The sequence below is a fragment of the Gymnoscopelus microlampas genome (genome assembly GCF_963454915.1).
Source record: "Gymnoscopelus microlampas genome assembly, chromosome: 18".
Classification (NCBI taxonomy): Eukaryota; Metazoa; Chordata; class Actinopteri; order Myctophiformes; family Myctophidae; genus Gymnoscopelus; species Gymnoscopelus microlampas.
Genome location: NC_139955.1, coordinates 27454597 through 27734596, shown reverse-complemented (window position 1 = coordinate 27734596; position 280000 = coordinate 27454597). Strand labels below are relative to the sequence as shown.

Below are 280000 nucleotides of genomic sequence, written 5' to 3'. Positions count from 1 at the left end.
TTTTATACAGTCATTATACTGTACATGCACACACACACACACACACACACACACACACACACACACACACACACACACACACACACACACACACACACACACACACACACACACACACACACACACACACACACACACACACAGTATGTGCGTGTCATGTCAGGACATGAATATTTTAGGATGCCAATTTTATGAATGCCATTTTTACTTTTTAAAAATCCCTAACCCTAAAGCCCGAAGTTGCTTAGTTGTGCACTCGTGTCACGCACATACAGTAGCAGAAAATAGCAGACCAAAAGTTCACAACACACACGACACGCCACAGGAATGATTCTCCTCATTAACCATGCAGACATGTCAGTTAGATGTGAACTGACACACACACACACACACACACACACACACACACACACACACACACACACACACACACACACACACACACACACACACACACACACACACACACACACACACACACACACACACACACACACACACACACACACACACACTGTGTTATCTGCATGAGTTTCCGTACGGCAAAGCAACACACACACATGTGGAGGGTTGTTCTGCGATGGCTTTTACTGCTGTGCAGGGCTTGGCTTGGTGATGCTGTATGAAGGCCTGCTCTGCTTACTATCATTCAACAGAAAATGCGCATCTCTCTCTCTCTCTCTCTCTCTTTCTCTGTCTCACTCTCTGTCTCACTCTCTGTTTCTCTAACCATCTCTCTCTCTCTCTCTCTCTCTCTGTCTCTCTTTTAGCCTGGCTCTACCTTATTCTCCCCTCTCTTGCTGTCTCTGCTCTCTCTTTCTGTTTCTCTCGCTCTGTCTCACTCTCTCTCCATCTTTCTCTTTCTCTCTCTCGTTTAGTCTTGTTCTCTCTTTTAGCCTGGCTGTACCTTATATTCCCTTGTCTTACTGCCTACGTTCTCTCTCTCTCTCTCTCTCTCTCTCTCTCTCTCTCCCTCTCCTGTCTTTTTTCCCTCTCTAGCTTTCTCTCTCTTGTGCTCCCTCCCTGGTTTCCATGGTGACAGCTGTGCGCTGCAGAAATCACACTGATCTGAGAATGAGATAGAAGGGGAGCTTCTCCCTTTCATACATGAACACTGACATGCACGTGCACACATACGTGCACACACACACACACACACACACACACACACACACACACACACACACACAAATGCACATGTGTACACTCACACATGTGCAGGACTTCCACAGCAACCCTTACAGCCCCCACCCCCCACACACAGACATACACACGCATCGATCACATATTCACGTGTCACTGTGAGTCACGCGACATGTAGATTTTATGAATGTACTGTGACTCCCTCCTCCTGCACCATTGCATCAGGGTGTAAGCTATCAGTTAACTGGCACAGAGCACAGACGCCGACACACACACACACACACACACACACACACACACACACACACACACACACACACCTTCATCGCATGTGCACAGGCATGTTTCTCACCACGCGTTCTCAGGGCGAGATACCTGTCTGTGAATAGACATAATTGGTTTGGCTTCCGTATCACTCTCTCTTATTGGATCATACTTTGCAAGGAATTAGATCAATTTAGTTGATGCCTGCTTCTTCGCAGATAGAGTGAGTGTGTGTGTGAGAGAGAGAGAGAGAGAGAGAGAGAGAGAGAGAGAGAGAGAGAGAAAAGACAAGACAAGAGGGGAGGAGGGAGGGAATGTCAGCTGACCTTGAAAGAAGGACCCCTTGATGGAAGGCTGATGGGAGCGCTGGTCACATGTGATTGGCTAGTAGAGAAGGCCGGTCACGGGCTATTGGCCAGACGAGGCTGTCCATTTGTGGTTATGCTCGGCCCCTCTGTGCTCTCACTGAGGAATTCTCCCATAACTCAGTGATACAGAAGGCTTGGATCAGCAACTTACAGTCTCACACACGCACACACACACGCACACACACACACACACACACACACACACACACACACGCACGCACGCACACACACGCTCACTCGCGTGCACACACACACTCTACCCCCTTGCGCCCTCCCTCTTTCTCAAGCAGTTACGCACAAATCCATTAATGCACTAACTCACACACGTGAACGTCCATGACGTGCGCACGCACACACATTAATGCTGCCAAGGAAAGTGAGGATGTGTGCAAATTGGTGCTGCAGAATTGTTGTGACTTCGTTGGTGCCTGTGGTGTGTGGGATGTGTGATGCTACTATAATTGTGTTCATGTAGTCTACGTGTTTTTATCTTTACGTTTCTGATATTCTTCAAGCTCTCTTCTCTATCTACATAGCTGTGTCATATTCTGAAAAAAATGTGTTTTAGTCTCTCTGCATTCCATGCCACAATTTTTTGCCACGATGTCTCGCTACATACATACATGCATGCTATTATTAAATCAGAAAAATAGATGCAGAACACCCCGCTGACATCCACTTCCCTCCTAGGGTTGGGATCCGGAACCGGAGGAACCCGGAGAAACTGGATCCAACCTTCAGGAACCGGAATCGGTTCCATCACATTTTAACCGGTTTATCATACTGTGGACTTCACGTCTGCTATACAATTACAATGCTGGTGTTTCTCAAAAGTTCTAATTTCAAGGACCACCATAACTCTGAGAGTGTACAAATGGAACCAAATGGACCCGCAAGGGTCCATTTGGTTCCATTTGTACACTCTCAGAGTTACAGTCCTGTAAGGGACCATTTGGAACCCCCTATAGGAATCGCTAAAAGGAACTGTTAAGGAATCGGACAGTTAAAAGGGAATGGGAATCGTTAAAATCCTGAAGGATCCCAACCCTCTGCTCTCCGCTTGAATCTGTCGGGGGGGTTCGTCATAACGTGTACGCACTGGCCTACAAGTGGGCGTGCCTTCAGATCAGGAAGCAGGCCGCGCTTTACCCAATCAAATGTAGTGGGCGGGATTTACTGTCTGCTCTCGCTTCCCACTGAAAACAAACCGAAACTCATTCAACAATAGCGTCCTCGGAGCAGACAAAACCACAGAAAGATATTCACATTTTAACTTGCTCTTCCATCATAGAAACAAGTGGGCTTATAACCATTCCGTGTAGAAATATTGTTAGTGGGAATGAAAACATAAGCGCACCACCGGAAGTGGAGCGCTGAGGGCAGACCAAAAACCCCGGGGTCCTTGCGCACGGGTGCTCCATTTAGCTCTCCCCAGAGCAAAGTGAAAGAGTAAAAAACAGCAGAGGGCGCTCTTCCTTTTTATTTGGCGATGGGTTCCCAGATTGCCATCAATATGATGTCAAGACTAGAGCCACATGGGAGCCACACCGTCTATTCGACCCTGTCTTGTTATTCATCAGTTTTCATTGTTTTTACCATACCAATATTCACACAAAACACTGATATGTTAAACATACGCTGGATAGCTTATTATCATTCAATGTGTGCCATTTGTCATAGATTTTCAAAGCGTAAAAAATGGAAACAAAGTTTTCAGAATACTAAAGGTTACATAAAAAAATTAGGCCTACATCAAATCAATATCTTCACCGTATGTACAGTACCTTGTTACATGTCCAGCCTTGATTATGCCTTGATGTGCTTTACACTGTAAGTACTGTATCAGTATTGACTAATGTGAAGTGTTGAAGCTGCCAAAAGCCTTTCTTGTGGTCTTCGCAGGACACCTTGGTCAGCAGAAAAAAAATCCGTGGAATTTAGTGAAGTAATTTGGTAATCAGTTTTATCAGTATAATGCAATGGTGTTTCAAGCCCCATTTATGCTTCAGTGAGAAAGTGTAATGTGAGTGACCGTAAAAGGTTCAGTTTTCCAAAGCAAATGTGTTTTGACAATTGATTCAGACACCTCTTTAGTGTGGCTTTGCATCATGTATGTTATTTTGTCAATGATTTGCAAATGGTGATTTTATTTTCAAAGAATAATAATTTTGCACTGTTGTCGAATTGCTCTTATACTACAATGGTGATCCCACTGTTAATTGTGTTACATGGCAATCATTTTGCTATTTCATATTGACTGCCACTCATTTGTAGTTATCTTCTTTTCCCATTGTTGATGTGATTGGTTCTCTATGACTTCACTGTGAAGTAGTTTTTCCAACTTTGCCTTTGTGAAACACAAATAGATTATCCTCTTGGCTACTTTACTGTCATTTTGAGTACAAATGCCACATCCATAATGTTGGAATTCACCATAAATGATACCCTTCTTCATCTTAAGCTAATAACCTTTCCTACACACTGCACCATGCTATTAGATTGTGCATGTTTTCCTCATTGTTTCCTGCCCTGAATGCATTCCAAAGTTAATCAATGCAGAACTTAAAATAATCAAGAATCAAGAAGTGTGAGATGACAGTTCACTGTCCTATAAAAAAACAATTTCTCAGTTTATTCTGGAAGCAATGTTAACTACATGGTGAATCCTAGACCTAGTTCAAAATGTATGCAAACTCAGAGAGAAAATAAGCTTTCCTTTGTATACCATACCTTTGTATCTTGATTTACCCACAGAAGATTGCTTGAGCACATGCGAGTGGCAACTGGTGAGAGAGAGTCACTAATTCACTTACTCCACGCAGATTTTCACAGTTGATCTGAGAATTTGAATCAAATAACTTTTCACTTACAAGCTCAGATTCATAGAAATGTCTAGTTTCCTCATTCAATAACTTTTAAAAAAACGATTTAAAACTGTATAGTCAGTTCAGATCATTTTTATTTTCGCATATTGGACAAAACGGTTTATGGCTGATATATGTCCAGGCTACACATTCTCACTGACATAGGCAGCACTTGACTAAGTGGCAAAACATGATGAGTATGGGACGATGACGTAATGTGTAGATAAACATTACTGTCAATGAGGAACTGTCCGGGTAAACAAAATGGTCCCACTGAGACAGTGTGGGGAGAGTTGGCTCAGAACACGGAAGGTGTGTTGCTGGTGTGCCTTGCATTACAGTAGTTGGTATGCAGTAATTCTGTGAACCATTGAAGGTTGTTGTTTCCCACTCTGTTTCTTTATGCCCAAATAACAGTCTCTCCTCTGCCGAGAATTCTAAAACACTATCGGACGCAACTGTGTATGACAGCAGAGTTTACTCTGTTTGACATTGTGAGTTCCTTAAGCAGCAAGGTCGCTGACAGTTCAACACAGGGTGGCAATTTAGCTCTGCTGATTGGCCAGGTGCCATATAAACAGCTTTAGCTTACAATGATTGGTTAGCTGCCATATAAACCCATAGGGAAGATACGGCTGCTGACCAATCTGCCCAAGCCTATCACCCTCACCCCCTGCACCAGGACAAACATGTATACGTATGTGCATGTGTGTATACATGTTCATGTATATCCAATCCCATGTGCATGCACGCACATACACACCAGCATTTGCGCAGAATGCCATATTGTGTAGTTTATTGCAGTGTGTGTGTGTGTGTGTGTGTGTGTGTGTGTGTGTGTGTGTGTGTGTGTGTGTGTGTGTGTGTCAAAGAGGTATTAGATAGTGCCGAGTTGTCTCTTTGCTTTATAGCTTCTCTCTGTGCCTGTGTTGGTGTCAGTGATGCAGTCTGTTGTAGTTTTTAAGGAGAGGAGAAAGAGACAGAGAGAGAGATAAGAGAGAGAGAGAGAGAGAGAGAGAGAGAGAGAGAGAGAGAAAGACAGGAGCTCTCCTGAGACTGTTGAAGCACACACGCATACACACCATGCTCTCCATCCGCGTTTTTGAGAAAATATGTTTTTTTTTGTCACACTAAAAGCCTTCAGTTTCTCCCTGCTTTTCAGGATTCAAAAACCTCCCTCAAGTGCTTTTACCTTCATGTGTGTGTGTGTGTGTGTGTGTGTGTGTGTGTGTGTGTGTGTGTGTGTGTGTGTGTGTGTGTGTGTGTGTGTGTGTGTGTGTGTGTGTGTGTGTGTGTGCATGCGTGCGTGCATGCGTGCGTGCGTACGTACGTGCATGCCACACACGAGTGCGTGTGTTTTTGTGCGTGTACGTGCGTGTGTGACTGTGCCTTTCCGAACCAGCACTTGCGGTTATGATCCTGGCAATTCTGAACCCTCCATAACAGATCTTCTACTTACACAAACATACATGCACACGCACATGCACAGACACACACACACACACACACACACACACACACACACACACACACACACACACACACACACACACACACACACACACACACACACACACACACACACAGTTAAACAGATTAATTGAATGCCAGTAGTTAATTTCAATAATGCAGACTTTGATTTTCTTACTCCCTTCCCCTCCTCCATCCCCATTCTACTTCTCTCTCTCTCTTCTGCCTCCTTCTCGCTCTTTTGTTCATTTATCTCTCCCACCCACGCCTCCCCACTCTCTTTTTTGGCCTCGCCTTCTCTGTCCTCTCTTCCCCTATCCAGCCTCTGCTCCTAAGCTGCGGCCCATGCGAGGTCAGTCTCTGATGGAGGGGGACAAGCTATACGTTAAGTGCGAGGCGTCCGGGAACCCCAGCCCTTCCTTCCGCTGGTACAAAGACGGACACGAGCTTCAGAAGGGCCGAGACCTCAAGATCAAGACCAACAAGTGAGTCAGACCTTCCAAGGTGAAGCTCAGAACATTACACTTTTGTTTGCTTGTTGAAAACATGACGCATTGCGTTAGCCATTATTAGGAGCTTCACTGCCAGATCGCCAAGGCTAGGAAGGGTACATTCAATGTGTCCTGGGCTGACTGGGAGTCCTCAAATATGCCACGTGTGTTATAGATGTTATTTTCTGCTAAATATAGAAACATCCAGTGTGCTATGTTGTCAAAGGGCACCGAGTTCCAAGCAACTCTCCTGCTTACCACAGAGGCACAGGACTAATGTACCTGCGTCATCATGGGTTTGAATCCTAACCATCTGTGTTGTGTCATCCACTCACTCAGTTACTGTCCCTTGCCAATGAAGGATAAAAAATATGAATACATAATACACATAATAAAATAAAATAAAATACTGCTTATTACCTATGGTAGCAAAGCAGTATGGGCGCTTCTGTTACTGTCAAATCACTTCTTGCTGATTTGGGACTGGACAGTGTGGGCTCAATCGCTTCTGCCATTCCATTTCATCCATTTAGCCAAATAATCCAATAAGCAATGTTTTTTTTAATACTATTTTGAAGAGCAGCGCCGAAATGCGTGTATGGCATGCTAGCTGCAAACACTCTCTCTCTCTCCTTTCTCCCATGAAGGAAAAACTCAAAGGTGCAGATCAGTCGTGTGCGTGTGGAAGACTCCGGAAACTACACATGTGTGGCTGAGAACTCGCTAGGACAAGAGAATGGAACAAGCATAATCAGCGTCCAGATCTGTGAGCAGATCTATCCATCTATCTATCTATCTATCTATGTACAGGGCTGTCACGATTATGACATTTTAGATGACAATTTATTGTCACACTAATTATTGCGATTAACGATTTAATTGTATTTTTGTCGTTGAACACTGGAACATAAGAATAAAAAATATCTGTTTGGATTTTAGACTTTGAAGTTGCACAGGGCAGATATGACAAATAACCTAAATATACAAAGAAATGACTGACATATTTAATAACTTTATACTTTCAGCTGTGTTTGCAAATATATGAAAAAAAATCGTATTATGGAAAATAATTCCGATTATCTCATATCTCTACCACTCAAACAGAGAGCGTCTCCTTCCCAAACCCCAATGGTTCTAATCAGCCCCCCGCCCACAGGAGTGGCCCAATTCACTCAAAACTTGCTACAAAAATCGCTCATGAAAAAATATATAATCTCCTACATTTCATTTTCCACCTTCACATGTGTCTCCTTCTCTAATAATCAAAAAGTGCTATATATTTCATCTCGCAATGTACTTCCGGATGGTTCGTTTTGCACCTTTTTTTGCCACATCGGTCACGGGAAAGAAATAAGCGCTGCCGTGGTCTATGGAAACGAGCCCAAAAGTGCACCCAAATAAGCCCAAAATCGCTTAGACAAACAGTCAGACCTGGCAACGCAGCCTACTTCAATCATGCGTGAGAGATCTACAAGCTATGGGGCAGAGACGCCACCGTATCTTAGCAACAACTACAGCGCTCACTCTCATTGGTCGTGTCACGCTAAGAGCAGTTTCCAGACAATGGCATCGCAGAGAGCTTGCTGTAGCCATCACAGTCAGTCGCACACGACGGACAGGGCGCTGTGATAGCTGCCATGTCGCTAACGCTAACGTGGTTGTCATGCCTGCAGCGGCTGTGCAATCACTTTGTCAACAATGCACGTTCGTGTGGTGATTGTCAATATTGCTGATCAGTTAGTCCATTGTAGATGCTGTATGTTTGTGTGTGTCTTCTGGAGAACTATGTAGCTCCACACCAACTGCAGTAACTAACGTAATGGCAGGACCGCCCCGTGCAACGCATGTTTAGGCTGCATTATGGTCATGTAGTAATTTCAAATAATTTCGCTCCGATTAGAGCAGTGCTTATCAACCTTTTCTGGCCGCCCCCCCCCCCCCCCCCCCAAAAATAATCGTACTTGATCTGGGGACCCCCCCATTTTGCTTTGCTTTGCTTTGCTTGACTCCGTTCCACAAGTAAATATTGTGAAAATAGCAGATCTACAAGCTCACAACGCCTCACGTTGAGACACTTTGTAAGCTTCTAGATCGGCTATTTTCTACATGATTGCCTCTTTCTTAGATTATTTCACAATGTGGCCAATGTTTTTATAGTATAGTTTGTTGACTACTTTTGATGCAGAAATGGTCATTTCCTTTACTTTCGTTTTTTTATTGTCTCCGCCAGGCCGAAAGGTATGGCGCAAGACTGTTTCACCCCCTGTCCGTCCGCTTTCTGCTAAACACATTTCTCACAGTACTCCTACATATTTTGCCCAAACATCACGCAAATCGGTACACAGTATCTCCACAGTCATTAAAAAAAAAGGCTCTTTCAGATTTTTCATATTCCATCCTGATTGGCTAAAATGGCTTCCAAAGTCTGCAGGACTGCTCCGTTTGGACCAAAATGCCTCACATTATGAACACAGCATGCACTTTCCGTGCAACTTTGCACCCACATTCCCACTATGCCGAGGAAGACATTCCACTTGAGATTTCTCTAATCAGCCTCATGGTGGCGCTATAACAGCCCGATGTGGAGAGTCAGTGAGAGCTGGATAAACAAGGTAAAATGTGTCAAAAGGAGTCTGTACGGCTGTCGATAAATGAACACATGACGTCGGTGGGAGAGGAGATATTGTGTCTTTTGGACAAACAGCAGCGTGGTGCTGATGTTTGTTGTGTGAAGCAGCTTAATGTCAGAGTGTTTGTGTTGGAGCGCCTCAGTGCGGCTGCAGAGTTCATGTGCAGCCTCTTCCAGAGAGAGACAGAGACAGAGAAACTCTGCTGGAGATATAAAAAAACACTGCTGGCCATTGACTTTCATATGGACATTGATCTACACACTGCAGGTATATCTGCTTCACACACAACATCAAACTACACACTACAGGTATGATGCAGCGTTTGCATTCCAGCCAGCATGCCAGCGTAGTTCCCATATGGTTTCAAGGTGGGCTAAACCATATGGACCCCATGTCAGCAATGTCAGCGGCATCCACTTCAGTCCCAACTGCGATGCCTATGCAGGCTATAAGTAGCTTCTACCTGGCCCTTAGGTGGGCCCCAACTAGCCATGTTTATGTGGGACCAAGGCGGGTCCTAACTGGGTTTGCCCATGCAGGCTTTAACTGGGTTCTACCTGGGCCCTAGGTGTACCCAGCGGCGGACTGGCCATTTGGCGTACCGGGCAAATGCCCGGTGGGCCGCTGGGCCAGTGGGCCACTGGGCCAAAAAAAAAAAAAAAAAAAAAGATTTTTTTTTTAAATATATTTTTAAAAATGTTTTAGGGTTATTACGGTCATATCCGAGTCGCGCGGCCCAATTAGTAGTTACGTTAATGTTTGGGCTGGGATGCTTTCCAGCAGGCGCCTCAGTGCGGCCGCAGAGTTCATGTGCAGGCCTGGGCTGAAACAGTGAAACGCCCCCCCCCCCCCCCCCCCCGTTGACAAAAGGGGGGGGGGGGCGGTCCGGATCAAAATGCCAGGGCTGAATTTTGGTCCCAGTCCGGCCCTGGGTGTACCCTAACCAACCAGACTGCAGTGCCCATCGCTCCAATTGTTGTGACGTCAGGCCTCTCAATACTGCACATTGGTGGAGGAGGAGGGGCCGCAGGGCGCCCGCACACATCGCTGAACCAATGGTAGCCCACGGATGTTTCCTCTGGGGATTTACAATCTGCCCCTCTATGCCACATATCATCCGCACTACAGGGTCTTCACTGACCGAGCCACGGCCCCACTGGCCCTCATGACGCTACGCCACTTATATGAGCTGCCAAGTGGCCGCGGGCGCTACGTGGGCGTGGCCGCGGGCTAGACGCGAGCCCCCGCGTAGCGGGGGCGAGCTTCTAGTAATTGCAATTAGGCGATTATATGTAATAATTGTGACAGGCCTATCTATCTATCTATCTATCTATCTATCTATCATACCTATTTATAGATGTATCTTTACAACTATACACGACTGACTCACTTTTCCTGTTTGCCAACCTCGTTTTCCATCCATCCATCTGTCTCTCTCTTCCAGTGACCACCACCACGCCGTCGCCAGTTGTGAGTCATACGCGGCGCTGCAATGACTCGGAGAAGGCCTACTGCGTCAACGGAGGAGACTGTTACTTCATACATGGCATCAAAGAGCCGTCCTGCAAGTAAGCCAGCGCTGTCTCTGTGCCGTCTTCTGCCTTTTCCCTGCTTCCCACCTTCTCTGTCTCTCCTTGTGTCTGTCTTCCTCTCAGTTTCTTTTTTTATCTCCTTGTCACACTGTCTGTCTCTGTGCCTTCTTTCTTTCTCTCTGTCTCTGACTTCAGCCACACACACGCACATAGACCACACATATGTATACCACCACACACACAAACACACACACGCACGCACACAACCACCTCCTCCAAGATCCTCACTTATTACAGTTGCCGTCTATTCTGTTACATTCTTTTTGGTCACTCTGTGAGAGTGTAACAGTGAAATGCATTGCCGAGTGATGACACTTCCCAGAGGAAAATACAGGGAGTTGGGAGCATGACATTGCATCGGCGGTAGAATAATTAAGTAATAAATATGCATATTTTTATGACATGCACAGTGTGTGAGGGTTGATATTTCCCCAACCGGTCCAGGTATATGAAATGGCTGCCAAGATGTTGATATGCTGTAATAGTTACAGCATGCTGGCTTGACATTAACACGTTATATGGAACAGTGCGGTTCTCAGCTTTTCTCCCACACTAGGTCCTGGATTTTGCTTTGATCCTTAGGTCAGGACACAATTATCAAAGAACGCGATCATTCTCTATTAAATTTGTTCTTTACCTGTGACCCTGTCAGGACATCCTGAAAACCACTTTGTGTGATCTAGAGGTTTGGCCAGCGCTTTGCCAGAAAGCTTCAGTAGCTCTTCAGCTTTGTCATCCTTTGTTGGCCTGTCTGTTGGAGTCAGTGGATAACAGGACATAAATAAGACCGCTGTCTGTCGACTGTCCGTGCTGCTTGTTCAGCTCCAAGAAATGTAGACTCACTCAGTTCAACACAACGTCCACGGTGCAGCCAGGCTGCTAGAACCACTAACATCCATGAAATTGGGGGATGGCTTTGCCCCTCATTTGCATATCTTCGGTTTCATCATAAAAAGGAAAGGAAAGTGTGTCTACAGGCTAGACAGACATGTACAAAGTAAAATCCAGAGGGTTCATTTTAAGTCTGAAAGGGTTAAATTAACCCTTTTGGTAACAATTTCTATGTCTATGATGCAATATAAACATGATTGTAATGCATTATAGAGTGCTTATAACACTGTATAGTTTTAGATATGAGCACTCATACATTTGCATAATGCTTAACGAACAACAACAATAATTATAACACATTATGAAGCATTTTACAATCATTATAAGGTTAAGTATCATAACACTTCATAATTGCTGGGCAGTGCATGGGCACTCACAGAAGTATTATACTGTAATTCTCATAGATTCTCAGATTATAAAAAATATAAAAGTCACTCTCCTACAAAGATATCATTAAATCTATGCAAGAACACCGCAAAATGTTTAAGCATAAAGCATTATGAACTGTCACTGTAATTATACAGTGTAAGCAGATTAATAGTGCATTTATATCTGACCTTATAAGTAATTATACAGTGTTGTATGATTATTGTTATAAAGTATTATGAGTATGTAGTATGAGTGCGTATAGCTATAATTATACAGTGTTATAAGCAGATCGTAATGCATTATAAGTATGTTTATAATGCATTTTACCCATGGGCTTCATAGAAAGTGTTACCACACTTTCTTCACGTATCATTTGTAGACAACAATGTAATACAGTACACAAAGGTTTGGTTAAGACCTTCAGTAGTGAGACTAGGGTCAGGTAGATTAGGGCTTGCTGCACGAGGTGAATACAGTAAGTATTGCATCTCAACCCGTTTGCCAGTCTCTTCTTCGCAACTGCAGCTAACATTAGCCTAATTGGGTTAAAGCTCACCAATAGCCATGCCTTGGCACACTTTGGTACGCACAACGTTAGCGTCTGCCAGCCACAGGCAATTCAACATTACATGAAATTATCACCTGTTATCACACTAATGTTGATGACTCAACACAATATCCATATAGCGGTCGGTTTTCTTTTTTCCTTCTCTTCAGTTTGTCGCGAAGAGTGCAATGAAATGAGCAGAATGAGACACAGGCTTTTGTTTCGTTCAGATGGTTGTAATAAAAGGTGTACTTGTCTTTTTTCTCTCAGGACGGAGAGTTGGGGGGGGGGGGGGGGGGGCTGAGAAAGAAAGGAGGAAGATCTACAGTAAAGACTCTGCTGACATAGCCCTGCTTCTGCTCCAACTATATCTCCCTTTTTCTCTCTCTCCATCACTCCCCCCTCTTTCTCTCTCTATCCTGCTCTATTTATAGCTCTATGGGAAATTGCTGAGTGGGCTCTTCTGAGGGTTTTTGCTGTAATTGATTCAAAATGCAAGTTGTCTCTTTGGTCGTGAAAGGATACCCACCCGGTTTTGTGAACAGTGAAGGCTGGATGAAGGCTCTTTTTGCACGTTATTCATTATTAAGTTGGACAACATATGTGAATTAAATCATTGTAGTTTCAACATAGAGACTTATTGAAGTTATTGGGTGGATCATCATTAGAGATCTGATAATGGTAACAATGTGATTAATGAGGTTTTGAAACTATTGAAAGTTGATTCTGTTTTGTGATTACCCTGTTTTCAACTATTACTGTTTTATATATATATTTTACTTGAATGCTGTAAATCCCAGATAAAGTACTAGTTATGGCAATAGCTTATCAGTGATGATGAGTAAGATGCAATTTCAGACATGGGCAGTTGGAAATTCAGTACTATTGAATTATATTCTAACGATTTTGCTACTATATAGCTGTATCTTACTGTGTACTTCCTTAACCCCGTATCTGTACTCTAACTGCTGTGCTGCCTCTGGAGACTGAATGTACCCTACTGCATCAATAAAGGTCTAGATGTGGCACTTTTCCACTTGCCCTTTTTGGTTTTCCATCGGGCAAAAGTTGTGAATAGCACAGTACCTACAGTATAGCTGGTAGCCTACTTTTCTGGTATCACCTAGGGATGTCAACGTTGTTAGTTAGCCGGTTAGCCGTTTTTAATCTGAATATGCTTATTGGCTTATTGGTTAATTTTCATAATAGGTACATGTTCCACATAAGATGCATTTCTGGGGTGCTCCAGTGGCGCACTGCATCTACTGTATATTACGAACACAATTGCCCGTGTTCAGGTGAGGGTGATATTTGTCACTGCACTAAAGCCACTTCTGTGGGCTGGGGCGAGCAGGGAGTGTTGGGCGGGAGGAGTGGGACAGAGGCACTGCAACACACAGGAACGACAAAAACTGGGGAGAAAAATTGTCTACTCTAAAAAACAAAACAAAAAGATGCATTACCGCACTGGGAGGTGAGAGAGCGAGAGAGAGTGAATGAAAATGAAACGCACAAAGCATTGCTCAGACTGGGACCATTTCACAAAGAAGAACGAATCAACGATGTAAAGTTTTCATGTAAACTATGGGAAACACTATTCAAATACAACAGCATCATGACTCATGAGCAACATGCTAAATCACTTAAAATACATGCAAGCATGCGTCCAAGTGAGCCATTACGCATGGATAGGGACACAAAGAAGAATACGTGCAGCTATGTGTCTGCTCCACGGACATAACTGCGTTACTGGGCGAAAATGGGCTAGTGAACAAAGTGGAGAGCTACAGTACTTCAGACTCAGAGATGTTTCCCCACCCCTTGAAATAAATCCATTAGAATGGTGGAAAGTGAACAGCCTCCATTTCCGCAGACTGGCTACCTGTAACCTACTGTACCAGACGCATTATCAGAGTGTACCGGTATGTCTGCAGGGACGTCCGTGCTGTTCTCGGCAGTGAACCCTCTTAACAGACTGCGGACTAGATTGACACCAGAACACATTGACATGTTGTCCTCCTTAATAACAATATGTAGACTAATCTACAAGCACCCAGTAGCCTGTGTCGGGTGAAGCTGTGTAGGCTGCCCACCACAGTTCAACTGTGCAGATTACAACGCAATTATTATTGTTAAAGGAGCCTAAATAAATTCCATTCTGATAAACATTCATTCTGTTGAGGTGCTTTTTCAGTGGATTATTCGATTAACATGTTGTTAATTGCTCAGCTTTTATGGAAGGTAATGGAGAGTGGGATTTTTGTCATTGTTACAATTATTCATATCTAAGAAATACCCGAGAACTATTCCAGTCTAGTTTCAAGCTCATGCTCTGTTGAAGTGGTTTGTGAGGGTGTGTCAGACACACCAGCCATTCAACCTGTGGGCCGGGGCCGTGAGGATATTGCACATGGGCCCCCAAAGAATTTGGGGACCCCGATAAAGTTCGACAAACTTGGACAAATTTACTTGGCTCTTTTGAACACAGACCTTTTACTTGTAACAGAGTATTGTTATACTGTATGCTGTTATTGCTATTTTTACTTAAGCAAAAAAAAAGAGTTACTTCTTAATAATAATAATAAAACTTGGAATAGTGGGCTGAGGTCATTTTCCACCACTGGTTAAGTGACATGATCATTTCTAATACATGATTGTTTCCAATACCTCATTCTCTCTGCTCTCTTACTGTATGTCTCCCCTTCTTCCCGACTAAATTCCATTTAAAATGTAATTTAGATGTTATTGTTATTTAGACAGATGCTAGGTTCATTGTTTACCTGGTATCCTATAGTTTCAATGTACAGATTATTATTTTGATAGTATAATGCTTAGACTGATGCTATAGTTTTTTGGCTCAACCCGTGATCCTATAGTTTACTGAGACACTGTCTCTCTGCGGTTGATATGATTACCGTGCTTATTTTATGTCGCTCTGGATAAGAGCGTCCGCAAAATGCCTAAATTGTAAATTGTGTGCATTCCTCTCTCCATCCTACAGTTTTTTTTGTCTTCCCCTGTTCTCTCTCTCCCCCCCCCCTCCCCTCCCCTCCCCCCTTTGTCCTCCCTCTACCAGGTGTCCCAATGACTATACGGGGGAGCGCTGTCAGAATTCCGTCATGGCCGGCTTTTACAGTACGTCCACTCCACTCCCGTCTGTGTCCTTCCCACTGGGATACTGCATGCCGCGCCAGAGGGGTTGGATGGAGGGGGAGCACTGTGGCTGTGTGTGTGTGCAGTGGTGGACAGTAGCAGAGTACATTTACTTGAGTACTGGATTTAACCCGTTATTAAGACCCGAGGCCGATTCTACGAATGCCTTCTAAATCAGTAGTTCTCACTCTCTCACGATTTAAAAAAAAAAATCTAAAATAGCAGATGTACAAGATCGCAGCGTGGCACGAAGTGGCGCGCTGCGAGCTTGTAGATCTGCTATTTTTGAATAGCCAACGCAAAAATCTAAAATGACACAGATGCTTTCCCGGTTTTAATATTAAGGAATTTCTTTTTGGAGTATCTGTGATTTGCTTGGGTGTTACATTTCAAAGACAAGTGTTGTACTTTTGACAAGGTACATTATGAATTAACCACTTAAGCCCTATTTCAAATATAGTGAAATTAGCAGATATACAAGCTCGACGCATTGTGAGCTTGAAGGTCTGCTGTTTTCACTATTATTGAGATATTTTTTTAAACTACTGGAAAATCTTTTAATATTTTTGGAAAATGTCTAAATTTCAATACAGCAATGCACTGATATGCAAAGTAAAATATACTTTGCAATTCGTTCTTTTGAATACTTATTATTTTTAAAAGCATGTACATTTGAACACTTTTAAAGCAAGTACTCCAGTACTTTAACTCGAGTACAAATTTGACTCGCAACTTTCACTTGTATATCGGAGTAATACTTGACCAGGAGTAGCTATAATTAGACTCAAGTACTAGGGTTGAGAACGTTGTCCACCACTGTTTATGTGTGTGTGTGTGTGTGTGTGTGTGTGTGTGTGTGTGTGTGTGTGTGTGTGTGTGTGTGTGCGTGTGCGTGTGCGTGTGAGTGCCTAGTGTAGGTGTATGCATTTTTTGTGCAAGTGTGAGTCTCTGCATGCCTCCATGTCACCCCCTCTCCTTGACCCCATGTTCTTTGTGGCGCTACACGTTAATACGTTGGAATTGTCATGATTCCAATGTATTAACCTGAGTATAAACTTATAACAAAATAACACAATATAATTGCCTACTTGTTAAGACTTCATCTAGACCCACACATAACCCAGCTCTCCTAGGATTAAATCCTTCCTTTAATGTCTTCTCCTTACTGTCCCCATCAGCTTTTTATATTGTCTAAATATACATATATTATTAAAGAGACACATTTATATAACAATAATAATTATTACTATTATTAATATTATTATTATGGGAGACACTACCTGTTCCTCCTTAAGACTATCTAATGTAACTCTCCCTAATACTGACTGATCATGTATCATTCTCATTGAGCACGATGGCAGTAATATTATGTGCTTAAAATAAAAAAGATTCCACTAGGCAATCTGCAGGATAATACACTGGAATAAGGCCAGTGCATATGGCATGTGGCTGAGTGCAGCTTGAATGGTTTTATAATATAGTTGTCCTCCAATACTCCTGATGATTGTACTGTGTTTTACTCATTGCTTTGCAATGCTGTAGATAGGGCATGTGTGTCCTTTCCCTGTGACTGCATGGTGGTCAGTTGGTGACATATTGGATTCGTTGTTGTAGTCATGTCTTTAAATGGACAATTGGCCACTATATCTACACAGTGTCCCACACCATATCCAATGACAATATAGTGCAACACAGTGGGTACTATTGCTAGTGCCATAGGCCTAATGATGCTTCTTGTAAAATGTAATTACTTTGGAAGGTAGATCATATACATATGAGGGGTTTCATACCATGTACAATAGAGGCTTGTCCACAATCATCAAGGTCAAGTAATTCTCAAGCTTTTTAATTTCAAGGAGCCCCAATTTGATATGTATTAGGCTACTTTGCAACCCCCAAACTACATCGTAACATCCTCGGTGTTCATTTAACTCTGAGACCCCTAAGTGTTCATTTGGTTCCAAACTATCAATCGTATATTGTAGCTGGGGACCCCCTGGCTGAAACCACCTCAAAGACCCCTGGGGGTCCCGGATCCCACCTTGAAAACCAGTATTCTACATGCTGAACAATGTCAACCACGGACAGTGTGCGCTATTATTTTGCATTGTGATGCTACTGTATCTTTCAGTGAGCTACTGTAAAAGGTTTCTGCTGTTTGAAATCCATGTTGATTCGTCACTGCCTGTTTCTCTTCTGCTGCCAACCAATTAAGCACAATCAAAGCATATTTTCTTGACTGGGAGATTTACAGCATTAACTTTTACAATGATTGGATTTGGTCTTGCTGGCAACTCTATCCATGGGTAGCATTGCACACAAGCCATAAGAAAATGCCCTACTGAGAATGCAGTGATGATTTCTTTGAAAATCTTGTGAAAGATTATGACATCAGTATGCAGCAGTAGTGGAGCAAACTGATTTAAAGGAGGTACACTGTAATCAATGCGATTTGATTGAACCCAACTAGAAATCACCATCAGAATTGTACATTTACAGCACATGCCCACCACACATATACACTCACTCACTCACATTTGCTGTGCCAGTTTCATTGACTGTACTGTGTTTTTATGTTGAAGAGTAACTCACTGCTTTTTTATTCTTTGTTCTTGTGTTGAAATTGTTTTCTTTTTTTGTTTTCTGTCATTTTGTATTTGTTTTTCTGTTATATGATATTGTTTACTCCAGAAATGAGGTCTAGTAAATATAGCAGTAAGTGATGTGGCTTTTTGTCTGTCTCTGCCTTTGCATGTCTTTCCTGCCTGCCTCCTTCTCTTTCCAACTCTTTATCTCTTTAGTTCCTTCTCTCCCCCCTATTTTTATTTATTTTGTTTTTTTCTTTTTCTTCTTTTTACTTTATTGTCAACTCTGGGGGTCGCAGAGCTAAGGCTGCCTGCATAGTCTGTCTGTTACTGGAAGGTACACCTGTCAATCACAGTGATGTCACCGACAGCACTAATTTCCTGGTTCAGCATAAGTACAGTGGACTATATATCTGACCCTGATATATCTGTCTTTTTCCCTTTTAACATGACATCGTTCTGCATTGGCAGAGCTTCTTGGAATTGAATTTATGGGTATGGAACATTATTATTCATTTTGCTGTACAATGATTTAAGATTTTGCTGAGAATCTCTCACAGTCACGCATTATTGTGCCATCTCCCCTTTAAAACCAATAACTGGGTCTCTCTCAACCTCTCTCTCTTTTGTCCCTGCCCACTAACCTGGTTTTAAGATACATAACCCCCTCTGCCCCCCACCCGCGCCCCCTTCGCTGCATGCACTCCTTTCACAATCTGAAAATAATCTGTAAAACACACTGAAAAGGAGACAAAACAATTACTGTTGCCTTGATTTACAGCGCAGTCTGTTGACTAAAACACTACTGTATGTAATACACATTGTGAATACAAATGTGCTGATTAACTGCACCCATTTCTGAAATCCTAAGGATGTATGGCCGTCGTCAGGAAATAGTAGCCATGAACTATATAATTGGCATTGGTATTGCACACAGTACATGCAGCAATAAATCAAATGACTGTGTGCATGCTGCAAGCTCTTCACCAAACCAAATCGCCAAAAGATAGCGGAGGCCTGCCCACACAGGCTGTCCTTATTCTGCCCTTGATTGACTCAGGAGCTGGCCTGTCCTAAATCAAAAGCGTCTGGTGCTCCGTTACGCTGGCAACCAAGCCTCCCTATTTCCCCCTCCTATCTGCATCAGTACCCTGTGACACTCACACAATGCCAGGCTGAGGCTCTGGAAGGCTTGTCAATCCCTACAGACGCCCTTTATTTAGCAACCCCCCCCCCTCACCCCCAATCTATTTTAGCACCTATCCCCCCACCCGCACCCCCCCCCCCCCCCCCCACCCCCAAACACACAAGCGCACACACACACACACACACACACACACACACACACACACACACACACACACACACACACACACACACACACACACACTCCAGTGGCGTGTCGAGGAGAATTTGAAATATAGGGGTTGAGGTGCACAGAAGGAAATGTTGCTCTAAATGTAAATATAAGCCCTCGGTCCTGGAATATACAGTGGCACACCTTTTGCAACTGTTGTGGGACCCAATTAGAAATCAAGGAATAGTTATACCTCTAACCGACCACAAACTTAAATGCTGTTAATCACTGTTACTCCTTTTTGACCGCCTATTTCCATTTGATCCCACCATCTCTCTACAGTGAGCACTAATGAAAATGATTCCTTTATTAAAATACAAAGATTTTTTTTCATAACTTAAATCAAACTAAATGTGCAGCTATCACATGTTGATTACGGGCAACTCTAAGCCACAGGTGTGTTCACTGAACAGAAATCCATAACTGAGAATAAACATTCAAACACAATTATTACAACAGAGTGTTTAAAGAAAGAGAGCTGGCAATAACTATGCCAACCTACACTGTCCAATCAGGCACATAGAAAAAAGACAATCTAACGGCCAATGATATTGCAGATTTAGTATGAGGGGCAATCCGATTTCCCTGGGGACCCTCCTTCTAGACACGCCCCTGGATGTGCTCCTTCCCTCCCAAACCAATGTCTTACTGTCTGTTCTCCATCTCCCTTTTTTCCCCTTTTATTTATTCCTTCTTTCCCTGTGACCTGTTTGTTGCTCCCTCTGTCATTGTGCTGTTGCACCATTTACCATTCTGGCACAGAGTGTTGCACCACAGTGTGCCCAGAAACCCCACTGGGAAACAAAAACCCCACCTAAGGTCGGGTAATATTCAGACAGTGTCTGCACAGAGACCGCCAGAGCTTATAGATCACTATAATGTAATGGCTTGTAAATGTTGTCCACAGCAGGGTCCAGATGAACTCAACATCAAGATATCACTGACACACTGCATGTGAGTGAAAAGGAAACCCATATGAAACAGACACGTGGCTGTCTGCACTGTAAACACACACAAGTGTATGAACAAATCAATTACATTTTTGGCACAGTTTTCTAGTTTTGACCTATTTTCTAAGTACTATTGTGACCTATTTTGTATTTTTTTGGAGGGGGGGGGGGGGTTGAGCTTTGTGAATACCAAACCATTCTCTTACCCCCTTAAGCCACTGTGGTGTTAACAAACTCCCCAAGCCCTATGTTTGGTTTTTATTTCATTTCATATGTACAGGCATGAGTTCATACCCCTCTACTGTGCCCTCTTAGGCATTACATTCCCATGGCCATCATAAATAAACTGATGCATGTAGGGAAAGTATGATTTAGAGACCTTATTCTACATCGTCACACTCGGGGAGTTGTTACCCCCCTAGTATGGCGTGAGAACAAATGGCTACCAGTCAATAGCGCGGCATAGAATTGCGTCTCTTTTATGCATAATAATATCAAGAGATGTTAGCAGTAATGTACTGTATTGTAATAGCACTATATTATAGCACTGTTAACATATAAGGCAAGTGAGTGGGAGTTGTTTTAGGAACAGTGTGATGGCAGGAGATAGAATATAGTGGTGAGAGATAACTTTTTTGTCATTTGCATCAATAGAATAGCACTCATGCATATGTGTGTGCGTGTCTGCCTGCCTCTGTCTCTATACCTGTGTGAATGCATACATGTGTGTGGGCATGCATGACTGTGTATCTGTGTGAATTGTGTGGGTGTGAATGTGTTCACATATGTGCGTATCCATATGTGTGTGTGTACGTGTGCGTGTGTGTGTGTGTGTGTGTGTGTGTGTGTGTGTGTGTGTGTGTGTGTGTGTGTGTGTGTGTGTGTGTGTGCGTGTGTGTGTGTGTGTGTGTGTGTGTTTGTGTGTGTGCGTGTATGTATGTGTGCGTGCATGTGCATTTCTGTCCACAGAGGCTGAGGAGCTCTACCAGAGAAGGGTTCTGACCATCACAGGCATCTGTGTGGCCCTGCTGGTGGTTGGCATTGTGTGTGTTGTGGCCTACTGCAAAACTAAGTAAGTATGTTTGGACTAAGACAAAACTAATCACATTCACCATCTCCAAAGGCTTTAATACTTCCCAGTTCCCACAAACAAACACCACAGTTGTCAGCTATAATTTTTGCATTACAATTTTGTCTTTACATTCTATTCTTGTTTTTATTATGTACCAACGTATTGTTTTTACTTGTATTATTTGTTATGTTCCTTTATTTAACTTTTGTAGACAATTTGAGCAATTTTCCATTTTTAAATTACTTTTACAAGGAACAGAAAATTGCGCTTAAAAAAAGAAGAGACGCAAAGTTCACCATTTGGGGAACAAACAAAAAACAAACAAAAAACTGTTTCTTGATTACTAACCAATCATTCTCTCATTATCACCCTACCAGGAAACAGAGGAAGAAAATGAAAGGCCATCTGCATCAGAACCAGAATCAATGTGTGGAGCAGCCAAACCGCATGCTGGCCAATGGGCCCAACCACCCTGGGCCTGGCCCAGAGGAGATCCCAATGGTGGATGTAAGTCAACAGTAGAAACAAAAAATACACTGTAGATCACTGTTTCCCAAACAGTGGGTCGGGACCCATGTTTGGGTCACGGACCAATTTCTATGGGTCGCGAGTAAGTATCTCCTTTTTTTCGTTTCCTACGTTTAAAAAACATATATATATATATCGTTCAAAAGATTAAAAAAAGGTTTAAACAAAATAATCACTATTTTTCATCAATGAAATACTATTTTTCAAAAGTATTTCATAAATAAAATAAAAAAAACGAATAACTTCCATAAATATATATATATTTATTTTTAAGAAGTAGTGAAAATATCAGATCCACAAGCTAGCAACACGGCACACGTTGTGAGCTTGTAGATCTGCTATTTTCACTAGTTTTGGTACAAACTTCTAATTTCTCTTTTGGGTCTTGAGCTAAAAAGTTTGGGGAACCACTGCTGTAGATAATATGATACAATACAATACGACACGGTACAGCACAAATAGCTATGTTGTGCTACACTATGCTGTGGTATGAAACAGTATAATGTGATACAATACATTGCGATACGTTATGATACGCTACAACATAATACGCTATGATACACTAAGATACGCTAGCATATGCTTCGATGCAATATGATGTGGTATGCTACGTATGCTACGCTATATGATACGCTACACTATACATACAGTGATATGATACGCTATTATATGATACAGTATGATGCTATACAATACGATACGCTACCATACCATATACCAAGTATCACAACATGTTATTGCAAGCTTTAGGTCATGTGACCTTCTTCAGACATACAAGGGCAAGTGAATGCAGCATTACATAAGGGTTCAAGCAGTGTCATCACTTGTTAGCCAAAGCAAGACACCTGTGTACAACATCCAAGTGTGACTAGACAGACATCAAGGGAATTGTAGGCCCTAATATAGTGTACTACAGAAGCCATACTCAATATCAAGGGAATTGTAGTTCTAGACCAAAGATGAATGGTACTGAGAGGACAGACCAGCATCATGTTGGCACATCTAGCTGCCTCTTAGAACATCTTGTGCCCAACAGGATTTATCTTATGCTGTTCATGTTGATTAATCTCATATGCCAGAGGGTGCTAGGTGTATGGGGCTGCTGTGTCCCCATGTTGTGGATAATGCATATTAACAGCAACAATGAGGGACTAGAACGGGACGATCAGTACACTCAAAACACTATGCAAGATAACAAAAGTGACGTTTGTGTGTGTGTGTGTGTGTGTGTGTGTGTGTGTGTGTGTGTGTGTGTGTGTGTGTGTGTGTGTGTGTGTAATTACATTATTCTAGTACATCTCTAAGAGCGTCCCAACCACAGAGTGTGTGATCAGTCATGGGGCGGAGGGTGCAGGCAACTACGCAGGCAGCCGAATGTCCACGCGCTCCCACCACTCTTCCACTGCCTCACATGCTTCCAGGTATATTGATCTCTCTCTTTCCATCCACTTTTAGGTCAGCACACAGACATGCACACTGACACACTGAGTATAAGTTTAAGTTCACATACAGTATGTGAATCTTGACTCATGAAAAAGTTCCCCGCGAGGTTGGTTTTTATTATCCTTGTGACAAACACACATACTCATGCTACATTGTTGTCTACGTTCCCAAACCCTTGTACCATCCGCATAGACACGAGGAGCAGACATGGAGCATGGAGCGAACAGAAAGTATGAACTCAGACTGCCAGTCGGGAGGCCTTTCCAGCTCTGTGGGGACCAGTAAATGCAGCAGTCCAGCATGCATGGCACGGAGAGCCACCCACTGGGGCTGTGCAGAAGTGACTGGGGCGGGCATGCAGTATGGAGACTCCTACGACTCACTGAGGGACTCACCTCACAGCGACAGGTAGGAATGAAGGGCCTCAACTAGGGTTATTGGGGGTATGGGTGTGTAGACTGTGGAGGGGGGAGAGTTAACACTACCATTGGTCCTGTTGCATCGTAACTAAATATGCAGTACTTGGTGGAGACTGGTACGGCCTACTTGGGTACGATTCGAGTTGGGAATGCATGCTAATTGTACTTGTTGTCAGAGTACCCGACCCGTTGTACCCGTTCTCAGAGTACCCGTACGACAGATCGAATAAATATGGACATACAGGGATCCCTGATGTCGTCAGCAACTGCTGACGTTGTGTTAATGACGTACATGGACATTCGCGAATTCACTTACAGTAAATTGGTTTTGCGGCACAAACGTGAAGCAAAGCTCTGCCAATCCGTGAAGCCGAAGGGGTCGGGTTGGCCAACCAGGGAATCCGATGCCTACACCCCTAAACCAAACACAGAGATTCGGTGCGTCCTGCGCAAAATGCATCATGGAAATTATAGGAGCACAAACAGACAAAAAGAGTAATGTTTTCTGTCAACATGGATTGCATTATAAATATTGTTGTTTCTATAGCATATATATGACAACTTTCAACAATGAACTGAAATGCAAAAGTGTGATACTGTCCTTTTAATAGTCAATTGTATCGAATTATTTGGCATCTCAATGGGCAACTTAGATTCTTAAAAAAAAGAGTATGGTTATAGTATGGTTAATTGTACACTTGTATTAAAGTTCAAATAGCCTGATTAAATTGTGCCCTTCTGTCAGATTGATTGAAGTCCAGTCATAAAAGGCAACTTGACCACTATTCTTTACAGCGTGGTAATTGCTTGTACAGTACTATGCACATGAGACGGTCTTGTCTGTCCAGGTATGTGTCAGCGCTGACCACTCCAGCACGGTTGTCTCCCGTGGAGTTCCACTACCCTGCGCTGCCACCCCAGGTGCCCACCTTCCAGATCACCTCACCCAACACAGGCCACGCCCTCTCCCTGCCCCCAGCCGCTGGGGCCTATCACAGAGAGGATGACCAACCACTGCTACGATGCCCCGACGTAAGGAAGCAGCATGCACAAACAGACACCTGTTACACACATCAGTTACTTATTCATGTTATGAATCAGAATCAGAATCAGAATCAGAAGACTTTATTGCCATGACATGTGAACATGTTAGGAATTAGATTTGGTACAGAAACAACACTCCCCAACACCACAGCAGCCATTTGCGGCGCTATGGTTGTGGTTGTGAGGCATATGTTGTCAATGTGTTAGCACAAAGTGTAACTTACAGCTGAGTGAAATAATTCCTGCCTAGCTGCGGCAGGCGGCTAACTAACACCCTCCATCGGTGTATCCGTCCCTGTAGGACGGACATTTATACAGGCAGCCCCGCCGTCCGAGACGGCCCTACCTGACGGAGAGCACGGGCAGCCTGCCGTCCAGCCCCTATCGTCTCCCCGACGACGAGGCCTACGAGACCACACAGGAGTATGCCTCCTCGCGCGAGCCCATCCGGAGCCGCCGGCACCGCCCGCGACGCAACCGCCTCAACGGACACGTTTCCCAGCGGGCCCCGTGCCTGCGGGACTACAGCTCCCAGAGCTTCAGCCAGTCAGAGGACGAAGAGGAGGAGGACGAAGACGAGGAGGGCCACGGGGAGAGCACGCCCTTCCTCAGTATGCAGAACATGAGCGTGGACCCGCCCCTGACCGTTTCAGGGTACCGCTCGTCATCCGGCGCAGACACGCGGACTCATCGAGGGCTGGGTCGGCATGGTGCGCGCAGCAATGGCCAGGGCCGGGGGTCCCATTCGCACCGCTCCAAAACTGACAACATGCCCCTTTAAGACAGAGCCCCGCCCCCCCCCCCCCCTAAATCCAGCCCCTACCCCAACACCACCCTCCCTCACACACACCCTACCCCGCCCCCGCCCCCCATACACAACCAGTGGACTAGAGACCTGCACCTAGGAAAAATATTTTTATTTTGTATAACAGACAGATATTCTAAACAAATGAAATATTTATTTTCATTTCAGCAAAAATTGTCTACTAGCTAACAGCAAAGACTTTTTTTATAAACGGGGGGAAAAATATTTATATGTAAAGTTTTTTGATTTACAGCATTATGAGAGATGAAAAGAAAATTACGTGCCAATTTTTTCACAAGTTAGATAAATAGAATAATATTGTGGTGCCTTTTGCTGTATGCTGAAGTTGGAGGTCCCATTGAGTTTTTGTAGCCTTTCTTATAAAGACTCCTCGTTTTTTATAGAGACCAACCTCCTTCCTTCCTTTTCCTTTTGGTTTTTTCTCTGATTTGGGATCTTCCTGTTTTTGAACTGTGATCTGATTATGTCATCATGCAATATGAATTCCTCCTGTGTAAAAGGTGTATGTTTACATGAGTATGATCCACGCAATGCGCTCGTTTCACAGGGACATTTTATCACTGACGCAACCGGATGTGTAGGGTAGCTTTCTGGGTCCCCGCACACCCAAGTGCAGGGCAGATTTTTGGTTGAAAATCTCTAGTTGAACACACATTCACAGCAAAGTCCAGAGTGTTAATTAAACTCTGAGAGTAAAATTAACACTCAGGATAGTACTGTGTTGGCCATTCATATCCTCGTATGCTACCTGTCAGCCATTTGTTGTTGTTTCTGTAAGAGGAAGTGCATTAGGGCGTTGTAGGGTAAGTGATTCAACATCCTTGCATAGATGTTCAGGGTTTCCTTTCATGGTCTTGGTGGTGGTTGCAGCATATATGTGTGTGCTTATGTGTGTGTGTGTGTGTGTGTGTGTGTGTGTGTGTGTGTGTGTGTGTGTGTGTGTGTGTGTGTGTGTGTGTGTGTGTGGGTGTGTGTGGATGTGTGTGTATGTCTGCGTGTGCGTCCAGACAGTCTGTGCACCTTGTGAAGTCACATTGGTCGTTCAGTTCTCCAAGTGTCTCCATCCAGCTTCGAGGGCAGTGGTCTCTTGCTTGACTTGCCTGCTCCTCCCACCAATGTTCACTCTGCCAGAAGCTCCATTGCACTGTAAGTACCTCCCTCCTCCCCGTGAGCAGTCACAGGGCCAGGGAGCCTGCCGATCCAAACCGACCTAACCAATCCAGTTGTTAATCCAGCCTGACTCTGGCCTCCCGTGGACTGCCCAGCCCGACCCGTTCTCCTATGCCAGCAGCTTAGAGCCGCATTGTGTCTCAGGACTTCCCCATCCCATCGCAGCCAAAAGACTCACACCTAGAGAGCGCACACCATCTCAGTCACAGTTCAGTCCGCAGGCCAGATCCATATGTCACTCCCCTTCCTGTCTTTCTCATCCATCCGTCCGTCCGTCCATGCATCCATCCGTTTGTCTGATTATTCTTATGCTTACTTGGTACCACGATGAAGGGAGCGTGGGTAAAACTCTTGAAACTTGAAGAGAATTAGTTGTTCCTTTTTATTCTTCCAAAAGGCTGTCTGTGTGTGTGTATGGGCGGTTGTGTGGGCCTTATGACTGACGACGCTGACAATGAAAACAAAAAAAGGTGAATTATGAAGAGGATGATGATGACGAAGATGTAAAAAACAAAAAAAAAAGATTCTGTATCTGAATCTATATCAGTTGGCTGTTCCCGCGGAGACGCATCTTTGTTGGTTTCCGGTGGCGACAGACATCAAGCGGGTCACACTGTGCACAGGTTCACATTGCAAGTGCGTGAGTCGGAGTACGACAAATCCTTTTATTATTATTATTATTATTATTATTATTTATTTAACTCATAACCAACTGATGGTATATGATAATATCGATTACTGCATCCTTTTTTGCATTCCTATACCTTTATTGATTGAACATACTTTGCTTGGTCATATTGACTGAATGATCTGTTATATGTCTGTCTCTGTCTACCCCCCCACACCTCCCCAGCGCCCTCCATCCCTTGCCCTCCAGTCCTCCTCACCTCCAACTGATTTTCTGAAGCTACTAGCGTGGGACAAGCGGAGGCCCCCCGTCTCCAGAGTAGTTACCGCTGCTGTAGAGTATACAGTAGACGAAATGGCAACATTACAAACCCTGTCAATCCGCAATTTGGACGAGATGAGCTCTTCCTCCTCCCCTCCAGAGCTATTACATTGGGTATTGTATTTTTAGGGCAGAAAGAAGAGCTATCAAAATCCTTTTTGGTGACAAAAAAAAACTACAAAAAAAACAACTAAAACAGATACTCTGTCAGATCAATTTTCAATAAGTAGTGTTTTGTTTTTTCTTGAAAAATCACAGGAAATGCATGGATCACAGATATTTTAGAAAGTACCTTAAAAATGGCAACAACGCCCTCTGACAAATTCAGGGGAATCTTGTGATCATACTAGAGATATCTATAAATATATTGGTTTTGTTCTTTTTTTGACGGCCCAAAGTTCTGGCTAGTTTCGTCTTATCACTGTAAAACAAATCGGGAATTTGCGACGTGGATTTACTGCAAGTGAGAGTAGTGTGCTTCTAGAGGTAGTTGACTTGTAACCAACCCTTCTCTTTTGATCTCTCCCATCCCTGCACTTCCCTCGTCCCTAATGCCTAATTTATGCTCCATCCAGGACACGTTGTGAGCTTGTAGATCTGCTATTTTCGGTGCACGACGCCGTCGTTTGACGAAGCATAAATCAGGCTTAACACATACACTCACACAGGTGTCACACATACGTAGATACCAACACGCACATCATCAAGCATAACCCACTCCTAGAGAGTGAAGCGCACACACACACACACACACACACACAGATACACAAAAATGTTCCCCGTGCACGCGCGCGCGCGCACACACACACACACACACACACACACACACACACACACACACACACACACACACACACACACACACACACACACACACACACACACACACACACAAGCTCCTTCCATGTTTGTGTTTGTCCTGCAGTTTGCCTTTGTCTTTTCTACCTACCAACTTCCTCCCTCCTCCCCAGTCTCTCTCCCCCATCCTCCCCCCTCCTCTCCTCTCACCCCCGCCCCTGCATGTCCTAGTGGTACTGGTAGTTGGGTGCATGGAAAAAGCAGCAAGCAAATCGTTTTTCCACTCGGTGAAAAAAAATAAAGTGTCTTCATTTTAACATTCAGCAATAAATCCCCTTATCTCATGTCCATTATTCTTGGAATATGCTAGAAGATTTTTTGCAAGTTTTATCAACAACAAAAAAATAAATACTACTTGTAAAAGAAGAAACATCCCAAATCACCTCTTCATATGAAAAATAAATCTTTATTCCTACCATTTTGAAACACTCCTGTCGTCTTTCTAACAGAAACGGTTGCTTCTTTTGGACTCTGCTCACACATGACATTGTTATACAGTAGAAGGGCTCATTCCTATTCCTTGTGCCTATTGTAAAAGACAAATCACAGTGTGCAGAGCAGGTAACAGGATCTACCAGACCAGAACACACCAGAGTGGAAGAGAATAGAATAGAATAGTCAGATGGCAAAGAAAACAGACACTAGGTGGCAGTACTTACCTTGTACTGCCTCTGTTATACCATGTACTGTATAGGCCTATTGTCACAGTTCTATAATGGTCCACTTTGGTTAGAGGTTACAGGTTGAGTACACAAATACAGGAGTGCAATACTGATGTAATGGTGAAAAACTAGATAAGGTTTATAGATCCAAATCTTTAGATTTCTTTGGATTTTCAGTCCAATACATTACGTATAAATTCACATGTGGCACACATACGCAGACACACACTTACTTCCAAAAACAAAATCAAGGAAATATTCCAATCTTGATTTTATACCAAACGATTTAGACAATTTTCACAATTTGTCTGATGATTAAAAATCGAATTACTCAAAATGTACTTGAGTAAAAATACAAACGTATTGGTATCAAAATGTAGTTAAAGTATCAACTGTGTTAAGTACTCAGTATGCAGAATGTCCCATTCCACAAGTTTTAAAATGTATAAAAAATATTTTGAAAATAGATCTACAAGCTCACAAGTCTATTTTCAAATGGCCAAAATGTATATAGGGTTGAAGTGGTTAATGTATTTTTTGTAATAATAATCAAAACCTACAAAGTAACCAGTAACTAAAGTTCAAGTTCAAATAATTGTAGCGGAGTAAAAGTACAATATTTGCCTCTGAGAAGTAGTGGAGTAGAAGTAAAATTACTGAAAATTGGCAATACTCCAGTAAAGTTTAAAAAACACCTCAAAAGTAAACCTCAAGTAAAGTACTTGAGTAAATGTACTTAGTTACTTTACACCACTGCAAATGAACCAGTGTCATCCGGTCTAGAACCCACCCACTGCATCCAGTCATTTGCACACACATACTGTACATGCACAGTACAACGGTTTCCGCATCTGTTCTGGGCCCTGACCGGATCTGCAAACTGCAAAGCGAATTGATCCCAGTCGATCATAGGCCGTGGAAAAGATGACACAGTTGTGGCAGATACTCACATCGTCAGGGCAATTTGTCCCAGAGCATAGAACCATGTGACGGCAATAAATGCACTTTTATCACTTTCAGATTTTATTCTGGGTAGAGTCAGGAGACAGTCTGATGATCTGAGAAGTCTGAATGGTTTATAGGCAGTGAGCAGATCAGAGATGTATTTTGGAGCTAAACCATTCTGAGCCTTATAAACCGTAAGTAGTGCTTTGAAATCGATTCTGTGTTGGATCAGGAGCCAGTGCGGCAGCATATATGGAGTGATTTATATATAGGAGTAATGCGTTCAGCTTGTCTTGTCCCAGTAAATACTCTGCCTGCAGCTTTTTGAATGAGCCGGAGTCTTCCCAACAGTCTTTTTCAGAATTGTAGCAAAGACAGTCAGGCTAGGAAACGATGTATCAAAGGTCATATAAATATGGAAATGTTTCTCCCTGTCAACCGTCAGGCAACAAGTGCTGAGCCCTATCGCCATGTCAGTCTCGGCAAGTTCGGCAACATAGGCTGTCAGACTTTCACTATATACTATTTATACTATCACTACATAACTATGTTTCTACTCCATTGCTGCTGCACTGGCACTATCACTTTGCATGTTTCATATCTGCTGCAAGCTAGGTGATGCTCGTTACTTGCACAAGAGTCTGTGATATTCTATATCTGCTGCTATGCATCTGCTGCTAAATGATGTCTCTTGCTCACTCTGCGATATTGTGCCTCACATTTTTCTTTTAGCACACACCATTAATTATATATATTTTGTAACTGCAAAACATGTCTGCTTATACAATATAATATTTTCCCCCACCCTTATGCCTGTAAACTTGGGATGTGACAATAAACTTAACCTACTGTAAAGTTGGAGTGGGAATAATTAAAAAATAAGTATTTTAACCTGTTGGAGACAAATGCATGGATCAGTTTTCCATTTAAATAATTCCCATAGATTTCTTACTCATTTAGTGATTATGCGTGGGACACTATTACCATGTGCTCTCGGACAACATAGATTGTATTTCAAATGTTTATAACAAAATAGATAGAAACAGTGGTGTGGAAACTGAAGGCTGTGGAAGGCCAAACCAATGTTTTGTAAAAATATAAAAGTAGCCGCACACTCGTAGAGATGTTTAAGAAAACTAACGTTTGACTTAAGTTTAATACACTGGTACAATGGTGCAGACAATCAGTTTAAGGTGTCACAGGAAAGGTAAAAATATCAGTAGTAAAGGTAAAAAGCCTAATCACCGGAATGGTAAAAAGTCCAATCGCCAGATAGGTAAAACGATCATTCACAGGAAAAGTAAACGGTCCAATCACAGGAAAGTTCAAAATAGTAAACAGAAATGGTGAATGCCAGTCCACACCAATGCAGCTCCTTGCAACAAAACTGTTTTAGAGACCATTACAGCGGTCTGGACTCTGGTTTGACCAGTTGCAGACCGGTGCCGTTTGGGGATAATGTTTGCATGGAGTTGCAGTTACAAGCAGTGGTGGAAAAAGGACTCAAGTATTTTACTTAAGTAAAAGTATCAATACTGCAATGTAGAAGTACTCTGTTACAAGATAAAGTCCGGAATTCAAACTTTACTTGACTAAAAGTACAAAGGTATTGGTATCAAAATGTATTTAAAGTACCAAAAGTAAAAGTACTAAAATGTTTGAAAATAGCAGATCTACAAGCTCACAACACGTCACGATGCGACACGTTGTGAGCTTGTAGATCGTCTATTTTCAAATAGCCTATGTTTAAATCAGGGCTAAAGTGGTTAATGTATGTTTTATAATGTAATAATTTATATCTGCAAAGTAACTAGTAACTCAACTTTTCAAATAATTGTAAAAGTATAATATTTGCCTCTGAGATGTAGTGGAATAGAAGTAAAAGTATAAACAATTGGAAATACTCCAGTAAAGTAAAAGTACCTCAGAACTGTACTTAAGTACAGTACTTGAGTAAATTTACTTAGTTGCTTTACACCACTGGATGCAAGGAGTTGCATTGGAGTGGACTGGCCTTTAGAGGTGGGCTGTGGCAAACCTGCTTACCAATGACATCATCGATGGGGATTCCAAGCTGCAGTAATAGAAACTACAGCCTTTCTCATCCTGGCAAAATTGCACACTGAAAAAGAAGCTGTTGTACTTTCATCTTATCTTTGAAATCTTGTGCTTAAAATGACCAAACCTGCCTATTAAGGATGTCATTAGGTTTCTGAACTGTCCACAGCCCACATCTGAGACGGAGCGAGTAGACAGAAATGATACCATCTTATAATGAGAATTAGTTAGGATCCATTATATGAAAATAAGGTTTAAAATTGGTGCTCCATTGAATACAATAACAATTTAATATAATACAATAGACAAAATCGTAGAAAATAATAAGCCCCTAGACATATTGTTCATGTTTATTGTGCTATATTTAGAGTATATTGTATTTAAAAGGAGCACGTCACCCATTTTCAACCAGGGATCATGGAAATACCACTGATGATCATTGATGATCTGCCAGCATGGGCAAATCCTGGAAAAACCACCACCTTCATATTCAAGATGGTTATCATGGCTAACACACACACACACACACACACACACACACACACACACACACACACACACACACACACACACACGTATGAAACAAGTCTGACAGGTTACGCTGGTTGGGAGTGATTCTGGAAGCGACTGCCATCTGAGTAATGTCTATGCATATTTGTGTAAACGCACACAAACTTGACAGTAGCAGGGTTCATGCAACAGTTCCAATGTGAAAACAAGGATCTCTCAAACAAACACCATTTAACTATATATATATATATATTCAATTCAATTCAATTAAAACTTAATTCCAGACACACAGGGCTTCCATAGAGTACATACAAATATCACACAACAAATAAATAACTAGACATTTAAAAAAACAAAGAATCATACATAGAGGCTGACTCTCCAGTGTTTACGCAGCCTGGACGAGTACCGGAGACAGCTCTTCCCAGGATTGACTATATCCTCAATAATACTGTTCCGGGACTCATCCAGGCGAGACATGAATCCATACATAGAGTGCCTTAAGAGAGCCTCACAAGTGTGGATACCGCATGTTACAAACAACTGTCTGGCACTATGCCATCTAGGGATCTTAAGTAGTATCCTCAGGGCATCATTGTAGGCCACTTTAAGCCTCCTTATGCTACCTTTCTTGTATGTGCACCCACACCACAAGAAAGCATACTGGCCTGGGCATAAAGTATGCGGCACTGCCTAGAGATATCTCTATCACCATGGAGATTGTCAGTAAAGATTTGCCCATTTTCGTAACTACTTAAACTAGACTTAGTAAACTGGGCCTGAATTGTCTCTGTACTTGGACAGTTTTTTTCTGTCTACACCAAATCTCTTTGCCAAAAATAGCTGATCTACAAACTCACGCATTGTGAGCTTGTAGATCTGCTATTTTTGGCTAATAATCCCCCAAGGGTATGGATGCTGGGATTCAAGGGGTTAAGGTGTTTTAGTGATCTTTCACAACAGAGTATATAGGGTTTAAGTGGTTAGATTACAGTCCTCATATGTATTTTAATATATAAAACTAATAAAGTAATGAGAATACATCGATCCACTGATCAGTCGGTATATCAAATAAATACATACTAACGCACCCAAGCATGATAGTCTATGGGGGACAAGACACCTACAGTATGTTCTGCAAACCACAGACTATTGTACCACACAGGCTTATGAAACTATCTCATATTTTGAAACTACTTGCAGTTTTTCACTCTATGACAGGAAACTGACGACAAAAGGATAAAGTAGTAAATAGTATAGATAAAAATAGTAGAGACATTATTTTGCTGGGGACCCCCTGAAACCTCCTCAAGGACCCCTGGGGGTCCCTGGCCTGGACCCCACTTTGAGAACCACTACAGAAGATCATATCAAATGGAAAGTAGCAAAAAGAATCGTCAAAAGTAATAACACAAAGGCATGAATTAAATGTGACTAAAGTGCACAATGCGAGGTACCAACTTTAAGGCTGACATTTTGCAATAATTATCTGAGTGCTGATTGTGGAAAACCATTGGAAACCTTAAAAAGTCATTACATTTAGCAGGACAAAATAATGCACGATTTAGAATGTCTCATATGAAAAGAATAAAACAAAACACTAATGTGGAATCTTTGGGCTTTTATTTTATTCCTGTGACAGTTACTATCACCAACATTGGTGATGTATTGAAATGAATGGTGATGTATTGAAATGAATCGTCTTCATTTTCAAAATTAATCTGATCCTGTGGCAGCTGAGATTACAAAGCACTGACCACTGGTGTCAGACTTCAGTAGGTAACGAATCAAATAAGCACAGAACTTCGAGACAATCAGAGGTCGTTGGGCACACATTTCTTATACAACTTCTGTCATGCCTTAGTGTTTGGCTTGTGAAAGGTCATGTTGACTTTATGTAAAATGGTTTCAACATTAATTTTACTTTTATAATGTCCACTACCTGCAATTCTTGAGGAAAACAAATATGGTAGCTTTCAGTAAAGAATTGAAGGATTGTACGTGCGTGTAATTCCAGAAATTAATCTCCAGGTTACCTGTTGAATGATGAATAACTAGTCGGTGCACTCACTCTCTCTGTTGTCTTAAAGAGGGTGTTTCCCGAATGCACCTGAATGTAACCAGTCTGTCTTCTCCTATGGGAACGACCCTAAACCAAGCTTACTGTAGTCACTCACTTCAGACAGAAACTTCAACTCACTTGCTGTCATCTGTTAACACAACTAATTGTATATAATCCCCGGGATTGTCTTTGTTATCTAGTTGACTTCAGAAGAGGATCATTCCAAGTAGAGGAGACAGAGCATTGGAGATGACAGACTGTTAGCACTACCGGTTGCATTATTCTTCATCAAAAGAGGGACAATTTCAGCAAATGAGGTGGCCACCATCTCAAGAAAAGGTAAACAAAGATTTTTTCAAAGACTTCTATTTTAATGCTGTTGAATGCACAACCATGTCCATCTGTTATTTGTGACTGAAATGTAAGGTCAGAATACCAGATAAATCACATTGTATTTGATGTTTTATCCATGTTTCCTTTACCCACTACTACAGTATGTTTCTTTATAATCATGGACTATCCTGTCTCTCAGACTCTCTCCTATTCCTTTTCCATTCAACATTGTCCTCAAATCTTATAATTACTCCTCTTGAGATACTGTGCTTCCCAATGTCCAGTAGTTTCTTTCATTCATCTGTTAACCTGTGCTACCACGAACAGTACAAACACTGTGCTACTCCTTTAACTCTCTAAGACTATAGCATGTGGTTTGCTTGAGCACTTTGGATCTCTTTTTTGCTTTTTAATAAATGCATAGTTGCCATTCTTAACCACTTAAACCCTATGTATATATTCGCTGATCGTTGTAACCAGGGGTCTAGGCTCCCTCCCCTTTTCCATCTACACAAAATCTCTTTGCCGTAGAGACAAATAGATTCTGTGGTTAATGGGCTCAATGAGGTTAATGTGCATAATGGTGATTGCACCATTGTGGCTTAGTAAGAAGTACGTAGACAAGTCACTGACTTTATGTAAACGTAACATACTGAACATCACTGGTTTTCAAAGTGGGGTCCGGGGACCCCAGTGGTCCTTGTGAGGGTTCCATAGGGTCCCCTAACTAGTTAATGTAGCATCAATTCAGTTTAACCACTTTAAAGTTTAAACCTATATACACTAGCTGTTTGAAAATAGCCGATCCACAAGCTCACAATAAACCGCGATGTGACACGATTTGAGCTTGTAGATCGGCTATTTTCAAAGAATCTTGACAAAATGTGGAATATTTTTTAAACATAATATCAAAATAAATCTTGGATGGGGGTCCCTGGCACAAAATATTTTCAGACTGGGGTCTGTGGTCAAATACATTCATTTTATATAAATGTAATACATATTTAATTTGCTGGAGTTAGTTTGGTTAAAAATAACCAAACTAACCAACTACTTATTCTGTCCCCTCCAGCAGAATGGCAATGGTCCAATGTCGCTGGTGGAACCTCCTGATCTGTCTGTGCACTCCATGCATTCTTCTGGCCCTGCTATTCGTCTATGTTGGCCTGATGTTGTGTTACGATATGGCAAGCATTACAAGCTCAGCAACACTTAACAGTCAACCCGGTGTGAATAAAAAGACTCACTTCATTGCCCCGGGGACTTACAGAAATGAGGGCTTTGCACCATTACCTAGCAGATTCTGGGACCTTGAACCACATGGGGGTGCTCTCTGGAATCAACTCCAACTGGTGATTGACCGCTATAACAATCCCATCCTTACTGACAGGAGAACCACAAGGGAACATAAAATAATCAACAGCAGTTATAATAATTTGATGAGGGCAAGTTTCTCTGCCATTGGAGACTTGAAAACCAGCATGAGCGACTTTGCCAAACTGCCAGAGCAGATGAAGGCGTTTGTGAGCTCAATGCACAGAAGGGAGTACCCCAACCTCATCTTGCCAAGCATGCCCTGTGGAGCAGGGCTAGAGGATGAGAAGGAGTCCCCCCTACTTCTCCTGGCCATCAAGTCTGTGGCAATGAACTTTGAGAGACGAAAGGTAATTCGTCAGACATGGGGCCAGGTCGGCTGGATGGCAGGTCAGAGGAAAAATGGAAATGTGGATGGGGAAGTAGGCAAAAGCGGAGGCTACGTCCGTAGGGTGTTCCTGCTAGCCAAACAGAGCCAGCAAGAGCCAGGTGGGGATTTGTCTGAGGAGTTACTGCAGCTGGAGAGCAGGCACTATGGAGACATCCTACAGTGGGACTTCAAAGATTCCTTCTTCAATCTCACTTTAAAAGATGTGCACTTCTGGGACTGGTTCTCACAGCACTGCAAGCAGGCCCGTTTCGTCTTTAAGGGAGATGATGATGTGTTTGTCAACACCCCGGCCATGATGGACTACCTCCTGGACCAAGAGGAGAAGCTGGGACAATCCACAGCCATGAGAGGCTTCATGGTTGGAGAGGTCTTAGGTGGAGCCACACCTATCAGAGTGAATAAGTCTAAATACTTTGTCCCAGAAAGCTTCTACAAAGGCTCATACCCTGCGTACCCAGGTGGGGGTGGGGTGGTATACTCGGGCCAGTTGACAAAACTTCTTAACCAAGTATCCAAAACGGTTCACCTGTTCCCCATTGATGATGTCTATGTGGGGATGTGTATGATTAAATTGAAGGGCTACCCCATACACCACCCTGCCTTTCTGACATTTGACTTCCGTAATCAAGAAGAAAAGCAGCCATGCGCCTACCACAAGATCTTGCTGGTTCACAAACGAAGCCCTGACCAAATCATTGAATTGTGGTCAGAGCTCAAAGAAAAACAACCCCAGTGCTGGAATGCAACTCTGAGGAACACAGAACAAAACATGACAACAAAGACCGTCAAGTTAAAGCGCCCACCAAAAAGATAATCTGATTAGATTTAAATCTTCACTGCAATCCTTTTAACAATCTTCAACAACTCAGGTTGTTCATAGGTTACCAACATCTGTATTTGTACTGTATTATTTATATCTGCATACATTTTCTAAAAGGGTGTACTAAAGAGTTAATTTTATATACTATATATATACTCTGAACAGTGTACAGTAGTTGTAGAATATTTTAACCTCTCAAAGGAGATGAATGTTTCATCAAACTTCCTCTCGTCACTCTCTCTCTCTTGGAAGTCCACGATCATAACACCAGAGGCAGCTCCACGGATCATGATTTGGCTCAACAAAGGGAATGAACTCGTTCTCATGCTATTCAACAAAAATGTGGAATGCCCTTACCAAAAGGAGTAAAAGAGTGTAAAACCCTACTCACTTTCAAAATTGCCCTAAAGATACACCTTCAGGAGGCTGCAATTCGAAAATGGCCCCCTCCTCAAACTTTTTATATATTTTATTGTACATATTTTTTACTTTTCATACAGTAACCTGTAAGCTGATTGTATGACGTTCTGGATAGTAGTGTGTATATCTGTCTGTCTCTTATATGTCATCATGATTTGTGTGCATGGGGATCTCATTTTAAACAAGCTTAGTGCTTTATGAGCCTTCCAGTTTAGACCTTGTATTGTGAATTTGTACTTCCATGTACTGTTGTTCTCATGTCTTACTAAATAAAGTACATTAATCAATCAATCTCATACAGAAACAGGAACTGTGTCCTGTGTGCTATGTAAACTTTAATTCTTCTCTCGCTGCCAGTGTTTGTCATACAGTTTGTCACACAGTAGGTATTTGTCTGATGACACATCACAGTCTTGCCTCCCCACATGTGATGTGTAGGTACTGAACAAGACATATAATATACCCATTCTTGAGATTTGGGACAAATCATGTCCTACCAAAACATTTCAAATTATTATTTATTAACACAATTTTTTTTTTGAAGTTTGTTGAAAATATATTCTTAAAGGATTTATATACATGAATTACATAAGATTTATACAATGTTTTGGTCTGGTTTCAGTTTTTTTACATCTAAACTTGCACTAACCACCCTTGTCTAAGACAAGGATTCACAACTTATTTTTTTTGTTAAAAGCATCAGATTTCTACAAAAACATCATTTAATCAGGCATTAACAGGTTTTAGCTATATTCTAAGGCCCCTGTCTCAATTCCGGGTTAAAAAAAGGCGGGAAATCTGCAAAAGGCTCTGGTAAGCTTTTACTTTTTGATAAATGCACTAAATAATATTACTATCTGGTGTGTCCCAACCATAATGTCAACTCTGTCAGTCCTTCAAAATAAACAAACAAAAAATAAAAAGATAAAATAAAAAAGTGCAATTCTATCGGCATTAATAGAACCTAAGCAACTTTGAAAAATAAATTGTCAACTCACTACGACTGTGCTGTGGAATGAAAAAAAAACGGCATTTCGTCAACTCCGTCAAACTCGGTCAGATGTCAACTCCGTCAGATATGCCACTTATGGAGATGAGACCCAAAAAAAAAGAACTGTGGGAGGTTGGCCTAGTATACATTTGTAATAGTCAACACTTTGATCTTTTAAAATATATTTCCCCAGCATAATTGAATAATATATAATAATTAATAAAAATAAAGGTTTTGTCTCGATTCTCAAGAATGGGTGATCTCTGTAACAGGATGAAGGGAAAGTATTTCTCCCACTACAATGAGACTCAAGAAAGGTTTTCAATTGACATTTTAACATGTAAGCTATCATCTATAGGGGGCCAGTTAACCAGATAACGGATAGATACTGTTGTGAAGATCCATTCAGTTTCACCCTGCAGTGCATTTGGAATAAAACTATTTTGGACCAAGACCTTAATTTCTTCCTGGATATTACTCTTAAATGAAGAGACAAATGAAGAGACTTCTTTTTACAACACCGTGCTTTTTAATTACAACCACCTGTTGATTTGGTTGAGGGGTAGTCATAGCCCTCACAACAAAACTCAACAAATGTGTCCTAATAAAATGAGGAATGTGATTAAGTGATTTGAAAGTTAAAGTCAACATAACAAAATTCAATGTAATGCAATGGGATTTAAACCAGAGGCAAAGCACTAGCTGCTATATACAGTTAGCAATCTGAAATGACTGCTTTATTCATTCTTAACCTAACCCCCCTTCCGGGTTAGGGTTAGGGTCGTTCCCTAACCCTAATCAGAGGTCGTTGGGCACACAGACATTTCTTATACAACTTCTGTCATGCCTTAGTGTTTGGCTAGTGAAAGGTATTGTCATGTTGACTTAAGGTAAAAAGGTTTCAACTTTAATTTTACTTCTATAATGTCCACTACCTACAATTCTTGAGGAAAACAAATATGGTGGCTTTCAGTAAAGAATTGAAGGATTGTACGTGCTTGTAATTCCAGAAATGAATCTCCAGGTTACCTGTTGAATGATGAATAACTAGTCGGTGCACTCACTCTCTCGGTTGGGTCAGTGGCCAGTGGGTGTTTCCTGTATGCACAGGAATGTAACCAGTCTATCTCCAATGGAAACGACCCCAAACCAAGCTTGTTGTAGTCACTCACTTCAGACAGAAACTTCAACTCACTGGCTGTCATCTGTTAACACAACTAATTGTACATACTGTAAGGATAATTCTCTGTCTCCTCTACTTGGAATGATCCTCTTCTGAAGTCAACAAGATAACAGACTGTTAGCACTACCGGTTGCATTGTTCTTCATCAAAATAGGGAAACTTTCAGAAAAGGTAAACAAAGATTTTTTCAAAGACTTCTATTTCAATGCCGTTTAATGCACACCGATCCAACCATCTTATTTGTGACTGAAAAGTAAGGTCAGCATACCAGATAAATCACATTGTATTTGATGTTTTATCCACACTACTCTAGCAGCTCTGTTTCTTTATAATCATGGACTATCCTGTCTCTCAGACTCTCCTATTCCTTTTCCATTCAACATTGTCCTCTAATCTTATAATTACTCCTCTTGAGATTCTGTGCTTCCCAATGGCACCAGTAGTTTCTTTAATTCATCTGTTAACCTGTGCTATCACGAACTGTACAAACACTGTGCTACTCCTTTAACTCTCTAAGACTATAGCATGTGGTTTGCTTGAGCACTTTGGATCTCTTTTTTGATTTTTAATAAATGCATAGTTGCCATTCTTAACCACTTGAACCCTAGTATGTACAGTATATACTTAGCTGCTCGTTATAACCAGGGGTCTAGGCTCCCTCTTCTTCTCCATCTACACAAAATCTCTTTGCCGTAGAGACAAATAGATTCTGTGGTTAATTAGGTACATTGAGGTTAATGTGCATCATGGCGATTGCACCATTGTGGCTTGGTAAGAAGTACCGTAGACAAGTCACTGACTTTATTATGTAAACGTAACATCACTGGTTTTCAAAGTGGGGTCCAGGGACCCCCATGGGTCCTTGTGAGGGTTCCATGGGGTCCCCAGCTAAACTAGTTAATGTAGCATCAATTCAGTTTAACCACTTTAAACCTATATACACTAGCTGTTTGAAAATAGCCGATCTACAAGCACACAATGCACCGCGATGTGACACGCTTTGAGCTTGTAGATCGGCTATTTTCAAAGAATCTTGACAAAATGTGGAATATTTTTTAAACATAATATCAAACCAAATCTTGAATGGGGGTCCCTGGCACAAAATATTTTCAGACTGGGGTCCGTGGTCAAATACAATTTTATATACATTTAAAACATATTTAATTTGCTGGAGTTAACACTCAAGAATAACCAAACTAACCAACTACTTATTCTGTCCCCTCCAGCAGAATGGCAAAGGTCCAATGTCGCTGGTGGAACCTCCTGATATGTCTGTGCACTCCATGCATTCTTCTGACCCTGCTATTCGTCTACGTTGGCCTGATGTTGTGTTACAATATGGCAAGCATTACAAGCGCAACAACACTTAACAGTCAACCCGGTCTGAATGAAAAGCCTCACTTCATTGCCCCGGGGACTTACAGAAATGAGGGCCTTGCCCCATTACCTAGCAGATTCTGGGACCTTGAACCACATGGGGGTGCTCTCTGGAATCAACTCCAACTGGTGATTGACCGCTATAACAATCCCATCCTTACTGACAGGAGAACCACAAGGGAACATAAAAGAATCAACAGCAGTTATACAAATCTGATGAGGGCAAGTTTTTCTGCCATTGGAGACTTGAAAACCAGCATGAGCGACTTTGCCAAACTGCCAGAGCAGATGAAGGCGTTTGTGAGCTCAATGCATAGAAGGAAGTACCCCAACCTCATCCTGCCAAGCATGCCCTGTGGAGCTGGGCAAGAGGACGAGAAGGAGTCCCCCCTGCTTCTCCTGGCCATCAAGTCTGTGGCAATGAACTTTGGGAGACGACAGGCCATTCGTCAGACATGGGGCCAGGTCGGCTGGATGGCAGGTCAGAGGAAAAATGGAAATGTGGAAGGGGAAGTAGGCAAAAGCGGAGGCTACGTCCGTAGGGTGTTCCTGCTAGCCAAACAGAGCCAGCAAGAGCCGGGTGGGGATTTGTTTGAGGAGTTACTGCAGCTGGAGAGCAGGCACTATGGAGACATCCTACAGTGGGACTTCAAAGATTCCTTCTTCAATCTCACTTTAAAAGATGTGCACTTCTGGGACTGGTTCTCACGGCACTGCAAGCAGGCCCGCTTCGTCTTTAAGGGAGATGATGACGTGTTTGTCAACACCCCGGCCATGATGGACTACCTCCTGGACCAAGAGGAGAAGCTGGGAAAATCCACAGCCATGAGAGGCTTCATGGTTGGACAGGTTATAGCTGGATCCACAGCTATCAGAGTGGAAAAGTCGAAATACTTTGTCCCAGAAAGCTTCTACAAAGGCTTATACCCTGCGTACCCAGGTGGGGGTGGGGTGGTATACTCGGGCCAGTTGACAAAACTTCTTAACAGAGTATCCAAAACGGTTCACCTGTTCCCCATTGATGATGCCTATGTGGGAATGTGTATGATTAAATTGAAGGGCTACCCCATACACCACCCTGCCTTTCTGAATTCTGACTTCCGTAATCAAGAAGAAAAGCAGCCATGCGCCTACCACAAGATCTTGCTGGTTCACAAACGAAGCCCTGACCAAATCATTGAATTGTGGTCAGAGCTCAAAGAAAAACAACCGCAGTGCTGGAATGCAACTCTGAGGAACACAGAACAAAACATGACAACAAAGACCGTCAAGTTAAAGCGCCCACCAAAAAGATAATCTGATTAGATTTAAATCTTCACTGCAATCCTTTTAACAATCTTCAACAACTCAGGTTGTTCATAGGTTACCAACATCTGTATTTGTACTGTATTATTTATATCTGCATACATTTTCTAAAAGGGTGTACTAAAGACTTCATTTTATATACTATATATATACTCTGCACAGTGTACAGTAGTTGTAGAATATTTTAACCTCTCAAAGGAGATGAATGTTTCATCAAACTTCCTCTCGTCACTCTCTCTCTCTTGGAAGTCCACGATCATAACACCAGAGGCAGCTCCACGGATCATGATTTGGCTCAACAAAGGGAATGAACTCGTTCTCATGCTATTCAACAAAAATGTGGAATGCCCTACCAAAAGGAGTAAAAGAGTGTAAAACCCTACTCACTTTCAAAACTGCCCTAAAGATACACCTTCAGGAGGCTGCAATTCGAAAATGGCCCCCGTCAAAGTCTTAACCTAACCCCCCCCCCTCCTCAAACTTTTTATATATTTTATTGTACATATTTTTTACTTTTCATACAGTAACCTGTAAGCTGATTGTATGACGTTCTGGATAGTAGTGTGTATATCTGTCTGTCTCTTATATGTCATCATGATTTGTGTGCGTGGGGATCTCATTTTAAACAAGCTTAGTGCTTTATGAGCCTTCCAGTTTAGACCTTGTATTGTGAATTTGTACTTCCATGTACTGTTGTTCACATGTCTTACTAAATAAAGTACATTAATCAATCAATCTCATACAGAAACAGGAACTGTGTCCTGGGTGCTATGTAAACTTTAATTATTCTCTCGCTGCCAGTGTTTGTCATACAGTTTGTCATACAGTAGGTATTTGTCTGATGACACATCACAGTCTTGCCTCCCCACATGTGAGGTGTAGGCACTGAACAAGACATATAATATACCCATTCTTGAGATTTGGGACAAATCATGTCCTACCAAAACATTTCAAATTATTATTTATTCACAGAATATTTTTTTTTAAGTTTGTTGAAAATATATTCTTAAAGGATTTATATACATGAATTACATAAGATTTATACAATGTTTTGGTCTGGTTTCAGTTTTTTTTTACATCTAAACTTGCACTGACCACCCTTGTCTAAGACAAGGATTCACAACTTATTTTTTTTGTTAAAAGCATCAGATTTCTACAAAAACATAATTTAATCAGGCATTAACAGGTTTTAGCTATATTCTAAGACCCCTGTCTCAATTCCGGGTTTAAAAAAAGGCGGGAAATCTGCAAAAGGCTCTGGTAAGCTTTTATTTTTTGATAAATGCACTAAATAATATTACTATCTGGTGTGTCCCAACCATAATGTCAACTCTGTCAGTCCTTCAAAATAAACAAACAAAAAATAAAAAGATAAAATAAAAAAGTGCAATTCTATTGGCATTAATAGAACCTAAGCAACTTTGAAAAATAAAGTGTCAACTCACTACGACTGTGCTGTGGAATGAAAAAAAACTGCATTTCGTCAACTCCGTTAGACTCGGTCAGATGTCAACTCCATCAGATATGCCATCTCATGGAGATGAGACCCAAAAAAAAGAACAGTGGGAGGTTGGCCTAGTAAACATTTGTAATAGTCAACACTTAGATCTTTTAAAACATATTTTCCCAGCATAATTGAATAATATATATAATAATTAATAAAAATAAAGGTTTTGTCCCGATTCTCAAGAATGGGTGATCTCTGTAACAGGATGAAGGAAAGTATTTCTCCCACTACAATGAGACTCAAGAAAGGTTTTCAATTGACATTTTAACATGTAAGCTATCATCTATAGGGGGCCAGTTAACCAGATAACGGATAGATACTGTTGTGAAGATCCATTCAGTTTCACCCTGCAGTGCATTTGGAATAAAACTATTTTGGACCAAGACCTTAATTTCTTCCTGGATATTACTCTTAAATGAAGAAACAAATGAAGAGACTTCTTTTTACAACACCGTGCTTTTCAATTACAACCACCTGTTGATTTGGTTGAGGGGCAGTCATAGCCCTCACAACACAACTCACAGATGTATTCCTTTGTAAACAAATGTGTCCTAATCAAATGAGGAATGTGATTAAGTGATTTGAAAGTTAAAGTCAACATAACAAAATTCAATGTAATGCAATGGGATTTAAACCAGAGGCAAAGCACTAGCTGCTATATACTGTTAGCAATCTGAAATTACTGCCTTATTCATTCTTAACCTACTCCCCCCCTTCCGGGTTAGGGTTAGGGTCGTTCCCTAACCCTAATCAGAGGTCGTTGGGCACACAGACATTTCTTATACAACTTCTGTCATGCCTTAGTGTTTGGCTAGTGAAAGGTATTGTCATGTTGACTTAAGGTAAAAAGGTTTCAACTTTAATTTTACTTCTATAATGTCATAATGTGTCAATGTCATAATTTCAGTAAATAATTGAAGGATTGTACGTGCTTGTAATTCCACAAATGAATCTCCAGGTTACCTGTTGAATGATGAATAACTAGTCGGTGCACTCACTCTCTCGGTTGGGTCAGTGGCCAGTGGGTGTTCACCGTTTCCTGTATGCACAGGAATGTAACCAGTCTATCTCCAATGGAAACGACCCCAAACCAAGCTTGTTGTAGTCACTAACTTCAGACAGAAACTTCAACTCACTGGCTGTCATCTGTTAACACAACTAATTGTACATACTGTAAGGATAATTCTCTGTCTCCTCTACTTGGAATGATCCTCTTCTGAAGTCAACAAGATAACAGACTGTTAGCACTACCGGTTGCATTGTTCTTCATCAAAATAGGGAACATTTCAGAAAAGGTAAACAAAGACTTTTTCAAAGACTTCTATTTTAATGCTGTTGAATGCACAACCATGTCCATCTGTTATTTGTGATTGAAATGTATGGTCAGCATACCAGATAAATCACATTGTATTTGATGTTTTATCCACACTACTCTAGCAGCTGTTTCTTTATAATCATGGACTATCCTGTCTCTCAGACTCTCCTATTCCTTTTCCATTCAACATTGTCCTCTAATCTTATAATTACTCCTCTTGATATAGTGAGCTTCCCAATGGCACAGTAGTTTATTTATTTCATCTGTTAACCTGTGCTACCACGAACAGTACAAACACGGTGCTACTCCTTTGACTCTCTAAGACTATAGCATGTGGTTTGCTTTAGCACTTTGGATCTCTTTTTTGCTTTTTAATAAATGCATAGTTGCCATTCTTAACCACTTGAACCCTAGTAGTATGTATATACTTCGCTGCTCGTTATAACCAGGGGTCTACGCTCCCTCTTCTTCTCCATCTACACAAAATCTCTTTGCCGTAGAGACAAATAGATTCTGTGGTTAATGAGGTACATTGAGGTTAATGTGCATCATGGCGAATGCACCATTGTGGCTTGGTAAGAAGTACCGTAGACAAGTCACTGACTTTCTTATATAAACGTAACATCACTGGTTTTCAAAGTGGGGTCCAGGGACCCCCATGGGTCCTTGTGAGGGTTCCATGGGGTCCCCAGCTAAACTAGTTAGCATCAATTCAGTTTAACCACTTTAAAACCTATATACACTAGCTGTTTGAAAATAGCCGACCTACAAGCACACAATTTGCTGGAGTTAACACTCAAGAATAACCAAACTAACCAACTACTTATTCTGTCCCCTCCAGCAGAATGGCAAAGGTCCAATGTCGCTGGTGGAACCTCCTGATCTGTTTGTGCACTCCATGCATTCTTCTGACCCTGCTATTCGTCTACGTTGGCCTGATGTTGTGTTACAATATGGCAAGCATTACAAGCGCAACAACACTTAACAGTCAACCCGGTCTGAATGAAAAGCCTCACTTCATTGCCCCGGGGACTTACAGAAATGAGGGCCTTGCCCCATTACCTAGCAGATTCTGGGACCTTGAACCACATGGGGGTGCTCTCTGGAATCAACTCCAACTGGTGATTGACCGCTATAACAATCCCATCCTTACTGACAGGAGAACCACAAGGGAACATAAAAGAATCAACAGCAGTTATACAAATCTGATGAGGGCAAGTTTTTCTGCCATTGGAGACGTGAAAACCAGCATGAGTGACTTTGCCAAACTGCCAGAGCAGATGAAGGCATTTGTGAGCTCAATGCATAGAAGGGAGTACCCCAACCTCATCCTGCCAAGCATGCCCTGTGGAGCAGGGCTAAAGGATGAGAAGGAGTCCCCCCTGCTTCTCCTGGCCATCAAGTCTGTGGCAATGAACTTTGGGAGACGACAGGTCATTCGTCAGACATGGGGCCAGGTCGGCTGGATGGCAGGTCAGAGGAAAAATGGAAATGTGGATGGGGAAGTAGGCAAAAGCGGAGGCTACGTCCGTAGGGTGTTCCTGCTAGCCAAACAGAGCCAGCAAGAGCTGGGTGGGGATTTGTTTGAGGAGTTACTGCAGCTGGAGAGCAGGCACTATGGAGACATCCTACAGTGGGACTTCAAAGATTCCTTCTTCAATCTCACTTTAAAAGATGTGCACTTCTGGGACTGGTTCTCACGGCACTGCAAGCAGGCCCGCTTCGTCTTTAAGGGAGATGATGACGTGTTTGTCAACACCCCGGCCATGATGGACTATCTCCTCGACCAAGAGGAGAAGCTGGGAAAATCCACAGCCATGAGAGGCTTCATGGTTGGACAGGTTTTAGGTGGATTCACAGCTATCAGAGTGGAAAAGTCAAAATACTTTGTCCCAGAAAGCTTCTACAAAGGCTTATACCCTGCGTACCCAGGTGGGGGTGGGGTGGTATACTCGGGCCAGTTGACAAAACTTCTTAACCAAGTATCCAAAACGGTTCACCTGTTCCCCATTGATGATGTCTATGTGGGAATGTGTATGATTAAATTGAAGGCCTCCCCCATACACCACCCTGCCTTTCTGACATTTGACTTCTATAATCAAGAAGAAAAGCAGCCATGCGCCTACCACAAGATCTTGCTGGTTCACAAACGAAGCCCTGACCAAATCATTAAATTGTGGTCAGAGCTCAAAGAAAAACATCCCCAGTGCTGGAATGTAGCTCTGAGGGGAACAGAACAAAACATAACAAAGACCGTCAAGTTAAAGCGCCCACCAAAAAGAGAATCTGACTACATATAAATCTTCACTGCAATCCTTTTAACAATCTTCTATCAACTCAAAAAGAAAATCTAAAAAGAAAAAATAATTTCGTCCTTACTGTAGTCCATAGATTTAGTCATCTTTACAAATTTGTTTTATTGTCTTTTTCCTCTTTTGCGCAGTTTGTTTTTATTTCTTTATTGCACCGCTGCTCCCCTTGTTAACTTGTATTATTTTGTATTGTTCTTATTGAACTTTTAATCCTTGTTATTTAATGACCTCTTCCATGAAGGAAAGGATTACAAATAAGCCGGCCGGCTTCTTCCTTTCCTTGCACAGCAACTTGTTTTCTTTGATATGTATGGTTTCTATATACGTTTTTACAACAATGTGCTAAATAAACTTAGCTAAATCACAGTCTCGCCTCCCAACGTGTGTAGGCACTGAACAAGACTTGTTATCACTACATATCACTGTAGACCAATGTAACAGGATGAAGGGAAATATTTCTCACACTACAATGAGACTCAAGAAATGTTTTCAATTGACATTTTAACATGTAAGCTATCATATATAGGGGGATTCAAGCCAGTTAACAAGATGACAGATAGATACCGGTACTGTTGTGCAGATACACCCAGTTTCACCCTGCAGTGCATTTGGAATAGAACTCTTTTGTACCAAGAACTTAATTTCTTCTTGGATATTATATATATATACTCTTAAATGAAGAGACAAAATTAAGAGACTTCTTTTTACAACACCGTGCTTTTTAATTACAACCACCTGTTGATTTGGTTGAGGGTCATAGCCCTCACAACACAAGTCACAGATGTATTCCTTTGTAAACAAATGTGTTGTAATAAAATCAGGAATGTACTTAAGTGATTTGAAAGTTGAAGTCAACGTCACAAAGTTCAATGTAATGCAATGTGAGTTAAACCCGAGGCAAAGCACTAGCTGCTATATACTGTAAGCAATCTGAAATGACGGCCTTATTCATTTTCACAGACACATTTGCAGAGGTAAAATCAACATGCAAATGTTTAAATTAAGTCTCAGTATTACAGAAATTATATTGTCTCAGAATTACTCATGTGGGATTCCTTTTGTTCCATCCCTGCAGTTCACTAGCAAGATCTTTAAGATTGCTCGTTTTTAAGGCAGTGACTGCTTGAAAACAAGGTAAAGGTGCATTATCAAGTATGGGAAAAATTCACATGCCATTTGCGGTTTCCCATTAGAATTGAAGTGGATTCCCTGTATGCAAAATGGCTGCTGTGACTGAGCTGCAATGAGGAGCTTTTACATCAAGTGGAAGCAGAGGACAGCTCAAAATCTTCTATCAGCATTGCAGCCGAGTACACTGCCAGATGATTTCAAATAGCTCCCAGTGCCCACTGTCTCAGAGTGTCCGAGAATGCTCCCAACTAGGAACTGATCTCTGTCCTTTCTTTGTCATCCTCCTCCTCTTCTTCATCATCACTCTCACTGTAGTGGTAGTTAGAGCGATTAGTGTTGACAAATAAGTCACTCTCATCATCTTCAGAGTCACTATTTTCCTCCTCATCCCGCACCGCTTCCTTTCCCTGCTGTCCGTCTGTCTTCTCCTGAGACACCGGCTCTTCTGTAAAACCCTCCGGCCTAAAGGAAGGCAATCGAAAAGAAAACATATGATGACCTACCGGTTAACATCATGCCAAAAAACATTTGATTGGGGGGAATTATTGTCTGTGTGTTTGCTTATCTGTGCTTATATGCACGTACAAACACTCACCAGAGCTGTCTTTTTTGCAGGTGCTGAATGTTGTCTCTGTAGAGAATAAAACTGATCTCTGCCTTCACCTTCTCTCCCTCCTCAATGGGGTCCACAATCACATAGTCACCTTGGGGGATAGAGAGAGCCCAGGCAATTTGTACATATACACAGGGGTGCACATAACTTTTTAGGTCTGGTACGCAGAAGAGCACCTGGACATGTGACTTGGTGCGCATGGCGCCCGTCCCGTTTTGTCAACGGGGGGGGGGGGGGGGGGGGTCAGCCCGGACAGTTTTGTCAACGGGGGGGGGGGGGGGGGGTCAGCACGGTGCCCACCGGACAGTTTTGTCAACGGGGGGGGGAGAAAAAAAGGACGATCTGCTTCTAAACTCCGCCGATTTTCGCCGTTTTTTTTCTCACGCTGTTAGATAAAGCCCACAAGGTTGGTGCCCTGTGCTGCTGCGCTGATTTTATCCGCCAGATTGGGACGTTCACGGCATATTTTGCACCATTACGGTGCGTTCATCATCGGTGACGAGTGCCTCTAACAGCCGCTGCTGGCTGCGTGCACGCCGCGAGGCAATGCGGGGCGATGCGAGGCGACGCGAGTCATATCTCTACCCCTCCGCCTAATGGCTGTACATGGGGCCGACGGGTGCTTTAGAGTGATTGTGTGAGTGTGGCTTCAGGAAGTAAATTCCTAGCCTCGATCTCCAGGCTTTTATTTTTTAGTTTTGCTAAAAAATAAAAGCTTGGAAATTCCTGTCCCAGCTGTTGGTGCGCAAAAGCGCCTCGCGTTGCCTGATGTGGTGCGCATTTTTTATTTTGGGTGCGCATGCGCACCTGCGCACCAGTTATGTGCACCCCTGCATATACAACTGTTAACAGGATATGCTGGGACAGAACAAGTAATCTTAAATACATCTAAATTACAATATTATGAACTATGGCAATTTCCATATGGCAGCAGCTGCAACTAATAGCACCAGAGAGAGAGAGAGAGAGAGAGAGATGGGGGGGGGGGGGGGCATGAATCAAGTATCAATGTATTGTATTTGATATATGTATTTATATCAAATGATGAAAAATTACGCCACACCATCCTAGGTTACAATAACATTATTGCATTGGCCTATCAATTGGTTTTGTAACTAAACCATTAAAAAAACAAAAGCTTCAACGGTCAACTTAAGTCTGGTATCCTTGTCATTTGTTCTTGTATAGCCTTGCATACTAGCCTTGTTCATTGGGCTAACATGACAATGCTAATGCAGAATCCCAACACAGTATGCAGTGAAGACAAAGCTCCGAGGCAGGAGCTTTCAAATAAAATCAACGCCAAAATAATCATTCCCCACCAATGTTTCTTTTTGAAAGGTGTCTGAGGAGGCAACGTCTCTTCCATTGACAGCGTGAGGCAGAAAAGTCCAGTCTGATTGTATTAAACTACAATACTCACCAATATTTCACTTCTACAGACACCTTTGGTTATCTTCTTAGTTTGTCTCTGTAAAAACAGTTTTTCTTCTTCTGCAGTGTTTTACACCTGCGTGTGCTGAGTGTGGGAGCGAAGTTGTTTTGGGGAGCGCTCGTTTTAAAATCACTGTGTACCACCTGTTTTGAGTGGTACACAAGTCCTAAGCGGCCAAGCATAAAATAGGGCCCTTTAAGTTACATTTTTAGACCTTTTCTAAAAGATGGAATGTTGGGAAAAGATAGGATAGAAGGTTAGAGAGAGGGGTAGAGAGCACTGCACTAATTTATACCTTTTATTGTACAGTCTATATATCCACATTACATGGATATACATATTCTGCATGCTCCCCAATGCTGCTAGAGGGTTTTTACCCCTACCTGCCTCTATTAACCTGTACCATTCTTATCTTTTTTTTAATTATATGCAGTATTATCATTAGCTTGTTATACAGCAATTGTTAGCACAGTCTGCAGAGCATGCCACACTAACATTTCGCTGCTTAATCCTGTATGAATGAGTGAGAAATAAACCCTCTTGAATCACAAGGTACAGGGAACAAGTGATGCGACTTAGATCATTACAGATCATTACAAATCTGTGGACTTTTTGGTTGAGCCACCAGGATTATCTGATAAACCAACTCTTTATGAGCACTCCCTAATGAGATTCCACCGCTAAAAAGATCCCTGTGAAAAAAAGTGTCACTATATCATTTACCTCTCTTTATCCAGAGGTTCTTCCGGAACTTGGTGGGCATGCTCACCAGAAAGGCCTCGCCCTGTGCAGTGACAGCCTCATGCAGGTTGTTGCCACGGCTACCGATAACCTGTAAGAGCACCAAGTGAAACTAATAAGACCAAAGGACAGGGGAGAAGGTACTCGTTTGGAGAGTGCATAAAATACTGTAGCACAATTAAAAATGGTATGTGTTGCAAAATGTACATTGCTTCCTTGTTTTGTGTAGCTTGACTGACTAAAGCTACAATCTGCAAAATATTTGAATGAATAAAATGTTACCCAATCTGTATGGTAATTTTGGTAAAGTAAGTTAATCTGCAGTAGTTGGAGGTGGTCTCCCTGTTCTTTCATTGAGAAATGTAGACCCTGGTGTTTAGTAGGACATCTACTTGTTGACAAGTAGTACTGACTGACGCTCCCTAGCCCTAGAATGGCTGTAATATCATGTACATTTCATGTATTCCATATACTCAGCCATGGATCACTCCCATGCAATCCTGTGTTGGGGAGTCATCAAGGCGGCATTACAAGTTGTGTGCGCGTGTGTAGTGTACTCACCTAATAATGAATTGCTGCAACTTGGGGTCAGCTATTGTCATCTAGTTTCATATCCATTTGCAAATTCTGGCAGAAAACGTATGTTTACAAAAATATCTCCACTTTTCCACAAGCTTTACACGGACCACATTCTCTCCACTTTCCCTCGTGAGCACAAACGGTATGGGGCACACAATCGACAGGTGTCATTAATTACCCCGCATCAACCACAACTCACCTGTCAGTTGTCTTGCCCCATACCGAATGCATACCTGCAAAACACTCCTGAATTTAGCAGGAGACTCCAGAATGTTTACCCTGTATCCTGCTGTGCATCTGAATTGTAATTTCTCCTGAAAATACCCTTTATTTTGGACCACTCACCACAGAGGTAAGGGGTATAAGTGAGCATGCCCATGGGTGTTACACACCCCACTGATATGCAGCTAGGGCCATAATGTTAATACTAAGTCAGTGAATACTAAGTTAAAACCAAGTCAGGCCCCCCCACCCACCAGAAAATCTCCTTATTTCTCACAGTCTATGTTGGCAGCAATGGCAGGTATGCGTATGTGCTCACTAGAGGAAGTGGAGAAAATGTGGTCCATGTGAAACTCATGGAAAAGTGTAGCCCCGTTTGGAACCTCACCCTCCACGATTGCTCCGAGTTAAGGTCCTGCTTCGTAGGGTGCCGGCAGAGTGTGACAGCGGCGAACGGTGGCCAACAGTACCGACTAGTTACCCTTTTCTGCACATCGTATCCAAAAAGTAAAGGTAGTCCTCCCTGCTCTCAGATGTTTGCAAATTTCACAGAAAAGAAAATGTAAGCAACGGGTTGAAACAAGCATTTAAATCGCTTTTTTAGTCAGCCTGTGCCAGGCAGTTGTTAGCAGTCTGCAGAGCATACCAGACTAACATTTCGCTGCTTAATCCTGTATGAGTGAGTGACAAATAAACCCTCTTGAATCACGAGGTACAGGGAGCAGGTGATGTGACTCAGATCATCACAAATCTGTGGACTATCTGGTTGAGCCACCAGGATTAACTGATAAACCAACCCTTTATGAGCACTCCCTAATTCCACTGCTAAAAGATCCCTGTGTAAAAAGTAGTGTCACTATATAATTTACCTCTTTATCCAGAGGTTCTTCAGGAACTTCCGAAACGGGAGCAGTACTGACTGACTCCTGCCGTCGGGGGGGTCCACTCGGGTTGAATGGGAAAACATGGCACAGGCTGACTAAATAAGCGATTCAAACGCTTGTTTCAACCCTTCGCTTAAATGTTCTTTTCTGCCAGAATTTCAAACATCTGAGAGCAGGGAGGACTACCTTTACTTTTCGGATACGATGGGTGGAAAAAGGTAAAAAACGGTACATTTCATCTGTGTCACGTTCTGCCGGCACCCTACAAAGCAGAACCTCATCTCAGAGCTATATAGCCGAGGGAGAGGTTCCGATCGGAGCTAGGAAAAGTGGAGATATTTTACTAAACACAAGTTTTTTCGAAGAACTTTCAAATGGATATGAAACAAGATGACGATAGCTGACCCCAAGTGGCAGCAATTAATTATTGAGCGAGTACACACTCAGTGCTCTCCCCTGGACAAGCGGTTGTTGCCTCTTGGAAGAGTATTCAAATCCGGTCAGGACATAAAATGTATGGATTGCAGCTGCTGTAACTTTCTGTAAGGTAGTACTAGTAATGTTATGTTTTCTAGAATAAAGTGCAATGACAACCAACCTTCACTATCTGTTGATTTCCTGTAGGAATGACAAAGTCCCCCAGGACCTCCTTGACAACATGTTTGCGTTTTGTGGCCTGTGACATTATTGAGGTTGAGCTTCAGTTCTCTAGACCAGCTGTGGAAGAGGTGTGTGTCTGTGATGCTTGGAGCTTCCGTTTTCTTAGCCAGCTGAAACGGAAGAGAGTGTGTTGGCGATGCTTGTTGGAGATGGCATCCAAAACGGTACCTAAGCTAAATGGCCAAGAAATTAGCTTTTAAAGAGTTGGCAGATACTGCTATTGATCAATACTGTATGTTTAAAGGCAGGGTAAAAGATTATTATTTCTATTTTAATAAAGTGTTAAATAGCTCTATATTCTGATCTCATCTCAATCATTGCACACTGAACCATAGCATTGAACGAGCATACCATTCAAAGTAATAGGGCGACCAAATGGATACAGGATAGGTGGGCACTAGGGACATCTGGGCACCTCGATGTAAAATTGGCTATTTTGCACAAAATGTTAATTGTTTTGTAATGTAATATGCATGATGTGCACAGTACATCATTATCAGACAGGTGCCCAGATGTCCCTATAGTGCCCAACTTTCCTGTTCAGTAACAGGGGTCTCTCCAGCTCTTAAGTAAAGAGAAAATGCCTTTCAATCAGCACGGTGGACAGAGAACTCATACAGGATGCAGCCAGGATAAACAAGTGAAATTGGAAGTGATGACACAAAGAAATCGGTCCCCCTGTTGAAGACCCCTGCTCTATAGCAATGATTACTATCAGAATATCTTTAACGTTTTCACAAAAAAATTCGTAATGGGTCTAGTTTTAACCAACAAATATCACGACCTTAACTGAAGACATGCTGAAGCAACAAGCTCACCAAGTCACGTGAAGGTGTTTAATTTAACAGTTAGTAACTACTAATCTAATACACGTCCATTTAAAGGCTTTAATGCATACTAATAGTTTAAAATGTCATAATACGCAGAATAGAAAAGATTAAAAGAACGTTGCTACCTATTTAGCTAACCTAGGCAGTCTGGACAGATGCTACTGCTAGCCTAGCTGACCAAACAACCAACCCAAAACGTGATGATAATAATTCACTCTAAAAAGTTACATAAATACCTTGATGGATAGAAAGGGAGTTAATATGTCACTTTAGATGACAGCAGCCTGACAATAGGTGTGTATCTGACCTCAGGATAAGAACAAATACGCTTGGATGGAGATTTGTTTTCAGTAAACACGTACTACACCTCATGTGCTCCCAAGGCAGTGTTGCCAAATTCTGCGAGAGAAATAAGCAACCAGGTCTAGGAAAACAAGCCTACAAGAAGCAACTAGGCCACATGAGCACTTTGCTATTTCAAAGAACTCTCCCAATAAAATGTGGTCTATTTGGAATATTTTTTTAAAACATTCCAACAATACAAATGCTCTCTGGCACAAAACCTTTTCATGAAAATTATTGAGAACCGTTTAAATAATAATAAAACAATTGTGAAGCAAGCTTAAATAAGCACGTACACTTTAGAAACAACCCCAAAAAAACCTGCAACCCGCAACTACCAATATTTACAAGCAACTTCACAGAAAAAGAAGCCCAAAGTCGCTTATAAAAAGCCGACATGGCAACGCTGCTTTCTTTCCACCAGTACCGTCGGAAAGGCTGTTTTTAATTCTGAATTAACCAGTGTGATCCGGTCTATAGCCCGCCTACTGTATCCGGTCACTTGCGGCCACACACACACACACACACACACACACACACACACACACACACACACACACACACACACACACACACACACACACACACACACACACACACACACACACACACACACACACACACACACACACACACACACACACACACACACACACACACACACACACATATGCGCACAGTTTCTGTATCCGCTCTATACTCAGACCGGATTAACAACTTGATGCCATTCTTGTGCGTACTGCGTAGAGGTAGAACTGCACGCACGCACGCACACACGCGCACGCGCACGCACGCACACACACACACACACACACACCCACACACACACACACGTGCGACTTTCGTTTCTTATTTTCAACATAAGATCGATGGTGATGCTGGTGATTTTCAACTGAGCTTTTTTTTTTTTTTTTGAAGGTGACCCTTTTTTGAGTTCATTGTTTCATTGACAATTTCTTCTATATAAGGTTCCCATGAACTTACAGTGGTTAATGTAAGTGTGCTTTCCATTCCCCAAATGGAAATAATATATAGGACCACAATGGAAACAAGTTCCTAGGACTTTTGTGTTATCCTTTTAGCTTTAATGTCTTACTGTACCTGTCTAATAATGTCTGACTAATAAAGTATTCAATCAAAAAAAAAAATGAAAGCACCTGCTATCCTGTCCTATCCTGTGTCTGGACTCACAGCACATAAAGGATATTTGACCGCATCAAACAAGAGGTGGACCAGGGCAAATACTGCAGCATGGTCAAGCTAGACCTCCAAAAGGCTTTTGACACCGTTAATCACTCTATTTTGATTGATAATCTAAAAGCAATTGGTTTTGATAGTACATCGGTGAGCTGGATGCAATTGTATCAGGGGGGGGGAGAGAACAGGTGGTGGAGGTGAACGGAATCCTGTCCACCCCCCTCCTAGTGAGCTGTGGCGTTCCGCAAGGAAGCAAACTAGGATCTTTACTGTTCCTGATATATGTAAACGACATGTCATCAGCTTGTGACCGCAACCTGTTCCTGTTCACGGATGACTCGGCTCTGCTGGTCTCGGAATGCAATTCGAAACTGGCCCCTGTAAAAGTCAAAACCTAGCCCCCCCCCCCCCCCCCCTAAAATATTTACTGTACATATTTCTTGTTTTTCTTTTTCCTAAACTGTTTTTATGATGTTCTGCATAGTAGTGTATATCTGTCTGTCATTTAATGTCACTATGAATTGAGTACAAGGGACCCCAATGGAAACAAGGCAATGGTTTTCTTGGGTTTTTTAATTCCTATTAGCTGACCGTGTATTGAACTGTACCTTCATGTGCTTTTTTCTGCAAACTTCTGATAAAGTATTCAATCAATCAATCAATCAATCAATCAATCAATCAGAGGTTCCAAACTTTATTCAACTTCCAGTCATGTTCATCCCTGCATTATAACGGTAATTGAAAAAATCATGAAATCAATCTTTTAGATTGAACCCGCAAACAACTTGGTTGCTCTATGCAAATGCACATTGGCATCATGTGGGGTTGAAAAGACCAATATAACAACTTAACCAAAAATGCTATCTTGAGAACATAACTTTAGCAGAGACATAACATTCAGGGAAACAACACACAAGTGCACTAGAGCATCTCATTTTTCAAAGCACAGGCTCAATAACTAGGTACACCAAAAATGTATATTGTCAAAAATTCAATCAATCAATTGTTTCACCCTATTAGGATTAACGGAATTAGTTCAGAACAAACAATCTATATTGAAATCACAATAACACTTGAGCAGTGCTAAATAACTAGCTTAATCACAGCTGGTATGGTAAAGTGACATGAGATGTGAGGTATGTAGAATACTGAGAACTTGGTTTGAAAGAAAGGTAACATCAGCAGGATGTACATGTGTCTGACCCCTATCTTCATGCACTTTAAAGGAAAAATATTGTTAAATAGTGTTAACAATGGACTCACTACTCATGTTGTTCACATGTTTGAGTGCACGAGAGAGGGAGAGAGAAAGTGAGCGTGTGTGTGTGTATTGTTGGTGTGTTTTAGTTGTATAGACTAGTTGATCACAGCAGAAGATGCCATCTTGTTGATCCCACACAGCTTGTTACCCCTGTATAAGTTATAGTAACCCTGTGAGAGAGAGAGAGAGAGAGAGAGAGAGAGAGAGAGAGAGAGAGAGAGAGAGATGAATTAACGAGTTACAGAACAATTGTTCTGCAAGAGAAAAATCCTGCAAAAATGTAACATTATTTATTTGGATACTAAATAATTGCTTGTATATGACTCAATGGAAAACACATGCAGCCAGTCACAGCTGTTCAGTTTGAATGCATTCTTACTTGTTCACCATAGTCCTCTCCCCAGCTGTTCTTGATGGCCCAGAATGGAATGCCTTTACCTGTACAAACAGGTACACACTCAGTTACAGTGGCTGCGGTTACACGGACAGGTATATTCCACTTACATTCGGAATGAATGAATGAATGAATTCATTCAGAATAAAAATGCTCATTTGGAATAGAATACCATTCCGTATATACCGTTTGAATCGGTATATACCAATCGGAATTGATCATATAAACACTTTATTCCGAACGCTCCTCTCTGTTTGGAATACATGCATTCTTTTGCACATGTCCGTGCTCAGAGCCCAGCCAATAGGCAGAGTAGGCAATTGCCTAGGGCGCCATTAGGCTGGGGGGGCACCCACCAAGCCAAGATTTAAGTTTGTTTTTAAAGAATAGAAAAATATACATATTTGGACATGATTCAAATTTGGACATGCCTAAATAAAGTGACTAAAGGGGTGCATATTTTCGGCAGACAGATCTACAAGCTGACAAAGCAGCGCGACGCACCGCATGACAAATTGTAGATCAGCGCAAGCGAGTCCCTCACACGATTAAACGTTTAGAAAGTAAATAGCCGACTCTCACGTATAATGAAGAGAATAAGAAGTTTGTTTACAGTTTAACCTCACGACCAAAGGCTAATAAAACTTGGAATGGATATTATATTGTTACGTCCCCACCTAGGGGAAAAAGAGATGCAACATAAAGTGAGACTGAAACCTGCTTTTATTTAGAACTTAATATATATTTACATGAACTTAAATAGACTTTAACGTGCGTGTGCAGGCGATGGCCTCCATAGGATGTAACTGAGGGCGGAACACACGCGTTGCATGAACTAGATTGAAAAATGTCAGAGGCTTGATATGTTTGACATTTCAAATCCGTTTCAATATGCAACTAACTCAACCTGTATTGTTAGAAGGATGCATTCCAGAGAATTTAATTCTGTGTGTTGCATACATCCCTAGGTATGTGCAGAAACCGGTTTATTAGTTTCACGGTACAGCAAAGTATAACATGACCCAAACATGCGTGCACAATGCACATGCAACAGCCACGTGAAGGTAAAATCCTGCCTAGGCCACCAGATTCCTCAGGGCCAGCACTGTCTGTGCTTAGTAATGCTTTCAGAATTGGCAGAAAAATGGTATATCAAATCTCGAATTCGGCCATGGTTGGTGCTGAGAAGCGCTCGCTCCTGCGGGATAAAATGAATGATTCTATTCTATAGCGTCATTTAATAAGCCTGTAATGGTTAAGCCCAGACTAGGAGAACGGACGCTCCGAGGATCTGAGCCTGTGATGGAGGAACAATCTTTACCTGTCCTTGACATGAAACGGGAACATATAATCAAAAGAATCTATTCAGTCAGATAAAAACGTTTTTGGTTTAAATAAAATGAAGGTAGCCTACATGAGAAATGTGACAAGTAGTATAGGCTAGCCTAAGTTTTACTGTGTCTGGTACCAATACAAAAAAAGAAACTGGTCTGAACTTGTAGATCTGCTACTTCGCATTAAAACGTCTATAACAAAGGTACGCAGGCTTGCACCGCATACAACGCTGCCTGGCCAGGAGTCGGTGCATTGCTTCCCGGCCTGCCTACGACCGACTGACCTCCAGCGCGGAGGCACAAGGGGGCTATTGCCTCCTCCCATGCCCACCAGGGGAAGCTCCGCCCTGGGTAGTGGAGCCGGGCGGCCCCTGGTCCATGCCTGGGCGTAGGCGGGAGCCACTTTGCGCATGTCAAAAGTTATATTCCGAATGAATGCTTTGGGTCATGTAAACGAGGAATACTTTTATTCAGGTCCCATGTAAACGGGTGAGTGGAACAGATTATGAATCTCTATTCGGAATGAGTTCATTCTGAATGAATACATGATGTCCATGTAACCGCAGCCACTAAGACTCACAAACAAGCGACACAAGTACTGATGACAGAAGTGAACTTCTGGCAGAAGTCCAAAGGGCAAACTATCAGCAGCAATTACAGTGCAGCAAGACAATAACATTACCTCTGGGTATCAATATTTTAGGTGATTGTGTGCCAGGCTTGTTTATGATTAAAATGTTTGAAACATTACAGCTGCTGGAACTATTTAATATTCATATCTGTTGAATTTGATTCTTGTAAATACTGTAAAAACTGAGAACCTAATAGTCAGCACTGGAAGGCAAATGAAATCAGAGGCCTGCTGACTGGAGGGTAGTGGTAGTCATAATCCATAAGTTTTTTGTCTGTCGTTTCTCTCTCTCTCCCTCTCTCGATGGCGAGAGGTACAGTACTGTAATTTTAACAATGTCCAAACTACAATAAAGACGGCAGTGCTACTAGTGTCCAATCCAGTGCATTCGTCTGCTTCAAATACCTGTCGTCGTCAACTAGTAGGTGTCCTACCCCAAAACAGGGTCTACATTTCTCAATGGAAGAGTAAGGAGACTATCTCCAACCACTGCAGATGTGCAAGTTATTTTGTGTTAACATACTTTAACATACAGATTGGTTAAACTCACAAAACTTAAAATGGCAGGGTGATCAGAGACTATCCTATAATAATGGTAAGATAGGCTGATTCCCACAAGTCAGTGTGTCCTGTCAAATTGTCGATAAGAAAGAAACTGAAATATTATGTTGTGTTCACACTATTGGTGACAAAAGCTACAAAACAACTAAGCCATTTACACCAGCCAATTACGGAACAGAGTAGGAATTTTGGGGAGAGAGAAGGGGAGCGGAAATGGTGAAACAAAAACATATGATTAACACTTCTCTGCGTCATTGGAGTGTTGATTTTTTTTTAAAGCCAGCTCAACTTGTTTTGCTTCATGTCACTGGCTTCCATTGAAAATGACTTAGTTTGTTTCTTTGTTGCCGCTGTGTGAACGCAGCATTACTGTAACACATTTTAAGATCGGCAGCTTGACTTTGCTGCAGGGCCTATCTAATTTCCAAATCCACAGTGCAGAAGTAAGAGAAAAATAGCTGCCATGTGAATATGGTCTGACTATGAAGCAGCTGAAACAGACAACGAAAAAACATGAAAGAGGATGGTGTGCGGATGTGTATTGTCTTACGTTCTCCATATCCCACCAGCAGCACAGCGTGGTCAATCATCCAGGGGTTGCAGAAAATCTTCAGGGGGTGAGACACACCCTTCCTGTAGAACTATGTCGGAAAATTATTGATTACGTTAATACATAACTTAAAGGCGGATATACACAGTAAATAATGTGTAGTATATACACACACAAAATATAGTGGAGGCTAAGTTGATTTTTGAATTACCTGCATGGCAAAGGCATTCAGGGCCACAGAGGCAGGTCCATTCTCAGCCAGCCAAGCAGCAATTTCTGAAACCATAAATAATTGCATTTCAGTCCATTGGTGAAATTGTTTTTTTTTTAGCCTTCTCTGCATTTCTTTCTTTCAAGTACCTGTTCACCAACTCTTTAGACCCCATAGAATTTGATGGAACTGTACATATGGAAAACATTTAATGAATACAAAGACAAAATAAAGCTGGGTGATATGGACAAAATCAAATATCACAATATGTTTGGCCAAATAAAGTCAAATATTGTGACAATATCAAATTCCTTTTTAAATTTTTCAAAAATAGCAAAGATCTGTAACAGATCTACATGCTCATGTCATGATGCATGTCTGAAGCGTGTCTGATGAAGAGCGCAAGCTCGAAACGTCACTAGGCATTTAGTGGGCGTAATCAAACCTGTCTGCAATAAAGCCCATCAGTGTGCGAGTGATTGAATTATTTTTACACAAAAGTATAAAATAGGGGCTCTGCAAGTCTTACTAATAGGGCACTTATGCCATATCACGACATTACTCCACAAAATATCCAGTCTCATATCACAATATAATATTGATATATTACCCAGCATTAATACAAAATGGCAACTTTTTGCCAAACCTTTTTGTTTTGTTATTGTGCCCCCTCACCCTTCTCATCTTTGGATAGTTCCACAGAACTGTTGATGTATGCGGCGACCTTCCCGCTGCTGAAGTCACAGCTCTCCTTGTGACCAGTGTAGGAGTAGTCTGTCTCAGTCTCCAGACCACCTGAAACACACACCATAGTTGAAGAAGAAACATTAATAAAGCGTGTGACTTGACTCGTTACATTGACTCTTCACAATTCAAGTATTGTTTCATTTATATTCCGTGGCAAAGACTTATGTGTTCCAGCATGGAGCACCTCAAACCTATCCACCCTCGTCTTTCTTACCCAGCTTCTCAATGGCCTCATAAGCATTTGATGGCAGCCCGCCTCCACATGCCTGGTCCAGCCCATCACAGTCAACCAGCTCTGTGAGGGACAAATCATCAATAAACAAGTCAGTTTATCTGTATAAGTAAACAATACAACTAACCATGACAAAGAAAGTTGTTTACATGTGCTATTAACCACTTTCAACCTGACATCTCTATTGTGGGCATGCCATTATAGGTGAAATCTTTCAAAAGATTGAAAAAGAGTGAAAATAGAAGATCTACAAGCTCACAACACGTTGCCGCATTGTGAGCTTATAGATCGGCTATTTCGCAACGTCAAACCATCGTATGAGGAGGAATAAAATAGTGCTTAAATGGTTAACTGTTTGTGTGACGTTGTGTCTATGCACATCTGTGTATATGTGTGTGTATTACCTTGTTCAGACAGCGACAGTAAGGTGCCATTCTTCAGGAACCACTGGCCTTCAATGTTGCCTGTAACGGAAAACGCCCAGCAAGACCCGCACATGCCCTGCAAATGCGCACAGATGCATGCACAGACAAACACAAACACATACACACACAAAGTGGGAGAGAAAGAGAGAGACGTTATACCTATAGTAATATTCATCATATTCATGTCATTTGTTGAACTTTCTGAGTTAATCTTTGAGGCCTCTACCTGGTTTTTAACAGAGCTGACGGCTCCATGGTCCCTCCAGTCCATGCTAGCAGGGGCAGGAGCAAGGGCAGGAGCGGCCGGTTTCATTGAACGATGCAGAGTCCATTGGCTCAAGAGGGGATTCAGGTACATAGAACGAAACTCCTCCTCTGTAAAGGTAAACACATGAAAGAGAGAATAAGCGAAAGAGAGAAGTTTGCAAACAAAAAAACAAAGCATGATGTGGATTAAAAAAATAAAACAATATTATGTTCCCTCCGGTCAACTCAACGTTTTTTCATAAATGAATAGCCCATTCTATACTTCATTGCATGATGGTGTCGCACAAAAGTTAGCAAAAATACAAGATCTACAAACTCCTACAAGCTACCATCTTGTAGATCGGGTATTTTTGCTATTTTGGAGAAGTTTGGAAAGAAATGATAAAAAAAATAAAAAAACACTTATGCCCCAAATAGTTAAGTGGTTAAGTCTGTTTGCAGGTTTTATAAATATTTAACCAATGGAAAGTGTTAACAAGAGCGTGTGACCAAATGATAACTACATTGGATCCATTGGAACACAGGTTATTTTTCCCCATTTGCCGAAAAATAAAAGTTTTATACTTGCAAGGTTTCCACCCGACAGCGACGATATAATTTTACATTATAATACAATGCAACACATACAGACTAACATACACACCAGTGAGATCACTGAACTTGGTGACCCCATATTCAGCAGAGCCTTGGTCCAGAGACTGGATCTTCTCAGCCGTTTTCAGATTTTGGTGGAAGACACGCAGACGACGGTCTACCTCTGCAGGGTCATAGGTTAGAAAACATTTAAATTTATGGAATGAAATTTCAAATGGAAGAATATTTGCATAGCGCGAATGAGAAGTTGATATTTGAAGCACTTTGGATACATTTTCTTTTCTTTTTTTGCCATGTTTCTCAGCGCTAATATTTTATGACAGTAGAAATTCCACCCCAATCTTATTATCTTCTTTATCTGTAATTACAAATGTACCGGGTCCCATTTACTGTAAACAGAGTTGTTTCAAAAGTAATCTTAGTTATTTTGTAAACAGTATATTTGGTTAGAAACCAAAGTAAGCAAGCATGTTACAGCATTTGATTTAGAGGTTGTCCGATCTGGATTTTTCAATATTATTTATTTTTTAGGGAAAAGGAAGGCTGATATCAACCAATATTTTTTCTCTCTCTCAGAGATTCCCATATGTAGCGATAGTTAACTCTGTATCCTAAAAACAATATGATTCCATGTGGCTTCCACTCTAAGCAGGCATGTTTATTTAGACTGATATATCGATCAATACAATATATCCAGCTATCGCCAATTTGACTACATTGCAAAAACGCTGCTGATACTTAAATCCCATATGTGTCCTTGGATGACATTTGCAGGTTAATTTAGGAATTAAATACAAAAAATACAAAAACAAAACCAGACCAATGCTTTGTTCAGATCTGGATTTGGAATGGCTTTGTGGAAATATAGGGATTATGGCACACACATAGTGGCATTGTACTGTTCTATTATGTTTTGTGGACAACACACTCACCCTCCTGGCTGCTGTAGACTTTATTGTATTTAGCCACAAACTCTTTGAACTGACCCAGCAGCTCCACAGACTGCTGTCAGATAAGGACCACACACACACACACACGCACACGCACACACACACACACACACACACACACACACACACACACACACACACACACACACACACACACACACACACATTTAGCATGGTAGTATAACAACAACTGAAATACTGAGACACATTTACCTCGTCCAAGTAAACAGTGGGTTGTTTTCAATATCAGACCAAGGCATACAGATGATCAACACGTTCATATGTTGTCAATATGTGTCACCTCCAGTGGTTGGCTCGTAGACAGTGGCAGATGATCAATACTGTTGGTCTCTTCGGGCTGTTGTTTAACTGAGAGAAGGAGCACAGAAGACAGGAGGTGAGTACCAATGTGCACAGTACATTGATGCCATTTGGATGTGATGTTTCGAGGTCGAAACGTCACGTCCAAATGGTGGAAAACAATAAATTGTAACTTTGGAGCATGATCCAGTGTGCAGACTTCATTGTTTTCGGATTCTGACCGCTGCCCGGCACATGGTACAAGCTAACACAAAACGACTACTTATGTCATTTTGATATGTGCTTATACTATTTTATTTATTTATGGATTTAAAAAACTTTTTTCAGACATTGACTGACCTGCAGGCTGACACTTCTGTTTGAGCATTGTTGAAGTGCCCTGCCAGGGGATGTCCCAAATCTCGAACAAACACACCTCCGTCTAGCAGCCACAAAGAGGACAGGGGTATTTGATATTAAAGCATATAATACAGTATATCACTTTGAGAACCAGTGTTCTAAAGACAATTGGTGTGGTTGAGTTTCTTCAGTCCTACAGGTAAAACAGGATGTCAGTGTCAGTGTATGCTACCCTACCCAGGATGACCTATTTGCAAGTAACACAAAGGAGAGAACAAAGCCAACTTGTACTGAGCATGAGTTTACTAAGGTCACTATAAGTCACCAGACTACAGACTACAGAACAAAGCAATAATTATGTGGTATGGTATGGTACATGCGCTCGCTTGCTCGCTCGCACGCACGTACACGCACACGCGCACACACACACACACAGTTATGAAATGTTAACCTCTTCTCATGCAAGGCCTTGATGTTGAGAAACCAACTGACTACACAAAACAGATCTCTCCCTCTCTCTCTCTCACACACACACACACACACACACACACACACACACACACACACACACACACACACACACACACACACACACACACACACACACACACACACACACACACACACACACCTACCTTCAGTTGGTGTGGCTCAGGATAGAAATCGCATGTTCTGAGCACAGTAGATTTCTTGCACTGTGTGTTGCTCAACTCCACTGTGATGGAATAGCGGATTCCCTTCACCAGCTGCAATTGCAAAACCCACAAAAAGAGACAGTTTTTGTTTTGTAAACCTAAAGATCAGTAGCTTAGGAGGTTATCATGTAGACCAGGAGGAGGAATCATGCCAATGCTGTTAAGAGCAACATTTTCAAGTTACTGTAGTGCACACACACACACACACACACACACACACACACACACACACACACACACACACACACACACACACACACACACACACACACACAGTATCTAAGGTCAGTGGTGGAAAACGTACTCACATTTTTACATAAGTAAAAGTATCAATGCTTATGCTACAATATAGAAATACTCTGTTGGAAGTCAAAGTCCAGAATTCAAAATGTACTTAAAAGTACAGAAGTATTGGTATCAAAATGTACTTAAAGTACTCAAAGTAGAAAGTACTCATTACACATAATATGTATATTATTGTCCCATTTCACAAGTTTTCAAATGTATACAAATATTTTGAAAATAGCAGATATACAAGCTAATTGAGCTTAGTGAGCTTAGATCGGCTATTTTCAACAACTAGTAACTTTAAAAAGTTTTCAAATAATTGTAGTGGAGTAAAAGTATAATATTTGCTTCTGACTGAGATGTAGTGGAATAGAAGTAAAAGTACTGAAAATGCTGTCTCCAGTACAATAAAAAAGAATACCTAAAAATTGTACTTGAGTAAATGTACTTAGTTACTTTACACCACTGGTTATAACGGGCTGAAGCGAGTCAGCAAGTCATGTGATGCCGCAACACAGATGGATGCGCAGATGTCACACAGTTCAATGCAACAACACTGCTGGTGCACTGACGTAGTTGTTTACAAAAACATGCACAGTATGTAGGTTAGTTATATGACCGTTATTATCGGTTCATAATTATTTTTCAGTAAATTACCAATTCGACACAGAATCATCAAACATGACGCATTAACACGGTTATTAAACGGCATTAAAACATCATAATAATTAATAATAATCATACCTGTTTGCTTGCAGAAATGAGCCTACTGACTCTGCGGACGTGCATTGTATTGGAGCCCAGGTTGTAACGCTCCTCGGCGAACTGGAGAGCCTTCTTCAGGCCCGGGTCCGTCTCCATCAGTCGGATGGGGGTCCCCGGTGCTCCGATCAGAGGCCGGTCCAGGTCCTCACCCAGGCCCCGCACCGAGCCTAGGACAACGGCCATGGCCAAGCACACGATTAAAGGACCGCGGTGGTAGAACCCGGCGTCCATGATGTGGTGAAGAAGCCGCAAGATCTAATTGAGAAGAAAAAGGACCGCTGTCCAGTGTACGTTCTGCTATAAAAGCAGAATGTTTGTTTTATCAGTTTAAACACAATCGCTCGAATTATCTATCAATGAGAGAGAGAGAGAGAGCGATTACACAGCCGTAAAGGGTCAGTGTTGCCAGGTTTTGTGAAAGAAATAAGCAGCCAGGTGGTTATGAAAACAAGGCCAAAAGAAGCAACTATTAGGTCACATGAGCACTTGTTTAACTTAAACCTACATCGGCTATTTGAAAATAGCTGATCTACAAGCTCACAACGCGCGTCGTGAACTGGTAGAAAAATTGTGAAGAAAATGTGCATATTTGTTAAACATTTAAAATTACACAAATGTTGTAGGGCGCCTGGCATAAATTATTTTCAGATGGGGGTGCGCAGACAAATACATATTAATTTGGTGGTCCTTGACATGAAAATGTTGGAGGATTATTGGTTTAAACAACCCCCTAACAAGCCCAAAATATCTACACTTTAGAAACAATTAAGCCCAAAAACCCGCAGACACCAATATTTACAAGCATGTAGAGAAAAACAAGCCCAAAGTCGCTTAAAATAAGCAGACATGGCAACACTGGTGTTGCCAAACAAAACGAGGACGATGAAACGATGGGAGGAGACTCTTGGCATTAAAGGGAGGCTGTATTCAAGAGCTGTAGCTACTGCTGTGTTGTGTTGTGTTGTGTTGCACATGTATGGTGCTCATATAGATCCTTAATAACTGGTTAAAGCCTTCTTAATTACAATACGGAGACAATAGAAAAACATATATGCATCTATCTATTATTATACACACATATAATGTATATACATACAGTACATAGGCTAGCTATACAGTATACTGTATCATTAATTTCCTCATTTCTACCTTCAAGTCACTTAAAACTAAAAATAGCATATATCTAGATCTATGCGTGTGTCAAATTGATGTATAGGCCTAGTTGGGCCATTGATTTATGTTTATGAATTGACTTGAAGGTGGAAAGGAGTATATGAAACACCGCTCCCTACCACTGCCCTGCTGTTTTCATCTCTGCATGAGCCATTCAGATGGATCATGGATGTAAACCCAATTGAACAGTTGTGCACTGCGTGGCTGACTTCCCACAATAATGGACAGTCATTTCTCTTTGCTTACCATAATTACCATTCATCCACTCCCATAAAACAAACTGTTGCTACCATATGCGCCATCTATAGCTCAGACTTAAACATTTTTTTCTTCTTGCTTTGCACACCCAACAAACCATGCTGTAATAAGTGCTGGTGGGACCCAAATACATGGGTATGGTGGAAGAACAGATAAAACAGGTCCCTGAAGTTCCATTACACAAGCTCTTTACTTCCCTCTTCTGGCAACCGTTGATAACCAGAGGACTGCGGGTGACAATTATTGCTTTAATTACAAATGCATAATTTGACCCTTACTCCTCCTGGATGTTTGACTGAATCTACTATTCAAATAATATTACAATTGAATAATGTTAACTCTAAAACATGATAAATAAAAATAAATGAGGAAATTATATTAAAACGATATACTTCCATTTGAACAGGTTTGCAGACAAATACACATTGAGAACAATATCCTTATCCAATAAATTACGTTTTCTTAAAAGCAAGGTCAAGCTGAACTTTATTGTCATTGACGAGTCTGGGCATTATAAAAATAAATAAATGATTCACAGTCACTGGATAGTAATATAAACTGTTATCAAAATTATGTCTTAGCCAGAATGAAGGTTTTTAGACATGCATAACACCATTCCACTGACTTATGTACATGTTCAGAATAACTGCTCTGTTATTTGTGATATCCGGTTTCCAACATTTGCTGACTAATAAGTCCATCATTCAATGTAAGACATTCCAGCATTGCAAATGTACTCTTACTCGTTTAATTTATAATTCATCGTATGATTTTCCAACGGCAAAAATGTGTGCTGCATTACATTTTTGTGTTGAAAATCTGTGAATGTTGGCGACTGACGCAGTCGTACGACAAAGTATAAATTAGGCTTTACTCTTCTGCGCTTCAGTGATGGATGGCTTCACTCGTATTCAATGAAGGTCTTCCTGATCCAGGCCATGCTTTTCAATATAGCGTCTGGGTAAGAAAGTGAGAAATAAAAGGAACAATTTATTATACTATAACACGCCAATATTCTACATAACTATTCATTCTAGTACCCACAAAAAAAAATGTGGAGATTGCAAATAGGAAAAAACTTGCCTTCTTGCAAAACTATACAGTGCATCTTTTCTCTCCTGCAGGGACAAATGTCTGTCGGTTGGTGATTTCCCAAAGGTTTTGGCAGCAGACTGTGGATGAATTTAGAATGCAGTTACAACCTACCTCCTGAATGTGAAAACAAAAATGAGCAGCAGAATGCATTGTATTAACACTAATCATTCAAATGACCTGGTGTGTGAAGATATTGGTTAAGCTGTAAAAACGTTAATTTTATCCCAAAAACTTCTGTTGTTGTGTTCTCTAAATTGAATTCTGCAATATCTCATAAAATAAAATGTCTTCAATTATCTTTCTGAAACAAAAGCTCAGAGATAATGACCAGTCAGTTTATGACTATTTCATTCATATAATGTAACTGGACATATACCAGGCTATAGAGGATATACTGTAGCATGTACCGTATATGGGCACATTATCGTGTTTTACATAATAAAACGATCTAACAACAATGTAACAGAAAACATCCTTGTACTATTTGCATTTGGTGTTGTGTTCGGTGTGTTATCATCAAGTCTCAATAAATCTTTTTACCTTTTTATCTATTTTACTTGAACATGATGCTATGCAGCTATCAGACCCATCTTCTGAACAGCATAACTCATAAAGCAGTGACTGATGCACACCTACTTTTTAATGTGCGTGACTATTGTAGCGATTCTGCACCGAGCTGTGGTCGAACCCCAGTCTTCCGACTGGGAGGATGGGGTTCGATCCTCGTTCGGAGCAGAAACGTACTGCTCTGAACGACATCTGTTTACTGTTTTGACATCTTGGCAAGTCAAAAGACCAAATCTCACCAAGTAATTTGAGTTTCCTTTCAATTTATTGTATTGTAATACTTTTTGCCCAAACCTTGACAGTGGAAACAGGAGCAGATGAAAAGGAGTCCCCCCAGGAGTTTCTGGGAGGTCCAAATGTAGACGTCCCACTTGCTTCCTCTGGATTCTCCTCTGGACTCTCCAGTAGATTTGTGATGGTGGTGTCGATGCAGTTGGTTTTGGCTTAATGAAGTGAAACACTTATTGTTAGAACATGCTATTTTCTTGCTTTTTCTTTCAAGATACCTTTGTATAAATAAAGCTAATACGTTTAAGATGTGTAAATAAAGACTACAAAAGTAAAAAATAAAATAAATAAAACATTTAACTTATTTTAGTCAAGCATATGTTTAGGATGAGTGTTATCCTTGTGTTTATGTGCACTATATTTCTAAGTACCATACCTAGGTCCCTTGCAATGATATTCAGTGGGACATCAGGCAGCACGTCCTTCACCTGCTGAGCCATTCTAATAATCCTATGATCCTCTGTTCCCAAGCTCGGCACCATGAAACTAAGGGAAATGGAGGCAGGTCTTGCACCTAAGTTTGGATAAAGAATACATATAAACAGCCATGGACACTCATAGAAAAGACTCAATCAAAACCTCAGCAAATCCAACACATTTTTTAACTTGTTTACTTGAAGTTTGTGGCGCAGTATGCCTTTTCCTTTTGATATGTTCTGCTTTATCAGCTTTTGTGATCCGAGTGCAGGCCACACCAAGTTCACATGCTAGAACCTGAAATGTAAAGCATTCAAGCAAAGTACATGTATTAAATGGTGTTAATTTGTACACTTAAAGACTTTTATGAAATAGCAATGTGATTTATTACAGACTGGGAGTTTTTTCACACCATCTCAAAATCCACCTAGTCAATTGTGTTGGTATAGACGTTCAGCTAAACCAGATGCAAAACAGTGGATTTGAACCCCTAGACTCCACAGTGGTGGAGAGGTACTTTAACCCTGCACCACCCGAGTGCCCTACAGTTTATTTTTAGTAGACCTTTATAATTCTGCAAGCATGATGATCAAGAGGTGTAACCTAACAGAAAATGAAAGTTTTACCTCCTGGACTTTGTCGGCCATCTCTTGCTCAGTCTCACCATCGTGTTTGGAAACTGGTGGGAGCCAACTGTGAAACACAGAAATACAGAAAACATAAGGAAGCAAAAAGAACGTTGGCAGCAACTGTAACAGGGATGGGGATTGTTTTTGCAAAAAGCCGTTTTGTTGTATTGTTTTTAGAATTATAGAGCTGTAGAAATAAAGGTTATTGATATGAGTTATTTATTGTTTTATTATTTAAGGAAGTAAGAAAATAACCAAAGGATTAGTTTTAATATAAAGCTGAGGATGAACAATAGCAGATGCAAATAAGGAGACACAAATCAGTACCTTACATGATACACTGTACATGGAGCAAAAAGTGTCCACAACAGTTCTGTCAGCCAACTGGACTCTGGCATGCTCTGTGAAAAGAGGGAGGGCGGGATTCATTGTACCGTTACATGATCACACGCCATCATTTCTAATTCACTTAAAATAGATTCAACAGAATCTATCTGTGCTGGGGTGCCTGGTGGCTCAGACAGTTAGGGCACTAGCTAATAATGCTACTAGTGTTGCAAGGACGTGAGTTTGAATCAAACTGTCAAACTCTAAAAATAAAATGCCAAGAAGAATAAATATTTCAACCATTTAGTCCATTTGAACATAGAGTTTATTCTGCGATTGTGTACAGAATATTACACTTGAACTATCAAAGAATGCAATCAACAAAATATCAATTATTTGGTAGGTGTACTATCTTGGCATTAATGTCTAAAGTTGGTTTACTGTTGAAATCAAAACTTGTGTAAACTGTGTAAATGACATTACCAAAGCAACGAAAGGTCTTTTCACCCGCAAGGCCACAGGCTGAATGCAATCAGTCAAAGAAAATGGCCAGGAGCTGAGGGGAGAAAGATCAGTTAAAAATATGAATAAAGGCATTAAGTTACTTAGGTCTACAGATCTAAAAAAAGTTTTAATATCATCTACTGAATCTATTGGATAGGATGTTGTCTTCCTGTTTAAAATAATGAGGTTGTCAGGCAACGGAAGAAGCAAATTCAACTGCATTAATCTGGTTCCTAAACCGATAATGTTTGATCTAGGCCAAACCATTGCACTATTGGTCACCTAAAATCATACATTACCCATTAGAATTGGATGAAATTACCCTCTCCCAAGTTTCAAGAAATTAAAATATTCTGTATTTGGGGTTCGGGTGGCATAGTAATCATGGTCCTGTCCAACACCGTGGAGACTGGGGGTTAGAATAATACACAGTGCCGCCGGCTTGGCTGGGTGCTTAAATTCATACAATTGGCGATAGGTGATAAGCCAATTGGAGAGGGTCATTTTTAGCGGTGCCAGCCGCTCTACATTTGACCGTGTCTGTGTGTTATGTCCGTCCGTCCGTCCGGATGAGCACGAGAAGCAACACATACAAACCACATGAACGCAGTGTGCAATTTCCGTGAAACTTTCCACGCATATTCCCACTAGGCCCAGGAAGAATTGCCCCCCTTTTCACATTGCCCTGTTATAGCGCCACCAGGAGGCCAGCCTTGCAATGAATTTACAGGGATTTAACATTGTTTCTCTAGTTCATATATAGCCCAATTAAATAAACTCATCAAAGGCACCGCTTCCTTCACACAGGGTGTGATTTTTTTTTAATATGATGATGCACTGGGAAGTGCATAGCGGAACTGGGAAGGATAGTGTGTTCTTCCGCATGCATTATGCCTTCATGGCAAAACTCCTCACTGTCTGGTGTAAAGAAGAGGCTGGTGTATGGTATATCTCAGGAGATACATGGTTATCTACACACCACCCTCCTCAAAATGAAACTGTATGAGTCAGCAGCACTAACAGGGACTAAACACATGGGGGGATTGGCATAATGACTAAATTGGGAAAGAATGTTCTCTATTATAGCATTCATCAATTCATTCTGAGGGCATCTGAGTGCACTCTGAGTGCTTTCTTGTCGTTCTGAAATTCAGAGTGTTCAGTGTGCTGCTGTGCCCCTGTTCGGAATTCAGAGCACTATGCAAGGCAGCATGAAGAGTGCACACGATAATCTAGCAAACCGTCTTTGAAGAGACGGTTGAGTGTCATGGCTGAAGACAAGGAAGTTGTGGTAAAATGTGATAGTTGTGGCTTGTTTGGTGAAAGACCAGCCCCAGTGACATTGCTTCTTGTTAGTTAGTTAAAAAGGGCATTTGGTGAAACCATCATGTTTGACACATTACACATGAATATAGTACAAAGAATATATATTAAAGCTGAAAAAAACACAATACTCATCGTCTAGAAAATCTTCTAAATTGGTAATAATAACTAACTCTTATTTTTATAAATTACAAAATAATTCACATCTTAATGTATTCACAAAGGCTCAAATGTACACAGGTATTATTTTCTCTACTTCTCTATTATTTTCCATAATCCCTAGCATCATTTAGCTAATCAAATGACACAGTGAAACATGTCAGAAGTTGAGCAGCCATTTTGCTTGATGCCAATACAACCATGTCCGGTGCATTTTTATAGTGCAGTTCTATGAAAAAGTCTGGTCCACTGATTGTGGACAAATAAAGATAAAAGGGTGGTGTAGATAACCATGTCATGGAGCTAATAGCTCCACGACAGGTCCATTGTGCATACAGGCATTGATTAATATAGGATCGTATCAACAGTAGACACGCTCCACTTCAGCTGTGTGCATTAACTGCTTGTGGATACACTCCAGGTGCAGCAACTTGAGGAAAACGAAACTCATGTAACATGTGTGCACGACCATACCTGCACTAGCACAGTCTTTGAAGTCAGTGGAAATGCACACCGTTTCCTCGCCTGTTTGTAAAAAAAACTGTAGCTACTGCAGTTTTTTCTTTATTTTTCCCCAGTTTTGAATTGAGATTTAGAATTGTTTTGAATAGGCCATTAGTAAATGTAAATATAGTTTGAAAAACAAAATAAATAAATGATATTAGTATTTAAAAAATGGGTTAGTGTACTTATCAATAATCAAATAGATTTTCAATGTTATGACACATCCATAGTGCCAATGGTATTCCCTCATCTCCATATTGGACTTACAAAGCTTTTAACCACTTGAATACTCTATACTTAGCCTAAGCATCCCCACCCAACCAGGTAAGTGGAAAAACAATAAAAGTAGTAGTATTCAATAGTGGCACCCTGTGCGCGAGGGCTGGGGTCCTCCCACTTGACTGTGTTTAAAAGTGTTCAAACCACCATATTCCCATTTAAAACGAAAGCACTGCTGTTAAATGTTTTATTAATCAGTAAGAATAAACAATTAAGTCTAATTTACAGATAAGACTAAATATTGGCAAAACTTACATAAATATGTCCAGGAAATAAGGTTCAAGGCTAGAAGAGACCGATTATCAGTGTTTACATCTTAGGTGACCACCACAGACAGCAATCCTAACTCCCTGGGTTGTTTGTGTGTCTACAGACCATATGGATCAAACATATTCATTCGGTTTGTGTGGAACTGCTCTTTGATAAAACAAAAAAAAAAGTGATACTAACCTGAACTTGAGGAGGCCAGCACGACCATTTGTGGTGTCCTCTTCAGGAAACAGAAGCAAAGGCAACGTGCCTTCAGTGGAACAATACCTCTGAAGAGACTCTCCAATCACAGCCTGGCCCGACGCAGAGTTCAACTCCATAAAGCCTCTAGCCCAACACACGAAACCAGTGGAGCCCTCCAGTTGTGGCTGTGAAGCGGAGAGAGACGGACATAGCACTTTTCAAGGTGAAACCATGACATGCGTACTAGAAGTCTACAAGTAGAATTTCAAACAGGCATTTAGGGTAACATGTAGGTCAACCATGACATGTTCCATTTGGCTTAATCATAATTTTAGAATACATTATGTTTCATGTTGTATGGGTTAATTGGAGGAAAAGGGTGGAAGGGGAAATACACAAACACTTGCTCATGCATTGCAGTTTAATCAGATACCAAGCTTCAGGATATATACTCACAGTATTGCAAGGAGTCAGGAGGTTGATTATGTTGTGGTCAAACTCTGTCACATGATTGCATATGTACAGTTTTGTGTTTTTGTCTCTTGAACGTGGGTTTTGCTGTACGACATGCATCCCAAGGACTGAGCACATGATCCGTACAATAAATCTAAAAACATAAGAAAAATAGAAAAAGGTTTTGAACATATAAGGTAGTATTTTAGTAACATTTAATGAAGTGGGTAACACGATCCGTGTTATCCCCCTCATTATAGTGTCAGCAAGGTTATCTACTGTTGTCTGTCATTATGTGAAGGTTGTTGTCATACAAAAATGTCCTTCATTTAAAAAAAAGATATCAGAGAGCCATGGGCCCTTATTTACAATTTAGTATGAGGTAAAATGTATGATATCTATATGGCATGGTAGATATTCACCATAATGCCAGTCATCTTTCAGTTGTTAAAGAAGGTATTCATATATAGATTTATGCTGTGTGCCATTTGATAGTAATTTCAGCACCCCATTTGATGTAATTACTCTGTGACATCCACTGACTGCATACCAGTTCAAAAGTCCATATACAATGTTTTTTAAAGATTATCCAGAGCTTTCCATGTGTGTAGTTCACAATTGCATCACTGCAAAACTTTGGCTTGTGCTGGCATGTATTTGAAATGGCTAAACTGTTGTGTCAGCACTTTTAAGCAAATACATTTCCTGCCATCTGAAACATTTTCCTGAACACTCAAAAACAGTGATTGTTTCACTTTAACACAATGATAAATAAAATGGGTGAAAATTAAGGTACATGGGACTGGCTTGAATGTACATAGAAAGTAATGGGTACTCTAACTGGATGAAACTGACTGCTCACAGAGTCACAGTAGAGGAAAAGGTCAAAGACAGCCATTTAAGATGGGAATGGGGGGGGAAATCAATAAAGCTTTCTTTAAAACAGTCTGTATGTTTAGTGCTGCGGGAAAGGTACAAAGAAGCAAATGCAATAAGCATGCTGCCGAAAAATACAATTCATAAAAACAGATATGGCCCATTGCTACATAGTTACAAATCAAGGTTATTGTAATTGTAGTTTAGAATTTTTCCTAACATTTTTCAAAAATAGCTGATCTACAAGCTCACATCTACAAGCTCATTATGAACTTGTAGATCTGCAATTTTTGAAATGTGTGGAAAACAAACGTCTTTAACCAAGAATGACATGCCCAAAATATATGGATAGAAAGGTTGAAAGTAGTTAAATTCAGGATCGTAAAAAAAAGTCAAATAACTGACTGATATATCGGTCATTAATTTGTCAACAATTATGACGATTATGTAAAGAAAATTGTGATTATCTCAAATAATTGCAATCAGGCAATTATGTCATAATTTTGACAGGCCTAGATGCTTGCTCTCATCTGTGACACAGCTGTATTATAGAAAGTAATCCCAAATGGGTGCATTATTTCTCCTGACTTTCGCCGCTGCCATGGTGCCAACCGTGGACGGACGGGCAACATGTCATGGACCGGACAGTGAAGTGCCAACAGCTGGTGTAAAATTGGCACAGTTAAAATAAAACTAAGATAGATTTAATATCCTCTCAAAATAGGCTTAAAGGGCAAGACCACTTTGAGGTTTGGGTTTTGTAGTTACCTTGCCATTATGTAACTCCAAAGGTGGGCAAGAAATCAAAAATAATTTCTCCATTGTTTCTCCATTTTTGATTTCTTGCCCACCTTTGTTATTACATCATGGCAAGGTGGTCTTGCCCTTTAAGTATGAAATACGTTAAAGATTAAAAAAAAAACTATGGACGTTTTCTCTATAAATGTTCTCTTTTTGTAAAGCCTCATTTTGACTTTATTTCAGTTAACTTTAGCTTTTTTTAATTTATTTTGTTTACTACAATAATGTTAATCACAGTGCATGCTCAATAACTATTATTCAATAATAAACCTGTATTACTTATATGCATTATGTACTTACCTTCTAACAAGACTTTCTGGGAGAGCACAGCTAACCAAGAACACATGAACACCAATGAAAATTCGCAGCAACATCAAACAAAGGCCAATTGGAGAGTATATCACCAAAAGTAAGAGGACAAGCCCATCTTTGGGAAACCTGCACAGGAATGATTAAAAATGTAAATGTTGTACACTGCCACCACAACAAAACATGCATTGTGTACTTTCTTTTGACATTGACATTAGCTACAGTGGGTAACGTTAGCTTACCTAGACAGTTAACCCTAAATAGTTGAAACAGATGTGTAATTTTCTAATTATAACATAATTTCATTATAGTACGAACTAAACTATGCTTTTCACAGATTACAGAGGACTCTAAGGTGACACAAAAATACAGACAATACAAAAGCAGATATCTCTTCTCCATTCCTGTAACACTGAATAATGATGTTGATGTTGGAATTAAGAGCATTTTTTTAAATTTTAGATACATCCACGTTAGCAAAGCGTAACTTTTTAACGTCACCATAATTTGGTCAAATGTATTCTAAAAACAAACAAACAAACAAACAAACAAACACATAAAGAACATTTAACAGCGACGTTGGCATTTGATTAGCCGTCAGAACAGGTTGGTTTCAGACTATTCTGTACAGGCCATACCTGACTGGCGTAGTTTGACAGCTGAGCTGACGTTACAAACTTACCGACGAAAGTCGAACATGTCTTCAGCCCCCCGGGTCTCCATGTCTGTTGTGTCTGTTTTAATGGTAGCCACACGGCTACTGCTGGAGCTAATGCTAAGTAGAGAACGACACTGTCCGTCTTGAGAATAAATAAGTCATGTCATACCGTTTACCAGAATAACGGTCGTTATCTGTAATTGACGGTTGTCGACAACTTGTCGACCTGATGAATGATAGCTTTATGTGTGTACCTAAAGAAGACGTTTGTCTGGTGCTGAGTGTGTTTGTTGTACCGTTTGTCTTTGTAACCCGAGCAAAGTGCTACAACAATTGCTAGCGATTACTTCCGTTTTGCGGTTTTCAAAATACATGTGTCACGCCAGAGGGAAATGTCGCCTTCTTGTGGGCAGCATATGACTTCAAGGATAGACTTGCCTTCCCCTTCATTGTTTTCAGTCTTCTTTTAATGCCTATTTTGATTTCCTTTAATAAAGTTATGCATTGATTGATTGATGTACTTTATTTAGTAAGACATGAGAACAACAGTACATGGAAGTACAAATTCACAATACAAGGTCTACTAAACTGGAAGACTCATTAAGCACTGAGCTTGTTTAGATATAATATTAATGTAGGAGCCAAGTGTGCACTAGAGTGGGTTATTGATATGTGATTGATGAAGGCATTTTTTGGGTATTTTGTTATTGCTCACTGTTTAAATTATTCAATTTCTTGCACATATTTATTACATTATTTCTTTATTGTGAATTGTAATAATTGGTGCACTGAATTTAAAAGTAAAGCATTTTAAACTTGAGCATTGTTTGGAATTTAATTTTTAATGCGCGTCATACAGTTTTAATTTCTCCCAGGCTTAGCCTGCCGGCTGATCATTTATTGGGAATGATATCAGCCGCAACAATTAATATATTGAACACAACATATTCCAAATAAGATCTTCGCTGCGTTATAGTAGAGTTCTCCTGGTTTATGATGTTTCTGCATAGTATTGTATATTTGTCTGTCATAATGTTTCGACCCCAATAGAAACAAGCAAGCCATAGTGCTTTCTTGGGTTTTAATCATTTTAGCATCATTTTGTATAGAACTGTACTTTCTGTGCTTTTTTTTGCAAACTTTTAATAAAGTATTCAATCAATCAATCAGAGGCTATTTATGAATTAAACACGCATCATTCAATGTGCGTCTTATTTTGAACTCCACTTCCTGGAAGTCCCACATTTTAAACCTGCTACTTCGTCGTACGACGGTGTCGCATGCAAAAGAAAAAGAAGATCCACAAGCTCACCACGGGTCGCATCGCGATGCGTGGTGAGCTTGTGGATCTGCTATTTTCGGCTACACTTTAACGCTTCCCCGCAACCAGAAGTGACGTTACAGATACTTTGTGCCCACACAGAATAGACGCAGAACTAGCAGGTTTAGCACGTTAGCACAATGTCAGGTCTTGAAGCGACGTCTAATGAGTCTTTAGAACTAAAAGAGGACCATGAAGCCGACGCGGAGCTCCATGTTCTCCATGGAGTCGATTATGACATCGATCCGTATCGATATGTCTTTTACAGGTACAGTATCATCACCAGCGAATTCTCGCTCTAGAATCGGGAATTAATCCACCCACCCGGTTTAACCAGCGCTACTACTACTGTATTTAATGCTACTTTAACTTTACTTTAGTGAACAAACCTTTACCAGAAATCAGACGTATATGGCACGAAGATCTATAATTTTATATATTAACCAGTCTACAATGGCCGCACGTTTCCTTTAATGATTACGGTAATTTAACTAAAGAAACCCAAATGACCCCACCTCTAATCTGAGGGTTACTGTACTGTTTATGGGAGCATGATCAGTGTAGCCTTGGATCAAGACGTTATCGATTCTGACTCTGACTGTTACTTTAGTATCTATGAAAGTACAAATCAGACTCGATAGAATACAATACAATACGACATGATAGTCTTGATCCAATGCTAGATCCAGTGCTGTGCGTGGACTCTTATTTAAATGTTATGTTACTGATACTAATACTGAATTGATGATCAAAGCTACAACATCACTATGTTTGGATGGTTTATTCATAACCTGGGTTATACATTGGTTGTACACAAATAAACAACACAATTTCTCTTCATAGAGATAGAAGAGAGTGGGCGGACTTGGAGCCTGTTCCTCAAGATGATGGACCAAATCCTGTTGTGAAGATTGCCTATTCTGAAAAGTGTAAGATGGTTTGATGCCATTAATTTGATTGTAGTTTGGAACAGAACAGTGACACTGACACGTCAACAATTTTCAGATTAACTCAGCCAGGCTTTCACAATCACTTTCACTTTTGAAACAAGTTAGTTAGTTAGTGAAGTTGTCCTGTTTGACATCTGGACAGTCTGCCTCAATGAACTTATTCAATCAAAACATGACAGTACATTTTGTTATTTTAATTGCCGGAAATTGTTTTCAGCAACTCACATAAACACACAAACTTGTTACCTGACTTCAAGAGTTGCCAAATTGATGTCAGTAAACATGCAGGCCACGTTTGCAATTCATCAGTTCATAAAATTACAGAGAAAATGTTAATCAATGGCGTTAAAAATGTCTTTACAAAAACAATTCATATTTCTCCCACAGTCACAGATGTATATGATTATTTCCGTGCATTGCTGAAGAATGATGAAAAAAGTGATCGGGCATTTGCATTAACTGCAGAAGCTATTGAGCTGAATGCTGCAAATTACACAGTGTGGTAAGCATACAGAAGAAAATTTGTAACAGCTACTGTAAATGAAGAAATCATTGAGGAAAAAAACATGTTTTTGTCTGAAAATGACTTTGTAAAATAGTCCGATTCAGCACAATAATATGAAGCAAGAGTAAAATGGCTGCCATGTGAGTCAATGTACTTCTGTGTCTGGGAATCTGCAGGCACTACAGGCGTGTCTTACTGCAGAGCTTAGAGAAAGACCTGAGGGAAGAGATGAGGTACATTACAGCCATCATCGAGGACCAACCGAAAAACTACCAAGTCTGGTGAGCTCTACCAAATGCTGTCTAATGTGATGCTATACAATACATAAGCCTTTCTTACATAATTAGAGACTGTAAATACTGTAAAAGCTGTGTAACCACATGAAACTTAGCGTCCCTATTCTGGGCATGTCATAATAGGTGAACATTTGGTGTAGATCGGCTATTTTCGGCAAAGGGATTTAATTAGAGGGGGAAAAGGAGGGTATCAAGGATAGACCCCTGGGGGACCCCGGTTAATGAAGTATATGGGGTTTAAGTGGTTAAACGATTAATTCATGTTTTGTATTTGTCCAGGCCTGCCATGATGAAGAATCTCTTGAGATTCAGTACATTAGATAGAATGAGGGAGATAACCAGCATAAACAGGGCTTTGACAAACAACATGAGTGTTTTTTTATACTCATTATTCCAGGCATCATAGACGAATGGTGGTAGAGTGGTTGAACGACCCAACAGAAGAATTGGAGTTCATTGCTGAAATTTTAAGCCAAGATGCGAAAAACTACCATGCCTGGCAGCATAGACAGTGGGTCATACAGGTAGGTTTCACAAGTCTTTAGTAGAACTTGAAAGGAATGTCAAGAAATTGTGCCTGGTCCTTTTGTGAAAGCAAAACATTTGAAGACAAGGATGTACTGATAAGCCCACAGTTAGCTGTCCTTCCAGTTTGCCATTAATTGTATTGTAGAACATTATTTAATTCAGCTGGCTGATTTATTTTGCGCATGTGGTATGTGGATGATGTAATGGACTATAGCCCTTTCTTGAATTAGTGTTTTCACTACTTTGCTCACCTTTGTCTCATCCAACATCCAGGAATACAAACTGTGGGACGATGAGCTGGAGTTTGTGGAAACGCTTTTGGAAGAAGATGTGAGAAATAACTCGGCATGGAATCAGAGGCATTTTGTTATATCTCACACTACAGGCTACTCTGATTCTGCCATAATGGACAGAGAGGTTCAGTAAGTGCATTCCTTGCAATCCAGATGTTGGGGTATCTCAGAGTGACGTGCTATTATTAATGTGGCTCATACACATAATCATACAAAATACACATTTTCTTGCCAGATGTTGGTGGCAAATATACAAATGATACAAAAAACACTATACAGAGTGGTTGGTGTCAAAAATTAACAGCAGCAATTCATTGATATTTATTTCTTCTCTTTGTACAAGATATTGTGTGAATCAGATCAAGAAGGCCCCCCACAATGAAAGCACATGGAGCTACTTGAAAGGGTAAGTTGTTAAGAAACTGGAGGCAAAGCATGAATCTGCATGTTGCATGTAACAAAATACTGAATTTACATTTTCCCCTGATAACTTAAATGCAAGCCGCCCATTACTGACTATCACTTTCTTCAAGAGGAGTGAAAAAAAAGTGTTTTAACACTGAGGACTTAGCGTTCCTGTTTATTGCCCAGGTCTCTTGTACATAAAATCATTCCCTGATAAAGACAATATTGTCTGGGCTGCCAATCAGTAAAGTGACCTGTATTGATATCTAAATCATCTGGCAAAGATAAGAGCTGTATAACAATATTATAATCTTTCATTTGTCTCAGGATTCTGCAGGATCGGGGATTATCGTCACACCCAGGCCTGTTGGATCAGATCCTGCAGCTGAAGGAGACACACTGTTCACCTTACCTATTGGCCTTTCTTGTTGATTGTTATGAAGATGTCTTGGAAAGCGACAACCAAAAGGAAACATTAAGCAAGGCCCTAGAGGTAAGGGCTTTGTTAAGTTTCAACATGGCATCCCTGTTTTGGGTCATATTAGGTGAAAATGTAAAAAAGAAAAAGTACATTTCACAATTTACAAAACTAGCAGATCTTCAATCCCAAAATGTGTTGCATCGTGACATTTTGTGAGCTTGTAGATCTGCTATACTATATGAAGTATTGTATCTGTAAATAGTACTTCATATTCAGTTCACTCATTTCAAATGAGAGAATTTATTACTGTTAAAATATGCGGCAGTGCACAATATTTCTGGTCCTCCAAGGGGTGATGTACTGCATGGCAATTGTTGCATGCATTGCAATTTATGTATTTATAAGTTGATGCACATGTCAGCTACTTTGCACTATTAAGGTTTGCAGAGCCTTAAAAAGTCTTAAAACGTCTTAAATTTGTTTTTTGAAATTCAAGGTCTAAATGTCTTGATGAGTTTGGGCATTACATTTGATCTGGGGCAGATTGAATGAGCGTGTCGCCAACGGATGTGTTGTGTCACTCCGTTGTTTATTTCCTGACTTCGGCAGATACAGAAGCCCATAATTACAAATGCGAAACAATACATTACAGGGTACACTTTGTTAGGTGGCGGTACGCCTTATGTCGTTGTGATCAGCATTGTAACCCTGAAGAAACTTCAGATTTAAGTGGTTGCAGTGCAGAGAAGGAACAACGATGCAAGCAAGCCATGCCGGCTCAGCAGTGGGGAAATGCAAATTTAGTGGTTGGAGGGGGGGGGGGGGGTAAAGGTCGTCGGGATCGGGACTCGAACCCGCAACACGCTGTCAGGCTGGACCACCAGCCCAGACGGCTACGCCAGCCGCCCGGGCCCCTTGCATGGAACTCTGTCTGCTGTAAATTAAGTGTGATAAGGAGCTTTACAATTGTCCCACTGATCTTACCGTTCTTATCTTCTCCCTCTGCTTTTCCTCGTCAAAAGCTTTGTCAAACCTTGGCCAAGGAGAAGGACACCATCCGAAGGGAGTACTGGCTATATCTGGGCCGTTGCTTGGAAAGTAAATACGGATGCGGTGCTACTTCTGATGGCCCAGCTCTGGCCAACAGCAGCTGAGCTCGGTGTCCACGACACGGAAAAAACATCTTCACTCCCATCTGTTTATACGGCATTGTTACTAATTGTTATCGTTGGTAACAACATTGCTCCTAATTTACTAGGACCTACAGACTTAACAGTGGCTATTTAGACTAATTGTTTTGCATTTATATTCTTTTTGTATCGTTTAACCATTAAAAAAAGAGCTACAACAATAACTTTGATTTTTCATAGCCTACCGTCACCATTCTCTGTTTAATATAGAATACTCAAGTATTCTGTTTTTGAGTTGCCATAATGTAAAGATCATATCAGTTTACAATAAGATAAGCTCTTATCCTGCTTATGAGGACCTCCAAATGCCAACTTTAGCTGGAATATTGAGAAATATATCCAGCTATATATCAGTGATTTTTGCAATGTGTGCGAGCTTAACTTTCATGGCAATACTAGTCAAATTCAGTTTTTACATAATACAGGGATGTTAAGAAACATTCATGTAAACTGTTCTCATTAATGATAGTCTAACTGTAATGTTCTTTATTTCCAGAAATAAACATTATTGCCGTAGGAACATGGAAACTAACACTTTAGTGTTAGTGGTTGAAGAATATAGTTGAACGTTTTACTGGAAGAAGTGTTATGGAAACTAAAAATAAAAACTGGATTGCTATGTTTGTACTCTGTATTACCAAGATACCAGTAAGATACAAATCCTTCTAATCACTGACACCCACAACCCTTCTTTCTTTAATTCATTGACTTTATGGGGGATTGTGGCGCTGGTGAAACGTTCCTTCCTGCCCACCACCGGGATATTAGGGTCTCGAATCCTCCACGGTGCATTCAGCTTGGCCGGGTGCTCCAAAGAACACAATTGGCTGTGTTCCCAGCTGTTGACTAACAGGTGACACTAACAGGTTGGTCAGGGTGCGTAACTATGATGGATGGCATGTTCCTCTGCATGCGTTCTAGCCTCCCGGTGCATGTAACTTCTCAGGCACCCTCCTACATGACCAACTGTAGGTTGGCAGTGACAGGAACAGTATGTGTAAGGGGAAACTTGGGAATTGGTATAATGGCTAAATTGTGTTTGGGGACTTTGTTGTCATTGTCTATCCCAGTATGCATTGGTTTACTGGCAGGAATAGGCTACACCTCAGATAAGTTGCCACTCCATCACATGTCACATGAATGTCCCAATACAACTCTTAGTTTTTGGAGATGGATAAAACGGGATATAACTAGTTTCTGATCTTTTGAAGCTGATTTTTAAGCAAGGTTTTCAGAACGGAAACCAAACCGACCATCTATCACTCAGGGCCTGGGAGCTGGACGGTCGATTTGGTTTCTGTTGCCTGAGACTCGGGCATGTTCAACATGCACTGATAATCAGTCTTTTGTCCCGGACTTAAGTCTAAAGCTACATATAAATGCCACTAGATGGAGATGTTTCTCCTCCATTTCAACTCGCTCTAACTGCTGCCATCCAAGCAGCAAGCTGGCATACCTCAGGTGAAAAAGGACCAATTACAACTATGCTTGTATCTACTTGCGAGATATTGATTGGACTTTTTTTATTTAAAGTTATGAATTTTCACCTTATGAATCACCTTAAACTAAAGAAACTATTAGTTGTCGGTTTTATTTATAATGAGGAAAAATGGCAGTTCTTGACTTAAGTCTTGTAATTGACACTAGTTTATTGAACTGTAAAATATTTGAACACAATTACAGGTTAGTTATGGATAGGCCTAATAACCTATCCATCTATAATTAACAGAATCAAACTTTATTGTCACACCACATTACAAGTAATATGGGTAAAATTCTTGATTGTGCAGGCCCAACAAGGCAGTTAAAAGATAGAGAATAGAAGTACAGTAAAGTGCATTGAGAAAAAGTGGCTAATGTGCATAATAGTTTAAGAGACATGAATGTATCTGTAAAGGAGAGTCCTATTAAAACACAGATCAGATCAGTCTGTGCATTAAAACACAGTTCAGTTCAGTGCGCAGTGGCCACAGGCTTAGCTGTTTTTCAGCAGTCTAATTGCTGCTAGATAAAAACTGTTCAAGAGTCTCTGCTCCCGATGCTTCGGTATCGTTTGCCATCGATTTGGCACCAGCTGTTTTCCAAATAAATAATACATGTTTTCTGTCATACTGTATTACATTTAGAAGGGCAGGACTGCCCTCTGATGGTAAGATGGTTGGAGAGAAGAAAACCTGAAACCTACTTGGCGATGTTGGGCAGTTTGCCATCCGAGTATTGAACAGACCTGATACTGTCTAGCTTCTAAAGAGCAAACAATAGCAGGCGGATTCAGGTAGTACTGTATATGGTCATAAATGACTGCAATACATTTCATAAATGCTTGGTGGCTGTCCACAGCTCTGATCATTTACTAAAGTGTCTACACCCACAATGCTCAAAACAGCATACACATAAGTACATCAAAATACCAATTTGCACTGCAGGCTATTAAAATCACAAGTATTTGCTGAGAGATAAGAGATGGAGCCATCACAGCAAATTAACTGGTTTGTTGCCCATTAAGCTCCTATGAAGTCCACACAGCAAGGCTCAACATTTGTGATGACACTGGCATCATGAAATTCAATTGCGCACAAGCCTGAAATTTACAAAAGACATGCCTAATAGTAGGCTGTAGCGACCACTGATCCAACTTCTCGCAATCAATGGTTAGAAAAAGCATCCTCCCAGATGATATTAGATTCGGCCACGTAGGCCTGTGTCGGTCGGTGAAAATATCACAATGCGCTGAGAATAGAAAACATCCCACCACATCCAATAAGGCTGCATTTTGGGAGGATCCCAAGGGTGTCGTAATGTTTCAGTTGTTACTTTACACTATTTCCCCCTGTTACCCATAGTATACCCATGATGCACAACACAGCTGACTGGTTTGGTAAGCCTACTGCAGGCACCTCCTTCAGTTATATGGTGCCCTTGTATTCCAAGTCCTATAACAACCAATTACTGAGTTATCGTTTAAAAGCATAATTTAGACTAATTCTGTGTCAAACAAACTTTTATATGGCAAACATCCCTCAGATTCAAGTTCTCAAATGCTTATAGTTTGAGGTGTTCCTAGCCTGAAAAAGTTTGAAGGTTAATCATTCTTAATTGTGCAAGGGTGTCGTGTGATTTTGCTATTTTGTCTCATCTGTTTTAGGAAATAGGTAGCTGATATATTGCACTTTTACCTTAGCGCTAAGTATAGGCCTACTCTTGGTTGCTTGTTTTAGCAGAAAATGTACTTTAGACTTCTGGTGATAAGTAGTTTTCGTTCCCTACCTATGTTGAATGCACTTATTGTAAGTCGCTTTGGATAAAAGCGTCTGCTAAATGACTGTAATGTAATGTAATGTAAAGGGTGTCGAGCATTCTTATTTTGAAAAACATGACACAACGCTCGAAATTTCGTTCTGTTCAGCAAGCAACACAAGGTCGGACGAGGTAGGAGGACTTCAGCACCATGGACAGCGATCCACATGTCATTTGCTCTGGTAGCCTATGGGGGTTCTCAACCTTTTCAGGCCGTGACCCCCAAAGATAATCATATTTGAACTGGGGACCCCCCTCCCCTCCCTCTCCCTCCCTCCCTGATGAGCACTTGGAATTGTAGGAGTGGAGGCATTACATTTTGTTTGAGTCAGATAAATATCGTGAAAATAGCAGATTTGCGTTGGGAGGCTTTGAGCTTGTAGATCGTCTATTTTCACTATTTTTGCCTCTTTCTTAAATTATTTGACAAAATTTGGCCAATGTCTTTTTTTTTGTAATAGCTTGTTGATTGCTTTTGATGCAGCAATGGTCTTTTTCGTTTCTTTCTTTTATAGGCATTAAAAAGGTCTTAAAAAGTCCTTAAATTGTCACTTTGTCATCTGGGGACCCCCCGGGGGTCCCGACCCACAGGTTGAGAACTACTGGTCTATACCATAGTTATTTTCTTATTTTCCCCAACAGGCAGCACAGCCCACGGGTTACTGGTAGGCTACTATAGCAACGCAAACGCCCCCACCCACTGCCAAAAAAAACATTCAGTCTGGTGACTTGGAGGACTGTCTGCACTTCACTCTCAACGAGAAAAAAAAAGGGAAAACTTTGTGAGTGAGCCTTTCCGGACAAATGCTGTGGGTGATCATATACCCTGTAGTTTAATATGGATTATCGATAGTCAGCTGCAGAGATACGCGTTCTTCTTCCCATTAAATATTTATATATTCCTGAAGCAGCAGCGGGGATGTGAAAGAGACGCAACACGAACTGAAGAAGATCACCCGTTTGAACAGTATAGGCACTAGCTGGCATATAATGTCCCAAGCTGTGAGTGTTGCTTCGAGGGGATACGAGGAGGACAAAGGAGGATGAAGGAGGGAGAAGGAGGATCGAGAGTGGCAGAGGTGGTGGAATATAATGAAGTTGAGTGGGAAAGGACTGTGCACCATCGTCTCCAGCACGCTCCTCTTCGCGTGCGCCGTGTGCGAAGTTGTCGTTGGATTAAGATGCATGTCGTTGGGGTCTATGGTGAAAGCCCATTTCCATCTCAGTGCTGCGGCCGGGGCGTTTTACTCCGGGATACTTGTGGCCATCGGGCAGGTGCTCCTGGGATTTGCGCTGCTCTGTTGCACGGACAAGCCGGGCTGTCAGAATTTCTCTCTCGTCGGCGTCCTGGTGTTCTTGTTGGGAGTTCTCACAGCCTTCTCCGGCGCGGTGGTGGACGGAGACACGGTTTCTCTGGTGGAGCGGAAATATTCACACTATTGCCTCCGCTCTCTGGTCGTAAACCCCGTCTGCGAGCAGTTGAGAGCCTATCAACGAAGTCTGGTCGTCTCCACAGTTCTTTGCACGTTGGAATGCCTCATTGGGCTCATGAACCTGGTGATCATCAAAAGGTATAAAACAGCGCAGTTTTACAGGAACAGGCAATCACAGAGGCGGAGTAGGAGTACAGGGGCTATACTCTTCAATGAGGAGCGGGACTTTTCCTCAGCTGAATTCCAACCGGTTTCCTACATTAATCTGGGTGTTTTCCATGTGTTTGACGAGACAGGTGCTGAAGTACAATGCAGGGGACACCCGTCCATTGAGCTCCCGGGTTACTCACCCACGGATCCAGAGCTTAATCGATCCTATCCCTTTTCGTATCCGCTCCCAAGCGAACAACCACCTGCATATGAAGACATTTTCCCGGTGGAGGCATGCAACATATAGCTGCTCTGGACCCAGCAGTGCTTTATTAGATTCTGCCGCGACAATCACTGACGTTATACGCTTAAAGGACTCCCCGATCAGTAAGTTAAACTGAAGAAGGGACAATAGTAGTGAATTTGATTTCAGCTGATTCCTTCTCATTATATATTTTCTTATACGCTATCTCTATCTGCCTGATTCATCGGTAGCTTATTGTAAACCACTCATCAGAATTATGTAAATTATCAGATTAAAGTAACAGGCCTATTGCAGGATTTCTTCCTACAAAGACCAGATCAAGGCCTATAAACACCACAGACAAGCTTGCTAATGTTACTACAGCAGAATTTGTGTTCTGGATGTTTGCTGTTAACATTTTTACTTGTGAATAAAAAGTGTATTTAACCCTACTGCTATGCCAGCTGATGGGAATCCTGTTGATCTTATGTTGGCTGCTTGGTCACAATGGTTTTATTTTCTGTGTTTAAATGTTATATTAGTGAGAGTTAGCTGCATTTGCGCTTGCCATATGTCATTCGTCAAGTTTTGTTCCTCCTTTAATGATCTATTCAGTAAAAAAAAAAGAGGACTGTCTACATGATGGGATCAAATTAATTCTCTCACAATAGGGCATCAATAAGCAGTGCACACAGTCATGATGAGGTAGGAGGACTTCAGCACCACGGACAGCAACCCACGTGTATAATTTGCTCTTTAGTTATTGTTTATTTCCCCAAAAAGTATTTAGCCATTCAATAAGTAATCCATTCAACGTTATCATGGCTTTTTAATAAGACCAAAGAATCCGTCTTGTGATTAAACACATTATGAAAGGGAGTGGAACAAGGGGATAGACAGTCAAGTACTTTCTTCTTTTTTTAATCTTTACTGAGACAACAAGCAGGCTGAGAAGGACAAAAACTAGGGGAGACACGGGAAAGAAGGCAATGTCAGCATTTGATTTGCAGCCAACCAGAGTATGTGTGCTTCCAAGGGTTCCTCCTAAGCACTGCATCATTACTGGACATGGTCCTTTGAACATCTAATTGTTTTGCTTCCAGCTCTAGGGCTCATTTTGTCAAAACAGTGAAACTGAGCTTAGATACCAGTGACATTTAATAATGTCCAATGGAATGAGTTAGGTTTGTTTACTTTCAATCAGTCATAGTCAAAGCACAACTGTTAATCATCTGATACCAGTGTCCCTGGGCACAAGTGTATGAGTTTTGGCTGATTGAGTTGGGGATTAGAGAGGTACAGCCTTGCATGCAGCAAAGCAAAGGGCCTTACAGAAAGAAAACACTTGATAAAAGGACATTTGAATTCAGTAAAAAGAAAGAAAAGTTAAACATATATCTCCTTAAGAGATAACACCTATTCAGGACACAGAGCAACAAATACAATATAAAATAGTAAGAGAAAAGAAGTGGGGGAAAACAGAAAAATAAGAGTAATAATTACAGTGCAGAAGGATAATACATTTAAAAAAAAATCCCAATGAAAGTCAGCAGAAAACAGAAAGGTTAACACACTGAGATTGTAGCAGACCTGCAGTTTTCTGAGAGTTTGTTCCATATACAGTATGTGGTGCATAAAAACGCATGAACTTGCGCTTCTCCACGCTTTTTGATTTTAGGGACAGAAAGCAGACCTTTCCCAGTTGACCTGGTGATATCGCACAAGATCAGATATGTATTTTGGCCCTAAACCATTCAATGCTTTATAGACCAACAGTAGTATTTTGTTTGTGTTCTTTCCTGCTCCCTCCTTCTGCTTATTACAATAAAAAAGAGTGCTGTAACACAAGAGTCCCACAACAACAACCAAACTAAACAAAAGACAGTGGGATGACAGTAAATAAGTACATTTACTTGAGTACTATTTAAGTACACGATTGGAGTGGATTATTTTTTGTCTTTTTGCAAACTCATGATTTTCACTCCACTAAATATCAAATAGAAATATTACACATTTGACTCCACTTATTTCTAGGAAGGGACTCTTGGGACCCCAACTTACAAAAATATGTTATTAATTATCAGCTTAAGCCCTATATTTCAAATAATAGTGAAGATAGGTGCGGCATGGTGTGAGCTTGTAGAATTTGAATTTTTCACTATTTTTGTGTAATTGGGTGTTTACTTCAGTACTTCATACTTTGTCCACCACTGACAAAACAACTTCTACACGTAGTCCTATGAGAGATCCCAAATGAGGCGCTCAGTGAAAGATGCAAGCAAAGCAATCAGAAAAACTTTTCAATCACTATGACCTCGCAAAATTACTGTCCACACAGAGAAATCAAACAACAAAGAAAATTGAGTTTGGTAAAAAAAAACACTTTCAAACAAAAGACGGGATTGTGAATATAAATAGAGTCTGCGCCCTTGCCAGAAGCAATTCTCAGAACTGGAGCACGGGGCAAGGAGTTCCCATGTCAATATGGCTGGCCAAGGTATTTGTACCTAATCTTGAGTTTTCATCAGCAGAGGACAGAAACCCCAACCACAAAATGAAGTTAGGATTGGACTCCAAATACCAGGTTGATCTGCTTATCAGCCAGTACACAGTAAATACCCCAAAGGTTTAGCTGAATAATACGAATAATATCATAAGGGATTATTCTTATTATTCTGGAGTTCATCTGCAATTTTAAGAAGCTCTAAGGCCCCATAACTTGTGTTAATATGCAATCTGTATCTGGATAATATACCATCTGCATTATGAACGATCAAGCACATCTTTGCATGTACACCTGATGTGGGCAGGTTATCTGCATTCTGTGTTTATGTCAAGTTATTGTCATTGTTGGGCAGCTATTGTCTAAAGTCCCTCAGCCTACATTGGAAATGTACATTCAAAGTTCCTTTCAATACTACCAATATGTCAAACTAACTTGAGGCTGTGGTGAATACTGTTAGCCTGGTAAACCCTCCCTCCGGAAATCTCATTTCCATTTGATAATGGAAATGAGATTTCCGGAGGGAGGGTTTACCAGGCTAGAATACTGTAAGGTCTATGCCTCTGATGTTAAATTACAGTTAATCCAACAAATCGATTATACAAAAATATTGAACAAAAATAACAAATAATCACATGATAACAAACAAATAAAAGTTGCAAATGTTTTTTTTCTTTCGAAATCTTTTTAAATAGCGAAAATAGTTGATCTAGATTGGCTATTTCCGTTATTATTGTGGACACTATTGTACAACAAAGCATAAAATGGGATTAAGTGGTTAATGAAACTAATCAATTTAGTCAAGAATAAAAAATCTCTTTAAAAAATCTACGATTCGGTAAAAGATATAACAAATGAACGATAAAATTATGCTTCTCGGTTATTTGATCAATCAAAAAAGTAATCGACAGAATAAATAAATCGCAAAGAAAATAGTTGATAGTTGCAGCCCTAGCATATACCTACTTTGTATCAAATATGAGCAGGCTGAAGTTACACCTGTCTGGCTTTGATTGAGATCTGATCACGTGATGTGTGTGTGTTTACACTTTGTATTCATACTTTCTCATATCTAATCTGCTTACAGATTGCTGATTGATACCAGGGGTAAATGACGAATACTTTTAAATGCTTAGACATGTAACCTCAAGAGAGGCAATTCAAGATATATTCATACAACAGTCCCTTGTCTCATTTCTGTTTACTGTGCTTACGTGTTTTTTAACAAAAATAATTACAGACACATGTCACTTTATGACTACACTTAGGTGCAGTATGAGGTTTGGTATACTTTACTCTACAGATAGTTCTTGGAGTTTGGTTCAAAAACCGTGACGTACACCAGCTGTGATAGCCAGCCCGTCACCAGCCAGCTGTTATAGTTGTTGAAAAACAGGAGTTTCAAGTATGCCATCACACAATTTCCATTGCTCAAAATAGACAGTGCTAAAGCTTGAATTGATAGCAATTAGGCTTTGAACACCAATAACACAAGTATATAGTATGCCACCTTATTAAGTATTAACTACAGCACATGTAGGATACAATCAATTGCGGATTATAGTTGTCATACAAGCATTCGTGTGCCTTTTATTCAAATTAATCAAATTCCATCACAAATTGAAACATCCAGAATATTTTGAATAGCAACCCATATGCTTATTATTACATACACCACATACGTCGGGAATACATGCCGACCCGTTTGTGAACTACTCCTTTACCTGATGTATTTGTTGTACAAGTTGTCTTACATGCTGGTGTACCAAGCTTATCTGACATTTTCTCACGCGCTGCCATATTGGCAAAGTGGTTCATGACGCAAAGCTCAGAGTCAAACAATCAGCGAAGCTGAAGGGCCGGGTTAGCAATCAGGGAAGCCGGTGCCCACATAAACACATTGGCGCTGCGGCACAAACGCTATGCGAAGCTCAGCCAATCCGCAAAGCCGAAGGGGTCGGGTTGGCCAATCAGGGTAGCTGGTACCCAGACCCCACCCAAACACAGAGAGATTCGGTCCATCCTCCACAGACCCGGTGCAGTGCACACACCCCGTCATATGAAACACACACCACAAGTTTGTGGCCGGTCGGTTGTACGGTGCCCGAGTTCTGCCCATGACAGACAGACAAACAGACACAGGTATCGTGAATTCATAGAAGGATTACGGTAAAAATAGACATAAATGGACTTAAGCATCATGTTCACTTTGACAGATAGATTTCCTCTATAATATAGGGTTTATGGATAAAATCAAATGATGAGTGATTTACCTAATTTGAAACCAGACATATGATGGGACTAAATGCAGGGCAGTCTATTATCCTAAGATCTAGGTTCTCCACGGTCCTCAAGCACTTTTCCTGATGGTCTTGGAATGGATAGAAGTACTGCATTAGTGTAATGACAGCCTTGGGCACTGGTCACACAAAGTCAAAATCGCTGACTTGCATTTCAAAGTTGTTCGCTCTGAGGAATATGAGGGAGGGGGTCTGCACAAATGATTACACTGCAGATATTTCGATGAATGATGTACAGTACATCGGTAGAAGTTTAAAGGCTTGGGTAGGCTATGATGTATCCTGAAGGTCACAATGAAAGATCAGAACTATCCTCTCTAGGAAATTAGACTGGCTGGGTTAGCCAATTAACTCACCATTGCTTGGTGTAATAATCTAAAAGCTATAGTGTATCAATGTGATCACTTCCTCAGAGAAAATATCTTACAGCAGAAAGAGATGTCCTCGCCATACTTATAGGCCTGCTTGTCCGAATATATGTCAAGGGTGAAGCAGCCAGTAACACTTAGTATGGCAAGAAGAAGAAAAAATCAATATCCTTTAAAAGCCTCTCATTAGACACACACCCATTTGTTTGTGCAGCGCTGCCAGGGAAACCTGCTTCTGGAAGAGCGCCAGTGGTTTTTAAAAGCCAGCAATGAGTCTTTAGTGTTACAAAATGTGGTTCGTTACCTGCGTGTGTGCTTCTAAACCATTAGACTTGTACTTTGGCCATTTTCTCATAGACGATGGCGTCTGAGCCACATTGAGCCTGTCATATGAAACGTGCTACAGTACATAAATAAACTTGACTTGATTCCACTCGGCATCCAATCATTCTGGTTTTATCAGTCTTTAGTTGTCTAATAATTTTTTTATTGGTCCTGCAGCAGTAGCTGTAGAGCAGTTATTACAAATGAATTCACAGAGAACATAACAGTTAGGGGAAACGTGACAAAAATAACGCTGAATTGTAATCTGAATTGTAATCTGAATTGCGTTTCAGTGAGTCCTTTGGCTGTATTGAAATGTCAATTTATCTGACAACTTTATGAACAATATTTTATGGCAAGCCAACTTATTAGTTAAGTCAAGTGAAGTCAAGTGTTATTTATACAGCACATTTCATATCCTATCCTACTATCATACTATAATTCTAGTAACCTCTGTAGTAGTGGTGAGTACGTGAGTGAAGATACCCGGTTCTCCTCACTGCCTGGACCAATTGCTCTGATTTTGCACACAGCCATTGACCATTACCATCTGAACGCAACTGTGAAGCCCGTTTTTCAATTTCATCAAATCTCAGCTTCTTATTAGCGTTTTTCTGTCAAACACTGTCGCCATGGTTACGGGGCTGCCCAGCTATGGGACGAACTGCCTCCCGGGTTGCCAGATCATGTGCGCATATCCCCCCACGGATGCGCTGCGCCGACCGGGTATGGTCTAGTCCTACTATAATTCTAGTAAGGGGTGAGTCTGTCTGTAGTGGTGAGTGAAGTGGTGAGTGAAGCTACCCGGTTCTCCGCAGTGGCTGGAGCAATTGCTCTGATTTTGCACACAGCCATTGACCATTACCATCTGAACTTAACTGTGAAGCCCGTTTTTCAATTTCATCAAATCTCAGCTTCTTCTTAGCATTTATGTGTGAAACAATGTCTCCTCCCGGGTTGCCAGATCATGTGCGCATATCCCCCCACGGATGCGTCGACCGGGTATGGTCTAGTATATATAACACACACACACACACACACACACACACACACACACACACACACACACACACACACACACACACACACACACACACACACACACACACACACACACACACACACACACACACACACACACACACACACACACACACACACACACACACACGTTTGTGCATTTAAGAATTTGTGCAGAATATAACAAACCCCACAATAACGAAACAAACACACATAGTTATATACTAAGGTTTGTAAGCTGCTTTTAAAAGTGTTCAGTGTAGTGTCCTCTCTCAGGTCCACAAGCAGGGTGATCCGTCTACTTGGGGAATAGACACAGGAGGCAGCCTTCCCTGCTTTCGATTTAGTACGAGGGATGGAAGATCACTGCCTGTGGGCCTGAGAGTTCTTGGTTCTTATGTAATGAGCCTGTATTTTATATACTGAGGCACAGTCCCGTTTGGTTTGTTATTCAGTTCCTTATTTTCACTTTATCTATTGTGCAATTTACCTATTATGCAGTTTTATGTACCGCAACACATTTTGATACAAAAAACAACAGCATTAAAGGAGCACTTCACCCATTTGGCTCGGCCATGTATTGAGGATGCCCAATGAAAGGTTACCCAAAGTTGCCTTGAGGTGGACCCCAATTGGGAAAAGAGGGGCAGACCAAAGAAGGATAGCGAAGGACAGTGATGATGGAGCTGAAGGAGATGGTTACAGTGTAGCAATACAAATAAAGCTGTTGCGGCTAATGGGACGAAGCACAGGCCAAAGCACGAGACAGGGTTCAGTCGCAGTGCATGATTGTGGCCTTATGCTCCAACCGGGACGATAGGATAAATAAGTAAGTAACTCACCCATTTTCAACCTTATCTTCATATAACTGGTCCTCACTAATGCAGAAACCTGCCTGTTATAGCGCCACCATGTGGAATTTCTTCCTTGGTCTAGTGGGTGCAAAGTTTCAGGGCAATCAAAGGCTGCGTTCATGATTTGAGGCATTTTGTACAAAATGGGCCACTCCTGCAAACTTTAGAAGCCAATCTTAGCCAAACAGGATGGAATACTGTATGAAAAATAGGACAGATCCGTCTTGATCACATGACTATAGAGGTAATGTGTACCGATTTTAGCTACTCACAGATGGACACACAGACAGTCAGAAACACACACTGACACACAGACAGACGGGGCGAAAACATAGTCTCGGCCAGCCTTCGGCCTGGCGGAGACCACTCTGGGCAAGACCTAGCCGGTTGAGTGTCTAAACGGAAGTACCGGAATTTGGTCGAAAAAGATCGTTTCCGGGGGAAATGGGTACGACGGAAGTCCCGCCCCTATAGACACTATCTGCATTAGGTCGTGACCAGGCTTTTCTCTTCCCAGATGAGTAAGGCTGGGAACGAGGCTAGGCGGACACAATAAGCCTTAATGAGGCCCAATTATATGAAGATAGGTTGAAAATGGGTGTAAAAAGTGTTTTTCTAACTGTTAATTTACATAACAGTATTTTTACAATTATTATGAAAAACAGTAAGATACTGTTGTAAATCCATCGTAACAGCAATTGGTTACAGTGTAGCAATACAAATAAAGCTGTTGCGGCTAATCAAATCTGTCCTGGACAGGGTTGACATCCTGATTCTCGATACCTGACTTAAAGTAAAGTATTTAATGATAATAGCCAGTGTTTCCCTTCACATTTCCTAAACAATCAAAAACAAGTACTGAGTAGCACTCTAATGGGCTGTATTCCTCTCACTTGATTTAAGCAGAGTTTGTGGCTGAAAGGGGACATGGGGGAGCCCAGGCAAATCCTATACAGCCATAAAATGAGCTGTCCAAGGATCAATACCTCTTGCAACTGGTTGGGATTTTTAATTAGGAGCTGGCTCCAAATTTTACTTGCAGTAACCTTGATGGCTCACTGCCATCTGCCACTTAGTGGACAACTCCTGGAGCATCAAAGAGTGAGGCAGTGCAACTGAGGTAAGGTTGGCTTCAAGGAAGGGCTGGAACTAAAAGGCAGGACTCCCAATGTGGTTTTCTGAGACAGTGTAGCTTGTGTAATTACATGTAGTGCTGTTTCTCAGGGCCTTGTTCACAAATGAGGGAGGATGGAGAATCAGCTGGAGAATCAGAGCAGGAGCGGTGCTGTGTTCGCTGTACTGCATAGTTGTGATGAAAAGAGCTTAGCCGGAAGGCAAAGTTCTCGATAGACCGGTCAATCTACGTTCCTATTCTCACCTATGGTCTTGAAGTGTGGGTCATGACCGAAAGAATAAGATCGAGGATACAAGTGGCCAAAATGAGTTTTCTCAGGCGGGTGGCTGGCATCTCCCTTTGGGATAGGGTGAGAAGTTCTATCACCCGAGACAGACTCGGAGTAGCCGCTGCTCCTTTACAAACTTATAAGTCTGTACACGCCACTACACTTCAGTACTGTAGGCTGCTTCTTAACCCATTAAGACCTGAAGCCAATTCTACTAATGTCTTCTGAATCCTAACAGTTTTCTGAAAAACGTATGTTTCTATATCAGTGATGCTCAAACTTCTTCATGTCAAGGACCCCCAAAATTATTTATTTGGCCGCCGACCCCCATCTCAAAATGTGTTGTTCCAGGGATCCCCCCGAAGCAAAGATTTGAGTTAAAAATGTTCGCTTTAAAAGAATATATTCAAAATTTGCACTCATTTTCAAGATTTGTTTTCTTAAAGACAAAATTGGAGCAATTTTGTATTTAATAGATAGTAGACTAATAGTGAGACAGGAAATCGAGACTGAATTGAATTGGTTGGATTCAAACTATGTCCTTGTGACTCACAGTGAGCGTGTAGTCTGTGCATTTACTGAGCCACCAGCCACCCAAGCATGACATAAGTCAGTACAATAATTGGTCATGTAAATATTGTTTGCCTTCACAACAGTAAATAGATACATATTTATATTAATTTGATTCTTTTAAAATGTATTTCAATGATGCACTTGCTCTATTGACATAAGGTTATAATAACTTAATTGATATAAATACTGTAACTAGCAAAGTGCACTCCTCAGAGTGCAAATCTATACCAGGCCGAGTTGCCTACCCAGGGCAGTGTCAGTTGTGTCGTGGCAGCTGTCAGGACACGAGGAAGCTGCAGGGGAAACAGAGTTTGTACAATAGATGGAGCAACTATTCGCGTTTGTAGTGCCCTCTATGGGCAGAAGGGGAAGGGTTTTTAGAGGTGTGCTCTATAGAGGCCCCTCAACAAGTGATTCCAATTTGGGGATGTTTGGATGTTGTGTTGAAGAAATACACGATTTCTGTAAGACGTTGGGCCTGGCCACAATTTGGTACATGTAATTGCAGGCAAATTATGAAATGATGACATCACATAATTTGGTGGGGGGTGGGGAAATAATGTCTCTGCAACAAACAGAGCATTTGTCGTGTCCCCATATTAAGCAGGATTTCCACTGGCATGGCACCACAGTGTGGAAGTGAAATAGCTTTTGGCTCTGTGTTGTTTAGAGGCCCCTCAATATGTGGTGTATTAATTATTTGTGCCATTTTCTTTGAGGCCACTCCCGCAAACGTTGGACGCTAATCGTAGCTAATCTTAATGGAAACTGGTAAATCTGACAAATACACCTTGATAACATTACTCCAGAGATAATAAGTGCTGATTTGCATTAGCTTTGGACAAAAACTGTAAGACTAGTTGAAAATATTGTGGCGTGAAGAAAACGCGAAATGGCATGATCAGAAAAAAAGGGAAACATTACTTTTAGCGGTGCCAGCCGCTCTACACTTGACTATGTCCGTCCGTATGTCCGTTTGTCCGTTTGAGCCCGGATGTCCGTTTGTCCGTTTGAGCCCGGATGTCCGTTTGAGCACGGGCTTTAAACAGCTATAACTCCAGTTCGCAGCATGCCAGCAAGTCCAAATTTGGTATGTGGACTTACACCACCAATTGGGACGAGCATTGATTGCTGAAGCCCCGCCCCGCCCTATTATAGCGCCACCAGGAGGCCACTGGCTTTAAACAGCTATAACTCCAGTTTGCAGCATGCCACCAAGTCCAAATTTGGTATGTGGACTTACACCACCAATAGGGACGCGCATTAATTGCTGAAGCCCCGCCCCGCCCTATTATAGCACCACCAGGAGGCCACTCATCAAAGGCACCGCTTCCTTCACACAGGGTGTGATTTTTTTTTACTGTACGCCCTACGCTTCAAGAGTTATAGGCCAAAACGTGTGGCCAATTTGAAAAGGTTTGGGTGGAGGTTCTTCCTTGGCCTACTGGGAGTATGCATGCAAAGTTTCACAGTGATCATTACAGTGGTGCTGGAGATGAGTTGTTCGCAGACACCCAAACAAACAGAGAGACCGAGGGACAGAGGTGAAAACATACTGTGATCTCCGGCCTTCGGGCGTTCGGCCTGGCGGAGATAATAAGAGAAACCTAGTTTTAATCCTGTTCCCTTGGATCACTGTGTTCTTAAATAAATAACACAAATTATGTAGGATAAACATCTCAGATGATTTCTTAAACTTAAGAGGGTATCCAGAAGACTGGGTAGAGAGTGCCAACATAAAACATTTAGAAAAAGTTCCAGTCTTTAAAAACCTAATCTCCAAATTGTCATGTTTTCCCCCCCACCTTGTCATCCCTTTTTATTGTTCCTAAAAAAGACTCAACTGAGAAATTAACTTCTGTTCCTCTGAAAGTTTTACAAGTGACATACATATGAACAACCCCAGAATAAACTAATATAAAGTAAGAGCATTCATTAATTTTTTTGGGACACATATGCACTGAATCAATAACCTCAAAATCATTCTTGATTTACAAATATATTTTGATCAGTAGTCATTCTGTCACTTCCATCTTACATTTTGGTTAAGTTTGCCATTACAGCGTTATTGTCCTCAACTTGAAGAACGACAGCCATGTCAAAATGCATCATCAAATGAAAACTATTATAGTATAATATAGTGCTAAATCAGTGGTCCACTTATTTTCCCAAACAAAACACAATAAACACCAAAAAGCTAAACCAAGAAACTAACTTAATTCAGGAAGTAAATTATACAATAAATCAAAAGGAAAACAATTATTTAAACTTCAGGTTTGCTTTCATTAAATAAAAACACTAACACAAATGAAGGAATTTACCACAGACGTAAACAACACATAGACCATCTAAATAGAGTAGCAGATACAAGTATAGCATACAGTATATGCTACAGTATATTGCACTGCATAATGGCTTATCCGCGGCCGGAAGCTCTAGTATAGAATACAAGCGGAAAATGTGGCGCTTTATCTCGCATGGCATTATTGTTCCGACATCACGTCACTTCATGGTGCATTGATCAATCAGCGTGTTCAAGATCCGGTACCCAGCATTGGCCGGGTTATTGCATAAGTAAAATAGGCTCTCTCCCTCGCACGCTCTCTCTCTCTCTCTCTCTCTTGTGCCGAGCTCTGGTCTGATGTGACACACCTCTTCCCGTCTCTCCCTTCTTCCTCCCCTCTCCGTCTCTCTCACAAATCGAGCTCTGGATGGACGTCTCACCCAACAGAAACGACATGTCAACCATTGCATAACAACGCTGAGTTATGTGCTGTGACATCAGGCATGAACATATATGGGCATAACCATTGCCTAACAATGCTGACTTACGCTGATGTGGGCATGTCCAGTCCATATATGGGCGTATTTGGCGATTTGAGCTGACATCCATATAATATATGGACTGGACTAAATACTCATATTATGAGTATATCTGTGTGCCTGCCACAGACACAGACGTACAGCTTGAACTTTATGTGTATATAGTGGATCGTCACTACAATCACTTTCATTTCCCAGAATGGCCTATGTATTAATTTTGAAGAAAGGATATTGGTGTTCAAATCTATAATTTTACAGTACAGTACAGTACTACTATATAACAAGCAATAAAGTTCTAGTATATTGGCAATAATATTGTATAAATGATTCATTCCTATAAAGCTCAGAGACAGACCACAGTCTGTGTGAAATACTATTCAATTAAAATAATGTATCTTGAAAGTTCTGAGTTGAGTATAGGTTAGAGCTTACAGCACTCAGTCAGATTACTGCACTACAAAACGCTACTTTAACATAGTCTAAACCTGTTGTACGGGGTCTGTTGTGTATGGAAACCCATTCCAGGCACTGCAGAAGATTTATGGATACGCCTATATATGGGCTTATCGGATTTGTTTATGGTTATGTCTGAGTCAGAGTGACGTGCCCGTGGTCCGCCGGCCCTTCCAGTAGCCAATTTTAATATAGGATTATTATTAATTTTAAAAGAATTCTTGCAATTCCGACGTACAGTATGTCAGAATTCAGATTTTCTCGCACAATTGTCTATCTCACATTTGTGAGAAAAAACAACTGAGATTCTGAAAATTGGGAGATAAAACCCAGCTCACAATTCATTCATTTTTAATTGTATTCAGTGGGGGAATTGAGTTGTCTCCATAGTTGTGTCTACATGCAGTAGATGCCAAAGAAATACAAATTGGTTAGGCTCTAAAATGTTACTTCTCTGCAGCGCTTAATTTTTTAGGACACAAATCCAACAGGAAACATGTAGGAATGGACACGCACAAAGTTATCAACAACCAAAAATCAACACAGGTTGTGGTAACCTATCATGAACAATCTGTCATCTGTCATCAGAGGGATGATGACACTAGCTACAAGCCTGTAACTACTTAAAGGAACGAATGCATTGACGTGGGACAGGTGTTGTTGAGCTAGCGGGAATATGTTACCTGTATTATAATATATAGGCATATCAAAACACAAGCAAACTGTGCGATGAAGGCACCATCTGGATCTCACAGGTTCCTGCATGATGTAAGAACAAAGGAGCTTGTGAGATACAGATGGTTTGATGAAACTTCAGACACTGTTCATTGGCATGAAACAGTGGACATACTTTTCCACCTACCCGGTATCTGTCTATCTACCAAAACAGCTAGAGTCAAAGTAATTGATCTGACACAATTACAATGAGCTCACTTTAGTGTTGGGACAGGCATTTTTGCTATTGTAATGACTTTGAGTGTGAAATGGCTATGAGGTTAAATGGCAAACTCCCAGCTTTAATCTTGGAGTGTTGTATTTCGAATAATCACCGGGCTCTCAATGTCGTGGGTTGGCTCCTCTTTCTTACTGCTTCACATTTCAATGCATCACTATGAGGATTAAGGGTCTGAGGTATTAAACCAGCCTGGAGCTTCAAGGTAGGTAGGCACAAATTATATTAGTAGACTTTTCTCTTCACTGCTACCTTCTGAAATCTGGGGGAAAGAAATCAGTACAGATGGGGAAAAAAGCTACGTAAGTGGTCTAATTTGGTGCCCTGTAGCTGCAGATGACTTCAAGCTGATTTTCAGTGCTTTGCGTGCAAGGACTCGTTTACCAAAAAATGAAATTTAAGGTGATTTTATAGACCATTATTTGCCCATATGAATTCACCCAACCATTTATACAAATTTGGCTCAGACTACTCTTTAGCCAAGTAGACTCCCATACTAACTTTTTGTATCTGTGAATTGTTTAAAATGTCTTCAAATCAAAGCAACTCTAAATGTCTAGCCATTGGGTACTTTCACATCCACATCAATACAAACACAGAGCCTAAATACAAAACAATACATTTATATCCAAAAAGATCTCAATGTACATCCCTGACAAAATCCTTATCCTTAAATGTTAAAAAATGTTAGGCAAAATGCATCATCAAAAATAATGTATGAATCTGTGTGCCATTTCATTTTAATTCTGATCAGTTCCTGTTCTTTAATCTGCAAATGAACAACATGAAAAATCTTCTAGCACAATAAATATGCTGAAGTTGACTTCAAAAAGAAGACTATTGGTTTCCTTCAAAAGCCATGAGTCCTGTCAATGTCTTGTTGAGGAAGACGCTGAAACATTAAGCCTAATTTATACTGTATGAGCCAAACCCTGGCTCATGGCTCATAGCTACAATACTATCTAGTACAGGGGTTCTCAAACTGTGGGTCAGGACCCCCAGGGGGGGTCCCCAGATGACAGTGAAGTGACAATTTAAGGACTTGTAAGACCTTTTTAATACCTAAAAAAGGCGAGAGGCGTGTCTAGTACCATAGCTTGGGAGTTCAGAGTATGGGAAAGTATCCCCATTGGCTTAAAGGGCAGCCAGTGATGAAAAAGTAACTAGAAAGTGTCTAGAAAGTGTTGACTAGACTCTTCCTAGACCAGCGTGCTTTGCAAGCTGGTAAAAAAGAAAGAAAAGAAAAAGACTATTACTGCATCAAAAGTAATAAAACAAACTATACTATAAAAACTGGTCAAACATCGGCCAAATTGTCAAATAATATAAGAAAGAGGCACATTTTGTGAAAAAACACGAACTACAAGCTCAGCTTGTAGATCTGCTATTTTCACAATATTTATTTGTGGAACCGAGTCAAACAAGATGTAATGGTTGAGAACCACTGATCTAGTACAGGACCATGAGCCATGGCTTGGTTCAAACAGTATTAAGCTTTACTTGTTAACATCTCTCCAGATAAATGCCTAAATAAATATCGCTAATCATGGTAGGTCCTCAGTCTTTTCCCCCAAACCCTATGACTTGCTGGAACTGTACGTGGCCTTGCTCCATCATGCTAAAGAAGAGGCAGACCCCAGCAGTTAGCAGGATATGCATAGACTCATACAGAAGTTTGGGTGAGAAAACACTCCAGATGAACAGGTGGTACCGTAGAGCAGTTATCAACACGATGTAGGCCGCCACCGGCACGGATCTCAGCAGGGCCAGACAGTAGCAACCATGGGCCATCATTACTGGGCTCCTATAGAGAAGAGGGCGGAACAATGTTACAGTGCTATACAATAACATTCATAATGTTCTGAATAATATGGCTTTTATTCAAAGACAAAAGAACCAAAAGATTGTTGCCTCAAGGGCATTCAAAGTCAAACTTTTCTTTGTTATTCATATCAGTGATGTGAAAAGCAAGAGAGTGGCATATTCAGTGATCGTCTCTAGTCAAGGCCATGCTTTGAGGCTTCTTGTGTCATAGACATAATCTCTCCACTGTCTCAAGGTTCAATGCTGACTCAACTTTTGGATGTATTCCTACAAAATAGCCTTGCCTGTCTAGCCATGACAAGAATCTGAACACATTTTCTATTTACATAAATCTGACCAGGCTGCAGGCACATTTTCGTAAAGAAGCAGTGATCTTAAAGAAAACTTATACCAAAACAAAGCAAAGCGATCACAATACAGGAATGGTGACTGCATGGACGAGATTTGGGATTTTTGAACCAGACATGTTAATATGATGAACACCTATTACGCACATACACATACTTTGAACATGCAAATGCATGCGCGCTAATGTAAAAAATAAAAAAGGAAAGAAAAAAAGAAGAAGGGAAAAACACACATACACACATGCAAAAAAGCCTACTACTGTACAGTATATCCCCTGGCTTGAATAAAGAAATATCTGACCCATTTAAACACGTAAGTAAACGAGTGCAGGATCCCTGCTCAGTCAGTGCTCAGTAGCAGGCTACTGTATGTCCTAGCTGTGGGGGAGGAACTTCAAACCTGAAGAACAGATATTTTTCCCAAGACGCTAAAAAGCACACTGATAAAGTAGGAAGAAGTGGGGGCAGTACAGTTTGGAGTCCGAGATTCAAGGACACAATAAGATATTTTAGATTAAATCCAGTGAACAACACCCGGACACTTTGACTTCTTGAAAAGTAATAATCCTCCAGTTAACAAATTATTTTGCCCGACTCAGATGTTCCTGTTTTCATAGACGTGTCAGAAGTACTTTTTTTGAGTAGTGCCAACCACTCCTACATTTGACTTTGTCCGTGTGTCCGTATGTCCGTCCGTCCGTATGTCCGTCCGTATGTTTGAGCACGGCTGATTGGTCAAGCTTCACGTGACACGTGACAATATGTTGTCACGTGTCACGTGACAACATATTGTTGTTGATTGCAACACAAGGATGCAACCAGTTACACTTTCAAAGGCACCACTCTCTTTACACTGGGTGTGATTTTTTTTAACTGCAAACTAAACTATGAGTGTTAATTTAACTCAGAGTGTAAACATTGACCCTCTCATAGTTAAACTCTAAACACTCAGGATTTACTGTGTGGCGTCAGAAGTAATCATTTTAGGGGCATATTGATCAGAGCTATCTACTTTGGTGGTTTTCCATTCTTGGCCTTCTGCAGGCTGATATAATGTACGTGGAGTCGTGGACTAAAAACAAAACAAAAAATACATTGGTGAACGACCAAAGTGAATTATCACTTTAAGGTCAGTTGCACAGTAAGGGGGGGTAGACCAGTTCAGGAGGTATTGATCAAAGTCCATTTCCAGTACCCCACTCTGTGTGGACGTGCTGCTGATGGAGCAAGAGTTCATTTTAAGAGCGCTAGATTGTGTCAGGCTATTTTAGAGCTTCATCTATCATGGCCTCTGAGTGCATTTCGCAGGTGGGGTTTCTGGGGAAAGCATTCTTGAGGATGGCACCACGCTATGAATAATGAGAACAGGAAATGCTTGGCAAAGTGTCCTGTACTGTAATGCGGCGTATAATCTGATGTCAGCTGGATATAATGTCATATTAGTCGGAAGTGCATTGCATGAAAAAGAAACAAGGCATGCTGGATGTTTCTAATTTGAGTCTTGTCTGGTTGTTCATATTGAATAATTTAAATGTGTCCAAACATTTGATCAGGAAATATTAAGAAAAAGCATGTGGATAAATTGAACAAAGTGCTCTGCAGTTTAATTTGCACATACAATTAATATACCATATATGTTAAGAAGTAAGAACTGACTATTAAACAAAGGGCATCAGAGTTTAGTTCACTTCCTCTGTACTTAGTAAACTTGAGCCGAGTTGGCTATGTACTTGGTCGGCTAATTTTCCATCTACAAGCTGATAATGTGTTGCATTGCAAGCTTGTAGATCTGCTATTTTCGGCGAATGTTCACCCTAGAATAGGCATGCTGGGTGTCAATTGGTTAAAACAAAATCAAAATATCGCTACTTTACTGTAGGTTAGGATTGAAGCAGTGGGAATAAAGCAATGAAAGGTTTAATACTTCCCACTTCTCATGCAAGACACAAGGGAGGGCGCCATCTCAACAAATTAGTACACAAATCAGTTCTTAAGAAGCTTTTTACTCTGAGCCAGCATAAAATACATTTGTTAACACCTAATCAAAATAAACACTCAAAGCTTGCAACTAACCTGTCCCTCTCTGAGCTGAGGTAGCAGACAAGATGGCATGCCCACAGCAGCGGTCCTGCGTAAGTGCTGAGTGCAGTTAAGAAGATGGCGGGTGCTTCCACATAACTTTCCAGTCCAACAAAGCCAACTGAAATGTCAACAGTGGCAATGTTGTTGGAGTTCCCCTGCAGGTACAGAAATGCATATTAGTAATAATAATAATTGAACCCTTATTAGAACAGCTATTTTAGGAGGGGAAAAAAATAATGTTCATGTTCATGCCCAAAATAGGGTTGAGAGAGGTTTTAAGAGGTTTAAAAAGGCTCTGACAAAGACCTACAGTGACGTTTTTTTCTCCTTCCTCGTTGATTTTTGTGTGTGCCTGGATTGTCTGTTTATCCCAAGATTGGCATTTGAAATTTTCAGAGTTGGAGGGACATTTTGAGCTGTTCTTTCCCTTTAAAATCATTATTCAGAGGTTGTGCCAACTTCGCAATGGCCCAGTTGTTTAGTCTTTAGATCCCCAGACAAGGGCAGTGGTAATAGGCACCGCTCTGCTAACAGCCTCCATGCTGACGTGATGAGAGCCACTGAAACTCCTGAATGTGTAAGAGTATACACAGCGGTCAAGTATGAGTTATAGGCTTGATTTTTTTATAGCACTATGCTATTGTTTTAAATACAGAATTACATTATGTGAAAGTGTGGTTTATTTTCCTGGAAACACATTTTCAGCCACAGTATATACAACTGCCAAATATCACTATAATATGCTGTAGAAATGTGATGTCTTTGTGCTTTTCATTATCAAAACAGACAAGTGTTACCTTTACCTTTCCTTCTCGTTCAGAAATCCCAACCAATATATTTTTATATGAGTTGGTGTAATTAATTTATATTTATTTGAGTGTATTTTTTATTTGTTGATGTGAAGTGCTTTCTTTATAAGGGCATTACAAGATAAAGTTTATTTCACTAAAACTATTGGTGACTGTTTTGATCAAAGATGAAAAAAAAGTGTAATTAGGTTTCGAGAGCCTGTAAGGCTTCGAACCCTATTACATTCCTTGGCTTTCATTATTATTATTATTCTTCCGCCGGTTTTGCCAGTTCTGGCCTAACCGCCTGGTCACTTCTTATGAAATTCGGCAATATGGTAGAGGGCTATGCCAAACGGCGAAAACCCGAAACTCACAACCATTGGCCAAAGGGTGGCGCTGTAGCACTCAATTGAACATGCCAACTTTGAACAGGTACAGCTCATGCCCTGTTCGACCTACAGCCATGAAACTTCGATACACACATGCGTCTCCTCATGCCTAACAACTTTCACTGTTTGACTTTTGACCTCTGACCTTTAGATCTCCCACCATTTCGAATTCTATGAAAAGCAGTAAAAAGCAGTAAAAAGCCTACTCCTCCTGGGATTTATGAGCAATCTGTACGAAACTGTATACACATGAACTTTGGACCAATGCCGACAGACGTAACTTAGCGGATTTTCCATAAGTGAAAACGTTAAGCTTTTATAAGCCAATGAAAATTGCAGCTTTTTTTAAATTATTCATCTGCCCCTAACACATACATGCAGACTCACATTTGTTTGACACTTTGCAATATTGTAGAGGGTCCTTCCAAGTATCACTGAAACCAATCTTACTCCAATTGGTCAAAGGGGGGCGCTATAGCAATTTTTTGAAAATGCAAACTTTAAACAGGCAAAAGTCATGCCTCGTTTGGCCGACAGCCGTTAAACCTGCTTACACATGTGCCTTGACTCATGAGGAACACATGTATCACTTTGACCAGTAAGCTCTGCCCTTAGATTGTCTGCAATTTTGAGCAGTTTGAAAAACATTTAAATCCAGGATTTCTGAGCAATTTGCATGAAACTGTGTCAAATACATGTTTGAGGCCCTTTTTCACAGGTTCAGGTGTGTTGGTTCAATAGCTTGATCGCTTAATCATCTGCCTTGAAACCATAGGGTAGCCGGTTCGAATCCCACCTCAGGTAGACTTAATTATAATTGCATTGCACACAACATGACTATATCAATGAATACATGTTCAATTGTTAAAGATGACGAGAAATGCATACTTGAAAGTAGTTATTTTCAATGTATGACGTACTTCATTCGCGCTTTTGTTTTGTTTTGTTGGATTCTCCCTTTTCACTGTCTAAGGCTGTGTATTGGATAGCTCCACCAGTAGAGTGTGAGTCTCATGTGCCGAAGGTCCCTGGTTCGAATCCCACTTATTACAGTTCACATTTAAATTGCATTGTACAAAACATGACCCTGTTAATTCAGACAAGTGCAATGTTTAGACAATAACACGAAATGCTTTTGAGAGTAGTTTTTTTTTATGTATGACATACTTTCTTGTGAAAATAGCCGATCTACAATCTCACACCTTTTTAGATAGCAACGCGTTGTGAGCTTGTAGATCGACTATTTTCCACTAGTTTCCATTCCGAAATATATTGAGCAGTTTGAAAAACATTTAAACCAAGGATTTCTGAGCAATTTGCGTGAAATTGTGTCATGTGTTTGAACTCCCTTTTCACTAGTACAGGTCTGTTGGCCCAATGGCTTAATCATCTGCCTTGAAACCACAGGGTTCCTGGTTCGAATCCCACGTCATGTAGAATTCATTATAATTGCATTGCACACAACATGACTGTATCAATGAATGCATGTGCAATTGTTAACCAGTAAACTCCGCCCTTAGATTGTCTGCAATTTTGAGCAGTTTGAAAAACATTTAAATCCAGTATTTCTGAGCAATTTGCGTGAAAGTGTGTCATGTGTGTGAACTCCCTTTTCATCAGTTCGGGTCTGTTGGCCCAATGGCTTAATCATCTGCCTTGATACCAGAGCGTCGCCGGTTCAAATCTCACCTCATGCAGACCTCAACTCAATTGCATTACACACAACATGACTGTATCAATGAATAAACATGCAATTGTTAAATGAAACGCTTATTGAGAGTAGTTGTTTTCAATGTATGATGTACTTCATTCCCTCTTTTGTTTTGTTTTGTTTTGTTGGATTCTCCCTTCTCACTGACCAAGGCTGTGGATTGAATAGCTTGATCAATACAGTGTTAGTCTCGTGTGCCAAAGGTCCACGGCTCAAACCCCACTTGTCACAGTTTACATTTAAATTGCATTATGCAAAACATGACCCTGTTAATTCAGACATGTGCACTTTGCTCTCTCTCTCTCTCTCTCTCTCTCTCTCTCTCTCTCTCTCTCTCTCTCTCTCTCTCTCTCTCTCTCTCTCTCTCTCTCTCTCTCTCTCTCTCTCTCTCTCTCTCTCTCTCTCTCTCTCTCTCTCTCTCTCTCTCTCTCTCTCTCTCTCACTCTGTCACAGTCTGTCTGTCTGCCTGTCTGCCACTCTGTCACTGTCTGTCTGTCTGCCAGTCTGCCACTCTGTCACTGTCTGTCTGTCTGTCTGTCTGCCAGTCTGCCACTCTGTCACTCTGTCACTCTGTCACAGTCTGTCTGTCTGCCTGTCTGCCACTCTGTCACTGTCTGTCTGTCTGCCAGTCTGCCACTCTGTCACTGTCTGTCTGTCTGTCTGCCAGTCTGCCACTCTGTCACAGTCTGTCTGTCTGTCTGCCAGTCTGCCACTCTGTCACTGTCTGTCTGTCTGCCAGTCTGCCACAGTCTGTCTGTCTGTCAGTCTGCCAGTCTGCCACTCTGTCACTGTCTGTCTGTCTGCCAGTCTGCCACTCTGCCACTCTGTCACAGTCTGTCTGTCTGTTTGTCTGTCTGCCACTCTGTCACAGTCTGCCAGTCTGCCAGTCTGTCACAGTCTGCCAGTCTGCCACTCTGTCACTGTCTGTCTGTCTGTCTGCCAGTCTGCCAGTCTGCCACAGTCTGTCTGTCTGCCAGTCTGCCAGTCTGCCACAGTCTGTCACAGTCTGCCAGTCTGCCAGTCTGCCACTCTGTCACAGTCTGCCAGTCTGCCACTCTGTCAAAGTCTGCCAGTCTGCCAGTCTGCCACTCTGTCAAAGTCTGCCAGTCTGCCAGTCTGCCACTCTTGTCACAGTCTGCCAGTCTGCCATTATTCTCGAAACCGCTAATTGCTGCTTGCAGCTATATTAAATGTCCTTATAATTGGTATGCATCAGCTTCAAATTGGTCAGGCTCTCACATAATGATAGTTATACAACTTTGTTAGTCTTCCAATGTGGCATTAATTGAGCTTGAAGTGAAATGTTTAAGTTTTGCTGGCAAACATACTTCAATTGGGGTTCAGAAGCATTCTGCCAACAACAGTATTCAGGTTTTTCCCCTCAAGGCTTTAATATCAATAGTTGGGAAAACAAACTCTAGGCTCTTGCAATGGAAAAGTATTACCCGGGTCTACTTTGCCGTATGTTTGTATATATGTCAGAAATGTAGCTTTTAGACTAGGTTTGGTGGGGACAACTGTTCCCCAGAGTGCCTATTACGGTTGGGTGACAGCTCCTATAAGGGTACTGCAAAATAACATGTCCTACCAAACTGACATATACTTGTGAGTTCTTGGACAATCTGGTCTACTGGATAATCCCTTAACCAGCCACAGGAATTCTGTTCAGGACATAAATTCCTTATGATATACGATACTGGACCAATGTGCTACTAGTCATTCACACTTTCCTCTAAAAATGCAACAACTACTAATGACAATGGTCAACCACACAAACATACACACACACTTATCATTTAGATTTTATATAGTATATAATATTCTACATGTCTTATATTGTTATTTCTTGCATTGTATGTAAGATCCATTTGTCCTTGATCCATGTGTGCCAGTATGTACAGTAAAACTGTAATAAGCTGTCAGTAAGTTTGTGTGCTGATGTCACCATGGCAAGTTCCTCTTCGACATTGACAACTGAAGCGATGCTGTGCCCGACTTCAAACATTCACTATGACTGTTCTGTGTGGCACTGATGTGGGTATTTCAGAGCAGTGACATTAAATCAAATTCATGTCACTTCAGGGATACCGTGGATTACAGCTTTGTTGAGAATGTCATCATTCAGGGGTCTATAATTTCATGCCTGGGTGCCTGGAGTGGCAATTATTCGATGGTGGCTTATTCCCAAACCTGTCATAGTATTAATGACTGAAGAGTGAAGATGGTCATTAAATTGTTAGTGATGTGGATGCCAGCTTGAGTGTTGACAACACGCATTTGCAAACCAAATGCGATTGTCCTCGCTGGAGGTGAAGTCTAAGGCCAGTTATCATTCCTGCCTGTGACAAGCGTTCTTCATCTCCTTCTCTTAACTGAGACCTGGCCCTGAATGTTTGGAGGATGGTTGCCAGGTGAGACAAGGGTCACACTGCCATGAGTGGATCAGTACAACAATGGAAGATTTAATGCCACCTCATCCTTTCTTCATGAAACTCAGGGACCATTTCTGTTCTGTCAGTACGAGGTTCACGTTAACCAAATAGTTTGTATGACAGAGGGTGCAAAAAAGACGCACCGCGAATCGATGCAGCCATTGACGATTGTGCATCGATGCAGTGACATGACATAATTGATTATAGCTTATTAACGTTTCTTGTTGATTTTACGGCCTTGGTTTGACAATAAAGTTCAGAATTGACTATTACTTCCAAGAGCAGCGTAACATTGACATGCGCATTGAACTGTGTGCAAACACTACTAAGCTAGATGGTAGGCTAACCATTATCACTACCAGAGAAGTGGCTGAGGGATGTAGAGAAACGCACCTCTGTTAATTCATCAATGATATAAAATGTCGATCTAAATGCTCACAATTGAACATAGCGGCTCTACATAACAGATGTACTGTACAAGCATGCTATGAGCTTGCAGATCAGCTATTTTTAGTGGGTGACACTGTCGTACAACAAGGCTTCACGGGTACATTGAGGTTTTTCCTGCGCAGTCATAGAGTTTGTTTGTTTAGTCCCCTGTCTTACAGCTGCTACTGTATGTAAAACACTTTTTTGTTGCACATTTGTAAAGGATTATTTTTTTTGGTTTGACCATTTTTACATTAGGTAGGCTGGGCATATAGCATTTATTTATTTTTGGTTTTCAGTTTAATTAAAAGATTGAATTAAATTTACAGTATAATTTAAGGATTTATATTCACATAACGTTAATGACTGGCCTGAAAAAAAAACAGATATAAATTAAAATGGAGTTCATAATAGGTATGTGTCGGACTGCTTGTTTTAACTGATGAACTGATGTTGCATTCATGATATATGGCTTTCACTTTTGTAAAGGCAATTACAGGCAAACAGTATGGACAGGGAACTACCAATTTGATCAGGAGAGAGAATCCCACAAATGCCATTTATCAGCATCAGTTTTATAGTGTTCCAGTTCCAATTGTGTTTGCTCTTTTTTTAATAAAATGTTTTTGTTCCATCACTTACATTTCACTTATTTATCCTGTGTATCCTGAGTTCTCTCTCTTTCTCTGATTGGATAAAATCAGAAACCTGAACTGAAAATGTTCCGTTTTTACTAAAGAGCTGGACAGATGGGGAGACCCCTGTTACTGAATAAAAACTATAGCAATGATGGCTATCACCTATCGGACTATAGAGCTATTTAACACTTAATTTAACAAATAAATGCCAGATGTTATGTATATGTATGATTGATACAGTATGTGATGTATTTTTGCTCTGTTTTTGTTTGTTGATTTGTTATAGACATTTACTACAATACCATATTGTTGTGCCAATAAATATATTGTTTTAAAAAAAAATAATCTTACAAATAAATATCACTTACACCGTTTACACTGATGATCTAGGAAATTCATTTTCTACTGGATAATAGCATCAGCAAAATACCCAAACATGTAAATACACAATACAGTGCATAGTACACTCACTGTACATCACACACATCATTGTAATCTGTAACAGAACAAACCGGATAATAAATTATAATGGATGTATTGTATATCGCCATCAGACAAAAACAGCAATACTGATTGTTTAACAAACCAAACAAGCATCGTCCCAACACACAGTTGCAGTACAAGCATCACCCACTCAGAATTACAATTTACCCCCCCAGCTCACAGGAGAATCTATAGCTGGAAGCTCTAATTGTTAATAATGAATGAGGAAAACCAGCCTTTAAATACAGTATTACCCATTTCACATCAATAGTCCACTCCTCTAATGTTCTTGTTTCTTGCCATGATTTTATCTTTTGTCCTGCTATGTTGCTGTTTTCCAATTTATTTTCTTTTTGTCCTTTTGGCTTCGTTTTAACTGCCCTTTTTTTCTTATCAGGCCACACACTGTACAAAGTGAGCCGGCACTCAGTGGGTTCACCCCACTTTACCTCAAACTGAATTAAACTGAAAGTCTGGACTGGTACACTCCACTGAATTAAGTCCTATTACAATTCCATTTTTAGACCATGAATATGTGCCTTTTATTTGATTTTGGAAGCATATAATGCTGCATTAAGACAGCAGTCATCAAGCTGATTGTTTTTACTTAGAATTCATTAGTCATTTCACAAAATAACTGTCTACATAACACAATAAAATTCTAGTGATGGTGATGCAATAGAATGACTTATTGATCCATATGGCCACTTTGCGTGGGCAGCATCCGCACAGTGCCCCTCCCCTATTCCTTGTGCCCATTTCCTTCCATTGGAAATTCTAGTGGAAAGTTACTTTAAAACTATAGTGTTTCATTGCAAAGCTAATCACACTGTACACCAACACCAAAGAAATTAAATCATGTTCAACATACATAACATATTCAATATTTTAGGCATGTCATTACGGGCGAAAATGTTCTTAATTTGTGTTTCATTCATCGGCTATTTTCACATTTGTTTTGAAAATGTCTTACCTGGAAGAAGAAGAAAGCCTGACCAAACCAGTAGTGCATGATGGTGGTCTGGGCAGCGTCATAGTGCAGTTTCTTCCAGATGAACTGAGCCATAAGTGACTGAATCAGCAGACAGCCGCACAAAACCGGCAGATTGTGAGCCCGGAACAACAGGGACACCAACAGTACCAGGCCGCTGTAAATCTCCCACAAGCCCCTGCTCTTCAGCCGAGCATCCACAGTGATGATTTGGGAACGCAACAGGTCCTTAGTGCCGGTGAAGAGGATTCCCAGCACAAAGACGTAAACAAAGCGTGCCTCCACTGTTCCCCTAAAAAAAAAAAAGATGAGGACAGGTGTCATTCTTTGGACACACAGTAAAGCTATGCACTATGTCAACCAATATGTGACTAAAAATATATCGGACAGGTAAAGCTCACCCAGACAGTCACTTTCAAAACATTTCATACAGCATGGGACTTTTGTGAAAGAAATAATTAATGTCTCCCAAGACTTGAATCAAGAGAACTGAAACTAGTGGTATATTCTCCAGATGAAAGATGGAATTATTATATTATTGACTGTAGATGAGGAAGGTGAAGTTAAAGCTGCAACACGTAAGTTTTATGTCCTTTCCTGGAGGACAGAGGTAACCGCAAATGTAACACCCAGAATTCAAAGCCGGGGCTACCGCTCAGTCAAGAGAGAATCCCTGCTTAACCAGGGGAGTGACTGTATTATGATGGGATTATTCAGGCACGGCTACTTGTCAAACAGTAGGTGTCCCACCCAACACCAGGGTCTAAATTCCTAAATGAAATTGTAGGGAGAACACCTACAACTATTGCAGATGTACTAGTTATATTAAATTAACATATTGTTTAACTCATTGAGTGCCATTCACGTGTTTCACGTGTTTTAACGCTATGGTGCAATGTGCCAATCAGGTGTTTCACGTGTTTTTGAAAAAAGTAGTAAAAAAAAAGAGGAAAAAAAAGATATCTTGTTCAGAACCCAAGATATCATTATCTGAAGATTTGCAGGTCCATCCACTCCTTGTTTAACTTATAACTGAAAAAGGCTGTATCTCGCTTCCTAAGCACTTTTTTTTTACTTTGAAAAAAATAATAATCAAAATCGTACTGGCCAGAAATAGCCAGAAATAATTTGGGCACTCAATGAGTTAAAATAACTAAGTTTATTCAGTAAAATAAACTCGGGATTGCAGCTTTAAACATTTCCCCCTCACGACAGTAGAAATATTAAAATTTGCATGTCTTCTACCACAAAAAAAACCACAAAAATCATATATCACTGCCTCAGAGTTCCCTGCTCATTTGATAGATGGCACATTGTTAATATTAATAATACATGCACCAAAGGCGGAAAAACGGAAAGTCATTATATGTCATTTCATTTTTCATTCTAATTCCTGAGAAGACAGAATGACATATCCTGTTCTTCAATCCCTGATAAGCTTACAAATCTGTTATTGTATGCCGCCATGTAGCATGGTAAATTAGCATGAATATTTTAGTGGGGTGTCACTCGAGTAGCTACAGTATGAATCTTTCCCTCCCTGTGCCTTGGAGTCTACTACCGTCTACTTCATCAATTACACAGACTGAGTTAACATGTGCTTTACATGTATTTTGAAGCGATAACTTGTTGATGCCACTAGCGCTGAAATCGAAGAAATCTATTTTAAAGTATTTGCCAGACCCAAGGGGTCGGGCTTACATGAGGCTTTGTATCTGTTTTCTCCATTCATGGGCATGGTCACTTTGTCCCCCGGCCCCAGCCAAAAAAGTCTGTCCTCCTTTCGTCATAGAAGGGACATAGAAGGGACACACGTCATGCGAAGCCCGGCCATTCAGATTTAAACCACTAGGGGTCTGGCAGTACCAGGTCTCCTGGTTCCCTTGTTTTAATATCTTATTCTGTTTAGATTGTGAATTTACAATCCATCTTCTTCTTGTATTAAAACTAGAGGGTCGGGGCGCTGCGCGCCCCTCCCCCCTATCCGCTGCGCGGTGCTTTGTGTTTGTTGGTCTCTATAATATATAAAGCCATAATAGGAGATGTTCCCAATGGAGCTATGCCCAAATATGGAGTGTGTTGTCTGACCTCACTTGGGTCTCGTTGGGCGGTGGTCGGCGATGACGCTAAGGAACAACATGGCCGACTGTAATGTTGTGAGTTTGTGTTGGCCGCAATTAATTATGCTGCGAGGGGGCAGATGTGTGCTGAGCAGTATGAAGTGGCCTACAGACTGCGCGTAGTAATTCTGCACGTTGTGGCGTGTCTTGTTAGTGACATTGATATGTTGTTTTTGTGTTTAGTCCCACACAGTGGCAGGTTTTTTTGGGGGGGTTTTGGGTTTAGAAATGTATTATAGGATTGGCTTAAGGGAGGACTGGCCGGCTGGCAGACCATGTCGTCACACTATGACTAATAATAAAATAAGGAGTTCCCAATGGTGCTATACGCCCAATTGGGAGTGTGTTGTCTAACCTCAATGGGTTACCATGGCATCAGCTCCATATATGGGCATAAAAGGGGCTATGCCCATATATATATATATGGGCTTATACTAATGACATCAGCGATCTCTATACTGTATATGGGAATGAAAGGGACAAGGACTGACAGATACTGTACTGAGATATCCATACAGTATATGGGAATATTGGTCGGATCGGTGGTGTGACGTCTTACTCACCAGGAATGCCCTTTTCATCTATCAGTATTCGATATGCACAAAATGTAGCAGATTGAATCTTAGAAGGGAAAGTGCTCTTCATTATCAAGGCAATTATATTTAGCCTGCGTTACATTTTAGGCATTTAGCAGATGCTCTTATCCGGAGAAACTTTCATTAAAGGGGTTTCTTTAATTTACTGCTCTGTGATGAGAGGTTGCAGTTGTAACTTTGTATCAAGTATTTATTACACTATGATACTTTTAAGATGTTGCTAGGAAAGCTCATGCAATTTACAACATATACAGGTTGTAAAGCATAAACCTGTAATAATACTGTAACAAAAGAAACACACAATGTACAGCCAAACTTCTTGTCACAAAATGTTAAGTTTGACAAAAACTCAAAATACTCCTGCAAACAGTAGAAGAGTATATTGGCTAAAATAGGACAGATAGGCATTAGGACAACAGAAAAAGATATATATTTTTCTTTCTTCATAATTTGTCATTTGGCAAACTACGATCATCAGGTATAGGTGGTCAATGTTGAATTGGGAAGATGAGTGTTATTCAAGAAATGCTTTTGCAAAGATTTTATACAAAAAAAAAAGAAATTACTCAAACAGTGTAGCCATGTTCAGATATTAAGCATACAGCCACTACAACTCTACAGCATTCAAAACAATGAAAACCTATCTTACAGTTGAACATGCTCTATGAACTCAACTACAGTATAAAGCCATGACTAAGGCTTGATTTATACTTGGTCGCGTGTCGTGTCGTGCATTTGTGGTGCGCGACACCCGCATGCATAAGTATAAATCAGCATAACATTATGATTGCCTTGCAGTGGAACCAGGACAACATGGACTCCAGAGACAAACTTCTTTTGTTCTGGTATACAGGTCTTGTCTAGAGTGTAGGAGTGTAGCTGGCCAAGAAGGAGCTGAGTAAGGCCAGGTGGTAGTGGCCATGTATTATTAATCACAGTGTTTTATGGAAACCCGTTACTACAGAAGGACAGAGAGCCGTAATAGACTCCATTGGGCACCATTTTTTATTATTCACAATTCCCCTAACAATAAGGCATGTATTATAGTCATAACTATTTTATGCAAAGGAAAGGCCAAAAAGCTTTGCCATGATTTGAATTTATGCTAAGCACCACAGCTACAATACAGGTCTGAGCTTGCCTCTCTGGTTAGAGGGCAATGGGCATGGGCATTACTGATTATTCGTCCGGTGTGATGTACGTGTGTGTTTAACAAAAGCACAGAACTCTGTTAAAGAGTCTGGCTCAAAATCTACTTGAACCTGTCTTTCGGGCTGAGGTGGGCAAAAGAGGTTATGAGGTTCCAATGTGAGGCAGAGTACCACCCAGACCACATCAATTAAGCATAGTTATGCAGCTTATCTCAAGGGACACATTAATGCAAGCGACACTAGCACATTTTCAGTGCAGAAAAAGCAAGATTTCCTACCACTTGGGGCAGTACTAGACTTTTTCAGTTTAAGGAATTGTTATGTGGCTGTACATGGTAGAAGTAAGTAAGTACTACAATAGTTGTAGAGCACCTTTCGCAGACATCAGAGTCACAAAGTGCTTCACTACAGTAAAAGTAAAATAAGACAAAAATAAAACAATCAGCATTTCACCAATCAGCCAGTGAATTTAAAGAAATAAATACAGAATTATGTTACAACACAAAATCTGTAATCATAAAGGGCTATGTAAAGGCCTTTTAAATGTCCACAGAGGCCACAGTTTTTAGGTTGAAGGAGATCATTCCATAGCCTGGGGGTGAAACTCGCAAAGGCTCGATCACCTTTAGTTTTTAGTGTTGTGGGAGGAACAACCAGCAGGGCTGTATTAAAATGTATTCTATAATTGACTGGGAGCCAGTGCAAGGATGCCAGAATGGGGGTTATGTGACAGGATCTCCTGGACCTGGTCAGTAACCTGGCAGCAGCATTCTGGACCAGTTGCAGGCGGTCTAACGATGCTTTAGAGAGAGACAGGTAAAAAGGGAATTACAGTAATCCAGATGTGATGTGATGAATGCATGGATGATCATTTCTAACTACGGATATGAAACAACTGATCTTTGTTTGGCAATATTACGAAGGTGATAAAAGCAGGCACGGGTCACAGAATAAACATGCTTATCTAAAAGCATAGCCTGATCTAAAATAATGCCACGGTTTCTAAGGTTAGACGATATAGAAGTGGATCATAGCAATGTAAATGATGGGAGGCAATTAAATCAGTTCATTTTTTTTATTGAGTAATTGTTGAAATTGTATCACACAAAAGCTTCAGTTCTTCTAACCTCTTTCATCTTTTTCGCAAAATTTTAAACTTTACTTCTGAATTATAAAAGTATAATTAAAGCTGCAAGCAGCGATGAACAGGCCCTCGACGTTCTGTCCACGATACAAGTCTGTTTGGCAATCAGCTGAAAAGTTAGGCTACATAGCTAAAGCAATTTCAACCTTTCCCTATTGACCGTTTAAGTTTGCCTAGCACATTTCGTAGGTATTTGACGTGGTGAACAGGAGTTATGGCTGTTTAAAGCCCAGCCAATAGGAACACAGAGGGGGCGGGGCTTAAGCAATTTCAGCTTGTCCCTATTGGCCGTCTAAGAGTACCTAGACAATTTCGTAGGTATTTGACGCTGGGAACCGGAGTTATGGCTGTTTAAAGCCCAGCCAATAGGAACACAGAGGGGGCGGGGCTTAAACAATTTCAGCCTGTCCCTATTGGCCGTCTAAGTGTACCTAGCAAATTTCTTAGGTATTTGATGCTGGGAACCGGAGTTATGGCTGTGTAAAGCCCAGCCAATAGGAATTGTAGATCGGCTATTTTCACTTCCTGTTTGGCGTTGAAGTTTGACGCTTTGCCACAGTCACGCCGTTTTACGAAAACTCAATCTTTTGATAACTTTTCATCGTTAACGTCTTTCGTGTACTCTGAGCGAATTTGAGGCGGATCCGACAATCCGCCTAGGAGGAGTTTGTTAAAGTACAACCTGTGAAAATGACGTGAAATGCACAAAAACGCCACTATCTAATTCAAAATGGCCGACTTCCTGTTTGGTTTAGGTCATGGCTCCAAGATACTTTTTCGTAAGTCGGGACATGATACAGGTGTGTACCGATTTTTATACATGTAGGTGAAACCGTATTGTCGGGCTTGAAGCAAAAACCTTTGTAGGGGGCGCTATTGAGCCATTAGGCCACTCCCCTTTTTGAGACGATTTAAATACCTATAAACTACTTTACAGGTCCCACTTTGACCATTGATATGCAAGCGTAGGCAGCTTTAGCTTTGTAAAAGGTGCGAATGGGCCAGCCAATGTATCACTGCAGTAACATGGCCGGCGGCTGTGTCTATCGTTGTCGGAGCAGAATATTTTTTTCTGGCAAATCTTCACTGACCGGGCCATGGCTCCACTGGCCCTCATGATGCTACGCCAGTGATCGGCGCTGCCAAGTGGGCGCTACGTGGGCGCTAGATGCGAGGCCCGCGCCAGCAGGCCGAACTTCTAGTAATTATAAACTAGAAAAAGTGCTTCTCGGAGCACAGGTCTCCGCCAGGTCAGGTAGGTTATTGTGGGCCAGAAATGTTCAGAATTCGCCAATCGGGATGGAATATGAAACATCTGACGGATCCGTCTTGATCACTTGACTAAATTTGGATAAAATATGAAGGACTAATATTAAAAAATGAGTTTTCCAAAAGTCGGCCTCCTGGTGGCGCTATAAGAGGGCAATGTTAAAAGGGTGGCATTTGTTCCTCAACGTAGTGCGAATGTGCGTGCAAAGTTTCACCGCAATCGGACGCTGCGTTCATGATTTGTGCCATTTTGTTCAAAACGGGCGACTCCTGCAAACTTTAGATGTCAACCTTAGCCAATCAGGATGGAATATGAAAATCAAACAGATCAGTCTTGATCACATGACTATAGAGATCATATGTACCTACCAATTTGCGAGAAATTTGGATAAATATCAAAAACATTGTTCTTCTTCCTCGGCCTAGTGGGAATGTGCGTTCAAAATTTCACGGAAATTGCATGCTGGGTTCATGATTTGAGTACTTCCTGCAAACTTTGGAAGCCAATTTTAGCCAATCAGGATGGAATATGAAAAATCTGAAAGATCTGTTTTGTTTATTGACTTAGAGATACTGTGTACAGATTTGCGTGATGTTTGGATAAAATCTGTAGGAGTACTGTCAAAAAAATTGTTTTGCACAAATCAGCCTCCTGGTGGCGCTATAACAGGCCCATGTGAAAAAATTGGGGCAGAGGTTCTGCTCTGGCATCCAGGGAGTGTGTGTGCACAGTTTCGCTGCGATCAAGCCAACGGTGCTGGAGATTAGCTGTACACAGACAGAATGACACACGCGGACAGTCGGACACACAGACACACGGACGGACGGACAGGAGGCAAAACATACTCTCACCATGCCTTTAGAGACAATAACACATGAGAATCTAGTTACAAAAACAAGTTACATTCAACTGCCAATAACTATGGAATGGATTATCGCGGTGGCACAAATTCTTTTTCTCTGATTCTATGAGACCCCCCTACGTCTTTTAAAGCGATCTGCCTACAGTACCTATGCATTGCGGGACGCGTCACGCGACAGGATAAATATTGGATAGGTAACCAAATGTAACCCGTTTTTGACAAATTATCGTCTGACATAGGCTAGTAATAGTAAGAGAGCCAGGTAGTGGGTTGACTGTTTTTTTTGTTGGAACAACGTGCCTGTCCGCGTCCACGCATGCGCTGTGTAACTGGAAAAATGTGACGCAAATCCGGTAAGAGCACTAATGGCATAACTATTGCGCAATGATGCAGTTTCATACAAATACAAAGTGTACGGAAAATATGAAAGTTGCAAACATGAAATGTAGTGTATAGCATTTCCCATGGCATGCATTATGTGTGTGCATTGTGTATGGAGGCAATTGCACTATGGTGTGCTAGAAGAAGCCACACGGATAAACGACATACGCCTTCTTCTATTAAGGTAGCGAGATAATAATATAATTGACTTTAGGGAACTTTTAGGGAACATCAGAACAACAGCCAAGGAATAAAACAGAAAACTACCTTTTGATTGCCAAACCTTTTGAAAAAGGTAATAAAATTAATGGGACAGGATATGTAATGTTATAAATTTAAGTAGTTAATCAAGCTATACATTCAAATAAGCAATCACTGTTTGCCTAAAAGAATAAAACGGGGTTCTTTTACAGATATGTGGCCAGAAACTGGCTACTTCTAATTTTTTTTGACACCATCTACTTTGATGTACAGACCCCATCACACTTCACCAGTGACAAAGCATGACTAGACAGATCAATTTGGTCTTATTTGCTGCAGGTCACAATGCTAGCGGCAGCAACTGTGGACAGAAAATGGCAGCTTGTCAAGCTGCTGTATAGATGAGCTGACTGGGTTTCACTTGCATGTTACCGTGGAAACAAGCTCTGGTGCTCCAACAAGAATGCGTAAGCAAGATACTGTAGTTAAGGCAGTGCCCCGCCCCCCTGAACGTCTTTGGTGTAACACCTACATTAATCCATTAAGACCGGGAACGCATCCGTGTCATTTTAAGATTTCTTTGGCTATTAAAAAATTAGCAGATATACAAGCTCATAGCTTGAGCTTGAAATAGTGATTATTCTTTCTTCAAATCTTTGAATATAATATATATATGTTTTAAAGCAAACATTTTTAACTTCAATCTGTGCTTCTGGGGGTCCCTGGAACAACATATTTTGAGATGGGGGTCCGTGGCCAAATACATATCATATTGGGGGTCCTTGACATGGAAAAGTAGGTGCACCACTGATATAGCAACATACTGTTAGGATTTAGAAAACATTTTTAGATATGTATTTGGCCGCAGACCCCCATCTCAAAATGTTCTGTTCCGTGAAGCAAAGATTTGATTTATGAATGTTTGATTTAAAATATACACAATATACATATATTCAAAGATTTTTCAAAAAATAGCCAAAGAAATCTTAAAATGACACAGAATCGTTTTTAATGGATTAATCACCTGCATCAACCAAAAGGAATTCATCGCCAGGGGAAAGGTTTCATGAAGAGATGTGTGAGGAGAAAGGAGGACTGCCCACTCCGTTGCCCTGTCTTATCAATGAAATTAATTCTTCATCTCGGAGACTGTGACATAATGCATAAAGAATGCATTCATCTATCAATATGGGACGACATAAGATCATTCTCCGCTTAGTGGGCAGTACGTGTTGTGAGTTTGATCAAGTAAAACCTTTGTTACAGTAAATGCTGCTCATCAGTCACAATGCCTATAACTATATGCAGACCTTTGAAGAGGAGCATGAGTTGGATGGAAAGATGAAGTAAAGCAATTGGATTTGCTGGCTTTATGAAATGGTGTACACCAAGGCTAATCAAATTAAAGAAGTAATTGTGGCTAATGTATTAGTGTTTGCATATTGTTGTACTTGTGAGGACATTGTTGAAATATGAGGAAAATGGTTGCGAAAAGACATTTTGCTGGTCATCATCTCTGATGGTGTTGGTAATTAGTGTTGGACATAGAATTAGGATATATTACCGTAGTTTTACAGATAAGAATGGGGCATTGAGGGTTAAGCTTAGGACTGCTTGTTGGCTAATTAATGCATTTAATTGAAGTGAGTTCAAGATCCTCCCAAGTGTACGAATAGGTTGTGTGTGTGTGTGTGTGTGTGTGTGTGTGTGTGTGTGTGTGTGTGTGTGTGTGCGCGCGCGCATGTGCGTGCGTGCATTTGTGCATGCGAGTGCGAGACAGAGAAAAAGTTCACAGGTGTTTTCAAGGGAGTTTGAATACATTAGCATTTTTAAGAGCGATTTGAATGCATGAATATTTCCAAATGAACTACCTACAGAACAAAAAACTGTTTTAGATATAGCAGTACAAGACTAAATGGTTTATATTTTGTGCAGGTGCATAAGTGTAAAACCGAATATAGACATGAAACAACAAACAGAAAAAAAATCATTCATTTTTTTTCTCCCAATTTAATCACTACAGGTGCAGACCCTTTATAAATGCCTTGGCAAAGGAGCGCATTGGGCAAAATAGCGTGGGGAGCCTGAATGCATAATCTGGTGATCAAATGATGAATCACTGGGAAAACTTTGATTCAAGCAGACCTTGAGTCTCGAGTCTAATATCAAACTTTCATCTGCATTTGCCAATGTCCCACCATTCTACCATATCCACCAACGTCAAAACAGAAAGGAGTGGTGAGACTCTGTGCCTTCTTGCGCTGAAAAGTTGAGAATATTGAAACTTTTATGCATGTCTAAAAATCGCTAGAATAGTGCTACACGCAGCTCAATAATGGATGCCAGGATATAGGAAAACCATGTTTTTTCCTGGGGACGCATTTCAACCGACGCATCTGTGTGTGATCGTCCCTAGTTATGCCAATTCCCAATTGTCACTGCTGACGCCTACTGATGGGTCTTAGGGAGGGTGTAGACAACCACGTGTCACCTCCTATACATGTGACCTCGCCAGCCACTTCTTTTCGGCTGACAGTGAGGAGTTTCACCGGGAGGGCATAATGTGCGCAGACTCAGAGAACGCGCTATCCTCTTGTAGGAGGACCAACATGTACTGTAGGAGTTGCTAATGCAGTGACAGAGATCACCCTGCCCAGTTCCTCCCCAGCCCCCCCACCTGGTCTCACACCCTTGGACCGCCCAAGCTGGATGCCGTTTGAAGGAAATAAGTCTCCAAGGTAGTGGGCAGGACCGTTACTTCTGCACCACCAGATCCAGGATGCCCAGAAACATTCTAAAGCACTTGTGCTTTTCAATGTTCTGCATCATAAACATACAAATTGACACACGACTGACTCTTGTATAGACTACACCATTTTTATGAGTGTCTTTATCCTGCTGTGTGATTGGTTCTCCCTTCTCGGGATGTTTATGATGATTTCATTTGGATCAGAGTTTGTGTTTTAATGGGCAAAAATGTACGTTTGAAAAACCCAAACTGTCATCTTGTGAGTGCAAGTGTGCCTGTGACAGATGTGAGGTGACTTCCAACCAAGTACTGTATCTCATTAGACTATTTAAGTGTCCGCTCTTCCCTAACCCATTAGCCATGTTGAAAAGAGCAACTGTACAGTTATGCAGCTAGCAGAAAGGGATGCGTGTGTGAGATGGGGCCTCTGTTCTGGAGGAACACTCGGCCAGAAAAAACACAGTGGACCAGAATTTGACGTAGGGTCAGCTACTGTATCCTTTGCTGCATATTAAATACTGTGCTAGAGGGGGAAAATTTGTGAAAATCAGAAACAGAACAGAACAAGAATAAAACTTTGGGTCTTTCATTTACTTCAGAAAGAAGATTATGCTGGTTAAATGAGTCTGATCCATTAATGAATTCCACTGGATGATCAGTGTTCAAAAAACACTGTTGAAAAAGGAACCTCATGGGATATTTCCCTCATTATTGTATAGATTCTCTATTTGAAATTCAAAGCATGTTCAACATACTCGTCAATTACCTTGCAAATAGAAGGCGCATCTGCTTCCATCAGAGCATAATTGAGCCAATATGGCCTCTCTTCACTCAACATTCAGATGTGACACCTCAGATGGTGGACAAAAGTCTGCAGCAAATCATTTCCCCCACCGTTTTACACCAGCAAACTTGTGATGTGACAATAAACTTGAAATTGAAGTTGAAGTTTAAATGTCTGAGGGAACTTAAAATGCCTAGTCCAAAGTGGGACTAAGTTTAAAATAAATGCTTGCGGGTGAGGGCCACAGGAGAGAGCTTCATGCAGTCTGAATAAATAACCAGTGCAATGCGAGCCTTCAACCTTGTCAATCATCTGTTAATAGAAACGAGCTTCCTGCTTGGCTTGAATCAGGTGTATGTGCATGGGCAGGGGTGAGGGGTTGAGCTTTTAATTAGGTGTGCAAGTAAGAGAGACTGCCAAGGACAGGGAAGGTTAGGGCAGGCCAGCTTCTGGTGTCGGATGAGAAGAGGTCAAAGAATTGAGACAGTCAGTCTTATTTTGGAGAGATAGTAAAAGCTTACTCTGTGCAAATCCACAGGCTGCAGAATTAAATATTCACACTTATGGGATGCAAGAACATTGATTTCATCACTTTGTAGTTGATGGATGACAAAAATAATCATGCATTTTCTGCAATGTGCTAAAATATTAAACATATGCACTGGAACAACCCTCATGGCAGTGGTACAGGGGTGATTATGTAACAGATGGTTAATCTAACAGCTTAACAGGCTACAATGCTGTTTTATTCAACGTTTCACTTTTTCTTTTATTATTCCATTGGCAGAGCACTAAACAATTGTTTTTCTGTGTCAGTGATTCTACAAGAGTTCAAGGACACTTCAAATCGGACACATGGCTATTTCAGGGATTGACCCTTGCATGTTTTGGTTATGAAACGTTCACTCCAACCACTATATCACCTGGACTATTTCTATTTGAAATTTATGATATTTATGCTGTCGGGCAAAAACATTGTAACTCCATAATTCAACTTTTTATGTTTTCTTTTTTAATTATAAATGAATGCTCTATTTTATACTTGCCTATGACAGTGTTGTGCAAATTAGTGAAAATAGCCAGTCTTAACTCTCACTGTGGATGTTATAAATATTTAACCAATTAAATATATTAACAAGAGCTTGTCACTAAATAATAACAACACTGGATCTATTGGAACACAGGTACATTTTTCCATTTCCTGAAAAGTTACTGTTTTGGACATACAAGGTTTCTGCTGGACAGAGACGATATGACATTGCTAATTGATAAGGACATAAAAAAGCAATAGCATGGTAAATTTGAAGAGGCAACACTAAAAGCATCAGCATGGCGAAAGGGATCTGAACCCATGACCCCTGTGGCACATACTGCAGAGCCCCATACACAGCATCTACACAACCGAATGAACCATATGTAAAACTGTCTAGCAGTGAACTGCACAAACTTGTGACTCTTGGCAAATCAACAAGGTCAATATAAATCACAGTTAGGAGCTTTACGCAAACTTACTTGGACATGTTTCGACCAGCATGTTGCCAAGGGAACAGGACGTTCCCGACTGCCGCCCTGTAGCTGTAGACACCCAAAAGTCCCAGGGCCAGGGCAATCTTCGACACCCAGGAGCAGCGTCGCTGAACCAATAAGTAAATAAGAACCAAAGAGAAAGCAGCTACCAGGGAGAGGACCACCTTGTGTTCAGAGCTGGGAGGGACAGAGAGACACATACCGTGTCATTGACACTTTTTATTTACTTAATTCATTATCGAGGGGTGGGAATTTAAAAACTGATATTCCAAAACTTGTAAAAGATTTGCTTACTTTGAATAAAAATAATGAATACGTGTGACACTTGAAATGTGGTCCAGCAGACAGCTTTACTATAAAAGGACTAACTGCCTTAAATGGCAATTCTATTCATTTATTTAAGTCCAAATCACACTTCTGACTCCTCTATTTATTGGGACACGATCAAGAGTAAGTCATCAGATGAAACAAAGTCAATTGTATCCTCCAGCAACACTTCTTTCAAGGAAAACATCTTCAATAGTTGATCAGATTGGGGGCTTTGCGGGTTGATGTTACACAGAGACCCCAGGGGACCATTCAAAAAAGGACAGGTGCCCTTGCACTGGCTGGCTGCTGGATCAAAGAGTCAAAGAGAGAATTTTGCACGTTGGGATAACACAAGCAACTCACTGTATCTATATTTGATTATCCCAGCAATAAGCAGAAACTTTAAGAGGAAAAGGGCAACACTAGCCAGGAAAAAGGTTAGTTATCGACTGACAGAAAAGAAGTTCCTAGCCCATAACACTCTGAAGTATAATAAGGAACATTGTCTAAAGTTTGTGGGAACATAGAGATAGAGAGAACTTTTTCATGTAAAGAGAAAAGGTCTTTTAAAAAGAAAGGGCCAACAAGCAGAGGTTAGTGAGGACTATTTTCTCTGGTTTTGAATTAACCCATTTAACCTGAGGCAGATTCTAAAAATGCCCAAGATTTGGTCGTTTCTTAGATAGGCTTGATGTTTTATGTTGCACTGCAAGTAGCTGAGGGGGAACGGCATTTCATATTCCTCATGTATGTAAGTACATGGGGAAATTGACAACAGTTTTCTGAAAAACTTGTGTTGTTATATATATATATCTACTATATATATCTACTATATATATATATATATATATATATATATATATATATATATATATATATATATATATATATATATATATATATATATATATATATATATATAGCTAAAATCTAAAATGAGACAGATGCCTTCCCGGATTGAATGGGTTAACCTTCATCCAGACAGTTGAATTAATTCTAGAATCAGGTACTGGATTGTGTAGAAAGATCCATGTAATAACAAAATGTACTCGATATAGTTTGTAATAAAACAATCCAACACACCTGTTAAGCCAGTGTCCCATGTCAGGAACATGGGCCCACTGCACCCCCGTCTGGTTGAGAGAGCGCAGCAGGCGGCAGCAGGTCAGGGTGAAAGGTGGGGTGGCTAAAGCTAGCCACCTCTCCGAGAAAATCCCTGTGTGGGAATAGCTGGAGGAAGTGCTATGGGAGGGATGACAACCTTTGGAGGGGAGGAGGTGGTCGTCAGTCTCGTCCCCCGAGCCACTGCGTTGTTCTCGGAAGTACTTCCGACAGACGTCCTGGAAGACGGCGAGGCAGAGTGTGTTGAGCAGGAAGTACCACGTCTGGTGTTCCTCCTCCACAAAGCTGCTGGCCGTCAAGCTGAGGGTGTGGCCCACCGTCCCGACAAGTAACACAACGTCCAGCTCCGAGAGTGACCACTCACTGCCCTGGGATGGAGACTACATAAGACACCATAGAGTGTTTGTTAAATTCTGCTTTGACATCATGTGAATGGTTACACAATACACATCTACTGCAAAGATACAACCTGCGTAATCCAATGTGTACAAGGAACTTGTACCCATTCCTCCTTAAGGGATCATACCAGCATCAATACATGTCATTACGGGCGCCCGCTGGCCTAGCGGTCCAGGCGCGTACCACATATAGGCTCTAATGCGTGCTGTCGTGTTGCGGGTTCGTGTCCCATTCCCGATGATCTTTGCTGCGTGTCTCTCCCCATCTCCCTGTCCATCTTCACTTCAACAATCCATAAAGGCAGAAAAGCCAAAAACAAATCTAAAAAAAAACTATAATAATACACTTTTTCGATTATTGGGAAGTTTCCTGTTTGTCCCGTAACTACCGCGCTAGTAACAAAAAGGAATTTCACGCCGTTTTTATGGCATTATAGGATTTGAAGATGGAAAAACAACAGCAAAAGAAAACACATCTCACGGTAACTAAAGCTCCACTGGCTAAGAAAAGATCCGCAGATAGTATAAAACAACAAAAAGAACGCTTTTTGAAACGCTTCCGCTGAAAACAAATGGAATTCTGGGGAATGCAGGAATCCAGTTAAGACCTGCAATGACGGTAGTGACCAGCAGCTAAACATCGTTATTTTGGGACTTACACAGTACCCCTTTAAAAAAAGAAACAAATTGACGTGAATATTTTGAATAGATTTTTTTTTATCAACTAAATTGATTAGTCTGATTTACCACACAAGGCCTATTTCATACTTTGGCGTATAATTGTGTTACACAATAATAGCAAAAAAGCAGATCTAAAAGCTCACAATGCAGCTTGTTGCATGATCAAGAATATCTACGGTATTTGCTTTGCTTTAAAATACTATTTTTCAAATCAAAAGTATTGAAAGATCTTCTAAGAGGCATCAAACAACCCAACTCACTAAATCAGAGAGAGGTACAGCAAAGCAGTGGTTGTCAAACTGTTTCATGTCAAGGACCCCCGAATTGATACAGTATGCATATAGCTGCGGACCCCCATTTGAAAATATTTTGTGCCAGGGAGCCCCATAAAATATTTATAATTCAAAATTATTCAAAATCTTTCACAGATTTTCAAGGCTTTTAAAAATCTTGTAGATCTAGTATAAAGTATAAAATAGAGTTAAAGTGATAAAATGTATTATTAACACATTTTGCTGGGGACCCCCTGGAACCCCCTCAAGGACCCCTGGGGGTCCCCACACCCCACTTTGAGAACCACTGCAGCAGATAATGCAGAGGGGGGGGGGGGGGGGAGAATAGACAATGATGGCCCAGTTCTACATGGCCGTCATTGAATCTTATCCTCACCTCTTCCATCACTGTCTGTTGTAGGTAGGGAATTACACAGGACAGGGCCAGACCGCAATGCATCATGCAGTCAGCACAGAGAATTATCAGCAGTGACCCGCCCACCTTCTACGTGTAGGACCTACATGTATGCGACTTCAGGTCTAGAACGCATGCAGGCACAATCACCTCATACCCTGACCTCCACGTCTTCCATGTTCACTCATTAGGGAAGTGATATTGTCAGACACTCAAAACCACAAGTTACATGAAAGGCTGTACACCATTACATCTAATGCACCACAATTGAGCAATAATACACGAGAGGCCTAGCCTGGCTTCAGCCCCTGTATCGCTAGCCACACCCATTAAAAAAATATTCTGGCTAAGTTTGGTGACACTGTCGAAGGCTGTCGAAGGTCGGTTGAAAGTCTAACCGGCCCAATGGGGATGGGGATGATCCAGTATGAACCAATCGCCAAAGAGTACCACTTTGGCCACGCCCCCATTTCAGAAAACGGCTGCACTGAGAAAGGGTGTTCTTTAATGCCCGTATCGTGATATGACATATCGCAGCCTTGAGTATATTATGTTCCTAGCATAACAGTGGGTTATCATCAGATCCATCATAAAACTGAGAACTTAAATGCCAAAGGGAAGTTCCAATTTGACCATGTTTACAACAGTTATAATCAATTTGATAGTCAATGCTAAATAATTCTATGCTCATTTATACTCCACTCTGTACATATACGTACTGTACCCCTTTTATGTTCTATTTACACTGTGCCAACCCACGTCCATAAATGTCTCTCTCTAGTCCCTAATGGTGTTTAATACTCTTAGAAATCTATATTGTTATGATGTATTACAAGCATCCAAGCTCCTAATGTACCTGTCCAAATAGTGAAGCTTTTACAGAGACCATACTGCTCAGAAAAGACCTTTGCAGTTATCCCTTTTGATTTATTTTGTGTTTTATTTATCTATTGTGAGCATCCACCAAGCCAACAAGTTTCTTATTGTGAGTTTTAAATGAGCATTTGTTTTCTCCAACTACAGCCCTATAGGGATGATTTAAGTTCACACAAATATTATACATACACACTGTTCACTTTACACAGCATAGCATTAAAGAGCTATCTGTTCTGGAAATGTACGAAACAAATCAATCAAAAATATTTTCCACTGAGGCAAAGATATAGAGGGATTGATTGCTTCTATCGTAGATTGCATATATTTCCAGAAATGATCACATTTAGCTTGTATTTCATACACCTCTCTTTATTTGGCAAATGGAATTATTAAAAAACTATATTTCTCCCAAAAAAGCAGTTAGCCTTTCCTAGACCTATTTCAAGGTTGATCGAGGGAGACGCATACATGTATTATTGCTCTAACAGAGATTGCTTATACTGTATATTGCATAGATTAAAAACTACTACTGAATTCTTGAGAAGAGGATTGATGTCCTGTGTGTACCCATCTCCTTTTATGTCTTCTTTTGTTTAAGCAAGAAATGCGCTGAACCAAAAGGGAGCTGTAATAATTCAATCCAGCTCCACCCATCCCTGCCCTGCTCCTGTTTCTCCCCTCCAGTGATTTGGCCAATTTTGAAATCCTATAAACAACATTATACAATTCCACATTTCTAAGGCAAAGTCCTCTTCTTTTGCATAAAACAATTTGCATATTTATTTGTGGTCTATCCTGCTATGAGTTAGTTAGTTAGATCAAGAAATGTGATGGTGGAAAACTCAGTGGCTGCTTCCCTGGCATGGCAGTGGCTCAGGAGGTAAGAGCAGCTGGTTAGAAATCAGAAGGTTCTTCGTTCAATCCCCGGCTCCTCCTGTCTAGTGATATTTAGCCGCTAACTGCTTCCAATGAGCAGGTTGTTGCCTTGCATGGTTGCCTTCCTTCAGTGTAAATGAAATTTATTTTTTTACAGCTCAAGTGTTATCAATTGCATTATCAGCATACTTCAGCCATTCTTGGGGAATTTGTTGTTTGTCTGTATATGATTTGTAATACTGCCAGACAATCTACGCAAGGCATCTTTTCGTAACACAGTTGTTAAAAAATATATTCTCTTCCCTTTCTATAATTGGAATGTTTAAGACTGCCAAGCTTGCTCTTTTAAAATATTGGGTTTTCTCATCCTATCGGAAAAGTGTGATACTTTTGCTCTCCTTAGACTGATTAAAAAAGTTATTATAGAAGTTGTGAATAGCTATTAATACTTGTAAGAATTTATTGTCATATAATATCCCTGGTATAACTTTTTCTAAATTTAATATATGGGCTACAACAGCAGCGAGTATGGCCGCTAACAAACCTACGCCCACTGCTTTGAAAACAAATCATCAATCACCGTCCCAATGTGAAGGACCGCCATAAAGACTTTGCAATGGTGCTGCAATGCAGTTATTTTTACTTTTCTGAATTATTTCCACCCAGTTTTAGCCCATACATTGAATTTATTTGTCTCCAGACGTATCAGTAGGTTAAGATCTCTGATCGTCTGGCTACGCAAGACAAGTTTAAGACATTCACCCTCTCAAATAAACAAAATAAATTCTGGAAAGTGAGAGGATGCCCAAGGAGCGGAGAAGTACACTAGTACCCACCTTCAAGGATAAGCGTGAGGAGCAGAGCTGCATAGTAACTACAGAGGCATAAAGTTGATCAGCCACAGCATGATGAACATACAGTATAAGAAAGAATAGTGGAACTAGCTTAACCCATTAAGACCGGGAACGCATCAGATTTCTTTGGATATAAAGAAAATAGCAGTTGGCAGCACATAGCGAGGCACCAAGTGTCAAGGGCCCCCAAAATGATATGTATTTCCCCATCTCAAAATGGGACCGCCCCCCCCCCCCCCCCAGAAACAAAGATTTGAGTTAAAAATGTTCGCTTTAAACAAATATATATATTAAAAGATTTGCACAAATTGTCCAGATTTTTTCAAAAATAGCCAAATAAATCTAAAATGACACGTTCCCGGATTGAATGAATTAAGAGGAGAGGAGAGGTCACATTTAGCAAGAAGCAATGTGGTTTCATGCCAGGAAAGAGCACTCCAGAATACATGCGCTGTTCACTTTGAGAGTGCTGATGGAGAAGTATGGAGAAGGTCAGAAGGAGTTGCACTGTGTCTTTGTTGACTTACAGCAGTGGTTTTCAACCCTTTTCATGTTAATTATTTATTCGGCATTTGAGCCACGGACCACCTTTTGATGAGATTTAGACTCTCAGAGAATTTTGTTGTCGTTGGATAAGATTTTGTCCATAATTCCATGCTGCATTGATGTTGGTACCATAGGAGATAACAGGCAAACATTGATCAAAATAACAATAATTCTACATTCTCTAATTATGTAGACTTTTTGTGAATTAAGTAATAAAGATGTTTAACAATAATTTAACTCTTGAGAGTTAAAGATCTAGTATAAGGGGTCCATTTGGTTACCAACTCTCCATCACTTAGCTGGGGACCACCTGGAACCCCCTCAAGGACCACTGGTGCAGAACCACTGACTTAGAGAAAGCATAATGTCAGCGTGCTGAGAGAGGTGTGGTACTGCATGAGGAAGTCGAGAGTGGCAGAGATGTACAACGTAAGAGTGGTGCAGGATATGTATCCCTTTCACCAGGGATATCGTAATGTCTTTGTTCTCTAATACAAGCATATATTCAAGCAGCATCATCCAAATCAGTTTGTCGATAACTTCAAGACTAACGAAATCAAATATCCTGTTATGTGCTTATTCATGCCTACTCTGCAAAATTGGCAAACCAGAGAGCTGGGGAAGCTGATACCATGCATGATGCATTCTGGGAATATCTGCCATCTCTGGAGCATAACGTGAAAGAAACGAAATTCCTGCTTTGGTGAAAAAGCGTTCATGTGACATGAAAATACGTAATGTTTGTTGGAGTCAGTGACATGTCACATTCATACTTTTCCACCAACGTATATATATCAGGATTAAACCAGCTATCAGGGACTCCCAAAAAATCAAAACAAGTTCTCGGCCAAATGCAAGTTTGAAATGGGACTCCACTTCTGACATAAATGATGATACAGGTTTCTCCTAAGTGTACAGCAGGTGCACTTTTTGCAAATGCCCAGTTGGCTTTTACCTTTGAAGTAAAGCTCAGAGGAGCTTTGTCTGTGGATCAAAGGCTATAAGCTGGATGCTCTCTAATGTAATATGGGACCGGACCATGCCATGTATTGCTTTTAAAAGAATCAATAAAATCTTAAAATGTATTATAACGTCGTCAACCAACTAGAAGCCACGGTAAGGTTGCTAAAATTGGAGTTATATGATCTCTCATTTATTATGAGTTAGAAGCATCTGCATTTTTAGCTAATTGCTGACAAGAATGAGCCTTACAGTTGATGCAATAACATAGGCAGGGCTCAATAGTACATTCTTCTCCCTCAATAGATATAATTAGTATTAACAATCAGACCTATATAATATGTTATTGCATCCATTTGTGAGTGTGAAGAAAAGTTGGAAAATAATTCTCACAACACGACTTGGTTTTGATTGGCACTAGAGCTGTCCTCTCATAGACAAATAATCAAAATAATAGATCAATTTGGTCAAACAAAATGTTTATGCTTTTTTTTCATGTAGAATATCTCTTGTAAACTCCAGATATAACCTTTAATTGTACCAGTTGATAACTTTCAACAGCCAGCAGCCATTGTGAAATGACCTTTAGAATGCTCAGTTCTCAACCTCACCAACCTGAAAAGGCTGGTCTCTACATGATTATACTGTATACAGCAAACGCAAGTTGACAGATTTGCCAATTACAGTAAATCAATTAATAGATTAGTCAACAAATTCCTATGACTATTAGTCGGCTAAGAATTTAGTCGAGGACAGCCCTATTGGCATTATTCCCCAAACAACTGTTCTAAAAGCCAGGTTTGCAGCATTTTAATTGAAATGCCTCCTTCAATACCTCTGCTCAGCAGGTTTGCATCTTTTGGATTGTGGATGCTGGCCTTGTCTGCCATGCAGTCAAGTTCCAGCATTGTTCTGTGTGAGAATGTGTCCTTCAAATGCATTAAAAATACCCTGCTGTTTTGTAACTTATTTTATTTGAAAAACACCACGATGCACTTCATACTTATCCAGACATAGGGTTAGAAATGAATATAATATAACATTTATATTCATTTATCTATAATAGCTATGATGTCATTTAACATAACATTATTAAATATAAATTATTTATTTGTTTACACTTTTTATTGTAATATTTGTTTGACAAACCAAGTCTAAAAATTAATAAGAGACCTGGTTCAGGGATATACGTACTTCCTATGGTAACCAGAAGGCTACCCCAAAACACGCTGGTCCCCATTTTTTTTAGCAGACCAGTGATTCTTGTATTCTTGTATTTGTTTTACTGAGGAAAAGGTTAGAAATAAGTTTAGGGTTAGGCATAGTTTGACAGAGGTTACGTTTAGGAATAAGGTTAGGTTTAGGCATAGTTTACTGAGGTTACGTTTAGGAATACCAGCTGAATACCGCCGGATTTCCCCCAGGGCGACTGTGTTTCGGGGCGAGCGTTTTGGTATTCCTTCCTATTCCTACTCAAGGGTCTAGATTTAGCAGTTTTCTCTTGCTAAGTTAACGGGCCAAGGTCTTTTTTATTTTTCTGCTGCGAGAGCACTTTCTCATAAGTAACCTTTGAGGATAAATGAAATCAGGAAGAGACACCGTGATAAAGATCACCGTGATCTTGTGGGTATTTTAAACAAATGACCGTCTGAGTGATCATTAAGTAAGACTCTCTTCCACAACAGTATGTTTGTCTTTAAGAAAAATTGCCTGCCACCTCCTGTTGTACTCTGCAATGTCTGAAATGCCAACTACAATTCAATAGGACGAGCCAATCCATGCCTTTAAAGCCCCATGGTGACAATTTCCCTTTAAACTGAAAGGTATAGGTGATGGGTCACCCAGGGCGGCCGGGAACAGTTCCTCTGCCATCTGATTGGCAGATAACTCTTGAAAGGTGGGATAAGAGACAAAGGCTGAAACGGATAATATCCTGCCCCATGGCACAAGCCATGGGGCAACTGGTGCCCCATGGATTGTATGTCCTACAACTGTGAGTAGCTATGAAAAAGGTGGCCCAAGGAGCCAGGGCATGCAATCTGTGCATTTTCTTTTAATAAAAAAAACAGGTTTGAGGAACAGAAATGAAAACTGTAAACAAGCCATATTTTACTAGGAGCCGAAACGGAAACATAATCAACTGTAATTGTACAACGGAAACGTTGAACTCATTAAAAGTTAAATAAAAAACCTTTTGCTCCTACAATATTTAGCAATGAGTCAAACATTTCTCGTTTTGCTGTGCCATCATCCTATCAGAGCATGATCCTAGAGGAAAATGCATTTACATGCCTGAAGTTTATTCTTTTCCTATTGAGATCATCATTGAATGACAAGATTGCAGAGGACATTCTTTTCATATGTTTGAATAAACAATATAGACTGTAGAGCAGCCAAACTGTCTCTGTAGACTAGATGCTTGGCTTTCTGTATCAGGTATCAACATTATAAATGCACAACGCACCTTCCAGTTGCCAGCGCGGGCCAGGTAAAATATAGCTTTTTATGCAAATATGGATTTTTATCATTATTATTTTCATGTTGTACTGGTTTTGTCAATGACTTTTGAGAAATCGTCTGGTTAATAATCAATTAATAATCAATTAATAATCGCAACATAGCGTTTCGTGAGCTTGATGTCTCATACTTGGTTCAAAGGCAAGACAGAGCCATCTCCCATCTGCTCTGAGTCCGGAGCCTCCATGCACCTGCAGTTCACATTCACAACAACTAAACTTGCAGCGGAATAGAGTAAAATTCAACCAATAAATGACCAAACACCAGGCAAAAACAAGTTTTAAAGAAAATGAAAAAAACGGAACATTTGCGAGTGACAGGAAGTATGACAGGGAAAGAGTCTAAGAGATGCTACGTTTCAGCCACAATGGTGTGATGCTGGAGTTGGCTTGAATATAATGCTACTAAGAATGAGGTCTGTTGTCAGATCTGCAGATCAATGCAGACAGCTGCGGTCAAGTGAGTGAAGTACAGAACATTTGAGGTATAATACTATAGGATAATGTCACAGCAGTGTAGGAAAATGACTTGTCATGCTTAAATTACACGTAATCGTATGACAGTGTGACTCGCTGAAACTAGCCCATTTACAAGCTGCTAACAACACGCTACAGCAATGTGATGCATTGTGAGCTTATAGATGTAGATTGGCTATATTTAAGTATAAATCCAGCTTTAATTAATTCTGATGTGCAGCCTACATTTCATGAGTTCTGCTATATTAGCTTCCAGTATAAAGGGCTGTTCACCAAGCACTATAACTATAAGTAGGGCTTGGTAATGAACCGAAAATCTATCGAAACCGACATTTGGAACATCGTGCCGACTTAATCTTGCTCATGCTGGTTAATTCGGTTAATGATTTCCCCAATGCATGTGTTAATGAAATGTCCCCAACGTGACGTTGTGTCGAGAGTTATCCATCTGTAAATGCACGGTGTGTGGGTGTGTTTCCTCCTCAAATCTCAAGAACCCTCTGAACTATCGACTTCAAACTTGCCTTGAGCCAAGTGCAGTAGGAGTGCATTGCCAAGAGGGAAGTTGGTCAGATCAGCGGCTGTCCAAAACCGACAATCGTCAATCTGTGTCCCTTTTACGCCCATATATGGATAGCCCTGCTGTCATCAAGCCCTGCTGTCAACAAATTTCAGTGTGAACTGACAATAAAGTATTATCGTATCGTATCAATATGACGTCATAGTCTTGACATCATAGACTGGCCAAGTATAGACCAAGTACTGCAATCTGACGATGGAAACAATGGTTATAGAGCTCAACGGTGAGTTTCTGGAAGTAAAAATCCCATTTCTCTTCTCCATACAGGATTTATTATCGGCTACAATGTCGTAACAATCCAATGTAGACGTACCATGAGGCTCCTGGTTGTAAAACGATGCTCTATATATGCTCCTGTAGAAGCCATTTGTATGTATGCAACCAATCTAGTTGAAAAACATGTTTTATTTGTGATGTCATGGAGAAATTCTTCACTATCCACAATCCTAATGTGTAGCAGCGACGTCCCTGATTGGTGGAGCTCGCGTTACAATTTTTATGAACATAATCAAATGTTTTATGGTCATGATTCATCAGGAGCGTGGTTGGCTTGGTTACAGGCTTAAAACTCAATATAATGATTTTCTGAAACATCTATGGAGAAATTAATAGGATTTTTACCTCTGGAACCTGCGCCAATGAAAAACATTGTGTACAGAGTAGACTGTCGCGTACATAGTCATTTACAGTACAGACCATGTCAGAGGACTATGAGGGCATTGTAAAAAAAAGAAATGTTGCGTATAAAATAATAATTCATCAATCATAATCGAGGTAAAAGTTTGACATAATCGTGATATTGATTTGAAGTCATATTGTCCAGTCCAGACAAAGGTGAACAATATACAGTTACAGTATAGTCAGCGTACTTGGTAGGGATGGTCCATAACTGATTAACCACAGCATGAATGTCTATTCTGTGTACGGTATATGCTTTAACCCATTGAGACCTGAAGCCGATTCTACATGTCTCCTAAATCTCAACAGTTTTCTGAAAAACGTATGTTTCTATATCAGTGGTGCTCAAACTTTTTCATGTCAAGGACCCCCAAAATGATATGTTATTGGCCGCGGACCCCCATCAAATATTTTGTTCCAGGGACCCCCCAGAAGCAAAGATTTGAGTTAAAAATGTTCGCTTTAAAAAAATATATATGCAAAGATTTGCACCCATTTTCACGATTTTTCAAAAATAGCAGATCTACAAGCTCGTAGCGCTATGAGCTTGTATATCTGCTTGTATATCTGCTATTTTTGAATAGCCCAAAGTGTAAAATAATGCTTTTTAGCTCAAATCTAAAAATGACACAGTTCCAGGTCTTAATGGGTTAATCGCAATGCAGGGCTAACAGAATGCCTATGCCGTATGTGCTAATAATCCAAATGCAGGGCTAACAGTACCCTATACTTAACCATTATATCTCTACCTCCTGACAATGACAGGCAAGCATAAAGTACATTATAAAAACAATACTTATAGCAGATATGTCACCCTCCTGCCAATCAGAATGACAATGAACAATTGCTTGACAGTACAGTTTATAGTGGCTAGTTATAGTAGTTATATATTTACTTATTACACATATGGAATAGGCAGAAGATGTCGAGTGTTTTGGTTGTGTAGTATAGAGGTTCTCAACTCAGGTACAGGGTTTGGCCTCCATGAAAATAGTACCACACACGTTGTATGTGAAGAAAGAGAAGAACAGAAGGACAGAAGCACTTTCTTTGCCAAACACTGTGTTATTTGGGGTACTGTATATGTCAACTGTCAGATAGTTTCAGGCTTAGAGAAATAATATGAGAATATTTTCCAACTTAAATAAACTAGGGCAAGGACTGTTGCGAATGCATGGACTTCAGTTATTCAATACCCGTTGTAGCCGTTGTCAGAGTAATTAGTACAGTACCCATTATCATAGTACTGGGAGGCCAGTCTATGCACATCATGCATTCGGAACGTGTGCCCCTTCAGTTATGCAATTCCCGTTGTCAGAGTATTTAGTGCTATCATAGTACTTGGAGGCCAGGCTATGATGTCAGGATTATAATGACATATCTCCATATATGGGCATGAAAGGGAAACAGACAGACACAGACACACAGAAAATAAAAGAACAGAGATATTTGGATTTTCAGTTCTGGACAACCGATGATCTGACCGACCTCCCACTTGGCACTCCCCTCCTTTGGGACCTTGGCAATAAACAGGCCACGTTTGAAGTCGATTGGTCACCTGGTTCTCGAGATATGATAAACACAGGCATACACAGACAGATTTTGTGCATTTATAGATAATTATTACTGCATCAGATCGGTTCATTTTGTCCATTACAAGGTCCAATGCAGATTTAATAGTGGCCTAATGGTCCTGAGCCACTGGTTACAATGGTGGGGCCAATGGTGGATCTTAAAAAGTCCCTTTAAGTCAACCCCTGTATATTTGATTTTGGATTATCAAATGTTCTGTTGTTTGCTTACAATTTTTGATTGTTGTATGCTGTTTGCAATAACTGAAAGGCGGGTCTCATGTTTGTGAGACATCTAAATGAGATGTAAATATTATCTACAGTAAGACACGTAAATGTGAAATTATTTATTCTTGTTAAAGGTGTTTGCACTCATAATACATTATGCTGAGTTTGCATGCGAGCCAAGGTCACTCTGCTGTATTCTAAGGGGGGTTATATAATGTATGGATATGTAGGCTACTGTATAAAGAGCTTAATCATCCCGAGTTAGATTGCATCTCTAGAGCATCGTGTGTGTATGCGCGAGCACACACACACACACACACACACACACAGAGTGCACAGAGTAATGTGACACCTAGCACTACTAAGCAGAAATGAAGTCATTTGTTATTGGTACTTCTCTTAATTTTATGATAGAGGGTTTTATTTTGTGGTATTATGTTTTTGAATTCAGCAAGCAGAGTTGGTTTAAATGAATGGATTGCACTTTTGTATTGGCTCCCCCCATTACCCCAGCATCTCTCTCCCCAAATACACAAATGTTGATACTTGATTCATGCTGTAAACAAACAAAAAAACTTTTTTACCTGCCCCATGGTTTTGAATTAATTATCATTAATTTAGTTAGGTATATTTGTATTTGTTATTTGGGAGTTTATACACAAATTAATGCGATTTCATTTGTAGGGTAAAGTATATGTATAAATATATACATTCCATTAATATGCATGGATATTATTTGCCTTTACTTACTTAACTTATTTGTCTTTGTTCACTCTAATTTAGGAATTTAAATGGTCCGCATACATATTTACACATTTACAGTCTCCTGACTTTCACTGAGGTGAAGTCCTCCACGATCATAATCCATGGAAGTGGTAACTCTGTTCTCAATCTCCAAACTGCAAAAGGGTTCCGTTTCTGTTCCTTAACTACTGACCACAGATTTGTTTCAACAAAGAAATGATCTTTCTCCGAGCTATTGGTAATTCCAGATACATGTGACACTATGTACATTAGGGGATACATCGGCTTGAACTTTTGCCAAACCACTCCAAACAAACCAAAGCAATGCTGAGGATAGCCACTGCTATTGATAATCTAACCTAGAAAAGATTTACTGATTTGTAAATTAATTTTCGTTAAAGTTGATATTTTTACCCATATCTGGGCCCCCCGGTGACAATTAGGCCCTAAGCAGCTGCCTAGTTTGCCTATGCCTAGATCCAGCCCTGACAGTGAGGTCAAAAGGAGAGCGATGTCAAGTAAATCTGTCATGTCTTCTACTTGCTATGCTGAAATGTATCACCTGGACAGGAGACATTTCTCGGTGACTGACTGGTATGTTCAAGTTCAAGTATGGTACATCTATAAACTACAGGCTCCAATCACAACTGGCTCATATGCAATAATAGATTATTGGGTTTGTATGGTTTTCTTTTTGTATCGTTTTTATCTGAGCTTGTAGATCGGCTAAGTTACTTTGTCAAATTTGTACTTAAGTAGCAACTTCCACTTCCACGAAGCAACTTCCACTTGTAGTGGAGTAATATCTGAACAGGAGTATCTATACTTTGACTCAAGTACTGGGGTTGAGTACTTTGTCCACCACTGATCACCAGTACTAAAGGCATATAGTATAAATATTGTATTATATAATGTTTTCTGTATCCACAGTAAAAAGTGCACGTGCACATATCAACAGTAATGTGTATCAATATGTACAACAGCTCTACGGTGAATGAAGTGACCACTATACAATCTATCAACGGTAAAGCATTAGCAGCAGTTACCCTGATTATGGTGTCATTTTGTGTCATACAGACTGTACCCTACATTGTTCCTGATTTTGTTCTGTTATTGTACTTGTCTTTACATAAAATGGTGTGAGCACGACTCCAACTCGTTTCAACAATTCTGAGCTTTCTTACCGGGTGCATGGTCTAGAACCATGGTTCTCAAAGTGGGGTCCGGGGACCCCCAGGGGTACTTGAGGGGGTTCCAGGGGGTACCCAGCTAAATGATGGACAGGAACCAAATGCACCCTTATGGGTCTGTAACTCTGAGAGTGTACAAATGGAACCAAATGGACCTGGTCCATTTGGTTCCATTTGTACACTCTCAGAGTTACATTAACATTGATTTTACAATATGAATTGGGGTCCCAGAGATAGAAATGCCATTAAATGGGGGTCCGTAGCCTAATGCATGTCAAACTGGGGGTCCTTGAAATTAAAATGGTTGAGAATCACTGCAAGAGAGCTGTAAAAAATCTTCTCTTATGGGGGGTCCCTGGCTTATCCTTTCAAATGGGGGTCCGTGGGGTAATAAGTGTCAATTTAGGGGTCCTTGACATGAAAAGGTTTGAGAACCACTGGTCTAGAAGAGTTACTTTACAATAATAATTATCTAAAAGAGAATACCAGCACTCACTCACGGAACTGTCCTTTAAGGCACTTTTATTTAAGTTGGCATGGTACACTGCAGAGTAGACAGAACAACGTTGTTGTATTTGTCTTGAATATCTGTTTGTCCTATTTCTGTTTTCCTTTTCTTAAAGTGAATAAGTGGGATTTTACAAAGCGTCACAAATTAAGATGATCATAAGTAATGTAATTAAGATAAAGGCTGTAGATTAGATGGAACATGCAGGACTATAGGAAACCCAAAATCCCAAGGCACACCTGGTCTCACGGCACACAAGTGTACCTCGGCACAGTTTGGGAACCACAGCTGTCTGTAGGTAAGCATTTTTCACAGAGTTCACAAACAACTCCTCAAAGTAAATTTAAACAATAGCTTAGCTAGTCTATTTTGCAGTAAATATTGTTTTTCAGGAGAATTCAGGTACAAGCAGCAGATAGAGGCAAGAAAGTCAGGTTGAGTGCAGGGTGTGAGGTCTTATAATGGTTTAGTGATTATAACAGTGGAGGTTTATGCTTTCGTTTTAAAATGGGAATTTTATATGTTCATGGACGTTAACTATCCTCATATATACATTATATAAAGAGCAGGAAGACAGGTGAGAGAGACAGAGGGCCCTATTTCAAACGCAGGGCGCAAATTGCGTCAGGGGTGTGTCCATGCCAATTTTGCAAGTTAGACAGCACATTATATGGTCATAAAGCCTAGTGCAAGGCACCAAGGTGTTGTATTAAGCCTTTGACTTAGTCATGGGTGTGTTTGGGGTGTTACATTAATCAAACTAATCAAAGTGTTGAATGCCATTACCCTTAAGCGCAAAGTTGCGCCTGCTCCACGCTCATTCCTATTTAGACGACAGATTGGATGAGACGCAAATAATGAGGAAACGTAACACATCCGTGATATCTTTACATATCAACTTGATCATATTCCACTCATTCTCACTTATGTTCTTTATTTAAACCATCAATTAAAGCATGCCAAAGACGATGTAGTATGTGTGTCCTTGTGTCGGAGATCTATTGATATCAACAACTGTTACCTGCTGCCATTGAGCAGAAACAGATAAAGAAGGCAGGAAGAAATGGATTCATGACATTCTTACAGGATGAGAGGTATTTTAAGATATTCTATCAGTAATTGCAGGTGTAGGGTTCTACTAATTAAAATTAATTAATTTTTTTCTCTACCTTTCTCTCTCCTCAGCGCTCATCTCTGTTCAAAGAAAAAATGCACTTACACAATGCAACATATTGCTAATGTGGCCCAGATCATTATTCTTTGTTTTACCTCAATTCCGCGTCCCTTGGAAATATCTTCTAACATATTGAACATGGCAGTTATTGTGCTGAGATTTTGATTGAAACGAGTGGAGTAAAACGTGGCCATGATGCTGTTCAAACTTCACGTCTTCCTCCTGTAGCCTAGTATCTCCTCATGTCCAAGAGACAAAGTGTCATCTTCACATATCTCTGTTGTTTTTAAAGCATAGTGGATGGCTGTGTGCTCCATGCATCGGGAGCCCCGGATTTGATGGTTACCATTTATGTATTGAGCGTTGCACAGTCTAAATAGTAAGGAAATATCTGCACCATCACTGTGCTGGCTAATGACACCACCTCAGAGCTGGTCTTACACACTGAAGCGCAAAATCTGTGCGTAAAATAGCGGTGCACCCTGATAGTGATTTTCATTTTAATACCAACACGCCCCTGGGCACTATAGGCACAAGATCATTTGGTATTTAGACAATGGGTGGCAGGTGTACAAATGACAACTGCGCCGGTCGGAAGATAGCAATGGCAATCACGCTGCCCGTTAGCGCCACTTTGCACCAGGCAGAGGATAGGGTCCAGGGTCTCAGGTGAGGTCTTACAATAACTTAGCGATGATGTGTTCTGTTCTGCTTTGAACACAGAGGTGGTAGTGTCTGGGTGCACACATTAATGCAAGTGCAAATTTAAAGCAAGGAAGCAGCTGTCCCTGCCAATGTTAAAACAAAGCCGGTATGCCCTTGGAACGAACACACACTTTATCTTGATCATTCCTGATTAGTATTCCTTTAATTGCATTTTATCATTATTACTTTACTTTTTACACTTCTTGGTCATAATATTTCCAGACAGTATTGTTGTTAATGTTGTGTTGTGTTCTGTTAGGACAGTTTTTCAGACCTTGCACCACTAGCATGTTTCTGCTTTAAACACAAAATAAAACATCTGTATGACAAATCCATAATGAACATGTACTGTATGTACTGTAATGTGGTTGAGTTCTGGGCTGATGCATTTGTTGTGGAATTACTGTGTTATTTGAAAACTGATCTGCATCTAGAAGGTTTATTGTTGTGGAACTTCATGCAGGAGCAAGGTCATGATAGCCAGATAGAGACAGACAGGCAGAGAGAGGCAGAGAGAGGCAGACCAACAGTTGAAAATGAGATGTATTACTTCAGGAGCTTGCTTGACAACACCAGATGCCGATACCAGCATCACTGTGGTGTTGCTTGCTAGTGCTCTGTCAGGCATAAGCGAGATTGTCACATGGAAGGTTAGAGAGGTACTGTAGAAGGGAAGATGTATAGTTTTTTTGGGGAGGATCAAACATTTTACATAGCTACCGTATGTATTTAAATCACACATTTATTGAGGATAGTATGTGTTCATATGTTTAATATCTACAGCTGGCTCTGATTGTCAATGCACATTTCTAAAATTATTATGGGGGGTGGGCAGGGGCTGGGTAGCAAATGTCAAACTCCTACGCCCCTGCTAAAAAAAGAGTGGTTCTGTAGACTGCCAAAGTCTACAGAACCAGAATGTCAATAGAATGCCATTATGAAATAAAATCAAATAAAGCACTTAGATTAAAAGTTTATACTTAGTGGCACAACCCTTTCGACAAATGTTTTGTTGAGAAGTCATTTGTAAAAATGAGCCTGTATAAATGAGCCATTATACATTGGAAAAGTGTTACTGTACTTCCCGCCTGTTTACATCAATCATCAAAGACACATTGCTCCTGTTTGTAATCAAACAAACCTCTTCAGATGCATCCACAAAACCTTTAATAGTGATCTCTTCATGTGTCAATATTTATGTAAATAGTGGTACAATTTCATGAGATTAACTTTTAGTTAGGAATATACATTTTAACAGTCATACAAATTTAGAGTAAAAATGGTAGTTATGAATAGATTATCAATTTCCCTACAGTAGGCTAATACTCATCACAATTCTTCCTTACTAACTCATACCACCATGGACCACTCAATTAATGATGGCCATTTAAGTATCAACTCAAATTGGATGCAATTTCCATTTTTTCTTTCATACTGCTTTTTGTTTGAGTTATTTTCTTTGGACTCACTACTGTCTTCAAAAAGCTTGTGCAACCTTGGAAAACTTTAGAGGGCTTTTTCTCAGAACTTCCCCAGCATCTCGACATTTAACAAACCACAGATGTAGCATTCTTAAAGTGGTAAATAAGTTCATTGGCATTCAGCAGACCACACTCACTAATGTCTGTTTTAGAAAAGTCCTACACAAAAGGTGAGAGCCGCATAGACTGCCCTGGTCACCCATTGTGGGTAAAGTCTGACCCACTGCTTTCAGGTTACAGATACAGGCTATATCAAACAGGCTGAAGATCGGACCTATTCCACATGCTGTAAACTCATCCGTGTACCTGTAAAAGATAAAACCCTACATCCCATATTTTTCCATACGTAATAATCTTCTGCATTTAAACGCTTTATTTAAGTTGTGTTGATATGTTTATCTAATGTGTGTGTCTAATACACTATGGGGCCTATCTTGCGCGCCGCCTTACCCCTTATCCCTAAACCTTTTTGCCATGTTTTACTATTTTGAAAAACATTTTTAAATAGTTCAAATAGTTTTCTGTAGCAATAGGTTATTTCTGTAGTAACACATTTTACATTTGGAGTAATCAAGACTGCTTGGATAGCTTACTCACATTTTCTCTTATATAAATCACCACAACATTTTTAAAACCACATCTTTTCTGATGCTCATTTTCTCATTCATACGAATATATATCTATGAGGTCCATTATCTGTTCAAAAGGGTCCCAATGTGGGGGGGGGCAACTTACCTTGCCCGGAATCTTCAGTCCCTGGGGAAGCCGTCTTGTTGCCATAGAGACCAGGATACAGAACATTGCTGATGAGAAGGCAACGGCAGCAAAGACGAGACCCCAGGAGAGGCTACAGAAGTAGCAGGAGCTTTCGGCAGATGTGCATACCAGGACGTGCACCGAGGCGAGGAGCAGGCATAAAAGGTAAAAAGGCAGGGAGAGCAGTGCCGAGAGGACTGGGAGGTCCACTTCTGCCGCTCCACTCAGGGCCTCGGGCATAGCCAGCAGTAGGACCAAGAGGAGCTGACATTCAAAGAGGAAGAGAGAGAGAAAGACAATGCAAAGAGTTAGAGAGGCAAAGTGAGATTGTGAACTTATTCGAGTCCATAACTCCCCTGATTAGCATTTTGTTCACTGCAGTGCAACTGATTAAAGTTACAATCCGGGACTTATTTTAACCCATTCAATCCGGGGACGCATCTCTGTCATTTTAGATTTCTTTGGCAGTTCAAAAATAGCAGATATACAAGTTCATAGCTATTTTTGAAAAATCGTGAAAATGTGTGCAAATCTTTGAAGCAAACATTTTTAACTCAAATCTTTGCTTCTGGGGGTCCCTGGAACAAAATACTTTACAAATGTTCACTTTAAAAATATATATATTTAAAGACTTTCACAAATTTTCACTATAAAAAAAATAGCAGATCTACAAGCTCATAGTGCGGCACTATGAGCTTGTATAGCTGCTATTTTTGAATAGCCAAAGAAATCTAAAATGACAGAGAAGCGTTCCCGGATTGAATGGGTTAATGAATAAAACACAATTGTAACCAATTTGTATGGTAAGAGTATGTTAGTACAAGATAACTAGCACATAATGCAGTGGTTGGAGGTGGTTCTCCCAACATTTCCACTCAAACATTTCAACCCTGGTGTCAGGTTAGGTAGGAGCCTACTGGTTGACAATATCAATAAAGTTATTGGCAGCTGCATCAGATTGGACACAACTTTATTGTCGACATCACTGCATTTACCTTTGCTTAAAAAGGCAATTGCAAAATGTGTTTAATAAGGCTGTCCTGTTGACTCAGATTGAAAAGGGACAAGAAGGACTCAAGCAGTTGGCTGTACCTATCTCTAAATTACTTTGAAGCCATACGGAGTCCAAGATTGGATTAAGCAAAATCTGAGAATTTCAATATGTTTCAGCTACAGAACTAATGTTCCTCTTAAATGATCATGGATAATTCTACTTTAAGTAAATATATTATCTATAGTCGATACTGTACAGCTTTGTTTTTTACCAAGGTTCCAAATGTTAAAATTAATACTGGAATATCAGGCTGATTAACACATAATGTACATCTGCAGAATAGAAGAAAATAAACAAAGGAAAAACTAAAAACAGGTATACTGTGTGTAAAACAAAAGCCAACATACACATAAAGATCCAATAAAACAGCATCAGACATCAGATGTTAACCACGCCATAGCATCCCTTTTCTGGGCATGTAATAATACAGTAGGTATACATTTGACAAAAATAACAAATCTACAAGCTCACAACATATCACATTGCGACGCGCTGTGAGCAGGTAAATCGGCCATTATCAGCAAAGACATTTGGTGTAGTGGGGAAAAAGGAGGGGGCAAAGTACACCCCTTGGGGTCTAACATAGTATACAGTAGGGTGACTTGCAGTAGGTTCAAATCTTTAAGTGTTTAAGCTGTTTCAAAATGTATTAAGCTCACCTGGAAAACGAAGACCATGCCAGCGATCATAGAGTACATGTCATATTTGCCCAGCTGCTTGCTGAGGGCAGCACTCATGGCGGCCAGGGCCTCTATGTACTGCTTCAGAACCTTTTTGCCCATGTTGGTCAGCACCTCAGAGGTGTTTCCCTCTAGGTAAAGTTTCATCCAATTCCCATGAGATTTCTCTGCCACACGGAACTGCTCAAAACCTGCCTCTGTGGATAAAGATAGAAGATGGATTGGTATTGGTGCTGGTATTTGATGGTCTTCATTTTTTATGGTATTTGAGACCCACCACAGTTTCATGAAAATCCACACATTCATTCTTGATTTTTACCCTGACCGTGACCCTTAACTTTGAGATCCAATAGTTAATCATCTCTTCGGGGCAATCTAGTGATCATTCCCACCATCAGTTCTCAAGTTATTTTGTTTACAGACAATCAGGCAGAATGGTCTGAAAATATAACCCCCTATTATCTCCACCAACTGCATTGGTGGGGATAATAAGAACTGACCAAAAGACCTTTTGATTGTTATGACAAGACATGTTATGAGCTTGTAGATCGTCTATTTTCAGTGAAGAGATTTGTTGAGTAGACAGAATAGAGGGGGGAAAAAACGGGTCCAAGAATAAATCCCTGGGGGATCTCGATCAACTGAAGCATATTCTGTAAGGTTTAAGTGGTTCAGGCTGTTCGAACAGCAGTTTTGTGACTGAAAGTGTAGATGGGAAGAGTGGTTGATTTCCACTTTCCCCGACACACACAACTGTGGTGACCTTCAGCAAGGGAGTCCAACAGAATATTATCAGAATGAGATTCTATTTGGCAGCTCAAACTTGTGAATGTGTGGAACTATATGACTGTGAAATTGCTGTGTTCTCCTTGATAAAAAAAACTAAAAACCACAACAACAAAACATACTTCAAGAGCTTGTGAGAACCAGAACATTGCATTGTATTACCCACCACAGGGTCTCATTGGCATAGGCATAATGGTCATTTCAGACGGGGAGAGGTCAACGCGCCAATGTAATTCATTTTCAATGAGAGGCGGGCGATTATTCGGGACACGCAGAGAAGTTGAGGGGCGGTGAGGCAGGCAGGCTCGGTCCCGTGAAATTCTCGCGCTTGTGCGCGTGTTTGTGCACACGCCCGCGGGCGGCAAGAGCTGGATTGCCGTCAGCTTTTTTTACCCGCTAGGCGCAGGAGGATAAAACAATAATGATCGCGGCGTGATCCCCGCTGATCCGAGCGAGAACCCCCACGTCAACCACTCCCCGTCTGTAAAGACCTTAATTGTGACAAACAGTGACAGTCAGACAAATGTAGTAGTGTAAATACATACAAATACTGGGGGACAGAAGTCCCGAGCTGAGCGTGCTCTACTGTTAATAGTTTAAGAGAAGGATAGGCGGGTGCAGACTCAGTGAACAGTCTATAGAAACAGTCCGCACTCACAAGGTGAAATGTCGTTGAATTCTTTATTTACCGCAGGAGCAGTCTGTGACAAACAGACGCGCCCCAAAAATAACTTTGAGAAACTCCAATATTTGACTTCTTATGTGAACAAATATCATGCTGGTTTTAAATTGGGAATTCCCAATCTGCCACCATTAACTATTCAGCAACATAAACTATTTCAATGTAAATATAAACACACACATACCGTATATGCCAACAGATTTAATAAGCCACAGCACCAAAAGTAGGTACAGTTGAATAATTTATCTTCCACTTTATCACCTTGAAAAATAACCACATTGCTATGGCAACAAAAGACCGAAATAGACTGGAAAATGCGTTGGCAGAATAACATGCAAGTTGCAAGCAAGTTATTTCTAGAATCAATTCACGTTTGAAAAAGTGGCAAAATACATAGGTTAACCTTTTTTTGAAGAACAAGGGTATCCAGGTGGCACATGGGTAAAGTACTCGTCCACCATTGTGTTCGATTAATCCACAGTGCTTCTGGGTTGGCCGGGCGCTCCAACAAACACAATTGTCCACGTCCGCTGGTGGGAAGCCGGCAGGGGATTGTTTTGTTTTACTGCACTAGAGACTCCTACAGGTTTTGGATCTAGGAGTGCTGGCATGTTCCTCCACAAGCTTTAAGCCTAATTTATTCTGTGTGAGCCAAGCCGTGGCTCATGGCTCACAGCTCTGGACTGGACACTATTGGAGTTACAGTATGAGCAAAATTAGGCATTATGAGCATTAGGAGTGAAACTCCTTTCACTGTCAGGTGAAAAGAAGCATCTGCAAACTGCATGAGTATCGGAGGAGACGTGGTTGTCTTGTCTACACCCTCCCCAGGCCAATTATGGGGGTTAGCAGTGACAGAGACAGCGTAATAGTTCATTGTTAAAAGTGAATTGGCATAACTAAATTGGGTTAAAAAAAAAAAAACTAAAGCACCAAGAGTAGATTTTAAATGTGACTAGGTATTCCAGTTGCAAGACGGATGACATTGGCTAGCAGCATATCGGACAACTCTGGAATATAATAAGTAAATAGTGTGCCTGTGTACAGAAAACATAATGTAAAAATAACCAGGGAGTAGTCAGATTCTAGTGTACTCCTCCCGGGCTAAGACATACATTTTGTGGGATTCAACATTTAAACCCATTATATTAAGCTCTTTTGGGGTAGTGTTTTGTGTTTCTGTGGGCCCTTTTTACTTGTCATGTTTACGAGTTTGAGTTAGCTCCACAGTATACGCTAAAGTACGGCACAGTTCCCTCTGGATTCACCAGAGAGGAAGAGTCATAAAAAAACACAGGAAACAATACAGCCACCGAGCTGATGCAACCTGACAGTTCAATTGAACACCTCCAACTTGTAATTCATCATTAGAATCATGAAGCAATCGCTTCAATGGATAGTTATTATTAAAGCCACTTTGGGAACCTTGAAAGGTGCCATACACACACGCACATGCAACAAAATTCACATCACATAGCCACGGCCTAATTTATTCAAAAAGACAATAGGAAAATAGGATATGATCAATACGTTAAGCTAATTAGACATAACTGTCAACGAGGGGGGCGCCCGATAGCCTAGTGGTCAGGACACGTATCACATAGGCTCTAATGCATGACAACGAGTACTCAGTTCAATTCACAGGCCGGATGGCCTATTTGGTGAATGTCACACCCATAGTCTCTCATAGCACCGCTTTAAAAAATAAAACAAGAAAGAAAGGTCGAAATTTATAGCAGCTTGCGGAAAGCTAAATAACAAAAACTGCTTAAAAAGAAAAAGGAATTCCTTGGCGAACAAAATGGTGTAGCCCATAGTCCCACAGCCCGCTGGGTTTTAACAACAGTGTGGGGAGACCTGGCTCAGAACACAGAAGTTTCTGCTGGCGAGCCTCACCTTTTTTGGTATGCAGCCATTCAGCAAATCATTCAAAAGGTCACAGTTATGCACTCTGTGTTTTGGTTTGTTTGTGTCTCTGAACAATCTGTGTCTTCTCAGCTGTGAATTCTACCAAACCACCTGCAGCAACTGTTTTCTGTCCACGTTTAATCCATGGAAAATTCCTTGAGCGATGAGGTCACTTACAATGTCAGTTCAGCCCATGGTGGCAATTTAGCTGCGCTGATTTGTCAGCTGCCATATAACCCCTAGGGAAGATACAACAGCTGACCAATCTGTGCATGCTCATTACCCTCACTGTCCTTTTATCATTCCCCTCACCCAGCAAATAAAGGCTGGGTATGTGATTAAACTTATCATTTTTTAATTCATAGATGATATCTAAGGTCTCTATTTCATTGGTTCTCAAAGTGGGGTCCGGGGACCCCCAGGGGAACCTGAGGGGGTTCCAGGGGGTCCCCAGCTAAATGGAGGATAGTTAGGAACCAAATGGACCCTTGTGGGTTTGTAACTCTCAGAGTTAAATTAAAATTGATTTTACAATATAAATTGGGGTCCCAGGGATAGAAATGCCATTAAATGGGTCTGTAGCCTAATGCATGTAAACTGGGGGTCCTCTTGAAATTAAAATGGTGGAGAATCACTGGTAGCTGGCAGTGAAAAATCTTCTCTTATGGGGGTCCCTGGCATATATTTTGAAATGGGGGTCCGCGGGCTAATAAGTCTCAATTTGGGGGTCCTTGAGATGAAAAAGTTTGAGAACCACTGCTCTATTTGACAGACTTCAACATGATAAGTAAATTTCGCAAAGTAAACTTTGGTCAGCCTTGGTTCACATAGGACTGAGCAACTGGACTGCTTGTCCATTGTTGAGGTCTTTTCATCACTTCTTACTGTGTTGTACTAAATGCCAATCACACACCCCTGTCAAATGAAGTTATTCTGATTCCATATAACCACATACACAGCCAAACTGCAACCAACCTTTTTCATACTCTGGTATGCTGTCTCTGAGCAGGCAGCTGAGCTGGTGGCCATTGAGGTGCAGGAATCGCAGCTGGTCCCTTAGCGATGTCTCCTCCAGGACCGCCGGGATGACACGGCCCACGCTGTTCTGAGAGATGGGCAGGCCGAGACCCAGGGCCAGGGTCGGAGTCAGATCCACCTGCTCCACTGTTCCAGGCTTCTCCATCCCCACTTTAAAATCAGGAAACGGACCAAAACAAATTAACACCACACAAAGTTTACATTGAAAAATGCAGACACAATACACACAATAATGTCAAGTGTCGCTCGACGCAGAAGTGTATTCAGCTGAAGTTGACTCCTCTTATAGTCACAGCCTTGACACATAACTAACATAATTATGTACATAAATAAACCCCACTGATACATATTCCTCCAAGCCATGCAAGCTTTACTGGATTTGGAGAAGGCTAGCCTCCTCGAAATCCCCCTTGGGAAGTGCAATCTCCGGTCACTCCAGCCTACAATACAGTAACTAGAGAGAGCATTGTAACCGAGCAACAAAAAGATCTTCATCACTTCTGAATCTGTGAACGGGATTTGTCATCATAGAACATTAGGCAAGAGGACTTGCCTAATGTGTGTGCGCCTGCGTGTGTGCGCCTGCGTGCGTGCGTCCCCGCACGTGCGTGTGTGTGTGTGTGGAGGGACGGGGGGGGGGCTCAGTGTTAGCAAAGCACTCAACTCTGTCGCAACAAATCACTGAACTGTAAATACTTAATTAACATTGCTGCTCCAAAAATAAACCCAGGCAAGGAATGATCTCAAAAATAGGCAATGACTGAGAAGGGGGCAATTATCACATTCGCAAAACCATGTTCACCACCATGCAGCAACACAAAGTTATGTTAATGAGCTTCTGTTTATGGTATAGTAAGTTTACACCAAGATGACAAGGTGTCATTAGGTGACAAGTGAGCACGTTTGTCAAGTAAGGATATTACATTTTTGGGGCCCACATAAATATACAGCATGGGGGGCTAAAAAAAACCTAGTCATGTTCTTTCATGTAATGTCATGGATCCCTCATTATGCACAGCTGCAATTTGAAAGGGAGCCAAGTTTGAATAATCAGGATCCTGATTTTCAGTTTAATTGGAAGTAGAATGTGTTGCCAGTTGCCACCCCCTTCTTCTGTCATCATATATTCTTATTTGACAGTTAAAATCCGAATCTAAGCAAACAGTACGTTAGACTGTACACAACAGATGTGGCTGAGTAAACAGTTGATTTACCTTTTCTCTTGAATGCAGGGCTGATAAGCACGAGAGGAGTGTTGATCTCCGGTTCTGACGAGCCCCCATGGCTGCCTGTCTCTGACATGCCATGGTCTCCACACAGCACCAGCAGGTAGGGCAAGGAGCCCTCTTCTTCCTGGGGCACAAAAAAACAAGTCAATAGACTGTTAACCACATGAACTCTAGCATAGTAGCGTCCCTCTTGTGGGGTGAACATTCAGCAAAAATAGCAGTCACAATTGCTAGTACAGATTAGTGGCTTAAATCTGAATAAACTGCCAACTAAAGACAATTGATATTGTAGAGTAGATGAAATTGTTGTAATGCGATGCATTTGTATGTGACTTTGTTTACCACTGATATAGAGGGAAAAAGGGAAGGGGCCTAGTATAGACTCCTGGGGGACTCCAGTAAACTACGTATAAAGTGTTTAAGTGGTTATCTGTACTTGGCAGAGCATTGCACAAAGCTCTGAGTTTATAATAACTCTCTTCATGGTCGAGAGGCTTGCAACACCGGGGACCCAAAATTTGCTAAATAAGCTCATTTCGAAAAATGTAATTGCAATGGTTACTTCCAATAATTTACTAAATAGTTTCATTAGACATTTAGATTTGTCTTGTCTTTCATTATTGTGTGTAAGGTGTGCTTCAATACCAGCAGAAAAGGAACCAATCAAACTATTGCCTGGGGAAATACAGTCATGACGGTATACTTTGACTCTTTTTCCAGCTTAAGAATTTCAGATAGCAAGAAGCAAACAGACACACAGGGCGACTCGTTTATGTAAGATGACACACTTTGATCATGTCGGGGATTCTGTGCTCCATAATTCCCTTTCAACTCGACGCATAAGAAACTGCCAGTGAAATTAATTTGACAGGGTCCTCTGAACTATTTTGGCAACATGAGTACAGATGTTTACATACAAAACCAAATCTCTGCCACTCTACAGAACTCTCAAAAGGACTCGCATTGACACAGTGTACTATAACATGTCCAGTGGGTGAAAACATGGTAGAAAGCAAAAACTTTCAATAAACAAATACTGGCCAGCAGAGGCAAATATGGATAATGTGCAGATAGTCAAATGGAGAGAGAGTGAGACATTCAGACACAAACACAGAGAGAGAGAGAGAGAGTGAGAGAGTGAGTGTGTGAGTCAATTAAGATGAAATCAAAACCCCAAATGAAAACACTTAACATTTCTGCAGATAGTGCTAGTATTAGAAAGTGTAATGAAAGCTAAATAATGCATTAGTGTAAGAGGCATGACTGTAGCGACCCAATCTCCAATATTGTGTTCAGTTTAATGTGTGGTGATTAACTCAGTGTTGAAAAAGCAACAACTATCCCCTGTCCTATATCTAGTTACTTGCCACTTAATGGCACTAAAGAACAAGCATGTGCACGCATGCACGCACACACACTTGCACGCAGACTAAACATGTAGATATGCTGATGTCTGTAAGCATGTCTTTATGACTTCATGAGTCTTTTAAATCAATGCACAACATGGTAGGAAGTTTGCTCATCTAATAAATGATATTGTAGAGTTAAGGCCCTGACACACTGAACTCAATCATCACTGAACAAGTGTTAAAATAAGTCAAGTGTGTTTGATGACGCGAGCATCTGACACTTTGTGTCTGCGCCTTTACAGTACAGTATGCCTCATTGAATATTAAGAAAAAACATTCAGTTCCTCCGCCAAATACAATGTGAAATGGTAAAACAAACAATTTCATGAAGTTCAATACCTGCAACAAAGGAATTCCATTCCATTAACTCACTTGTGAAATAAATGTTTCAGATTACATGATTGCAGAGATTTTTGTTGTTGTTAATAGCAGAGGCCAAGTCACAAAGTGGAAGTTTTATGCCATTAAAGACGTCTGGCACTTTTTTTATTAAAATGGAACGTTTTAGATTTCAAGGAAGATATTGTGGCAGCCAGCAGCTCTGCAGGTGGAGCAAATTCTGCTCTTAATAAGAGCTGAAACAGGCGAGCATGGTTCCGCTAAGTGAGGCTCGGGAGCTGTCATTTGAATGCCTTCCTGCTCTCCCTGCCTGCATCATTCCTTTCAAAAGGCAGTTCGTTTAGGTGTGCAGTATAACACGGTGTGTTGCTGAGATGTATTGTACCCCCCTCCCAAAATTCATTGGGAGCACAGGTTTATCAGAGAAAACAGTGTGTTGAAGCTTCTAAGACATCCTGCGGGACCCCACTGGGCTGTGTCTATATTTAGGTCACACCGGTGCTGCACGCAAGAACCGCAGAAGCTTGCATTGATGAGACTGGAGCAATACTTTCAAACACATTTCATTCAAAGGAGACTGGCTAGGAGATCGGCGCCAAAAGCTACGCGCCTGCCACTGGCCAGAAAACACAGTTGCAGTTAAGCACTTGGCAAGACACATTTTTAACAAGATGCTCTAACGACTAGGGCACATAGTGAAATATGGTCCTGCTGAAATTTCCAGCTATGTACTTTATCTTTTACGAGTTTTCAAGGAAATATACACTTGGTACCATTAAAAATCCCAAGATTTGGTCATTCTACACCCTTAGAAAAACCTTAGAGAGTGGGAACATAATAAGGTATTTGTCTGCCAATCCAAATTGAAACTAAACTGCGGCATTCTTTCCAACATATTTTAACAACCATTTATGAGACAAAACTACACTGTGGGGTCCATTAAGACCCAATCAACAGAGCTGAAAAAAACTAACGGCATAATCAATATACAGGCTGTCATATGCCTATTTCTTATGACAATCCTATATTACCACTATATTTGGGCCACATCGAGCGTGTCCGTTTGTTGGACTGCTGCTACGGTAAATTAAAAACTATAAAACTTCTTCTGTGAGTGCAGATTGTTTATAAAGACTGTTTGTTAAACACTAAACTTATTTCTGTCAGTAGAGTACGCTTAGTTCGGGACTTAAGTCATTAGTAATTTTTACCGGCTTAAGGATAAGGATAATTCTTCAATTTGCGAGCTCTATACAAAAGGCACACAGGGAATGAGAAAGCACCTTTAAAATGAGGGAACCATGGATTTTTTTCAGGATATCATCCATTTCCAGTAGTTTGGGCTGGATGAGGGAACTGTGAGGTCCACTAATGTGGCCAATGTGGTCCAGCCCAAGGTAGTGCAGGATCAGTATATCCCAGTCGTCTCTCTTCAGAGTGCTGTCCAGGTGACGAGTCACATTGTTGTCAACCTACATGAGGATGAAATGCACAGAGAATGGTTAATCCTACCCTGTCCTAAGATAAGACATTTATTGATCCCACAACGAAAATTCAGTCGCCAAAGACAGCACAGCAGTTGAGATACAGATCCCGAGTGTGAATTTAACTATGACAGTGTACAAATGTAACCAAAGGGACCTGGAACACTCGGGATGCATTTGCTATTTTGTGGATGCTTTTATCCAAAGCAACTTACACGACCTAGAGTGTATTGAGTATGGGTGGGTGAGTGTTCTGAACAGGAGCCTTTTACAGCTCTCACAAGTTGCTCTGGATAAGACCATCAGCTACAGTACAGTACATGGCTGAAAGGTAACAGACCAACCCCATGTCACACAAAAAACCCATACCTCAGTGAAGTCGGATACAAAGAAGGAGGTAGTGCCATCATATTCCATGAAATGTTTGGGGAAGAGGCGCACCCAGGTGTCATCTCCATAGAACACTATCCTCTTCCCAGCTGTTTTGGCCTGCCATATGAGGTTATCTTCCATCAGTGCAGGTGAATTCAGGTTCATTATCACATCAATGAAGCCTGGGATGCTGCCAGTGGTAATAGCCTGCAGAGGGATATTTTGTCGTTGTTATCACCTTTGAAAAATACAGTAATCGAGTAATGTCTTGATTTCTTAGGTGATTCTCACAATAACTAAAAACTTTCTTTGCATCATTCTGTGTCACTCAGTAGTCAGTACACTTTTAAAGTAACTATACAATTTCTGACAAGCAATTCATTAACTGTATTAGTATTAGTCTTACAGGATTTGGGATGAACATTCCAAGATTGTGTGTGAGCATTTATTTATTTTTTGCCATTGGCTTGACCTCATGACCTCAACTATTTGATTTCATAAACTTGCTTTTGTTTCTCGGTTTTATTTATTGATAGCACAGTGTAGCTTGTCAGAAAACAAGGAGAGAGAGTAGGGGAGTGACATGCAGCAACGTTTGTGAAACAAACCGGGGACTCGCTAATGTCGCTATCATGCATCATCAGAGCCTATGTGGCAAGCGCCTTAACCATTCGGTCATAAAGGTCTTCAACAGTGGGTCCAGAACCCCAGGGGGACCTAAAGGTTACTAAAGGGGGGCAACCAAATCTTTGTGTGATAGGATTTCTTTTTTTTTTTTTCATAAACCACTTGAATCCTAGTGGGGAGGGGGGAACATTTCGAAAATAGCAGATCTACAAGCTCACAACGCATAGTGCTGTGATGTGCTTGTAGATCGGCTATTTTCGGCAAAGAGATTTGGTGTAGGGGGAAAAAAAGAGCAGACCAAGCTCCAGTTTACCAAGTATTCGTGGCTTATTAAATGTCTGAAAATACACATTAACATAAATCCAATATAGAACAATATAAAACAAAAAATGATAATAGTGCTGTCAAACAAGTCTATGAAGCTATCTATGACATCTATGAACATTTTTAATCTGCAACACAACTTTATACAATGTAGGGGGGGTCCCTGCTTCATCTCTCTGTCAGCTAAGGGATCCTTGGCCTGAAAAACATTGAAGACCCCTGATACAGTGGGAGAGAGCAAAGCCTCATTCGTACACATACAGTACTGTAGCAAGGAGAAGCAACCAAAAATAATACCTATTGCGTAGGAGATCCCTAGCTGTACTTGAAAAAAAAACTCTCTCGCTGTAGTCTATTATTAGGCATGGATCTAAAGCCAGATGTTTTCAAGAAGATAGGCTGTTTTAAAGAGACTACTTCCCATAGTGCATCGTAACCAGTTCGCCTTACTGAGGTGACCGAGAGGTGATGCAAATTAAAGATCTGTAGAAAACGCGGGTTTAGAACAAAGTAAGCAACCAACTGGAGAGGAAATGCAACACATTGTAAAGAAATACGCAATCATACGATTTCCTTCAGCCTTGAATCAAGCGGGGTTCAGCAGCACATGCAGTGCCAGTGGGGACTTGTCACCAGTGGTGTAAAGCAACTAAGTACAATGTTGAGGTATTTGTACTTTACTTGAGTATTTATATTTCCAATACTTTTACTTCCACTCCACTACATCTCAGAGACAATTTGAAAACTCTTTAAAAAGTTACTAGCTACTTTGTAGATTTTGATTATTACAAAACATACATTAACCACTTCAGCCCTATATACATTTCGTCCATTTGAAAATGTCCGAAATGCTTCGGCCATTTTCCGAAGCATTGCGACGCATTGTGAGCTTGTAGATCTGCTATTTTAAAAATATTTTAATACATTTGAAAAGTTGTGAAATAGGACATTCTGCATAATGAGTACTTTTACTTTTGGTACTTTGAGTACATTTTTATGCAAATATTTGTGTACTTTTACTTGTAGCAGAGTATTTCTACATTGCAGTATTGAGTCCTTTTTCCACCAATGCTTGTCACACCAGAAGCCCAAAGGTACAGACACTCAAATATGAGCACTTTCCCCACAAACAGCTGGGGGCAGCTCAGGACAAGTGGCCTCTGGAGCCTGTTCATCTTGAGGATATTTTTTGGGGGGGGATATTTCCTGTTCAGTATTCATTAGAGCATTGGTTCTCAAGGTGGGGCCAGGGGTCCTTGGTGGGGTACCAGGGGGTCCCCAGCAAAATTGTCTATTCAAAAATAGCTATTTCTATCTGCTATTTTTGAAAGAATCTCGAAAATGTGTGCAAATCTTAAAATCTTTTTTTTTAAATGTAAACATTTAGAACTCGAATCTTTGCTTCTGGTAGGTCCTTGGCACGAAAAAGTTTGAGAACCACTCCATTAGAGACTGGGAGTAGGGCTGTCACGATTATGAAATGTTACTTGACGATTAATTGTCATACAAATAATCGCGATTAACGATTTAATTGTGTGGCTTTTTAGACCTTGTAAACAAAAGTTGCACGGGGGCAGATTTGACGAACACTTAAATACACAAAGAAATGACTGACAATGGCCGATACCAATAATCAAAATAAATAATGTATTATGGACAAAATACGGCATATTTAATATTTTATACTCAAAATATATTACAAGCTTGCATTGTGAGCTTGTAGATCTGCTATTTCCACTATTCTTTTTAATGTTTTAAAATGTATGAACCTTTCTCAACATGGAAACGATTGTGACGTTTATGCTAAATAATTGCAATTATCTCAAATAATTAGGATTAGGCAATTATGTAATAATTGTGACAGGCCTAACTGGGGGTGCACGTGTGAGAGACAGAAATACAGAAGCGCAGACATAAAGATCGAGTGAGAAAGAGAGAGGGCATCAGCAATTAGAAAGAGTGTGAACTGTGAATTATTTCTAGCGTTCCCTTCACAACAACCCAAACTCTGTCTGTCGTGGCCAAAATACCAGGCTGTCCGTCACTCTGTTGACAAATCAACTGCTCAGTACTCATAATGTTGTGCAGAAAATATGCTAATTCAGGAGGTTGACAATGTCACACACTGGTCCATTGAATTTAGGCCTAAATTCACTACGCCAGGTGAGGCAATCAGCACTGTTGTTTGTAATTGAATTCACTGGTGGGTCCAAGCTCGCCAGGAGGGTATTTCCCCTTTTTGTGCCAGTTTGAGAGCCATTTTTAATTAACTATCTGTGAATGCAGGAGGAGTGGAAATGAGAACCCTCTTTCCCTCTCCTGTCTCAAATGGACCCATCAAATTTAATGGGAGGATGATGCAGCAAAACCTCGGGGTAGCGCTTCCAGCATAGTTACCTGCTGCGGCCCGATCCTAACGAAAATGTATGCAAATACGTTGTTGAACAAATAATTATGAATATGCATACAAAGGTGTGGTCATATCACTCTAAATTGTGTATCACATTCTAGAACTGTTGGTGTAATGTCAGTATGAATTAATAGCTGTGACTGAAAAATTATAATTTGGGGTAGTTGGCTGTGTCATACTAGTCAACTGGGTGCAATGCAGTGATGGCGCCGTGTGACATGACAATTGTCCTGCACTGCCTCCTGCTGGTGTAATAAAGAATCTTTTTCAAAAATAACAGTTTTCAAAAATAGCAGATCTACAAGCTCATAGAGCGGCACTCGGTGCTGCGCTATGAGCTTGTATATCTGCTATGTTTTAATAGCCAAAGTATACAATAATGGTTAAAGTGGTTAAAATGATTGTGACGCTATATCAACTTATTTAGCGGGGGACCCCCTGGTACCCCGCCAAGGACCCCACTTTGAGAACCACTGTCCTAAGACATCCTTGTAAATAGATATTCTTGTTTGATTACAAAAACACATTAGCATAATTTAAAATCCCTTAGATAACATAATAATAATAATTTTGTATCAATATCATGAGGGAATTGTTTAAAAGCAATGTAATGTATGGCTCATTAACACCCTTTTTCCTCACTTAAGAGGACTTGATTAATTTCAATGACAAGCATCTTCCCCTTTATAGACAAAATTAAGAATACCAGCAATAGTTGAAAAAGTTACACTGAATCAAAAGTTCAAAACAGATCAATTTTTTTTGTATTAAAAAACACGTCTGAATGGAAATGGCTGAAGGCTAGAATGTTTGGGTGCAAGATACAGTCAACTGCATGGGGGAAATAATAAGTAGTTTGTCCAATAGCTGGGTCTCAACATTTCATAAATTGATATCCCTCTATAATTTCCATCATTCTGTCTTGCCCCACCACCACCAGCTTGTTTTGGAAATGTACCTCAAGTCTGCCAAGATGTAACTTAATTGGTTCATGGGGATTTTGATTGAATACTGTACAAATAGTACAAGGGGGGGGGGGGGGTCACTTGTATTACAAATACAAAAAAGGTATACAGGCTTCCGAAAGGGGCTATTGTATAGTCAGATCACTACTTATTATATATATATATATATATATATATATATATATATATATATATATATATATATATATATCATTTGAAAGGCAATTGTCTTACCTTAATTCTAGGCATGGTAACTGTGGGGGCTCTTGCTTTAGCTATGAAGCTGTGCGTTGATGCCCGTTCAACCAGATGTCTTGTGTATGGCATGTATGTCCGTCCATTGGGTCCAAATACAAAGTCCTCCCTGAGAGCATCAACTAACATTATAACCACCTTATTAAAGATGGGCTCAGGAGCCTGAGATGAGTTGTGGGAGACCCCTGAAATGAGTTTCAAAATGTCATGTAAGCTTATTTCATGGGCAGAAAAGAATGATGCATACAGTAGTCAAGAGTGGTAACAGGATAGGTGGGCACAAGGGACTTCTGGGCACCTCGATGTAAAATTGGCTATTTTGTCCAAAATGTAAAAAACTGTAATATTTGGAAAATGGTCTTAAAGGTAGGGTAAGTGATTTGCTTTGGTTAAAATAAGTGTTAAATAGCTCTATATTCTGATAGTACTCATTGCTATAGAGTGTTTGTTCAGTATTAGGAGTCTCCTTGTCTCTCCACCTCTTTATTAAACAGAAATTGCATTTTCGTTTCAGTTTCATTTCCAATTTCATCCAACCAGGATAGAGAACTCAATCAGGATATAGATTAAACAAGTGAAATTGGAAGTGATGACACTAAGAAATGAGCAGACAAAATTGGAACTGGAACACTATACAAATTAAGCTTAAAAATGGGTACTTTCTCCTGATTGGCTGAGATTTTGACACCTACCGAAAAATGTATTTTCTGTTTATTAAAGAGATGGAGAGACAGGGAGACATCTGTTACTGAAAAAACACTCTATAACAATGTTTACTATCAGAATATAGTATTTTGACCTTTTAACAAAATACTTTTTGTTTTAACCAAAAAATATCATTTACCCTACAGTAAAGTAAAGTATACTATACATGATTAGAACATGCTTAAACATACGACAATTAATATGTGTACAATTGCTACAAAACCTGTATATCCAGTCATTTTGGGCATTAACAATAAGTTGAAGGATAAGATTAAGTCTAATAATGTACCATGCATGTTCACATCATGTATACTTTACATCACTTAATTGATCACACCATTTTTCAAAAAAAAAAAAAAATTTTTTTTACATTTTGGACAAAATAGACAATTTTACATCGAGGTGCCCAGATGTCCCTTGTGCAGTGGTATGGGAAATGCAAATGATTGAGAACCATTGCCCTACTGCCCACCTAGCTCTGGTTCAGAGCGTTAGTGAGTTCCCTCTAACTAGAGGGAACTCACTAACGCTCTGAACCAGAGCTACTGCCCACCTATCCTGTATCCATCCTACACACTACAATGATTCTCCTTACCAGTCGATGGCTCTGTTGGCATATCTGACAGCTTGCTCTTAGATGGTAAAGAGGACTTGACAGGAACAGGGAAGAATCCCCTTAGAAAGAGGGCAATGCCAAACACCTCAAATATAAGGATTAAAGAGGCGAAAACAGATGAACGTACTTTCATCTTGTCGGTTGAGTGATGATTTCAGTGCCCGGGTAACTAGACGTCAAACAGATATTTATGTATGTACCATAGAGTTAAAAAATAAGGTATGTACTACTTATCTAGCTAGCTTGACTGGTCGCTGTTTAGTGCACGACACCAGATGGCTGGCCAAATTCGCCAAAATACAATTTCAGAGATAAGAGACATAGTCCAAAGCCAGAACGCGCTTAAATTGGACTAAGTGTCTTTTTAATATAGCTGTTCGACAATACAGACAAGCAGACAACAACAAAAACATCACATTTCTGCTCGTCGTCGCTTCTTTGGAACAGTAGTATTTGTTATGAGCGGCTTCCGGGTTATGGAAACTACGGGTAGTGCTCAGTGTTGCCATGTACGCTTATTATAAGCGACTTGTTTTTCTGCAAAGTTGCTTGAAAATATTGGTATTTGCGGCTTATGTTTCTAAAGTGTAGTTGCTTATTTGGGCTCTTTTCTTAATACTTGTTTAAACCAGTGGTTCTTAAAACAAATTCATGGTAAGGACCCCCAGATTATTAATATATTTGTCCGCCCCCCCCCCATCCCTCTGAAATTATGCTGTGCCAGGGACCCAGGCCCATACCAGATTTGTCTTATGTTTCAAAAATATTCAAAATGTTTAACATTTTTCAAGAATCTCTTTTCAAAATAGCAAATCTACAAGCTCACAACACGTAGATCGGCTATTTTCAAATATCCGATGCTTAAAAGTGCACATGGCCTGCCCTAGTCGCTTCTTTTGGGCTTGTTTTCATAGACCTGGTTGCTTGTTTCTTTCTTTCACAGAACCTGGCAGCACTGGTAGTGTTTCGAAGAATCAAACCCATAATATGACTCGTCCCTCATAACAGCTACACTCAACAATTATGTTTTACATCAATAATGTCCATACACACTATATGTGTGATAATAGGCCTATGCATTTTGAAGTGCCTTTGTTTGTTTTTTTGTTACCTAAAATCATTGCTGATTGATCGAATACTTTATTAACAGTTAGCCAAAAAAAATAGATTATACAAATGTACTAAAATATAACACAAAAAGGCCTGAATAAGGGCTTGTATCCATCGTGGTCCTGACTCCTGACAAAACGCGCATTTTGTATGAATTATTTCAAAGTGAAAGGTTATCCACCTTTAATAGAAAGACAGAAAAATAAATCAAAAAGCAGGCTTCTTTTGAAAGAACACTTGCCCCAACAATTTGTAGCACTTTCCCATTGTTGGAATAATTTATTCATAGAAATAATCCCAGAATGATCATTTCAATTGCCTGCTGCTGCCATCTAGTGGGCAGTTGTACTTACTTGTACAGGTTGGATTACTTACACTGCTAAACACACATTCTGTCCTGAAACTCACCGTTTGTGTAATGTAGCTGAGCTTTTGCATCATAATATTAAAGCGGTATTATGTAACTTATTTTTTTGTGAATACGTTTTTATTTTTTCCAATCTGTATGGTAGAGTATGTACAATATAACTTATGTGGAGTCGTTTGTGATTGGTCTCCCAGCTCTTCTATTGAGACATTTAGATCCTGTGTTGAGGTTAATTAAACATGCCCTTTGACACGATCCTGTTTCCTATTTCTCCCATGCACAAACAGGCAGGCTCTATTACCTCTGTGGTAAAAACTCCAGCTCTTGCGCAGGAGACCTGGGTTCAATTCCAGGGTAGAACAGGAAAGTTACATAAGTTAAGTTGTGAGTCTGTCTCCTAGTGTGTGGGACATGACGTTAATAGAAAATCTATTTAAAACCAAGACACAAGGACTGCAAGGACTGCAGTCTTTCATAATAAAGACCCATTGATCAGCGAATCACCTTAAATAACAGCAACATTATAAATGTTTTTCTATTAGTCTTTTCTCTTCAGAACATTTATGAAGGCAGCGAATCACCTTAAATAACAGCAACATTATAAATGTTTTTCTATTAGTCTTTTCTCTTCAGAACATTTATGAAGGCAGCGAATCACCTTAAATAACAGCAACATTATAAATGTTTTTCTATTAGTCTTTTCTCTTCAGAACATTTATGAAGGCAGCGAATCACCTTAAATAACAGCAACATTATAAATGTTTTTCTATTAGTCTTTTCTCTTCAGAACATTTATGAAGGCAGCGAATCACCTTAAATAACAGCAACATTATAAATGTTTTTCTATTAGTCTTTTCTCTTCAGAACATTTATGAAGGCGTCTTTGGGAACTTCCACATTGCCAATACGCCGCATCTTCTTTTTACCCTCAGCCTGTTTTTTCAGTAATTTCATCTTCCGTGTGATGTCACCTCCATACTAAAAAAACAAAGAAAAGTGTTACCATGTACAATCTTCTAATTGTTTGGAACTTGTACTGTATTATTTGAAGATTCAAAGCTTTCAAGAATAAAGTTCTACTTACACATTTTGCAAGGACATTTTTCCTGTACGCTTTAATTCTGAAAGAGACACACATCAAATACATCACATCAAAGGGAACTGAAAAAGGGAGTAGAAAGGGAGTCTACTGCCGCGCCTCAGCCATACGTAGGCAAGCGGTGCATCACAGCAGCAGGACAACACAGCATATGTAGAGAAGACACTGGAGCAGCTCGGACAATTGAAGCCTCTTTTATTAAAGTTGGCAAGTACAAAAAAGAAGTTTTGATGCAACTGCATCTTCCTCAGAGTCATGACTCTACCTGCATGCGTGCAGTTGTTTGCCCGTTGATACAGTATATTAGTGACCGGGTACAAGATATCAGTTCCACAATGCTAATTGAAATGATACATCTCATTTAATAAAATTCACTCAACACACCATTTGAAGTTCAACACATCTATAGTACAAACACATGTTGATGCATAAATGAGACTTTTACTTTGTTGTGTGCTATAATGTAGCTTCAGGTTTCAAAGAATGACAAAATTACACATTTTAGATCTAAAAAATGAAAACACACACAATGTTTTTTTTCTACCCAATTCCAAGCAATGTACTTACGTCTCTCTAGCAAGAACCTTACTCCCAATGGCTGCCTGTACAGCAATCTCAAACATTTGCCTTGGAATGGCGTCTTTCAGCCGCTCACACAAGGCTTTCCCAGAAACGTACGCCCGTTCTCTGCAATCAAAATATACACTTCTCTGAATCAAACCTCATTAAACATAATGACATTAAACATGATAACAGTCAGTGCTTTACACTTCTTTTTTTACTTTTCTTATATCGGTTCAAATGTACAGTATGTAAGGAATAGCAAGGAATTTCAAATTCAATGCTGCTTCAGAGCACATACATCTGTAACTTGTGTCTAGTTATATTATTTAAAAAAATATATATATATATATATATATATATATATATATATATATATATATATATATATATATATATATATATATATATATATATATATATATATACATATGGGTATATTTATTTAATGTTTTCAATCTTTTCAAATTTTGTAATCTAAGTGAAGAAAAAAGGTCACAATTACAAATACATTGGGTCTAATTTATTGTCAATCCACATTATAGTTCTTCCATTTTATGTGTCACTGTCTTTTTAACAGTATATTTATGTTTGTCCATTTACTGCTTAGGTCGCTACATGTATCTTGTGAAAGACGGGATGCGCACCAGTGACTGTTGCCCAGAGGGTTTTCTGTCAGGAAGGACAAAAAACCTTTTACGATTGTTCAGTAATGCGATTGTTCGTTGCACCCGCCTAGACCAATCCAATAGGCCCCATAGCCTATTGGATACCATACACATTGGTCGGGGCCTGACCAAACAGATTAGCCTTTGTAACAGAAAGCCATTGGTGCAGATAGCTACAGTAGGTGTAAAAGGTCTATATAGCACATGTTGGCATTTGGCAAGGAAGCCACCGTTGCAGAAACATTGCACCCTTCAATTACACAAGTCAATGAATGGTGTCATACTGTAGCTATGCCATTCAAAATCCATTTGTTAAGTCGTGGCCCTTGTGATAGTAATAAATCACATTAGAACTGATTGCTACAATACAGTATATGGTTCGCTGATAGATTCAAGAGGGTTTAATTTGTCACTCACTCATGTAAAAGCAGTAGTACACACAACAGTAACACAGGCTGAGAAAAACTGGCCGAAGAAAGTAACAATGATATTGTACAATACACACAAATAACACAATTTGAAACTTACTTGTGCACGATTGTAGTGAATTCCTCCACAGGCAGACCATTCAGGAGAATATCCATCTTAACCAAGTTAGCTGGCTGGTAACCAGCATTTTCATAGTCAAAGCTATGGAGAATAAATAAACCAAAATCAGACCTATTTGAAGGTAGAAACTTTAAGAGTTACTGCAAAACTTGAACAGAAATCTCTTCAATATCTTCTAAAAATAGAAATGCATGCGCAGTTGCTCTAAACAATTTGGGTAAATAAAACAGCACAATCTTTAGTTTTACCTGGCGTATCCCGATGACATTGATTTGAGAAGGTCGTAGAAGTCAACTACTATTTCATTTAGAGGGAAGAGGTACTTCATCATAACACGATGTTCATCGATGTACACCATATTCTGCTGGATGGCTCTGCGGTTCTTTGAGACAAAAACAAAATGTATGTAACTCTTATATGTTTTTGCATCCATCACTTTTGAGTAGTGCATTTGTCCAAAAATGTATATATATAGTGTGTATTATTTATTTTTTCCAGCTTCACATGAGAAGGAAGCTGACATCAATGCAAACAGAGAGTATAGAGCTTACCAAGCAGAGAGTCATAATCTTGCCAGTGTAAGTGTCTGGAGCAAGGATGGTCCCCAACACCATGGGCTCCAGATACTCTGACACCACCGATCTGTCTGGGAACTGAGCAGGGTTGACTATGGTGATCTCCTTACTGCCATGTTGCTAAAAGAACAACCACTGTTATTTAAGCACACGACTTAAAGCTACAGTATTGGACTTATTCTAACCACTTAAACTCAAGGGTCCCAATTCATAAGTCATAATAGGCGAACGAACATTCAGCGCAAATAGGTGAACATACGGTGAAAAAAGAAGATCTACAAGCTCACAATGCACCACGCTGTAAGGCGTTGTGAGCTTGTCTATTTTGTCTATTTTCATCCAAGAGATTTGGTGTAGAGGGAAAAAGGAGGGGATCAAGTATAGACCTCTGGGTCTAGACTCCAGTCAGCAAAGTATAAAGGGTGTAAGTGGTTAAAGTGAAGGCCAGTCTTTCAGCAAAGCTACCTTTTCTTTTTCCAGGAAAAAAAAGAATTTCACCTGGCTTTCACTTTTCACACATGAAGCATGCTTTGAAACTAGCTGAAGCTCCTTCTTAACCACAATCGTGTACATTAGTCCAAACAGTGTAGTGTCTAATATCACTGTTCCTGTCCAATATACACAATACGAGCTGAAGCTGGCTCTTACCTTAATGAGTTTGGCAGAGGACAGGATAGCCTTGTAGGGTACAGTGGGTGCTGTTACTATGACAGAGGCATTATACTCCTGCTCTAGTCTTTGATTAAACACCTCCATATGAAGAAGACCCAGGAAGCCAAGTCTGCAAGGGGAATGAAAAGACTGTTATAAAGAGGACCCCTTAAAATAGGAGCTGTAACTGATGTTCAGATTTGGTTTGCAAATAGCCCCTTTAACAGAAAGCTAGAACAGCCGTTTGTCTGTATGCTCCCTCAACATTGTCCTATCTGAAATAAAGCATAAGACGCCAAAAATAAATCGGAAAGACTGTATGTCCCCCGTCCCGTGTACGTATTATATTATCTCCCAAAGTTTTTAACGCATGGCAACGAAGGGGTCAGACATCCCAAATATGGAGTACAGCTCCAGACTGGCCTCCACGTACGTACTGCAATTTAGGGAAGCCATGCCAATATTAGAACCTGTCTTTTATTTCTTCCATTTTGCCCCAGTTTTAGTCATTACCATATGGGAGAGTACAGTACAGTCTCTGTCACTAACAACCCCTACCGCTTGATCTGGGAGGGTGTAGTGTGTAGACAACCACATGTCTCCTCCGAGACACATGGAGTCACCAGCCACTTCTTTTCACCTGACAGTGACAAGTTACACCGGGAGGACGTAACGCTATGCAGAGGAACGCACAGGCTCACTGATCAACCTATAAATCGCTAGTGCAATAGATATCACCTCCTCCCACATTAATTCGTTGTCCTTTATTTTAAACTGTACATTTTGCTAAATTCAATCATTCATAAGCAATCAGAACAGGCCATATACAAAAACATTATCTCATAACAGTTTTGTACTGTTGTGAACTGCATGTGTGTTCCTACTAACCTCCAGCCTGCTCCCAAAGCCATACTGCTGTCCCTCTGCACTGTGACACTAGAATCATTCAGGGTTAGCCTATCAATGGCACTGCGAAGAACAGTATATTCTGACTGGTCCATTGGGTACATCCCTGGGGAAAGAAAGAAAAAGAAAATAAGAATCGGAGAAGAGAGAGCATGTGTGTGAGAGACAGAGAGAACATAAGCAACAACCACTAGTCCATGCATTGTTTATTTGCAAACCACTGAATGTACAAAAAGCCAACCAGCTCCTGACTGGAGTCATTATTCAGCACAAGCACTGAATAAACATTGAAGAGGTACATTATGTCAACCTGTCTAGCCTTTATCCCAGCCTACAATACAAGCACAATAAGAATTGTTATGCTCTATGTATTCACAGAAAACCTAATACTGTAAATGGGAAGACAGTAAAAAGCTTTGTGCATGGCAAGATTAATTATTAAGGACTGGCAGTGTCTATGATAACTCATACTCAGCCTTTATTTACCAGTGGGGAGGAAAGTAAAAGGAACACAAGAGTGATAAACTTGTGCCGATTGGTCAGCTGCTATGGGTTATACAGCAGCTGACCAATGAGTGCAAGCCAAAGTCGTGTCTTCTTTCGAGTTATATGGCAGCTGACCATTGACCAATCAGTGCAGCTAAATTGCCCATGCTGTACTGGGAGCCTCAAAAGAAACACCATCCATAATGAACAAAAATATAAAACACTTTACACCCTCAACAGTGCATGAATAATGCAGGACAAAAAGAAATAATAGGAGTCCACACAGTAACCATGTCACAGAGTGTCCTTACTGTAATGAACTGTTGTGGGCATAAAATTGACACAGGCAGACAAACAGACAGATACAGAGATCTCCATATGGGCATAAAAGGGTACAGACAGACAGACGGGTACAACAGGTACTCTGAGGGTACTATGGTTACAACAGGTATTGCATAACCGGGTGGGGCATGCATTCCCAACATGCATTGTTCCTGACTTGCACCGTGCTCGAGTAAGTCTGTTGGGCACCTGTCTAGTCTATCCATAAATTAATGAAATCTGTGTGTGAGAGTGGCCTTCTTTGAAGCAGTAAATTGTTTTCTTTGCAAACGAGACCATTTACCCTGACACTATTGTTGACTAGGGCTCGTGCCATTTTACACTGATCTTGCACTTGAAAGTTAGCCTGACACTCAGCCTGAATTTTCATTTCGTTTCACTCCATTATTCAGTCTGAAAGCCCTCTCAATGCTGCCGGTTGCTGAGATGGGGGCGTGGCCAAAGTTTTTTTTTTCAAAGACTCTTTGGCGATTGGTTCGTACTGGATTATCCCGCCCGATTCGTCGATCAGATTTTCAACCGAGGCTGAGACCTCCTATGAGAGCGTCACCAGACCAGAATCGCCTGAACATATTTTTTTGAATGGCCGTGGCTAGCGATTCACGGGCTGGAGCCAGGCTACTTGAAAGTCTCTCTGGAGAGAGTATGCTAAATGAACAAACAGGTTCATTTAGCATACAGTGGATTGATCTCTAATTCTTAAAAGTGGAACTCAAGCAAGAATTTCTGCTCACCAGCGAACACCATGGCTTTGGCAGGCTTAAACCCCGGAAGGGACTCTACTGGATTGTTCTGATGATAAAGAGTGTCACCAATCTGGGCTTCCTTCACGTCTTTCATCCCTGCTATAATGTAGCCCACTTGGCCTGCATACCTGCACAGAAGATCAAGTGAGTTCTAAACAGTGGTTCTAAAAAGAAAAACCCTCAAAGCCCCCTGAAGGAACCCTGAGGGTCCCTGGACCCCACATTGCAAACCACTGCTCTTGAATATTACACAGTGAAAACAGGCATTTTTATAAACAGATAAATGACATGGTTCAGGAAAAAACTATTTTCTTTTGCTAAATTAATAACGTATGACACTGGCTTATGTGATCATTGTTATTATGATGCACAGAGCAGTGCCAGGAACCATATGAGTTGCTAGGGATGGGACGATAATCGTTATTAAAAAACGCTCACAATAATCATATCGCAGAGATTTTAATTGATTGTGAAATTGTCCTCCGTCATACACTAGGATGAATTAGCTTTTGTTGAGCTGCAAATTCTGTACCACTTAAAACAGACCTGTAAAGAGCCCATTTGGTACGCTCCTATTTCACTCTACACAAATATATATGCCAAAAATAGCCAATCTACAAGCTCACATTGCGACGCGTTGTGAGCTTGTAGAACGGCTATTTTTGGCGAACGTTCCCCCCAGAATAGGTTTAATTGGTTAACAAAAGTGACATTTTGAGTAGGGTTCATGTGGTTAAAACTTTTAACTACCACAATAAATGTACCCAGAAATATACCACCATCTATTACACACATTGCAAATGCATAACATAATTTCATAAATATCTAAATAGATATTACATTTCCCGTGGTGGTATTGTGCCTTGTTTATTCGGCTAGAATTCATTCAGAACCCTGATTGCTGAAGAGCACCAACTTGGCCCCACATCTGGAGATGTGGGGCCAGATGTGAATAAAACAAGTAAAAGAAATAGATTGAAAAAAACATTCTGGTATATACTGTAGCAATATCAGTGAGGTCACATTGCCATGCTATTTTACTTTCCACCAACAAACCTCAGTTCTAGGAAGAGATTTGCAATAATAAAAAAAATATACTGTATTTTTTTTTTTTTAAAGACACACAGACCCTCCGCTGTAAGGTGAATGATAATGTCAAGCGTGTCAACTCTAAAAGATAAGAATGTGCAAAATAAGAGAAGTGAAAAGAGGATAAAAGCTACTTACAACCTGTCCGTTGGATACTCATCTGGTCGGAGCAGGCCCAGCTCATTGACCTCGTAGCTTTTGCCAAGGTACGCTGATACAATCTTGTCCCCTTTTCTGACATGGCCTCCACACACAGCAATGTTAGCTACCACACCTCTGTAGTGGTCAAAATTGGAGTCAAATACCAGAGCTTTAAACGGCTCATCACGCCTAGCAGTGGGCCTGAGAATGGACAAAAAAGTAAATAAAATGTTTAAATGAAAAAAATGGAAGAGTATCTGCAACCAAAAAGGATGTTAAAAGTTGAAAGACTACAGAAAATGTAGATTGCAAAGAGCATAACAAAGTATATAAAAAATGTTTCAGCACTCAGGCCCTCTTCAGTCAGTAAAATCATTCATTACAGCATTAAATATTTAAGCAAATCAGCAATACTTACGGTGGAATTCTGCTGACAACCTTTTCCAGTACTCGTTCAACATTTGTTCCAAGTTTAGCCGAGATCTTAGAAAATTAAATTAATTGCGTTCTTTACTGTCAATTCATATTACACATCTATACAGACAACTGAAAAACATTTTGCATGTTATAGCAGTGTACAAAAACACAATAAGAACATAAAGGACCATACCAGTGGTCTGCATGTTTAACCCATTGACTATGACTCATATTATACAGTACTGGATGTCACGGCTGACCATTTTCTAGAGCATACTGTGGTTTGTTTGATATTCGATGAATCCACTGATTTCATTCATTTCAGTTCTGTTCAACTTACAAGTTGATCAAGATAGGTACTGTATGCTATACGCTAAATATAGTTGCGCAGTCATTATTTGTCAAAGTTACGCTATTGTTGCATTTTAATGCATTGTAAAGCACGGATTGATTTGAAATGTCTAGCCGAAAATAGTCCCTGGAGAAAAGACTGATTTACTGATATGAATAACTAAACAAATGAGGAAAATGAACGGGGAAATGATTTTCGGTACGATAACTGGCCAAAGCTTTGACACTATTATGGTCCTAGTATGAAAAAAGTTTGTGCATACTCAAACTCACCCTGATGCATTCTTCACATGGAATATCAAACACCTTTTCGATCTGTTTCTCAACCCTCTCTGGGTCAGCATTCTTCAAATCAATCTGAAAAAGAAAATGTCAAGAGGTTGTTAATGACTTGCTTCTATTCAAAAAAGTACCATGTGGCCTTAATATCAAATCACTGGTGGGTCTAAATGACAAAGTGGAAAGGCAGAGTGACCTTGGCGTTAAGATTGACTGTGCCATTACAGTGACGCTGGTTCATTCAGTCTGGGGGATTGCAGTCTGGGGATGTCCCCACTCTGCAATCACATACACAAGGATATTATCCTTGTGAAAGAGTGTACTGTACCTTGTTGATGACAGGGATAATTGTCAGCTGAGCTTCGAAAGCCAGGTAGAAGTTAGCCACCGTCTGTGCCTGAATGCCCTTAACATGTCAATAAATATGTATGGTTAGCAAAGTAACATTCACTGTGTATTTCCATATAAATCAACTAGGACAGCTAGTAACAAATAATATGACAGGGTACTAATGGCTGCGTAACACTATCCCAGAATTCCTAATTAATTAACAACTAAACCGAGCACCATACATATTGAGGGCAAAGCACTTACTTGGTTGGCATCGACAATAAGTAGAACACCTTGGCATGCTGAAATTGATCTGGACACCTCATAACTGAAGTCGACATGACCCTGGGCAGGGGAAAAATGTATTATGGATGAAAAAAATACATGTTTTACAGGCAATAAAACATTACAATTGAAAAAAAGAAGATAAACAATCTTGACCAAACATACTGAATAAAACATGTTTATGAGAACTGTAAATGTCAAAGAAGGCTGAGCCAAAATGGTGAACCTGCTTTTGTTCATACTGTATTGGCACATCATCAATAATTGGCCTATATAGTACACAGTATTACATGGTGTATTTTGTAAGAGAAACACAAAGTGAATTCAGCTTTTAAACAAACTACCATATAGTCAACCACAGGGTGCTCTGTCTTTTCCCAAATATAACGTTTTTCCAAAATTTTGTTTTTTTTCTTTTTTCTACTCTTTATTGTTTTCTTTGACACAGGTTTGTTTTTTGTTTTTTTAATCACAACATTTTAGTGTTTGACTTGGAGACAGGAGCAGTTGACATTTTCTTTACTGTATTTGTGTTAGAGCCATAAGCTTGAAAGCAAACATTTTCACACTTTCAACTTCCAAGTCTACCCTGGCTAACAGTAAGGGTGCTGACTCAGACACAATTTAACCATTGCATAATTTCACTAGATGCAATAAGTATACTGTGCAGCTTTAATTGAATTAGAAATGTTGCCCAGATTAAAAGCTGGCATCCATGCAGTTATCACAAAGAACACTAGAGTGCATATGTGGAGAATTTCTTTTTTTTTTTCTTGTTTGTTTGGCAATCCATTTTTTGTGCATTTTGCATTTGTGTATTGTCAACTTGTGTTCCCATGAGCAGAATCCAGACTTTTTCAAACATTACACCAAAATGCCATATTTTTCCCAGATCTGGAAAACAGTCATTATTAATTATAACATACTCGTCCAGACTTTCCAGACCTGCGCAAGCACCCATATCTACAACAGGTAGACATCCACACTTTGTTGAACAATTTAGAAAAGGAAACAAATAGGCTTCCAAAATTGAAATAAGACACAGATATATAAATAAGAATTAAGTAATTGACTCACTGGTGTGTCGATAAGGTTCAAGAGATATTGCTGACCCTGGTGGTTGTAAAACAATGAGGCCGTCTGGGCCTTAACTGTTATCCCTCTCTCTCTCTCCACCTGGAGCTTGTCGAGCACCTGCTTGTTCTTCACAGTCTTTGATATGGCACCTGTTCATCAGGGATATTGGCTGTCACGATCTTGACAATTTACTTGACGATTAATTGTCTAACAAATAATTGCGATTAACGGTTTCATTGTGTAAATGCAAAAAAGTTGCATTTCTGTTTGTCTTTTAGTCATTGTAAACAAAAATTGCACAGGGCAGACAAATAGCCTAACTAAATATACAAAGAAATTACTGACAATGGCCGATACCAATAATGAAAATAAATAATGAGCTGTAGCTAAAATGGGCCATATTTAATATGTTTTACATTCAAAATGTGTTTAAAAATCAGATCTACAATGTCACAACGTGTCACAATGCTACACGTTGTGAGCTTGTAGATCGGCTATTTCTACTATTTTGAACAACCTCTACCTGTCATTTCCAGCAGTCTGTCAGCCAAAGTGCTTTTTCCATGGTCAATATGAGCAATGATGCTAAAATTCCTGATTCTTTCGACAGGGAACTTGGACAGGTCAACAACATCCTACAAAGTGAACAGTTTGGCATAGAAAAACCTAAATCAGACACATGTTCTGTTTTGAATAGCAAAGTGCAGTCATTAGCTTAGTCTTTTCAATTCTCTATCACTCGTCTGTGCTGATATTGGATGTTACTGACTGTCAATATGCATTAATTGTATATATTCAAATCCACTACAATGCAATAAAGGTTACAATTACATTAACAACATTTAATTCATAAGGAACTTAATCCAGTTCCTTACCTTGTGTGTTTGTGTTGTATCACTGTGTATCAGTGTGAATCTGCTTGATAATATTGGTAGATGTTTTATCCATCTGTGTCTTAACGTCGTATGGGTTGTGCTATAGCTTTGGATCTTCTTTCTATACACTTTGAACTCTAAAAGACGTCTTAAAATTGGCATTTCGTACCATCGTTTCAAAATGCAAAATGACATGTTTACGATCAAATCTTAAATGTCTCATTAAGTGAGATCAGCTAAATAATAATGTATACATAGTGCATCACTGCATATTTTTGCTCTGCAATAAAATGTCACTTCGTCCCCAATAAAATTGTTTTAAATAAATGCAAAGCCCTGGAAACAACACAACCTCAAGAGCTGCATGAAGGCTGCCATTTTGAGGTGATAGGTCATAAGCAATGTATTCTGGGAAATGTGGTTGACTTGACTCAGTCGAGTTACTTTCCACCACTGCCTGCAGCATTGCACGGGTCATCACCATGCCGGCTTGTCACGTACATTTTAATATTTTTTTGCCACTGACATATGATATGTATTTATTTATTTATGTATGTATTTATCCATTCATTCATCTATTCATTCATTCATTTATTCTGATGCAAAGAAAAAACGTTGGAGTAAAATAATAAAATAATGATAGACCAAAGTTGTCATCTGACTTTTAGTGTGCTTGTGAATAAACCCCTAGGCCATCTGAACAATCCTATATGGGCTTTTATTGTCTGCTTTCCGATTAATATATTGCTTGCTACAAACTACTCTTGCGTTCAGAACTAATTATAAATAAATGAGAAGAAACATGAAACTTACCAAATAATGATAACGGTATATTTATTGACAAGATCAAATATACAAATCACTACAAAGTGCTGCTTGAACTGACACTTTTATACCACAAAAGGCTAAACAGGGGTGTGGGGGGGAGGGGGGTATAAAAATGTGTACAAAAATATAGCTACATTTAGGGGAGTATAAAAATGTGTACAAAAATATAGCTATACATTTAGGGGGGTATAAAAATGTGTACAAAATATAGCTATACATTTCGGGGGTATAAAAATGGGCACGAAAATATAGCTAGACATTTAGGGGGGTATAAAAAGGTGTACATAAATATAGCTATACATTTAGGCGGGTATAAAAATGTGTACAAAATATAGGTATACATTTCGGGGGGTATAAAAATGGGCACAAAAATATAGCTATACATTTAGGGGGTTATAAAAATGTGTACACAAATATAGCTATACATTTTCATATATCTTAAGAACAGAACATGAATTGTCTCAACTGGGTTAGAATATAGATCTACAAAACTTAGAAAATAATAGTTAAACAAGGATGTCTCAAAGTGAACAAAAACGTAAACTTCTCTCAGAACATGATAGCCTATATGGAGACTATAAGGTTAGAACACATTAGAACACATAACTTATCTTAGATAGAACTTAACGTGCTTGCCATGCAGTTTTGAACTATGTACAGTAGGCTAGCCTACAGTCTCGTGTGTCCCTTGGTGAGTGACAACTTCTCACTTGTTTCTTCTCACTCCTCAAACTGACAAGCCCGAGTGTCCCAGTCCACTGAGTCCAGACTCCACAGGGCTCCAGTCTCCACCTGTCTGCCGCCGGGCTGCGTCATTGGACAGTAGCGGCGAGTGTGTGCGTTGTCCCCGGTGGCGTTGCAGGTCGGACAGGTGTACCTCCGGAGGATGGGGCAGGTGACTCTCCCGTCGCCGTCGTCAGACTTCAGGCAGTGTGATTGGTATATCTCAGCCGACTCTCCATTCTGTTTGCAGAACCGACAGCAGACGGGACGGCGGGGTCGACGTTGGCCAACGCCAGCCGTGTCTGAAAGGCTGCTGGCCGGGCTAGAGGTCATGCTCCCCACGGAGAAACCGCGGTGTCGACGGCCAACCGCGTCTGAAAGGCTGGAGGCTGTGCTGAGGGTCATGCTCTCCTCCGAGTCCACCGACACGTAGCGGGGTCGACGACCAACCATGTCCGACAGACTGTATGTGCTGGCCGGACTGAGGGCGATACTCTCCACGGAGTTCAAATCGTCCTCCTGGTAAAGGATAGGCTTTTTGTCCTCAATGTCCAGTGTGCTCCGTCCGGCCCATCCGAGACTATAATTGTCGGGATGCCCGACCTCCAATTCATGGTCCACGGCGAGCAGTCGGTCAAAGGTTCTCCTCCCCAACTGCAGATAGTCCTGCCACACGTTGAAGTATTGGTCAGGCTCAGGGATCTTGGACGTCTGTCCGGCGACAGGTCGTCTCACGTCGTCTCTGGATGTCATTTTGGCAGATCGATGTCTTCACGCTGATGTCTTCAGTATAATAGGCTAGTGTGCAGAAAACACGTCGGTGACATTGGGCTGTATATAAGGGTTTGCGGACCCCTTTGAACCCGCACCTGTCTGATTAGAGGCGCTCCGAATTGCAACAATGTTTAAATGTCTAGCTGAGTGAACAGAGCTTAAAAGGCCATTCTGTTTGATGTTGATGGGCCAAGGTGCCAACCGCAGGTCGCCTGTCAGCAATCCATCATACCTGTCTGTCTTTCTGTCCCAAAGGACACGGGTACTGATTGCACTGATTGCACTGCACGTTTACAATTTCGCAATGATTTGCCATTTTGTTTGGAAATGGAGTATAGGCCTACTGTTTTACAAAACAAATGTTTGTTGTCACATTTAGTCTGTTTCACTAGTCACTTAACATAATATAGGCTAGCTATCTGAGTAGGCCTAAACCCCAAAGTGTTTTTAAATAGCCTACGTTAGGCTACGGAAGGAATCCAAATGTTGTTGCATGCAGTCAGTCAGTGTATTCAAACAAGGGAAGGAGACTGTTTAAACTTTAAGCGCACGTGTGTGTGTGTGTGTGTGTGTGTGTGTGTGTGTGTGTGTGTGCGCGCGCGCGCGCGCGCGTGCGTGCGTGTGTGTGTGCGCGCGTGCGTCTGCATGCGCATGTGCTCTATATTTAAAGTTCACATTAAGTTCATCTGCGCCTAACATTATTCTTTTATCTTGGTCTCTGTGCGTTTCATTTGTGTGATGTGCAATTGTTCTGATGTTTGCGACAGCACACTTAAAAGTCATGATGACCGTCTGATTGGCCAGCATGTCAGACAGACCCATAAACTGCAACAATGTTGCAGAGTCTTTAAATGCAAATGTCTTGAAAGAACGTTTGAAGTAGCGGCGGTGTGTTTAAAGCATAAGTTTAAAGGTGCACTAATTAGTGTCCTTAATTGGATACAACAGCAACGCAAAACATTCTGCATCACACTGTGTTCATCCTTATCATATCTTAGGCTACTGCATTGTTCGTAGCTATATAGCAAAAGTGTATTTGATGCATGACATCCAGACTTCATACAACTTAGACTTTGTTGTGAAACAAATAGGCTTTCCCCCCTTTTTTCATTTTAGTTTTCATTGTCATGATGGTCTTTCTGATATTTATATTATTTGTGCCACATCATGTGTCAGTGTCTGCACATCAACGTTAACTTGGACCACGATGATCAGTGAGAGCACCTAAGATTACAGCGATATTGTCTGGCTATCAGTGATGTATTTTGTTATTTTGTTTGTTATTAAGCACATTAAAAGCCCATTAATTCTGCTTTCTTATTAAGTTGTTAAAATAGCATTTTTAAACGTGTTAAAATCATTGTTTTAACCATGCCCTCTTGTCCCTTGCTACCCATTATGCTTGTTCTGTTGTTTCTACGGTAAAAGAAAAAAATTAAAAAAAAAATTAAAAAAAAATGTTCTGAGTTATTAAAGAATGGGAATATAATACCTTTTCAGGAACTTGAGATACATTTTGGTATTTATTTGGTACAGTATTTGCATCTGATTATATTCTAAGCAATTACACACTTTATTTATTTTCTTTGGTTAAAATACATTTTAGCTGCCATCATGATTAAAGTTCATATTATTATAAATAAGTGAATAAGTTAAGAATTCATAAAGTTTTTTTGTTTGGTCAATTCATGTTTGGATTGTTCTCTTTGCCTTTGCTATGTGTATTTGACTTGCTCTGATGTCTAGGGTCACACTGACCTGGCAGCTGAGTTAGATCAGTCAATCAAGCAATCAGCAAGGGTGGTTTAGATTTTGGTTAATTACAGAGCAGGGTCAGCGGCTCTCATTCTGCTCCGAGCACTAGAGCATGCAACAAGCAAGCTGAAGATGTTGAATGTTGTTGGAAGCTGTTTAAGTTACTAAGATTAAAAGAAGAGCTGTTTAAGTTAAAGAAGAGATTTAAGTTAAGATAAAACTAAGACTTCAAGATTGTTTCCCCCATGTATTTTGATGGGGCCAATGAGGTAGTCATTGTTGCCAGTGTATTTGTTTGTATGGTTTTGTATGTTTGAGAAATGTTACACCAAATTAAAGTATTCTGTATTTATGTTTATTTATGCAGTTCTCACGGCATTTAATAAATGTCTGTAAAAGAAAAGAACACCCTGTGATCGTATATGTCAACTGGAGGGAAGCTACATAAGTGTTAAATAGCTCTATATTCTAGTAGTAGTACTCATTGCTAGAGTGTTTGTTCAGTAACAGGAGTCTCCATGTCTCTCCAGATCTTTATCCAATCAGGATAGAGAACTCAGTTAGGATACAGATTGAAGCTATGAAATGAGTACTCTCTCCTGATTGGCTGAAATGTTGTCACCTATACCTGAAAATGTATTTTCTATTTATTAAATAGCTGGAGAGACAGGGTCCAGGGAGATCCCTGTGACTCAAACACTCAATGTTTACTATCAGAATATAGTGCTTTAACCTTTTAACAAAAAAAAGTTTTGTTTTAACCAAAACATATCACGTACCCTACCTTTAAGGAACTGTCCCCAAACTATAGTATGCCAGATTTTTTGTTTTTAACTATAGTGCATCCACAAAAGCACAATGGGAGAAAGATCTGGGTATACTTCTCACAACAGATCAGTGAAAGGATTGGGAAGCTAAGCTATACTGATTTGTTCAAACTATCATATTATATTATATCACCTCACATAAACTGAAGAAAATGAGCAATAATGTTTTATGTGCTGGCATGGCTGTAGTGTGGGATGACTGACACTTTAATGCATCATCAGTGGCACTGCATAGGTAAAGAAGCTTTGGGGTAAATGTGAAAGATGTTTTGTGCAAAATATTGAATATCAATTTCCCATTATGTCCAGCAGTGCCATAAACTCAAAAGAATAACAACATTTTATAAGATTATCCTTTCTCTCAGTGAAACAGATCCACATTTATTACATTAACTGGAAGTTGAAGAAACTAGCCCATAGACAGCTGGCTTAAAGATTATTTTTGATTTATTATCTATGGCACAAGCAGCATCTGTAGGGGCAGTGGTCACTATCATGTCAGGTTTGAACAAAAATGTAATAAATTATGATGCACATTAATAATGGCGGGGGGGGGGGGGGGGGTGCAGCCAAACAACAAACCAGATAATACGCTTTGGAATTATAGGCGTTTTATTAGAAACAGTTTATACATAATCGACAAAGCACACACTGTCTGAACCATCATTTTATCTTGATGTCTTGTTTTAGGATTCAGTCAGTACTTTGGAGAATATAGAATTGAAAATAAAATATATATTATGCAACATAACTTTTATTACAAATTTAAAAAAATAAGTGAGTAACTCAATTCATGTTTTGTTATGGGGAAAAATACATTGAATAATCCATAGGAACTGATATGAAGCTGTAAAAGAACAGCTATCAGATACTCTTGATGTGGTATCCTATCTCATTGGGTGGTCGCTACACCTTGCTGCTTTGTTTTTACTACTTCAAGTTTTTGAGGTCCATCTTTGTTATCTTACTTTTCCAGAGGCTGCATATACTTCAATAATGATACCCTTCTTCATAAAACTAACTTTCTTTGATAGATAAGATGAATGTTTACATTTTACTTTTACATCTTATATGCCCTATTAACATCCCTTATTGTTTTTATGGTAAATATATAACTTTGATTTGGCAAATCATGCTTGGCTGTGTAGATGTAACTTCACCACTTAAGAAAAAGAGGGGGAAAAAGTTTTCTCTAGCACATACAGAGCACTCACAAAGGTTGTCTCACAAGAATGAGACAATACCCCACTCAGTACAAAGAAGATAAATTAAGAGCTCCATAGGAAAATTAAACGATGCGCACAATAGTCTTATACCTAATTTAAGCTCTGTCTTATGATGGAGTCATGGACCGAAATAGCAGATATATCAGCTATATCACTATGCTCACAACAAATTAAGGATTGAGAGCTTATAGATCGACTATTTTCAGTCTGCGATGCGTCGTACAAGTATAAATCGGGCTTTAACCATACTTGTGCAGTTGTGGGCAACAGAATCCAAACATGATCTTGACATATCTATAACACCGTTATACCACAATTTTATGTCCATGACACCAGTGAGACCCCAAATATATGGTTTCAGTTATAACAAAACTTTCACTTACATGAACTCTGGATTTATTCAAGGTCATATTGGGTCTTTGGGCTACAAAGAGGCTGATTTCTAGTATTCCACTACCAGTTTCTTGAAGTATTTTAAAATGAACATGTCAGATCTCGACTATGGATCATGTCAGAGTTAGCATCTTTATCATAGCTGACAAGCTGACTAGCCCATTTAGACCTGAGGCCTTTCTAAAAACCTTAACCTAAGCTTTCTGAAAAACGTCACATTTTTATATTTAAAAAAAGATATATAGTATATAGCAACAACTGATGTGACACAGATTCTGTCCCGGATTGAAAGGTATAACAATATATAGGTTTACAACAGGTCTAAATGGGCTAGTCTCACAGTGTCCCAAACCATTGGTTGTACAGTGTCCTCCAGAATTATTAGCACCTTCAAAATAAGACATGCTTTCAAGTGTTGAAACTTTATGAATGCATTTTCTAAAGAAGTGCATGTTATGTTTACATTCATAATTAAATAAAGGCTATGCAATTTGATGCATATCTACACTGAATTGATTGGGTTTATGATTGATTATTTTTGGAAAAAAGACAAACATAGCCTACTGTACACATGGTACACCATCCGGATTTGAACTTTACCACAAGGGGAGCCAATAATATTATATAATATAATATTTTCTAAATAAATAACTATGATATATTGATATGCTTGTGAAGCAGCTGTTCTTCATTCTGTACTTCTGCTATCTTAACCCAAATGTCCCCAAGTTACATCTTCATACCTCAAACTTTGAGCTTCATTCAAACCTTAGATTGTGCAAATTCTTTGGTGCTGTGCATATTCACCTGTGCTAATATTATCCCAAGTCAGTATTCTTTTAAATTTGAAGACCTCTTACTTTAATTATTCATCTATTTATTGTCTCCGCCAGGAGAGGACACTTTCCACCCCCCCCCCCCCCCCCCCCCCCCCTCGGCCAAGCTAACATTGGTCAAACCTCACGTGACACGTGACAATACGTTGAAAGAGTGTGCTCTGATTGGCTAGTGAGACGCATGACGTATAGCGGCCTATAAATAGATGTGTCACTTTGAAAGAGTCTCACGAAATGGCTGAGAAATGGCGGAGCAATACATTATGCAGACACACTGGTGTCATCACAATACGTAATATAAATAGCTTAGACAGGATTAATCAAGACCAGTACATTCCAGTACAAACTGATGGGAGGTAGAGAAAAAAATCTCGCCTGCCCTAAATGTAATTTCTGGGAACGCCACTGCCTGACTGACAGACTGACAGAAACAGACATTTCCATATATGGGCACAAAAGGGACACCGACAGATGGGTACAATGGGTATTATACTCTGACAAAGTCCCCAACACTATGACTCAGACATATATTGGTAGGAATCGGTAGTGTGACGTAAGTGTGAGGCCACGTAGCAGCCTGAACTCTAGATGTGATGGCCGCATAGCGGCCCTAACCTCTATTTAGAAATCACACAAATAGAGGGGTATGCAGCTTGGCAAGAATGGAGGGGACTGATGATGTGATTACCTCTGGCAGGTGCTATGAAAGTGAATGCACTTCATATGGTTTTACGCTGCACTTTCTGTGCTTTGTTACAACCTTTCATATGACTTATTTTTAATGACTAGTCTTTTTGGTTGTTCAGCTTGATTTTATCCTTTAAACCAAATGCCCACAAAACTCCACAGTCTATGAACCTCCCAGCTTTAAAGTCTATATTACAGTATGTATCTTCATACTGTATATATCTTGTTAACTGTTACAGCCTTTCCAGCTGTAAGTGTTGTAATAATTCTGGAGGACAGACTCACAGTATGTATACAATACACACAAGTCCATAACTGCAGCCACAACAATAAACCAATTCCCACCTATTAACACAATATTGTACACATATTTTTTTTGCATTGGCTTGGTCAGAACAAAAGTCACTAGCAATGAAATATATGATATAATCAGCCCCCTCATCACAAAATGAAAATGTTAAAATCCAATATCAAGACAACCCTAGAATTCAATACATTTATAAAGGATCTTAAATAAATATGTTAATGCTTGTGTGTTCTCCAAGTCATTTGTATGTACTTATATATCTGCAACCATACGTTTAATAGGAAACAAGCACTCTAGAAATAATCACTGAAGATATCACAATTAACCCATTCATATAAATATACATACACATTTACAAATGCCGTTTTCAAAAGTGCTGCAGACATTAATGTAGAAAACAGGAGAGGATAAAGGATGCAATCCAGGCCTTGACTCTGTAAAGCTCTGTGTATGCAGTTACTGGAAGTATTTGGTCTTTTAATCCTCGAACTGGGATACAAGAAACTGGCCCCTAATTAGAGGGGACCATATCCTTTATGACGGGTTCTCTGTTTAAGTAGGTGGCCCAGTAGACTAAGTTGAAGCTTCCAAAAAGTACCGGGAACATTATCCTCGACATCCTGTCAATTTTGCTAACACTGTTGAACGTCTTCTTGCTCTCTTGGGCTTTAGCATCTGCTTTGGCCTTAATGGGATCGGCAGAACCGCCTTTGGCAATGGTTGGTAGCATCGTGGCATCCTTAGTGATATTCGGAGCATAGTTGGCAACGGCAACAGCATAGGCGTTGTTCTTCTTGACAACAGAGGCCCGCTCCTTTTTCTGTCGAGAGAACAAAATGTTACGGAACAACATAAAAGATTGAAAGGATAGTTATCAATTGACAGCTGTTGATTAAAAATCATCCAAGCCCATTGGTGCCTCAAGCTGTAACAAAACAGCAATGATGAATTTATTTCAAATTTATCATTGCAGTTTATAGCTCCAATTAGACTGGGTTAGGCTAGATGTGTGTATCCACACGGGTGCATTTCGCCTTTCCGACATGTCGCCTTTCCGACGTTAACGAACCCTATACCTAACCCTAACCCTAACCCTAACCGCACGCGGAAGCCACTAGTCGGAGTGGCGAGATGTCGGAATGGAAGGAGCACCCCTACCCACACACATACATACATACATACATGGTTATTCTTTACAGGTAAAGTGATTGGCTATTCAGTTACCACAATCTAAACAACATTTCCACCCTTTCTGTAACACACGCATGAAGCCACCCACCCACGCACGCACCAGGGCACACACACACACACACACACACACACACACACACACACACACACACACACACACACACACACACACACACACACACACACACACACACCGTACTAGGAGACCAATTAGTAGTTTTCTCACCCTCTAACCTCGCCTCTAGCCTACCAACGCACTGCAGTTCCATGGGTAATAATATGCAGCGAACAATTCCATTCCTCAATGTGCATCTCTATTGATTTTCTTTGAAAAGAGACTCTGTCAGAGGATGTTTTGCGTTACCTTTTCATTCACAATGCTCTTTCCATCCCAAGCCCAGCCACGCTTTGTGAAATAATTAACAGTGGCAAACTCAATCAAAGCAGAGAAGACAAAGGCATAGCAGACGGCAATGAACCAGTCCATGGCGGTGGCATAGGCGACCTTGGGAAGGGAGTTCCGTGCACTGATACTGAGAGTGGTCATTGTGAGAACGGTGGTTACCCCTGCAAATAAAGGAAAGAAAAATAGTGGCACGTTCAGTTAATCCCCCCACACTGAGTGCTGCCCTAATGATAAAGTGTTGTGCTATTTATAGAATAAGGATGATGTCTTGCTGGATGCACAAGACACAGCAAGAGTCTATAACATCTAAAGTGGGAGATATTTGTACACTGTCCCCGATATTGACAGAAGGTTTAAGATCTTGTTGAAAAGAAGTAGGTCACGTGTCTTGTAAGTATAATGTAATTATTCCCATGGGGTGCATCATGCCCTGTAATAATCACAAATAATATTTTTTCCACATGGGAGTAAAATCACAGAATTACACTGGTGAAAATGACATCACCTTGACCTCTGCCAGTAAAACTAATCTAGTCAAGACAAGACAGGACTTGAGTTTATTATTGCCCCATCAACCCACATGTCCACTGACCTTCGACAATGATTTAATAGCTAGCGTAGAAGGATTGGTTTGGACCTTATATGCTATATGAACCTGGAAATATAATGAACATACTGTATATTCATTTTATTTTATTGCCCAAATTATAGTTTGTAGATTGAGTAGTTAAACTGCAAAAAAAAGACCAAAAAAGCTGTTGAACTACTTGACTCACTACACTAATATGAGTGTAGTTGAACTACCAGCAAGCTACTGCAATATATAACTATGTAGTTCAACTACATGTAGTTTACGACTACCTAACACTTGAGTAAAAGTAGAGCTATCTCAGTAGAAAATGACTGGTAAAAGATGAAATTACCCTGTACTTAAGTATTAGAAGTAATTATCTGATATGAAATATAATTAAGTATTGAAAGTAAATGTAAATGCTGTTAATATAAGAAAATCAGCCAGGCTCTCTCTCTCCCTCCTGCGCTCTCTTGCTCTCTCTCCGTGTACCGTCTTAAAAATGAAAGTGTTCAAATGAACAAAAATGCAGTTTTGATGACCAGTTGCCTCAAATTTGGGGGTCAATTTCAGAATGGTGCAATTCCATTCCCTCGTGGCAGACAACGACATCAATTCAACCCATAAAATTCCTCCTCACTTCAATGACTTTTAACAGATGGCCACATGTGATGATGCCACAGTAAATGTACACTTACCAAACACTGTCCTGGCTGGCACTGACTCTCTGTTCAACCAGAAAGACACTTGAGACAGTATGACAGTCATTATGCATGGAAGGTAGGTCTGGATGACGAAGTAGCCAATCTTCCTCTTCAAATGGAAATGAGCTGTCATGACTGTATATTCACCTGCATGGAAAAATGGAAAGGTCACAGAGGTGAGAATGCCAGTGAACATAACAATGGCTTCTGATAAATTAAAAGAACAAAAAAGTATTTCTGTCTGTCTGGGGCACGTGATGACATTGTTTTGGAGTTGTGTGTGTGTATGAAAAGGTTCACGATTTTGAGGCTTTATTTTTTGTGTTGAAATCCCCATTTGGGAATCTTAGATCACGTCATATAAGAACTGTGTTCCAAACATAAACACACCACCCTGGTGTTCTTGGCAGGGGGTTGGCTCTGCATCGTTTATGATATTCATTCATATTTGATACAGCCTGTTTCTGGCAAAAATGGAATTCATTCTGCCTTAAAAGTCTTAAGAACTACTACTTCCGGGTCTGAAATCACTGTACCTACAGCAGCCGCGTTCATGGGAAATGTAGTCTTTGGGTTGTTTGACTCGTTTCTAGTGTTTATATTGTGTTACTCTTTGGGTAAATGTGTACATTTACACCTTCAGTCGATGCTCATATCCATATGAGTAAAATCGCCAGGGTGGTGTGTTTATTTTTGGAACACAGTTCTTATATGAAGCGATCTAAGATTCCCCAATGAGGATATCAACACAAAAAGTAAAGCCACAAACCTGCGGAAAAGCGCCCTCTACTGGCAGTGATGTCAGGACTTCGGTGCTCTATAGACAAGGCTATATAGAGACAAATCTTTGGATAGTGAACACATCAACATGTAGTGTGGTATCGGATGTTGACACGTTACATTACATTGTTATAGCCTGCCAATTCATAGTCCAGAACTACACAGGCCGGTTTCCATTGGGATTAGTGACTGTTAAAGTTTTTAACAGTTTCCACAAGAGAATTTCTCAGTAATTTACGCCATGGACTCCATTTATGTTTGTCATTCTATTAATATTATCCTGTTAATTTTTTATTTATTTTTATTTTCAGTTGCCTATAATTTTTTAAGCCCTTTTCTCCCCAATGTAGTAGTTATGCCAATTGATTCCTCCCCACACACATTTATGTGTTGTCACTGCTGTTGTATCCTACTGACTCACCTGCCAGTGAAGAGCCCCCACCGGAAGAACTTTTTTCGGCTCCTCCCGCCCAACACAGCCCGCAGGGGTAGGCTACATGCAATGATCAATATCACCTCCCCGCCCGGCTTCCCTCCCCCGAACATGGGCCAATTGTGTTCACATAGACGCCCGACAAAGCCGGTTGCACCACAATGGATTCAAAGTTCGAATCCACAACCTCCGTGGTGGTGGGCAGGGACTTTACCACTGCGCCACCAGTCGGTCATTTATATTTTCTAAATAAAATTTGAGGTCTGCTCATATTTGTCTCCGCCAGGGCAAAAGGCATGGTTGAGATTGTTTTGCACCATGTCCGTCCGTCCGTCCGTCCGTCCGTCCTGTCTGTGAACAGTTAATGTCTGGCAACGTTGGCTACTTTGCATGCACACTCGCTCCCTCCCATTATCTCTATAGTCAAGTGAGCGAGACGGATCCGTCACATTGCTGGTCGGCCCACAAGAACCTACATGACCTGGTGGAGACCTGTGCTCTGTACACTTTTTCTAGTTGTGTCTGATTTGTGTCTGATTTAGGCCTATTAGTTAAACTTTTTACGTGTGAATATAAGTGTTACCATCTTTTGATGTGCCACTAGCCCTAGTTACCCCAGTGGAAAGAACTATGCTGTGTATATAAAAGACAGTTTATTCATATCTATCACCAGACTATATGGTATATTATTAGTTATATTGTACTACTGTACTCTTAACACCTTACGGTATATCACACAATAATATAGTGGCCTTATGTATCCTGTACTTTCAAATGTTTTAATACAATTACATGTTTTATTTAATCATGTTTATTCTGTTAAGTTTCCATTGTTATTGTTTACACCAGGCTGAAGGCGTGGCAGAGACTATGTTTTCGCCCCTGTCCATCCGTGTGTCCGTGCGTGCGTGCGTGTGTGTGTGAGTGTGTTCGTCCATCAGTCTGTTAACAGCTAATTTCCGGCACCGTTGGACTAATCTGCGTGAAACTATGCACGCAAACCCCCTGGAGGCCAGAGCAGAACCAGTTGCCCAAATCTTTCACATGGGCCTGGTATATCACCATCACCAGGCAGATTTTTGCAAAACACATTTTAGCTATTTCTCCAATCGTAAATTGGTACACACTTATCGCTAAAGTCATGTGATCAAGACGGATTTGACCGATTTTTCATAAACCATCTGATTGGCTAAGATTGGCATCTAACGTTTGCAGGAGTGACTCGTTTTGAACAAAATGCCTCAAATCATGAACGCAGCGTCCGATTGCCGTGAAAGGTTGAGGAAGAAATGGCCCCCTTTTCACATTGGCCTATTATAGCGCTACAAGGACGCCGACTTTTGCAACAAAAAATCATATTACTCCTACACATTTTTTCCAATTCAGGCAAATCGGTACACATTATGTCTATAGTCATGTGATCAAGACGGATCTGTAAGGTTTTTTACAGTCCATCTTGATTGGCTAAGATTGGCATCTAAAGTTTGCAGCAGTGGCTCATTTTGAAAAGAATGCTCATATCATGAACGCAGCGTCCGATTGCTGTGAAAGTTCACACACGCCTGTTTTAGTGCCACCAGGAAGCCGACTTTTGCAAAGAACCTCCACCCAACTATAAACTATAACAAGCCACTTCACATTGATAACAATACAATTAACAGTAACTCAAACACAAAAATATATTCTACACTCCCACAAATCAACATATTGTGTCTGTGCAATAACTTCAGCAATATTAATCCCTCTACTTCTACAGATTCCACTCACCTCCATAATAACTGAATTCTGAACATTGCTGGCCCACAATAACCTACCTGACCTGGGGGAGATCTGTGCTCCAAGGAGCACTTTTTCTAGTTCTATACAATATCCGCTCAATACACGAGTGGTGCCTTAGGTAAACAGAAGATTATTAATATAAATGTGAACAAAAAATGCCAGCAATCACATCACGTCGCCTCACAATCTTCCCCTTTAGATGGGTAAATTCTTTGGTCCACTGCTCCAGAGTCCAGACACTCAACAATCCTGGCTTCTCCTGACTCAAACAGTGGGTATGCCAACGATAACTGTCTGCACTACCTTATTCAATCCATATCTACTGAAAACTAATTTTTAAGCCTCATTTATGCTCCATTTTACAAAAATGACGCGATACGACGTGGTGTTAACTTGTAGATCTGCACTGAGCACATCTAATTATATACGTACAGGCCATTCTTGCATTCATGATCCCTGGAAATAACCATTTGAGTGACCCCATAACATTTCATCTAGCACTACCATCAGGCAGAAATGTCAGTTTTGCACACATAATATAACAGGCAAATTGCAGGAAAACCTCTACTGATTTTCATGACCCCCATGGCCTTTCCTCTAGTGTCAACCTTACCCTAAAATGTACTATTTTCTGTTTTACTGGTACTTACTTTCTAGATGTTTTTATTGTGTTATTTTCATTACTATAAATTAATTTCACTCTAAAGCTTTTGGGGCCCTAAGGATGACAATCTTGTTTGTATTTAAACCACTTTGGTCTGGTTGGGTGTAATGATCAGCAAATCCTCAAGGGGTCACTAGTAAGGCTTTTACATTTTTGAAGATGAGAGTAATGTAATGTTTGTCCTCGAATGTGCTGAGAAGGGAATAATATAAAGCAGAGCCTGAATGCCAAGATCAAATATAATGTTCACATTTGTAATCACATTTTATAAATAAAATGTTTTCAATCAATTTGTGAGTTATCTGACTGAACTTAGGTAATTGTGTTCTTTCTGAATTGTGTCAATCATTTCTTGGGCATTCTTGTTCTTTGAAGACCTCAGATTCTAATAAAACTCCTTCAGCAAAGCTTTGAGGTCTTTGTGTTCAGGTTTTTATTCTGTTCTATTTGTAATAAATTTAACAAACCTGCCAACAAACCATTACATTTCAAGTCCTCATACAGTAATACTGTATACAGCAGGAAGCAACGGATCTCCTCTCAACTTCTCCTCAAACTACGTCTACAAGCTCTAGGATGCACATGGATATCCCTGCGGACATGAGATGTGACAAAATGTATGTCATATGACCCTGCCACACGACCGGTGCAAGTATAATTTGGCCTTTATATGGGATCCATACTATTAACCAGCCAATTACAACACCCCTGTCCCTCCGGGTTATGGGATGTACCGGTATTACCGGTCGCCGGTCGCCAATTGCATGCATGCAATTTGTCAGAACAAGCCGATGTTAGATTAACAGCAATATACATTCATCAACATGACAACATGCTCCCAAATGAGTCGTGTCCATGGCTAGATAGGAGAGTGTAGAGACATTGGTAACTGAGGGCGAGAGAGGGGAGAGAGGGGAGAGACGTGAAACTAGTTGACTTCTTACTCGGGTCCTGGCAACTCACCTGGAGCATGTAGTTAGTGCACTAACTGACTGCACTACCAGGCATCCCTTGAAGAATTTAAATAATTAGGCAGAATTTGATGCATAGGCTAATCACAGACCAACCTACTGCTCTCAATGCACAGCCTCACAACAGTTCATCATTACTGGGCCCTCAGTACCAAAACCTTGTGATTAATAATGTTTTCCCTAGGCACACGTAAGTTTGCCTCTCCTCCAATGCACAATAACATACACTATTTGTATGCATCACAACTAGCAGATAAAATGTTCACTCAACTGGTCATACCAACCAGACCACATCATTTCATAGCAACCCCATCATTCTTGATGACTGAGGAGGTGGAGGTGACTGTGAATCGTATCATGTCAATAAAACACTCTTATATGAAGTCTTATATGAAATACATCCCCCAGAATGCAGCTTTAAAATACTCAAGCTTTCTTTGGCAGGGATTAGAGTTGCCTTATACTTGAGAGTAGTTTAAAAAAAAATGTATATAAAATAATCCATCCACACATAGAATATGTCACATTATGATTCTGTCACCACTTCTAGCAACGCATCATGCCTGACAAGGCTGTGAAACATTGCCAATGGTGCAGTAACAAGCAGAGCTTCCAAATGGAGAGATATCTCAAAGAGAAGCCAAGATTAGACATGAGAAGAAAAAGATGTGTTACCCATGGCAACAGAACAGAGAAACATAGCTCATTTGCTGCGATTCTGAAATGAAGGCCTTGATACATACTGCCACTTGGCACGGGGGAAGTCCTTTTCAGCAGCGGGGGTGGGGGGTGGGTCGATTCCAAGGACTAATCCCCATAGATTTCTTATTTTTTTGCGTACTAGTTGTGTTGCCTCCGTTTTCACTGGTTTTGTGAAGACGAAGACTCTCTCTAACATGTACACACACACACACACACACACACACACACACACACACACACACACACACACACACACACACACACACACACACACACACACACACACACACACACACACACACACACACACACACACACACACACACACACACACTAATGCACTACATTCCCAGCGGTGGAATTTTGAAAAACATGAGCGAGTGCCCTGTTAGTACACTATGGAGCTCCGCACAGAAATCCCAGGGTGTTAATGAAACTCCGCGGGTGTAAAAATGGACCCTTATGAGTGTAGCCCCACCTCTCTAGGTCGTCTCCAGACGAGCCCTCCATCATTGCCTCATGGTCAATCTTTACACTGTGATGGGTGTAAAAGGGGCCACTGTTATACTGTCAGAGTTCAATTAACACTCTGGATTTTACTATGTATATCTTCCGTAATTGAATTTGCATGCCTGCCCCAATGCCTTGTTGTGGATGGGGGAGGAGGGATCCATGAGATGAGACTGAATTCTCTCAAGAGACGCTTAAGATCCCTTCACTGAGTGCGGGAAGATGGTAATTATAGCATGAAGATGATCATCACTGCGTGGCCACAGATGTAGGAAAGCGACATTACGTGCTTACATGACTAGTTGTCTGGTGAAGCCTATACAATAAAAGCTGTCAAAGAGAGGGCAGATCCTTTCATACGGGGCAATATGATGTAGCAGTTGCTGCTGAATAGGACGTTTTAATGACAGAGAGCTGGCCTACATTACAGGAAGGTATCTGAAACCAGTGATTCTCAACTGGTTTCCTCTATATTGCTACTATGTGCCAAGTTTGGTGTGGATTGGAACAACGGTGCGCCCCCGACCACATGTGGCCCCTGGTGTACCTAATCTCATGGCAGTCCATGATGTCTGCATGATGTACAAGTACATTCCCTGGATATGACGCTAGTACAGTATGTCACAGGTACTTGCCCCCAATCCAACTCTTGATGCTGAGTGCCAAGCAGGGAGGCATTGGGTCCCAATTTTATAGTCTTTGATATGAACCATTGGATTGAACCATGTCCTCCCAGTCTTAGGGCAGACACTCTAAAGACTGTCAGTACTAACAGGTAATGTACTGTAGGATGTGGTCGTGGGGGTTGTGCAATATGTCACCTCAACAGTAACAGATATAGTGTAGGATGTTGGCCATGGGGGTTGTGCAATAGCCAGAAGGTGTGTATGTAAAACTGTTACTTGAAATCTATGTGTTTTGTTTTTGGAACTACAAAGTAAAAAAGCACAGCTTGTTATATAATAACTCAGCCCAAAGCGTCGGGCCTAACAACTGCTGTGATTTAATCACAATGTACCATGGCCTGTCATGAGTTATTGCTTTTATAATACAATACCGTTTTTAATGACAATTTGATCATAATGTTTATATACTTTGCAGCCTAGCAGTTTTTCTGTTAGCTGTGGAGTGATTAAGAGCTGTACAAAGGCATTCGACTTCATAGCCATGGTACAGTATGATTATATATCTATCAACCAATCAGATTGGGTGATTTGAGCTACTGTATTTGTTTTAAAAATATAGGGCATTGATGTTTTGTCTAGTAACAATTGGCTAACACCGAATGTGACAAATAGATAAATATACCTGAAAAGTATTTTCTATACTGTGAAAGTGTGCTATTCATACAGGTTTCCCCCATAGTGAAGCCTGAGAGCATACTCATCTATGCCAAATGACCTAGTTTGTTGGTATGCTACACCAAACACTGACACTGTGGTATTGAATGATTCATTTAAAGTCAGCCAGTCAGGAAATGTGGAGTGACTGGTTAAACAAGTGAAAATGGTTAGTGGCAAGACGATTCTGTCTTTTATTCCGACATCATACAGCACTTAACCTAGATAGGAACATTTAGTTAAGATGAAAGGATATTGTGGCTCAATGAAATTGAGGCATGGAGGCGTGACCCGATAGCTGAATGGTAGGGCACATACGACTCTTATGCCTGATAGCGAGTCCCCGGTTTGATTCCATGTTTCCTGTCTCTCTACACTCTATAGCTATCAAATAAAGGCAAATAAAGAAAGAAAGAAAGAAAGAAATCGTGGCACGGACTCCCTTGATAGTTGAGAACACTCACCAGGGAACTTCTCTCTGGTAGTAATCTATTCCATACCTATTGGGAATAGTGGTGGAGCACTTAAGCAAGGGGACCCAGCTCCAGCAATTTTGGCCCCTTTACATTGGCTTCCAGTGTTGGATTCAAAAGTGGTTCTACTGTTATGCTAATTACATTCAAAGCAAGACCTTACATGGCCCAGTGCATTCATGGGGACAGGGTGGCCTTATGATTACAGTGATGGTCTCGGATTCAATTCCCACAGCAGCCATCAGACTATCCTTGAGACATACTGCTCAGTAATTGTAGATTTCTCTGGATAAAAGCCTCAGTTACAGTAAATGCTCTCCAGGCACATTTCTTTAGAATTTGAAGAGTAGGTTAATTGAACCACTCCAATTGCCATTTTTTTACGAGACAAACACTGGAAAAGCTTGCAGGGAGATGACACAGGAGGAAAAGACTCTTGTTGCATTTAATCCTTGGCCAGCAGGAACACTTGTGGTCCAGATGGGAGCCTCTAACACGTCACAATCATACGCACTACCAGTGCCACACACATTGACAGTCCCATTTTTAAACATGGTTCAAATCAGTCTGTCACAAATTCAGCTGTTACCAGTTGGATGTGCTTGCTGATTCCTCTCCAGCCCCCTTTGAGTAGAAATGCCCCTGCTTCAGTGCACAGCCTTTCTTTGGCAGTTAATGCACCAGTGCACTTTTGTAAGACAGGTAGCAGGTTGTATTTTGAGCTCCAACATAAGACAGTGCCATCACTAAAGAACATAGCAGCCATTCCTTTATTCTGGAGCTCCCTCTATCTATTGTGCCGATGACAGCTACAACTCCCACCTACTGTAATGCTCTCTTGCAGCATCTCTCACAAAACTCCCTCATGCTCTCTCAACTGTTCCCCCCTATCCCTTGTATGGTGGTGGTGTGATATCCAGTGAGTGTAGTGAGAACCTAAAATATCCAGTCTACATATCTCTTATTCTTTCCTTCCAATCTACATCTGTATTGGCTAGGGAATTCCCTTTAATCATGTGTCATTTTGCTCATCTTTGTTCTCTAAAGGGGGTTTCCTGTAAAGTGGGAAGTCTTGTTGGAGCAGTAGACCACGCTTTACAATATTGGTTCTCCAAGTCATACTAAATGAAGATAAAACAATTTATCTTTGCAGGAACCTCCAGAAGCAAAAATCCCATTAGTCAAATCATTTCAAGCTAAAACAGCCAGGACAAACATTTCTTTGCGTTTTTCATAACCAATAAAGTCAATAGCATAAAAAGCAACCAACGGCTAAGCACGGCAAACAACCGTGTCCATTTGGATGATGCATTGCACTGGCCAGGGTAATTTCCAATGATTTAATTTGCTTGAGTATCACTGCATTTGTGGAATAGGCAGTTCAGCCCTCTCACTTTCGGCATGGCGGAGACTATGTTTTGCACCCTGTCTGTCCGTCCGTCCATGTGTGGGTCTGTCTGTCTGTCTGCGAGCAGCTAATCTCCGGCACTGTTGGCCCGGTTGTAAAACACACTCCCTGGATGTGATTTTCAGATTGGCCTGTTATAGCGCCACCAGGAGGCCGATTTTTGCAAAACATTTCTTTTATATTACTCTTACAGATTATGTCCAAACATCACGCAAATCGGTACACAGTATCTCTATAGTCATGTGATCAACACGGATCTGTCCGATTTTCCATATTCCATCCTGATTGGCTAAGATTGCCTTCTAAAGTTTGCAGGATTGGTTTGTTTTGAATAAAATGCCTCAAATCATGAACGCAGTTCCCACTAGGCCAAGGAAGAAATGCCACCCTTTTCACATTGGCCTGTTATAGCGCCAGCAGCAGGTCTAATTTAGCAAAACAAATTTTTCGAACAAAATGTCTCAAATCACGAATGCAGTGTCCGATTGCTGTGAAAGGCCAAAGACAAAATGGCACCCTTTTCACATTGGCCTATTATAGTGCCACCAGGAGGCCACAATAACCTACCTGACCTGGCGGAGACCTGTGCTCCGAGGAGCACTCTTTCTAGTTTTTGATGCATTTAAAAAAATTAATTGCTGATGCAAAAGCTGTTTGATAGCTGTGGGTATCAGAAGAGGGAATCCATGAGGAACTACAGTGTAATTCAAAATATCTGGCCGTGACTTCATGCAAAACTCACGCACGCACGCACGCACGCACGCACGCACGCACGCACGCACGCGCACACACACACACACACACACACACACACACACACACACACACACAAAAACCTTACCTGTACTTGATTTGATGGTTTCTTGTCCCACTGTTTGCCCAAGCAGATCATACTGGTTCAAACGGGAGCTCTCTTCTTCCACTACCACTGAGTCAGAGGCATTTTTAGTCCATGCATAGGTCACCTCTGACATTGTGTAGGCATCTGAAAAGGGGTCCAAATATTGAGGAAATACTGCATAATTTGGCCCAAATTGTTGTTGTTTTTCACTGTATAGTTAAACAGCTAAATATAGTACAAATGCAAATTTTATTATGAGAAATCTTAATCTCAACACATAGAAAAATAACGTCATTTGTGGACTGACTCAAATTGTACTCTTTCAAATGTTATGTTTTCCATTCAGAATTGAATATAACATTTGCAAAACTGCAAACTAATCTTTCCACATCATATTAAATTAACTTATATGTTGCTTTCAAACCTGTTTGGTTGGTGTACACATTCTACTACTGATGTTTGTATGAGTATAGTCAGAGAATTAAGCTGTGCATTCCAGTTTCACAATATATAATTTAGGGCAGCACACTTTGAGTTGTCTAGGCGTTAACATCATCATCATTATCATCGTCTTCACCATCATCATCCTCATTAACGCAGTTACTCACAGCTGCCAAATTTCAGGGGGCAGGAGTGGAAGTCCATGGGGAAGTCCTCCAAATGCATGGGACACTCAGCATGAACTGTTAACCTGCATGCAATGAACACAAATGAAGATGAGTTTGTAAATACATGAAAAGTAAACAGCATAAAGGAAGCTAGTCATCAAAAGTAAGTGTACTGTGAGCTTTTCTCACATTGTTCATTCTGGGATCTGTAATGCATAGAAGAAGGTTGCATCTTTGATAGGACTGTACTACCTCTGATAAGAAATTGCATTGTATGCAGTTGTAAAATTCGGTCAATCCCACCCCACAGAAAGGGCTAGGGCAATGTTTTATTCAAATTGATGAACTCAGAAACATGACACCGTTGCATATAAAGCAAGACATATTATGAGAAGATTTCAAGTGATTCCGAGAAGAGGAACGACTACTGTATAATGGAGGTACTGTATATATTGCATCTGTCCAGTTTTCCAAAGTATTGTTATGCTAATGAGACACGTGGCAAAGAGCTTTGCTGACATTTGATTGAAGGGTGATAACCATTGACCTGGATTCAGCACTTTTTAAATAGTCTTGCGTCAATGTAAAACACTAAACATCAATAGCGTCCCAGGATGTGCCAATTGGTCGTGGAAAGATTTCCCAGCATGACTCAGGGTGTGCCCACACTTATTATTTTACAGTTGTATTAATTGTAGTTGCTATCATTGTTGCTATATGATTTCAGCTGTAGGTGAACTCTGACCTTTTATATAAAGTGAGTTGAATCTATGTGATATGAATGCTCTGAGGAAGGCTCATACCGAAACGCATAAGCGTTCATTTATTGCTGTGTACCCAAAAAATGTGAGTACTTTGTCCTCCATTTATTTGACATTTTGGATGTGCTACCTTTTGGGGATTTTTTTTCTTTTGATGTGTAGTTGCTATTAGTTAGATAACCGTTTTACATGTTTATTGTGATTAGTTGTTTAAAGGTTGAGTACTTTAATAAAAAGAAGAGTTTTTGTTAGAACGTTATATATTCAAGCTCTGTATTCAGTTACTGAGTGTTTGTTCAATAACAGTCTCCCCATCCCTCCAGCTCTTTAGTAAACAGAAAATAGAGAAAGAAACCCACAAAGATCATCAGCTTCAACTGTTGTGTTTCAGTTCATATTTTGTCTGATAGTTTTTCGTTTTGTTTCATCACTTCCAATCTCTGAGACTGAATAAAATAAAATAAAATAAAATAAAATAAAAAACGCACACACACACACCCACCCTAAACACACACGCATACATGCATGCACATGCACGCACGCACGCACGCACGCACGCACGCACGCACGCACGCACGCACGCACGCACGCACGCACGCACGCACGCACGCACACACACACACACACACACACACACACACACACACACACACACACAGGGTAAAACATAATCTCCACCTCCTGTTTTGGCAGAGATAAACAATGAATACTGTAGTTACATTATGTGCTGACTTCTTTGTCTGCATGAATTTATGTTATTTTGTACATATTTCATTTATTATTGTGAATTGTTTCATTTAAATGAATGAATTTTGTATTTGGGACATTCGATTACGTTCATTGCTCTAATTATTTTTATTAAACACTCTGTTACGTTTTGGTTGTGTATATTCAACTTTATTTACCTCATGGTGTAGAGAAGGGTCCCGTCATCTTGAATCCTCAAGAGTTTATTTGGCATGGTCATGTTGTGAGCTACAGACTTTTTCCCATTGTGGAAGAAGGTGTCTGGGGTCCAGATTTTACTTGCCATCAAATTGTTGAGGCGTAAAATGTTCATTGGTCCATCAAATCTCAATCTTTCATCTTTCCAGCTTTGCCGAAAGAAAACATCTATTGTGTACTCCTGTAGACAAGTTAAGTAAAAGAACAGACAAATAGCAAAATCATTGTAGCAGAAGGCAAATTAATAAAATCACAAACAAACTTTCAATGTGTGATTTTCAATGTATCTTATCAAATACAGTTCGACCACCTCTTTACTTATTTCCAACATAAAGTATAAAATGTATGTATATTTCTTATTTTCATTTTATTTGATAGGGACGATTCAGTAGAACAAAGTTCTAGTGCAGAGAATGAAACTGAGGTGATGCTCAGAGAGCTTATATCTATTGCTAATATTCAACTCTTGTCCCTAGTTCTAACATTATTATTATTATTATCTAACATTATTCTTATACTATATTATATACTATCTTACGTTATTTTTTATATATTTTTTTGTTATTGCTAGTGAAACTACTTGTATTTGCTTGCTTGTATCTCCCTCTCTGTCTCTCCCTCTGTCTCTCCTTCTCTCTCTCTCTTCCCCCCCCCCCCCCCCCCCCCCTCCTCCCCTTTTCTTCCAGATAAGGAGCAGTTTTTTGTTGCCACTATCGCGCAATTGCTTGATCAGGGTGGGACAATGTCGGGTCTCTGCTCTACATGTAAACTGTCTTGAGACAACTTAAAATAGATAAATAAAAATAAATAAAACCTAGCTTATGAAATTTAAGGTAAATGATTCAGGTGACTAATTTATTACCAAAACCATTCTAAAATAAATGCTGCTCTTTATCAGTAACCTTGATTCCTGTGCCATTTGAAGACGTGTGCTTTATTCAGATTTTATTTTTCAGAGATCATAAGGGTGAGGCCTGCAGATTTGGGGTGCCTTGCACTGTACCTATCCCCTTGACCTACGATCTACAACAAGCATTGTGCTCTTACCCACTTAAACCCTATATATTTAGTTGATGTGAGAGATTCCCATTTGTATCACATTGTGTGAGAAAGTAAGCAACAAAGAAAAAAAGCCTCTAGGCTGTTATGTTATTTCTTTGCAAGTGTTGCTCTTTGAATCTAGATGAATAGAGTAAAACTCAAGAGCACTATGGCCACCGTGTGAATATGGTCAAATTGCTCATGACTAGAGGCTATTTCTTTATTTTTTACTTTTCAGCTTTGGCTACTAGTGGCCCTGTATCCTATAAAATCCACTGCATGTGAATAAATCAATCAGAGGCTCAGAGGAGAATATTCCTTGTCCTAGTTTATTTTTATTGGACACTTGGCCAAGGAACAATGCCTCACCCAAATCACTTGCTGCCAGCCATGTGCCAGTTTCTATAACTCACCACTGTCCCATAATGTGCATTTCTCATGAATAAATTATGATGCCATAATTCCCCACATATGTGTTTCCATGGAGACAATTTTACAAATAGGATATAGTGGGGACTTAGTTTATAGATTATTGAATTCAGGACTTGTGCCCTTATCAAGGCTACTTAATAGTCTACTTTCTATTGAGAAGACCATTGCATTGTCTTTCAGCATCATAATTGTTAAATCAATTGTTCAATCCCTTAAAAGAAAACACTTTAGAGGATGTATATATTTTAATGGGCCTTGATCAGACACAGTAGATGAGCAGATGTTTCAGAATGACTAATAGAAAAGCTGTAGATAAACATAGAACTGACTTGACTAATGAGAGTGTTTTCAATAATGTATCGGATGAAAATTGTCAGAGGAATAGTCATCATTCCATAGCATGGAGAAGCAATTGTCTCACTTCAGAAGAGACGGTAATGTGGAAGAGCAAAAGAGAGACACGACAAAAGAGGAACACAGAGAGACAGGGAACAACTGAGGGGGGAGGGGGGTAGGGGGGCATAGAGTGAGACACAGAGAGAATGTTTGTGATGATGCGCTCCAGGAACACAGTAATGAATGTGAGAAGAACATCTCCTTCACCATCCTCCCACTTAGAAAATGAACAATATGGAAGGGCCTCAGCTAAAGACATACAAGAGGAAGGAGTTAACTGGACAGGCCTACATGAAGAATAAACAGGAATGAATCATATATTTGGTCTCACCATATCTGTATCTGAAACCGGTCCAAAACTGGTGACATAGATGTTTGTCTTCACCTCTGTTACACGATCTGTATAAAAACAAAAGACGAACTAAATTAAAACAACTGTGGGCAATAAGAAGAGAAATACTATAACAATAGTTTATCTATTATTATCTAACAGTTGTCTGTTCTTCTCATTTACTCTGGTAACTGGTCATTGTCCAGTCAGGCGCAGTTTGACTTCAACGGTAGTAATGTTTATAACCAAATGGTCCTTTGGTTTTATGTTAATTTGTTCTTAAATAGAAATCTAAAAATAACCATATAAACGGAAACAGCATACATACCACTGACATTATTTATACATGCTATTGAAATATGTATATAAAGTATATCCTATTGAAATTAGTTATGTATAGCATACATACTACTGATATTTTTTAATACATGTGAAATGCTTGCACATGTATCTAAACGTTATATTTATTTAAAAAGTTCAGCCATATATATACAACCGAACCTTTTCATATGTGCGTGTGTGAGTGTTTCAGATAGATGTATAAATGTTTAACTTGTATGCATGTATGCATTTTATAATGTGCATAGGATACAGAATGTGTGTGTTTCACATATGTATGCGTAGTGTTCAAATGATTTACAGAGTATGTATGTATGTATGTATGTATGTATGTATGTATGTATGTATGTATGTATGTATGTGAAAGCATTGAGTAGTACGGTATGTGTAAGAGTGTCTTGTTGATTTAATATCTCTATGTTATATACTTTTTATTTTTGTACACTTTACTGCTTGTTTTTTATTTCTATGTATATCTCTCAACGAAAGGACTGAAGTTACTTCAAATAAGGATCCCTCTCATTTCATCTGGACTGAATAGCCCTTAACATGAGAATGTTAACTTTGCCAGAAATGTACTAATTTAATGTATATGTGATGCCCAACATGACCTAACCTGCCCTAAGAAAAAGAAAATAAAAAGAAAGTTTAAAAAAAAAAAAAGAGTGTCTTGTTAGCTTGTGTTAGTGTCTCATTATTTAAGTCCTACAAAGCCTCTCGTACAGTATGTGTATGTATGTATGTATGTATGTCCCCCAAGGAAAGTAGAGAAGAAGCAGAAGACACGCACATCCCAGACCTACGCGGCTGGGTGCTGGATCAAAAGTTCAACATGTGATGAAAATAAATGAAATCCGCAGACCGGTTTATGCTCCGATTTGCAAAATGTAATTCCGGTAACGTTTCGAGCCACCAAGGCTCTGAGTAAGAGGCTGGTGGCTCGATACGTTACTACTATTACATTTTGCAAATGGGAGCATAAACTGGTGCGCTGATTTCATTCATTTTCACCCCAAGGAAAGTAGACCAGTCACAGAGAACTACACAACTCAGCTGAAGCTGTCCCTACAAATGTGGACTATAGGGTGGGTGATGGCTGAATTTTGTTACCGTCACACATACGCGTATGAAGGGGAGTACCCAAACACATGCTGAGGCGTCAAACATGTCAATTACCTACAGTATATTCATGTCTTTTGTCTTTTGATTGTGTGTAGTTAATTTGGCTTACACTGGAGTGGTTGGCACACTGAAAGAAAATTACAAGGGCGCTGTGGGCGCGTCTTCTCCTCCGCGTCATCAGCACCCATACCCTAGGTGGGGTTGGCGAAATGGCCTACTCTGTGTGGAGTTTGCATGTTCTCCCCGTGTCTCCTAGGGTAGTTAATACCCTCATAAAAACATGTATTAATCCTGGTCGCTATACCGCATCCCCCATGACAGCCGGGACGCCTGATGGAGGGGAAGGGAACTGGTTGGAATAACGTGTTCCTTCCACGCGCTACGTCCTACCGGGGAAACTCCCCCCATGCATTGAAGGCGGCATGAGCTCGGCCCTGGGCTCCCTAGGCTGGTGGGGGAGTGTAGCGCCCAGGATCACTTAGAAAATTGGCACCGGGTGAAAAAGGGTTACAAAATCGTGGGATAAAACATTTTGAGAAAAAGAAGAATGGAAGCGAACGGGATGCATCTGTTTCTGGCATGTATGTGTGACCATGCGCAGTGTGTATTGAATTTTTCATACAATCTGGGAACTCAGGAGGCTGGCCTGGGTAAATAAGCAAAGTATGCAAAATACACACTGAAATACTGAAATATGCTGATAATAAAGCAACTGATTATAGAATACTATAGCTCCAACACTACAGTTATGGTCAACATTAATTCAGTAATCAATGCAATTCACTGGAAAGACATTGTATAAGCTTACTATGAGATATCGCATTTTAGGCTGCTAGTTGCTACACCATAATGCCATGTAAGCTATAATTCAAGCATATATAATGTGTCCTAAATGCTCACACTGATGCAATAAAGGTGTTTGTCATTGAAGCGATGTGTAACTTCCAGACAATCTCCAGTTGGTCGTATGGAGTCACAGCATTAAGTCCATTTGCATTCACTAGACTGTCTCTTTCAATTAGTACAGCAGCTAGATCTCTTATGCTTGGTCAATTCAAAAAAGCTTTTATGTTTTACTTTACACTCCGTACTACAGAGAAAGCAGCATCTCACTTTGTAATCTAAAGAGATCATTACTCTTAAGTAAAGAGCTCTGATGCAAGGCAAGGCAAGGCGCTCCTCAGTTCCCACCACAAGCATATAATGAATATGCTCTCTTATTAATGACATCATGTAAATCACAAGATTCTGGCAGATTGCAGGATAATAGGTGCAATCCATTTAGCAAGACATACACTCCAGACTGCTTTTAACTAGTAAAGCTGACTACTAGAGTACATTATGTACACCAATTGGATTCACCTGATCTCAAATGAATGAATGAATGAGATTTTTTTTTAGCACTGCATAGTGGCTCAATGACGATACAAATACAAAGACATCACCCATGTGGTAGATCCTTATACCAAGGTGTAGACAGAGTACACGAATATTTGACTGGTTTAACAAGGGTAAAACACTGTACAAATTGCCATGAAATAATATTACATCATCCTGCTTACTTTTAGGAAAAGAAGATCCAGTTCCATAAAAGACCACCTACATGACAGTTCCGGTGCATGTGCATTTTAATTCCAAAGCACAAACACAATGAAATGTATACAAATGACACAGCCTTGCAGTGGCAAACCAACAAAAGAACAGCCCTTGGGGCGAATCTTGTTTACTATTTAAAAGATCCAGAGTGCATTTAATGCCTTGGGGTGTAAGGCTACTTATTTATAGAAACATTCATACTTAAAGTTCATTTATTCAGCAAGAACACCCATAAATATGCGTGCTTTTAGTCCAATGTGAACCATTTGGTACAGATGGGCTCACTGAGGCATTGCTGATTTGTCAGAGGTGACCGGTCTATGTTGAGAAACTATACAAATCCCACTGTGTATCCAAACGTTAATTTTACAGTTTGGGCAGAACAAAAAATGTATTTTATGTGATGTGGCAATATCTATTGCCACATCCATCTAGGTGGCTATTGGTTAATATCTATATATTTTTTTCTTCATGCATATACAAAGTAAAATAAACATGTTGAAGAATGAAATATATGCTACATGTTTGTTGAATACATAGTTTTTACTGATCAACTGATGTCTGTAAAACACAATTATGAACAATATCAAAATTATATAAAAAGGCAAGTGGAGTTCAAAAAGAAATTGAAATTTGTGACGCTTGATTGTGTATATTCCATGGCATTATGGCATTATTCACCTGGATCATTGTCTTAGTGTGAGGCAGCAGCTACATTATGTCAAAGTCTGGATAGGAGAATTTTTGCTTTCACAGAAATAAGACAGGGTGACCAAAAGTGTATTTTCTTGCAAGATCACTAATGATGATGTGGCAGCAGTCAGAGTCACTTTTTTTCCCCTCCCTGGCATGATTACAAAGAACGTGTAAGAGACTTTGGATTCACTGCTGGCTTATATATACCACAACATTTAAAACAAAAAATATATTTGACTCATTGCTAAACTTGAATAGATTTGAATCTAAACAGTTCACTAAGATAATTACATTATGGGTTTTCTGTGAATAAAGAAAAATGGAAGAGTTCAACCATGGCCTGTTTAAGTTTGGCAATGAATGAGTGCAGGAGAAAATGTGTGTACTATGTAGCCTCAATTCATTCATTCATCCATCATTTTCTTGCTACCCCCACGAGATCACTGCCTCAGACATTCTCTAGACTCATCTTCTAAAGCTTTACTAATTGATTGTTGTTGGAGTCATTACATCAGTGTACATCAGTTTAGAAGCTTTGCCGTCCAGAGAACTGTATAATGTTTATGGTTACAAATCAAACTGTCCAGTGGCATAAAGAAATCAGTGCAAGGAGGCATAAATCAGAGGGACATGCTGCTTTCGTTGAGTGCAATTTCCCAAAGTGGTTTGCATTAAAACGGAATGAAATCTGATCATTTTGAACTCATATATCAATGTCTACCTATATATTAGGTATATATATATTTATGAAATATCTGAATTTGAATTTCAGGATACATTTTGTAGGGAGTATAAATGAACTTTTAAATAGGATAGGGTTTAAATCAACATTTTTATTTACATCATGGCCCTTTTTTCTCCTCCAGGTGATATGAATAGCCTATGTTTAAACTTGGGTTTATATGAAGTGGTTCATATCACCATTTTATATTCCTCCGACTGCATGAGCCACAGATGTCACATCATTGTTCGCAGTACACTATAGGAGGAGAAAGTAAGGTTTGAGCTGCATGGACACAGTACAGCCCTGTCCAGAAATGATACACAGCTACACGATTCACTTAGAGGGAATAAGGATCCACTTGACCTTAAAGGGAACAGTAGTTGTGGATTCAGTGAGCTCAGTTTGACTGGGTTTTGCCAAAGCCTTGTGCATTTATGTCTGTTCCAATTTCACTTTCTCTCAGTTTTTTTTCACAGAGGCTCTCTAGTGAATTGGATTTACAGTCCAAAAATAGGTTTAATCTATTCACTGCCATAAACCTGGAATTCACTGACCATCTACAGTGAAATCACTGATATTCCAGAACTGTGCAAATAAATAAATAAATAAAGTAAGCAAGAAAGTGGACCATTTTAATTATAATAGCCAATCTAAAACAAGGGATTAAATAAGGTAATAACTATTTTTTTTTTGTGCAAACCTAACCTATGGCAGAACTTGGACTTCATTCGTTATCAGCAAATACAGTATTCTAGCAGTCCAGTGTTGCAAAGTCTACCAAGCTAAAGGAGGTCTATCCCCATATGGCAGCTCCGGGGCTGGGCTGATGGCCCTATGAATTTGAATTTCAAATGGCAGCAAATCCTGAGGGAGGAGCTCAGCTTTGGGGTGAGGGGCCAGTTGGAAATGAGATGCCAAACATGGAGGATGATCGGGGAGGTGAGGATGGATAGAGAGCCACAAACACTCTACTGAATCCATTACGAGAAGATATAATTCTTCTGTCTCAACAAAGAATGTACATTGTGATTAAACACATTACCAACACTGTAATTATAGGGCAGTGTTCTTTTAGACATGGCAAGGGTACCTAGAGGCTAAAACGTATTTTCTTTGAGATTCATTCCTCATTGTTTACAACAACAAATTCTTGAGATGGATTCTAGAGATTATATTTTCATATACAGTAGCCTATAGAAAACTGTTATTGAAGGCAAAACCTCATGAGGCTTCTTTACCAGAAATAGTATAGTATGGAATTTATTGTCTAATGTTACATTCAAGCAACTCAAGTTATGTACCCGAGAATGTAATTTGCACCTAGCATGTGAGTGATGTTATGTTGTTTCCCAAACATTGGGTCGGGACCCATTATTATGGGTTACAAGTTTTTAATAAAAAAAATCAAGGACCTTCCATACATTTGAGTTGACGATGCGACACGTTTTGAGCTTGTAGATCGGCTATTTTCTCAAGTTTGGGACATCAAATTTTTTTTTTGGGGTCTTGAGCTAAGAAGTTTGGGAGTTTTGTTATATAGTGCACTAAATTATTGCCACTGAGGGTTAAAACTAAAAACAGACAAATTCCTATGCTGCATAATGTTGAGATTATACAGTAAAACACATCTAGCATTTCAAATGGTACAGTATACACTATACTCAGCCATATACTGTATGTGTATGTATACGGTATACACACACACACACACACACACACACACACACACACACACACACACACACACACACACACACACACACACACACACACACACACACACACACACACACACACACACACACACACACACACACACACACACACACAGAGAGAGAGAGAGAGAGAGAGAGAGAGATAGAGAGAGAGAGAGAGAGAGAGAGAAAGAGAAAGAGAGAGTATACAATATACAGTATGTATGTTCATCTAAGGTGAATATCAAAGGTCTTCCTTACCCCCGATACCAGGCCGTAGACGATTATCGTAGCCATCCAGCAGTCTGTCCAAGATTCTTGTGAACAGGGTTATGTTGTTTTTGAAGGCATCAGTTGCAGGATCAGCATTCACTGACCTAATCAACAGAGTCGAGAAAACACTATAAGACGACCAACCATGAACTGCTTCTGAACTCTAGTCTATACTGTAAAATTTCCATTCTGCCATGTAATGGCATTCACCATTGTGTGTTTAATTTAGGAAATGGTGTTTAAATTTGTATTTGATTAAAAATCTGTAATATTCCTCTGAGTAAGAGCAGGTGTAGTGATGGCTCTGGGATGTGAGAACTTAATTTGGAGCCCTCTGGAAGAGTGGCGGGCTCTATCAATCAGTACAGTATACACTTCTGTGATTTGAGGTGACCGTCGCTGATATGTCAGGGCTCTCTCATTTTCAATCTTTTCTATGTAACTAGGCCACTATTAGTAATGTTTTCTATGGCCTGGTTTGGGAAAGAGGTTATTGTTGAACATGAGCAATTAGATGCACTAACCCATAAACACATGCAAGCACACACACACACACACACACACACACACACACACACACACACACACACACACACACACACACACACACACACACACACACACACACACACACACACACTTCTACAAGGACGACCCAGATCAAGGCAGAACATTTGTGCGCCATCTGATCTTGGAGCTAAAACACAATTGAATATGCAAATTTGATCTAGGATGGAGCTGTATGGTAAATGAATTCAGATGATTCCTACACCATTGTCACATTAGCCATTAGCAAAATCAGGTACATGTACTGTATCTAGTCTCATTAGGAAATGTGAATAAAGCAGTGTTCTTTTTCATGTTTATTCTTTATACAACCACTCTAAACTACCCTATAGGCTACTCAAAACAAACAGCAACAGAGCATAATAGATACAGTATAGGCTTCTGGATAGGCAGGCCACTTATATGGGGAAAATGTATAAATCAATGCATTGTTGTGCCCACGTTCCATCATGTTCAATCATGAAACGTGATTTGAAGTCCAACAACATGGTTGAAGATTTCCCCTGCAAGATGAAAAGTGATCTTCAAAACAGATCGTTCCTTTAAGGCAGTGGTCCGGGGACCACCTGTGGTCCTTGAGGGGGTTCCAGGTGGTCCCCAGCTAAATGATGGAGAATTGGTAACTGAATGGACCCTCATATAGATCTTTAACTCTTGAGAGTGTACAATAAAACTCTTGAGAGTGTACAATGAGTGTACAGTACAATGAGAGTGTACAATGAAACCCAAATGGACCCATATGCTCTCAAGAGTTACATTATTGTTAAACATCTGCATTTCTTAATTTACAAGAAGTCTAACACAATTAGAGAATGTAGAAGAAGTGTTATTTTGATCAACGTTTGCCTGTTATCTGTTGACAAAATCTTATCCAACGATAACAAAATATTCTAAGTTTTGGGTCTGCTGTCTGAATCTCATCAAACGATGGTCCGTGGCTCAAATGGCGAATAAACAAGGGACGATGTGAAAAAGGGTTGAAAACCACTGCTTTAAGGAAATAATTCTTCATTCAAACATTTTACCTCGTTTGCCAGAGCGCTGCTGTCAACGCGAGACAGATCAGAAGTGTAGAGGCGCACTGATCCCTGCTATTCCCCATGGCTGCATGTAGAGATACTCCTACACACAAGAACAGGCAATAATGAAGACACGCTCAATTATCACAGTGGTTCTCAACCTTTTCAGGCTGTGACCCTCAGTCAAAAATATTAATATTGGAACTGGGGACCCCCCACCCTGACAAGCACTTGGAATGTAGGAGTTGAGGCATTCAATTTCGTTTGACTTAATTGGTTCCACAGATAATGAATAATAGGCTATTGTGAAAATAACCGGTCTACAAGCTCACAATGCCTTGCAATTGTGGCTCTTTATATTATTTGACAATTTGGCCAATGTTTGACCAGTTTTACAGTATAGTTTGTTGATGACTTTTGATGCAGTAATGGTATGCTATTAAAAGGGTCTTAAAAGTCCTTAAAATGTGTCACTTCACTGTCATCTGGGGACCCCCAAAAAATCATGTGGGGGTCCCCACCCACAGGTTAAGAACCACTGAATTATCACAGCGCGATGCGCGGGGCTTTGTGCATTTTATAATCAACGATTCTGATACGAGCGTCTTATTTTTTCACCAAATTATCCTTTTAGAAACACTTGCTGTTTGTAATTGGATTTTTGATCTGCTTTGCTTCCCACATCCAACCTTTGCGTAAAGAGGAGACACCATGCAATTGATAGCTACTAATTAGTATTCACTGACACGTTGCGCTCCCACCAAATGAGAATTTATTCACGTTAGAAAAACGCATCTGCTCAAGTTGATCAAACGTTTCGATAATATAGCCTATTGTTGTGAGCAGGAAATCCTGCAAATACTTTTATTAACGCAAAGCGGGGCATGGGGATTTTCTTAGCGGTGGTCCATAGCGTTAGAAGGAGTTCTCCTTAACGCTATGTTACTTTTCAACCGTTGCCCGCAAACGCACACCCCTGGTAGTCTCTAGTAGTAAAAAATAAATAAAATCGCTACTCACCAAAACAAAGACGATTTTAAGATTTTGAAAGCCTACTTTCCTTAGTGGGAACACTCGGAGCCCCCCACGTCACGTCTAAAATACACTTTTTGTCTAGAAAAGAAAATATTCCACCGGATGGAAAAACGTTTTAGTTACTCCACTGCGTCCCCTATAGATCTTGCTAATAGAAAAAAATCCATTGACCAAATCTGTAGGGGGCGCAGTGGAATAACTGCATGTTTTTCTCCATCCGGTGGAATATTTTCTTGTCTGTCCAAAAGGTGTATTTTTGACGAGAGGTGGGGGCTCCCAGTGTCCCAACTAAGGAAAGTAGGCGTTCACATCTTAAAACCGTCTTTGTTTTGGTGAGTAGCGAGTGTATTCTTTATTTTTACTATTTAGACGACGAGTGGCTGCGCTACCAGCGGTGTGCGGTCAACGGCTGGAAAGTAACATAGCGTTCAGGAGAACTCCTTCTAACGCTATGGACCAGAGCTAGGCTTCTCTCCCACGCGTCTGAGCATTCTGGACACAGAAATAAACGCATACACAATAAACTAACAAACTACGTATTCAAAGGAAAAAAGCAGACTAACCTGAAGTGAAGAAAATGAAATAAGGGATTTGCAGCTTAAACCGTCAACGGAGAAAAAGAAAAAGTTCCGCGCAATTCGACGCAATCTCTCTCCTTTAAATATCTTTGATTGAGCGCAAGTCTATCATAAGAACAAAGATAACGGTCACTATATTACTGTCTCAGCCAATTGCAGTGCAGCCGAAATGTAATTAAGAGCCTTCATAGTTTCAGAAAATAAGTTAAATAAATAAAGTAGAAAATAATAATTGAAGATCTGTAGTGATCCTTAGGTTTTAAATTGCAATGTTATCCTCTCCATTTGTTAACAGCTCGATGTGATTCGTGATAAGGATGGAGCACATCTCAGTCTCCCTCATCTCAACACTAAACTACAAAGGATGAGGGAGAAGATACACACACAGGGTCCTAGAGATAGTTTGGTAGCCAGTGGTGGAAAAAGTACTCACATATTTTACTTAAGTAAAAGTATCAATACTGCTGTGTAGAAATACTCTGTTACAAGTACAATTCCGGAATTCAAAATGTAGGCTACTCGAGCAAAAGCACAAACGTACTGGTATCAAAATGTAGGCTACTTAAAGTACCAAAAGTAGAAAGTACTCATTATGCAGAATGTCCCATTTATCAAGTTTTCAAATCTATTTTTTGAAAATAGCAGATCTACAAGCTCACAATGCGTGGCATTGCGATGCATTGTGAACTTGTAGATTGGCTATTTTCAAATGGCCAAAATGTATATAGGGCTGAAATGGCTAACTAAAGTTTTCAAATAATTGTAGTGGAGTAAAAGTATAATATTTGCCTCTGAGATGTAGTGGAGTAGAAGTAAAAGTACAGAAAATTGGAAATACTCCAGTAAAGTAAAAATACCTCAAAATTGTACTTAAGTACAGTTCTTGAGTAAATGTACTTAGTAACTTGACACCACTGTTTGTAGCCTATTCACTGAAAGGTCTCACGAGACTTTTGATAAGCTGTGAAGAAGATTATCCACAATATGTCCCTCTAAAATTGATCAGGTGTTGAGGTTAGTGATTAGTGATACTATATTTTAAATTGTATGGATTTCACAGCTTATTGTATATATCCCCACTGACACTTACAGCTATTGCTGGGAATATGTGATGTGAGATGAATAGGTTAAAGGGGGGTCCGGGACCCCTAGGGGGTCCTCAGAGTGACTACAGGGCTCCGCCAAATCTTTGTGTGATATGTTTTATTTTTACCGTAACCACTTGAACCCTAGCATCCTTTTTCTGAGGAGAACTTTAGCCAAAAATAGCCTATCTACAAGCTCACAACGCCTCTACACCTATACCTAAAGAAGTATAGGTGTAGAGGGAAAAAATAGCAGACCAAGTAAACAAAAAAAAGTTGAATCTGAAACACAATTTTATACAATATAGAGGGGGTCCCACACTGGTAAATCCTTTGGTAAAAGTGAGAGCATACACAGTAGTAGACTACACAATGATGTGTCACAACTGTTTGCTTACTCTTTTTTTACTACACAATATTGTACAACTTTAGGGGAGTATGTTGTCCTCTTATTTTGATCACAACCCAACACATCTTTTGCACTTATAAGCAGACAAAAGAGCACCTCCTCCTTATTTTAACAACATCTTCTTGTTCAACATGTTGAAATTGACTACAGCAGTGGTTTTCAACCTTTTTTGTGTCAAGGACACCCAAATTGACACATATTAGCCCACGGACCCCTATTTGAAAAAATGTGCCAGGGACTCAACCATTTAGGTTTATTGGGGGTCCCAATCGACACTGTATCACCATCATCAGTGTTCATTTAACTCTGAGAGTGTACAGAGTCAGTCCATTGGTTCCATTTGGTTCCATTTGTCCATTTGGTTCCATTTGTACACTCTCAGAGTTACAGACATATAAGGGTCAATTTGGTTCCTAACTATTCATTTGGCTGGGGACCCCCTGGAACCCCCTCAAGGACCACTGGTGGTCCTCGGACCACTGGTTGAAAACCCCTGGACTACAGTACCTACCTATGCATTGCATGTAGGCTGATTTCTAACAGTTTCAGGTATTGTTACTCGATATGTACAGTAGGCCTAGATGCTTTGATAAGGAGATCAGGAGGATAAGGACTCTTTTTTTTTTTAAAGTTTGTTTTTTGATTAAAAAGAAACAGCGAATCAAAAAATGCTATACCTGTCAAATGGCATCCTGGCTCACCACAAACCAATAATGTTTGACTTATTTATATTACTGACTCTGTTGGAGCTGGCTGTCAATCAGCTACTGTATGCAGTGTTAGTTTTCTTTAAGATTTCTGAAAGGATATTTTTGCTTTCCATTTTTTTCTGTCACCTGTCTCTAATGTTCCTAATGTCTCTATGTCCAAACATAATTTGTTGTTTCTCCTTTTCTTTTCTTCTTAGCCACGTTGGGCATGTCTTAATAGGTGTACATCAGGCAAAAATAGGTGAACATTCTGTGAAAATAACAGATCTACAAGGCCACAATATGTCTTGTTGCAAGGCATTATGAGCTTGTAGATCTATTTTCACTATTTGACATACAGAAAGTACTGTATATGGTTCTGCCTAACAATGTCAGGCCTGTTGACCTCAATTGATCCCAACCTACATTTTTAGAGCCACATTAACACACTTGTTCAGACATGTTTTATCATCACATGAATAGAGGATCAGATCTATTTAGATTGTTAAAGACACCAAAATCATCATACATGCATTTAAGCGGCTTGACTATTGCAATGAGGAGGCTGTGTCTCTGGAGGTATAGAGCCAGTGGCTCCTGGCACTGAATCCCTGACTTGTATGAATGTGTGTGAGATAAAGATGCTATAGAAATGCTGACCATTTAACAATGACGTTTTAACATGCCTTAACAAACAAAAAAAACACTCCAAATTGTAACAGAACACTGCTTGTAGACCTATATGAAAAGAGAACATGTTACTCCTATTTTACTTCTCCACTGGTTGCCTGTCTGCTTTAGGATTGATTATAAGATTTGACTGATTACCTTTAAGGCACTTTATGGCCTGGCCACTGATTACATTTTTGAGTTAGTAACCCCCTAGCCTGAGGCCCTTGGGTGGTTGTTCCCGAGTGGAGACTGAAGACAAAGGGTGACCGTACCTTTGAGGTGTCCTCGACTCTGAATGACCTGTCTGTGGAGCACAGGCTTGATAAATCATACGTGTAAATCTTCTTTTAAATCCATTCTTGGCCTGGGCCGCAGCTTGGCGGTCCAGGCACGCTGGGCTGCAATGCCAGCCTGGCAGCGTGTCGGGTGTTCGACTCCCGATCCCGACGACCTTCGCTGCGTGTCACCTCCCCATCTCTCCCCCATCTCTTGTCAGCCCCCCCCAAAAAAGATTTCTTAAAATGTACTTGTATGGAAAGGCCTTTCCATTGTTTGAAATTTGTTGTAATGTCATTGTTTGATTCTCTTGTGTCTCTTTATGTTTTATTTTTATACATGTGTTAATCCCCTCATTATAACTAATGATAGTACTTAGTACTGATATTAACTATTGCCCACTATAGCACCTATATGTGCGTGTAGCACCTACACCCCTGTACCTCTTTTGTGAGCCTTCCCAGGGTTTCTTCCTCTTTTTATCCCATCAAGGGGTTTTTCTTTGGAGTTTTTCCATGCCTGAGTCTAAGGACAGGGGTGTCAATTGGTTTCCAATGATAACCTCATGTTATTGCTGGCTTTTGTCAAAGGTCCTTTCCATTATTCTCTTAATGTTTTTATTTCACACTGCAGTTTTGCACAAGTAATTTGTTTGTTTGTTCTGTTCTTTGATTTGAGTTTTATTTTTGTGTAGAGCACTTTGTTAATCGAAACTAATTTCGATTAACTTTTTATAAATAAAGTTTTTGTTAGTATTATGTAAATGTCCATTCATTATGCAAATCAATTTCAGACAAATTTGGCAAAATTGTAATTGTAGTACATGTAATGTACTACAATTTCACTATGAAAGGCATCCGCCTTCACATGCAGACGCGCTCACGCGCGCGCGCACACACACACACGGACACGGACACACACACAGACACACTCACGGACACACTCACACACACACTCACGGACACACACACACTCACGGACACACACACACACACTCACGGACACACACACACTCACGGACACAGGCCCATTATCTGGCTCAGAGACTTCCCCCTGACACCACTCCAGTCCAGAAGGCGGTCCCATTGATCCAAGCCTTAATCCATACCTGTGACAGGTGATCAATGAAGCAGTTCATCTCAATCACCATGACCCTTGGGCACTGCATCCAGTCCGGCAAAATGTGGAAAAAATCCTGTAAACTATATTACTATATTGTCAAGTGTTCATTTAACTCTGAAAGTGGAGTCAAATGGACCCGTACTGGTACATTTGCTTCCATTTGAACACTTTTGGAGTACACTGAGGATTTTACTGTGTAGCCTATCTGAAGGGAAACAAAGTCAATGAAGAGAGCTAGGGCACAAGTGGGGAATGTATAATCTTCAACTTATGGTTAACATGTCTATATCTGTGATACTGATACCTGAATCTGGTAGCCTATGGGTTATATGCAGCAAGTTCTTTATTGCAAGATGTTGCATCAGTCTAGTACCAGCATGTCCCAAATGAGCACAATGAGTGACGCTGCATATTGATCAATTTCATTGGGGAAGATGGGAAGGACGGAGATAACAGCAACATGACATATTATTTAACACTTACTGATAATAATCACACATAATTAATTAATTCCCCTTCTGTATAACACCCATATTGTTTACAATGATACAATTGGGGAGAGGAGAAATTAATTTATCTACCCCTCAGTCACAGTATAAATCTGTGTCATGGACTGTATTTACATGGCACCTTTCTCCAAAGTGCTTTACAATGCGTTTCACCTTCACCCATTTACAAACACATTCACACACCGATGGTGGAGGAAGCCATGCAAGGCATCAACCTGCTCATCTGAAGAAGTCAGTGTCTTGCTCAAAGGCCACTTGCACACGCAGCCAGGAGGAGCCAGGGATCGAACAGACAACATTCCAACTTAGCTGCTGCCCTTTCATAATGTCTTAAGGTGACTCTCCACCAAACAGATTACTTCAGACTACAATGGACTAAAACAGACTGGCAGTCTGTTGGCAAAAGTTGCATTTAGTTGAGCACAAACTGTCGGCCGACGTTATTGAGGACTCATTGTTACAGGCAGCATTGCCATATTTTGTGAGAGAAATAAGCAACCGGGTCGAGGAAAACAAGCCCAAAACAAGCAACTTAGGCCACATGACATGAGTACTTTAAACCTACAGTATATGCATCGGCTATTTGAAAATAGCAGATCTATGTACAAGCTGTACATAGATCTGTCTATTCGTATATATTTTAAAATGCCTGTTTTATGCCTTCTGTAAAACACTTAGAAATGAACGTTCTTTGCCTATTATATTAAAGCATATAGTTTTTTAAAGGTTATTCTTGTGCACGCCTGTAAGTATGAGCTTTCATTGCAAGGTGCTCATACATCTTGAGCATTTGGCTACCTTGAAATGTAGTTTTCTTTTTACAGCATCGCTTCTTGACATCATACCTTGCGCATCAGCACTAGAAGTTATGTGGGGCAAGAGAAATACCAAGGGAGTAACAACTGCAGTTAATGACAGCAGAGAATTGATTGATGTTGCAGTTTGTAGAGGAGCAGGTACGTGACAGTCTAATCAATCAATAATCTACCATCTACAATATTACATGCAGTGGTGGACAGTAACAAAGTACATTTACTTGAGTACTAAGTACACTTCAGTACAGTCTTAATAGAATAGAATATAAACTATTTTTATTAGCCATGTGATGACACAGTTCACAGATCCACAGTTCACAGATTGATTTGAGACATCCTTTGTCACACATCATACACTACATTTACCACATACGCACACACGCACACACACACACACGCACGCACGCGCGCGCGCACACACACACACACACACACACACACACACACACACACACACACACACACACACACACACACACACACACACACACACACACACACACACACACACACACACACACAATCACACTTTGATCACAGCATCATCTGCTGGAGAAGCACCGTAATGCTAGGAACTGTTGTACTTAATCATAAAGCTTATTTGACAATAGAATTCCACGCAGAAATTATAGGAGTCTAACCTCATCGTTCAATGTCAGTGGAGTGGCCGCTCCAGATTGTAACATTTGACCGGGAAGATGTCACGTCCCAGTTCAATGGTTCCAAGACAATTACACATTGTGAATGGTTCACAAATTCTACACAATACTCAGAGGTGCACAAATACTAAATTGACTGTTGAAGGCCACATAAACAAAGAAGAATGTGAATTCTCAAATTTAGTAGTGTAATATTTTCCCCCAATAAATCTTTCAAATTATTGTTCTTAACCTTCATTGAGGGAGATTTGTAAGGGTATTTATTCACCTGATAACATCTAATTGAAAGAATGAGCATGAGGAAACTGACAAAATGTATTTTTATTGAAAGGATATCACACTGAATCGTATTCAGTCCCAAAATACATAGCAGTATTGCTGTAACTGCGTTGCTTGAAAAACTTTCCAGACAGTAAATAAGGAATATCTAGCTCAATAGTACAGTACAATATAATAATTGTTGTCTCCAGTGACAAATGAAAAAACACAGCACTCAAATCAGTCAGTTGAATGTCAGCAGCATCAGTTGATTCAACAGGCGGTGCTGATAAATGCTAAAGCTTTCTCAGGCCAGTTACCTCGGCAACAAGCAGTGCATGGCAGAAGAAAAATGTTGTGAGAGAAAAAAACAATGAGGAGCACACCGAAAGAGGCTGACACTCTTAAAGTGATAGGTCACCTGTTCCTGTCATTTTACAAATCTGCGGTTAAACAGCAACGGCTTATTTTTTATGTGTTTTGGCTTGTATTGATTGACTGTGGGAAAAAAAATCCCCTCTGAGGACAGACAATCAATCATCCATCCATCCGTCCGTCCGTCCGTCCGTCCGTCCATCCATCCATCCATCCATCCAGCCATCTATCCATCTATCCATCTATCCATCTATCCATCTATTCATCTATCCATCTATCCATCTATCTATCTATCCTTCTTCTAAAAAATTGAACAAGGTCATATGACAACAGAACGATTCTGATACAGAAGCAGTCTTTACTTTTCCTTCCGTGTTGGATCAAGTATTTACGTTTTGAGACAATGGGACCTGTTTTATTACATTTTTATCTTCCTGTTGTTGTTTTAGAGACCTCCCTCTTTTATGTATTTTATACATTTGTTGTATTTGGTTTTCATCCTGGGGTGGGATTATTTACCAGCCCTAATTTAGTAGTTAGTCAAATAGACCCTCTGGATTCTAGATTCTTCTGTTTCCATCTGTTTTTTCCTCCTCTTTTACACAGAAGGAGGGGTGCAGATGGCCTTCTTGTTCACATGTGCTCTGTGTAAATGAGTAATCATGCATTTCCTGAAAGAAATCACATGAAAATGTCATCTCTGTAGATCAGTTTTCCATTGGTATCTTTCATGCATTCAATATATGGTATAGCTTTGTGAATGCTTATTTAGTCAGACGAGTTAAGAAAAACACAATCTTATTTTTTAAGTCTTTTCCTCTTCCAAATTGTAATATTAATACAATATTAACATTAGGTTTAATGAATGACTAACCTCAAAATATGTCTTACAGTTAAAATCACAATTGCCCTGCTACATCAGAAATTACATGACCTAATGGAAGATGGCAACAGATGGACGGATTAATGTACAATTTAGCTGTGCTGAACATTAGCATAATGCTCTTTGGATATCTAACATCTATAAATGATTGCTTCATTTCATGATATTTCTACATGATGATAAACTGTTTTCTTAGCTCCTTCCGCAAATTATGCTCCTAAATCCAGGTTAGGTGCACAGTACAGTACCTTTGCAATATATGTCATGATTCAAGAATCATGAATCATGAATCTCGATCTCTATTTGTAATTTTGTATATAGATTTTTCCTCCTGTTTAGTTGAAATGGGAACCCCACAGAAATGTTGGAGGGCAGTGCACACAAGTGTTGTATGGGGTTCAAGGAGAGTTCACATAATATGTGAACCATCTATAATCTATATTATAGATTAACTGACTAGAGGATGAATTTAATAAAGAAATGCTCAGGTTGGATACCGACAAACAATAAGGAATTACTGTATATCTGCATAACATGTTTGATCCCATTTGTATGTTACATAATTCAGATGACTCACACATGTATATGATTTAAAAGGTAGACTCCATAACCTTGGCATTGCTATCTATTGCCAGTAGTTCTGCATTCTTGCTATTACTAATTTACCTCAGGTTACCAAGGAAACTAAACCAAAGGCAGTTCTACAGTTTCTGCAATTGTTTTGCTGTTCATACTGTATCTCACAGTCTGAAGACTGTGACCTAGGCCAATTTATGGCTTAGGTCACATATTCTGTTTTCTGAAAAACAACCATTATTTTAGCAAGGTGGTGACATGACATGTAAATCACACTTAATAAAGTAAATCAAAAATAAAACCTCTGACTTTTGGGGAATTATACAAAACATATCTTTTCACATTTATAATCTTTTATATATATATTTAATATATTCTTAATATTGGCTTTTGCCAATTTCTTTCTGCCCAAACCTGATTTGGTTTTAAACTCCGCCACATTCAAAATAATGTTCTTCCAAACCACATTCCTGTAATAAATGTAAAAATAAATCTGAAACCCATTTCCCTTCAACAAACAGATCCCAATAAAAACTGTTGTAGAGTCTAAAAAGCCACTAGGTGGTGTGGTATTATAAGATGTCACTAGGGGGATGGCAATCAGGCATACAGTATGAAGAATGACGAACAATTCTTAAAGAGCTAAATAATTTTCTGTACTGGCCTCAGTGTGAGATGAATGCACAATTGGATTTTTTTTTTTTTTACTAATTGTTATTGTTTTATTCATTAACAAGTATAATTTAGAGAATCCATATAACAAAATAGACTGTTGGAAGAGCCTTAAATTGTTTCAGTTCATTACATAAATATACTAGAAAAAGTGCTCCTCGGAGCACAGGTCTCCGCCAGGTCAGTTAGGTTAAAGTGGGCCATTACAGAAGTTGAGAGATGAATGTTGATGAAATATGTTCATTTGTGGGAGTGTAGTTTATAGTTTTGTGTTTGAGTTACTGTTAATTGTATTAATGTGAGGTGGCTTGTTATAGTGTTATCAACCCGTTAAAGCACCAGCATAAGGCTGATTTGAACAATGTATTGTGGCATTATTGCTTACCGGTACGCACCTACATCATAGATAGAAAATTCTGTTTGCCTAGGGGAAAGTGTGTCCGGCAAACATACAATCCCCATTGGTGTCGCTCATGAAGGAAGTAACCTTGCTCCCCTACTTTTCTCTCTCTACATGCTCCCTCTAGGAGACATCAATCAGGAAACACAATGTCAATTCATTCATACGCAGACGACACACAATCACAAGTGATGTCTGTTATTTTGTAGTGATGATTTGTAGTGTTTCCTGTTTAGCCTAGTTAGTGTTCCTGTCTTGTCTCACCTCCCTTTGATTAGTTATGTTCTCCACCTGTGTCCTGTTGTGCCCCAGCCAATCTCTGTGTTAATTGTCCTTTGTTCTCACCTGTGCCTAGCTAGTCCTTGTCTATTTATATGCCCCTCTGTTTTCAGGCTGGGTTGATTCTTTATTGTTGTCACAAGGTTCTGTCGGTTACCTAGCCTTGCCTTGTTTTCCCTGTTCAGTTAATAAAACCCTTGCATCTGATCCGTTCTGTCTCCGCATCACTGTCTGCGCTTGGGTCCTACAACTCCCTGCCACACACCGTGACACTGGATTAACGCAAACCTACTAAATGAAAATAAAACAGAGGTGCTACTGGTAGGGCCAAACCTAAAAGGGATGAACTGTTGAACTCCCTAGTAGTCAGGACATGTAGTTGCGTGCGTGGGTCAAACCACAAGTAACCAGCCTCGGAGTCATACTTGACTCAGATCTCAATTTTACATCTCAGAAGATTATATAAGATTATCATAAGATTCTTGACACACTGAGGTTTGGGATAGAATGTTTCATAATGTCTTAAAATTCTGCATATTATGCTCAAAATGCTTATATTATGCTTAATTGATTTAGATGAAACTATAGTAGGCTCTTAGAGGATCACATTTGAAAGTTGAATTAAATTGATTGGTGTTCCCCTTTATTCCAATTGATTCCTGATATGACTGGCATCATTTCCTATTTTTTCCCTGTGTACAGTATATCTACTGCCACTGAGTAAGCTTGAAGTTAACTTTGGTTTACTTTTGCCGTTGATGTTGCATATTAGTTGTTTGTAATGTTGGTGGCGTATGAGGTGAAGCATATTCTGCTGTTGCACTTGAGTGATTATGTGTCATAATGTGTGGACATTGGTATTATTGGAACTTGGATCTATTGGATCTATTTAATCTCATATAAATCAAATTATGTGCTTGTTTTTTACTCAAAATGCTACAAGCTGATTTACAGGTTGGCTATCCATCTTGTGGTCATGCTTTTGGCATACAGCTGCACGCATGCAGCTTAATGCTGGCAGGAAACTGATTTCATTGAATCATCAGACTAAAAGTAATGCTGTGCAGTCTTCCAGGCTAGTTCTTATATGAGCATTTTATGGAAACTGACAAATTACAGACTTTGCAGGACTTGCCTTGCAACATAAGGCTGTATTAACAGATCTTTTATTGTAAAATAGCTGCATGATATCAGAAAAACATTTAACAAGAGCATGTAATGCATTACTTTATCAGTGTTGACTATTTCATTCTTTTGCAGTCAAATGTATTCATGGGTGCCAATAATACCAGAGCACACCATACAGTACAGTATATTCAAATATGCACTGTAACAGATTTAACGAGTGGCAAGTACAAAATGAAAAATGAGTCGTCCGTCCGTCCGTCTGTCTGTGTCCCTTTTATGCTCATATATGGAGATCACTGATGTCATCAGTATGTGCCCATATATGAGCATATGGGCATATACGGCGGTAACCGGATCTCCATATATGCCTATGCATATCGGTCGGATCGGCGGTTCTGGATAAATCACCTATCCGGTCCTGCCCTTCATCCCCTCATCTACCCACCCTTTTCATTTCTCCACATCTCACAACCTACATATGGTCTCCTCAGTGAGTGACAGTCACACAGTTACAGAATGTAAAGTGAGATGGGCAGTTTTAGTTTTCCAATGTTTGTTGGTGACCTCCAGTGGAAGAATGTGAAAAGGTATGCTCTGGTGGCAAGTTCTTTACATACAGTATAACAATCTGTATAGTCAAAGTCATGCCTCCATGAGCAGTTAACTGTAGACTAAATATGTTTTTGATTGAAGGGGGAACTTTAATGCTGAATTGTCAGATGCACACACTAGCCAATTATCACATTCTCACCCTCAACCCCTGATGGACTGAAAAGTAATTTTCTGTTCTGACATCTGTTCTAAGACACTATAAGACACAGATGTTTGGACATGCTCTAGTTAGTTATCCCAGTGTTGGGAGTAAAACACCCATACACTAATGTGAATTAAGCAAATTTAACCCAGACCCAGACACAGCCTGGGGGCAACATTGTCAGAAGCGCTTTTCGGTGAAAAGAGCATTAATTCAAATGTATTTGTCTATGCTTGAGACAGGATATGTGATTTATCTTATTGGCTGAGTGATGTTAATTTTTTTCCCCTGCTCCCAACATGTGTCGACTGGGAAGATGTCAATAGCAGTTATTTTAAGATAAAGTGTGTGAAATATCAAACATAGCAGTGCTGCTTAGCAGTTACATTGAAACTTGAGCGCATTTGACAGCCATTCAGAAATTGGACCATTGGAGCCATTTCTGTGGTTCAACCATGGAACTGAATATTTTGAACCAATTAGTGTTACATTAATACTGCATACTGTATTTTCCATGATTATGAGGAGGCGGTGCCGCGCAGCATGGCCGACCAATTGTGTAACTTAATCAGTCAGTCATGTTCAGTTTTTGTGTTACCCTTATAGAGGTTTGGTCCTGCCAGTTTAATATATCATCCAGGCTGACTGGAAACAAGGGTCATGTACTCGACCTTGGCTGCTCAAGTAGCACCAGCACAGACATGTCAGACATATCTCTGTTTGATTGACTGCTGAGCACAACAGAGGTGGATTAGTAGTATACTATACTGCACTAGCCTACTGTACTAAGATCTAATGACAAAGTTTGAATTAATGTATTCTCTTTTACTTTGTATTGAAAATAATATCATAAGGTTGTAATATTTTTGTACACACTGATTACCTTTGCATTGAATTTATGTATTTTTTCTTTGACATCTTCATATGATATAAAAAAACATATTCCCTGCACACTGCACAAGTAAAGATTATATTATCTATATGGTTCTCAAATATAAATGATTAACTCCAAATAAGAGTGAGATACTCAAAATACTTGTTGACACAATAGAACCCTGCAAATCATAAGAAAAGGTTGGTTAAAAGATATACCCTGCTGTTGTGCTCCAACCAAACTACAGTAACTTCACATTACTGGAGTGCATTTCTATAGTGCCTTACATTCACATATTTACCCACACGGACTGCAAAGGCAACCTTGCTATTAGGGATGGGCAATATTATCGATATTGCGATATTTTATTTCGCGATACTGTATCGATACTCCAGTATCAATATCGCGATTTTTTTTTGCTTTTTCAGATACAGGCTTTATGAAAAACATTCAAAAAACCTATCACAGATCTGCAGCTACTAAATATGTAGTGTATATATAAACAATATGTAGTATCGCAATATGTATCGTATCGCAATATATTGTGATATCGCAATATATCGCAATATCGTGATACGACCCAAGTATCGTGATGCGTATCGCAATATAATCGTATCGTGACCCAAGTATCGTGAGATTGTTGCCAATACCCATCCCTACTTGCTATAGGCGCCAACCTGCTCATCGGGAGCAGTTAGGGTTCAGTGTCTTGCTCAAGGACACCTCGACACAAACTGAGGAAGAGCCGGGGATTGAACCCAGACGGTCACTCTACCTCCTCCTGAGCTACTGCCACCCCTACCAGACAACTAGGCTGTATTGTATCCTTACAACAGTGCCGCATTAAGGCCCTGACGGTTGGTGTAACGGTCTGGGCACCTAGGCTGTTAACCCGACAGCCTTTGCTGCATGTCACTCCCCATCTCTCTCCCCATATCCTGTCAGCCTACTGTCCTATCAATAAAGGCATACAAGGCAAAAAAATGTATCTGTCAAAAAAGAGTGCTGCATTAATTCCACCTAACCTGCAAGTTGTCAAACTACGTTTCCTTAAATTACATAAGGGTGAAAGTGTGTTTATAAGTATATGAACATGATGCCTTTTTTGGTGGGCAGTGGCAATGCACAGGGATAGAATAGAAACTAAATAAATCAACACCCTCTGTGCTGGGTGCCACATCACTGCAGTAGAATCCTCTGTATATTTGCATATAGTTAGTGGAGGGTGATGATGATTCATGTTTACAGCCTTACAGGCAAGTTCAATTGAAAAGTGATATCGTGTAGCTGAATTTCTTAGAGCGTGCTCTAGCCTATGGCCAAAAAAAATCAATTTGGTTACAATATTGTAGATATTGTGCTGACCCAGTGGTTCCCAACCAATTTTTTTATGATTAATGTTATATTGCCATTCAAATCTTTGTGTTTTGCGAATTATTTGGGAGCCCACTTGCAATATCCTCATGGCCCACCAGTGGTCCCCTGCCCACAAGCTGGGAAACACTAGCCTGGGTCCAGACCGATAGACCCCGCCCACTCTCTGAGTGTGATTATCAGACAGAAGCTCCACGCAGCTTCTGTCTGATAATCAGGCTAGGGAAACACTGCTCTGAGTAAAGACATGTTTGATTACATCTGAATAATGTAAGCTGTAAAATATTGATATTTTCGTTTTTTCCTGACTCTTTAACATGGCCTGATTATCTGACTGAAGCAGAGACATAATTAACACAGATAACAGCATGAATCTAGATACTATTAGAAGGGACGTCCCCAGTGAAAATTAATTCTATGCTTTATCCACTGATCCACATTAGACCAGATTGTGGTTAAACACTTTTTACATCATGTTGACATAGATGAGCTGATGTGTGCCATAAGATCAGAGACGCTAACACAGGTAACAGTATAGGCAGTGTAGGCAGACGTTGAATGAGAAGCTAAACAGCTCGTCATTCAACTTCTGCCTATATAAATGGTCAATGTTTACACTGAGTTAATACTCAGTATTTGTGTGGTTAAGCTGAAGGTTAGACAGTCTATTTGAAGCATTATTAGAGGAGTAGGCCAACATTTCAAGGGCTAACTTGGACTGATAGAGTATTGTGTTGCAATTTGCATCAGAAACTGCACTAAAACTTCAAATGATGCTGAAGTTTATTATTTATTCATTTCATCAAATAATGTTATAGTAACTTCTGCAAATGGACAAAATAAACAGATTATGAATAGCAATGAATTAATGGTAAGGTTGGGTCAAAAACAAAGAGGTAAAGTTTTCATCACGACCAACCTGAGATGTTTCATTTGACAAAATAGCATGTTGAATTTGACAGATCTGTCTCTCATGTTGCTCAGGATTGCTGAAAAACACAAGACCACCCACCACTGGTACCTCAATCAATCATACGCTGATATTTAGAGCAGTTAGGATGAAAAAGAACAAATGCATAAATCTGTTGTTGACCGGGTCCTCATCAGCATGCGAATGTCACACTACACCATTATCATGTGTCTGCTTCATGAGAGAGCGAGAGAGAGAGAGAGAGAGAGAGAGAGAGCCCAAATGTGGGTAACAAGAGCAAAATCAATTTCACACATGAGTGCGTTTGGAAGAGGTGAATGGCGGTGGCGGACAGCTCGACCTGTCCATCAGCCTGTGTGTTTCTGGCTGCTGTAGTAGAAACATAACTCCTGTTAGACAAACAGAGCAGCTAGCAAGGGAACAACAATGACCTATGTGGATGATACGGCTATTAGAGCAGGAAACAAGGCATCTCCATCATGACTCAAGCCACCTACAGTATTGGCAAGACAGCTACCTGCGCAGATGGGAGTGCTGCCTAGAAATGCTCAAATCATGGAGATGGAAAAATAAAAAGGCAATGTTATTTTAAACTTGGTCTCAGTAAAAAAGGAACATGTATAGAGGTGGAGTATAGTGACTGGGCATAAATCATGTTTTTAAATGTTTTAGCAAATTCAACATAAACAACCATAAGGCGGAACCAGGGCAGAACAAGGCAGAAAGAGCCTGCTGGTTAGTCAGTCAGGGACCGATCAGAAGGCTGACAATGGGTCAATTACTGAGGGTAAATGGTTCCCAACTTCAACAGTGATGCAGTGAAACAAACCATTATAAAGGGATATGGGAAGTCCTAAAGCAGATTTATGCTATTTTCTGCATAATACAAACAGCTCAGTCATCTTTTATTGTTCATGCCAGCATAATTTAAATCACGACACACAGCCCTTGTCAGCGTCTGCTGCAATTCTGACAGTAAACTCATTTTAATTGTGTCTTTAAAGTATTTTATTCTATTGAACAATCTCTGTCTACATTTTGGTAACCCATCTTGGCAGGAAAGCTTAAGACCTAACATCAAAAAATAAAATATTTTGTCATTACCACTCTGTTAATACTAAATTGAGTCTCCAAATGTCTCCGTTTTAGTATTTCAGGATACATTGTTGCGATAATATATTGTGTATATGCAGGATGATTTGACAAGTTATGTACAGTACATGAGAGACTGTTCAAGGTTACCATGCACATGGTAGGACTGACACCACTTTATAGTAAAAAGATTTGCACCATACAGTTGGCTTCTGAATGCTCAGTCCAACCATAAATTAATAACTATCTAATTATTGTGACTTAAATAGGTTTTAATGTCCAATATTCAACTATTATAACTGTGCCATTTATTTATTGAAAAATTCCTTCCAAACTGTGTCTTTATATTTAGATGTGGAGTTTTTACATACCAGAGACTTTCAAATGAATAATTCTTTCCATCCTGGGTTACTTACTGGAATAAAGCAGCTGGCTTCCATGTAAGTAAAACTATGATAGTCAATATAAACCTTTAACCTAAGAAAATGAGACGTAACAAAACACTTTTAGGAGATCAGTGTACACACCGCCAAACCTCTTGCCAGGTGCAAGGTACAAAAATAGGAAAATGAAAAGAATCTCATGCTTTATTTCGGTGGTGGGCCAAAAGTGCTCATCAGGGAGTTGAAGCCTTGATGGTGCGGTTAAAGTCAGAAGTAGCATGACTATAAAGAGTTAAGGGACATATTCCATTGTATTCCATTGTGAATCTTCCGTTGTCAGGTGTTTTTAGTTTTAGCTGATTTTGTTCCCATGCTTGCTGTCTGAGGACTTTAAGAAAGTGAAATAAATGTCTTCTCGTTGTGTTTTCCAGGATGCGGAAGGCTGGAAGCACTTGTGCACAGATAATAGTTTCCTGTTAGCCTCTGAAAACCTTCCGACAAGATCCAATAATCCCTTTGTTTTACGTTTTATAGGAAATGATCGTTCATCCATGCTCCTGGTGAATTAACCACCTTTGGCCACCATTGTGTCTTTTGATAAGTAAACTACCCAGTAGACCATATTAAATGCCCCAAATGACACTGGGAATAGGATCCTTGCATACTTGTCAATTTTACTGGTTCCTCCCATTCCGGCAGTGCTGGGCTGAGAACATGGCGACTGCTTTGGCTCTCTTTTACCCCCCGGCATCTGGATTCGCTCCAGCCTGGGCCCTATGAGGTACTGGAGAGAAGTGGAGCTTGCGTGCTGCTTGGACGGCGTGTCCACCGCCACGTCTGGTGTGGAAGGTGGAGGTGGGGGTGAGTTTATGACCAACAAGTTGGAGGAGGAGCAGGCCATGCTGAGCACACTGAGTTGGCTGTCAGATTTCTCTGGGCTTGAGTGCGAGAGGGTAGAAGCGCTGCCATTGGTCCCTGTGGCGGAGGACCGCAGCTGCCTCAATGCCCCTCCTGTGCTGTAAGTGCCGTACTGGGGTCTCGGGGTGTCCCGTAGTTCTGGCTGAGACATGTAATTCATCCGTTTCCTCAAGTTGCCATTTGTATCTGGATTTACCTGTAATGGAAGAAAAAAAGGACAGGAATGCAGTTACGGGATACGTGATGAAGTATTCTTGAAACGGTATTGTGCGGCTACTTTTCTTTATCATATGATTCTTCTTCACCCTTGACACTCCATAGCATGGAGAAGGCCTGGGCCTATGATCACAATGAAATGAAGTGATATTTCAAGTCACCTAAGTACACCTAATTTGGGTTAATTCTCTCCATGCTCCTACTCTATGAGTAATAGTTCAAAGTCACACAGTTTTTTTTTGTCTTTGTAAAAACTAGGTAAGGTCATATAAAGCTCATCATATTGATTACAGTCTTCTTCTTGGCAAAGATTATCTGGAAGCATAACGTACTGTGTGCAATACAGATGTCACTTACCAAGGATTTTACTCATTTCACACAAGCTTAAGATATAAAGTAGGTAGCGCTGTATCGGGCGGTAATGCAGTATAGCATCAAAGGGGCTTAGCCTTTGAAAGCTGATGTTTTCAAGCAGGGCGAGTGAGATGCTGGTACAGTACCACCACATTTGCAGAAATAAGCCCTCCCTCAAAGCCCACTGAAAGGATTCAATGTTATTGTGTCCCATGTGCAACAGGGGAAATAGTGGGCCTGCTTTTTATGACACCATGTGAGGTGGTAAAAAGGCTTAGAATCTGGAAGCACCAACACACTCTGACCCCTGTTGCCATGCTCTGCAGTAGCTCCAACAGGGCCTTGCTCTCGAGGAAAAGTGTATTAATCCCCCCCAGCACCAGAGTCATACTGAAACCTATAATGTACAGTACAGATGTGCCCCTGGTTCCGTTGCCGTGGCAACCTGCTAATCCACTGAAATGCTGTTGTCACTAAACTGTATTCAGGCACGATTACTTCACAATGGGATTTGTACTTGAGGGCAACTTAAACTAACATATGCATTGCGTTGAGTTTCATCTACACCACTGGTCAGCTGACAGAATTCATTTTATTAAGAAGTAATGGTGTACCATTACAGTGTTAATTTAGTTGTAACAAGCAAATGATTATGGCCACAGTATAGATACAATCATACATGCACAGTGATTCCTTAATACAAATACGAGAGCATACAAATGCGAGAGCTTGTATATAGCATAAATGTCTTATGTACCATAGTGTGATTCATATTGTCTGTGTGTTGTTATGTGTACTCTCTGTCCTATAGTAATACATGTGAGTTCTTGTTATGATTATGTACTTCTACTGTGTGTGTATTCAGTGAAAAGATAATGAATAGCAAGCAAAAATGAATAGTAATCTTTACACTTTGAGAGATAAATGAACACTCTGGACTACTGTCTGAAGAGAAATACCAGAGCAAAATATTGTTCCATACATTGGTGTGGTCCTGTATCGCCCAATGTGTAGAACATGGCTCTAAACCAAAGTATTATCTCATTGAGTTCAATGAAAATCTTCACCTGCAATGCTTCTCCTATGTCCTTGTCCTTGACAGGCGTGCATTGGGGGGCGTTTGGACACCTGGCTGGTTTCTTTTTGTCCCTCTCAATCTGTGCATTGGTGAAGTAGTTAACAGCTGCAAATTCAATGAGGGCAGAAAAGACGAAGGCGAAGCATACAGCGATAAACCAGTCCATCGCAGTGGCATAGGACACCTTGGGGAGGGAGTGGCGGGCACTGATGCTAAGTGTGGTCATTGTCAGGACAGTAGTAATGCCTTCAGAGAAAAGAAAATACTGCAATTAGTATAAATAGATCATCATCCGGACATTCATTGTTGCCTAAGATTATCACACATACCCATAGTTCAGCATGCTGTGGCATTTTAGCTTGTCCTGATTGTTGAATTACAGCTGTATCAGCTCTAAGGCTAATAACAGTTACCAGCCCTAAGGCTGATACGGCTTATCACCCTCTCAGTCCTTTTATCATTCCTGTAATTTCTCGTATTAGGAAATAAAGGCTAGGTATGTGATAACATAGTAAAAAGTGCAGGATCTATTATTATTGGCCATGGATAGATCTGGGAATCGGAAGGTTGCTGGTTTGCCTCTCTGTACGCCCAGTCGACATGCCCCTGAGCAAGACTCTTAACCCCTCATAGCTCCCCCTGTGCGCTCAACATGACCATCTGAGCAGCCATCAGCTGCGTGAAGCTGAAATTGAATTCGCCCCATGGATCAATAAAGATTTGTTATCATGTTAATAAAATTTGCATTTTATTTAAATGATATCGAGTCGAGTGAAAGTGAACTGACTCCTCAACCATCATGTTTCCCATTGTAAATATAAATGTAAATATCTAATATACTGTATTTATCCGTCAAGACACACATTATAGCATTTGATCAGAATGAAATGAAAAGGTCTCTCCGTAAATGCATCTGTGAATATTTCAAACTATTCATATAGTTGATCCCGCATTCATACAGGTTGATACTGTACTTTTATTTGCAGAGAAACATCAACCTTATTCCAAATAAGAAATTGTGGCTAATTAATCGCATGAAATCAATGCCCCCAGTGTGTAAAGACCAAGGGGGGCAAACCCTCTTTGCTGGAATTGAGGCTCACTTCCGGTTTCTCGTTCAGCCTGCTGTTCCTGTTAATGGCCCAGGAGATATTTCACCTTCTACCGGTCACAATACATTTAATCCCAATGCAAGTCAATGAGGTTTTGGGCGAACTTAAACTTGATTTTATTACCTTAGTAAACCTTTTCATAAACACTTTATGTTTTCAATCGCTAGTTTAAAGTCTTTTTTAAATCATCATGATATGCGTTTAGTAAATTATGGTCCCATTTATTTAAATAATGATAAAATAGGGTATGTTTTAGGGTTTCTACTGATTCTACCGAGTGAAGACCCGCTCTCACTGGGGTTGCAGCCAGTAGCTGTAGTTTCTGGTAGCATTTCGGACCGGATATAGAAAGATGCCGGATTTGAAATCGCTGAGAAACGCGTTGGTAGAAACCAATGGCATCACATAAAGTTATTATTATTATTATCATTATTATTATTATTATTATTAGTAGTAGTAGTAGTAGTAGTAGTAGTAGTAGTAGTAGTAGTAGTAGTAGTAGTAGTAGTAGTAGTAGTAGTAGTAGTAGTAGTAGTAGTAGTAGTAGTAGTGGTAGTAGTAGTAGTAGTAGTAGTAGTAGTAGTAGTAGTAGTAGTAGTAGTAGTAGTAGTAGTAGTAGTAGTAGTAGTAGTAGTAGTAGCAGCAGTAGACACCATAACTGTTCTCTCTAAATTTATAATCATATAAGAAATTATTTCACAATGTAAAACATTTTTTCAACCTGGTCTGAGCAGAAGTCACGTGGAGCAACAATAACAGAAGGCTATAAGCTTCCACCAACTCAACCATCTTTGGAATTATTTATTAATAGGAATAATATGATTTGCAGAAAATCTCCCTTATGTTCAATCTAGAACAATCTGTGCGTCAGAGTCCTCGACCAACAGGAATTTATCCCCTGTGCCCTTATGTGACCGCCACATAATAACCTGTCAATCAAAAAGGCGCAGCATGATGTTGGTAAGTGAGCTGCTAGGGCTTGAGGTTCACATCTAGAATATTAACCACGTTCAACCTGGCATCCCTATTTTGGGCATGTCATTGCAGACAACAATTTTCAAATGTAAAAAATGTTTTAAAAAAATCCAAAAGTATAAAATAGGGCTATAGTGGTTAACCTCAAATACAAGGCTGTTTCATTAGGTTAATTGTCCAAATCAGGCATGCAGTCAGTCCAATCGTCATATGAGATGATCGGTCTGTAAGCCAACTAATCTGGGAATCATTTTAATGACGATATTAGAGATGGACAGGCTTTCTCTCATTTATGGTGCTAATGTGTCTGGTATGACGAAGCCCTCTGCGATTGAATAAAGAGTTTTATTCCAAAATGAGATATTCACCATTTGGAAAAAGTGATGGCTACAAGCTACATGTACAATACCATTGGCAGCTGAACTTTTTAATAAGCGATGATGGTATTTCTTAAAGGATAATAGAACAGCTGTGTCTTTAGTGGAGAAAATTATAACACTTCTAGACCGGATGTTCTTTCAAATTTGTATATACCCTAGAGCATTTGGGAGTATATCTCCTCAATTTATCTCATCAGTTTCAATGTCTGGCAATGACATATGTTTCACTTTACCAGATTTAGAAAATACATTTCACAGTTTAATACTGAGAGCTTGTTCAGAGTATACCTTTCAATCCAAGCCAGTAGGGGGACACCTCCAAATGGTCCCGCCATAAGCGTATTTCTATTCCTGATCATCATCCTAACAAGTGCCTCTTCCATGCTCATTATTTCTCTCTCTCTCACACACACACACACACACACACACACACACACACACACACACACACACACACACACACACACACACACACACACACACACACACACACTCTGCCACACTCCATCCATCACAACCCCACACATTCACACTCAGAGAACAGCACAAATTCCAATGCCACACATGCTCGCCTGATATAGCAATGTTTACGCCGCCATGGCGCCCCTGTCAGATACTGTGGTAGGCAGTTTAGCCTTGATAAGAGAATAGAGCTTGCATTTGGGAGAAGGCATCGCATCTGAGTCACTGTTAAATACAGAACATGTTACTCACTGTGGCAGAGCAGCAGTGATTCCTTAGCGCTTGTACATGGCAAGTACCTTGAAGGCATTTGACTATTTTTGATTTACATACTGTAGTCCCACAATAGCTGGTAGTGGGACTACTTTATATAAACAATAATGTAACTGTGTCAAATATACTGTACATTGAAAAGAGACTAAAATTACAAATAATGTCATCAGCAACAGAAGTGTAAGAGTCTGCCTGGATAGATCGTCACTATAACACAAGAACAGTTGTGATCAATGTATTAAATCTTTTCAGCTATTGTCACTTATCTCAAGGAAATCCTTGGAATTATTATTTCCCCCCAACCCATTTTTTGCTAATTTTGTACATTCCCCATAATCACAGCAAACCGTAAACTAAGTAAATTCATCCTTGTTCATTGTAATAAAAAATGCATTGTACTACAACTAACCAGTTTTAAAACATTGAGCTAAATTTCATGTAATGATGATGAGGAACAAAACCTCCACACAATCAGCCAACTACCACATTAGTTCTGGAGGGTTTAGACATGGCAACGCTGATAGCTCTGTCAACCTGAAGCCATGAAAGGATTTGTGGGTTATACGTACCGAAAACGGTTCGTGCTGGGACCGATTCTTTATTTATCCAGAAGGACACTTGTGAGAGGATTACTGTCATTATGCAGGGGATATAAGTCTGTATCATGAAGTAGCCCATTTTACGTTTCAAGTGGAAGTACACTGTCATCACCACATATTCACCTGGGGGAGAAACAAAAATAGAATTAGCCAAATGAACAAAGACACACAGTAAAAGCCTCAGTGTTAATTGAACTCTGAAGGAGGTGCAAATGGAACCAAATGGACCTGTGGGTTATTTGGTAAAATGAACACTAAATATTTTACTATGGTGTTAAAAGAGGCATATACGTATAGCCAGAATTCAAGTGTTCAAAATTCCAAAACACCTTCCCAATTAACATGTCAAACATTTGATTTGGTTTGACTTCTTATACAGCTTCTCATACAGTACTACGAGGAAGCTGCAGGGGAAATAGCTAGCTGCACTATGCCTAGCCAATCAGAAGAAGGCGGCGTGACATGGAGCACGAGAGAGAGCAAAACTAAATTTAAAAATATGGATTAAACATGTGTAATGGCAACGACGATTAGCGCCGATTACCAAAAGTTTCCCGCGGGACACTAGCAGTTGTGAGTATCCTTGAAATCTCTCTGCAACACTTTAGAGACGTTATATTTGTTCGAGACCAGAGATTGGTATCAAGCATGATCGGGGAGAATGCATTGAACTTCAAGGGACCCAGTTTACCTCGTCCCAAATACAAAAAAGGTAAACTGTTAAAGAAAATGTATACCGGTTCGAACAAAATCAAAACTTCTGCCTGTTATAGCGCCACCATGAGGCAGATTTGAAAGGTTTCGGGCAGAGGTTCTTCCTCTGCCTACTGGGAGTGTGTGTGGAAAGTGTCATGCCAATAGATATGTCCAGCGGTGCCCGAGATTAGCTGGTCACAGACGGACAGACAGGCGGACGGACAGGCGGACGGACGGACGGACGGACGGACAGACAGACAGACAGACAGACAGACAGACAGACAGACTCACAGGACCGAAAACATTCACCGTTCCGACCTGGTGGTGATAAAAAAAATTAAAAAAAACATTCACTTTCACAGACGTGTCTCAAATGATTTGTTAACTACGTTTTCCGTTGGCACACCTCCCATAACAATTGTGTAAATGCTTCCAATCGACCAGACTTGCAGTGTTAGAATTGACGCCCTTTAAATGGCTCCAGTCATCATGTCTGCAATGTTTGATTTCAAGGGGCTGGTACAGTCTGCCAATCAGAACATAGTATTACTCTGACTAGTGTTTGTACAGCCTGGTCCCAGAGAAAACGTTGGCACTGTACGTTTCTGAAAATCACAAGATATGATGACGTGTCTTGACCATGTCGACTCAGTCTTAGAGTTCCAAGTAAAGTACATGAGTGCAATTTTGAGGTACATTATAATTGATTCCAAGCCTGTCAGTGAGCAATTTGAACACAGCTGAAACGGCAGCAGCACCGCAGGCGTGAGCCCCGGGAGGCACACCCGAGCCAGTGCCCACACCATGTGGTGTGACTGCTCTGAAACGGCGAGATTCAATATCCATATGCAGAAACATACAACAGCAATGCTTTTTCTCTGGCAATTGGGTTAATATTGGCTTGTATGAGAGGTTATACTCCATAGCCATTTCTGACAAACGCTATAATATATTTATACGAAAGCTTGACTGTTCTTTTTCTGAAATGGACTTCCACACATTTTTTTTTCAGAGTTCAAGAAGTATATAGGAGCATCTATCCGAACACAATTGGCTCGTGTTCGGGGCAAGGAAACCAGGTGGGGAGGGTGATATTTGTCACTGGACGTACTCCTATGGGCTGGGGGCGGAAACAATGTCAGCAGGTGTGGGGCAGGGTGTGGGGCAGGGGTGTGTGGGGCAGGGGCGCAGCCATGGGTGGGCCTGGGTGGGCCGTGGCCCCCACCCACATAGAGAGCTGGCCCACCCAATCGATTTAGCAAAGAAAAACATTTTGGGGAATAAAATAAAATAAAAAAAAGTATAATAACTTTTGGATAAAAAATCGGTAAAATCAGGCAAAAATAAGAATTAAAGGGTCTACACCATGAATTTTAACTTTTTCTTCATTTTTGTGTGTTTTTGGTCTCCCCCACCTCTCTTCTGTTCCAACAAATACCCGACTTTGAGCATGCAGGCTTTCATAGGCTATCTGTGGTTTTTATGTAAATTGGTCTGAAAACAGTCCGTCAGATTTGTTCCCCCACCCTACGTCACGTCTGGGAACAATTCCTCCCGTTTTTCAGTTCTAACCAAAAAAAAAAAATCCAAAAAAAAAAATATTTTTTTTTCATTTTTTTTTTTTTTTTTAAATTTTCTTATTTATTTTTTTTACTTTTTCCACACAGAACCAGGACATAACATGCATACAAACTGGCTCCATAGCGCCCCGTGCCAAACAGGACAATGTGGTATTGCAGGTGAAAGTGCTTTATAAGCCAGAGAGAAGTTAGTTGGAATGAGTATATCTGAGGCTTGATTTAGGCTCAAACCTTTTGAAAAACGTTTGAGGGACATAAACAATATGATATCAAATATTATTATTATGTTTTAAATTCATGGTGTAGCTCCTTTAAATAACATAACCCTAACCCAACCCTAACCCTAACCCTAAAACCGAAATAAAGTAACAAAAAAACGCCTGCTTTTTAAAGTAACAAAAAAACGCCACCCGCTCCTGCTCAGGCCCAGCCTATACTAGCGTTCTGGCTGCGCCACTGGTGTGGGGCGGGAGGAGTAGGACAAAACTGTCTCTACGTCCTCCTGGTGGGGGCTCCTCACTGGCAGATGAGTGAGTAGAGTACAACAACAGTGACACACAGAAATGTGAATGGGGCGGAATTAATTGGCATAACAAATGAATTGGAGAGAAAGAAGGATACAAATAATTGGCTACTCTAAATTATTTAAAATAATTTATAATTTCTCTGAGTTTTAAATGGATACATTAACACTGAGGATTTTACTGTAGTCATCCCACCTGTGATGGATTTAATCGTTTCGCTGGAGACTGTCTGACCAATGAGATCATACTGAACGAGGCTGGAGGATTCTGGGGGGACCTCCACTGAATGCTGCGGTCCTTTGGTCCAAGTATAGATCATCTCTGTTTTCGGATACGCATCTGTGGGCAGAGAGGACAGCCATATGGGAGTTGCGTAATCACTGGGGTGATTTTCGCTATAAACAGCAAAAGTTCAATACAATTCTGGATATAATACTGCATGTAATCGGTTCTTTTATTATGGCAGTAGAGCTTTTTACACAGGCCATTTTATGATGTTATGGGGCACACAAATTAAAAAATTGTTTTGTATGCTTAAAAGCACTCTTCGAAGAAAGAAAATAAATATCTTCCATTGTCTGTTCAATGATCTCTTTTTTCATTTCAGCTGATCAATGTCTGGTCATGTCTGTCGTGTGTAAAGCATTTTGACTAACCAATGCTATGTAAGTGGAATCAAAGTTAAAACACTTCACAGTAATATTTTGTCAGCGGTCTAAACCCCAGTCAGAATTGGGATACATACCCAAAGTGATATCTTCTTACAGATAATGAAAAGCTTCGTTATTTAATTAAGAGTGAAGCCTAAAGGTGATACAGTTGTTTTGAAAAGAGAGAGGAAGCAAAGATGCCCATTGTTTCTGCTTGCCACTCCCAATGGGACTCCGCATCGGCAAGACACCAACTGCGCAAGGGAAATGAAATGACTATGGTGTGTTGTGGAGTGGAACGCAAAGCCTGCGTGTACACAGATGGAGAAACAGAAAGAGAAAGCAAGATAGAGAGAACATGATTAGAGAGAGGTACAGACTGAGAAAGGAGAAGAGAGAGAGATAGAGGGAGAGAGAGAGTGAGAAAGAGAGAGAGAGAGAGAGAGAGAGAGAGAGAGAGAGAGAGAGAGGGAGAGAGAGAGAGAGAGAGAGAGAGAGAGAGAGAGAGAGAGAGAGGAATAGAGTGAGGAAACGGAAAGACAAAGCACAGACAGACACAAAATAGGCTCACACACATGTACACGCACACATTCACGTAACACACTTACACCCACCCACCCACCCACATACACACAATAGCAGCATAGGTCTTAGCTATCCCGAGGCAAAGGAAGGGATGCTGACCTTTCCTTTGCTCCGGGATACCTCAGATCCATGGCTGCATCCATGGAGGCCAGGAGCAAAGTGGGATGAGAGCAGCAAGAGGAGGCTGGAGAAGAGGAGGGGAGGGGAGGGGGGATGGGCTCCACACCATTAGCAGAAATGATGATAACTGGGAAATCAGAATTTGTCCTCTGCAATGTCACAATGGTGGAAAATTATGGAGAACTGAGGGATTGTAATGCCCCCCCCCCCCCATCCCCACTTTGTGGATACAATCTCTGAATCGCTGCTCTTTCCAGATAAGATGGAGCGGCTTTATTTGAGGGTCTCCTTTACTTAAGATTTTTGCTGAACAGCTGTCTCACTATGTACTCAGTGATGCTGAATTAGGGTTATATTTGTTTAAGTTTTCAGTGCAGAAATTCTTCATAACTCTGTATTAAATCTTTGCCATTTTGTATCATGCTCATTACTGTTTAGTGCAGATTTCATTTCAGTACCAAAAAGTAAACATGCATGTAATGTAGCTTTTGGCAAACCAAGCTAGAAGTTACAGAGATTATAGAAGAACTAATTTTGTTGGGTTTATCCCTTTTTATTAGAGTTATAGTCAGTTAGAGTTTCTTTAAGAGGCAATAAATGAAAAAACTGTGTTACCTAAATGTATGGTCATTTTACACTAAGTCATTGGAATGTATCTGTTAGATAACCTTTGAGTAAATGTTTTCCCACTTTGAGATTAGTGTGCTAGGTGGCACGCACGCATGTACACCATTGTCCCTTGACAGTAAGACTTACAGCTTCCAAACTTAAGGGGGCATGCATGGGCATCCATGGGGAAGTCCATCAGCTTCATCGGGCATTCAGCATTTATAGTCAACCTGTGACAGCACAGTAAAATTAGTTAAAAAAAGACATGTGCACACACACATGTGCAGACAGACAGACACACACACACACACACACACACACACACACACACACACACACACACACGCACGCACACACGCACGCACGCACGCATGCGCACGCACACACACACACACACACACACACACACATGCGCGCGCACACACACACGCACACACGCGCACACACACACACACACACACACACACACACACACACACACACACACACACACACACACACACACACACACACACACACACACACACACACACACACACACACACACACACAACCATTGTCCCTTGACAGTAATAAATAAATCTAATATGTTGACCAATGTCAACATATATATTGCCTCCCAATGTTAAGTTGGTCACAAAACATATTTCTATTTACCATAATGTCTGTGTAATCCATTACAAATGTGGTCTACTGTGCTCAGCACAGGGGTCTGTACCACCCCTACAAGGCCTCCCTTTCAGCTTGCCTACTGTTTCGATGAAAAACAAGTATATACAAAGAAAATAGGCCTGCCCTCTCTGCATAAAAAGGCAAGCATTCTGCTCAGTTACAACAGCCTACATCAAAGACTGCAAGTGAGACCTGAGATTACCTTGCAGGCACAGACCTCCACTTGATTCTTATCACCTTTCTGTCACAGCCAATGAATAAAGAACATGTATTGTGCTTATTGTGGCTATATACCTGTCTGTTCTTTTGTTCATCACATCATTAACTCATATATCTCAGCTCTGTGGAACCAAAATGGATGTAATCTCTACAGGTTGTTGTAACTGACAGATGTCCTTATAAAGGCCTGTGTAAATGCACTTAAACCCATACTTTTAATTCTGTTGGTTTGGTCCCTTTTATTATAACTTGAGAGAGTATAGTTAGTGACTGTGTAGTTGCTCTGAGTTTTTTTTTTTTTTTGGCACCCAGTGCCAATTGCCTATGTAATCCTGGGTGCTACTCTCCCTCTGCCAGCCTGGGGAGAGCCCAGAACTGAGCTCATGCCTCCTTCAATGCATGAGGAGCTAGCAATCCGCTTCTTATCACCTGACAGGGGGAGTTTCCCCGGTAGGACGTAGCACGTGGAAGGAACACGTTATTCCAACCAGTTCCTTTCCCCTCCATCAGGCGCCCCGCCTGACCAGGGGGAGGCAGTATAGAGACCAGGATTACGGCATGTTTTTTGTGAGGGTACCTACCCTAGGGGACACAGGGAGAACATGCAAACTCCACACAGAAAGGAGGGTATGGGCACTGATGACACAGAGGAGAGGACACGCCCCCGGCGCCCACAGCGTCCCCGGCGGGCAGTTTCTTTAACCACTTAAACCGTATATACTTTAAATAGAGCCAGGGGTCTTTCTTTGCGGGAAATAACCTAATCTACAAGCTCACAACACATCTCGTTGTGACTTGTTGTGAGCTTAGATCTGCTAATGTTCAACCCAGAATAGGGTTGCTAGTGGTTAAGTTGTCTTGTCTGGGACAGTGTTTGAAAATGGACAATCATCTGTGCCTGAAAGCCACTTGTGTCACCGTGTGCAGATATTGTACTTGATGCATGAAGTGAAGCTTGCTGTGATTCTAAATAGAAATAATGAATAAATAGTAGCCTAGTAGGGATACCCAGACTGCATACAAGTACAGTACCTCATGGTGTAGAGGATGGTTCCGTTCTTCATGATACGGAACAGCTTATTAGGGGCGGTCATGTTGTGGGCTACAGACTTCTTGCCATTCCTAAAGAAGGTGTCTGGTGTCCACACCTTGGACACCATCAGGTTGTTGAGCCTTAGAATTTCTATGGGTCCCTCATACATCAACCTCCGGTCCACCCATGTCTGTCTGAAGAACACATCCATTGTGTACTCCTAAGTTTTAGGGTAGATTTGAAAAAGAGCGGATCAAGTACAATAATATTCATCTGATGAAATTGAATGATTAAAGAAAACGTGTAGTCCTAGCAAGCCAGAGCTACACAAAAAATAGTCCTAAAAATATCTGGATTACAGTTTTATACATCATTATCATTGCTAATGTGTCAGTTTGTGGTTTGGCAGGGGCTACCTACCATTTCAACATCAGAGACAGGTCCAAAACTTGTCACATAAATGTCTGTTTTGACCTCAGTTACGGAACCTATAGAGACAGTAAGACGTAACACAGGCAAACTGCATGAATAAAAACATTGTTTTATATAGGGTTTGAAAGGTTGTCAATTAACTAGTCTCTCATTCTGAGGTTGACATATTCATCATTGATCTCACCTGTAAATGAGCAACTCTTGATAACACCCAATTCTTAGAAGGCCAGACTTATTCACACTGGACCGGATTTAAAGACTAGGCTTAATCTTCAGGATGGAATCAAATAGCTGCTGCAAACCTACACAGTACATGAGTTTATCTAATACAGCCTGCGTATGCTATGGTGCATTAATATAATTAATTATTTTTTTTAAATGCTAAAGAGGATTAAAACATAATCCTGTTTGAACACTTTGAATGGTGTGGAGAGCAGTAAAGTTTGTGAGTTCAAAGGCAATTGTTTTTTTAAGTGCTGAGTGTCATGCCTGGATATCTTTCGTGTCAGTTGGTATAGGCTACACTGCACTGTAAACCTATTTGGGTTTCACTTTTAGAATAATGGTTGGCTGAAAATGACTGACACTGTGGTTTCAGACAGACATGAAAGCGAGAGCTGTACTCCTACCACTTAAACTGCACATTAAGCGTTTGTAAGACATGATTATGTAAGTAAATTCGGTTAAAAGTGTAAGCTTTAGAGGTCACTTTTCAGGACGTAAAACAGATAAGCTCCCAAGATAGTCTTAAAAACTATATAGCATCATCATTATCTTTGGAAATATTTTCCTATTCAGCAACATGTTTCTGGTATAAGACGTGCACTGAGCTGTCATGATTTCAATGAATGTGAGGTCTTACAAAACACTTTCAATGTCCCAGTCTCTGGCACAAGACACAAGGCTCAAGCATGAAAAACTGCAGGTGGCTCTACATACCCCCAAATCCAGGTCGCAGTCTGTTGTCATAGCCGTCCAAAAGTCGGTCTAAAATACGTGTGAAATTCTCCGGATATAGCCTCTCATCCTTTCTTGTCTGTGCTGAGATTTTCTTTACACTAAAATAACAAGGCAACATCTTAATGTGATTAGTGTCTTTAGCCTCAACAGAAAAGCAATACACTGATAATGATGATCATATTAGTGCCATGGTTAACCAAGTATTTTAGCCAACCAACACAATTGGTCTACTCTATGCCAATGGTTCTCAGACTTTTACATTTCAAGGTCTTCCCAAAACTCTGACAGTATACAAATAGAACAAAATGGACCCTAACGGGTCCATTTGGTTCCATTTGTATACTGTCAGAGTTACAGACTTGTAAGGGTACATTTAGACACCCCAAAAGGAACCCAGGGAGTCCCTGGAATTCACTTTGAGAACCACTGGTCTATAATAGCTGTTCAGCACCATGGATAGAGACACTTAACGGCCAATGGTGAATTTGAGGGCAGAAATCAGCTTAACCCATTAAGACCATGAGGCCCATTCTATACAAATGTCATCTAACAGTTTAAAAAACAAACTTATGTTGCTATAATATCAGTGGTTCTCAAACTTTTTCATGTCAAGGTCCCAAAATTACATGTATTTGGCCGCGGACCCCCATCTCAAAATATGTTGTTCCAGGGACCCCCAGAAGCAAAGATTTGAGTTAAAAATGTTCGCTTTAAAAATATGTATATATCAAAGATTTGCACAAATGTTTAAAAATAGCAGATCTACAAGCTCATAGCGTGGCACCGTGTGTATCTGCTATTTTTGAATAGCCAAAGAAATCTAAAATGACACAGATGCTGTTGTTATTGGAACTCACCAAGTAGTCAAGCAAAAAAAGTAGAAGATAGTCAAAATGTAACTGGGCCACATCGCTGTCACCATCTCCTTCTTGGCAGAAACCATCTTTGCATGCCATTATACTTCATTCCTCTTCACATGTCACTACAGCCAGACGCCTTGTCCCGCCGGTCCCGTGGAAGGCGAGACGCCACGACAGAGAGAGCAGAAGAACATCAGCGCAAAATTAAGGGAAGTTCAGCATTTCTATTCCCGCAGTCAGAAGAGAAAAGAGAAAGGCAATCATTGTACCAACCGCCCGACACGTTGGTCCTGCCCGATTATCAGTTGTTGTTGGCATACACTCCGTTCAAAGAAATAAACATCCTGCGTGTGTGTGTGTGTGTGTGTGTGTGTGTGTGTGTGTGTGTGTGTGTGTAGACGCGCGCGTGTTTGTGTGTGCATTAGAGTGTCTATCTCACACTCTCTGCCTCTCTTCCCTCTCCCCCTAACTCCCTCTCTCCTCTCTCTCTCTCTCTCTCTCTCTCTCTCTCTCTCTCTCTCTCTCTCTCTCTCTCTCACACACACACACACACACACACACACACACACACACACACACACACACACACACACACACACACACACACACACACACACACACACACACACACACACACACACAGTGTCTCTCTGTTCTTGTTCTTCTCCTCTCACTCTCACTCTCTCTCTCTCTCTCTCTCTCACTCTCTCTCTCTCTCTCTCTCTCTCTCTCTCTCTCTCTCTCTCTCTCTCTCTCTCTCTCTCTCTCTCTCTCTCTCACACACACTTGCAGTGAGCCTCGCACCTGCCAGTGTCATCGGGGCAAAGAATGGACGTGCGTTGCTCCGAAACGACTTGAAGAACCGCGGTGCTTTAAGACAGAGTCAGACCCACCAGCTGCTCATCCGGTACAATCCATCACAAGTTGAAAAGGAGGGCGCGCAACAACTAAACTTGGCACAGGTCCGCATGGCCTAGGGCAGTGGTTCTCAACCTATGGGTCGGGACCCATGGGGGTCCCCACATGATTCTTTTTTTTTTTTGGGGGGGGGGGGGGGGGGGGGGTCCCCAGGTGATAGTGAAGTGAACCTTAAAAGACTTAAGACCTTTTTTAAGACCTAAAAAATAAGAAGAAATTAAATTAAATTTGACTGCATCAAAAGTAATCAACAAACTATATTATAAAAACTGGTGAAAATTTGGCCAAATTGTCAAATAATATGAGGCAACAATTGTGAAAATAGTTGATCTACAAGCTCACATCGCCTCGCAACGTGAGACGTTGTGAGCGTGTAGATTGCTATTTTCACAATATTCATCTGTGGAACTGCTTTCAGGGTGGGGGGGCTTTGAAACGACATAACAGGCAGACAGCTTACATTTCAGCATTTAACATTCAAGGCCTTATTATTCATCTTGTGCCAAAATGTCAGAGAAATGATATGAGTGCAATGCAACATGCCAATTGACGTGTCCTTTTAAGGACATGTCAATTGTCATGTTGAGTATAACAGCTGTTAAGTGCTCAGAAACATGTTGAATTTAGCCTACATAGTGAACCAGATTCAGGAATGCATTGGTGAATGCCTGTATTATGATTCAAATGGGTCAGCCTTGTCGCAATACGCAGTCATACACGCACACGCGCACACATACACACAAAAAACGTACACATACGCAGGTAGCTACTGTAAAGGAACTGGGACAAGCCACATGCTGTTTCACAGATTTCTCTGCACCTGGGACAGGCACAGGACCTTCAGCATGTGTATGCGCGTACTTTCCTCCTGTGTGTGACGTGTGTGTGTGTGTGTGTGTGTGTGTGTGTGTGTGTGTGTGTGTGTGTGTGTGTGTGTGTGTGTGTGTGTGTGTGTGTGTGTGTGTGTGTGTGTGTGTGTGTGTGTGTGTGTGTGTGTGAGAGAGAGAGAGAGAGAGAGAGAGAGAGAGAGAACTCTCTTGTGTGGCTCTGAAGGTGAAGGTGCGGGTAAATCTCACAGGATAAACAAGATGTCTGGGTTCCACCACACTGGCTTTCCTGATTGGTTTTTAAGTGCATAGGCTACAGCCACACACTCTCTGCAGAAACGTATAAAGACAAGGTGAAGAGTGGTTTGAAGGGAAGCATTTGTGTAGACACAGCACATACAAGCTGAAATCATGTAGTGCTCCCAATCCCCTGTACAACCACCCACCCAGTCCACCTACAAAGCACCGGAGCAAGGCTTCGTTGTGGGGGTTGAGTATCTGTGCTCTTTGTTGGGGCAGGCTTTGGTCCAAATGCAGGAGGGATTTTTAATGTCATTTGATTACAATTTGCTCTTTTAAACGAAGCACGTTTAAAAGAGCAAGCACATTAGGCATACTGTACGATTACGGTTGAAGAATTTTTCATTCAATAGCAGTGTCTTGAAATGTCAGGATGTAATAAGAGTTTTAGGTGATGGCATGTAACCTTACCTTATTATACATATGTTAACCTTTCCCAGTGTGGTTGTCCTGTATGTTTAAATCACATGATGTGTGTACATTGCTTACATTCATGGCCTACAGGAAGTACAGTATGTGTCATGTGAGGTTCACAAGAATGTTCCACAATCATAGAGGAAGGTAGAATTGTACCATTCATTGCTCTAGTTTTCTTATTCAGTGTTCTTATTATTGCTCTATAGTGGGTACATTATGAGTGTGTGTGTGTGTGTGTGTGTGTGTGTGTGTGTGTGTGTGTGTGTGTGTGTGTGTGTGTGTGTGTGTGTGTGTGTGTGTGTGTGTGTGTGTGTGTGTGTGTGTGTGTGTGCGCGTGCGTGCGTGCGTGCGTGCGTGCGTGCGTGCGTGCGCGCGTGCGTGCGAGTGAGTGCATGCGTGTGTGCGTGCATGCCTGTGTGTGTACTGTATGTCCCATGACTCCTTGAAGCAGGTTCTTGCTCAGTAAGTTAGATACCCTGCAGCGGAAAATATCAAACTAAGATAACCTAGTTTGTTTGGGTTTTTGTTTCTTTATCAGCATGCTTATGAATGCTTCTGTGTTTAGAGGGGTTAAGCATTGTGTGGCACAGATTTATTTCGGTGTGTTGGTGTGTGACGAGCCGTGTCCCGTCACAGCCAAATCCAGTGATAATTCAAGTTTTTTTTCACACTCTGGATGTTAGTGTGCTTGTGGCTTTACTCTTGGGAATTGGCTCTGTGCATAACTGTAGTCCTGACTGAGTTTCCTGAAGGTGGCATAACCGTTTCCTGTTCCAATTCATTTCCCATAGCTTTGTTTGATTGGCTCGTCAGCAGATTTGAACTGGAAACACAGAAACAAATTATGTCATGGATGTGTGGATACAGGAATCACTAGAATATACCATTACTCAAATGATAGCCTGTAATGAAATGCTTTCGAGATAAGTGCCCAGTCATAGCTGGTCTCCATTCATATGCCAAGGGATGTATAAACAAGTTTTCTAGGGGGGAAAGGGTGTCTCTGAATTGTGGGCATCAATTCCTGTTGTCAGTTATTCAATTCATTTGAGTGATCCGTGTCAGTCAATAATAAAGTGTGAACAGAAATAAAAAAGGGTCATATTAGTCAGTCTACTTACCCTACAATATCTCCCTCCACACAGCTTCAAATGATCTAATAAGCACTGATCTAATGATCAGTGCTTATTTTCAAACACTGAAGTTATTCAGGTGTCACAGCAACAACAGCAGCCAGTAAGAATGAAACACAGGACAGGAGTTCCCTTCCTCTTTGCCTGGCCTACTTGTTGTTAACTAGTTGTACGAATGCTTGTTTTATTGTTGAATTGTTTATTGGATCTTGTTTAGTCAATACAATTATTTGTTTTTAGCTCCTGCTCATTTGACTACTTTGTCTCATCTGTTTAAGGAAATAGGTAGCTGATATATTGCACTTTTACCTTAGCGCTAGGTATGCTCTTGGTTGCTTGTTATTGCAGAAAATGCACTTATAACCTCTGGTGATTAGTAGCTTTCGTTCCCTACCTTTGTTGATTGCACTTATTGTAAGTCGCTTTGGATAAAAGCGTCTGCTAAATGACTGTAATGTAATGTAATGTAATGAGTTAGGCTAACTGCTAAGAGCAAGTGTTAAGAGCCATTGAACACAGCTATGTGGAGGGAGATATTGTAAAGTAAGTAGACACACTAATGTGACCCTTTCTGATTTCTGTCAGGTTGAGTTTCGGTTTCCACATTATTGTTGACTGACACAGACCTCTCAAATGAATTGAATGATGCCCATAATTCATGCAAGGCTTCTTGGGACACTGGAAACTGGTGGTACAGGTTTCCAATCCGATTAACTACAGATTTAGCTAATTAGCAGCACACCTCCAACCAGAGAGGGGGAGAAGTAACAATGAGTGGAACAGCTGTTGTAGTGTTGGTTGCAAACCTGTGCAGACTCTCATGGCACATGATTGGACACCACGGGTTTGGAAAGTCATTAGCAGTGATTATCAGGGACACGTGATAATGCTGAAGGAGAGTAAAACAATCTTTTCTGTATACTGTAAAGAACATCCTGCACAGAAAAGCTTGTTTTGTCATGAATTATCTCTTTTTTTCTGTTACTCAACTATGTATGTACTTGCATGTTCCTTAATTGCCCATTATATTGGTATACCTTCCCATTCCACTTATACTTACAAACACAAGTCTGTTTTTATCCATAAATTAAAGACAAAATAATCCTTCCCTTTTAATATGAACTCATTAAACGACTCGAGTCAGCAATAACTCCTCAACATTTTAAACCTCGGTTCACAAAATATGGATATCTCCTGCTGTGTGCCCTTGGTTTCCTAGCATTGAGTAAAGCTGTGCTGTTTCTAGGTCATGTTACAAGAGCAAGAAGAACCATAATGGCCAGGTAGGGAGATGACTGGGGGTGCGATTGATGAGGCTCATTGTGGCGGTGTCGACACATGAAGCTAATGAGTCAGAACTGCGAGTCAAGCTGTCGAGTGATCACACATACCCCCCCCCCCCCCCAAAAAAAAAGAAAAGGAAACAAAGGCAGAGAGAGGAAGAGAGAGAGAGAGAGAGGGCTGGGCGAAGAGAGCTTATGCCAGCTGCTTCACTTGAGTTCATAATGTCATAATACCAATGTTATATCTGTATATGTACTGTACTAGATATAAAATCAAGACTATAGCAGTATAAATGCCCCGTTAACTACCCCCAACTAGACTAAAGGGTTTAAGTGTTAAAACGTGCCTATAGGAAGTTGATATCCTCCTATACTACAATTGGCTTAAGGGAGGACCGGCCGGCAGGCGGACCTCTGACGCCACGCTCATATATAGATTGTGTGTTTACATATTGTAAACACCAAAAGCTTTAAAGTGAAATAAAATAAATGTGGTGACTCAATCTATGAATGCACTCACCGTGTAGATTTTGAGAAGTGGAAGTGAAAATTTGGGCCTAATGGTGTCACTGAAGGAAAGGCCATGGGGTAACTAAAATCAGTAGGGTTCTCTCAACTACAATGAGAGAATCATAGCTGTGAGCAGAGTGGGTAAGCAAAACAACTTTATTTTCTATTCCATTATTTAGTCATTTTCCCTGAAGGCACACACAAATAAAATACCAGCATCTGTTGTTTGTTTCTCAGGGGGAGGATGATCAGTGAGAAGGAGGAGGTTGCAGACCTGAGTAATGGCAGATATACGGCCCAGGCAGTTTTACGACCCTGCTGATGTATGAGCAATCAGACCGGTAGCCTATATTCTATATTAAAATTGGCTTATGGGAGGCCGGCCGGCCGGCAGGGCAGACGGACCTCTGACGTCACACTCATGTCACCATGATTCAGCCATAACCATAAGGAGTTCCCAATGCAGCTACACCCAAATATGGAGTGTGTTGTCTAACCTCAAGGCGAGTGGATTTCTGACGTCACACTCATGTCGCCATGAATCAGCCATAACCATATAAGGACTTCCCAATGCAGCTATGCCCAAATATGGAGTGTGAAAATAAAAACAACTTTATTGGGAAAAGCTTGATAAAAATTATATAAATAAAAGGTAGAAAAGGGGGTGCGTTTTGAGTGTGTTTTTAAACATGGCGAGGGTGGCTTTGATGCAACTGAGAAGAAGGCCCTGTCATGCCAGGTTCACACAGGTCTTGGGGATATCCAGGAGATTGGCATCACCCGACCTGAGGGAGCGGGAGGGGGTGTGGCGTTGAAGGAGTTCAGAGAGGATAACACCTGTGCCGGCTGAGCTGAGGGCCATATCAGTAGAATGGGACCCAGAACACTGGAGACAGCCACAGGACAATAGAGTATGTGACTCTTACCCAGGATAAAAGGTGGCAAGAGTCTCAGACAGGGCCTTTCCTTGCAGCAGTGGTCCCTGTTGGCTCCCTGTGGGGGGCCACACTGTTAAGGGTACTTTCTGAGGTGGAGGGCCACAGACGATCCAGGCGTGAGAACGTTGGGGGCCTTCCGGTTCTGCTAGTAAAGCACCTGGGATGGGCACTGAAAAGTGGGAGAGAGTATCATGCTGACAGACACATTGATTTGCACTAAATAGCTGGCTTTGTTTTTTCTCTGTGGATGATTTTCCTTCCTTATAACAGCTTGAGTTGCGGTGTTATGTAGGGCGGCGGTATGTAGTACAAATGGGAGGAGCGACGTGGAGAAAATAATGACTCCCATGCAGGAATTGAGAAACAGAGCAGGAATGCCTTTTCCTTTTCTTTTCTTTTTCATTTAGAGAAGACAATTATTTTTACCCCCTATTTTCCCCAACATTTAGTCAATTAAGGATTCAGCCCATTAATGTCTCCCCACACATTTCTGTGTTGCCACTGCTTTTGTACCCTACTGGCTCACCTGCTACTGCTAGAAGTGAGGATGTAACACCTTTGTCCTATTCCTCCCGTTTAACAGCCCCCACTGACAGGCGCCACCCCAGCCAAAAGGAGTACATGCAGCAAAGATTACCCTCCCCACCTGGCTTTCCTCCCCTGAATAACATTGATTCTCCCATTATTAAAAGGAATACACATATCCCAGTCAAATTTTTACACTTTTTTTCAACAAGGCAGAACAAAACACTCTACATATTGGTTTATATCACTTTTGTAGTTGTCAAATTAACATTCGTTCTCTGTGCTCCAAACATGGAACACATCTTCTGTACTTTTGATATCACATCTTCTGTACTTATTATATAGGATATCTTCTGGAAACACAGACCCAGTGGGTCACTGCGCAGCTCCTTTAGTCATCTCCATGGCAGCCCGGCCCCCTACCAGTAGCAGCAGATGTAGCCACAACACTTTACTGAGCTGTTTTTGCTGAGCCATGACAATTTGCAACATCAGATAACCTTGCTATCATTGACACACACACACACACACACACACACACACACACACACACACACACACACACACACACACACACACACACACACACACACACACACACACACACACACACACACACACACACACACACACACACACACACACACACACACACACACACACACACACACACGAAGGACGGCGACTTGGCATGTTATTACTGTATGGCAACTGAGTCATCTTCTTAATCTCTGCAGACAATGTGAAATCATGGAATTAAGCGTGGAGGCCAATTTTTGTAGTGCTTTTATATTTTTTATTTCATATAGCACAGTAAAGGGAGAAGGAATCAAAGAGCAAAGAGAGAGGAGAGTCATACGAGACAAGACAGTGGTGGGTTTCGAACCTAGGTCCTTGTGCTCACAGGAGCATATGGTCTGTGCATGCATGAACTGGCCAAGCCACCAGGTACCCTGCAGTGTTGCATTTTTATTACCTTGCATATAGCGTTTGTCTTTAGCAACTTTATACTGTCAGCTGTTGTGTATTTACAACTCTTTGCAGTACAGTTTCATTTGCAAGCAGACAGTGAAATGCCCCCTCAAGGTTATAGACTCTAATGAGATTTGGAAAGACTCTGAGGGCACAGTGCCTCATGAATTAATGATTTGAGAAATTATTTACTTAATCCTCTTTACTCTCCATCTTGATTATTGTTTTGGTCTTTCTTTTTCTTTTGTAATCTGCCGCCAATGTTTGTGTTTTAATTATTTTACTTTGGTCTCTCACTATGCCAATAAACACCACACTTAACTAGTGTGGTGAGCCTATTCCACTTTTGTCTAAGAATAATTACATTCATATTTCCTAAGTATTCGAACACATTTACCATAATACATATTATTAGATTATAGATAATTTGTTACGCCTGAAATAAGATCTGTTTAAAGTCCCCCATGTGTATGCCTGGGGTTTGTTAACCACATTTCATAGTGCTGGAGAGCTCCCCAGACATGGCAAACAGTAGCCTGAAGCAGACATACTGTATATCCAGCAGTTAGAGACTTAAATGGGGAGAAAAGCGAGTGCACCCTACCCAGAAGATTAAGTTAATGAATTCAGCTGCTTCGAACGATCTCCTCCTCTGGTGCCCACGTTTCCACATTATCTGCCTCTATTTGAGGAGATGATGATGAAGAAGATGATAGATGCCCACATTTTGACTTGATGAACACCTGGTTTTGTCTTCACAGTTTATATGGGCATTTTATATTGTGATGATTGTGATGGTTGGTTTGAGAAAAGTATTTCGATCAAGTCGATATAATACGATGGTAAAATAATGTTGAGAACACTGAGAGTGTAAAGTTTGAGCTTTCTTTAAAGAATGACTATAGCCAGCTTGACAGTTGACTTTAATGAATGTAAGGTTGGCAGTCAGCATACTTAAACGTACTTGAATATCGAACATCTTATGGGGTAAGCTGTTTAGATGTCCTAATCACAAATAAATTGGGTGCAATGTTCAGGAGGGAAGACTGCACCTGATAACAACATTTATTTATTTCATTGTGGTATTTATTTTATGTATGGACAAAAAAACGTCCACAGATAGCTGTGTTCCGACCTGAATACCATAATGAGGATGTTGGATATAGACCGAAAAGGTCATTTTGCAATGCCTGCATATTTCATGGATATTGTCTATTTCAGTGACTTGAGACAGACATGTTTTGTGACTATTACTGTTACTTGGATTAGAACATATGCATTTTAGATGCACTTCCATGTCTGGAAGTAACTTTTTGGCCAAATTTGCCAAGTCTACTCTCCTAACACTGGTGCATCATTGTGCCTTATTCACCTGTTTCCTAGGCTGTGTGTTTTCCACTTCCTGTCGATTTGATCCAATGAAATCCAATGAAACTGGTCAGATGACCAATGATATCCAATGAAATCGACAGGAAGTGGAAAACACACAGCCTAGGAAACAGGCGAATAGACACACACGGCCGGAAGAGGGGCGCCTACAAAATCACGCCCACTTTTGACACAGCGCCGCTACTCGAAGTCCATTAGAACGATGAACTGCAGCTCTCAATGCAATCTCTATGAGAGGCATTGTAAAGTACCGTAATTTCACTGGTTAACTACTGAGGCTGTAGCGATTCTTTTTGTGTTCTAGTAAACTGTCCCATTCGTTTAATTTATCCTTTTTAATGTCCCATATCTGTCATCTCGATATACTACCCACAATATACTATAATATACTCCATCAGTGTGTCAAAAGTTCTAGCTTCTGAAATCTTACGTTTAAGTGGTCGCATGGTATATACGTCACCAGTTGTAGGAATATTTTAACTCTCATATCCTCTCATAGGGAATGCATTGGCAGCTGCAGTTCATAGTTCTCACGGACCTCGAGTAGCGGCGCTGTCTCAAAAGTGGGCGTGAAATTTGTAGTTCCCGTGTTGGTCTATTGCCTATGTCCTGGACCTAAGCCAATCAGAATGCTTGTTACATTCCAAAATCACTTTTGCCTAAGTCAAAGAAAGGACTTGGGCAGATAGTGTTTTTGGAATGTAACAAGCAAACTGATATAGGCTGAGGACATAGGCAATAAGGCAAGGTGAATCAGCAGGTTAAGGAGAGTAGAGTTGAGCAGATATAAATAAAGGCAGACAAAATATGACTTAGGAAATTGCAAAAAAATCACTTTTTGCCCATTTCATGTCTTTGACTTAGGCAGATAGTGTTTTGTCGTCTTTTCAGAAAACCTTAAAATATGCAATTATGCTATGAGGCTAACGATTTGTTACAAACTTAGCCGCTTGACAATTCAGGGAGTTCTGATTATTTTAATAGTGGAGAGACAATGGACATAAATGCATTAGAAGGCTCTACTGTCACTTCACAATATGGCGACCGCAGAGACAGGTCACTCCAATGAACTGCAGCGACCCTATATGCGCAAACAAACAGAATATGAACTATCATCAAGAGTGGATATCATCATTTCTACACACAGATTATGTTGCTTGCAAGTTCAGACTGAAAGATGGAATCCTTACTGTACATAGATATCCTACTACTCCCAAGTACTAACATGGTGTGCACTCAGACGAGCACTTGAGAACAAACCTTGATTTTAAGCACTGCACACATGAGCAGCATCCCCCCACAACATCCTACAACATAAAATATGCTGTGTCACACAAACTGCATCAAACGTCAAAATGCTGAGACAAAGTCACATGCCTCGCAATGAAATTAGGATTCATTGAAGCCCATAGTCCAACAGATTTCCTGGCCTGATTACTGTGAAGATCTTGCTTCAGTTTTGCCTCTCTACCGAGGCAGGCACTGTATAAATAGGCACACTGGAAATAGCCCTTCATTCTCAGAGGAGCCTCTCAGGAGAGTGCCTGGACCAATGGCCTAATGCTGAGATGCTGAGATATAGGCCAAAAGGAGACATCTGGAGAATAATGATGTTTTGTGGAATCCCTTCACCTGTCTTTAAACAGTAGTTTTCATTGAAGCACTCATTACATTGCTTAAGAAAGGTCTCCAATCCCATACAGTGCTTTATTTGATTGTGTATAGATAGCTAAAGATGTAGTCTATCGAACAAAAAGGCTCTGACATCAGTGATGTTTACCCGTATGAGATAGGCTTTATTGGCATCTTAACACCTTGATGAAGAAAAAAAGATGCTTTCAATTGCGAGCGAGCGTGCGTGCGTGTGTGTGTGCGTGCGTGCGTTTTAGATTACCGAGGAGGACAATGAAGAAACATGTCCTCCCTTCCATTTACACCAGAACACTCTGAGGTGTAATGAATGCGTATTTACAATTCTCTGCATTCCTGATTCCTGACTGTGTAACTTCTGGCAATTAAATCTGAAAAAGTCTGCTTTTCACTCTTCTACAGTGAACTGGGCTACTTTTTTCCTTCTTTTTTGGAGACTCCACTTGACACTCTTGTCTTCCTCTGACCACAACAGTCCTGCCTGAGCCTGTGAAGAGTGTAAATTGAACGTCTGGAGAAGGTTTTCTAGACAGCATCTTTACACAGGGGAAGGCATGCATAAACCAATCAGGGTGCCAAGTAGAGGCGGTGGACTGTGCATACTGACTTGACTTCAACAAACCCAGTCATCATTGGGCCAAAGCCTGAAAGTCTTTGCTCTTTGATCTGCTATTGCTCATATACTCCTGCGACTAAAATACAATCTCACAACACGGCTAAAGGAAGTACTTGGACGAGGTGAGCTTTCACACATCCTCATGTCATGTTAGCAAGACCATGATCTCAAACCTTCTAACTCATAAGTCGCTCACTCTCGATAAGAGTGTCAGCTTATTCACTGCATAAAGCCATAATAGCAAGACATTAGTAATGTTATATGTAATGGTGAATTAGTCAACAATAGCCCTATGGTTTAATGTGAGGAAAAGGAGAGAAAGGAAGGGGAAAAAAGAAAAGTAAATCCCAGCGCGGTAAAATTGCTGCTGAACAGATCTAACCCAAATCTCCCTCATTTCCGTCCCCTGTGTGGCACAGCACTTCAAGGGAAGCTGATTTGCATGCAATTGTCCTCTGATTAAATCCTAATCTATTTCTATACCTCACTGATGAGACAGTCATTGTTATAAGTCCTCTTTTAAGTAGAGCTGGAGGACTTTCAGTGCCAATCCATATAACTGAGGGATGATGACTGTAACGGTACCTAGAGGCAGACAGAGCGAGGTAGACAAATCCAGTGGCCAGTGCAAGTTCTAAATAGATCCCAAGCCAAATGCACCTCTGGTGACCAGAGACAAATGACTCAAACGAATCCAGCATAATCATTTGACCATTCACATTTTTCCTTGTACGTCATACACTAAGTGATGCCAAAAGTGTATGGTAAATGAATAACCTTTCCACAGCACCAGATTATTATCAAGCAATTGCCTCACGCCTTTCTGCTCCCTAATGAAACTACATGTAAGGTAGGTGAGGACCCCTAAAAAAAAAAAAAAAAATTCTCCACCCTAGGGCAAGCTATTTTGAGTTGTTAGTGAACTTAAATGAATTGAATTTGTGGGCCAAGGTGAAATAGCTCATTATCCTTTTGAGCATAAGTCGTTTTTCGTCAGAATGGTGATTTGAACAGCTCTCAGTAGTCTCAATGGCAATTAATTTCCCTGACATGGAACTCTAGTAAGTATGTACTTTTGTATAACCTTGGTAGTTACACTGTGTGCTTCCTGTTCAACTATAATTGTAGATTTCAATGCCACTTCAGCGAGGTTAACCTGAAACCTATGGTAATAATGTGTTGCTGCTTGGACTGAATTCTATGATTGCTTCTGTATAACTGAGTATTCTGTCCGAATGCACCCACCATTGACCATATTCACATGACGCCCATTTTGCTCTTATGTCATATTCCGGATCATACCCCGAAGAAGACCTTTTACTGTGTCGAAACGTTGGTAAAAAAAAGTTAAAAGGTTTATTGCATCGTGGCTACGAGCTGTGCGACCTCTTTTCTGTGAAACAGTTTATCTCCCGTGTCAGCACCTCCTCACTACTGGTGTGCGCTCCTGTTCCATTGTTTGCCTGATATTCCGGATGGCTAAAATCATGTGTTGTGCACATGGAAAAGCAAGTGATTAGAAAACAACCTGTGATATGTCTTCTTTTATATTCCTGAACCGATTATATGACAATGGTTGCAGTCGTTCAGAAATAGTGTTTGTTCATGAGCTGATCCAGCCAGCTCCATTCACTGCATTTGTATATTTCATCCAACTTCCGGTGCGAGGTTTGACACCCATCCCCAGCATCCAGCACTTCCTTTCAAGAGATTCCTTAGGCTACAATGGACTACAGCCATACCTTCTCCTCCAGCTGATGTCAATCACCTTGTTAAGACTGCTCTAATGTGTCAGTTACCTTGTCTACCAGCACCTCCACAGTGAAGGGCACAACACTCCTACAATAACTTTAGAAGATATGTAAACACCATCTAAATACATTAATATTTGTAGACACAATACAAATGACTATTTACGTAATACAAATACAGGTTAAAACAAATGCATAAAGAACTAAAGACATTCAAAGCCAAAAACAAACTCCAGTCACACTCCTCTCTCTTCCCTGACCAGTGCCCACTTGGTACAGTCTGACTAGGTGTTTGGCAGTCTTTACAAGGTGATTGACATCAGCTGACATCAGGCGGCTCTTCCTCGTTATTATAGTGCTGGACTAGGCTGGCCATCAGATTCTTTATCTGTCTCAAATCAACAGTAAGGTCAGCATCATTATCCAGTTGGGGGTCAGACGGTGTGTGTCGCGTCATGCTTTAACGATGCAATTTAAAAAATAACCTAACTGAGATTTAGCATGCTTATTAAGTTGATAATTGTGTCAAGATATCACAGATCTCTTGGACATGAGGAGACATTAGGCTACAAGAGGAAGGTGTGATTCTGACCGCAGCAGTACAGCCATTGCAGTAGTCCGCCTCTTCTTTGTTTTGGTGATCAGAGAACTTTTGTTTCCCTGTGTCTCCTGACATCATTATATCACATTAGTGTTGCTTCCATAGATGGTAGAATGCAATTCTCAGTTTCTCAGCAGAAATTTGTTTGCGTTTCCTCCAATTGCCGAATCCATCATGTAAATAGCAATGGGCATTGAGCAGGCATACACGCTATTTAAAGGTAATTGGAGCCGACACACTAATTAGTTTAATTAATGTAATGCCCAAAACACACCCATGATTAATTAAGATTCTAAATACAACCCCTTTACGCTGTGCAATTCACTCTGTGCTCAGGTAATGTGCCATTTAACAACCTCAATTGGAGTTGCCCCCCCGCCCCCCATTGAGCCCTGTTATCCATCTTGGCAGCCTCGAAAACGAGGATCCGTTCTCCTCATCTGATTTATTTCCTCTCCTCTTGAGCTAGCTGGGTTGATCTCTCCGTCTGTGTGCCTGCTGATGACTGTGGAGTCCAAGGTGTGAGTAGAAGACCTTAACATGAGGAAAGTGCAAGCATGTAGGGCTTTGAAAGGCCTGGCCAGTGTGTGGAAGAACAACGTCCACCGGTATGTCAAGCTCCACCTGATTCTCTCTGCAACTGTGTAGATTCTGTGTAGTGGCTAAGCCTGTGAATACTGGACCTTGAACCCTGCCCTGCAGAAATCCACGGATGGGTGCTACTGTACACCAGAATGTTACATGCAGTACAAAACATCAACCAAAACAAGCATGTTACCAACAAGTATCTGTTTTGCTCAAGATCACCGGGGTGCTCCTTCCATTCCGACATCTCACCACTCCGACTAGTGGCTTCCGCGTGCGGTTAAGGTTAGGGTTAGGGTTAGGTATAGGGTTCGTCAACGTCGGAAAGGCGACATGTCGGAAAGGAGAAATGCACCCAAGATCACCCACAGCAGCCTTCCTTCCATTGAGGACATCTACGTCAGCAGGTGCAGGAGCAGTGCGGCCCGCATTATGGAGGACCCCACTCACCCGGCCCATGAACTGTTTGACCTGCTCCCCTCAGGCAAGCTAGAACTGAAAGGCTTAAATGCAGCTTCTACCTGGGGGCTGTTAGACGGATGACCTCTATGCCCTAATAAATATTTGCTGTTCTGCCATGCTGTGCTGTTATGCAGTATGTCATACTGCCATGTTATCTTGTTTTGATAAATGCTGGATGCTGCTGTTTTTAATATGCTGCTCAGTTTTAATTCACTGCGCTTTCGGATTTTATGCTTAACTTTTATTTATTGATAGTTATTTCATTGTACACTGCTGGTCCTGAGTACGATTTTCGTCTCATGTGCAAGCATGTACTCTTGAGTTAAAACATCTTTTGTGAGGTCAAACTGAACGTGACTTTTGACCACCAAATTCTAATCAGTTCATCCTTCAGTCCAAGTGGATGTTTGAGACAGATGTAACTTCCTCCAGGCGTTCCAGAGATATCACGTTCATGAGAATGGGATGGACACGAGGTCACAGTGACCTTGACTTTTGACCATTGACCACCAAAATCAAATCAGCTCATCCTTGAGTCCAAGTGGAATTTTGTTCTTAATTTGAAAAAAGCATTCCCGAGATACTGTGTTCACAAGAATGGGACGGACGAAAGGTCAGGACGGACAGACAATCAAACGAACAGTCCTGATCAAATAGATTTGTTAAAGCAAGAACATTAAAATTATTTGAATGTGGGACCTTTGAAGATTACTTTGAATAAATATTTTGCATAAACTGTACTGCTGCTGTTCTGCATACATGTGATGAATTTCTATGCTGTATGTCAAGTTGAACATTTTCTCATTTCCACTAAATAATTCACTCTAAACTGGTATTAGGCATGGTATTCAATACACTATATTTAGAGGCCTTATTGAAAAATGCACATTTCCCTGTGCACTTGTTGATTTAATTAAATTGATTGATTGTCAGTACAGAAAAAGACACTAATAACACCATATCTAATTAGTTAAGCAAATTAATTCTGTTTTGCCACTTTGCCAACCTCACTTCCTCACAACAATTCTGTTTTTCACCAAATATAAATAACGAGCTTTATTATTAGTTGCAACACGTATGAAAATAAAGTGTGAGACTGAATGAAAGACAGATTTGTTATATAAGGGGGAAAAAAACTGCTTCTCACCTCCTGCTTAGAGGTTCAGGTTAGAGCTTAGAGGTTAAAGGTTTTGATATATTTTAAGTTATTTGACCAGCCCTATGATAAATTATAAAACGTAAGAGCATTGTTGGACAAGGAGAAAGAGGATAATGCAAGGACAAAAGAAATTTGGTTGTCACTGTAGTGTATGTAATAAAAGGCACAGTGAGGCAGTGGCTGACGAGCTAGAGTGGCCTCTTGGGAATCGGAAGGTTCTTCTGATGAAGCTAAATTAGAAAATGATTTTGCTAAGGATTGATGAGCTCGTTTTCCCAAAAAGCTGTGAGCTGAGAAACAGGGCAAGTCTGCTATCTTCTTAGATAAGCCTGGTATTCAAGGAATAGCCTAGCTATAGGGTCACAGCTGCAGGAGGAAGAGACAGCTTTTGTTTTATGACTATGAGAAACTAGTTGATTATGAGTTGAGTCAGGGAAAGCCAGTCAGTATATCTATGTGCTTTGCTGAAGTGACATGTATGGTGCGTGAATGTTACAGCGCTGTAAATACATCTTTCTATTATCATTTAATATTGCATTCTGAGTCTAAGGTATTATCTGATCTTTTGATAGTTTCAATTCCCCAAGAATATTAGACTGGAGTGCGTACATTTTTAGCAAGGATTTCCACATCAGTTTGCAGTTCAATTCCCGCCGGCTACTCCTGGCTTAATGTCGAGGTGTCCTTGAGCAAGACACTGAACCCCTAACTGCTCCTGTTGTCTGTTTAGCAGGTTGGTGCCTTGCATTGTTTATCCTGCTGTCAGTGTGTTGTCAATCAGTGTAGATTTCGTCGACTAAAACTATGACGAAAAATGTTCGTCGACTACATTTTTCACTGACGAAAACTAAATAAAAACTAAATAAAAACTAAGCTACGATGACTAAAACTAAGACTAAATATATTGACAATTTCGTCAACAAATAAAAACTAGACTAAAATGTTAGGGAGGGGCTAGTGGAGAAGAGATCCAGTAGAACTAAAAGACAAGTCATTTTATGTTTGGTTGCGCTCGGGTGTCGCGCTCTGAATAGTAGATCTACAAGCTCACAACGCGTCGCGCTGCGATGCGTTGTGAGCTTGTAGATCGGCTATTTTCAGCATGCAACCAAGTGTAAAATCAGGCATTACGACGCCATCACGGCACCGCTAAAATACATTTTAGTCAACTAAATCAACTGTAGATTTAGTCGACTAAAATCTTATGATATTTAGTCGACTGAAGCTCGACAAAAACGAAAACATTTCAGATGACTAAAATATGACTAAAACTAAATGGAATTGTATTCAAAAGACTATGACTAAAACTGAATGAAAATGTGCTGTCAAAATCAACACTGTTGTCAATGTAAAGTGCTTTGGATAAAGGCGCTATATAAATGCACCATTTACCAATGCACATAGTTATGATAGCAGCAGCATACACAGTAAAATCCTCAGTTTTAATTTAACACTGATTGAACAAATGGAAGGAACCACATGGACCCATAAGGAGATGATGTGTGCCATATGTGCGTGCAGATAACAGATAGAAGCTGTGTGGATCGGTTCCAAAGTAAAGCAATACTGTAATACTGCTTGAAATAACAAGCATAAAGAGAACATTATGTGCCAGTTCTCGTGGTGGATAATAAGGAGACATAACAGTCACAGTCTTACAGACTATGATTAAATGTAACTGTAACTGTTTTAAATGCTTCTGCTTTGTTTTGTTCTCTGGCAGGAAGAACAAAACAAAGCAAACACAAGGTTTCTGGCGGCTTCAGTATCTGGCTTCCTAAGTTTAAAAAGAGTATATACATTAAAGACACTTCTTGCATTGCCAATGGATGAGCCGATCAGCATGCTTCATAGTTTGGAGCTTGAAGATATTGATAAATAACGAAGGACAAGTCTTGTGGTAAGTGAAATGGCATTTTGTAATCATCTTGTCAAATGACAATTTTCTGCTTAGTGGGCTCTGCTGTGTAGAAGGAGCCATGATCAATGTACTCACAGTTTCTTCTTTTACAGGTGATTCAGGGCAGTGGTGACATATTAGATTGAATACACATACAGTATCAGACCTAGATGATTAGTCTTCTTCTAAAACAAACAGCATAATACTCATGACAAGTGTCCAATCTACTGGCACGGATGATGAAAACACTGATTTGATACGGATATCATGACCGCTTCAAGCTTACAAGAACTGTGAAGTCACATTTGCCTTTATGTCACACAAAATGAGACAGTCAGAGTCAAGAAGACCTGGTCACATGACAAACCTCATTATTGTCTCCTCCAGGCAGACCAAAGGCCAGGGCTGGAGATTATGTTCACCCTGGCCTGTGTGGCTGGCTTCCAATGCCTGCCATTATCACCCTTTGACAGGAGTAAAAATGCATAAGTATTATGGCTCATATCATGGCACAAGAAAAAATATCACAAACAATCAAATCAGTTACAACTCAAACATCAAATAACAAATAAGCCCAATCACATTGGGGCTGAGCATGTGCAAGTGCATGTATTATTTGGTTGTCATTACTCACCCAATGACGTTGTGAACTTGTGAGCATATTTAGCTGCAGCTACATCAACATTCTGGATGACGCCTTGGCCATCCAAGTCAATTTAGAGAATATATATTTGGGATTGACTGATGCCATTCATTCCCAAACGAATCAACCAGTTAATTGTTGCTCCGCTGAATCACATTAGGAGGGAGGTTATAATCTGCGTCTGCCCTCTAGTGGAGGATGGATGTGAGTGCAAACATTTCGGAGCAAGGGGCAGTGCTTGAAGCTATCTGTCTGTCACCTAGCTGTGTCTCATGATGTCAGCGCAGACAGACAGACAGACGGACGGACGGACGGACGGACGGACGGACGGACGGACGGACGGACGGACGGACGGACGGACGGACGGACAGACAGACAGACAGACAGACAGACAGACAGACAGACAGACAGACAGACAGACAGACAGACAGACAGACAGACAGACAGACGCACGCGCGCACACGCACACGCACACGCACACGCACACGCACACGCACACGCACACGCACACACACACATACAGTAAAATAATCATATTTGAACTGGGGACCCCCACCCTGACAAGCAATTTGACAATTTGGCCAATGTTTCACCAATTTTTATAGTATAGTTTGTTGATTACTTTGATGCTGTAATCAGTGTAGACGTGGTCTTATTTCTTTTCTTTTAGGTATTAATAAAATGTGGGTTTACAAGTTAAATTGTCACTTCACTGTCCCCGGGGGACCCCGGGTCCAGACCCACAGGTTGAGAACCAGTACAGTACAGTACAGTACACTGTATGTATGTTGAAAGTACAGTATCTGGTTTCAGAACAAACCACTCCACTGACACATGCCTTCTCTATTTGAACGACTCTATCAAACAAGATGTCGACAAGGGCAAATATTGCGGCATGGTCATGCTGGACCTCCAGAAGGCTTTTGACACCGTTAATCACCCAATTATGATCAATAAGCTCAAAGCAATAGGCTTTGATGACACGTCGGTGAACTGGATGAGATCCTACCTGGAAGGGAGGGAGCAAGTGGTGGAAGTAAACGGCACCCAGTCCCCTCCCCTCCCAGTGACTTGTGGTGTTCCTCAAGGAAGCATACTAGGACCACTACTGTTCCTGATATATGTGAATGATATGTCCTCAGCTTGCGACTGCAAACTGTTCCTGTTCGCAGATGACTCGGCTCTGCTGGTCTCGGACAGGGACAGGCTGCAGGTTGAGAAAACTCTCAGCACTGAACTCAACAAGATCTGCATCTGGCTCTCCGACAACAAACTCTCATTACACTTGGGTAAAACTGAATCCATCCTCTTTGGGTCCAACCCTAACCTTAGAAAGGCTGAGAGTTTCACGATCAAAGTGGGTGAAAATGTTATCACAAGAAAGGAGGAAATTACCTACCTGGGTTCCATCTTGGAGGCAAACCTCTCAGGTGACAAAAACGCTGAAAAGACGATCAAAAAGGTCCACAAAATAACACGGAGGATGTGGAGGCTTGTTCGTAAAGTCAGTAAGAATACTCTGAAGATTCTTGTAGGGGCCCTCATACAAGGTCATTATGATTATGCATGCACTTCATGGTATCACAACACCTCCAAGGCCCTAAAAACAAGGCTCCAAACATCCCAAAACAAACTTGTAAGGCTACTTCTTGGCCTCAATTACAAAGCCCATCTAACCCATGCCCATTTTGCTAGGCTTGGATGGCTTAGGGTTGAGGACAGAGTACAGCAACTTGCTATGGGCCTGGTCTTTAAGATACACCACAACATTGGGATCCCCCTGTATTTGTCAAAATACTTCCAAAATGTTAATCAAGTCCATGATCATAACACCAGAGGCAGCTCCACAAACCATGTTCAACCCAGATTTGGCACAACAAAGGGAATGAACTCTTTCTCATGCTATTCATCTAAAATGTGGAATGCCCTACCAAAAGGAGTAAAGGAGTGTAAAACCCTACTTACTTTCAAAAATGCCCTAAAGATACACCTTCAGGAGGCTGCAATTCAAAAATGGCCCCTGTCCAAGTCCTAACCTACCCCATGTCCTAACCTAACCTACCCCCCCCCCCCCTCTCTTTCTTTTTTGTACATATTTTTCACCCTTCATACTTCATACCAGTAACCTGTAAACTGATTGTATGACATTCTGTATAGTAGTGTGTATATCTGTCTGTCTCTTATATGTCAACATGATTTGTGTGCATGGGGATCTCATCTTAAACAAGCTACGTGCTTAACTGAGCTATCCAGTTTAGTAGACCTTGTATTGCGAATTTGTACTTCCATGTACTGTTATGTACTGCCATGTACTGTTCTCATGTCTTACTAAATAAAGTACATCAATCAATCAATCAATCAATCAAAGTAAGTTCGCTTGGGAAGGGTAAAGAACTCATTGTCAGTAGGGGGCAGTATATGAGTACATTCACCCAAGCATAGAAGAAGAAAAGAAACGAGGAAGTAAGACAAGAGGACTGTAATTCTTTAGACTTGTGGAGAGATGTTAACAACAACAACAACTACCCTTAAAACCCTACATTACAAGCAACATTAGCTCCCCTAAGATAGCTGGCCCAGGCAGCTAGATACTAGTCATATTTGACAATGCGATGGGTAATTGCTGGGCATTCTGTGCTGGGTTGTTTAGAAGAGAAGTCAACAGGATCCAGAGAGGAGGCGGGTGAGTGAAACAGATCATTATTAGCTTGGTAAGGTGAGCTCAGCTAGCAGCATCTTCTCCAGTTGCTGCCTCCGTGTAAGCTACTGCTTAACTTATACTTAGTTGTCGCGCGACGGTGTGTCGCTAGCCGAGAGAGGATAAAAAAAGCTGATCTACAAGCTCTCGTTGTGAGCTTGTAGATAGGCTATTAACGAAAGCTTATGTGCTAGCTGTGGCCAGCTCATTAAGAATAGCTATGTCACCAGAGGGGTGGCCGTGGCATTTCCCCTACTTCCCTTAGGTGACGTGAGCTTGTATTTGGGCATCATCTGCCCCCCACCCTTGATGAGCGGAGGGGGCAGATGATGTCCAAATACAAGCTGAAGAGAGAGAGAGAGAAAGAGAGAGAGAGAGACAGAGACAGATGATGCCCTGCGTTCAGCATCAAGGAAATCAAGACCCCACCCGTATTGACATGCAGTACAGTGCAGTAGACACACAAGCACCAAAGGCTTCTTAAAGCTATTTGTACAGCAGGCAGGTTGACCTTGCTTGGGTTGTTCAATATTATCTTGTCTATGTGGCAGTATGTCTTTTAGGTCTGTAGTCTTAATCTTGATATTTGATCATGAGGAGTTTGGGTTTCAATTTATCATTTGCAGTCTGCACTTCAGTTAAAATTACTATTATTAAAGGTTGGCTGTGTAAATAGGCATTTTCTTTTTATTTTATTTAGAGTAGCCAATATTTTTTACCCCCTTTTTCTCCCCAAATAAGTCATTATGCCAATGAATTCCTCCCCACACACATTTCTTTGTTGTCACTGCTGTTGTATCCCACTGACTCACCTGCCACTGCCAGTGAGGAGCCCCCACCGGGAGGACGTAGGGCCTTTGTCGTACTCCTCCCGCCCAACACTCCCTGCTTACAGGGGCCGCCCCAGTCTGTAGGAGTATGTGCAATGTCCAATATCACCCTACCCGCCTGGCTTCCCTCCCCGAACACGGGTCAATTGTGTTCGCATTGACACCCGACAAAGGTGGTGGGCAGCGAGTCGACTACCACTGTGCCACCCGAGTGCATAAATAGGCCTTTCTTGGCCTATTACCAGCCTAATAATACTTATTTACCGTTACATATGTGTGCTGCATTTTATTTGATTAGATTTTCTACCGACATAATCATTGTACACTTTATTATTTTAATTTGGAGTTACCATAGTGTCGAAAAGTGAAAGGTTTTGAAAAGTTCCTTTTATATCATTGTGACTTGTGTCTTCATATTTGATAATTTATTGTACAGGTCAAAATACTTTAGAAGCAGCACCACTGGAGAACATTATACTATTGAGGTAGGAATCCTAATTATTATTATTTTTGCAATTTCCTTTTTGTAATCATGGATCATTTCATTTAACTAATTAATTTCTCTTTGACCTTGCAGTTTGAAAACCTTGTAGAAAGCGATGAGGTAAGTCTGAAAGTCCGTATATCAGAGAATAACTTCTGAATACTGTCAGAGAGGTTGAATACCTACAGCAGTGGCATATCAATCAAAAGACACAGCAGTAATAACATATTTTATAATATTTTATTATGATAACTGAAAAACTTTAAATATTACATTTTGTGTTTCATTTCAGGCTGAGAGTCCTCAGCCCTGTCCAAGGTGTGTAAATTGTGAACATTTATATGTGTGGCATTTCTGTAGATGTATCATCATGGCCAATGTTTAACAGAACAATTCACAAGATGGGACTGATGAACCTGTCTTTTTTTGAGTAATGTATTTTATTATTTTGATAGACCAATCAGTGAAGATGAGCTCAAGAACCTCAGAGAACAACGTTATGCTGCAATTACAGACGAGCAAGTCTTGATAGACCAGAAGATACAAGCAGAGGTAACCATGCACAATAAAAGAGTGTACTACTGTAGCTGGGAGCTCAAACATATAAACTATTAGTTAGCTCAGTGGTTCCCAAAAGATGTGCCGTGACTCATGTCCAGCAGCAGTTCCTTGGAATTTTATGACAACCACAGATTATTATCTAGCAATATATACAACCATAACGTTCTGAATCATTTTATAATGTAATATAAACATACTTTGTGTGCACTCACAAACCGATGCAAATGTGTGTTTTTTGACAAAAAGGTTTTTCGACAAAAAAGTAAAAACGGCAAGCTCACAATGAGCTTGTAGATGTAGACACACCATTTTTGCTATAAATACAGGAGTGCCTTGAAATTATGACTTGCCCATTGGTGTACCTTGGGCACAAAAAGTTTGAACTACCACTGAGTTGGCTCATATGTTTCTCTCTGTATGATTCAACGCATGAATTCTGAAAGTCATGTAATTAGATTAAGTATCATGACAAATTAGTCCCCATAATTTTCTTTTGTTGGGCCTATTTTGCCTTTTTTAATTACTTTTTTTTGTTTGCAGCATTGTTTCTTTCAGTTTCTTAATATTTATGTTCTATTTTTGTTTTGTACTTGTTTTGTTATTTCTGCTCAGTTAGAGGCACAAGAGGAGAAGTTGAGGATAGAAGAGGAGGCTAGAAATGCCGCCCAGCGTGAAGCAGCCAGGTTGGCACGTGAGCAAAGGTTGAAGGAGGAGGTGAGGCAGCACTGATAGGCCAACCCACCAACCTACTGCTTGACTAAAACAGCTGCTCTAACTAGGCTTGTCACAATCATGACATTGTACTTGATGATTCATTGTCATACAAATAATTGCGATTAACTCTTTAATTGTGTATTTGTCATCGAACATTGGAACATAAAAATTCTATTTGGCTTTTAGGCTTTGTAAACAAAAATTCCACAGGACAGATTTCTTAAATTTACAAAGAAATGAGTGGCGTATTTAATCACTTAATACTTTGTATGTTTGACAAATGTATGAACATTTTTCAACATGAAAACGATTATGACGATGATGCAAAATAATTGCGATTATGTGATAATTGTGACGGGCTTAGATCTAACTCACTTGTCCTCTGCTCAGTCTATGCAAAGTCCTCACATCCTCAGACCAGTCTAGCATAACGTTTAGCATATTCTGTCTTAAAGGGTACATCAATCTTTTTTCCCTTTCTTTTTTTTACTTTTAAATCCCTAATATTCCATTGAGCCCAAAATAAACAGTTTTTATCATGACTTATTTGCTTGTTTCAAAATAAGCCCATTTTTAGAAGACTCTTTTAAACAAAGTAGCACTCATTTGTTCCTTTCTACATTGAACCCTGGTCTCTAGACTAAAACCCATGGCCTTTGTTGCTCACCGTGTGACCAGTGACACAATAGGGAAATACAAAATGCTTAAATTCCACTTGATTCTGATTCAGCCTCAACCCATCTAAGCCAAAATGTTATTTGCATTTTTTCCCCCAATGTGGAAATAAAGTGTATTAGCTACTGTGGTGCCAGGTTGTCTGCATTATTATCTCTGTTTATTGTTTCACTGTCTGTTGTTTTTATTTTTTCAGTCCCAAAATAATGTATTTATGCTTTAAGCTTTATGCATCACTACTATGCAGTATTGCTCATCTCTATTTGATGGTAGAGGATGAGGACAATTATTGTCTGTTGTTTTCCATCCTGCTTTCCACTGCTTCTCTCCCGCTCCCTGCTTTGTTTTGCTGAGCACATTTGCTTACATGTTGTCAAAAAGCCTTCATATGGGGTGCCTGGTGGCTCAGCCAGTTAGTGCTTATTGTGAGCATGAGGACCCGAGTTTGAATCTGACCCCTGTCTCCTTCTTTTGCATGTCTCTCTTTCTCTGCTCTTGGTTTCCTGTCTCACTACCCTGACATAAAATAAAGAATACAATCTGAATGGTGTTAGTTTTAGAAATTGATACATTTTTCATTCTCTGATTTGAATGACGTTTTTCTTCTTCATAGCGGCTTGTCACCCAAAGGACCCGGGGCAAAGCAGATGGTATTGCTGGCAGTGAAAGTCAACAAAACAAGTACGTTTTCACTGAAGTTTCAAACGACACCTCTGGATATTGTTTTGCGGTTTCATATTGAATTGTTGAGTGTCATCTAGAAATCTCCTGACTTGCACCATGTAAAGCCTTAATTGACATCAATACTGCAAATGCTTGTTGCATTTGAGCAGAGCATACTGTAAACTGAAAAGCAAAAACTGAAACCTTTTCAAAATACCTATATTTAGTTGTCGAAGCAAACAGTATTTACAAATATGAGCAAACCATTATTCCTAAATTCATAAGAGAAATTATCAGGCAGTAGTTATCATAAAAGCTGCTTGGATATTCTATTCAAGCTACCAAGCTAGAATATGCTGAATGTTTGGATACTTCTACTTTACTTGCAATTCTGTTTGCCCACCCAATCTAGGACAATACATGCTGAATGGAGCAATAGGTTTGTTCATTCCGTGTTAATTCTCATCATGGTATGATGTGGTAACCTGTTTCCCAGACAACCTCGTGGAGAAGATTTTGATGTCTACCTTCAGAATGTGAAAGCCCAATCAGAAGCCTTCAGGACTAACAGTGAGTGAGCCACAGAGGCTTGATTGATTAACTAGATGCAATAATGATGTTAATATCATTAGTCAACCTTTTTGACTGTCTACCCGGTATTAAGATTCGCAAATGACACCATGAGAATGTACAATAGTTGAAAAACGTCAATTGTTTTAAATAAGCTGATTGATTCTGTAACTTTTATCACTGTTTTATTCAATGTAAATGACTTTGTATCTTTCTTTTCAAAAGTGCAATACAAATAAAGTCAATTACTATTATCAGGGCTGTCATCTGAGACAAACGTGGTCACTCCCAACACAGAGAGCAGCTGGGACTTCAACACAAAGACCCGCTCCACCAACGATGATGGAACCTCACTAGATCTAGAGTGGGAGGATGAAGAAGGTGGGTTGTTTCTCTTACTCAGGGAAAGGTTTTTGAGTTTCCTAACTACGTTGTTGATTCTACTGCTCTCCTTGAGTGTCACCCAACCCTTTCAACTTTTTTGTAACCCATGTCTAAGTCTTTGAAATATGATCATACCAAGCTTATTTTCAGACGTGAGAGTGACAAGATTCAGGGCAAAAGTAATTAAAAAAGGGGGCATAAAAGCACTTGGAGGCCTGCCCTACCTTCCTCCATCTTTCTGTCTGTCTGTGGCATGCGATGACAATGTTTTACTTTTGGAGTTGTGAGCGAGTATGAAAAGGCATGAGGCAAAGGGGGAAGGTTTATAATAAAGGACTGTCATTATATCATTACAGTGCAACCAGAGTATACAGGCTATATGGAGACAAATGTTTGGACAGTGAACACTTCAAAAAGTAGTGTGGCATGCTATCATTTCTAGGACAAACATGATGTAATGTTAGCTTACACTAGCGTCAACAAAAGCTACAAAATTACTAATCGTGACCAGCTGCAGATTTGCCATTGAAGTGTTACTCAAGCCACACTGCCTAAATGAAAACTGTATCATGTTTTAAATGGCACAGCGAACTGCCTGGATAATAGCAATAATTTGTTTTTTTTCTTTTTATGTAATGGAGCAGGAATTGAGGGGACTAGGCAGAGAGAAGGGGAGTGGAAATGGTGGGAAAAAAACAAGATATTGATTGACACTTCACTGCATCATTGGAGCGCTGCAAAACGTTGAAGCCAGCTCAACATTGTTTGGTAGCACATCATGCCTGTCACACAGCGACAAGTGTCAGGCAGCAGTCTGTAGTATGACTTGTAGCCTGTTGCTTTGTCTCTGCTAGTTTGAACGCTGCATAATACATTGCAATATGTGTACGCGACCCTCCCCAGCTCCAATGTGATTAAGAACAGGTCACTGTCATTCAATGTTCTGTGTAATCTATGTGTGTGATTGTTCATTCCTTGTTTCAATTATGTATGCATCACCAGTCAATCAATGGTTGCGATTTGAAATGTAAGTGTCTCGTTAGTTTGTGTTTCCCCACTTTTCAAGGGTTGGATTGGGGGGTAAGCCCTGCAACATACTAGCATCATGTCCAGGGGGTATACTTGTACATCAAGCTGTCTCACACTACCGAAACAGGAGATAGACTCCTGACCTATGGGTCACATGATGACCATTGGTTCCCAAGGCTATTTACTTACAGTTGCTTTATGAGCGCTTGGGCATAAGTAAGCACTGTGATAGCATTGATATTATGGCTACACAAGTTGACAAGATTGTACCTGAAACTGAAAAGTAATGGCATGTAGGATGACATGTACACAGCTGCAGTATGTCTAAAAAGTGTCGGAGCATGCCAGCATTGTCTCAGGAAAGCGAGATCAGACCTGTGTGTGCATGTGTGGAGAGATAAGAGACTGTGTCTCTGAACAAACACACACACATGACATGTAAAACTGCACTCTGTATCTTTCATGTCCTACCTGAGATTTGAACCAGGGTCTCCCACACAAGTGCTGAAGATTTTCCTTCAGGCAGTACCACTTGTCAACCAGTAGTGGTCATAGCTAGCAGGGAGACTGTGGAAATGCTTAGATTGCAATTCTAATAAACAAAGCACATGTTCTTTGTAACGGCACCTCTCCCCCTAAGATCAAAGCCCAACTGCTTATGTTCAATTCACACCTGGACTGATTCAGCCTGTACATAACCGTATGGTGTCATATGTTTTATTTTTTATTTTTTATTTTTTTAGCTTGGGCAGATACAGGCTTTATGAATAACACTCAAAGAACCTATCACTGATCTGCAGCTACTCAGTAAGGGGTATATATAAACTGAATGTTTGACATTCAAATGTCATTAATTTTTTTGATTAAATGTCATACCAAAGACTATAAAAATGGACCCAATATACCTCCCTGCTAGACATTCAGCATCAAGCGTTGGATTATTGGGTGAAAGTTCCTGTGACATACTAGTGTCATGGCTGGGGGATGTACTTGTACATCAAGCCGCCTTACGCTACAGAAACAGGAGATGGGCTCCTGCCCTATGGGCCACATGGCTTACTTACTTACTTTACTTTAGACTAGAGGAAAGAAACCCCTCCACTTGGTTTGGACCAATGATGTCAGCCATGACACCATCAATCCAATAAATGCTGGGCAGCGCCCTCCCAAACATTTGTCCTGCATGGTAAGTATGAACAAAAGAACACATGATTCAGTTTTAAAGTTATAACCAATGCAGCTAATGAAAATAACTGAAGCAACCTTGTTTTCCTTTGAACAGAAAATGCTTGTTGGAAACCGTAAAATTAAAGCAAAAATAATGTACAGTACAGAATCGTTGGAAAACAACGATTATGTTGAAGCCTCAGTTGAAACCATAAAAGGGCCAAATGGTGTGACTGCATCACTAACTCAGAGACCAAATACAACCACCGCATTAGTTATTTTTTTATTTACAAAATAACATTAATTGTGGAGATTAGGGATGTCCCGGTCAAATCACCCAAAACATGCTATTTGAAAATCCAGCATGCTTGTATTAGGCTAGTTTTGGTGCATGCATTGCCTAATGTATGACACTGATTGGCCTAGTAGTATACAATATTAGCTACAGAGAGAGACACAGACAGGGTTGAAAACATGATGATCTGGTGGTGAAAATTCATATGCACAGCCAGGAAACATGGGATCAATATTCAAAACAAATAAAAGGTGGAAGGAGACGACAACCGCAAAAAGGAGAAGCGTGATAAGTTCTCTCAGGCAATCCGCCATGAAGGCTGGGGTTATTTACAATCCAATGCCATTTTCTGACCCCCCCACCCCCCCACCGGGCCGCACATTGACAGGGACAAGGAGGCATGGCAGACCATCTGTACACATTGCACAATGCACATTCAAATATGTATCTCATATGCATAAGCCCTTTGCATGCATCCCACGTACAGATAAAATCACAAGCTCTAAAAGGAGCCAACGGAACAGGGGTCTCTTGTTGCTTAAAAACGTATTCCTAATGACATTGCTTTTGTGAAGTCATTGTCCTATCAGCAATATGTATTCTTCTTCACACACAAACGCATTTCTCGCCTCATGTATTTTAGGTTTTAAAATTGACTGTCCTCAACCATGCCCCTCTTTTAGGAATGAACCGAGCAGTTCCGCCATGGGAAAGGTCTCGCACAGAGGAGGACATCCTGCGAGCAGCCCTGAGGCCTGGCAGCAAACAGATGACCAGCGGTCCACCCTCAGCCTCTGAGGACTCAAACGCACTGGAGTGGGAGAATGACTTTGTAAGTACCCACATGGAGGACAATGCAGACTCCGAGTTTGAGGGCTTCGTCAATCCTGTCCTTGACACACCCTCCGAAGAGGCGGTGGACAGTGGCCTCAGGTTGGACACCCAAGACAGATAGTGTCTGGTACCAAAGAATCCATGACCTAGTGCCCTCTTCATATCAAAGCCCACCAGCTTTTTGCCTCATCCAACAGAAATGTGTTCATTGCTTTGGGAGTCTGGTACTGTGTGAATATGAGTATTGTGTGTGTTACACTACAGACACAGCAATGTAGTGACATTTTGACAGAGATAACTCCTTTTTTCCAGTGCCTTTATTTGCTAAACTAACCTACCATTTTACAGATGGCAACTTAAATTGATCAGTTTGCGGTTTTAGCTTCCTAAATGCAAGTAGTAATTGCTGCAATGCAAAACTTCCAGGTTATAAACAATGCTTGTAAACAATTCACCATTTGCAAGGCTAGTTCAAAATTGATTTTCTATCACGTAAGCATGAAGATGCTATAAACAGTGCAATGTACTAGGTTTTGGAAATGGCTAATTGGCCATCATGTCCTGCAGTCATTGGTCAAATATACATTACATAATTAACTTGATTTATGTCGCATTAAATTAATTATTTAGATTTAATTTTAGCAGGACCATTTAAATTTGTATAGTTATACGTGATCTCTATCATAATAACTGAGAGCACTGTTCAGAAGGTGAAGAGAGGGGAGTAAGATCGTTATTTCGTTTTTAAGTTATGTAAATTTACATGTGTACATTACAAATGTACATTAAATAAGTTAATCATAATAGCTGCTGTGTTTCCTTTTGTGTCTTTATGTTGATTTGTTTAAAGCCCAATGTGTCGTGTTGTTAGCTTGGAAATCAGTTACTTTCAACAAGCGACATGCAACATATAAATTAGGCTTAAGGGCATTGCATGCACGGCACATGCATTTGGTCTTGCACTATCTCTCTGCTCTTTCTTTTTATTTCTTGCTATGACATTCCCTATCCTCCTTTCCTTTAACTTTCTAACAAATAAAACAAATTACAAATGATTTTTTTTTTTTTAAAACGTTTTTTCTCTCTCCCAATTTAGTCGTTGCCATTTACCCACATATGTATGTGTACAGTAGTCCCTGTTACTGCAAACCCCTATTGTTGGTCTGGGGAGAGTGTAGGCGTCCACATGTCTTCTCCGATACACATGGAGTCACAGCCGCTTCTTTTTACCCGACAGAGAGGCGTTTCACCAGGAGGGTGTAAAGCTCACTACATACTTGAACCGACAGGGTAGGCAATAACTCCAAAATGACGACATTCAGAACTTCGTCAGTGTCTGTCAGAACAACGTTGGGGCGTACTTGCACCTCCCAGATGTGTGATTGGTCAGACGTTCAAGGTGGGCTTGTGCTTGATATATTTTGTTTCCGCATTCTGCCCAAGCAATAGTTTTGAAGAGGCATTGGCTTAGGAGGTGCTCACGACTCACGAGCCAACCTCTGGTGTAGGAGGTACAAACACCTCTGTAATCCCTCTCTGAGTGACCATGCTTAAACCAAAATGGCAAAACCTCTGTGACAAATTTTCCACAGCACATCACGGATAGAGATAGATATACAGGTAGTAAAAGCACCGGTTCCAGCGCTGGCTGTACACTGCTTCAGTGGCTCGAGTTTACGGAGTGAGCCGCAGTGTTGCTATAGGCACTTTCATTGAGCTATATGGGCAGATTACTGAGTGGACGGGGTCTGGCCTGGTCTGAACTGAGTTCTGACTGAGGCAGTAGAAAAAACTTTGGACCTCTCCGAACTTTCTTCGGATCAACCCATCTGAAAAAGAAGAAAGTTAATGCTATCTCTCCCAGTCCCTGCAGAACAGGCCCCCCGACCAACCTGTAGGATTCTCTATTGCAGCGTTAGAGAACACACTCCCCTGCCGGCTTTCCACCCGTAAACATGGCCAATTGTATTCATTGGAGCGCCTGGGCCAAGCCGGAGGCACTGTGGAGGAATCTAACTCCAGTCTCCATGGTGCCACCCAGACTCCCCCGCAAATTACAAATATTGAGGTACATTACATACATTTTAAAGCCGTCTCCATCATGTGCATCTCATTTGCACTGAAGCATCGCAGACCATCACAGACATATTCGCTAGAACTAGACAAAAATCATTCTATGTACTTTCCAGTTCTGCTTTTTCTCTGTGAACACAATTTTGTTATGACTTTTATATCACCATTAACATCATTCCAGCCCTGACCAAAACTGTAATGAGAAATGTATTGCTCAACAAAAACATCGCTGTGACACTGGACAAATGTGTACTGTTTATGGCAAAAATTTAAATAAAAGACAAATCCAATACTTTTCACCATATTTAGTGACATGGTACTTTTGCATCATATACTGTATATTTTGTTTATATTGTATGTGAACTAGTAATGCTGGATCTAATGCTTCTCCCCCAAGGGATATGCTGTTTTCACTGTACCGTACTGTATTAACACGAGTGACCCAAATGGGTGCAGATTCCGTTGCATTTGAATGTGAGGATTTCGAATAGACTGCCAATGTATTCGGAGTTCTAGAGGATATTTATTGAAAACCTCAACAGTTTCTCTTGCATTGTTAAGATGCCAATGAGAAGAAGAAAGGCATCGATCTGACTTTCTGAAATCTAACTTGTGCATTACTGTTGGACTCTAGAGGATTCCTGTGTTATTTTACAAAAAGATTCCATCACTGTTTCATAGCATGTTAAGTCAAAATGGAGTGTACCTTATGATTTTGAATTGTCTTTTCACAGATTTTTGCAGTGAATTTTATGATTTCTGGTCAATCACAATTTAGTTCTAAAAACAAACTCTACATTCCTTGTCAAAATGACCCTGAGATGGAATAAAATGTTTGTCTTGGGTATCTCTGCCATATGTATGATATAATATAATAGATATACTGTATGTATAATCTAGATTCTAACATAATATGGTGTTTAGTGACAGTGGGTGCTGGGTTCAGTGCAAGGTGTAGTGTAGTCAAATAGAATATATACACTGAGACAAATTCAGACTTCTTTAATTGGTACAAAACGAGACAATGCATCAATGAATGGTGGATTTATTAGGTTGGGTTCATCATGGATCAAAATGTTTAATGTTCCATTAAATAAGTCTGAATTCGTCCCGCTAAGTGTTTCATCTAAACACTTTAGATGAAACATCACATTACTTTAACTGAACTGGCTATATGTTGCTCACACGAAGCTACAGTACTACTTGTACATCTACATTCATGTCATCAACTGATATTTCACTTTGGAAAAAGTTTCCATTGCTTTAGTGTACATACTTAAGTACAGGTTCTTTTAAATCGACATCTTGCTTTGGTGATCCATAGATTCTTAATTTTCCTTCAAAACACAAACTTCCATGGTATGCTGCTGAGAAATGTTGACACTACCTGTAAGTGATATATCACTTTGGTGTAGGCGACAGTATATTGCATGACATAAAATTAACCTGTTAACTGTTTTGTACGTTTGACATTTTAATGTATAGGGGTGCTACTGGGGCCACCCATGCTGGTACTGACAAAGGACACAAATTTAGTTGAAAAATAACTTATTTTGTATAAAATACCATAGCACTATACTTGCATATAGCCTACATACATTGTTCCTATGCTACTTTTTTTAAGCCTTGACCAAATAGGCTACAAATTGTCTTGTTTTGAGTGTCTTTTCAAAATAAGATTAATTAATTCACAAAGATACATACCGGTAATACAAAACTGAATTTACATTTACTTATTTTTGTCTTATCAACAAATAAATAAATGAATAAATATGTGCTACAGGTGAAAAATTACTAAAGTCTTACACACCAAGCTTGGTGAATGATTTCAGTATGCAGTTCAGTATATTTGGGGAGCTTTTATTCTTTTCTCTCTTTTTTTTTTAGCTTTTCTACAAATATAAACAGATTTTTTTTCTCTGGATATTTCGAAAGATTATTGTAAATAATATACTGCATTGTCAGTATTGGGGGCATTCGGATGTCACCTCTTATTAGTCTTTATAAACTTTATATGATAGAACAACAACTACAAACTTTAATGACAAAATGAGGTAGGCCAACTCAGAAGCAATGCACACTGATAGCAGAAAGAAACATGAAACGGATGCACTCTTTCCCCTAAATGTGAAGGTCGGTTGCCCACTAGTGGTTCAATCCCAGCGACACACACTGGCTTTTCACATGGAAACTAAAGATCGATGGAAGAACTTGTACATTCACGCGATCCTGCTGGACTAGACCAGTTCTCAACCTTTTCAGGCCGCCCAATAATCATATTTGAACTGAGTCTTTTTTCTTTTCTTTCTTTTTTTTTAGGTATTAAAAAGGTCCTTAAATTGTCACTTCACTGTCATCTGGCCCCCCCCCCCAAAAAAAAAATCACGCCTCGGGGTCCCGAGCCACAGGTTGAGAACCACTGGACTAGATGGACCGTATCGTCGCTGAATGACGAATGGATCATGTCGCTGAGGTCTAATAACTTGTGTTTGATACATGAACGACATGGATGTCCAATAATGAAGCTTTTGGAACAATCGACAACAACAACAACAACAACAACAACAACACAACAACAACGGACAACACTACTATAACACAACAACGCCGCAACGGTCCAGACAGTGTGGAGCCAACAACTTGTGTGACGTTCCCGAGCCGCAGCACAACCTGTGAGAACTCCCAACTTTGTTATTATTATACCTCGAAACGTTTAAAATGTCTGGAGAAAACAATAACATACTTATCGATGTTTAATCACGAATCTATCTACTGTTTACAGGAATCTGAATATTTGTGTTAAATAAGTTAGTTCTTTTGACAGTCGTATTTTGAAAAGTAGGCCTTTTTTTCCTTTGTAGAACACAGCTGTTGTTATTTTAACGGTTTACAAAATAGTTGGCATATATAGCAACATTTTGACCAGCAAACGTCACAAGATCCATGCTTGTATTTCAACAATGAAGCGAGTAAATGCTACCAAATTGACTTTTGATGCGGAGGGATATTATGCACTCCTCCGCTTGTCTGCGGGACTGACCACGGTTGCCATGTCCGCTTATTATAAGTGACTTGTTTTTCTGTAAAGTAGCATGTAAATATTGGTTACTTGCCCCGGTTACGTTTTTAGGGACTTGTTTCTTAGATGTAGTTGCTTATTTAGGCTTACCACCACATTTTTTAAAAATGATTTAAGCCAGTGGTTCTCGAATATTTCCATGATTGTTTTTGTGCCAGGCCAGGTGCATTAAAGTGTTGTTAGAATGTTTAAAAACATATATATATCAAAATATTATTGCAATATATGTACTTTTTTAATAGCCGATGCATATACTGTAGGTTTAACGTGCTCATGTTGCCTATAGTCGCTTCATTTGGGCATGTTCTTCTAGACCAGTTTGCTTGTTTCTCTCGCAAAATCTGGCAACACTGGGACTGACTGGGACATGGCCTGGCTGGGAATACCGACGAGGAGAGAGAGAGGAGGGCAGACAGAGCAGCGGAAAACACACTAGAAAAGAACCAGCTTTACTAAAGCACAAAATGCTCTAATGCTCCACAATCTAAAAACACACCGAGGGGGACACGGATCAAGAGCCGGCTTCCCTGCATTCCTGGCGGTACGTAGTTAATTTGTGGACCGCGTATCTATTGGGAAAATGAG

At 40.5% G+C, this 280000-nt stretch overlaps 15 protein-coding genes across 26 annotated transcripts in view; 7 read left to right on the top strand and 8 right to left on the bottom strand.

The window, feature by feature from the left end:
• nrg2b (neuregulin 2b) overlaps positions 1-25961 on the top strand; it is a gene marked incomplete at both ends in the record, with an annotated part of 45596 nt that extends 19635 nt beyond the window's left edge. The window contains 12 exons of the mRNA XM_084041236.1: positions 6432-6594; positions 7248-7366; positions 10675-10798; positions 15706-15764; positions 18474-18497; positions 18839-18862; positions 21644-21746; positions 22124-22247; positions 23568-23695; positions 23910-24125; positions 24985-25168; positions 25482-25961. Coding sequence (XP_083897362.1) covers positions 6432-6594; positions 7248-7366; positions 10675-10798; positions 15706-15764; positions 18474-18497; positions 18839-18862; positions 21644-21746; positions 22124-22247; positions 23568-23695; positions 23910-24125; positions 24985-25168; positions 25482-25961 — 1748 coding nt within the window. The remainder of the gene's footprint in view (positions 1-6431; positions 6595-7247; positions 7367-10674; positions 10799-15705; positions 15765-18473; positions 18498-18838; positions 18863-21643; positions 21747-22123; positions 22248-23567; positions 23696-23909; positions 24126-24984; positions 25169-25481) is intronic.
• A 9386-nt stretch (positions 25962-35347) lies between these two features.
• On the top strand, positions 35348-44213 carry LOC311065599 (N-acetyllactosaminide beta-1,3-N-acetylglucosaminyltransferase 2-like). Of its 4 annotated transcripts, none has more exons than XM_084086031.1 (2): positions 35348-35559; positions 41902-44213. In XM_084086031.1, exon 2 carries the CDS (start codon positions 41903-41905, stop codon positions 43343-43345), a length of 1443 nt encoding a protein of 480 aa, XP_083942157.1. In that variant the 5' UTR covers positions 35348-35559; position 41902; the 3' UTR covers positions 43346-44213. The 4 variants fall into 4 exon arrangements, with proteins under 4 accessions (XP_083942157.1, XP_083942155.1, XP_083942158.1 ...); XM_084086029.1 differs by having other exon boundaries at positions 41899-44213; XM_084086032.1 differs by lacking the exon at positions 41902-44213 and adding an exon at positions 36629-38804.
• Positions 44214-47064: 2851 nt separating this feature from the next.
• Positions 47065-49021, top strand: LOC311034293 (N-acetyllactosaminide beta-1,3-N-acetylglucosaminyltransferase 2-like). Its single transcript, XM_084042151.1, has one exon. The coding sequence runs from the start codon at positions 47115-47117 to the stop codon at positions 48474-48476; it is 1362 nt and encodes a 453-aa protein (XP_083898277.1). The 5' UTR covers positions 47065-47114; the 3' UTR covers positions 48477-49021.
• Positions 49022-49198: 177 nt separating this feature from the next.
• eif1ad (eukaryotic translation initiation factor 1A domain containing) lies at positions 49199-55963 on the bottom strand. 2 transcript variants are annotated; one of them, XM_084042153.1, is made up of 5 exons: positions 55820-55963; positions 54692-54863; positions 52391-52499; positions 50215-50323; positions 49199-50081 (listed from the first exon to the last, which is right to left on the bottom strand). In XM_084042153.1, the coding sequence occupies exons 2-5, from the start codon at positions 54776-54778 to the stop codon at positions 49868-49870; spliced, it is 519 nt and encodes a 172-aa protein (XP_083898279.1). In that variant the 5' UTR covers positions 54779-54863; positions 55820-55963; the 3' UTR covers positions 49199-49867. The 2 variants fall into 2 exon arrangements, with proteins under 2 accessions (XP_083898279.1, XP_083898280.1); XM_084042154.1 differs by having other exon boundaries at positions 55709-55827.
• A 1839-nt stretch (positions 55964-57802) lies between these two features.
• ctsf (cathepsin F) lies at positions 57803-68273 on the bottom strand. Of its 2 annotated transcripts, none has more exons than XM_084085816.1 (14): positions 67667-68273; positions 66575-66685; positions 65940-66021; positions 65581-65648; positions 65262-65334; positions 64379-64492; positions 63695-63843; positions 63448-63544; positions 63026-63106; positions 62740-62859; positions 62065-62129; positions 61854-61944; positions 58763-58821; positions 57803-58553 (listed from the first exon to the last, which is right to left on the bottom strand). In XM_084085816.1, exons 1-14 carry the CDS (start codon positions 67916-67918, stop codon positions 58479-58481), a joined length of 1437 nt encoding a protein of 478 aa, XP_083941942.1. In that variant the 5' UTR covers positions 67919-68273; the 3' UTR covers positions 57803-58478. The 2 variants fall into 2 exon arrangements, with proteins under 2 accessions (XP_083941942.1, XP_083941943.1); XM_084085817.1 differs by having other exon boundaries at positions 65262-65331; positions 67667-68272.
• A 1302-nt stretch (positions 68274-69575) lies between these two features.
• aup1 (AUP1 lipid droplet regulating VLDL assembly factor) lies at positions 69576-79095 on the bottom strand. The gene is made up of 12 exons (XM_084042024.1): positions 78785-79095; positions 78094-78231; positions 76120-76270; positions 75661-75848; positions 72925-72997; positions 72442-72515; positions 72112-72178; positions 71683-71782; positions 71445-71582; positions 71075-71223; positions 70202-70290; positions 69576-70075 (listed from the first exon to the last, which is right to left on the bottom strand). The coding sequence occupies exons 1-12, from the start codon at positions 78823-78825 to the stop codon at positions 70030-70032; spliced, it is 1254 nt and encodes a 417-aa protein (XP_083898150.1). The 5' UTR covers positions 78826-79095; the 3' UTR covers positions 69576-70029.
• Positions 79096-80184: 1089 nt separating this feature from the next.
• Positions 80185-85275, top strand: fnta (farnesyltransferase, CAAX box, subunit alpha). The gene is made up of 9 exons (XM_084041558.1): positions 80185-80349; positions 80925-81010; positions 81419-81533; positions 81713-81817; positions 82230-82356; positions 82634-82782; positions 82997-83059; positions 83386-83551; positions 84502-85275. Exons 1-9 carry the CDS (start codon positions 80222-80224, stop codon positions 84631-84633), a joined length of 1071 nt encoding a protein of 356 aa, XP_083897684.1. The 5' UTR covers positions 80185-80221; the 3' UTR covers positions 84634-85275.
• Positions 85276-89058: 3783 nt separating this feature from the next.
• tmem271 (transmembrane protein 271) lies at positions 89059-89856 on the top strand (the record flags this gene model as incomplete). Its single annotated transcript, XM_084041029.1, has 1 exon — positions 89059-89856. The coding sequence occupies one exon, from the start codon at positions 89059-89061 to the stop codon at positions 89854-89856; it is 798 nt and encodes a 265-aa protein (XP_083897155.1).
• Positions 89857-103867: 14011 nt separating this feature from the next.
• pigg (phosphatidylinositol glycan anchor biosynthesis class G (EMM blood group)) lies at positions 103868-165529 on the bottom strand. Of its 2 annotated transcripts, none has more exons than XM_084085814.1 (13): positions 165048-165529; positions 163727-163932; positions 159164-159373; positions 158594-158782; positions 155548-155686; positions 154271-154483; positions 149899-150116; positions 148165-148449; positions 129661-130079; positions 128254-128445; positions 115466-115775; positions 107611-107774; positions 103868-105170 (listed from the first exon to the last, which is right to left on the bottom strand). In XM_084085814.1, the coding sequence occupies exons 1-13, from the start codon at positions 165199-165201 to the stop codon at positions 104924-104926; spliced, it is 2946 nt and encodes a 981-aa protein (XP_083941940.1). In that variant the 5' UTR covers positions 165202-165529; the 3' UTR covers positions 103868-104923. The 2 variants fall into 2 exon arrangements, with proteins under 2 accessions (XP_083941940.1, XP_083941941.1); XM_084085815.1 differs by having other exon boundaries at positions 129661-130067.
• Positions 165530-167011: 1482 nt separating this feature from the next.
• Positions 167012-178339, bottom strand: guf1 (GTP binding elongation factor GUF1). 2 transcript variants are annotated; one of them, XM_084085951.1, is made up of 18 exons: positions 177973-178339; positions 177621-177732; positions 177098-177246; positions 176000-176080; positions 175734-175811; positions 175400-175483; positions 174777-174841; positions 174356-174559; positions 173117-173256; positions 171537-171660; positions 170646-170778; positions 169974-170117; positions 169671-169804; positions 169402-169503; positions 168212-168331; positions 167630-167666; positions 167358-167523; positions 167012-167049 (listed from the first exon to the last, which is right to left on the bottom strand). In XM_084085951.1, the coding sequence occupies exons 1-17, from the start codon at positions 178165-178167 to the stop codon at positions 167392-167394; spliced, it is 2034 nt and encodes a 677-aa protein (XP_083942077.1). In that variant the 5' UTR covers positions 178168-178339; the 3' UTR covers positions 167012-167049; positions 167358-167391. The 2 variants fall into 2 exon arrangements, with proteins under 2 accessions (XP_083942077.1, XP_083942076.1); XM_084085950.1 differs by having other exon boundaries at positions 167018-167523.
• Positions 178340-179520: 1181 nt separating this feature from the next.
• Positions 179521-180276, bottom strand: LOC311033999 (nanos homolog 1-like; the record flags this gene model as incomplete). Its single annotated transcript, XM_084041737.1, has 1 exon — positions 179521-180276. One exon carries the CDS (start codon positions 180274-180276, stop codon positions 179521-179523), a length of 756 nt encoding a protein of 251 aa, XP_083897863.1.
• Positions 180277-186662: 6386 nt separating this feature from the next.
• Positions 186663-201530, bottom strand: gabra2b (gamma-aminobutyric acid type A receptor subunit alpha2b; the record flags this gene model as incomplete). Its single annotated transcript, XM_084040995.1, has 6 exons — positions 186663-187148; positions 187884-188086; positions 189195-189347; positions 199102-199245; positions 199710-199792; positions 201376-201530. The coding sequence occupies 6 exons, from the start codon at positions 201528-201530 to the stop codon at positions 186840-186842; spliced, it is 1047 nt and encodes a 348-aa protein (XP_083897121.1). The 3' UTR covers positions 186663-186839.
• Positions 201531-228995: 27465 nt separating this feature from the next.
• On the bottom strand, positions 228996-245159 carry gabra4 (gamma-aminobutyric acid type A receptor subunit alpha4). Of its 2 annotated transcripts, XM_084085689.1 has the most exons (10): positions 245054-245159; positions 244778-244916; positions 243900-244018; positions 242949-243016; positions 242528-242748; positions 240752-240834; positions 238836-238979; positions 235811-235963; positions 232029-232285; positions 228996-230587 (listed from the first exon to the last, which is right to left on the bottom strand). In XM_084085689.1, the coding sequence occupies exons 2-10, from the start codon at positions 244861-244863 to the stop codon at positions 230039-230041; spliced, it is 1680 nt and encodes a 559-aa protein (XP_083941815.1). In that variant the 5' UTR covers positions 244864-244916; positions 245054-245159; the 3' UTR covers positions 228996-230038. The 2 variants fall into 2 exon arrangements, with proteins under 2 accessions (XP_083941815.1, XP_083941814.1); XM_084085688.1 differs by having other exon boundaries at positions 244778-245134.
• Positions 245160-265821: 20662 nt separating this feature from the next.
• ap1ar (adaptor related protein complex 1 associated regulatory protein) lies at positions 265822-277559 on the top strand. 2 transcript variants are annotated; one of them, XM_084085822.1, is made up of 10 exons: positions 265822-266042; positions 267324-267372; positions 267465-267491; positions 267664-267689; positions 267827-267923; positions 268545-268646; positions 269935-270002; positions 270481-270554; positions 270813-270935; positions 274113-277553. In XM_084085822.1, exons 1-10 carry the CDS (start codon positions 265972-265974, stop codon positions 274382-274384), a joined length of 909 nt encoding a protein of 302 aa, XP_083941948.1. In that variant the 5' UTR covers positions 265822-265971; the 3' UTR covers positions 274385-277553. The 2 variants fall into 2 exon arrangements, with proteins under 2 accessions (XP_083941948.1, XP_083941949.1); XM_084085823.1 differs by lacking the exon at positions 268545-268646 and having other exon boundaries at positions 274113-277559.
• A 1215-nt stretch (positions 277560-278774) lies between these two features.
• The window catches only part of smad5 (SMAD family member 5), an 18122-nt gene continuing 16896 nt past the window's right edge, over positions 278775-280000 (top strand). For 2 of the 3 annotated variants that reach the window (XM_084042004.1, XM_084042002.1), the window contains exons 1-2: positions 278775-279008; positions 279734-279956. The gene's annotated coding sequence lies outside the window, so the exon portion shown is untranslated. The remainder of the gene's footprint in view (positions 279009-279733; positions 279957-280000) is intronic. The other variant, XM_084042003.1, reaches the window with a different exon arrangement.

Coding starts and splice junctions, on each gene's coding strand:
- LOC311065599 (XM_084086031.1), top strand. CDS start 41,903: ATGGCAAAGGTCCAATGTCGCTGGTGGAACCTCCTGATATGTCTGTGC.
- LOC311034293 (XM_084042151.1), top strand. CDS start 47,115: ATGTTGTGTTACAATATGGCAAGCATTACAAGCGCAACAACACTTAAC.
- eif1ad (XM_084042153.1), bottom strand. CDS start 54,778: ATGTCACAGGCCACAAAACGCAAACATGTTGTCAAGGAGGTCCTGGGG. Junction 50,324..52,390: donor GAACCTCTGGATAAAGAGAG/GTAAATGATATA, acceptor CTATCCCCCAAG/GTGACTATGTGATTGTGGAC. Junction 50,082..50,214: donor CTGCAAAAAAGACAGCTCTG/GTGAGTGTTTGT, acceptor GCCTTCCTTTAG/GCCGGAGGGTTTTACAGAAG.
- ctsf (XM_084085816.1), bottom strand. CDS start 67,918: ATGGACGCCGGGTTCTACCACCGCGGTCCTTTAATCGTGTGCTTGGCC. Junction 65,649..65,939: donor ACAGAAGTGTCAGCCTGCAG/GTCAGTCAATGT, acceptor TCCTTCTCTCAG/TTAAACAACAGCCCGAAGAG. Junction 61,945..62,064: donor TGAATGCCTTTGCCATGCAG/GTAATTCAAAAA, acceptor TTTCCGACATAG/TTCTACAGGAAGGGTGTGTC.
- aup1 (XM_084042024.1), bottom strand. CDS start 78,825: ATGGAGACCCGGGGGGCTGAAGACATGTTCGACTTTCGTCG. Junction 72,179..72,441: donor TGTACAGTGTATCATGTAAG/GTACTGATTTGT, acceptor TGTGTTTCACAG/TTGGCTCCCACCAGTTTCCA. Junction 70,076..70,201: donor CTGTATAGTTTTGCAAGAAG/GCAAGTTTTTTC, acceptor TTTCTTACCCAG/ACGCTATATTGAAAAGCATG.
- fnta (XM_084041558.1), top strand. CDS start 80,222: ATGTCAGGTCTTGAAGCGACGTCTAATGAGTCTTTAGAACTAAAAGAG. Junction 82,357..82,633: donor ATAGACAGTGGGTCATACAG/GTAGGTTTCACA, acceptor TCCAACATCCAG/GAATACAAACTGTGGGACGA. Junction 83,060..83,385: donor ACATGGAGCTACTTGAAAGG/GTAAGTTGTTAA, acceptor CATTTGTCTCAG/GATTCTGCAGGATCGGGGAT.
- pigg (XM_084085814.1), bottom strand. CDS start 165,201: ATGAAAGTACGTTCATCTGTTTTCGCCTCTTTAATCCTTATATTTGAG. Junction 155,687..158,593: donor ATGGTTCCCTCATTTTAAAG/GTGCTTTCTCAT, acceptor TTTGTGCCCCAG/GAAGAAGAGGGCTCCTTGCC. Junction 154,484..155,547: donor CCCTGCATTCAAGAGAAAAG/GTAAATCAACTG, acceptor CTGATTTTAAAG/TGGGGATGGAGAAGCCTGGA.
- guf1 (XM_084085951.1), bottom strand. CDS start 178,167: ATGTCATTTTGCATTTTGAAACGATGGTACGAAATGCCAATTTTAAGA. Junction 174,560..174,776: donor GTTGTCAGCAGAATTCCACC/GTAAGTATTGCT, acceptor GTCCATTCTCAG/GCCCACTGCTAGGCGTGATG. Junction 169,504..169,670: donor ATGTCATCGGGATACGCCAG/GTAAAACTAAAG, acceptor TATTCTCCATAG/CTTTGACTATGAAAATGCTG.
- gabra4 (XM_084085689.1), bottom strand. CDS start 244,863: ATGGTTTCTGCCAAGAAGGAGATGGTGACAGCGATGTGGCCCAGTTAC. Junction 244,019..244,777: donor TTTTTTTGCTTGACTACTTG/GTGAGTTCCAAT, acceptor TTGTTATTTTAG/TGTAAAGAAAATCTCAGCAC. Junction 243,017..243,899: donor ACTGCGACCTGGATTTGGGG/GTATGTAGAGCC, acceptor CTGTCTCTATAG/GTTCCGTAACTGAGGTCAAA.
- ap1ar (XM_084085822.1), top strand. CDS start 265,972: ATGGGTAATTGCTGGGCATTCTGTGCTGGGTTGTTTAGAAGAGAAGTC. Junction 266,043..267,323: donor AGGATCCAGAGAGGAGGCGG/GTGAGTGAAACA, acceptor TTTATTGTACAG/GTCAAAATACTTTAGAAGCA. Junction 268,647..269,934: donor AGCAAAGGTTGAAGGAGGAG/GTGAGGCAGCAC, acceptor TCTTCTTCATAG/CGGCTTGTCACCCAAAGGAC.